The sequence below is a fragment of the Engystomops pustulosus genome, chromosome 7 (assembly GCF_040894005.1).
Source record: "Engystomops pustulosus chromosome 7, aEngPut4.maternal, whole genome shotgun sequence".
In the NCBI taxonomy this organism is placed as follows: domain Eukaryota; kingdom Metazoa; phylum Chordata; class Amphibia; order Anura; family Leptodactylidae; genus Engystomops; species Engystomops pustulosus.
The window spans coordinates 84,343,509-84,628,095 of NC_092417.1; the positions used below are offsets into that span (position 1 = coordinate 84,343,509).

A 284,587-nucleotide genomic window follows, 5' to 3' on the forward strand; every position below is an offset into this window, starting at 1 on the left:
TCTAGCCTCTCAGTCAAAACAGCAGGTAGTGGAGCAGAAATGGATGCTGTGGCTGGCTGCAGGCATGGAATACACACACAGAGACCACTGTGTGGCATCAGTTCAAAGGATAAGTTAAGACCGTACTCCCCCACCAACCGGACTACCCTGCAACAACAACCAAGGTGTTGTCCACTGAGTCCCATCCACCTTCGTCCATACTCATATTGACGCTGGTGGAGATATAGGTAGAACATGTCCAGCCTCTCAGTCAAAACAGCAGGTACTGCAGAAGAAATGGATGCTGCGGCCAGCTGCAAGCGTGGAATACATACAGAGACCACTGTGTGGGATCTGGCTTTAAATCTTCCGCCCTGTGACATCACCAGACATGTAGGACAGCTATATGAAGGATGGGGTTCTTGCGCACAGCCTTCCCCAGACCTCCTCCACCACTGCAAGCATCGCTAGTGCTGAGCGATGAACCTCACTGAGATTCTCCTGGGTAGGAAACCAGTCAAGGCGAAGGAGGGGCCGAGCCTTTTAAAGACCTGGGTTTCCTGTCCTCGGAGGGGGACCCTCTCTCAGGTTGAGTGCTGTTGTGGTAAGACGAAAATTAGCATAATTTATAATACATAATGCTAATACATAATTTATTAGCATTAATTCTAAGCTGTATGTGTGGAGAAAACCAGGCAGTGCTCATCACCCGCCAAATACAATCCCAACAGTGAAATATGGTGGTGGCAGCATCATACTATGTTTTTCAGCTGCAGGGGCAGAATGACTGGTTACAATTGAAGGATAGATGAATGCAGCCAAATAGAGAGAGATCCTGGATGAATACTACCAAAAAGTCGCCCGGCTTGCTAACTTCTACTTAACTTCTATTTAAGTATTCATTACAACCATTAACTGTGGAGTAAAGTCCACTCCATTTAAACAATACTGCATCATGCCTGCTAATGCGCAAGCGCCAACCAGCATCCCTCAATGTTGGATACCTGACACTTCTAATACTCAGGCGCAGATTTTCTTCCTTGCCGTGCGACAGATTCTATTGCACATGTGCTGAATCTCAGGCATTGCGGAGTGATGTGCGACGGGGTCATTTGACGTCTTTGACCGGCGCCACATCACAGGATGACAACATCCGGGGCCAGGTATGATACGGAGGGTCTTTCCGACCTATCTGCTGTAGTCTTATAAGCGCTATTTACTTTTTGATTTCAAAAACCGGACCCAATTGGTACCCGGTTTATCCACTCCTGATGCAGAATGATGATCATGGGCATGGTAAGTTATATAAGCTTCCAATAGCCATCAATCACGCCGCAGTCAGCCCTAAACCCCTGATGACACTAGTCAAGGCGAAACATGTCAGGTGGGCTTAGCTGATGTGTTGTTTGATTTTTAATGAGTACCAGTGTCCTGTACCTATTATTATCCCTAGGGATTAAGACTATAGGCTGTGCCATAGGATCTACTCTAGGGCCGATAGAACCTCATCCCCTTTGATCTATCTGGAAATTAGGGATAAATAGGGATAAGTCTATCTGCAACTTGAATGATACATAGGGGGAAGTGAATTCAACTTCCCTCAATCTAGATACATTGGGGCACATTTACTTACCCGGTCCAGTCGCGATCCAGCGGCGGGTTCTCCGTCGCTGATTCGGGTTCTGCCGGGATTCACTAAGGTCCGTGCGCCGATATTCACCAGGTGTCGCTGCTGCGCCGAGGTCCGCCGGAGTTCACCTGCTTTTTTCTGGTGTATGTGAGTGCTTGATCTTGCGACACAAATGGCTTTTTAAATTCCGCGATTTTTCCGAATCCTTCGGGTTGTCCGGTGGCCACGCCCCCCGATTTCTGTCGCGTGAAAATCGGCGCGATTGCGCCATAAATCGATCGCGTGCGCCACAATCCCGTGACATACAGCGCAAAGCAGAAATATTCGGGAAAAACCCGACGGATTCGCGGCTGAGGACCCTTAGTAAATGTGCCCCATTGTTGCTATAGGATAGTTCCCCTATATCCCATAATACTATGGGGCTGGGCACTGCTTGCTTGTAATTTTAATCTTCCTCACTGAATTGGTCTTAACAAATTATGGAATAAAAGTTACATTTTATCAATTCGCTTTAGCCCTAGTGGATAAAAAGAGTTTATTGGTCGCAAGCCTGGCGACTTTTTGGTAGTATTTATTGTTGGTGTTACCCTTATCCACTTAGTGCTTATGACCTTGTAGGGTCCAGTTGTTTTTCCTCCCCTCCCCCGGGGATTGGTTTATGTTTAGATCCTGGATGAAAACCTCTTCCAGAGTGCTGTGGTCCTCAGACTGGTCGAAGTTTCACCTTCCAGCAAGACTCTAAGTACACAGTTTAAATAACAAAGCAGTGGCTTCAGAACAACTCTGTGGCCATTCTTGATGGGCCCAGTCAGAACCTAGTCCAATTAAGCATTTCTGGAGAGACTTCAAAATGGCTTCCACCAACGTTCACCCTCCAACCTGAGGGAACTGGAGAGTATCTGCAAGGAAGAATGGCAGAGGATCCCCAAATGCGGTTGTTAAAAACTAGATCATTCTCAAGAAGACTTATGGCTGTACTAGCTCAAACGGTGCTTGTTCTCTGAGAAAAAGGTATGAATATTTATGACCATGTGATATTTTAGTTTTTCTCATTTAATAAATCTCCAAAAATCTCTGTTTCTGGGTTTTTTTTTTTCATTCAAGATGGGTTGCAGAGTGTACATCATTGAGCACAAAAAAACTTTCTTGATCTTACCAATTGGCCGCAATAAAACAAAGAGAGAATTGTACCTTCTGCTAAACCCTCATTATACCTGAGGATATCCTATCCAGTAGTGTATATGAAAAAATGCAGAATTCACTTCACTTGCCAGCAAGGGTTGGCGGTGAACCCAGAAAATAACCCTATGATCACCAGATATACTCCTTTTTCAATCAGTCTGTGACCAAGAATTCCAGGGCTGAGTAGTAAAAGAACCTGATAATGTTTGTGGCTATAACATTTAAAAATAAGAAAAACTTCTTGTATGAACAGGGGTGCACCAGCCTTGAGGTGAGTTGAGCCTTTTGCCTCAGGCGGCACCATCTTCAGCAAAATGGGGGGCACAAACAGGGGAGCAGTCACCAGCTACAAGGCAGAATTTGACACTTAAAAACTTCACACCAGATGTCAGCATGTATGGAGAACCCACATAGTTTTGCAACTAATTGTATAGTCCAGCAGGCAAGGAGGTCTTTTACCACAAAAAAAACATAACTTCCTTTATTCTTTGAAGGTCCTAGCTTTGCTGTAATATGAGATATGCAGGTTTGAAAAGAATATAGGCTGGGATGGAGGGAAGAAAACATCTAAAGGCAGAGAGCTATGCTGAAAGCAGGACACATACAGGAGGCTGTCTTAAAAGGACCTTATTGTGCACAAAAGTTTACATTTGTTTGATAAAGTATGTGTGTCTAGAGTACATACATGTGCAGTGTATACATTTTGTTTTTGCAAATGTATATAACTATATGGGTATACTGTATATGTGAAAGAAACAATATTTTGTACAATTTCTACTTCAATGGAAGCAGTGTCCAATAGAAGAACAGAACTGTAGCACTCCAAAATGGCAATCTGTCAATCTTCATCATGATGCACTTTTATGATAATTATGCTACTCACAAATTGAAATCACACAAATCATTTAATTAACCCCTTACCTACATGTGACATACTACTACAGCATATTGCTATTCTTTACAATTTGCGCTTTGTAATGAATGAGGAGGGAAATCCCAATATACTGCCATACTATAGTATGGTAGTATATGGTAGGATCAATCAGAGAAGTACCCTAGGGGAGGGGTCTGAAAAATAGAAAAAAATTAAATAAATAAGCTATAAAAACTTATTAAAAAAATATTGAAATCACCCCCCTTTATTTATAAAAATATTAATAAACAGTATCATAAACATGATAGGTTATCATCGCATCCAAAAATTTCCTATCAAAATATAATAACATTATTTTCACAGTGTTTAACCCCGTTCAACGGAAAATAGCACCCAGAGACTATTTTGTCATTCTGAAAATTTTCAAAAAATTCAATATAAAGTGATCAAAAGGCAGTACAGTCCTAAAAATGGTAGCATTGAAAACATCATCAAAAGTCGCAAAAAAATGACACCACCCATAGCACCGAAGTATGAAAAGGTAATTGGCGCCAGAAGATGGCAAAATGAAGAATTTTCTTTTGTACAGGAGGTTTTAATTTTTGTAACTGTATGAAAATATTATAAAACCTATACAAATTTGGTATAATTGTGGCGCACAGTGAAAGCCATAAAATCCAAGCCCACAAGAAAACGTTGCAAATGCATTTTTTCACCATTTTCACTGCATTTGGAAATTTTTTCCCGCTTCCCAGTACATGACATGGAATATTAAATACCATCACTATGAAGTGCAATTTATTATGCAGAAAACAGGCCATCACAGAGCTCTTTACATAAATACCTGATGTTTTGATGGTTCTGGCATTGTCTGCAAGTCCCGAGTTGATGAATATTGGGGGTCATTTATCTTTTGTTTATTACTTTTGTGGACGCAATGGCAGATTTGCTCTAAAAATGTAGTTTTTCCGTGATCTTTAGATTCGAGATGTTGTTTAAAAAAAGTCACACATTAGTGTAATGCGCTGGTCTCCTCCTTACATTTGTGTATTGCGCTGGTCTCCTCCTTACATGCATGTAATGCGCTGGTCTCCTCCGTATATGTGTGTAATGCGCTGGTCTCCTCCGTATATGTGTGTAATGCGCTGATCTCCTCCGTATATGTGTGTAATGCGCTGGTCTCCTCCTTACATTTGTGTAATGCGCTGGTCTCCTCCTTACATTTGTGTAATGCGCTGGTCTCCTCCTTACATTTGTGTAATGCGCTGGTCTCCTCCTTACATTTATGTAATGCGCTGGTCTCCTCATTATATTTGTGTAATGCGCTGGTCTTCTCCTTATATTTGTGTAATGCGCTGGTCTCCTCCTTACATTTATGTAATGCGCTGGTCTCCTCATTATATTTGTGTAATGCGCTGGTCTCCTCCTTATATGCATGTAATGCGCTGGTCTCCTCCTTACATTTGTGTAATGCGCTGGTCTCCTCCTTATATTTGTGTAATGCGCTGGTCTCCTCCTTACATGCGTGTAATGCGCTGGTCTCCTCCTTACATTTATGTAATGCGCTGGTCTCCTCATTATATTTGTGTAATGCGCTGGTCTCCTCCTTATATGTGTGTAATGCGCTGGTCTCCTCCTTATATTTGTGTAATGCGCTGGTCTCCTCCTTATATTTGTGTAATGCGCTGGTCTCCTCCTTACATTTGTGTAATGCGCTGGTCTCCACCTTACATTTGTGTAATGTGCTGGTCTCCTCCTTATATTTGTGTAATGTGCTGGTCTCCTCCTTATATTTGTGTAATGTGCTGGTCTCCTTATATTTGTGTAATGTGCTGGTCTCCTCCTTATATGTGTGTAATGTGCTGGTCTCCTTATATTTGTGTAATGTGCTGGTCTCCTCCTTATATGTGTGTAATGTGCTGGTCTCCTCCTTACATGCATGTAATGCGCTGGTCTCCTCCTTATATGTGTGTAATGCGCTGGTCTCCTCCTTACATTTGTGTAATGTGCTGGTCTCCTCATTATATTTGTGTAATGCGCTGGTCTCCTCCTTATATTTGTGTAATGCGCTGGTCTCCTCCTTATATTTGTGTAATGCGCTGGTCTCCTCCTTACATGCGTGTAATGCGCTGGTCTCCTCCTTACATTTGTGTAATGCGCTGGTCTCCTCCTTATATTTGTGTAATGTGCTGGTCTCCTCCTTATATTTGTGTAATGTGCTGGTCTCCTCCTTATATGTGTGTAATGTGCTGGTCTCCTCCTTACATGCATGTAATGCGCTGGTCTCCTCCTTACATGCATGTAATGCGCTGGTCTCCTCCTTATATGTGTGTAATGCGCTGGTCTCCTCCTTATATTTGTGTAATGCGCTGGTCTCCTCCTTATATTTGTGTAATGCGCTGGTCTCCTCCTTATATTTGTGTAATGCGCTGGTCTCCTCCTTACATGCGTGTAATGCGCTGGTCTCCTCCTTATATGTGTGTAATGCGCTGGTCTCCTCCTTATATTTGTGTAATGCGCTGGTCTCCTCCTTACATTTGTGTAATGCGCTGGTCTCCTCCTTATATTTGTGTAATGTGCTGGTCTCCTCCTTATATTTGTGTAATGTGCTGGTCTCCTCCTTATATGTGTGTAATGTGCTGGTCTCCTCCTTACATGCATGTAATGCGCTGGTCTCCTCCTTATATGTGTGTAATGCGCTGGTCTCCTCGTTATATTTGTGTAATGCGCTGGTCTCCTCGTTATATTTGTGTAATGCGCTGGTCTCCTCCTTATATTTGTGTAATGCGCTGGTCTCCTCCTTATATTTGTGTAATGCGCTGGTCTCCTCCTTATATTTGTGTAATGCGCTGGTCTCCTCCTTATATTTGTGTAATGCGCTGGTCTCCTCATTATATTTGTGTAATGCGCTGGTCTCCTCATTATATTTGTGTAATGCGCTGGTCTCCTCCTTATATTTGTGTAATGCGCTGGTCTCCTCCTTATATTTGTGTAATGCGCTGGTCTCCTCCTTATATTTGTGTAATGCGCTGGTCTCCTCATTATATTTGTGTAATGCGCTGGTCTCCTCCTTATACTTGTGTAATGTGCTGGTCCCTTTCTTATATACGTATGAGTAATTCGCTGGTCTCCTCCTTATATTTGTGCAATGCGCTAGTCTCCTCCTTATACTTGTGTATGTGTAATGTGCAGGTCTCCTCCTTATATTTGTGTAATGCGCTGGTCCCCTCCTTATATTAGTGTAATATACTGGTCACCTCCTTATATGCATGTAATGCGCTGGTCTCCTCCTTATATTTGTGTAATGTGCTGGTCTCCTCCTTATATTTGTGTAATGCGCTGGTCTCCTCCTTATATTTGTGTAATGCGCTGGTCTCCTCATTATATTTGTGTAATGCGCTGGTCTCCTCCTTATATTTGTGTAATGCGCTGGTCTCCTCCTTATATTTGTGTAATGCGCTGGTCTCCTCCTTATATTTGTGCAATGCGCTAGTCTCCTCCTTATACTTGTGTATGTGTAATGTGCAGGTCTCCTCCTTATATTTGTGTAATGCGCTGGTCCCCTCCTTATATTAGTGTAATATACTGGTCACCTCCTTATATGCATGTAATGCGCTGGTCTCCTCCTTATATTTGTGTAATGTGCTGGTCTCCTCCTTATATTTGTGTAATGCGCTGGTCCCCTCCTTATATTTGTGTAATATACTGGTCACCTCCTTATATGCATGTAATGCGCTGGTCTCCTCCTTATATTTGTGTAATGTGCTGGTCTCCTCCTTATATTTGTGTAATGCGCTGGTCTCCTCCTTATATGCATGTAATGCGCTGGTCTCCTCCTTATATGCATGTAATGCGCTGGTCTCCTCCTTATATGCATGTAATGCGCTGATCTCCTCCTTATATTTGTGTAATGCGCTGGTCTCCTCCTTATATTTGTGTAATGTGCTGGTCTCCTCCTTATATTTGTGTAATGCGCTGGTCCCCTCCTTATATTTGTGTAATATACTGGTCACCTCCTTATATGCATGTAATGCGCTGGTCTCCTCCTTATATTTGTGTAATGTGCTGGTCTCCTCCTTATATTTGTGTAATGCGCTGGTCTCCTCCTTATATGCATGTAATGCGCTGGTCTCCTCCTTATATGCATGTAATGCGCTGGTCTCCTCCTTATATGCATGTAATGCGCTGATCTCCTCCTTATATTTGTGTAATGCGCTGGTCTCCTCCTTATATTTGTGTAATGTGCAGGTCTCCTCCGTATATTTGTGTAGTGCGCTGGTCTCCTCCGTATATTTGTGTAATGCGCTGAACTGCGGCTTCGCGGACGAGTAGCTGCACACTGAAGATGTCTGAGCAGGAGGATCAAAGAAGCTACTGGGGTGTGGAGTAGCCATGCCATGTAGCATCAGCTCCGGCTAGTCCACGCCCCCGTAGCCTCTATGACAAATTAGCATATTATGACAATTAAAGATGACAAAAGATACAGGGGACGAAAGGATTAGCCCTAAGGGCCATCCTTAAATACATTAGATGCACCTACCACCTAATAGGTAGATCCGCGGTGGTAGGTTTACTTTATATTCTGTAATTTTATTTGTTCACTGTATACCGTAAGTAAGATGTTATCCCTATTCTATGGGCCAGTACTATTATGGCGATACCATATTTAGGTATTTTTTTGGTATATTTCACAAAAATTACAAAATAAAACCTGATGTGCGTAAAATAGAGGTGCAACACAATTATATTTTTGGCTACAGAGCTGGTTGAGGACTCGTTTTTGTGGGACAAAATAGGTAAAAATCTTTTTTTTGTTAAAACAAGGAAATAAGATGTTAAAAAAGAGCAGATCATGCCAGAATAGACACACACCTGTATGTACGTGTGCATAGTTAACGGCCCTTGATCCTGGTGGTAGATTTCCTCTAAGTTAATGTGCAGTAACTACTGCCATCTAGTGGTAACTTTGCAGAATGACAAATTGGTGCAGCATATTTGAGAATTAAAAGTGGTTTTCCCACCAAGGATAGGACATAACTTGCTGATAGGTGGAAATCTCAGTGATGAGACCCCCAGAGAACACGAAAACAACATTGTTGTGATCTGCGGGGGTGTCATCACTGAGTCCCCCAACGATCAGCAAGTTAATTTGCTTGTTGGGAAAACCCCTTTAAGTCAAGAAGGTAAAGTAATTGAGTGAAGTTTTATTAGATGTACCGTATATACTCGAGTATAAGCCGACCCGAGTATAAGCTGAGACCCCTAATTTTACCACCAAAAACTGGGAAAACCTATTGACTTGAGTATAAGCCGAGGGTGTAGTATACATGTAGTATACAGCCAGCCCCAAGTAGTATACAGCCAGCCAGCCCCAAGTAGTATACAGCCATCCCCCATACAGTATACAGCCGGGCCCCATACAGTATACAGCCAGCCCCCATATAGTATACAGCCAGCCCCCATATAGTATACAGCCAGCCCCCATGTAGTATACAGCCAGCCCCCATGTAGTATACAGCCAGCTCCCTGCCAAAAAAAAATTAAAAACTTAATACTCACCCTCTGGTGTCTGGATCGTTGGCGTGGGTTCCGATCTTCGGCACAGGTCCCAGCGGCTCCTCTTCTTTTTTCTTTCTTCTCTCGCCAGCAGAGTCGCGTCCATGCGACCTGCCGGCGGGCGCACACTATGATGCGGCGACACTGATCGCCGCTGATGAGAAGAGAGAAGAGGAGCCACTGGGACCCGCGACAAAGATCGGGAGCCTCACACTGAAGATCGGGACCCACGCCAGTGATCCGGACACCGGAGGGTGAGTATTATTTTATTTTTTACTTGACTCGTGTATAAGCCGAGGTGAGTTTTTTCAGCACATTTTTTGTGCTTAAAAACTTGGCTTATACACAAGTATATACGGTATTAACAGAGAAAGAAAGGCATCAAGCAAAAATGTAATGCTTCTTTTCTTCTACATAGTAAACTTCATAACTAGCATGACATGTAACATCAAAACATCAATAAGGATAAAGACATTGAAGGATATTTATCAGGACACTGATAAAAAATGAGAATGTATGACACCAGTAACAAATAAAAGAAGGGATAATGTATCCATCAAAATCAGATACAAGAAAAAAGTCCACACAGAATAACACATTAAAATTTTTTTAGTTTATCTTCACATGTGTAATCTATATATGAAAAGTCACTTCTTTAGAAAGGGCTGAACGTCTCCCCCTGCTACAGTTACTACTGATTTTGAACTTCTCATAGATCTGAATAGATTTATTAGAAAATTTACCTTAGAAAGATATTTTGCGTTCAAAGTGGATCAACCAAAGATGGTCAATATGTTCAGCTTCCAGCAACAACTATTTCATTAGAAGTGTGGCACAACTATGGGGACTCGATCCGCCCCTACCTATGCCAACTTGTTCATGGGTAGAAGATCTAAGATTGACTGATTCACTGAATCAAGGGGTAGATGAGAGACACAGGTTGCAAAGACTCAAGTGTTGTATTTGGACTTGGCTGAGATAGCTTAAAAATAGGGTGCTCACCTTTAATCTTGATTATATAGCCCGTAGTATGGTCTTTGAGAAGAGCTGCTTGTGGAGAGATGAGGCCACGAGGGATAAGCGTTCACTGGTTTTATCTCGTAGCTGAAGATATTCCGTATTTGCAAGAAGAAGTATTCCACGTCACTAGCGCATCCTCACATTCAATACTTCTTCTTGCAAATACCGAATAACTTGTTCACGGGGCAGTTTGCGGCCCTGTTCATTTACACAACGACATATTGGCCACAAATAAAACTGTTGTCACGTCCCTAACAACCCGTACAATAAAATACAATCATTACTGAAAGCCTTTAAAAACACAGCAAAAATTATGATAATACCAATAAAAACTACAACTCGCCCTACAAAAAATAAGTCCTAAAACAGCTCAATCAACAAAATAATAAAATGCAATGCAAAATCAAGGGATTTTTCTCACATAAAAAAGTCACATAAAAAAGTAACATGTTAGCTAGAGTAAAGTCAATTATAGAATGGAGATTTTTTTGCACACCCCTCCCCCCAAAAAATCTAATAAAGGTTAAACAACAAGGTATTGTGCCCCGAAAATATAGTTTTTAAAACAGGTGCACTCTTTGGAGGTTTTTACTGCCCTACTGTCAAGGAGATATTAATCGTGAATGTATAAGATTGGTTTAACTATAGGTTAATTATCATAGTATATATAATTACATACTTTGTTGAAATATATGGCATCTATTGAAGTGTGCAGGCAGCGTTTACAACATCCTGGAGATCCTTACAACCTGATAAACTCTGACCTGCAGAATGTTCTGTGGTGACCTCATAAGCCATTTGGTCACCTCTCCTCTGCACCTACCCCCATCCCTACATGTGGATTTAGAAACAAAGAACTGTTTAATATTCCTGGACTCTCCCCGCTCATTAAAACTTTGCCCAATCCTGAATGACCCTGTGGACTAATTAATGAATGGGAGGTTCTGAAACCTGAACTAAGCAGAGATCTTATAAAATAAAATGAAATACAGGAAATGGCGTTCACATTTTGGGGGCTGCTTGACAAGCTCAATGTGTTTATTTCTCCCACCTCCAGGGAATCAGGATTTACTATAAGTTGTAAGTTTCTGTTATTTTTCTCCCTTTTTATTTTATAACTGTTTTGCCGTGTTGTGTCCTTTCATTATGTAATTCTTTTGTTTTTAATATCTTTTTTATGCACTGAACAACTTTTTGTAATTAAAGTTTCACTTTAATTTTGGTCCCTGTATGCTCAGCAAACTCATAGCCTTGTGAAGTGTGGTTAGCTGTGTTACTGCTAAAGTGCTGAGTGTGCATGTCTAGTGGTGTAAAAAGGTGACTGCCTGAGAAGGAAGAGTTGGATACTTATTGGTCCCAGTACAATGCAATAAGTGGTGGCAGCAGGTCTGGTGCTGGAGCTGTATGAGGCGTGATTTATGTTCAATCTGTGTGAACCTGAGTGAAAGGTGAGCGCAAGTTTGAGTAGGCTAAATTAACCCGTACAGTTGCACCACACGTCACGTGACGAGGCAGCGGCGTCCTCGCCGTGACACCTACTATCTTAGGGGTTCAGCAATTGGGACAATTGCATCAGAAATCTGTTCTAGTAAAAATCCAACAATAGACATTCCTTCCCTTCCAAGCTACGTTATGCGCCTTTACAGCAATTTGTGATCATGTGTGGAATATTACTGCATTCTAGAGAAAATGCGTAACAAACTATGGGGTGCTTTTACTTTAAAATAAATACTTCTAAAAATAAAAATGTAGGGGCCAATGCAAGGTTTTCTTGGAAAAAGATTTTCACTTACACAAGCCAATGTAAATAGTTTCTATTAAACATCTGTGGTGGTAAAAAGCTTAACAAAATCCTTGCTAAATTCTCTGGGTGGTGTAGTTTCCAAAATAGGGTCATTTTTGGGAGGCAGAGGTCACTGTTCTTGTGGCTCAGGAACTTTTGAAATATGTAATGGCCCCTGAAAATTATTTCATCCAAATCTGCCCTCTATAAGCTCAATATCTGCTTCCGTTTTGCGCTCTTTAACCCCTTTAACCCAAAGCCACTATTCACCTTCCTGACACGGCCCATTTTTTTTTCAAATCTGCCCTGTGTCACTATAAGTGGTTATAACTTCGGAACAACTTAACATATCCAAGTGAATTTTAAATTGTTTTCTTGTGACACGTTGTACTTCATGTTAGTTGAAAAATTTGGTTGGTATGTTTTGCATTTATTTATGAGAAAATCAGATATTTGGTGAAAACTTTGAAAAATTCTCAATTTTCAAAATTAAAAATGTTCTACTTTTTCCACACATAGTCATAACAGCAAAAAAACTTAAAAACTAACAATCAACGAATGTCTAATTTATGTGGACATGGTTTTTTATGCATCCTCTCATTTTTGTAAGATGTTATGGGGCTTTGAACGTTAGGTGCGATTTTTCACATTTTCATAAAAAACGCAAAATCTTGCTATTGAGGGACCTGCTCAGGTTTCAAGTCACTTTGAGAGGCCTAAAAAAAAGTAAAACCCCATAAATTACCCCATTATAGAAACTACACCCCTCAACGTACATAAAACAACTTTTATGAAGTTTGTTAACCCTTTAATTTTTTTACAGGAGCTAAAACAAAAACGGAAGCAGTTTTGAAATTTTTTGGATAAAAATTTTTGGATAAAATAACAAAACGTTCCACAAAGTTTGATACCCAATCTCTCCCGCGTATAACAATACCCCATATGTGGTGGTAACCTGCTGTATGGGCACACGCCAGGGCATCGAAGGGAAGCTGCGCCATTCAGAGCAGATTATGCATTGTCACTTTTTATTGGCTATACAATCTTTATTTTTTTGGCAATTTGTACATATAGGGGCTTATTTTTTGCGACATGAGATGCACTTTACAAATACTTCATTTTAGTGGGTCATTAGCTTATTGATGAGATTTTATTAACTATTGAATGTATGGAGGAAAAGAAAATCGTCAAATTTGGTTTCCTTTCTTTTTGTATCTTTTGAGGGTCGTACACTAAAAATACTATATTATCTTTATTCTATAGATCACTACGATTACGGTGATACTGCATTTATATAGTTTTTTTTTATATATTTTTACACTTTTACTGGAAAAAAACCTAATATAAAGAAAATTTCTGTATTTTTGGGGGTTGTTTTTGTATTGCATTAGAGATGAGCGAGCACTAAAATGCTCGGGTACTCGTTATTCGAGATGAACTTTTCCCGATGCTCGAGTGCTCGTCTCGAATAACGAGCCCCATTGAAGTCAATGGGAGACTCGAGCATTTTTCAAGGGGACCAAGGATCTGCACAGGGAAGCTTGGCCAAGCACCTGGGAACCTCAGAAAAGGATGGAAACACCACGGAAATGGACAGGAAACAGCAGGGGCAGCATGCATGGATGCCTCTGAGGCTGCTTAATCGCACCATTATGCCAAAACTATGGGCAACAGCATGGCAATGACAGAGTGACCGAATGAGGCTAGATAGCATCTAAAACATCCAATAATTGACCCTGACACTATAGGGGACTATGCAGAGGCAGCGGCAGGCTAGAGAGTGCCTTGGCAACATACCCCAAATGGACTCAGGCTTAAAACCAATGGGTGGCAGAGAGGAACCAAAGGAGGTGAGCAAGAAGCGCTCAAATAATATCGGTAAAAGATAAAAGTTTGCCAGTATATTTTGTGGATTACACAGCAGGGTGGCGACAAAGTTAACAAGTTTGATGAGGAAGCCATGAAAACAACCCAAAATTCTGCCTGACACAGCTCGTTTGATAAGGGGACCATGTATGGAGGCAGTGAACTAGTAGTAGATTAAAGGTGCTGCAGTTAAAACTATGTTAGTTGGATCTTGGGATGGAGCTGGCGCTCCGCTTCCAGGCGAGCTTTCGCCAATCCAAGCCCCTGTCTCTAGGCTACTCCCCAAACAGCACTTCTAAGAACCTTTTGTATAAAACTGGCAAAGGCCTTGTAAAGCGTACCCCTGCCAGTGCTGGACAAGCTGCCTGGTCGCCTACTCTCCCTCGCTACTTGTCCCGCAGAAGTACGCCCTCTGCCGCTAGCGCTGTCAGAAGGGAAATACTGTTTCAGCTTGTGCACCAGGGCCTGCTGGTATTCATGCATTCCACACACTCCTTTCCTCTCCAGGGATGAGAGTGGAAAGATTTTGCTTGTACCGTGGGTCCAGGAGAGTGAATACCCAGTAATCGGTGCTGGAATAAATTCTTTGAATGCGAGGGTCACGGGATAGGCAGCTTAGCGTGAAATCTGCCATATGCGCCAGAGTCCCAACGCGCAAGAATTCACTCCCCTCACTGGCCTGACTGTCCATTTCCTCCTCCTCCAACTCCTCTTCTTCTGCCCATACACGCTGAACAGTGAAGGACTGAACAATGGTCCCCTCTTCTGTCTCGCCAACATTCTCCTCCTCTTCCTCCTCATCCTCCTCCACCTCCTCCGATATGCGCTGAGAAACAGACCTAAGGGTGCTTTGGCTATCAACAAGGGAATCTTCTTCCCCCGTCTCTTGTAACGAGCGCAAAGCTTCCGACTTCATGCTGACCAGAGAGTTTTTCAACAGGCCAAGCAGCGGGATGGTGAGGCTGATGATGGCGGCATCACCACTGACCATCTGTGTTGACTCCTCAAAGTTACTCAGCACCTGACAGATATCAGACATCCACGTCCACTCCTCATTGTAGACTTGAGGAAGCTGACTGACCTGACTACCAGTTCTGGTGGAAGTTGACATCTGGCAGTCTACAATCGCTCTGTTGAATTCCACCTCGTGGGCACGTCGCACAACAGTCGGTGAGCGGGCAGTTGGATGCGGCGCTGCGCTGCCCTGAGAGTGGCAGCATCTGTGCTGGACTTCCTGAAATGCGCACAGATGCGGCGCACCTTCGTGAGCAAATCAGACAGATTGGGGTATGTCTTGAGGAAACGCTGAACTATGAGATTTAACACATGGGCCAGGCATGGCACATGTGTCAGTCTGCCGAGTTGCAGAGCTGCCACCAGGTTACGGCCGTTGTCACACACAACCATGCCTGGCTTCAGGTTCAGCGGTGCCAGCCACAGATCAGTCTGCGCCGTGATGCCCTGTAATAACTCTTGGGCGGTGTGCCTTTTATCGCCTAGGCTCAGCAGTTTGAGCACCGCCTGCTGTCGCTTAGCGATGGCACTGCTGCTGTGCCTAGAGCTACCGACTGATGGCGCCATGCCCACGGATGGTAATTCAGAGGAGGAGGTGGAGGAGGGGTGGGAGGAGGAGGAGGCATAGTAGGCCTTTGAGACCTGGACCGAGGTAGGCCCCGCAATCCTCGGCGTCGGCAGTATATGACCAGCCCCAGGGTCAGACTCGGTCCCAGCCTCCACCAAGTTAACCCAATGTGCCGTCAGCGATATATAGTGGCCCTGCCCGGCAGCACTCGTCCACGTGTCCGTGGTCAGGTGGACCTTGTCAGAAACGGCGTTGGTCAGGGCACGGAGGATGTTCTCTGACACGTGCTTGTGCAGGGCTGGGACGGCACATCGGGAAAAGTAGTGGCGGCTGGGGACCGAATACCGAGGGGCGGCTGCCGCCATGAGGTTTCGAAAGGCCTCGGTCTCTACCAGCCTATAGGGCAGCATCTCCAGGCTAAGCAACTTGGAGATGTGGACGTTGAGGGCTTGGGCGTGTGGGTGGGTTGCGCTATACCTCCTTTTGCGCTTCAGCGTCTGGGGTATGGAGAGCTGAACGCTGGTGGATGCTGTGGAGGATCGTGGAGGCGAAGATGGGGTTTTCGCACGGGAGGTGTTTGGGCCGGGGTCCTGGGCAGGGGGCTGACTAGCAGATGACACAGGGGAAGGAGCAGTGGTGTGCCCGGCCGGAGGTGAACGGGCTTGGTGCCATTGAGTGGGGTGTTTAGCATTCAGATGCCTGCGCATACTGGTGGTAGTTAAGCTAGTAGTGGTGGAACCCCTGCTGATCCTGGTTTGGCAAAGGTTGCACACCACAGTCCGTCGGTCATCCGGTGTTTCTTTAAAGAAGCTCCAGACTTCTGAAAATCTAGCCCTCGCCACGGGAGCTTGACTACGGGCAACATTTGGCGCTGATGCACCAGCTCTGGCCCTGCCTCTCCGTCTGGCCCCACCACTGCCTCTTCCAACCTGTTCTGCTATAGGACTCGCCTCCGTCTCAGAAGCACTGTGTTCACCCGGCCTATCAACCCAGCTTGGGTCTGTCACCTCATCATCCTCCGATCCCTCAGTCTGCTCCCCCCTCGGACTTCCTGCCCTGACAACAACTTCACCACTGTCTGACAACTGTGTCTCCTCATCGTCCGACACCTCTTTACACACTTCTTCCACTACGTGAATAATGTCATCATCACCCACAGACTGCGACTGGTGGAAAACCTGGGCATCGGAAAATAGCTCAGTAGCAGGACAAGTGGTTTGTGACTGTGGGAAGGGTCCAGAAAACAGTTCCTCAGAGTATGCCGGTTCAAATGACAAATTTTGGTGGGAGGGGGCAGACTGGAGGGAAGGAGGCTGAGGTGGAGGAGCTGGAGGAGTGCCGATTTCGGTGACATGGGTGGACTGCGTGGAAGACTGACTGGTGGACAAATGGCTAGAAGCATTGTCCGCAATCCACGACATCACCTCTTCGCACTGTTCTGGCCACAACAGTGCTCTACCACGAGTCCCAGTAACTTGAGACATGATGAACCTAGGGAGTGTACCTCTGAGGCGTTCCCCTGCTCCCCCATCAGCAGGTGGTGTCTCACCCCGCCCAGGACCACGGCCTCTGACCCCTGCAGTAGTTGGACGCCCTCGTCCTCTACCCCTAGCCCTCGGGTTAAACATTTTCCAAATTAAAGTGTAAACTTGAAAAAAAAAAATTTTTGTGTTTATTTTTTTTTAGTTTTTTATTTTTTTTAACAAAACGATGCTATCCTATTGCTATGGCTAGTTTCTAACCTACACTGACAGCACACAACTGGATTTTGTGCTTTGCAAGATGAGTTTGAGCTATAAAATGAAATAAAGGTAAAAAAAAAAAAATCAGCAGACTCTGCCTAATTCTACTCAAACCCCTAATAAATTGTCCCACTTCGGTGTTTGAGGTGGATATGCGTGTCACTAAGAGCTAAACACAACGGTCGCAGGTCTCCCAGCAAATTCCTCACAGTATGGTACTAGCTGCACTACTAGTGCCAGCAAGCCCAGCCACAAGCAAACAAAGAAAAGGAAAATATAACGCTATTGTAGGCCTAAGTAAGCCGTTGGGGTTCTCCTATGGCTATTTTGTAGCCTACAATGAAAGCACACTGCTTTGCAAGATGAGTTTGAGTTTAAAATGAAATAAAGATTAAAAAAAAATATTAAATCAGCAGACTCTGCCTAATTCTAATCAAACCCCTAATAAATTGTCCCACTTCGGTGTTTGAGGTGGATATGCGTGTCACTAAGAGCTAAACACAACGGTCGCAGGTCTCCCAGCAAATTCCTCACAGTATGGTACTAGCTGCACTACTAGTGCCAGCAAGCCCAGCCACAAGCAAACAAAAAAAAGGAAAATATAACGCTATTGTAGGCCTAAGTAAACCGTTGGGGTTCTCCTATGGCTATTTTGTAGCCTACAATGAGAGCACACTGCTTTGCAAGATGAGTTTGAGCTATAAAATGAAATAAAGGTAAAAAATAAATAAATCAGCAGACTCTGCCTAATTCTAATCAAACCCCTAATAAATTGTCCCACTTTGGTGTTTGAGGTGGATATGTGTGTCACTAAGAGCTAAACACAACGGTAGCAAGTCCCCCTGCAAATTCCTCACAATATGGTACTAGCTGCACTACTAATGCCAGCAAGCCCAGCCACAAGCAAATAAAAAAAAAAAGTATAACGTTATTGTAGCCCTAAGAAGGGCTGTTGGGTTCTTGTAGAATCACTCCTGCCTAATACTATTCTAATAGAACACCCTAACGCTTTCCCTGACCAGAAGCAGCTCTCTCCCTAGCGGCATCCAGACACAGAATGATCCGAGCAGCGCGGGCAGCGGCTAGTCTATCCCAGGGTCACCTGATCTGGCCAGCCAACCACTGCTATCGACGTGTAAGGGTACCACGTCATGCTGGGTGGAGTGCAGAGTCTCCTGGCTTGTGATTGGCTCTGTTTCTGGCCGCCAAAAAGCAAAACGGCGGGAGATGCCATTTTCTCGAGCGGGCGAAGTATTCGTCCGAGCAACGAGCAGTTTCGAGTACGCTAATGCTCGAACGAGCATCAAGCTCGGACGAGTATGTTCGCTCATCTCTAATCGGCATCTTTTCGGAGATATAACTTTTGGTAGACAAGAGCTGGTTTAGGGCTTATTTTTTACGTGTTAAGTTGTCCTTTTCAGTGCTTCCATTTTGGCACACAACTTTTTGGAACATTTTTGTTAAGGGATTTATGAAAAATTTAAATTTTTGATGAGTTTTTCGGGTTTTGTTTTTACAGTGTTCCCCGAGCGGGTCCTATATTGTTAATTGCCCATCTCATAAGAAACTGCACAAAAAAATCTGAAATGTGTTTATCCTTGTACTTAGGGATTGCTAATATTCAACTACAGACATATAAAGCTTTATATACAGATTGTAAATATTGTGTCAATCTTTTTATACGGTGCCTTGTGTTACATTCATGACATGTGATCAGTGACATCATCACAGGTCCTTCAGACTTCTAAGAATAGCAAATTGTACACCATGTATGTGATTACATGAAATCACAGCAGCCTCCATGGAGGATGGAGAGGAGTAGAAGTCCATGGAGGCTGCTGTGACTTCATGTGGTCAGATACATGCATGGGGTACAGTTTGCTATTATTAAGAAGCTAAAGGACCTGAGATGATTTCACTATGGTTACATGACATGAACAGTGACCAGTAAGGAGGCATAAGGCATGGGGAGGGGCCGGCTGAGCAGGACACACCCCTCCTCTGGTGCCAGATAATATAAGATAAAAGGGGATTTCTGTGAATGTAAAAGAAACATTTTTTAGCTAGAGAAGGGGGTCAGTTAGTAAATAGGGCTCTATAGGAATCTGTCACTGGATGTATATGTGACAGGTTCCCTTTAAAATGTTAACAAGCTTACCAAAGGCTGTTTTGAATAGTTCGAGGGGCGCAGTTTTAAAAAGGGGGCAACTTGTGGGGAGTTTCTAATAAATAGAACTTTGAAAGCCCTTATGCGGATGAATCGTCCTATAAAATTAGAATCTGAAATTTACTTAAAAATTAGTGAAATCACTGTTCAAACTGTAAGCCTCCTAACATCCTAATAAAATAACAAAAAATGTAATTTAGCATAAAGCCAACATACGGTTAATGTTAGTTAGCAACCAATTTGGGTGGTTAGACTAACTGTATGATGAGCATAACATTTAGAAATTAGAAAATCAATATTTTTCAAAATTTTTATCAAATTTCCATTTTTTAAATAAATAAGTGCAGCTTTTTTTTAACTAAAATATAGCATTAATGTGAAATACAACATGTCATGAAAAAACAGTCTGAAAATAAACTCAGGAAGATAAAGCGTTCCAAAGTTATAACTTCATATCGTGACACAATGCTGACCACAGTGCTGCCATCTGAATAGTGCTCTGAATAGTGCTCTCTCCATACACAGCGGGTAATGGCTGTATAAAACAGCCAACACCCGCCTGTCACTGCCGCGGTCAGTGCTGGCATACAAATTATGAACATTTATGTACAGTATTAAGTGTCATATTGTTAGGTATTTTTAATTTTTTTTTTATATTATTATTTATTATTCTTTATTTAAATAAAACCATTATTCATGTTATCCTCACTTGTATGTTTATAAGAATATAGCAGCATTTAGATGTGCTAAATCTTGGTGCACTGGATACTTCATAATAAATTCAATGTTCAGTATATATAAGCGGATAATATCTGCTCATCATACCTGAGGGATGGCAGTAAGATTCACATACTTATAGATAACACACCTGAGGATAGAAAAGGCAGAGCTATTAGCAGTTCACAGGCAAGTGGATTATTACACTGGGGACAAAGTTACCCATGTCCACATCACACAGTGGCCACCGGCACCAGGAAGCACATGGAGGGGCCATTACACAATTATAGCTCACATCATTATACAGGGTGTCAGTCAAGCACTGGGGGTGTGGCTGTGCCTCCCACTCATGAATAAGCTGGACAGCTTGAATATAATAATGACCCATTGGACATTTCACAGGTCATTTGCATACAGCTTTAGGACCTCATTGCTTAGGTTTACAGGCATGTAGAGGGACAATGAAGGGATAGAGGCAATGCTTTCTAATGGCAGTTTATTTAAATATATTTAGTTTAGGGGGTTAATATGCCTGACGGGTTCTCTTTAATATTTATTTAATTTAATTATTCATTAAAGAGGTATGAATTAATAGCACTGTGTCTATTTTTGTAGATGACACCAAGCTGTGTAGTGTAATACAGTCTATGGAGGATGTTCATAGGCTGCAGGGTGACTTGGACATAAGGATGTCCTGGAGCTGGAAAGAGTACAATGAGAGTCACAAAAATGATACGAGATATGTGAAACATCCCCCACCAGGGCCTGACCTTTTTTCGTGGCTGGTAGAAGGGGATCTGAATACCTTCTGTTCCTTGGCTGGCTAGTGCGGCTTTGCACAGCAATAATCACTGCGCTTGGTATCAGGAGCAGAGGCCTTGTCCACAGCCTGGCAGGTCTCCAGCAGGTGGTGTGTGCAAGAAAATGGCTGAGTAGGTTTCTCCCTGGGGCAACACCAATGAGTAAATAGGGATCCCTGGGGATAAAGGATGGGGTGCCGTGATGGCGTACAGCCAGATCCATGGATCACTAAGAGGCACGTTGATGAAGAGTAACCTACAGTTTTTTATTAGGACAGGCAACAGCCTTAAAAGGGTTTTCCCACAAAGGCAAGTTAGGCCCTATCCACGGGATTGGCCTAACTTGCTGATCAGTGGGGATCTCAGTGCTGAGAGCCCTGAAGATCGCAAAAACGAGAGGTCCGACCGACCACTCACGGGTCCTCAGACTAATGGAGCAGCTGGCTGCGCATGACCATTCTGCTCCATTAATCTCTATGGAGCTGACGGAGATCGGTGAGTGCAGCGCCCAGTCCTTGTGGTGGAGCTCTGTTCTGGATCGGTCTAAGGGCAGCTTGCCTCACACACTGCTTCTTTCTGGACTGGCTTCTCTGTACTCCAAAAAACCTCTAAGATTGAGACCTTTCAGAAAAAACATGTGCTCTCACCCACAAGGGGTTTTATAACCTCCCCTTTGAGGTAGCAAGCACTTTGTCCAACCAGCTTACTCCCACCATCTCAGTAACATATGGGGTGCCATTTGTTCACAGTGCATTTTGGGACACAGAATCCATTTTGTAGGTAGGTAGAGCAGGTTTTGTAGACACAAAACTTGTGCTGTGACACAGATTTTTTATTTTGTGGCACAGAATAATTTTTTTTAACAAAAGGACTTTTGTATTAGAGTCTTTTCAAAATTAAATTTCTGTACTACAAATTGCCATTCTGTGAGACAAAACTCTTATTCTGTACAACAAAATCTATTTCTGTGAGACAAAATACCATTTTGTTTGTCAAAATGCCATTCTGTGTGATGGAATTCTACTTCTGTACTACAAAATACTATGCTGTGCGACAGAATTCTACTTCTGTACTTCAAAATACCATTCTGTGCGACAGAATTCTACTTCTGTACTACAAAATGCCATTCTGTGCGACAGAATTCTACTTCTGTACCACAAAATACTATTCTGTGCGACAGAATTCAACTTCTGTACTACAAAATGCCATTCGCTGCGACAGAATTCTACTTCTGTACTACAAAATACTATTCTGTGCGACAGAATTCTACTTCTGTACTACAAAATACTATTCTGTGTGATAGAATTCTTATTCTCTGAGAAATATCTGTGAGAAATAGGTGGGGAGTAGGGAGAGAAGGAGGTGGGGATCAGGAAGAGGAGGAGGTGGGTTGAAGGGAGAGGAGGAGGTGGGAGGCAGTTGAGCAGAAAGTGGGGAGCAGGGAGAGGAGGAGGTGGGGTGCAGGGAGAGGAGAAGGTGGGGAGCAAGGAGAGGAGGAGGTGGGGTGCAGGGAGAGGAGGAGGTGGGGTGCAGGGAGAGCAGAAGGTGGGGAGCAGGAAGAGGAGGAGGTGGGGCGCAGGGAGAGGAGGAGGTGGGAGGCAGGTAGAGCAGAAAGTGGGGAGCAGGGCGAGGAGGAGGTGGGGCGCAGGGAGAGGAGGAGGTGGGGAGCAGGGAGAGGAGAAGGTGGGGAGCAGGGAGAGGAGGAGGTGGGGTGCAGGGAGAGGAGGAGGTGGGGTGCAGGGAGAGGAGAAGATGGGAAGCAGGGAGAGGAGGAGCTGGGGAGCAGGGAGAAGAGAACGTGGGGAGCAGGGGGAGGAGGAGGTGGGGCGCAGGGAGAGGAGGAGGTGAGGGGCAGGGAGAGGAGGAGGTGAGGGGCAGGGAGAGCAGAAGGTGGTGAGCAGGGAGAGGAGGAGGTGGGGTGCAGGGAGAGGAGATGATGGGAAGCAAGGAGAGGAGGAGGTGGGGAGCAGGGGGAGGAGGAGGTGGGGTGCAGGGAGAGAAGGAGGTGAGGGGCAGGGAGAGGAGGAGGTGAGGGGCAGGGAGAGCAGAAGGTGGGGTGCAGGGACAGGAGGAGGTGAGGCACAGGGAGAGGAGGAGGTGAAGGGCAGGGAGTGCAGCAAGTGGGGAGCAGGGAGAGGAGGAGGTGGGGCACAGGGAGAGGAGGAGGTGGGGCGTAGGGAGAGGAGGAGGTGAGGAGCAGGGAGAGGAGGTGGAGGATGCAGGGAGAGGAGAAGGTGGAGAGCAGGGAGAGGAGGAGGTGGGGTGCAGGGAGAGGAGGAGGTGGGGTGTAGGGAGATGAGAATGTGGGGAGCAGGGAGAGGAGGAGGTGGGGTGCAGGGAGAGGAGGAGGTGGGGCACAGGGAGAGGAGGAGGTGGGGCGCAGGGAGATGAGGAGGTGGGGAGCAGGAAGAGAAGGTGGGGAGCAGGCAGAGGAGAAGGTGGGGAGCAGGGAGAGGAGGAGGTGGGGAGCAGGGAGAGGAGGAGATGGGGAGCAGGGAGAAGAGAATGTGGGGAGCAGGGAGAGGAGGAGGTGGGGAGCAGGGAGAGGAGGAGGTGGGGATCAGGGGGAGGAGGAGTTGGGGCGCAGGGAGAGGAGGAGGTGAGGGACAGGGAGAGCAGAAGGTGGGGAGCAGGGAGAGGAGGAGGTAAGGCACAGGGAGAGGAGGAGGTGAAGGGCAGGGAGAGCAGCAGGTGGGGAGCAGGGAGAGGAGGAGGTGGGGAGCAGGGAGAGGAGGAGGTGGGGCGCAGGGAGAGGAGGAGGTGGGGCGCAGGGAGAGCAGGAGGTGGGGCGCAGGGAGGGGAGGAAGGGGGGCACAGGGAGAGGAGGTGGGGCGCAGGGAGAGCAGGAGGTGGGGCACAGGGAGGGGAGGAGGTGGGGCACAGGGAGAGGAGGAGTTGGGGTGCAGGGAGAGGAGGAGGTGGGGTGCATGGAGAGGAGGAGTTGGGGTGCAGGGAGAGGAGGAGGTGGGGTGCAGAAAGAGGAGGAGGTGGGGAGCAGGGAGAGAAGGTGGGGAGCAGGGAGAGGAGGAGGTGGGGGGCAGGGAGAGGAGGAGGTGGGGAGCAGGGAGAGGAGAAGGTGAGGAGCTGTGAAAGGAGGAGGTGGATGCAGGGAGCGGAGGAGATGGGGTGCAGGGAGAGGAGGAGGAGGTGGGTGCAGGGAAAGGAGGAGGTGGGGAGCAGGGAGAGGAGAAGGTGGGGAGCAGGGAGAGGAGAAGGTGGGAGCAGGGAGAGGAGGAGGTGGGGAGCAGGGAGAGGAGGAGGTGGGGAGCAGGGACAGGAGGAGGTGGGGAGCAGGGAGAGGAGAAGGAGGGGAGCAGGGAGAGGAGGAGGTGGGGAGCAGGGATAGGAGGAGGTGGGGAGCAGGGAGAGGAGGAGGTGGGGTGCAGGGAGAGGAGGAGGAGGTGGGGTGCAGGGAGAAAAGGAGAAGGTGGGGTACAGAGAGAGGAGGAGGTGGGTGCAGGGAGAGCAGAAGGGGGGAGCAGCTTGATATGGATGTGATGTGGAGGTGCAGTGTGACATGGATGTAATGTGGGGGTGCAGGGTGACATGGATATAATGTGGGGGTGCAGGGTGACATGGATGTAATATGGGGATGAAGGGTGACATGGATGTAATGTGGGGGTAAAGGGTGACATGGATGTAATGTGGGGGTGAAGGGTGACATGGATGTAATGTGGGGGTGCAGGGTGACATGGATGTAATGTGGGGGTGAAGGGTGACATGGATGTAATGTGGGGTGCGGGTAGGTCCTGGTGGATAAAGCGACCCGCTCCTTTAGCCCATTAGGATTTAGCATCCTTTATATAAAGCAAACTAAATGCTAGATGGCAAAACCGCCAGATTTTGGGTTGTAAGAGATCTCCTTAAAGGGGTTTTTCCATGAAATAAAGTTCTCACATCACAATAAAGATAATTTTTAACCCCAAAGTTACAATTTTACTGTTACTGTTAGTGTTATTGGTATTTTAGTTCCTATCACTCATTGATGGTCGGTGTAAGATTTCAGAGTGTGAGCGGGGACTCTCTGAGCAGACACTTCATGATCCCTCTGAGCTGTGAGCCGGGACTCTCTGAACACAATGGGGCAGATTTACTTACCCGGTCCATTCGCGATCCAGCGGCGCGTTCTCTGCGGTGGATTCGGGTCCGGCCGCGATTCATTAAGGTAGTTCCTCCGCCGTCCACCAGGTGGCGCTGCTGCGCTGAAGAGCATCGGAACGCACTGGAGTACACCGAGCTGAGTGAAGATATGTGCAAGCTCCGCAACACTTTTTTTTTTAATGCAGCGTTTTTTTCAAATTCGTCGGGTTTTCGTTCAGGCACGCCCCCCCGATTTCCGTTGCATGCATGCCAGCGCCGATGCGCCACAATCCGATCGCGTGCGCCAAAATCCCGGGGCAATTCAGGGGAAATCGGCGCAAATCGGAAATATTCGAGTAACACGTCGGGAAAACGTGAATCGCGCCCTTAGTAAATGACCCCCAATGTGCTTAGATTATAAGGGTACAGGGTTTATCTACACTTCCATTTACCTTCTGAACATTCTACTAGTATCTGACACATAGGAAGAGAGATGAGACAGATTAGAGATGATGAGATCCATGAGATGCCTATTACACACAAGGGGCAGATTTATCAAGCTGTCTAAAAGTCAGAATATTCCTAGTTGCCTATGGAAACCAATTATAGCTCAGCTTTCATTTCACCAGGGCTCATGAATATTTTAAAGGAGAGCTGTGATTGGTTGCCATGGGCAACTAGGAATATTCTGACAGCTTGATACATCTTCCCCAATGACACTCTCAGCCCTGCAACATCTCACACACACAGTCAGCTCTGCTATATGCCTCCCCTCCCCTGGATAAAGATCTTACCTTTCCTTTAATGAATGTCAGCTAGAATACGGCCACCAGATACAGACACATGTATCACTGTACCATGCCCTCCCAGAAAAAAAGATAGAACGTGCTCCAGTAGAAACATAAACACCCCTCCCCCCAAAAAAAATAGGTCAAAATCCTGTATTTATATATTTAATACTTGGTATCACATTAGCAGATTACAAAGAACACAACCCAGACCAGTAATAATGAGATGATCCTGATACTATATACAGGTTACCCCACACATGACCGACTGTAGGTGGTGCCTCTCTCATCATGGTGACCTATCCCTCTCTCTCCATCATTGCTGTCCTCGAGTGACTTATCTCTAAATGGATCCTCTTACTCTTAGTTGTCAGTGTGGCTCCTCTCACTTCTAGTTGTCAGCGCGGATCCTCTCACTCCTAGTTGTCAGCGCAGATCCTCTGACTCCTAGTTGTCAGTGTGGATCCTCTCACTCCTAGTTGTCAGTGTGGATCCTCTCACTCCTAGTTGTCAGTGTGGATCCTCTTACTCCTAGTTGTCAGGTTGGATCCTCTCACTCCTAGTTGTTAGTGTGGCTCCTCTCACTCCTAGCTATCAGTGTGGATCCTCTCACTAATAGTTGTCAGTGTGGATCCTCTCTCTCATAGTTGTCAGTGTGGATCCTCTCACTCATAGTTGTCAGTGTGGATCCTCTCACTCCTAGTTGTCAGAGTGGATCCTCTCACTAGTAGTTGTCAGTGTGGCTCCTCTCACTCCTAGTTGTCAGTGTGGATCCTCTCACTCCTAGTTGTCAGTGTGGATCCTCTCACTCCTAGTTGTCCGTGTGGATCCTCTCACTCCTAGTTGTCAGTGTGGATCCTCTCACTCCTAGTTGTCAGTGTGGATCCTCTCACTCCTAGTTGTCAGTGTGGATCCTCTCACTCCTAGTTGTCAGTGTGGATCCTCTCACTCCTAGTTGTCAGCGTGGATCCTCTCACTCCTAGTTGTCAGCGTGGATCCTCTCACTCCTAGTTGTCAGTGTGGATCCTCTTCCTTCTAGTTGACCATTGGCAGTAAAAGGGTGAGGCTACATGGACACGATGCATGCTCGCTGTACCCTAGTACTGTAGTACGGCGGGCATACTTCGGCGCCGGGGAGAGGAGCAGGGGATGAGCGCTGCTCACCCCCGCCCCTCTCCATAGGAATACACAGCACACAGCACTATATTCCAGAGGAAGATAGGACCTGCCCTTTCTTTCTACGGACTATGGAACGGTACAGTGTCGCACATACTATTTCCGTACGGCGCCGTGAGGCGATTGAAATGCATGGGGGATGTATATATGTGCCGTATGTACGTCCTCCAGGGCCAGATCAAGGTTGGTGGGGGCCCCTGGGTGTAAAATATGGTGGGGGCCCCCATCGAATGCAGTCCATATAGGGAACTGCAATCACTACATCCCACTCCCCAGCAACCGCTATATACAGCTCCCCTAGCAATCACTATATACAGCTCCCCCAGAAACCACTGTATACAGCTCCCCCAGCAACCACTGTATACAGCTCCCCCAGCAACCACTGTTTACAGCTCCCCCAGCAATCACTGTATACAGCCCCCCAGCAATCACTGTAATCAGCCCCAAGTAATCACTGTATACAACTCCCCCAGCAACCACTGTTTACAGCTCCCCCAGCAATCACTATATACAGCTCCCCAAGCAATCACTGTATACAGCTCCCCCGGCAATCACTATATACAGCTCCCCCAGCAATCACTGTATACAGCTCCCCCAGCAATCACTGTATACAGCTCCCCAAGTAATCACTGTATACAACTCCCCCAGCAACCACTGTTTACAGCTCCCCCAGCAATCACTATATACAGCTCCCCAAGCAATCACTGTATACAGCTCCCCCGGCAATCACTATATACAGCTCCCCCAGCAATCACTGTATACAGCTCCCCCAGCAACCGTTGTATCCAGCTCCCCCAGCAATCACTATATACCGCTCCCCAGCAATCACTGTATACAGCTCCCCCAGTAATCACTATATACAGCTCCCCCAGCAATCACTATATACAGCTCCCCCAGCAATCACTGTATACAGCTCCCCCAGCAATCACTGTATACAGCTCCCCAAGCAAACGCTATATAGAGCTCCCCCAGCAACCACTGTATACAGCTCCCCCAGCAATCATTATATACAGCTCCCCCAGCAATCTCTGTATACAGCTCCCCCAGCAATCACTGTATACAGTTCCCCCCAGCAATCTCTGTATACAGCTCCCCCTATATACTGTCCCCCTATAACTATATACAGTCCCCGTATAATAATAACTATACACCCTTATAGCAAGAGGTGAAATAAACACCACTTTATTTCCACTAATTGGAGTGCTGCCGTTTTCTATATTTTGGATATCTCTGGACTCTGTATGGTGAGAGTGTAGGATAGCACCCATTACATTTTTTTCAAAGGGCTGTGCTGCTAATTTCTCTAATTTTATATACACCCCTATAACTATATACAGTCCCCCTATAATAACTATATACTGTCCCCCTATAACTATATACTGTCCCCCTATAACTATATACTGTCCCCCTATAACTATGTACTGTCCCCCTATAATAACTATAAACCCCTATAATAACTGTATACAGTCCTCCTATAATAACTATACACCCCCTTTAACTATATAGAGTCCCCTATAATAACTATATACACCCCCTATAACTAAAGACCCCCTATAACTAAATACAGACCCCCTATAATAACTAACTACATACAATTCCCCTATAACAACTATATACAACACCCTCCCCCCATAATAAATATATACAGAAAATCCCCCTATAATTAACTATATACAGTCATAGATAAAATAAAATAGTTCTCACCTTCCAGTGTTCCCCCGGTGCGCGCCCTGCTATAAGCGGCGCCGTCGTCGTCGCGGTGCTGTGACATCAGGGGGGCGCCATCTTTGTTTTTATGCGATCGTCTATGGTAGAGCAGGGAACTTATTGTTTCCTCGCTCTGCCATACACGAAAGTGAGGAACATCGGCCGGGGAGCCCGAAGCCAAGTACATTGTTGGCAATTCGGGCGGTCGCGCAACCGCCCGAATCGCCCACATTTGGTGGGGCCCCTTTAAGGGCTAAGTGGTGGGGCCACTGATCCGGCCCTGACGTCCTCCATACCTTCGAGTGAATGTAGCCTTTAACCATTACTAGAAAGGTTATAACAAGTGTGCATTTCCTTTCCCCCCCCTAGAGATTACATTGTTTATATTACAAGGATTGTGATTGGTCAGATGTGCTCTTAACCCCTTAGGGACGCAGCCTGTTTGTACTTAAGGCACAGTCCTTTTTTTAAAATGTGACCAGTGCCTCTTCCTGTGGTAATAACTTTTCAACACTTTAAGAAATCCCAGTGATTTTGAGAATGTTTTCTAGTGAGACATTGTAGTTAATGTTAGTAGTTTCATTTCGATGATTAGTTTCTTTTTGGGGGGTAAAAATTCAAAAATGTAGGAAAAATTGACAATTTTCAAAGTTTGAAACTTTTAGACAAAAAGTCAAACCACAATTTTTTTTTTAGAAACCTTTTCCCATTGGTCTTCTTTTTATTTCCATAATTTGTTTTATGTTTCCATTTTTTTACAGATGTGGAGGGTTTCAAGTTTTAGTACCACATTTTTGGTGACCAATTCAGTTTGGAAGTGCCCTATAAAGGATTATGTACTATACATCCCCACAAGTAATGAACCTAACATCTCAAACTATTCAAATCAGCATTTGAGAAGTCTGCCAACCCTTTAAATCTTTCTCTGGAAGCAAACAAAAATGGATTGGAAATTTTGAAATTAAAATTTTTGAATAAGATTATTGTCTAAAATGGACACATTCTGAAGGAATTTGAGGTAAATATACATCCCAAAATTTTTTCCCTGCTTCTTCCAAGTATGGCAATACCCGACATGTGGATGTCAACTGCTGTTTCGTCGCACAGCGATGTCCAGAACAGAGTTAGTGCTACTGGGTTTTTGGCAGCCAATTTGGCTGCAAATGTTTTTGTGGTGCCACAGTTTACTTGAAGAGCCCCTGAAGTAACAGTACAATAGAAAACCCCCAATGATGTCACCATTTAGGAAACTAGACCCCCACAAAGCATTTGACAGTTTGGGGAACTTCTCCTGGAAAGTGCTGCCCTGTTACAATGCGTGATGTGGAGTCGCTTCCAAAAGTGCTGGCCCTCCCCTCTTCCTGGTCTCCAAAAAGAAAGTACTTTATAGTCGCCTCTTGAAAATCCAGGATAGTGCCCGGCTCTCCTGTACAGAGTCGCTGCATAGTGCCTGGCTCTCCTGTACAGAGTGCCCTGCTATAGTGCCTTTTAAGTTTTTGCCCAAGCAGCGACTTAGGGAGACCTCTCGGAATTGAAATCTCCCTTTGAATTGTACCAGGGACTCATCTATGCTCACACCTTAAATAAACTATCATAACTGGAGTCATCTCTGGGTGGGCACTGTGTATTGTACTGTAGGTGTAGTGCAAAAACTTATGGATGGCTTCAAAGCGCTTCCTGCTCATTGCCGTGCGGGATATCAGGGAGTGGTACAGAATGTCTGTGCTCCAGTAGTCCCTGATTGCGGACTTCTTTACAATCCCCATAAGAACTATTATGCCCCAATACTTCTCCATCTCTGCTGCATTGACAGGGGTCCACCTGTAGGGTTGTGCATAAAATTAAGGGGGTTTGGGGCATATGCTGTGCAGCCTAGAGATTGGTCTGGACTACAATTAATTTCAACCGCTCCTCATAAAAAAAAAACTTTAAAAAGTCCACAGCTCTAAGCCCTGCCGTTTCAAATTTAATTCCAGGTTGGCCCAAAAAGTCCTGAGGGGTATAATTATCTGAGGTTACCAATGTGGGGCCAGTGGAAGCCCCAGACACCTCAATCGCAGAAGTCCCAGGCACATCAATCGCAGAAGTCCCAGGTACAGGAACCCTACGGCGCCTTCTCCGGGTCCTTCCAGGTCACTGGAAGATGAGCAGGAGGATGATAATCGGTAAAAGGGGACATCATCACTAGCTGACTCGGTGTCAGAGGCCGGCATGTTGTATGTCTCCAACATGGTGTACGTCTTCTGAGGCACTGCGCACAAATAAATGTGTGCACCAGAAAAAAAAAATAGAGAGCGTACACGGACAATCCGTACAGATGGCACACACAAAAAATAGATAAGTGCACCCAACTACGGGTACACCTACGGCGCTCTGGAAAAAAATAATACCAGGTACCAAAAAAAAAAACCTATGTGCACCGCGCAAAAAGGCGCTACACATTCACCTAGCTTGCCTTAAGACAACCTAACTACCGCTAAAGGTACTATGCAGCGCTATTCACACGGCTCACTGAAAAGTGCGTCCATTGCAGAAGAACGCTACCACAGCGCTCTGAAAAGTGCCTTTGGGTTCAGAAGGGACAGACAGGAGATGGGAAAAATGGAGGACAAGTGTGATCACGCATGGTGATCACACAGGGAACACACAGGACGCAGGAGGGAACAGATAGGTATCAATAGAGATAAGATAGGAAAAATGTGTTTTGGTGCACACGGTAACTAACGCTCTGCTCATCTCTCCAGCAGTACCAAACTAAAATGGTGCCGCTAGAGGAAGGAGCCCAAAACGCTCCAATCACAGCAATCAGCGGGTGGGACTGATCAGTTTGGTCGGTTGACGTCGGCAGGAGGTGGCACGGGATAGCCCTTGTGCACTTGCACCGTACTAGTACAGTGCAGAGCGCTAATCGCCGGGAGCCAGCACCGTATTAGCAAGGGGTTAATTACTTCATTTATTTGGTAATTTTGTATTTACTAACTTTTTTATGCAGCAAAAAATTTCACAGTGACAGAATGCATCTTGTGTGACAGAATCAATACTGTGTTACAGAATACATTTTGTGAATTTTGTATGACAATATGCATTTTGTGTGACACCATTAATTCTGTGTTACAGAATACATTTTGTGAATTTTATATGACAAGATGTATTTTGTGAGACAGAATAAATTCTGTGTGACTGCATTTTGTGAGACAAAATTAATTCTTTGTTACACAATACATTTTGTGAGACAGAATTAATTCTGTATGACAAAATAATATTTTGTGTGACACAAAATCATATTGGGGCACATTTACTTACCCGGTCCAGTCGCGATCCAGCGGCGGGTTCTCCGACGCTGATTCGGGTTCTGCCGGGATTCACTAAGGTCCGTGTGCCGATATTCACCAGGTGTCGCTGCTGCGCCGAGGTCCGCCGGAGTTCACCTCCTTTTTTCTGGTGTATGTGAGTGCTTGATCTTGCGACACAAATGGCTTTTTAAATTCTGCGGTTTTTCCGAATCCTTCGGGTTGGCCGATGACCACGCCCCCCGATTTCTGTCGCGTGAAAGTCGGCGCGATTGCGCCAAAAATCGATCGCGTGCGCCACAATCCAGTGAACTACAGCGCAAAGCAGAAATATTCGGGAAAAACCCGACGGATTCGCAGCTGCGGACCCTTAGTAAATGTGCCCCATAATGTACATACCAAAGCAATGTACAGTGACCTGGTGTATGTACACCGTGACTGCCCACTGTCAATCACTCAGTAGTGATATTATACCTCCCAAAAGAATCTCAGTCTGATCATTGCACAAGGATAAAGTGCCAGAAGTGCTATATGCATGAATAAGTAAGCAGTACTCTATAATGGTGCCAATACAATGGTAAGCGTAACAATGATTAAGGGGAAAAAAGGTAAAAGGATAAAGGCCTGCATGCAATAAAGGGAGGTAAATGAGGACAGAGGCAATGGGCTCCCCACGCGTTTCGTCGCCAGAAAGGGCAACTTCCTCAGGGGTATAGAGCCCTAAACGAGTGTCTCACCTTATATACAGTCCAAGTTGTGGATTGTAAATCCACAGGCGTCTTGTCCGGTCGACGGCACATGACCGGAAGTTGATCGGCGTAAACCGGAAGTGACTACAATAACTGGCGCATGCGCATCCCTGGCCGGGGTGTAGATGTTTTGAGTGTTGCCTAGGCAACAAACCAGTATTCCAATGAGAATATCAAGCGATACAAACCAGTACTCCAATGAGAATATCAAGCGATACATCATATGCGGCGCTGTACAAGAAGTCAGGTATAACAAGACACAGTGGATATAAGTCAAGTAGCGAATATCCAGGACTGCCAAAAAGGAAATTTTTTGACACTTATGGTTCTGAAGTATATATAAATAGTTACTGATATTTCTGTCGCGATTATAGTCTGACATAGAGCACTTGTCATGAAAATATATGAGTAATCCAAGTGCAAGATGCATCAAAGACAGTGCTTAATAGATACAGAATATGGTCAATTGTGGTATCAATCGTAAGTAGTAGAACCTATGAACCCAAAACTGAGAGTCACGATCTCTCTAGTAAAGTTGTTAAAGGTAAAATGTATAGGCTTAGACATTAACACAGGCTGAGAAGATGGGAAACAAAATTAACGAGGTCATAAAAAAAAATGACATTTCCTAGGCACTATGACACAGATGGACATCAGGGGTATATATATAGAAGGGTGATATTACTAGCAGGGTGCTATTGCTAGAAGGGCGATATTACTAGCAGGGTGCTATTACTAGCAGAGGACTATTACTAGCAGGGCACTATTACTAGCAGGGCACTATTACTAGCAGGGCAGTATAACTAGAAGGGCACTATTACTAGAAGGGCACTATTACTAAGAGGATACTATTACTAGCAGGGAACTACCAGTAGCAGGGCAATATTACTAGCAGGGCACTATTACTAGCAGGGCACTATTACTAGCAGGACACTATTACTAGCAGGGCGATATTACAAGCAGGGAGATATTACTAGCAGGAGGCTATTACTAGCAGGACGCTACTACTAGCAGGGCGATATTACTAGCAGGAGGCTATTACTAGCAGGAGGCTATTACTAGCAGGGCACCATTACTAGCAGGGAACTACTAGTAGCAGGGCACTACTAGTAGCAGGGCAGTATAACTAGAAGGGCACTATTACTAGAAGGGCACTATTACTAGAAGGGCACTACCAGTAGCAGGGCACTATTACTAGCAGAGGGCGCTATTACTAGCAGAGGACTATTACTAGCAGGGCACTATTACTAGCAGGGCACTATTACTAGAAGGACACTATTACTAAGAGGATACTATTACTAGCAGGCGCCATTACTAGCAGGGAACTACCAGTAGCAGGGCACTATTACTAGCAGGGCACTATTACTAGCAGGACACTATTACTAGCAGGGCGATATTACTAGCAGGAGGCTATTACTAGCAGGAGGCTATTACTAGCAGGGCACTACTAGTAGCAGGGCACTACTAGTAGCAGGGCACTATTACTAGCAGGACGCTATTACTAGCAGGGCGCTATAACTAGCAGGGCGCTATTACTAGCAGGGCACTACTACAAGCATCGCACTACTACTAGCAGGGCACTATTACTAGCAGGATACTATTACTAGCAGGATACTATTACTAGAAGAGCACTATTACTAGCAGGGCATTATTACTAACAGGGCACTATTACTAGCAGGGCACTATTACTAGCAGGGCACTATTACCAGCAGGGCGATATTACTAGCAGGGCACTATTACTAGCAGGGCACTATTACTAGAAGGACACTATTACTAAGAGGATACTATTACTAGCAGGCGCTATTACTAGCAGGGAACTACCAGTAGCAGGGCAATATTACTAGCAGGGAACTACCAGTAGCAGGGCGATATTACAAGCAGGGCGATATTACTAGCAGGAGGCTATTACTAGCAGGACGCTATTACTAGCAGGAGGCTATTACTAGCAGGAGGCTATTACTAGCAGGGCACTGCTAGTAGCAGGGCACTACTAGTAGCAGGGCACTACTAGTAGCAGGGCACTATTACTAGCAGGACGCTATTACTAGCAGGGCGCTATAACTAGCAGGGCGCTATTACTAGCAGGGCACTACTACAAGCATGGCACTACTACTAGCAGGGCACTATTACTAGCAGGGCAATATAACTAGAAGAGCACTATTACTAGCAGGGCATTATTACTAACAGGGCACTATTACTAGCAGGGCACTATTACTAGCAGGGCGCTATTACTAGCAGGGCACTATTACTAGCAGGGCACTATTACTAGAAGGACACTATTACTAAGAGGATACTATTACTAGCAGGTGCTATTACTAGCAGGGAACTACCAGTAGCAGGGCACTATTACTAGCAGGGAACTACCAGTAGCAGGGCACTATTACTAGCAGGGCACTATTACTAGCAGGACACTATTACTAGCAGGGCGATATTACAAGCAGGGCGATATTACTAGCAGGAGGCTATTATTAGCAGGACGCTATTACTAGCAGGACGCTATTACTAGCAGGACGCTATTACTAGCAGGGCACTACTAGTAGCAGGGCACTACTAGTAGCAGGGCACTACTAGTAGCAGGGCACTATTACTAGCAGGACGCTATTACTAGCAGGGCGCTATAACTAGCAGGGCGCTATTACTAGCAGGGCACTACTACAAGCATGGCACTACTACTAGCAGGGCACTATTACTAGCAGGGTGCTATTACTAGCAGGGCAATATAACTAGAAGAGCACTATTACTAGCAGGGCATTATTACTAACAGGGCACTATTACTAGCAGGGCACTATTACTAGCAGGGCATTATTACTAACAGGATACTATTACTAGCAGGGCACCATTACTAGCAGGGCACTATTACTAGCAGGGCACTATTACTAGCAGGGCGCTATTACTAGCAGGGCACTATTACTAGCAGGGCGCTATTACTAGCAGGGCGCTATTACTAGCAGGGCGCTATTACTAGCAGGGCGCTATTCCTAGCAGGGCACTATTCCTAGCAGGGCACTATTACTAGCAGGGCACCATTACTAGCAGGGCACCATTACTAGCAGGGCACCATTACTAGCAGGATGCTATTACTAGCCGGACGCTATTACTAGCCGGACGCTATTACTAGCAGGGCGATATTACTAGCAGGGCGATATTACTAGCAGGACACTTTTACTGTGGTGTCAGGGTGACTACCACATTACCCGGATGGAACTGCAAGTAGTGAAGTAGTCACAGGGAATTCTATAACAAATACTTACCCTTCCAGCAACCCTAAGGGGGTAGAGGTTGCAGTTTTGGGCCCTAGAGCTTGTACATATTCAGTTGTGTTACTCAAAGGCCATGTTATAGATATGACATGACCTTCAATGTAAACCTCAAGAAACTGCACAAACATTTTACGAGAGTTAGCTTTTGCTGTATAGGGACTACTTAGAGGGAACCTGTCAGCAGAAACTGATCTAAATAATACGCTACCTGTTTGACAACATACTGTATGCCAAATACTAGGTCAATTTCTGCTGACAGGTTACTTTAAAGGGGTTTGAAAAACATGGCAGCTTTGTTTCACAACCAGCTTCCCAATGGACCATGCATAATAGTTGCAACTAAGCTCCATTCATTTCTATGAAGCTGAGCTGCAATACTAGCACTGGCCATGCTCAGGTGTGGAGCTCTTTTTGGTAAAATAAGCCATGTTTTTCTAATCTGGACAACACCTTTAAAAGCCTGTTTCTGGGAAGCCATTGCATAGAAGATAGATTGTGTTCCTCTACCAAATATGACAGTGTAGAAACTGTTCTCAGTGCTAACCTGTACAGACACATGGAGGGTTTCCACCAAGACCTGTGAAGAAAAAGAGACATTTATGGGCTATACATGTATATTCTTACTTTGCTGTCACTCTTTAGGAAAGCTGGGAATTAACTATTAGCTGCTTAAAGGGGTTGTCCACTTTTATCAAATAATTGATGTAGTTTGTGTAATTAGTTCTAGAATTTTCCAATATTTTTTCAGTATCAATTCACGACTGTTTACAAAATCTCTGCTTGCTGTCATTCTATATGTGTTACATCCCCGATCATGTGATGTCACACAGGTGCCCGGCTTGTTATATCCCTGTTCATGTGATGTCACACAGGTGCATTGGTAGTTATGTCGCTGGTCATGTGCTGTCACACATGTGCACGGCTCGTCATATTCCCTGATCATGTGATGTCACTCAGGTCCACTGCTCGTCACTATGGGGCGCCGTTTGTTCACAGTGCATTTTGTGACACAGAATCCATGTTGCAAGCACAGAATAATTTTGTGTTCACAAAATATTCTGCTTTCAGACAAAATACATTACACTTGCACAAAACTACACATCTACTTTTAGTGAACACCAAATTTATTTTGTGCTTACATAATATATTAAAAAAAAGCAATTTTGTGTTTAAAGAATTATTTTTTGTGACAGAATTAAATTTTGTAGACACAGAACTTGTGGTGAGACACAGATTTTTTATTTTGTGGCACAGAATAATTTTTTTTAACAAAAGGACTTTTGTATTAGAGTCTTTTCAAAATTAAATTTCTGTACTACAAATTGCCATTCTGTGAGACAAAACTCTTATTCTGTACAACAAAATCTATTTCTGTGAGACAAAATACCATTATGTTTGACAAAATGCCATTCTGTGTGATGGAATTCGACTTCTGTACTACAAAATACTATTCTGTGCGATAGAATTCGACTTCTGTACTACAAAATGCCATTCTGTGCGACAGAATTCTACTTCTGTACTACAAAATGCCATTATTCCCAGGTCCTGGAGACAGCAGTGAAGCTCCAGCTCTGCTATCAGGCTGGAGGTTGTGAGGTCTCCCTGGTCTGCCCTGGTTGTGGTCCATAGATAGGAGGAGGAGGTGTGTAGCAGGAAGAGGTAGAGGTGGTGTGCCGGGAGAGGAGGAGGTGGGGTGCAATGAGAGGAGGAGGTGGGGAGCAGGGAGAGGAGGAGGTGGGGTGCAGGGAGAGGAGGATGTGGGGAGCAGGGAGAGGAGTAGGTAGGGTGCAGGGAGAGGAGGAGGTGGGGAGCAGGAGGTGGGGAGCAGGTAGAGGAGAAGGTGGGGAGCAGGGAGAGGAGGAGGTGGGGTGCAGGGAGAGGAGAAGGTGGGGAGCAGGGAGAGGAGGAGGTGGGGTGCAGGAGGAGGTGGGGCGCAGGAGGAGGAGGAGGTGGGGGGCAGGGAGAGCAGAAGGTAGGGAGTAGGGAGAGGAGGAGTGGGGGGCAGGGAGAGAAGAAGGTGGGGAGCTGGGAGAGGAGGAGGTGGGGAGCTGGGAGAGGAGGAGGTGGGGAGCTGGGAGAGGAGGAGGTGGGGTGCAGGGAAAGGAGAAGGTGGGGAGCAGGGAGAGGAGGAGGTGGGGAGCAGGGAGAGGAGGTGGGGCGCAGGGAGAGGAGGAGGTGGGGTGCAGGAGGAGGTGGGGGACAGGGGGAGGAGGAGGTGGGGGGCAGGGAGAGCAGAAGGTAGGGAGTAGGGAGAGGAGGAGGTGGGGGGCAGGGAGAGCAGAAAGTAGGGAGCAGGGAGAGGAGGAGGTGGGGCGCAGGGAGAGGAGGAGGTTTATGTTAGTAGTGTCATTTCACTGATCAGTTTCTTTTTGGGGGGAAAAATTTGAAAACAATTACAATTTTCAAAGTTTCAAATGCTCTACCTTTTGGACATTTTTTTTTGTAGAAACCTTTTGCCATTGGTCATCTTTTAATTTCCATAATTTGTTTTACGTTTCCATTTTTTGTTTCAAGAGATTTGAAAAATGCTAAATTTTTGGTGATCAATTCAGTTTGGAAGTGCCCTGTAAAGGCTTATGTACTATATACCCCCCAAGTAACACCATTTTATGAACCTAACATCTCAAACTATTCAAATCAGCATTTGAGAAGTCTGTTAACCCTTTACATCTTTCTCTGGAAGCAAACAAAAATGGATTGGAAATTTTAAAATTTAAATTTTTGATTATTCTCATTTAGTCCTAAAATGGACACATTCAGAAGGAATTTGAGGTAAATATACATCCCAAAATTTTTGCCCAACTTCTTCCGAGTATGGCAATACCCGACATGTGGATGTCAACTGCTGTTTCGTCGCACTGCGATGTCCAGAACAGAGTTAGTGCTATTGGGTTTTTGGCGACCAATTTGGCTGCAAATGTTTTGTGGTGCCACAGTGTATTTGAAGACCCCCTGAAGTAAAAGTACAATAGAAACCCCGAAAGATTTCACCATTTAGGAAACTAGACTCCGCAAAACATTTATATTCGGTTTCGGTGAGCATTTTAACCCCCAATATGCTGGCCAAAATCTAATTCAAAGTAAATGGTGCATTGTAAAAATTGCATTTTTACAGCAAAAATGTCATTTTAGTGCCTAATATATTATGCCAATTCATGGCACTTTAGACAAATACCCCAAAAATCATTCTGCGGGTTGCTCTGAGTACGGCAATACCTCACATGTGCCAATAATTGATAGGCTGGGCACACAGCAAGGCTGACAAGGGAAGGAGCAACATTTTGCTTTTAAAGCTCCGTTTTCACTAGACTGGTGTTGGGGTGCCCCTAAGGTACCAGTACAATAGATACCCCCAAGTAGTGACCACATTTTTGAAATGGCACCCCTCAAAGTATGTATGTAGGGTTGTAAAAAAAAAAAATCATTCTGTGGGTTACCCCGGTTAGGGACATACCCCATAGGTGGCAATAACCTGTAGGATGGAGACACGGCAGAGCTCAGAAGGAAAGGAGCAAAATTTAGGTTTTGGAGCTCCGTTTTCACTAGATTGGTGTTGGGGGAGCCCCAGAGGTACCAGAACAGTAGAAACCCCTAAGAATTGACCCTATTTTGGAAACTACACCCCTCCATGAATTAATCTAGGGTTATAGTTAGCATTTTAACCCCACAGTTGGACTCCCCAAAAATGCATAATGGATAGTGCATAGTAAAAAAATATCCATTATGTTATATTGTGCCCAGCTGCTGCCACGGGAGACAAACACCCCAAAAATCATGATGCGTGTTTTCCTGGGTACAGCAATACCCCATATGATGCAATAATCTACAGGTTGGGCACATGGCAGGGCTTAGAAAGGAAGGTGCGTCATGCGCCATGATGTATAAGCTAGGCATAGTACATCAGGGTAACAGTAGGGTAATCCAAAAATCCAGGGATGTGTGATAAATTTGGAAGCATCTTTCATACATAGTTCTGGTTTTTCTGGGTATGTCTCACAATGATAAATGGTGTCCTTCCCAATGCCTTTTTGGAGCACACCCTGCACCTCTTCTGTGTCCTTCCCTTCTTGACAGTTTGGGGAACTTCTCCTGGAAAGTTCTGCCCTGGTACAATGCTTGATGTGGCCTCGGTTCCAGAAGTGCCTTTTTGGGTTTTTGCCCAAGCAGCGACTTAGGGAGACCTCTCTGATTTCTGTGTACAGTGCCGCATGCTGCAGTATTACTGGAAGTGAGGCACTTGAACAGGGTAGTGCTGGTGTAGAAATTGTCCAGGTAGAGGTGGTAGCCCTGGTCCAGCAGTGGGTGCACCAAATCCCACACTATCTTCCCTGTAACACCCAGGAAGGGGGGGGGGCGGGGCGGCGCATTCTGGGGGCACTATAGTGGAGTCCTTCCCTTCATATACCCTGAACTTGTAGGTATACCCTGATGAACTTTCGCACAGCTAATACATCTTCACGCCATACCTTGACCTCTTATTGGGCAGGTACTGGTGAAATTGAAGTCTCCCTTTGAATTGTACCAGGGACTCGTCTATGCTCACATGTTTGGCGCGGGTATATGCCTGAGAAAACTTGGCACTAAAATGATCTAATATGGGCCTGACCTTAAATAAACAATCATAACTGGGGTCTTCGCTTGGTGGGCACTGTGTTTTGTCGTTGTAGTGCATAACCTTATGGATGGCTTCAAAGCGCTTCCTGCTCATTGCCATGCGGGATATCAGGGAGTGGTAAAGAATGTAGTCCCTGATTGCGGACTTCTTTATATGCCCCATAAGAAGTATTATGCCCCAATACTCCTCCATCTCTGCTGCAATGACAGGGGTCCACCTGTAGGGTTGTGCATAAAATGATGAGGGGTCTTGGGCAATGTATTGTGCAGCATAGAGATTGGTCTGGACTACAATTAAATTCAACCGCTCCTAATCAAAAAAAAAAAAGTCCACAGCTCTGAGCCCTGCCGTGTCAAATTTTATCTCAAGATGGCCCAAAAAGTCGAGGACCTAAGGGGTATAATTATCTGGGGCTACCCATGTGGGGTCAGTGGAAGCCCCAGACACCTAAATCACAGAAGTCCCAGGCACAGGAACCCTACGGCAAAAGGGGACATCATCCCCACTAGCTGACTCGTGTCAGAGGCCGGCATCTTGTATACCTCCAACACGGTGTACGTCTTCTGAGGCACTGCACACAAATAAATAAGAATGTGCACCAGAAAAAAACTAGAGAACGTACATGGACAATCCGTACAGATGGCAAACCAAAAAAATAGATAAGTACCCTACTATGGGTACACCTACGGCGCTCTGGAAAAAAATAATACCAGGTACCAAAAAAAAAAAAACCTATGTGCAATGCGCAAAAAGGCGCTACAGGTGCTGATGGAGGAAGAGGAAGGAGTAAAAACACGGTTTTTAGCCCAAAAACGCTGCAATTGGCCAGTCAGGATTGACTGAGCAATTGCAGCGATCGGCGGGCGGGACCGATCCGATTGGTTGGGTGACGTAGTGACACGGGATAGCTCTGGTGCGCTCGTGGAATACTAGTACGGTGCTGAGCGCTAATCATGGGAGCCAGCCCCATATTAGCAAGGGGTCAATTACTGCATTTATTTTGTAATTTTGTATATACTAACTTTTTTATGCAACAAAAAATTCAGTGACAGAATGCATTTTGTGAATTATATGAGGCAAAATTAATTCTGTGTGACACAAAGTATTCTGTGAATTTTGTGAGACAGAATGCATTTTGTGAGACAGAATTAACTCTGTTTGACATAATGCATTTTGTGAGACAAAATTAATTCTGTGTAACAGAATGCATTTTGTGAATTTTGTGTGACAGAATACATTTTGTGAGACAAAATTAATTCTGTTACAGAATGCATTTTGTGAGACAAAATTAATTCTGTGTGATACAAAGCATTTTGTAAATCTCATCTGACAAAATTAATTTTGCATGACAAAATAATATTGTATGTGACACAAAATCATATTTTTGTAGTCACATTTTGTAGTCAAATAATTATATTTTGTGACACAAAATACATTCTGTCCACACAAAATAAACTGCATCACAAAATTATTTTTGTGCATTCTTTGAAAGTCTAATTCATTTTGTGTACACAAAAAAGATTTTTGTAATGACAAAAGGCAACTTGGGTCAATAAATATTACCTTTGTAAGCAAAAAATAGATTTTGTGATGACAACATTGAATTCTGTGCCCATAGTATGAGTTCTGTGATCACTAAATTAATTTTGTGCCACTGAACACATTTTGTTACACAGAATAAATTGTGAACAAACGGCGCCCCATAGTAGCACAGAGCATACAATTGGACAATACAATTAACTCTTAGCCTCCCAGGCAGACTTATATCTGCATACTAGATTTCCTGTGCTGGGGATCCCCTAGTGAGGTGATCAGGCTGACAGAGAGGGAACAATTTTGCAACACCTATTAATCCTTTGCATTGGAAGGGGAGTTGCATATGAGTAAAGATTAAACAACTAGATTTATTTAGTCTGGAAAAGATATGACTAAGAGGGGACATGATTAATTTATATAAATATTTGACTGGTCCATGCAAAAAATATGGTGGTAAGTTGTTACAGGTTAAATCAAATCAAGAACATGGGTCTATAGAAAGACAGGTTTAATCACCAGAGGCGACAGGGCTTCTTTACTATGAGAACTGTAAATGCGTGGAATAGCCTGCCTCAGGCGCTGGTCACAGTGGAAACAGCAGAGAGCTTCAAGAAGAGTCCAGATGCCGTTTTAACTCCTTAGTGAAGCAGCCTGAAAAGGCTCTAGTGACCGGGCATTGTATTGTATTTTTAATGAATATTTATTAATATTTTGTGTGTGTTTTTACTTTATATTTCCCCCATGAGGTCATAAAAGACCCCTGGCGGACATCCCCCTCTGATCCCCCTCAGTGATTGGGGATTCTAATCAGAACTGTACTAGGTCTAATTAGACCCAGCAGCTCTGTTTAACCCCTTTAGACCCAGCAGTCACATGACCTGACGCGTCTATGTTGCTGGTAGCCGCGCCGATTCTGCTCCTCTCTGCATTGCGCCCCTTCAGCGCGATGCTGTGAGGAGCGGAAAAGGGAGAAGCAGTACTGAACCGCATCTCCCTAGGGCAGTGGTGGCGAATCTATGGCACGCGTGCCACAGAGAGCACGCAGAGCTCTCTCTGTCGGCACGCGCATCGGCCCGAGGCACAGGTTCAGTTCATAATCAGAGCTCCGGCCAGGCAGGAGATGCTACAGCACGGCCGAAGCTGCAGAGAATCCCCAGGACCTTCCTTCCCTGCTCAGCATGCCTGCCCATCAAAGCATTGCTACAAGGTGGCAGTGCTGCTCCTGTGACACTGACAGTGATTTCCTCCAGAAGCAGTGGGGTAAGTGCACGCTCTGCCTCAGTGCTGCGCCCTGCCCCCTCATCCTGCTAGCAGCAGCTTCCAGGGCTGGAGCTGTACATTATACTATATGTATAGTAGTCTTTATTATGAGTATTGTGGTATTTATATTGTTGTAATGGTGATGGTCATCATGTACAAGTATTATTTGGCCCTTGTATAGTGATATTGATGGCAATATTGGGCTAAATTCCCGTGTTGGCACTTTGTGATAGATGTTGACTTTGGTTTGCAATTTGGGCACTCAGTCTCTTAAAGGGGTTGTCCGAGTTTTGAAAAAAAAATATATGTGGCCGGGAGCGGGCTGCCTAAAACAATAAAGATGTACTTACCTTCCGGTGCCCTCCCGTATCCAGCGCTGCTCTCGCTCCGGGCGTCATGTAAACAAACATGGCCGCCGGAGCAGCGCTGCATTCAGCTTCCGGCCGGACCCGACAACCTTCCGGCCCCCATACACAATGCTGTGTATAGGGACGGATAGGCGTACCCGGCCACGGCCGGCCGGAAGCTGAATGCAGCGCTGCTCCGGCGGCCATGTTTGTTTACATGACGCCCGGAGCGAGAGCAGCGCTGGATACGGGAGGGCACCGGAAGGTAAGTACATCTTTATTGTTTTAGGCAGCCCGCTCCCGGCCACATATATTTTTTTTTCAAAACTCGGACAACCCCTTTAAAGGTTCGCCACCACTGCCCTAGGGTCTCCGGTGTCTCTGACACCCAGAGACCGGGTCCAGCTAGCGCATCTAAAGACGTTGCTGCAGACTTGGGATCTGCACCCACTGACTGCGGTCAGTCCCAGATGAGTTATATAACATTGATGGTTATGTTATATACAACTAAATCCCTTCCTCATGCAATCCCTTTTCTTCATTGGTTGAACTTATTGGACATTTTTTTAACAGTATAAACGATGTAACAATGCAAGTAGTCAGTTCCCCATACACTGCAATACTATAGTGTTGTGGGGCAGAGAACACTATACATGGGGGAATGTATAGATGGTGGGGTGGTGCAGGAAGAAATTACACGTCAAAAATGATACTTGTTTTATCAAAATGCCAGACAGATCCCCAATAACCCGGGATGCGGGAGATTCAGGGGAACACTATGCCCTAAACATACATGACGTGTGGAACACTGAATTACGTCATGGACGCCCTCTAGTCACCAGTATCACAAGCATCTCGTTCTCCGCCAGAATTTCTGCTGATTATCTCAGTAAATTACCTCAGTATTAATCACCTCGGCACCACCACCCGCCATTCCCGCCACCAATACCCGCTCCCATTACTTCCATGGCAACAGCATCAATAACCATAGGTCCCTATGGAGACCACCAATAGCTATGTTCTATGTTTTCCCCGCCCATATGCTCGTTCTGCTGCCTCCTATTGGACAGTCCCAGGTGCCTGTGTTGCCGGGTCTCCTGTCCCGCACTTTCCCGGAACCTTTCCCGCGGACCCTATTTGCCGCCGTTGCTAGGGGACTGTTGACGAGGCTGCACCCATGGGATGGCGGTGAAGAGGGTTCATCTGAGGGAGAGCTGGGTGTACGGGAGAACCGGCATTAGAGCGGGTGCAGCAGGTAATGGGCGTCCTATGCTGGTCACTTCAGTCACTCAGGCTCCTGCGATGCCTCGTGTAGTTATAAGACACAATTCACAGTGACTATTGGAGGAGGGGGTTGCCATTGGAAACCTATTGTACTCCTACATGTGTCTCTTACAATGGACAAACCTCCTGGTACAGGTGACAGATTCCCCATCACAGCAAAGCAGTTCTGTCCCATCCTGAATCTTGATTTATATGACAGCAAATAAAGATTTACAGACCTGTAAATTTCTAAGCTTTCGGATTTCATTTACCATTTCAAGATCTCTGCTTGTTGGTAGTGAATTCGAAAGATCATTCTTCCATCCAAAAATATGCCTGACTCTGCATTAAAACACTTTTTTTTTTTAAAAAAAACAACTAAATTCTAGCAAATTCTGTCCCTAGCTTGTCACAGCCCCCACATGATTGTGTTCCTAGCAAGTGATCCAAAAATACAGACAGCATGTGCTCGATACCTGTGTGTCATCCAAGTGGCTTCAGTCATTTTCATGTTCTTATAGATCAGTGCATGGGTCCATTGTCAGTGTGCGATCCGGATCAAAAAAACGGATAGGACAAAGACAAGGTTCAGGAGAATGAGGCCTAAAACATTGTAATATGGAAGCAGGATGGGAGAGACCTTTGTGCTGTTGTGTTCAGATCAAAGCGCATTGTCTAGATTGGATACAACTGTATCAGTCACTGAATATGTGATTACATGGATGATTATTGAGGGGTTTTCACATATAGCATGATCATGGTAAGGATCTGCCACTAAGGTACAAAATAAGCCTGTTTTCTTTCAATTCAGGGTTTTCTGCATGGTAATTTGATCACATGAACAATCTCTAAGCAGATATGTTTCCTGGTACCAATAGCTAGCAGACATGTTAAAAATAGGCATCAGAATAGAGGAGCAAAATAGCCATTATTGTTACCTGTATTGGATTCTTTATAAACTCACCAACCCAGTCTTGTTTACCTTATCTAGCGGTGGTCAATTATAAAGGATTCATATCCATTTATCAGATGGAACATTGTATCTTGCACTTATTATTAGAGCAAGTAATAACTCTGCCCCTTCTTTTTTCCCCTCTATAAAGATGCAGTAGAGTCCCTTAACCTCCAGGGGACATACAGAGAAAAAATCCTCACCTTGGGAGATGCATTTAAAAATTTTAAGAGTCTTCAATGCCTGGATCTGTCTAGAAATCTTATTGTCAGCTTAGAGGTAAGGGATGGTTTCTTTGCAAAAACACCAAAAAGACAAAACGTTTGGGTGGTTTCACATTTTGGCTAGACAACATAGATTTAACATCGTCTGATCCATTTTATTTCTTGAGATACGCAGCATCAGTGGTGACTGTTGCCTCTTATGAGATGTATGTGTATGGAGTATTTGGATTGATAGTTGTGACAAGTTTATTGAATTAAAGTACTGCTGAAGGAGTTGGATTGTACTCACTTTGACTTTCACAGGGCATTGAATACCTACATGCTCTCCGCTCTCTCAATTTATACTATAACGACATTGAATCCTTGGAAGAAATAAAACGGCTCAAAACATTGTCAAATCTCAAGACATTGGATCTTCGCCTCAACCCAATCACCAGACAAGACTCCGATTACCGCCTCGTTGTCATCCATACTTTAAGCAACATAGAGACACTAGGTGAGTGATAATCTATGCTGTACAGTTAGGTAAGGTTCGTCAATCTCATATAGGTTTGCGGCCTGTCAGTAAATGGAAACTATTTGTTTAGGGTAAAAAAAACCCCTTTTTCAATCAAATAATTCTCACAGCTGAGAGTTTGTTACAGTCGCATACAAACTTTGTAATAGTTTGTGAGCCTTTAGGCTCAGTTCATACCTGTTTCAGAGGGTTTAATTTTAGTAATCTCTGATTTTGGAGAGCATAATGTAAGCTGAAAACAGAAAATGAATGGAAAGTCTCCATTCACCTTCTGTTCCCCTTAGACTTCAATGTACAGAAGGTTGACTTATTTTTCACTTTCATTAATATTAATAGTGTGTGTGTGGGGGGGGGGGGGAAAGGTTGCTGCCCTAGTTTGCTATATGTGATGTAACAGTTTGAAGTGGGCCTCTGTAATCATGTCAGTACCCATGCTATCTGCATGGCAGTTGTGCAATTAGAATGTACATAGCCATATGAAATTCTAGGAGCTCCATTTATCACAGCTCGTACGCCTGGCACACAAGCCCTGATTTAGTCACAATTCCCGATTCTTTGCGCAATTCACCAATAAGGAGTGTGGGGGGGGGGGAGGTAACCGTGCCATGCAGTGAGCTTATTCAGGCACAGGCTATAATGCAATTCTATGCCAGGTCTCAGACCTGGCGTAGAAGAGCCCTGCTGAGCTGGCAGCCGCTGGGATTTATCAGGTGGCACAGGGTGAAGGGAGGATCCTTTGCTGGCATCTTATGATAAATGTGCCCCATGAAATGGTAAAGTCTGTACAGAGTACGGCTACATGCAGACATCCATAGCAGCTGATGTGTGGCAGGAGCCGCATGCTGGGAGGAGGAGCTGTGTGGCTTACAGCAGGAATAGGACCTGCTCTAAATTTTGTGGAGCGGCCGCCCAACTTGGACACAGTGCAGTGAGACGTAATGGGGCATATTTACATACCCAGTCACCGGATTTCAAAGAAAGTGCATTGTCCGACTGCACTGTTCGCTGATCAACTAAGATCGTGCGCCCGATATCATGAATGTGTCGCTTCCCCGCTCAGGTCCAACAGAGTTCACCATCTTTTTAGTGGTGCATCTTATGGCTAGGGTTTGCGGCACAATTTAAAAGTTAAATACCCAGTTGGACTGACGGCCCGCCCCCTAATTTGTGTTGCATGGATGCCAGTGAAGATGCGCCACAAAAAGGGTCGCATGCACCACCATCCCAGCGCGCACACACACTTCTTAAATACCTGTGCAAGCCGTTTTAGCCCCACAAAAGGTGAACAGTCCGACAAAAGTGCATGACCCTTCGTAATTGAGCTTCAATGTGCCAAGAACGGCTGTTTTGCATCTAGCTCATGGCTTCTTCTCACGAACATGTGAATTCATCCCAAAGGATTGTGTAAGAAATTGGGGGAAACTGAGCTAGGCAATAATAGTCTTGTCCTTCACCAGATATATTACTGTGATGATAAATTTTGTTGCAGCGTAAAACTCATTCTTACTAGGACCTAATTTTAGCAATGTTGCGCACCCCTTAAATTTTTGGTTGCACAGAATTCTTTCTGCCTGACCACACCGCCTTGGCTGGACTATTTAGAAAAGTGTAAGACAAAAAAATAATTTGTCTAAAAGCCTTGATAAATGTAGCACACAGAAAAGAGCATGTGTTTACATTTTCTTTTATTGAGGCATAAAAATAAGCAGCCAAAAGAAAGTTAATTTTATAGATTTAAACTCTACAAGTATTTATTGATTATTATTACATATAATTTTATGATATTTGAGAATTAACTACTCGCTACATGCTACTCTGCTTGCAGTTTCACAAATAAATCGTTATATGTAAAAGGACCCTCACAATGATTCACAATAATTGAATGTTTGCATTGCTAAATAAACTTACCTTGTGATGGTTTCAAAATGATAAGTTAATTGAATGAATTGACTGTTAAACTGTTGTAATGTTATAACCACAAAGTAGCAGGGCATTTAAGGGGTTAAATAAACAAATGGGTGGGAGGAAACTTCAAGCCATTCCCTGGCCAGGTTTGTGTTGTGTCCTGCACAAGGAGTTGCCATAGCTCCATCAGGAAGCTCTGCAAACCTAATCCAACTGTCAGCACCAGCTTCTAATATTTACATCTCCAGCTCACAACCTCAGGATCTCTAAAACCAAGAAGGGAGAAAAGTAGCATTATTGTGCAACCAAAAACTGCACCTAGTTATGTCCTTGTTTTCAGATGAACGTCCAGTGAGAGATAGCGAAAGGAAAAACGCAAAGTTCCATTTCCATTTGACGAACTATAACACAAAGGAGATTCCAGACTTGGAAACTGGGAGGTAAGTGAACACTTTAAAGGGAGTGATAATTTATGTTTTATATCTGGTATATATGTTCTATACTGAAATCCACCCCTTTTAAAATAGTTAAGACACGTATGATGCTTTTATTAATGGATATTGAGCCAGACATCACAAAAGTGAAAGCGATAATGACAGTATAATGCATTTTCTCACTTTTACAGATTAAACGGAAAATAATTGTAACAATTGTATATTATGTAGATTATCTACTGTGCAAATTTTTCTAGTGTACAAGATCATAAAGTATGTAAAATACAGAACAGCAACCTGTACAAAATGGGTCACCCAAGAAATATAGCAATAGTAAGCTTTGTCTTTTTTGTTTCTTTATCAAGCTTTATTCAGAACATATTATAGTCCATTAAAGTTGAAATCATCAACTTCATCTCTCTGGCTTGCATCACACTGTACACAGGACGAAAACCCAACATGTTTCAAACACTTTTCATGGCTAGTAATGTCATGTTTAACCAGAAACTATATAATCCCTTTCTGGTACATGATTGGCTACCAAAAATCTGGTTATCACCAAGTCATGGACCAGAGTATACTATATTCTATAAATATTAAAAATGATTCTTATAAAAACTTAATATAATATCACGTAGGATATCCGACAAGTGCTTGCCTCAAAAAGTATAATTGTGCATCCCAATGTGAACACAATTCTATATCAGAGATAAAATGAAGGTAGAACGGGAGCAAAACAGTACTCCAAGATCTTGTGGGTGCCCAGATATCTTGCATCTGCACGGCTACGAGGGAAGAACGTGTCAGCGAAACAAAAAAGCCAAAGCTTACTGGAGCTGGGTTTCTTGGGTGGAGTACCTCTTTCACTTTATGCACATAATGGTTGTAGAGATCAGTTTTGGTCATATTTATGAACCATAAATATGTTTTTTAATGCAAAAAAACCCAAAAACATTTAAAACAAAATGGCCGAAGACGAGAAAAGCTTGTTGCATAAGGAGAGGTACTTTGTTCTGTAGTCCAAATAATCATCACATTAGGTTGGAGGGTAAGCACCTTGACCACATATGCCTACATTTATCTTCCACTACCTCATACACAGGAAGAATATCATCATATTAATAATTTTTATCTATATTACGCCAACATATTCTGCACATGTACAGACAGAATCCCATGCTATAAAATAATAACTTGCCATGTAACAATAGGTGATTACATTATCACTATGTAATGGTGACTGCCCAGTGCTACTTGTACATGGAGCTCATTGTATAGATTATTCCGTATTACCGTACTTCATTTTATTATGGCTTATATAGAATGCTGGTTTGATATCATGTCTTGTAATTGTATATCTTGTCATTAATAAGATTAATTTGAAATTATTGGTGATTTTTCAGCACAGGAAAACGTAACAGTAACATCCAAAAGACCACAGCAAAAGCTTACCTGGATTTTAACATGAGCAACACAGGTAAAATGAAGAAAATGTTAAATAAAATTAAAATTTTTCCCACCCCATTATTATTCCCCACCACCGCAAGTGCATGAGGCTTTACATAGGCCTCACATCACTGAAATTAACACTTAAAAGATAAAACATAACTTTTATTGTTAAGTGTACAATTTGATAATCAGTGCTGCACGGTCTTAGGAACTTCTGTGTGTTGAGTCCTATGTTACAGGATTTTTTGTCAATAACAGACACTGTTTAAGTTTTCCCACTTCTTTTTTAACAAACGCACAGTAAAAGTTACGTTTTATATTTTATCTGTTATTTTAAGTGATATGTTGGTTTTTCATAACAAAGCAGAATATTGATTATGTCAGTGAATGGTTTACATAGGCCGCAGCCTGAGAATATAAGATGTAATTAATTATATTATTAGAAGTAAATGCATTATATTATTACATATATCCATACAAGAATAAATAAAATAATTGGTGTCACAAATATGGAAACCCCCTTTCAACCCCCAAAAGAATAAAACAATGCAATCAGTGGGTTGCTTTCACTCCATTTTCTTATTTATTTGAAGAGTAGAATTTCATAGTTTACACTGCAGGGGGCTTGTTTTTATAATATTCATTGCATTCCAGATTTCAACAAGATAAAGGAACGGGAATACAAACATACAGATTATATAAAGGGACTCTCTCCTTCTAAATACCAGGTGCAGTGTTTCATCACAAACAGACGTTGCATATCCTTGCGGTAACCTAAAATTTATAGTTGTTCTGTGGTTAATTTATAGTGGTTCATTAAAATGAACAGGCATATTTACATGTCCAATTTCCTGCAGAGCATTGATTTGGTCCAGTTTTTGCACTAGAAGTTTTTTTTGGACTTTCACTTGGAAATGTGTTATTTTTTTTACTAAAAAATAATTAGTTTGAAAGTAGATTATATGAAAAAATGAGGAGAGCTCCAAATGTCTGTGGTTGGAATATGAAACACAGGTTTCTTATTTCTCAGCCTAACAAATATGATGCTGAGAATTTATTCATGGCTTCCCTCCAATTCCTTGCATCATCTATGATAAATGACTGCACATGCATGGTATCCATGTTCGGACTACTTTTTACGCTGACTTACTGACTTAAAAGCTAAGCTAAGTCTAATGCAAGAATTGGAACCAAGTAGTGCATTCCGTGGACATGTTTAGGAGTGCATTCATCAAATCAATGTCTTAGTTTAGGCAGTTATACACTTGGACAACATACAGATAGGAATCGATGCAAGCTGAGTAAGCTATTAGGAGTCTTTAATTATTATTTAATTTTCCTTTACATTCTCTGCATTTCTATAGAGCAGACCGAGCCATTGTACGGCCCAAGGGCCATATCTGGTCCTCTAGCTCTCTCTGACCGGCCCACATGAGATTGTTGAAAAATTTGAGCTCCCCTTCATTAAGTAATGATGTACTTGGGTCCTCCATAGTTTCATTCAATGATTGTAATGTTTTATTTACAGTTTTTAAAATGTAGGGATAGGTTACATTCTGAATACAGTATATAGATATTGTGTAGAACAGTGATATTAGGCTGGCCCTCTAAACCATCCCAAAATTTCATATGACCCCATGGGAAAATTTATTACACACCCCTGCTCATAGATTTAATTTCCCATCCTGGTTTACTTATTTGCATATCCCTTACACAGAATTTGCAGCAGAGCTTGCAAAACTCCTTTTGCCCGTTAATGTAGCTGCTAGGGCGATCTTCATAGGGTGCTTAGTTTCTTGCCTGATACACTTTCTTGAATGGAATGGTGTTGGGACACACTGCCAGCTTTCCACTGATAATAGACAGTGTATTGTATTGCTTTCATTTAACTTTTTTTTTTTTTAATATTCACAGACTGTTGAGCGCCAGTCATACGTGCAGCAACAGAGCGACTTTGAAGATGGTATTGGTATAATTACAGCTTTACTATAATTGCTTGTGTTACTAACAACACTGCTGTCACTAGCTGTTTAGGCAGGTATAATCATTTCAGTTCAATGATCCTATCCCGTTGCAACAATCAGATTTCTCATTTAAAACTAAGAAGTCATCCTGCATAAGGAAGCACATAACCTTTTGTTGGTTCTAGATTGGCTGTTATGTACAACCCTGTTGTTTATGAACAAATAGTTAAAAAAAAAGGAACAATGCTGATTTGTCATTAAAACAAAAACATTAAAATCATGATAGAGATAACATATTATTACTGGCATATTGGCACATGTCAGTTCCCCTTTTTGTGGAGGTTCTGTGCTCAGGCAAGGACTTCATAGAATACAGAAAACATTGCTATTTGCTTTATGCGAGTTATTATAGTAATGTTGAACGTATTTCATGTCTTTTGTGTTCTTTATAGAATACCAATCTTTACCTTCACCCACACGTTCATCCTTGCGCTCTCCTGGTCCTTCCTCACGTGCCAAAGAAGGGCACCGTGTTACTTTTGCAGAGTCAAGCATTTCAGAGCTATTCCCAAAGAAAGAGGATTTGGTGAATCATTTAGAAGATGAAGATGATGTGATCTATGCAGGAAAACCCATATCAGAAAAACCATCAGCATTCAGCTTCAAAAATACCTATATCACATCCACCCCTGTAAGAAAGGATTCTGCAAGTAGTGAGCCCATTAGGATTGATGTCAATGATGACAGAGAACAAAGTACAGAATTGAGAGATCGTCTTAAACCTACGGAGGAGTCAAGCAGGGACAGACTTTTAAGACTTAGCTCAGGTAAATCATTCTGAATTATTTTGCCTACAAATGTCAGCAGACCGTACAGTTACATCTCATAAGCTGCAAACTGCTTTTATTATGTGGTAGAAGAATCTCTTTTTTGTAGTATTCTGTATCCAGTAGATGAACTAATGCCATAGAATTAGATTGCAGTTATACAGCACTGGTACTGCGACTGGATATGAGATCCTTAGAAACACAGCTGTAAATACTGTCTCCTTGTACATGTACAACGAGTTGCAAAAGTATTCATACCCCCTCGAACTTATACTCATTTTTAAATGTTACTGTCACAAACTTAAATCTATTATGTCCAATAACCTTGCTGGGTCCACACAAATAGACAAAAAAAATACAAATAGAAAATCAACACCTAGAACCAATTCACACTGTATACCCAAATCGATTTTTATACAAAATAAATTTATTTATTGAATCTAAAAAAACAAGGCATATAAGCGTCGGAATCACAAAGTATCGTACACCATTATTAGAGGGATCAAATAAACAATACATAAAGCTAATGTATACATAAAAAATACCATATATACTTGAGTATAAGCCTAGTTTTTCAGCTCAAATAATGTGCTGAAAACCCAAACTCTGCTTATACGCGAGTAAAAAAAAATATATATAGCAAAACTCACCTTTCCGGCTTCCCCGCTGCTGGCTATAAACTAGGGGATATGGGCTGGCAGACTATATACTGGGGGGCAGGTGCTGGCTATATACTATGGGGCAGGGTCCAGCTGGCTATATACAGGGGAGGCTGTGACCAATGCATTTCCCACCCTCGGCTTATAGTTGAGTCAATAGGTTTTCCCAGGTTTTTGTGGTAAAATTAGGGGCCTCTGCTTATACTTGGGTCGGCTTATACTGGAGTATATACGGGTACATAAAAAAAAATATAATGATGGTTTAAGGGTCACAGGCTGGGCAAAAAGAGAGGCAGAGTAACACTGAAGGGCCCAAGTGTACACCTCTATCATAAAAGTCTAACATAAAAAATCTTATAACCATTTTCCAAAAATAGTGTGTATGACACCTGTATGGATGATGGAGAGCTATTAGATTCTTTGTAGACAGAGTGGAGTTGTCATCAGAGTAAAAAGTATAATGATCTTGCACTCCTTGTCAAAGGGATCCAAATATTGGACAACGGCCTATTGTTTGACCGTAGATGTAACCTTATCAAAGGCCATGTGACTTGATGGAATGCCAATGATACTACAACATATATCCTTTTTTAGGATGTTTATTAAAGTTATCCCTAAAAAGGGATATATGTTGTAGTTTTGAGTTATAAGTATCTTACTCATGGCTTAGCGTGTAATGCTACTAGCTAGTATTAAAAAGATCAACCTCCTAGGTTGGGTGGGGAATCCACACAAAAAATGTCAACCCCTTTCTCGACCCAAACAGTAATTGTTATTCATATGTCTGTGTACACACGGGACAAAGGAACAACTTCACAAAAATAGTCTATTTCTATGTCATGATAATCAATATGTTTTCCTTTAATGTATCAGATGGCCAAATGTAAGAAAAGTAAAAGAAGCAACACTGTAGAATGTAGGGTGCAGTGTTTTTTATTTAGTCTGAAGGGAATACAGGTCTTCAATTTAAATATCCAAAAGGTTTCCCTATTGAGTAAATTTATTTTTGTGGTCAACACCACGTTTAGGTTTAAATACATTTTCTATTGCACAAAATTGTCATAGTACTGCAGTTATTTATATGTATGTCTGGGGGCTAGGTAGCTTGCTGGCTATACACTTTAGAGGCTGTGACCAATGCACTTCCCATCCTTGGCTTATTCTCGAGTCAGTAGTTTTTCACAGTTTTACTGTGGCAAAATTAGATGCCTCAGCTTATACTTGAGTATATATGGTATATGTTGTCTGATTCTGGTTTTTAAAGTATTTGTTGTACAACCAACATATTGAATTCTACAGCTGTTGCATGCAACCAGATATACTACGCAAGTAGAATTGCTGTTTAGAAACTGCTTTATTTTGAAATGTTCATCAGTGGTGAAATAGGTGAATGTTTTGCTAGGGAAAGCGTATCTGCAACATTTGCAGACTTCATGTCCACACCTGAAAAAACCATGAGTACTTAGCCACGTGTTCTTTTTTTCTTGTATTAGATTTAAAATGACTTGGAGATAATTTTGTATCCCACGTCAGAGCACGTTTAGCAACATATTAAATGCCATTATTTTTTATTTGTGTCCACAATGTATAAATATTGCGGACGGAAGGTGGTAGAGAGAACTATAGGAGAAGTTTTTGTCTTGGTTATGGGTAATCACACTGTGATTACCCATAACTAACAGTGAGATTCTCTCAACAAATGCCAGAGACTAATTCATCTGACCTATTGAGCATCCAATGGGGGTATTTTCTTTTTGTCAATTTATCAAAAAAATTCCTTTTCTCTTTAGAAAAATACCTCACGGTCAGTGCAATTCCTCTTATATCAAATGAGTTCCTCTGTGGGAATGTTTTCAGTCACGTTTGGGATGGCAAGAGTCTGCTCTAAGAATTGAACTCATGGCTGTAAGTTTAATGTAGGGTGAGATATGGACCTCCTTTCCACCAGTCACCTGTCATCAGGTCTCTGTCGCCACTACCTGTTGGAGCAGCTCAGAAGGATCCATCGCAGCCTTTAGCTAGTCAATTTATACATTAAGCATTAAAATTAAGATTATCATTATTATGTAAATGAGGCTGTGCACATAGAGAAAGTGATACAGCTAGCATTATTATACAGGGCCAGCATCATTATACAGGCTGTCAGTCAAGCACTGGGGGTGTGGCTGTGCCTCCCACTCATGAATAAGCTGGACAGCTGAATATGATAAAGATTCAGGTCATTTGCATTCAGCTTTAGTACCTGATTGCTTAAAGGGGTATTCCAGGAATCAGCATAATTCATATGCAAATGCATACTTAAAATATAAGCTAATGTGTAATTAGTTGTTATTTAAAATTTTGCTCCCCTTAGCAGAAAAATGCTGATGACATAGACTGTAATGGAGAATTAAAATGCTACTGGCCCTTTAATCAGTCCGTTGATTTCCTCCGCGCGGTCCGTCGCAGAACAGAAGATGGCCGCTGGTCACATGTCCACATCACATGTCCTGCATCTGCCTGGGCAGGTCATGTGATCACCACTATGTTTGGCTGTAGTCAGTTGGTTGCAGCGCATCCAGTATGGCCAGTGTTGTGGTGATGGCAGTTACACATCATTACTATGGTAACAGAGCAAGAAAACCTGTTACATCATCACTGGGAGCAGAGCCTGAGAGGTAGGAGGAGTTACTGAGAACTAAAGGATAATGGGACTAGTATTTTCCAGTGGCGGCCATCTTGGTGATAACTCCACCTACTTTAGAGAGGACATAAAATGTTGTGAATCATAAAATCAAATTATTTAAGCTCCGTTTTGTGATTAATGACATTGAGTATTGTTGTATTCATTATTTATATCATCATGGGTTTTTGTGTCAGACATTCATATTCCCGGAATACCCCTTTAAGTTTACAGACATGTAGAGGGACAGTGAATAGAAAGGAACAATGTTTTCTAATGGCAGTTTATGAATATATTAAGTTTTGGGGGTTAATTTGCCGGACAGGTTCTCTTTAAAGTGATGTCTAAATAATTGTGTTCTTTTGTATACATGTACAAGTAAATTTCAAATTCCGTCCATGTACAACTCAAAGTTCATTTTAGCACTGCATCTACTGTCACTTCACCAAAACCTCCCAAAAAAATTCTCAAAATTATTAATCAGTACTGTTCCAATTTTTCAAGGATATCAAGATGACAGACTCAAGATAACAAGCTGCTCTTACCTGGGCTATATTCTCTTATAAACACGACATGATCACCATGAAGTGTGGTGTTGTCAGCTTCATGCTGTGGGGATGCTTTGCTTCAGCATGGACTGGGAAGCTGCTCAGAGTTGATGGGATGATGGATGGAGCTAAATACAGGGCAGAGTGTTGTCACGCGGTGCGTTCTTGGCCCATTTTTGGTCTGTTTTTAAAAGGACTGAAAATGCATCCCTGTTTAAACACGTTTTTGTATGTTTACCATGCGTGTGGCAGCTTCCTACACTTCTAGAAATGAAGATAAAAAGGTTCAAACCAGCAAAACGCATGGTAAACATTCGAAAACGCATGCATTTTTAAACAGAATGACATTTTTTTTAGTCCGTTTGGGGTATAGGTTCAACTTCATACAGAACAACAACCCTAAACAAACAGCTAAATACAGTGGAATGGTTTACATCAAAGCGTATAAATGTGTTAAAGTTGATCAGTCGCAGACATGAATCTCATTGAGATTGGATTGGAAAATTGCTATTCACAAATGTTCTCCAACATATCTGACTATACTGCAAAGGGAATTCAGCAACAATTCAGCCTCTAAAATGTACAAAATTGTACAAAGAGATACCCCAACAGACTTGCAGCTAAAGATGGTCCAACAAAGTATTGTCTCAGGGGGTTAAATACATATACACACCAAACAGTTTTTAATTTTCAAATTCACTTATGATTTTCTTTACACTTCACAAATACTTGATAATTTATGTTAAAGAACAATACACAGTATCAATAAACATTAAAGTTTGTGGCTGTAACATGTAAAAAATGAGGAAAGGTTCAAGGGGTGTAAGTATTTTGCTATTAAACTGCAACTTTGCAGCTTGTGGAGTTTACATTGCATTTTGAAATACAATGCAAAAGGCTATTTTGAGAAGATTTCAAAGTGTTTCTATAAACATGCTGTGTTAACACTGCGCTAACATCATGCTTGCATTAATCCAATGTTAAAGCACAATGTTTATGTAAACACAATGTTAATGCAATTAGCCAGATCGCCTCAAAGCAGCATTGCATTGCAATTTAAAACGGTGTACACGCACAAAGTTTAGATCTAAAATATTATTTTTCATTTGTAGATCTTTATGTGAGCACACATCTGGCAGATCCCTCCACATCTTCAAATTCTTTATCCACCTTAAGAAAAGGTTTTACCGATGTCTGCAAGACATACACCCTACCATCTAAACCCACACTGGGAAATACTCACCTGTCCACAGGAAAAAGTTTAAACCACCATGAATACAACAGCATTTACAAGAACTCTTGGAGCCCAGATAAGAATCCCAGCATAAAGTTTGATAGTCTGTCAGTGCCACAAAATGGAATGAAAAGGGCCAGCAGTCTAAATTCACTACTATCTGCAAAAGTCAGCAACGTGAGTATACATCTACCCACTGCCCTCCACTTGTATGTAGACAAAGGAATATCTGGTACAGAAGAAATACTCGGCAATGAGCTTTTTATGGTTTAAGTGCTCTAATCGGCGAACACGTGTTTATAGTTCCAAGGGGGATCCAACAAAGCCTAGGGTGCTCCACCAAATTATACAGTCTACACAACCCACTGTAAACAATGCATCAGAAAAGCCCTGATTACTTGCCAAAATGTTCTAAGGTATTAAAATGTTCATTCTCTAGTTGACTAAATCGGGTGTATTCTAGCCATCCACTCATTGTACAAGTGTTCTGCCTCTATACAGCATGCAAACAAACATTTTGTCTCTCAGCCAAATTTGAAATAGACAAGGGCAGATTTATTAGAGCATGTACGCCAGTAATCTGGAATACAAGCCCTGAAATAGTTGCAATTCTGCAATTCCTGATGCACAGGAAAGAATTACGAAAATTATCCCCCCTTACACTACAAGGGTATTCCTGCCCCATTCCTGTGCGCTACCTATAGCTTTCTCCTAAAAGTGGAGCCAGCTGCTGTAGATCTATCCAATGGGGCTGGTTTAACAACATACACTGGCACATCATATATCATAAATCTCACCCGCTAAATAGTCGTACACCACCTTTTACATTGTCCTGTGGATATGGATTACACTCAAACGTGGTACAAACCCTTTAAGAATTACTATCCACACTCAATTATACTGAATAGTAACAGTGAACAAACCTGTATTGTTCATTTGGAACCTGCAACATGTAATTTATTTCTGCAAATTGTAAATTATGGCTTTATGTACATCAGATCTTTTCTAATATGCGTGGTACCTAAAATCTCAATTTTGGTATATGTTGTAGAGCGATGATCTACTGATTGGGAATGAGCAAAATAAGAGAGACACTTCCCGTAGTACTGAAGTATCTAGCATCAGTGATGTCCTGCACCAGCTAATGGACCTAGTAGACAGATACTGGAATGGTTCAGGCTCCCTTCTACAAAACCAGAGGTTCCTGGGTAAGTACAATTTAGTCAATTTTCATGTTTGGAACTCTAAGGGAAATACTAATAGTAATAATTTTTTATTATAAAATACAAATGTTTATTTCCTTCTTAAATTTTTTTTGAGTCATAGCCATAGCAACATACATAGATATATAAATGTTTATTTCCTAACAGTACCTGCTCGAGATCTGCTCTCACGTCTGATATCTGCAAAGCAGATGTCACCAATGGATTCTACTATCTGCCAGGGACAATATGAAGATAGCGAGACCACGGTAAGTTTGTGAAATAAGCCACTGTCTATCTTTTAACAGACATTCAGCAGACTTTTTTATATACACCTTAGGACTCTGTAAAACTAAAGTTGATAAAAGTTATGGAGGAAAATCACTTCCTACGGACCAAAGTGTATAAGCTGGAGAACCAGGCAGCCCGTAAGGAAGGTTCAGGAGGCTTGTCTATACCCTCAGGTACATTTCCTTAAGAATGTGATTGTGACTCTTTGGAAACCGTTCCAATATCTAAGGATAAAGGCGTTGACATAATTTGCATTAAACCAGTTTTCTTTGCAGATGATCTGCGGCAGAAGTACGAGCAGCTGAGTCTTCAGGTAGATTCACTACAGCAGCAGCTACAAAAGACAAATAAACTACAAGAGACTGTTAACCAATTACACAACAGCCAAAGGTACATATATACTAAATACTAAACTACTGTTCAGCTGCAGATCTATAATTATAGGACACCAAATATTTACTGTTATTTTGTAAATAGACATTTATTAGAACTTAAAATGATTATTATTGACAGGGCTGTGGAATCTTTCAATTCTCCTCAAAACTCCTCAATTTTCCAGAAATTTGACTCCAGCTCCACCAAAATGGTCACCGACCTCGTCTACACAGTCCTATTTTCCTGGTCACACTTACAGAGCTTGAGATAAATACGGGCATTCCTTTCCAGTGTCTTTTTCCTCTAATCTAAAGCAGAGGAGCTTCTTTCCTGAGCATGTACATAAAGTGCAGCCACATTTACCTCAACTAAAAAGGATCAGAGGTGCCCATGAGCACTTCCATAACTCATGTAACATAACTGATTGAAGCTTTCATTGGTGTAGGAGGCCGGGTACTGGTGAGTGCAGGTGAGAAATTCTTGGTGCTCCCGGGTCCTCTTCTGCTGCTCCATTCTATGTTCTGACACTGGTTGTAAACATCGAGGTCAGGACTCAGAGCAGAGAGTCTGCAGGAAAGGACCCAGACGGGGTAAGCACTTGTGAGCTATACTGTACTGCTCTCCTGTCCCTGCACACAACCAGTGTGGGACACAGAGCGGCACATGGGTGAGAGAAGAAGATGCAGTGTGGTGCAGGGAGGAGAATAAGAGCCATTTATGTATTGTTTTTGTCATCGCTTGGGGTCTCCAATATTATTCGTTTTTAACTCTAGGGGTATTCAGTATTATTGTCTGCAATATTTGTCTGTACTGGGGTTCTTCAGTATATGCAGTTGTCTGCTGTGTAGGTCTCTAGTATTATAGTAAGGGAAAAGAAATACAATCCAGCGCTTGTTCCAGAAGCCTTTAATCCATTTTATTTATTTTCTGCTTATTTTAGAGCACACACAAAAAAAATGCAAATATCGCCAGTATTTTTAGCCTGCTATGGGGTCTCCAGTATTATTATTCGCTCTGGGGATCTCTAGTACAATTATTATCTGCTCTGAATGCAGTATTTGGTTCCTGGAGTGGTATTTATTGCTGTACTGTGCATCTAAGGTACTTGTTACTGATGCAGCCCCTTAAAGTTGAGCAGTACAGGCAGTCCCTGGGTTACGTACAAGATAAGTACAAACCCAAGGAACCTAAGTTGAATTTGTATGTAAGTTGGAACTGTATACACTCCCCGGCCACTTTATTAGGTACACATGTCCAACTGCTCGTTAACACTTAATTTCTAATCAGCCAATCACATGGCGGCAACTCAGTGCATTTAGGCATGTAGACATGGTCAAGACAATCTCCTGCAGTTCAAACCGAGCATCAGTATGGGGAAGAAAGGTGATTTGAGTGCCTTTGAACGTGGCATGGTTGTTGGTGCCAGAAGGGCTGGTCTGAGTATTTCAGAAACTGCTCATCTACAGGGGTTTTCACGCACAACCATCTCTAGGGTTTACAGAGAATGGTCCGAAAAAGAAAAAACATCCAGTGAGCGGCAGTTCTGTGGGCGGAAATGCCTTGTTGATGCCAGAGGTCAGAGGAGAATGGGCAGACTGGTTCGAGCTGATAGAAAGGCAACAGTGACTCAAATCGCCACCCGTTACAACCAAGGTAGGCAGAAGAGCATCTCTGAACGCACAGTATGTAGAAATTTGAGGCAGATGGGCTACAGCAGCAGAAGACCACACCGGGTGCCACTCCTTTCAGCTAAGAACAGGAAACTGAGGCTACAATTTGCACAAGCTCATCGAAATTGGACAGTAGAAGATTGGAAAAACGTTGCCTGGTCTGATGAGTCTCGATTTCTGCTGCAACATTCGGATGGTAGGGTCAGAATTTGGCGTCAACAACATGAAAGCTTGGATCCATCCTGCCTTGTATCAACAGTTCAGGCTGGTGGTGGGGTTGTCATGGTGTGAGGAATATTTTCTAGGCACTCTTGGGGCCCCTTGGTACCAATTGAGCATCGTTGCAATGCCACAGCCTACCTGAGTATTGTTACTGACCATGTCCATCCCTTTATGAGCACAATGTACCCAACATCTGATGGCTACTTTCAGCAGGATAATGCGCCATGTCATAAAGCTGGAATCATCTCAGACTGGTTTCTTGAACATGACAATGAATTCACTGTACTCAAATGGCCTCCACAGTCACCAGATCTCAATCCAATAGAGCATCTTTGGGATGTGGTGGAACGGGAGATTTGCATCATGGATGTGCAGCCGACAAATCTGCAGCAACTGTGTGATGCCATCATGTCAATATGGACCAAAATCTCTGAGGAATGCTTCCAGCACCTTGTTGAATCTATGCCACAAAGAATTGAGGCAGTTCTGAAGGCAAAAGGGGGTCCAACCCGTTACTAGCATGGTGTACCTAATAAAGTGGCCGGTGAGTGTATTTTATAATTGTAGCTCCATTAAAAAAAAAAAAAAAAACATTTTTTATTGCAGGGGCAATTGGATTTTCACTTTTTTTTTTCTGTAATGGGAACAAGGATTATCACTAAAGCTTTATTACAGACACCATAGACCTGATCATTGCAGTCTGAGACTAAATTAAAACATCCAGAGAACTTAATTAGAGGTCACAGATGGCTGTCTGTAACAAGGGGTTCATCTGTAAGTAGGGGACCGCCTGTAATAACAGTATGGCCCTAGAATCAATGTTGCTTACTTCTGACCACAATCCTTAGATGAGGAATATAACACCCACTTTAAAAGAAATTTCACATTTTTTATAATTTATTATATGTTTGTGAAGTTGGTCCATTTTATTCTGACTCCACAGCCCTGGTTATCGATCAGAAACCCATTTAAGGGGCAAAGGAGAAAAAAAAATTGCTGAGCTCAGGTCAGCATTTCTACATTTGGAAAATACACTGGTAGCAAGTTTGTTGAATGACTTGCTTGTTTATAACTGGCAATAATCACCATGAATCCTCTGGTCTAAGACTGTACTTTCTTTTCTCAACAGGTCATTAGTCAGCACCAATGAATACCTCTTACAGCAACTGAGTAAAATCTCTCCAACTGCAGTCTCAAAACCTCCTCGAGAAACTTCCCCGGACAGAACCAGCATGGACCGATACCTTGTCTCTGAGCTGAATGAACCCAGGGCTCTGAAATCTCACAGCACAGGGCATTACAGAACACCTGAGAGGCTCAGTTTATGCCCATTATAACTTATAAAATCCTTAAAGGAATCACCTCTATTATAATGTAGGGTAATTTATTTCACAAATTCTTCAATAAGGCAACTACTTGCTATGCACCTTAACAGGGGTTTTCTGGAGACCAAAGTGGGAGGAAAAAACTTTGTATCTGCCAGTCCAGTTCCCAAATAACCCCAGTACTTCTGGTTTTAGAACCTGCATTTTACTTCACTTTCTAAGTTGCTCCCTGGTTTTAGGAGGCCGCTTATTGGGTGCTCCCTGGAACTTCCAATCAGATGCAGGCCAAAAACCAGAAGTACTAGAGTGACACTGGATCCAGAGTAGGTATGCTTTGTTTTTTTTTTTCCTCAGCCCACCCATTTCCATGGTCTTAGAAACACATCATGCCATTTTGTGCCAAAACATGAGTAAATAGAGAAATTGTCCAGCTTCAGAGCATTAGACATGAGGCTGCTTTCCTTATGTACTACATTTGGTGTCAGTGCCACAATACTCAGGAACATTGGTTAATTATTATCATGGCAAATTATGTAAATATTTGTAATAATTCAGGAAACCTTATTTACATTGTGTACTGTTTTTAACTACCAATATTTATATTTTTAGCTAATCATGTGACTGATTTGTTTTTTATATAAAAAGAAATGTAAATTTTTTTATGGATTTTGTGTTCAATGAAAGTTCACATAATTCTGTCTCATGCAAAATTGTCTCAACCACCCCACAAGCCAATGTGGATAACTACACACGCCTTGTTGTGCAGGGCCATACTTGTGTCATGGAGCAGTATCTAGCACTGCATGTCTGCATACTCCAGATGTCAATCAGTTACTGGTGCTGTTACTGTATGGGTTCACGCAGGATTTTCCATCTGACTAAATTTCTCTCCTATCAAAATGTCTTATTTCCAACTCCGCAAGTTACATCGCTTTTATTGGGAGAGGGATTTTGGTATGGTTATAGCCTACATTGTGGTTCTTATTAGTCTGATATTTAGTTTTAAGCATAATCAGCAATAATAACTTTTTGTAGCATTTGACAAAGTGCTCATTTACCCTGTATGGCAAGGGCTAATCTCTCCCACTACAGGGCAGATGTCTTCTGGATTAGGACTACACAGTGAAAGCCTGTAGGAATATACTGCACTTAATATTAGTGTCACTATGAAGTACTGAAGAAGACAAGCACTCATACAGTAAATGGAAAAAAAATTTTTTTTTTTAGAGATGTGGAATAAGTTTAAAATGAAAAACAAGATATTCTGCAACATAAAAATAGTTAATTTTATATATCCATTTTACATAGTCATAAACCTTTTAACAAGGTTAAATAGCAGAATTAAAAGTGGGGTAATAAGTCTCTTCAGAGAAAGGTGCCTCATTCTGCTTTAGTTTTTATCTTCCCGTGTAAGCCGAGCTGAATTTTAGTCTTGCTAGCAATACAGATGGAAGTAGATTACAAAAAAAACCCTTGAATAATAAGGGGAGTTAGTGGGGTGTTTGACCTACAGCATGACCCTGATGGATCAGGGAAAATTAAAATGCTTGCCGTAAAAGCGACATTCCTAGCACTTACCTATGGCATGGCATCTGACAATGTAATAATAATTATTTACATAGCGCAGTGGTGGCGAACCTATGGCAGGGGTGGCACTCTAAGCCCTTTCTGTGGGCACCCAGGACATCACTAGAGAGGACTCCAGGTATTTTCCTGCAGTCCCAGACAGCCCAGGACTTGCTGTGCATAGAGCTATTTTAAAGTGACAGCTCTACCTGGGACTACTGGAAGAGTGGGAAGGTGTGGACAGATCTGGATTATCATTGTAGCTCCTGCTCCAGCCCTGACATTTCTTCTTGCGATTATGAATGAAAGATGTGACAGAGCAGGGAGTATAAATCACAAATAAAATGTATGTGTTGGCACTTTGCGATAAATGAGTGGGTCTTGGTTGTAGTTTGGGCACTCAGTCTCTAAAAGGTTCGCCATCACTGATATAGCACCTACAGATTACACAGCACTGCAAAAAGCATACCAAATTGGTCCCTTTCCCAATGGGGCTCACAATCTAAATAACCTAACAGTATGTTTTAGAGTGCAGGAGGAAACCTGAGGACCCAGAGGAAAGCCACACAAACAAGGAGAGAACATAAAAACTCTTTGCAGATGATGACCTGGGTGGGACTTGATCTGAGAACCCCAACGCTGCAAGGCAGAAGTGCTACCCACTCAGCCACTGTGCAATGTAAGCATATACAATCCGAATGTGAAGACATTAACTCCCACTAGCTTCTCAATCTGCCATTAGATTTCCTTCTTGTTTTCATGTTGACGATGACAGGGAGAAATCACGAGCACACACATACTCCACTTTGCTAAGGCAGTTGTTTCTTTTGATAGCTAAGAGGTGTATAATGGCAAATTGGCTGTCTGTTTTCATTCCCATGTTGACAGAAGTGATTTTGCAAATGAGGAGCATGATTAGGCTGGATGAGCTACAAACAAACAATCTGGCACAAGACAAAGCAGACAAAAGGTTTCCTGCATAAGTTGAAGTCTTTCCTAAGGACACACATGGATAGTTCAGAGATAAGGGTCAGAAAATGGTGTAACCAATTTAGCACGATACTACTAATTTATGGGGCTCTTAATTTGTCTACACAACCCCCTCTCACATAGGTTTCTGTAATAATGAAAGTGTTGCTATAGAGACCTTTTACCTATTCTCAAGCCATCTACCTTCATACCAATCCATTTTTCTAAAGCCTCATGTGCACAACCTTATATTTTAGCCGTGAGCTGGGAAGGGTTATATTCTAGCCAACTCATAATCTCATTAGGTATGAGCAGTGCATGCATGGATGTTGTGACCAAGACAACTTCCCAATTTTCTATGGACATTGGTGGGTGAGCACTGCTCCCCCACATACGTCAGAGGGGCCACAGTGTGCGGGGAATCACCTGAAAGTGCCAGTATTGTAAAGCTGGAGTCCCCTTAACGCCAAGCACAAACTTGTTGAAGTTGAAAGGATATGCTCAGCTCACCAGCTTGGTGCAAGACAAGATTCCAGGTTCTTATGCACAATAAGCAACAGCCCAAATATTCTGAACCACAAATATGTAAAATAAATAAATAAATAGGACCTCATGGTCTGAAAAGCAGCAGACAAATGTGTAACCTTTTATGTGATTTTCACTGTGAATCTACTAACTACTGGGATAAGTAAGCAGAAGCCTCGTTTTTAACATATTTGAGGGTTCACTGTCTTTTCTATTGCAAAGCACAAGATCTCCTGTTCTTGTTTTTATGGTCATTGCAAAGTATATCATATTTTAGCAAATTTCATCCACACTATATAGAGGAAAAGAAAACCATATGCACTGATTGCAGGGCAATTAATAATGCACGGATTCAAGTCTGCAGTGTAATAATGGTTTATCCACCAAATCCATTCATACTGAAAAAGAGGGCAGGGGAGAGTTTTATACTAAATGACACATTACAAGGGAGATGCTGGTGAAAACAGTTTACAGGTTTATTAAACAGATGTAATGTTTCCAGGTCTAAATACCATAAAGAGCGATTTCAGCAAGTTTCGGTGAGTGATACATTCCGAGTTATTCAGTCCATCTTTAGCACCGCTGTGGCGTACTCCACCCTGGCTTCAGTCACCCTTGAATTATCAATGCACCTCAGGCCTCATTCATACAGAACAGCTGAATAGATCATATGTACAATGCATTGAAGATTTAACAACTAGATGCCTCTACTGAGCCAAACCAAACTCACCTTCAGAATACGGATTGTTGAGCATAGCACCAGTATGCTTGAATGACATTAATAGAGGGCATCCTGGATAACTGAAATTACAGTCTGGTTCATACCACTTAAAAAAAAAAAAACACACGCATTACATCGCCCCAACACCTACACACGATTTATGTTTGCAGTCCTAAATCAGATTTAACAGGACAAAGCTGAGAAAAGCCATTTAGTGCATAAAATTTATACCACATTTCTGGGAGTATGGATGGCATAATCCCCTTATCTGCATACCTGTATTAACAAATCAATTGTTGCCATGTTAAAACACCAAGGGAGCTTTCACCCATTCCAACATTATGCAAAATTAGAATTGGCCCAAGAAAAAGGAAAATTAAAATCCGTCCCATATATATACACTTGACAATGGTTTCATAGACCACATCAAAATGGAACATGCGAAGTATCCAAAATTAAATAAAAGCAACATTGGACATCTGCTGCTCTTAAAGCAGGTTATTGGGATAGAAAAAGGACCTGTGGAACATGGAGGTAAATATAATACAAGTGACTGAGGACTAGTGATTACGCCCCCTACAGGACACTTGTACATGTCTACAAGGCTTAACCAAAGTCATCTTTACATGGATATAATTGTGGACCATTCATGCAGCACATGCATTTAGTATCAGTGTTCTGTCTGTAAATGGACTTTCATTGGTATAACTGGTCCGCAAAATAGACCAAGTATCTTATTCCTGCAGACCAATGGTCTTATCAATAATTTTAAAAACAAAGGGCCAATATATATATATATATATATATATATATATATATATATATATATATACATACATACATATATATATACACACACACACACACAACACAGATGTACGAATAAGCCTGAAGGATGCACTAGCTCGCTATGACATGTCTTAGGACATGTCCTATCTTGCTACGGTGCAGTACCGCACCGTACCGCTCCCGTACGGTGCCACAAGCCCATAGAAGTGTATGGGGGGGGGGGACGTATATCGGCCGTATATACGTCCCGCATACATGTGTATGAATGTAGCCTAAAATTGTAAGGGGTTAAAAAAAGGGGTTTGCAGAATCCATCCGCCAGTCAAAGGAGGATGTTCACAGTAATATTCTGCTCATTTTTATATCAAGTAATGAAATTTGTGTTGAAAAAGTATAATAAGCCAGAAGATAAATCTAAAAAAGAAGGCTTAGAACTACCATTTTCTTGATCCACATTTGGACTTTTGTGCATGTTTTTACAATGCTTTTTACTTTGGGACACATGCAAAAACACCACAAATGTAAATGCTTGTGGAGTTTTTTTGTATGTTGTGTATGATATTTCACAAAAAAAAAAACACTATCAGTGTGTGTTTCACAATGTATGGCAAACTTTTTGTCAGGGCACAAAAGAGAGTCACCTCCTGATCTCACAAATCCACAGTCAATGCGAGAAATTAATACTACTGACTCAATACTTTACATTTTCTCTGCTATCTGCAGGTAAATACTTTCATTTTGTACAGAAAACTTTCCATAAAAAAATGTTTCATCATGCAATCAGCAAAACATCGCAAAAACTTTAGGGTACGGATCTTAGTCCACAAGTCCATTAGTGTTAGGCTGTTTCACCGAGGTCTCCACCTACTGCAGTGGTGGCAAACCTATGGCACGCGTGCCAGACAGGGCACGCAGAGCCCTCTCTGCTGGCACGCATACCATCATCCTCCACTGTGTGCAGCGGTCCACAGTTTAGAAGAACAGCATCTGCACCTTGCACTCAGATACAGAGCAGGCAGGTCACACTGCACGGGGTAGATGCAGTTCTTCTAAACGGATGACCTGCGGGCCCCTCAGATGCAGCCCACAGCCGGGTGCAGGATGTCTGTGTTCCTGTCAGAGGAGCGCTGCTCTATAAGAAGATCCCAGTGCAGCGCTGGGAGCAGGAAGCAGCATGGAGAGCTTGTACCTCCCCCTCCTACTAGGCGACCTGAAGTGGAGCCGGGACAGAGAGAGAGGGGGATGCTGTGACCCGGAACATCCAGAGGCTGCTGTGTGCCTTCCTCATAGATAACTGTAAGTTGTACAGTGTCTACAATTTGTTTATACACTTCACATACATATATACCTGTGCTATGCATATATGTGTGTGTATATGTCACATTTACACACATATGCATAACACAGATATATAATATGTCTGTGTTGTGCACACTGTGTGTGTATATATATATATATATATATATATATATATATATGTGTGTTGTGCGCACTGTATATATTTATATGTGTGTGCACTGTATATGTCTGTTGTGCACACTGTATATATTTATATGTGTGTGCACTGTATATGTCTGTTGTGCACACTGTATATATTTATATGTGTGTGCACTGTATATGTCTGTTGTGCACACTGTATATATTTATATGTGTGTGCACTGTATATGTCTGTTGTGCACACTGTATATATTTATATATGTGTGCGCACTGTATATGTCTGTTGTGCACACTGTATATATTTATATATGTGTGCGCACTGTATATGTCTGTTGTGCACACTGTATATATTTATATATGTGTGCGCAGGGCCGCCGATAGGGCAGTACAACTGGTACTGCCCTATGGGGCCCGGACTCTAAGACACTAGGGGGGGGGGGCCCGGGGGCCCGGCCGGTGGGCCGCAGACTGTGCGGTCTGTGCTGCACACAGGTGCGGCCGGTCGGTCCTGGGCCGGTCTGGGGCCGGGCCGGCGCTGATCCGGGCCGCCCGCACTCCCTCCTTACAATTTTTGATTTAATGTATAGTACCTGCATCGTACGATCGTTCGATGCAGGTACTATTAATCAGTACACAGACGCAGCGCAGCACCGCTGCTTCTGCGTCTGTGTATACAGGCAGCTACACAGGTTGCGCAATCGACGTCATTGCGCAACCTGTGTAGCGTGGAGGAGGCTGGCACTTACCATGTCAGCTCCGGCCCTCCCTGCAGCTCCGCGGCTTGGTGTGGAGGCGCGGGGCAGTGACGTCACTATCCTGAGCCTCTACACCAAGCCACAGAAGACCGAGGACAGGAAGAAACCTGCGCCAAAGGGGTGAGTATTATGTATTTTTTTTTTAATTATAGAAAGGGGACATTAATTTTATGTCTGGGGCAGGGGGGGGGGGGGGCATTATTCTGTATCTTGGGCCCGCAGGGGGCATTAATTATATGACGGGGGGTATTCTATATCTGGGGCTGGCAGGGGCATTATTTATGTGTCTGGGGCAGGGGGGGACACATTCTGTATCTGGGGCCCGCATGTGGCATTAATTATATGACGGGGGGCATTCTATATATGGGGCTTGCAGGGGGCATTATTTATATGTCAGGGGGGGGGGGCTTGCGGATATTATTCTGTATCTGGGGCCCGCAGGGGGCATTAATTATATGACGGGGGGCATTATTCTATATCTGGGGCTGGCAGGGGGCATTATTTATGTGTCTGGGACAGGGGGGGGCATTATTCTGTATCTGGGGCTGGCAGGGGGCATTCTATATCTGGGGCTGGCAGGGGGCATTATTTATATGGTGGGAGGCATTATTCTATATCTGGGGCTGGCAGGGGGCATTATTTATGTGTCTGGGGGGGCATTATTGTATATCTAGGGCTGGCAGTGGGCATTAATTCTATGTATCGGGCAGGGGGGCATTAATTATATGTCTGGGGCGGGCTGGGGCCATTACTTCTATGTCTGGGGTGGGCAGGGGCCATTCATTCTGTGTCTGGGGTAGGCTGGGGCCATTCATTCTGTGTCTGGGGTAGGCTGGGGCCATTCATTCTGTGTCTGGGGTAGGCTGGGGCCATTCATTCTATGTCTGGGGTAGGCAGGGGCATTTATTATATGTCTGGGGTAGGCAGGGGCCATTCATTCTATGTCTGGGGTAGGCAGGGGGCATTTATTATATGTCTGGGGTAGGCTGGGGCCATTCATTCTATGTCTGGGGTAGGCAGGGGGCATTTATTATATGTCTGGGGTAGGCAGGGGGCATTTATTATATGTCTGGGGTAGGCAGGGGCATTTATTATATGTCTGGGGTAGGCTGGGGCCATTCATTCTATGTCTGGGGTAGGAGAGAAAGAAGAAATAAATTACCCTTACCATTACAGTGTGTTACATTATGGGGCACTATTTGTGTGGTACTAATATTTCAGGGGGCTCTATTACAGTATTTGGGGCACAGTATTGGTGGTAGCAGAAGAAGGGACAATGGGAAAGTGCAGAACATAAGACGTCTGTGTGGTAAACTCTGCAGGAATTCTGTGTACGTGGAGGAAGAGACAAGGTGATGGTGGAACTAATGGAGAAGAGGAACGAGAACAATCCGAGGACACGTCACCTGATGTCACTGGATGCAATAGGTGAGGATCTCATGTGTTTTCTGTAGCTGTATATGATAAATACTGATTTTTTGCATGTTCACTTCTGTGTATATATGTAGTATTATAGTAGTTATATTCTTGTACATAGGAGGCAGTATTATAGTAGTTATATTCTTGTACATAGGAGGCAGTTTTATAGTAGTTATATTCTTGTACATAGGGGGCAGTATTGTAGTAGTTATATTCTTGTACATAGGGGGCAGTATTATAGTAGTTATATTCTTGTACATAGGAGGCAGTATTATAGTAGTTATATTCTTGTACATAGGGGGCAGTATTATAGTAGTTATATTCTTGTACATAGGAGGCAGTATTATAGTAGTTATATTCTTGTACATGGGGGGCAGTATTATAGTAGTTATATTCTTGTACATAGGGGGTAGTATTATAGTAGTTATATTCTTGTACATGGGGGGCAGTATTATAGTAGTTATATTCTTGTACATGGGGGGCAGTATTATAGTAGTTATATTCCTGTACATAGGGGCAGTATTATAGTAGTTATATTCTTGTACATAGGGGGCAGTATTATAGTAGTTATATTCCTGTACATAGGGGACAGTATTATAGTAGTTATATTCCTGTACATAGGGGGCAGTATTATAGTAGTTATATTCCTGTACATAGGGGGCAGTATTATAGTAGTTATATCCTTGTACATAGGGGTCAGTATTATAGTAGTTATATTCCTGTACATAGAGGGCAGTATTATAGTAGTTATATTCCTGTACATAGGGGTCAGTATTATAGTAGTTATATTCTTGTACATAAGGGGCAGTATTATAGTAGTTATATTCCTGTACATAGGGGTCAGTATTATAGTAGTTATATTCTTGTACATAAGGGGCAGTATTATAGTAGTTATATTCTTGTACATAAGGGGCAGTATTATAGTAGTTATATTCCTGTACATAGGGGGCAGTATTATAGTAGTTATATCCTTGTACATAGGGGTCAGTATTATAGTAGTTATATTCCTGTACATAGAGGGCAGTATTATAGTAGTTATATCCTTGTACATAGGGGGCAGTATTACAGTAGTTATATTCCTGTACATAGGGGGCAGTATTATAGTAGTTATATCCCTGTACATAGGGGTCAGTATTATAGTAGTTATATCCCTGTACATAGGGGTCAGTATTATAGTAGTTATATTCTTGTACATAGGGGTCAGTATTATAGTAGTTATATCCCTGTACATAGGGGTCAGTATTATAGTAGTTATATTCTTGTACATAGGGGTCAGTATTATAGTAGTTATATTCTTGTACATAGGGGGCAGTATTATAGTAGTTATATTCTTGTACATAGGGAGCAGTATTATAGTAGTTATATTCTTGTACATAGGGGGCAGTACTATGGTAGTTACATTCTTGTTTATCAGAGAAGGTATTGTAGTATGTTTTTAGTGTACATATATGGCAGTATTAAGTTGTGTGCTCTTAAAATAGAAGCATTATTCCTCTATAATAGAGGCAGTACGAGTTGCATTTACTTTATCCATTGAATGCTGATGCTTATTTATTGGCATTCTTGTGACTACACACTTATAGATGCATGCATCTAATAAAGTTATTTTTATAGTGTGGTACATGAGTATTTTGTCTTTATATATATCCCTTGTTTAAAGGGAATCAAGCACCAGGTGCACAGCATAGTACCTGAAGGTATCATGCTATGCACCTGATGACCCTGACTTCAGCACTGTAAGTTCCATCAAAATGGCCTCTATGGTTATCCTTTAATGCTTTTATAAAGAATTATGTTAATTACCAGCTTAGGAGCAGTGGGAGTGCTCCAGTGCACCTAAGGGCTCCTTATGTCACCCAGCGGCCAGTCCTGCGGTGATCCGAAATCCCGATACCTGTGCCTGCTCAGCAGCCTCTGTGAATCAGTGTGCAGGACTTTAGGTTTCCTTGGGGCATGCAATGAACGCTCCTTCTTTTCCTTCCCATTGGTTCTGAGGAAATATGAAGTCCTGACCCTTATGCAGTGATTCACAGAGGTTGCTGAGCAGGCACAGGTACCAGGACTTCAGATTACCTCAGGACTGGTGGCAGGGTGACGTAAAGAGCCCTTAGGTGCACTGGAGCACCCCCACTGGTAATTAACACAATTCTTTATTAAAACATTAAAAGATAGTGGCGGCCCTAGCAATTGCACTTTATAATGTTATATTTGTTATATGTTGTCTGTTAAACACTTTTATATGTTTACTGTTCACCATGCTTTAGTTTTTGATGCCATATTTGCACTATAATAAATATACTTGACCAAAAGTATGACTCCTATTGGCAATCTACCAGAAGAGTGTGCCTTGTCGTAGCAACAGGCCTCAAACCCTGTTTGTGAAAGGTCACTGCGGGGGGCAGGAGGCTTGTTCGGTTTTGGGGTGTGTTGGGGCCCAGACACTTTTGCTGTATGGGGCCCCGAATTTCCTGATGGCTGCCCTGTGTGTGCGCACTGTATATGTCTGTTGTGCACACTGTATATATTTATATATGTGTGCGCACTGTATATGTCTGTTGTGCACACTGTATATATTTATATATGTGTGCGCACTGTATATGTCTGTTGTGCACACTGTATATATTTATATATGTGTGCGCACTGTATATGTCTGTTGTGCACACTGTATATATTTATATATGTGTGCGCACTGTATATGTCTGTTGTGCACACTGTATATATTTATATATGTGTGCGCACTGTATATGTCTGTTGTGCACACTGTATATATTTATATATGTGTGCGCACTGTATATGTCTGTTGTGCACACTGTATATATTTATATATGTGTGCACACTGTATATGTCTGTTGTGCACACTGTATATATTTATATATGTGTGCACACTGTATATGTCTGTTGTGCACACTGTATATATTTATATATGTGTGCACACTGTATATGTCTGTTGTGCACACTGTATATATTTATATATGTGTGCACACTGTATATGTCTGTTATGCACACTGTATATATATGTGTGCACTATATATGTCTGTGTTATGCATACTGTATATATGTGTGCACTATATATGTCTGTGTTATGCATACTGTATATATGTGTGCGCTATATATGTCTGTGTTATGCATACTGTATATATGTGTGCGCTATATATGTCTGTTATGCATACTGTATATGTGTGCACTGTATATGTCTGTTATGCATACTGTATATATGTGTGCACTATATGTCTGTGTTATGCATACTGTATATATGTGTGCACTGTATATGTCTGTTGTGCACACTGTATATATTTATATATGTGTGCACTGTATATGTCTGTTATGCACACTGTATATATGTGTGTACTGTATATGTCTGTTATGCACACTGTATATATGTGTGCACTGTATATGTCTGTGTTGTGCACACTGTATATATATGTGTGCACTGTATATGTCTGTGTTGTGCACACTGTATATATATGTGTGCACTGTATATGTCTGTTATGCACACTGTATATATATATGTGTGCACTGTATATGTCTGTTATGCACACTGTATATATATGTGTGCACTGTATATGTCTGTTATGCACACTGTATATATATGTGTGCACTATACATGTCTGTGTTATGCATACTGTATATATGTGTGCACTATATATGTCTGTGTTATGCATACTGTATATATGTGTGCACTATATATGTCTGTGTTATGCATACTGTATATATGTGTGCACTGTATATGTCTGTTATGCATACTGTATATATGTGTGCACTGTATATGTCTGTGTTATGCATACTAATAGTGGTGGTAAACATGTGGCAGTATTATTTGGCCCTTACGTAGGTTATATTGCTCTAAATTACCATGTTGGCACTTTGTGGTAGATAAGTGGGTTTTGGCTTGCAGTTTGGGCACTCGATCGCTAAAAGGTTCGCCATCACTGACCTACTGTGTGACGTTTCGGAGGTCACACCTCCTTCCTCAGACATGCGTGATTGAAGCACAAGTGAGCTTATATTGAGAAATCTCATGACATCACATAACTTCCCTCTCTACATATACTTTCCTGAGCGCTTCTCTAACAATCAAATAACCCTATTACAGAAACGCATTAAAATTACATAATTCATTAAGCCTGTGCGGCTGTAATGCTTCAATTTTATCAATCCAGAATACATTGCATTGTAATAACTTCTGTTTAGGCATATTTTTTTTCTGTCCCCGACACCGGTTTTAGCCATCTCAGGACGTACACTCTGTGCCCCTTTTCCTTTAAGTTTTTAGCCACACCCGTTTCATGTCTCTCGTTTACCTTTCCCCTTTTTTCTAGGACCCTGTTCACAACTGTCTTTTGCTAGGAAGAATTGTTTAATAGTGGATTTGTGTTCATTCAATCGGATTTCATACTCCAAGAGGTTTGCCCAATATACACCATTCCACAGGGGCATTTCAACATATAAATGACATTTTGACCATTTATTGAAATCTCAGCCTTTTCTTGGGCATGATAGGCATAAATAATAATTAGCGATTATGAACAAGGAGGACTATTGCCATGATGCCCTATCCCAATTGAGTGATGGGACAGTATCAGGAACAGATTATCCTACTGCCACGTAATTAAAAAATTAATGCTATTAGGGAAGCATTATGCAATGACTCTGAACTTGGGAATAGATTCATACAATTCCTCATGACACTATTGGATATTATCCTTATTAAAAAAATAATTTTAGGTTTGGTGACAAATTCTTCTTGCAGCTAAAGAGATCCTCAATGGGGCCCCTGTAGCTCCAAATTACGCTAATATTTTTATGTTGTTTTTTGAGAATAAATTTATTGAGTCTAGCCATATGAAGAAACATAGCATTATATACCAGATATGTGGACAATGTGTGCTATTTTGTGCAATACCCGAATAGCTGCCATCCTCTTACCGAGTTTGTACTGGAAAAAGACCAAAATATGATACATTGGGGCAGATTTATCAATCAGTGTGAAAGTCAGAATATTTCCAGTTGCCCATGGCAACCAATCACAGCTCAGCTTTCAATTTACCAGTGCTCATGAATATTTTAAAGGGGAGCTGTGATTGGTTTCCATGGGCAACTAGAAATATTCCGACTTTCAGACTGCTTGATAAATCTGCCCCATTATCTCGATGTTGCGGTAAGAAAAGACAAACAAGATAGATTCTGCTATATACTGTTCCACATTTGACCATTAAAAAGATTGTATCTTAAAGAGTAAGGCCCCTTCCACACTTGCGTTGCAGATCACGTCAGAGTTTGATCAGGGTGCGATCAGTGTTTGGTCAGTTAAAAATGCACATTTTGCATCAGAGCTCAATCAGTTTTCAGTCAGAGTTTGTTCAGCGTCTCAGTTTTTCACGCGCGTTTTTGATGCAGTTTCAATGCGTTTTTCAGGCGCAGAAAATGCGTGTGAAAAGGACTCAGGACTGAGCTCTATCTTTTCTATGGCAATTGATCAGTGAAAAACGCATTGCACTTGCATGTGTCTCAGAGTGCGATGCGTTTTTGATGCATCTCCATAGACTTGTATGGTGCGTTTTACACGCGCGTGACTTGCAAAAGTAGAGCATGTCGAGATTTAAACGCGCATTAAAAAAAACGCGCGTGTGTGCGTGAAAAAAATGCAAGTCTGAAAAGACCCATTGGTTACAATGGGTCAGAGTGCAATGCAAGTTCTGTGCGTCAAAAGCACGCGCAGAAAACGCGTGTGAAAAACGCAAGTGTGAAAGGGGCCTTAGGGATTTTACAACATGATCCCAAATATGGCCATTTATTTAAGGAGATACCAATGTTTGTCTATAGGAAAGGGAAATCTATTGCCAATACTCTGATTAAATCTGACAAGTGTGAAAAAAAAAGAAAACAGTGCAACAAGTGTTAGGTACACAACAGAGGGGTATATATGGTTGCCCATCATGCCAACATTGCACGGGTATTATTAAAGGGCACCTACCACCACAAATCTACCTATAAAGGTAGATTGGGTGGTAGGTGCATCAATGGGACGCGAGGATAGCCCTTTTAAGGGCTAATCCTCACGTCCCCTCACTTTTTTGGTAACTTTTATTCCATATATATTTAAATTTACTTATGTGGCTACCGGGGCGTGGAGTAGCCGCATATGAGATTACATGAGGCGGCTACTCCACGCCCCGGTACCCACTTTACCCCTCCTACTCACCCATCTTCGGCGCGCAGCTCCGCGTAGCTGCGCGCCCTCGTCCGGCGACCCTGCCGTCTGCGCATGCGCAGAAGAGCAGGCCCGCGCCTGTTTCGGAGCAGTGACCGCGCAGGCGCGGGCCTGCTCTTCTGCGCATGCGCAGACGGCAGGGTCAACGGACGAGGGCGCGCAGCTACGCGGAGCTGCGCGCCGAAGATGGGTGAGTAGGAGGGGTAAAGTGGGTACCGGGGCGTGGAGTAGCCGCCTCATGTAATCTCATATGCGGCTACGCCACGCCCCGGTAGCCACATAAGTAAATTTAAATATATATGGAATAAAAGTTACCAAAAAAGTGAGGGGACGTGAGGATTAGCCCTTAAAAGGTCTATCCTCACGTCCCATTGATGCACCTACCACCCAATCTACCTTTATAGGTAGATTTGTGGTGGTAGGTTTCCTTTAAGGGGAGTGTTATAAATCACCCAAGAAAAGGCTAAGAGTTTTCAATAAATGGCTTTTTTTACTTGCTATAGTCACAATGTCATTTATATGTTGAAATGCCCCTCTGGAATGGTGTATATTGGGCAAACCTCGGAGTATAAAAATCCGATTGAATGAACACAAATCCACTATTAAACAATTCTTGCTAGCAAAACAGTTGTGAACAGGGTCCTAGAAAAGAGGAGAAAAGGTAAACGAGATAGACATGATACGGGTGAGGCTAAACACTTCAAGGAAAAGGGGCACATAATGTACGACCTCAGATGGTTCATTTTAGAACAAGTGTCAGGGACAGGTATTAATATGACTAAACAAAGGTTACAACAGCGTTTTAGTACGTTTCTGTAATAGGGTTATTTGATTTTTAGGGAAGCGCTAAGGAAAGTATATGTAGAGAGGGAAGTTATGTTTTTATAGAATTGTATTTTGGTAAAGGGATGTCATGAGATTTCTCTATATAAGCTCACTTGTGCTTCAATCACGCATGTCTGAGGAAGGAGGCGTGACCTCCGAAACGTCACACAGTAGGCGGAGCCCTCAGGAAAACAGCCTGCGATTGTGTCTTGTATGGCGCTTTAACACTAATGGACTACCCTAAAGTTTTTGCCATGTTTTGCTGATAGCATGGTGAAAATGTTTTATGGAAAGTTTTCTGTACAAAATTAAAATATTTACCTGCAGATAGCAGAGAAAATCTGAAGCATTGAGTCAGTGGTATTAATTGCTAATATTTTATCAAGACTTCACCAATGGCAGGATACCAATTTCTTTTCCATCAAATACAAGGTGTGTAAATCAAGCCTCAAGCATGTTTTTTATGCAACGGTATGGCATGATTGCACTTTCATTTATTATGAATCGATTTAGTTGCTAAAACACCATATCTGCAGAAATCAATAATTTAAAGGAAACTCATTGGAGTTTTTACCACAGTATCCCTTAACATTTCCTATTGTGCCCTTCAACAAGCTTTTTGTTTGTATAAATCCAAGTTACAAGCTATAAAGCTATAAAATGGCATATGCAGATTTTACTTACACTGGCCACAGGATGGGGAGAAGCTTCATGTAGCCATGCAGGAATTGGCTGGCAGTTAGGGTGTACCGGCTGACATCAGACAGTGCAGGTCATGTCAATTACACCTCACAGGGCCTGACTTTACATGATGACTAGATGAATCTACTCCCGGGCCCATCGCTAGCTTAGGTAAATTTGCATATGTTCATATAGAAGCTTATTATGAGACTTTACACAGACAGAAATCTTATGGGCACCAAATGAAGGGTCACAGGTGCCTATTAAACACATACTATACATTACCAGTTGCTTATAGTTTGGATTATTTTATCAATGAATATGGCGCTACAACTTTGTCATCAATTTAAAAAAAAAAAAAATGAATGATATACAAAATTGTACATTAACCTGTGTCACAAGCAAAACCCACATTAGTCTCTGTATCAAGCAGCAATGGCAACAAATGTATCCATTTATTGAATGAACATAGAACACAAACTAAACACATGTGATTAAAGGAAAACAAACCCCCAAGGAAAAAAAAAAAAAATAGTAATTACATTTCCCCATTTCTGCAGATTATTCTCACCAGGACTGATGTGTGCTTGTGTGACAACACTACGGGCACTGAGGAAGGCCAGTGCAGCAGCGTACCCCTTTACCATATTAAGCATACTTATAACAGATGCACTTTGAAATCAGCCATTTGTGGGAGGAGCCAGTATTCACCAAAATGCAACAAAATCATTTTCGCTGATCTGGCAACCCAAAACACAGAGGTGGTTCCACTTAAACATGTGCGACTTCAGGTAAACTGATGAAAGATGTTATTTCCCCCCCAAACTGCAAACCTCAATCCCCACTCCAAAACAAAACAAAAAAAAAGTGCAAGATGTGGAGTTATCAAACACCATATTTACAATTTTAATATTCTAACTGTATTTACACAAAATAAAGGCATTATTAAAATCATTATACTACAGACTTCAGTTAGGTGTTGTGTATATTTTATCACTCATAGTTAGAACCCCTTTTTAATCTTCCTAGTCCCATGTCCGATCCAGTAAGCCACCAATTCCCAATAAGTACATCCAATAAAGGGGTAAACATGTCGCTAATCGCCAAAAGCTCTGTAGAAAGAAGCCGAAGCGTGCATGCAATACCTAGGGAAGACCCCACATATGCAGACCCACCCTTCAGCAAATATTCAGCTTCTCCTACCACTCATGTCCAGGAGCATGTGATAAAAAAAAAAAAACTAAATTAAATGAAACACCAAGGTTCCAGATTAAGTTAAAATCCAAATCCATGTTGGAGATAAAATTGAAAGCCTGATCTTTATGGAGGAGAGAAGCGAGAATGACCTGTCCCCACCGTCTTCCATTCAGTCAATGCCATCATTAAGAATTTAAGTCCACTGTCGTCCCATTTCCACACATTAGGTCTGCAAAACATTCTCCTCTTTACTGAATGGCAGGACAGATCCGGGTTTCACCCAGGACAGACCAGTAGCATTGAGGCTTTTATTCTGCTCCTCAGATTTCCTCTAAGTAGAAAACAGAGAAATGCAGCTGAACAACCATTAACAGCAAAAAACAGATCATAGAGTTTATGTTCAGATGAAGTGGCTTCAATGCAAGAATTTGGTTTCCTTGTAAAAGTCTTATGAATAAAACTCCCCAAATATGAACAAATCTTCAGATTTCACGCATAAAAGCATATGGGCTTAGAATTATATTGCTACACTTTTCCCTTCCCCTTTGATCTAGAACTACCTCCACAACGACTGTGCAGAGCCAGGGGGCCACCCCTTTTCTCCCTCCCCTCCACCTCCTTGTTTGTGTTTTTTGATACGTACTGTTAAAAGGTACCTCGGACACTTACATTAGCAATATGTGCCTTTTTCTATTCCACATTCTGGGGCTGCGTCCCTAATACTTTGACCGCTCTGTAGGTCATGGTACTTGTATTACTGTTCCTACTGTTATTATTACTTTTACCACACTGTCATGCAGTTTTTCAATAAACTTTTATTGAACCATAGAATAATATTGGTTTCCCCATCAAAAACCTGTGGCAAAATCTGTCTCCTTCTATAATCAAAGGGAGGCTACCAGATACTTCACCTTTATTTTGAGTGGAATATTTTTAAGTAGCACTCAAAGTATAGGGTAGGCTATCCCAAATCTATAGCAGATTTTAACACAGATTTTTCCCTTGTCAAAACCTTGTCTGCTACCAAACTGTCCATATGGTCAAAGCTGCCGGTAGATACATTTTACATTTGTATCTAACTTTAAACTCCTTTAACTTTTAAGTCCCTACAGATTTTAGCACCATGTTCAAGGAGATGAGACAAATAAGCTGCTGGAAGAGCAGAACCTCAGTTTTGGAGCCTTTACAGAGTTGTAAAGCAGACAATGCTACAAGAGGATATAGATCTTCGGAGGTACATAGCCCTTAGGATGGTAGAGGGCAATACACTACACTTTAGAAAAAGGCATATCGGGTATCAATTGCTTCATTAATTAGTGTCAGGGTTACATGCTAACCAGCTATGGTATTTTTTACATATATCCCTGCAGTGTAAGGAGCATACAAAACACATCCCTTTAACAGATGCCACTGTATAGGCATCCAATGTATACCACAGCAAGGCTCTAAGAGTTAGGTCAACTGATGCACTATTCCATACAGCAGAAAAACATAGGTCATATGAATACTACATTTTGACCAAGCGCCTCCTGTATTTCAGGAGGGATTAAATCCAAGCTCTATAGTATCTACTAATCCAAATGAGGGGTACTGAAAAATTATGACTAGATACTGCCTGTATATGGTTATATTATAGTCATACTTTTTGTGCCAACATTTTTTCTCTGGCTTCATCGTGTAGTACAGGATTCCATGGAGAAAATCTGTAAGAGAACAACAAAAAAAATAAAAAAATAAAAAAACTTATGATTTATATCAAGTGCATCCTCATAATAACAATGGGCTGGATCCCATGTCAATAACCCCCTCCCCCATATGCTAAATCAGTGTAAACGCTGTCTCCCCTACATTGATCGCCAGAAACATAGAGTCATATACGAAACCTTGAGAGATAGATATCTCTCCGTATATACTCGAGTGTAAGCCGACCTGAGACCCCTAATTTTACCACAGAAAACTGGGAAAACCTATTGACTCAAGTATAAGCAGAGGGTGTAGTATACAGACAGCCTGCCCCCATGTAGCATACAGCCTGCCCCACTCCAGTGTCCCAGATGTTCGTTGTGGCTCCCGACGGCTTCTTCTCTCTCCTCTAGCCGGCAGAGTGGCATCCATGCGATCTGCCGGCTGTCGCAAACTACGATGCAGCGCTGTTGCCGCTGATGACGATGGCGACACCGCAGCATTATAGTGTGTGATGGCTAGAGGAGTGAGAGGTTAGAAGAGAGAAGAGGAGCCACGACGAACATCGGGGACACCGGAGGGTGAGTATTAAGTTTGTTTTTTTTAAAATTTACTCGTGTACAAGCCAAGGTGAGGTTTTTCAGCACATTTTTTGTGCTGAAAAGTCGGCTCATACACGAGTATATACGGTAGACATACACGTATATAAAAACATACACCTATATTAAAATATGATAAAAAGGCTGACAAATCATAATAATAAAACAAAATAACATTATTACACAGCTACATTGCGCACATCTCAAACATAGGTTAATAATAATTTCAAAAAGTAAACACAATAACTTATCCAAGATGAATAGTGTCTCTCGGTAAGGTTACTTTCAGGCTACGTCAAAATATCTATATATCAGCACAGCCTAAGGAAACAAACCAACTACTAAAGTTTACTTAATGGCAATCTACCATTTGATTTGATGGATTATGAAGCAAACATACCTTGAGATTGCTGTAGCTACACTGATGCAGGATCATATCTTGGTTTATCCCTGTGCTGAGTGGCTTTGCTGATAAAACAGATAGAACATTAGGATAATGAAGCTCTGTCGCTTCGATGGCTCCCTCAGCGCTTGTCCTAGCTTGTGAGTTATTCTCTGCAGGAGAGGATGATATAATCCCTGGGTTGTGCCGGAAGGAAGAATAATCAATTGCTGCACCATTCCCAGCTGCTGTGTACGAGTGATCCAGCTCAGGTTGATTATCCATGTCTTGACTAACCTCCATTTGTAATTACAAGCTCCCATGTCTAATGTGTTTATGTCAGCCAGCCTGACCCAGCTTTCCCAAGGTCCTGAATGTTATAATTGTCTTTTCAGCAAAACCACTCAGCTCAGGGATTAACCAAGCTATGATCCCGCATCAGTGTAGCTACAGCATTCTCAAGGTAGGTTTTCTTTATAATGCATCAAATGGTAGGTTTCCTTTAAAACTCCAGCTGGATTTATATAGTATCTGTCCCATATTTAAATAAGCACTTTAGGTGTCTTACGTCATCACACTAGCGCCCATGACTCTACCTATGGTCCTATTCCATCCACATTCTGCTCTCGCAACAATGCGGGAAGGAGGGGGGGGGGGGCCACACTGAAGCGATGCACCCAGTCTCTCAGAGTCACTGCAAAGGGCAGCACACCCTTCAGGAATATGTTGCCATGTCCAAAAGTTAGAAGAAACGTCCTGTGAGGAGATTTCCACATATCACCATTGATACAGGCACAGTGGGAATAGAGAAGAGAGGAAAGGGAAAAGTAGAAGCAACCAAGGGGAAGGGGAGAAGGAACACATATCAAAAATTAAGATAATTATTTAGAAACCCTTTCTATGCAAACAATATTGCATAACAATTCTAAAAATACATAATGTTCTAAATCTCTAATATTGAGATTTACCAGTTTATTACATACAATTGTTATGAGATATTGTTTGTATAGAAAGGGTTTGTAAATAGTTAACTATCTACATTTTTGCTATATGTTATTCCATTCTTTTGGTTGCTTTACTTTTCTATATTCCCATTGAGCCTTTATCAATAGGAATATTGTGATATTTCCAAAGAGGTTGTTCCTTGTGCATGGCAACATCTTCCTGAAGGGGGTGCTGTCCTTTGCAGTGACTTCTGGGAAGGGGTATCCACACGCTGGTGTGGATCCTCCTACGCGTGGGGACAAGAGCACTGCCCAGAGATGTGGCAGTCCCCACTTCCAGCATTGTTGCAAGAGCAGCATCTTTGTGGCAGCATGTGGACTGAATAGGACAGTGGTGGCGAACCTATGGCACGCGTGCCAGAGAGGGCACGCAGAGCCCTCTCTGCAGGCACGCGTACCATCTCCCCATTCTTATCAAAGTCGGAGCTCCGGCTGCCACTGCATCCTGAAGCTGATCGGCTCTGCTCTCACTAGTGATGCCTTAGTGAGACAGTAGCAGCCGATCAGTGCCCGCCCTTCCTCCTCTTCAGCCCGGGAAGACAAGTACAGCAGTAGGAGGAGTGAGAGTCCACAGAAGGAAGCCTGCAGCATCAGAAGATGATAAGAGGTCAGGAGCTGCTGGGGCTGCTGTGTGTGGTTTGCACATCAGCAGTTCAGTGTTAGAGCTGCAAACGCCTTCAGAGGTTCTGTCAGGTGGCTTTGGGACACTAAACCAACTATAGGTAACTGTGATTTAGTGTCCCAAATCCCCCTGTATGACAGCTGTCTGTTGCCACAAATATACTGGTCTGTGTCTGAAGCGCTCATCACTTGCATCAGGCGGGCAATGAAGCCAGCATAGCTCCACTGCTGGCAGCGCATGCACAATGTAGCCGGGTGCTATGCTGCATCACTGGCTGCACGGTGCATGTGATGAGGCAAGTCTGTATGTGGCCACAGACAGCTGTCATATGTGTGATCCCAAAACCACCTGTGCCCACACCTTTCACCACCTCCCTGCCAAACTGGATCAAAATGCCACTTTTTAGGCATTTTGCAGCATGTAATAAAAACTGATCAAAAGTCTGTACGGTCCTCAAAATGGTAGCATTAAAAACATCATTTCATCTCGGATATAATTACACTACACACAGCTCCGTACACTGAAGTATGAAAAAGTTAGCGCCGAAAATGGCAGAATAAATTATTTTTTTTTTGTGCAGGTGGTTTCATTTTTGTAAATGTATGAAAATATTATAAAACCTTTATAAATTTAGTATCCCCTTGATCGCACCCGCCTAAAGAATATATGAGACATTTCATTTGTGGTGAACAGTGAAAGCAGTAAAATCCAAGCCCACAAGAAAATGGCACAAAAAATGGCACCAATTTCACTGCATTATGCAGAATACAGACCCTCACAAAGCTCTTTACATGGAAAAATAAAGTTACATTTTTGAATGTGGGGAGTGAAAAATGAAAATGCAAAAACAAAAAAGGGTTTAAGATGGCAATATTTGGTCCATAAGCAGACTAACTTATAGTCCCCCAGTCCCTGCCTCTACTCAGGACTGCTGTCACTGTATGGGGGTAATGATAATCAGTATATGGCGGTAATATTCCACACTGATGGCAGTAATACAGTAATCATCACTATATCAGCTTCTAGTATAGTGTTATTATTGGTAATGTTGGCCTTTCTATAGTGCTCTTTATAACCAGAATTCTGCTATTTATGTGGTTGTAATGGTGGCGTCATGAAGTCAAAGTGTTATTTGTCTCTTGTATAGTGGTATTGTGGCGCTATTGGGCTAAATTGCTGTGTTGGCACCCTGCAATAGAAACGTCGCCTTTGGTTTGCAGTTTGGGCACTCGGTCTCTTAAAGGTTCGCCATCACTGGAATAGGACATTCACCACTTCCAACAACTTGGGCACTTGTGTGAAAAAAAAAAAAAAAAAAAAAAAAAGGAAAAGCAAGTTTGTTGAAAATTTTTTTTTTTTTACCATTAAAAGTAGTCTAGAAAGGTGATAGAGCCCTAATGGACCTTCCCTAGAAAAATATAATTGCTGATAAGTAGATTTCCAGTGACCATCAACTTATATTGTATAGTTTGTATAGGGCAACACATTTTTAGATGATACTCTAGAGGACCTTAAACAAAAAGTTACAGTTCCTATGATAAATTTGCCACATCTATGAGCCGTTTGTGTTTACATTGTATACATTTTGGAAAGTATTGTTCAATCTGCACCTTTGTATGCAAATTACAGACAGGTTCCGTAGGCATGTTAAGTTGAATTTTTATGTAAGCAAGTCGAAACTGTACATTTTATAGTTGTGGATCCAGATGAAAAAAAAATTTTTTTTTGCTGTAATGGGACCAAAGATTATCAATAAAAAGCTTAATTACAGACACCTTACAGCCGATTATTGCAGCCTGGGACTATAGTAAAGCATCCAGAGAGCATCACCGGAGGTCACAGTGGTCCACCTTTAACTAAGGGTCATCTGTAAGTCGGGTGTTCTTAAGTAAGGGACCACCTGTAAATGTCACAAGCTGCTTCAAGGCAACAAATTTCTCATTAAGGTTTATGGTGTAATCCATAATGTTTAGCATTTATGTTTATGGTATAGGACAAATGCATTAGGATTGGAAGACTTACGTTATTGCATATGGATCTTCTATTTTCGGCTGGTCAAATAGGTGGCTGTTGCATAGTTTAACACTGTCTACCACTTTGCTTTTAAACAGCTGAACATCTTTTTCATATCTAATAAAATTTAAAAAAAAAAAAATTATACCAATTTTTTGTTTTTAAAACATGCAGAACTAAATTAAAGACAACTGAAGGCCAGCTGCACATAATATATGCATGGTGAAACAGCTAAAGAATATCAAAATAGCAATAAAGTGTAAGTTCTTTGGAAAAAAAAAAAAAAAGGAAACTAAATTTTTTTCTGTGCCGTGAAGCATAAAATAAATCAGATCACTTTTCTCCTGCAGCATTGCATTATATGTGCGCACCAAATATCCATTACCCATGAAGCAGGATGAAAATCCCAACTAATACAGCAGATTGCGGAAGATGTCCCCTTTGTGGGGCAGCGAAAAAAAAAAAAGAAAATTCGATGCTCACCTCACTCACTATGCCGACAAAACCAGCACCTAATTACATCATGGTAGCATAGTGCACAACGACACCTGCACAGTAAGCCTCGCTACCCACACTTTCTCCAGCAGTACAGGCAAAGTCTCTGCACATAGTCGTAGGCAGCTCATAGAACATAGCATTGCAGAACTGTCCTACGGCTCTTCCTTAGGTTCCTTAGGCTAATCACTCCCAGCAGCCTGGTGACTTTTACTAGCTGAATTTCCTCATTCAAGGGTGGCAGAGGGTTCTTAATTACCACCCTAGCAAATAGCCACATGCCATCAACGTGAAGAGAATATGCCATCTTGTGGAGGGCCACAACCCAATCGGCTCCAGCTAGGGGGACTGAAGACCTCCATGAACAAGAAATAATTCTATGGGTAGCGTCAAAGAAGTGTATCAAGAGACCCCTCTTAATTTTAAGGGAGAGTCGAGAGCAGGGCCTGCTCTGGTGTAAAAGTTACGTTAGAGCGAGTCAAGGCGTTAATTCATATCCTGCCAAAGGGGGGAGATGAGGGGGCAGTCCCACCATATATGTGGCATTGAGCCTGTGTCCCCCTCAAATTGCCAGCATTGGTCAGAATATAGTTTTAAGTCCACTGTCTCCCTTGCCAAAATTATGCCATATAGTAAGGAAATGGTGTGGGTGGGTCTTTGGTGAGGCAGAGCTCCTCGAATGTAGTGAGCGTGGATGTGAGCGTTTGGAAATAGTGGAAATAAAATGTCGCAATTGGAAATATCCAGTGGGCCTCCCATACCTATATCTACCAAAGGCCGAATTCTGTTTTCATTGACCACATGGTAGACTTCCTTTAAACAAAATGTCAAATGATCTCCAGATCAACCCATAGACATCTTCATTCAGGTCCATCACACTATGGAGCCAATAACTGACTTCACATGCAAGCAGCGTTTTGCCCTATAGAAATGTCACACATTAAACTGTACAAAGTCGCACTTACAGCACCGCAGCTTCTGGGTTCAGAGGGCTTGTTGTATCTATCTTGTAGAAGATCCTTCTTGCATACATAAGCACCTGCCAAATGTGGTTGTGGTTTCTCCTAAAAACAAGAAAGTGAACTGTAAGAGCAGAAGAGGACAATGTCCTGAGGTTTTGCTATTGAATGAAAGCAGGTCATTGGCTGCAGCATATTTATTCGTTTTTAAGATGTTAGGATGTGCGTATGAATCACAATAAGGGAATCTATAAAACTCACCTCCACTTCGCAAATGCCCTTTTTACATCCAGTTCGCCAGAGATTGGGTCCACAAGAGGGTGGAAGACAGGGATGTCAAAAACAAGGCGCTAAGATACAGAACAGGGAGTCAGCCATCGTAGACCTTGTCACAAGACACAAACCCACTGACCTCTTTCTCTGCAGTTTTATTAACCACTCACCGGACATTCTCCGTCTGGATAATTGTCAGGGATGTACACAGTGAACTTGAATACACCATCCTGGTACAGGCCGTGTCTTATAAAGATCACTCCAAACCACACTGGAAATATAAGCACATGCATTGTGAGAGATCACAGCGGAATAGAACACCGGAGAAGTAAAACTATCATTAAGGAGAAAGGACACATCAAGAAGACTAGATATCATCAGATTACTGCCCGTGTGGAATTACCTGCGTCAAGGCAGGTAAATATCCACACAACCAGTTCATTTAATTGCATCTATTCTGCAACCAGTGAATGAAGAAAATCAAATAAAGTAAAAGGTTTACCAAGTCTATCAACTTTTTTTTTAAGGAATATACAATACAGTTGATATTGTCCAAAGAATATACAAATAGACCACTACCGAAGAGCAAGTTGGGGACTCAGTGATTAAGCCCCATTCTCGCGATCCATGGGCTTCCCATTGTACACCTGTTGTAGCCCAAGATGGAGAGCAGCCGATCCAGCATCCACTGGCTGCTCTTCATCTCTATGGTGCTGACAAAGATAGCGGAGTGCTGTACTCAACCGACTGTTCTGGTCATCCCTGGAGCAACAGGGTAACAAAAGGCCCTTGTTCTCGGGATCTGTGGGGGTCCTATCATAGACTCCCCACCAATCAGCTAGTTAAGGCCCCTCTAATGGTAATGTGGATAGTGTCCAAAATTAGTAAATGTGCACTAGGACAGGTATAGGATTGTACAAATCTTACTGAGAGCAGAGCGATATGATGGCTGCACATAGACACCAGGAAGTTTCTGCTTCACCACCAGAGTACTATGAAAATTGGGGAGAAAAAAAAAAAAAAAAAGTTGTATTACCAAGTAGAATGTTCAGATAATAAAATGCAACAGTAAAACAAATAAACAAGAATAGACAATATAGAAAATAAATAGGGCCACACATATTAGATCCAAGGCCCACTTCACACCTGCAATCAGACCCGACACAAAGTGTGAATTGGACCTAAAGCGTATGGGCTATCGAAACTTTCCACCAATGGTAGAAATGACTGTAATAAGGATCAGGCTGTTGGATTGACCCTTTTGTTCTCAGGGAGAACCTATTCAGAACATCCTACCCATTTGAGATTGAGTAAGGAGACCCCCAGATATGCAGGGAGCTGTTACAAATGAGACAGTCACCAACAGCCTCAGCCACATTCATGAATATTGGAATGTTATCCATACATAAACTACAAGTTGGTTTGCATAACATTTTTATGTCCAATTGCAACTGTGGTGCAATTTGTTTGGGTAGAATCCAAAGTCAACACACACATTATCTATCAAAAAGTGTGGATGGGATTACATAAAATTCATAACTTAACATGCACAGCAGTCCTCAAACAATGAAAAGGGATAAAACCAAAGCACTTGGGCCATACACTACAATGGGTGCAGTCTCATATTGGGAATGCCTGGTTTTAGTCACCGCACGAGAAAAAAAAAACATTGCTAGGTGTCTAGCACCAGCTTGTTCCCTTCTCTTCAATGAAATAGACAATAATAAGAATACTTTTCTTGGTGTAATTTACAGCACTACTCTGTTACCTACTACCTGCAGTGGACTTCATACATTATGGAAACAAAAGTTATCAAACACCAAAGATACATACAACTCTGCCAGGAGGGAATACTCAAGGTAGAAAGGGCCATAGGATGCATGGGTTCCATTTGTGGACTGTGTCGTGGGGGCAGGAGAGATGGGTTTGGTGATAGGGACTGCATTTTTCGGTATAGTAGGAAGCTGTTTCTTGTTGGAGGAGCGAGGGGGGCTGATTTTCTGGTCGCCTGATACAATCTTCTCCTCATTGTCTGGTTTCTGCAGATTTTAAGTGAAAGAATGGCAATATTTCATTAGATTATAGATTTATACACCGGATTTAGTTACACATCACACATGTATAGGGGAGGGGGAATTTATCACGGTGTATACAACCGGATACCAGCATACAATCCTTCACAAGCAACAATCCTCACCATGTCACAATTTTTGATTTTAGTCAAGTGAATATTCCTGCACATATTCAAAGACTGAAAATCATAATTTAACATCATGTTGACAAATTTACTTTCTGTTCCTTTAAACCTACCAGAAGGAGATGTACTGATCAGAAACCCCAGCTATGATATATGATTCCATAAGGTTACCCAGAATCACATGTAAATGCTACCCACTGTGGCCAAGAAATAGGAATAACAGAATACATTTCTTTCTATTCACTCTTACCTATTATGTTATTCTAAATAGAGGATAAGATTGGTTGGGGTCCAACTGCTGAGACCTACACAGATTGAATGGGACCCCTGTTCTCACACTTTCTTATGGGAGTGCTAGAAGTTGCCAAACACACCACTCAGCTATCTTTGACACTCTCAGACAGTGAATGGGAGTTCCAGAGATACCCCAACACTGTGCTCTGCAAATAAATTGTATGCTGGACCTGAAGCTTCATTAACTAGTGAGAACAGGTCCCAGACGATCAGATCCTCTATCCTGGGGGAGTGCAGAACCCTAGAAACTCACCTTTCGTACAGATGCCGATGACATGCTCCAGAATGGGTTCATCATCTCACCACTAGGCGAAGCACAGCTCTTTTCTGGCTGTAAAATAAAAGCAAAGAAATGTTAAACAGCAATAAAATTAAGCACGCACCATGCTGCTGGTCTGGAGTGATAACGAAAGTGATTTCATGGTGCTTTAGACCTTTGCTATTGCTGTTAATATATGCAATACAAATGATAGCTAGAACCGTAACTACATACTTCCAAATAAAAGGAGACATTTTTCCTGTAGTACAATGAAGGCAGTGCTGCAGTCACTGCACAAAGGCAGCATTATCCAGAATGCTACAGTGTCGCTCATTGCGTGCCAGGCCAAAAGGGGAAGGCTTCAGCATGAGCTGAACTATCCATAGTGACTGGATAGAGGGAATCACAGTAACATGAACATGCAGTCAAGGGGGACTCATGCTACACACACACAGAGGGGCTTCATGTTCTATGCCCATACGTGGTTCTCACAACGCATCTGCCACCCGCGTGATGCCAATACATGCATCTTGATATTGTACCATCTACAAATATAAAAATCTAAGGGGTCAAACATACAGTCAGCATAAACATCACCACTCATAGTATAGTATGAAGGGACAAGTAGATACAAAGCAAGTACAAGACCACAGTACCGTCAGAACACGCAAGGACTAGTAGATGAAAAGTCAGACACCTCATTGCACATCTAAGTTGTTTAACTTGTACACAATGTGGTAGAGCAGGAGTAAAGTCGGAAAAACAGGACAAAGGTTGAATTGTATTTCCTAAACATTAAAATAAAAAAATTAAATTAAACCCTCAAGTCATCTTTCAAAACTTGTCACAGACTAACTTATAAACCTTACGGCAAAGCTTCAAAATCCTGAGAATGGCCAGTCACTACTATTATTATATACATGTAGAATTTCATCCAGATTTCTTGTCACCCAGCTTTCCCAGACCCAAACGTTTATATAACAACATGACAGAATAGGATGATGCTATAACTTGTATTTACCAGGGAGTTTTTCTGTGGTCACTTATGCTACAACAGACAGTGCGGCCATGCCAGTGATCTATTTAGGGATCCCTGCAGTAGGTCAGGCATTAGACTAGGCCATGCTATAGTGATGCCTCATTGGGGTGTGTCAGCTGTGTGTCAGGAATGCAGCAACATCAGAATTCCCTCAGAAGACAGGAAATGTCTGCTGAACCAAGAATGATCAAATGCTGAAATATCCAGCCAAGCCCGATGAGTTACCCAGAGCAAAGTCTACAGAAGATCCTGTCCTCCCTTTCACAGGGAATACGCTAAACCTACTACTCCTGCATGTGTGATCACCCCAGCTGAGCATTCATGCTCGGCAAAACAATGACAGCGCCCCGTCCTGACAGATCAATTCCCCCCCCCCCCATTCTGGATGGCAGAGGGTTAACCACCAAAACCCCTTCACATACCTTCATAGAAGGACTGGCAGCTGAACTCACGCCTATCACATTACAGAACAGGTTGTGTCAGACACTGCAGTAAAGTGAAGTCACTTTGCAGCAGTAATTAATTCTCCAACTTCTCACACGCTGCTCCAGGCATTACACTGGGACTCTCAGTGACATCGGATCTCCAAGTCTCCAATACTGAGCACTGGGGTTGGTTTATATCAGATTACAGGAGCATGTGGTATCAGCTACAATAAACAAGCCCTTATCTTCTTCACGTATTAGCTTAGTGGTATTAGCTATGTTCACACAGGATGACAACTCACATAGTCCTGGTGAGTTTAGATGGAAAGACCACCACTACAGACTGCAAGAGTCTTGTGGTCAAAGGAAACAAAGCTTAAAGAGGAACTGTCACCCAGTAAGCAGCTCCTAGTGCTTGAACAAACATCCGGTAACACTATCAAACACTGCGGCGGGGTACAATGTAATCATCGGGCCGCTTGCAAAGCTGTCCGACGTATTCATGAGGGGGCGGTCCGAGGCGCTGCCTCTTCCCCGGACCGGCCCGCTCACTCCATAGGCCGGCAGTGACTGCAGCGCGCCAGGCAGCAGTGACAGCCCCAACCCCGCCCCTCATGAATACGCCAGACAGCTTTGCGAGCTGTCCGACAATTGCACTGTACCCCGCTGCAGTGTTAGATAGCGCTATCACTCTAACACTGCGGCTTTTGATCAGACACTAGGAGCTGCTTAGTTTAGTAAGCACCTCCTAGTGCCGAAAATTTGGGTGACAGGTCCTCTTTAAAGGGTATCTGTCAAAACTATTTGCCTACCGAAACAAACAGCTAGCCGTTATGTAGTAATGCCCCCATACCTTTGTTTTATTTTACAGCTGCTTCTTTTGTGCCAAAGCTGCACTTTAGCCTTATTTACCCATTTCTAAAGTGCTTTGGGGTGTTATCTGTGCGCTGTCTCCAAGGCAACAACACCACCCGCTGCTATACTGCCACCACCTTATATCTCCATCCCTTCTGGGTCCAGCGAGAAGTGGAGCCGGTGCCCTAGGTGTAAAAGCACTCCACCCCAATTTACATATAAAGTAGCTGGACAATAAAAACAAAGGTATGGGTAAAGTGTAGACATAGCCTCTAAGAAACAGTTAGTTTGGATAGGTAAATGCTGTTGTGATTCCCTAGTGAAACCTGGGGGACCCATTAAAAGACATGGCAAGCGTCAGGATCCATCCGAAAATCCGTCCACCTCTGGATGGTCCATGATCATGTATGTACTGAGATCAAAGTGTGAACTGTTTGAAGTAAGCATTTTCAGGTTAGCATTATTTTTGGAGCACCGACTTTATGCTCCTTTGGTTATACGAGTCGTAAAAGTGCGTGAAAACTGTCCCAAACAGAATATTATGCCAAGCAAACAAAGAATACAATGCAAGCACACTCTTTTACTTAGTTATACTGTGCCTCATACCTCAATGGTGTTCCTGGTAAAAACAATGAACAAAACTGTTGTCCCAGGTATGTGCCATCCTGCTTATCAGCAAAACTCCAAAGTCCAGCAAGGAGGTGCTAAAGGTGACAATGTATGCAGATTGTTCATAACAAAGCATGCTAGATGATATGCATGAATTGTGCCTTGCATAGCATATCCTCTGTCAAATAGGGGGCTGCATGTGGCTAGAGTTTTCTGGTTTTGGCTTTATGAAGTCTAATCCGTGTTTTGCTTAACATCTCTGCTTCATTTCAGTGAATGGAAACATCACTTAAAGAGATTTCCCTATGAGAAAGAAAGTTCTCAGTTTTTTTTCCCCTTTAACTTACTTTACAATTTTACACAGTTACACCACTCCTATAACTCAGTGGTGGTCATTGTAAATTTCCAGAGTGTGGACTGGGACTCACTAAGCAGACACTTCATGCTTCCTCTCTGCTATGAAAAAAACTGTAAGCTGACAATGTGGTTAGCTTACCAGGGTCCAGGGTTTATCTACACTTTTAATCAGCTTCTGAACATTTTACTAGTATCAGACACAGAAAAAGAGATCAGAGATTATGAGACCCATGAGATGGCTATAACAAACAATGACACTCAGCTCTGTCAACTCTGTCTGTAGTCTGTAAGTCTCTAATCTTCTATCCGGCAGGAAGTGCCTGTGTCTGAGCTGGTCTTGTAATGCAGGGGCAGAAGGCAGAGACCACTGCAGCCACGCAGACAAGAGAAGTTATTCAAGTGAGAAGATTGGTATAGTGGTATCCAGTGACAAAATTGTAAACACCAGGACTGATAGAGATAGGTTGGAGATCGATCTGTGAAATGCTGTATTGTTTTGTTAATTACAGTGAATTGTATACCCCTTTAAGGCTGCATTCACACACTGTGTATATTATATATACTATACAATCAGCTATTTACTTCTCCTATATGTACTTACAGACTACCCTTTGCCAAAATCCTGAGGTCCATTTTTAGCTATCTACTGTACTTAACCCCTAGGCTACAATAAGGGGATTAAGGGGAAAAATGGGACATGTCCCATCTTTCTCCCAGCTACGGAACGGTACAGGGGGACATAAATACGCCATATATACATCGGCCGTAGATACCTCCCACATACAGCAGTGTAAATGTAGCCTTACACACACACCAGCAGAGTGTACTCTGAATAGTATACAATAGACCAGTGATCGAGAACCTTTTGGAGACATTGTGCCCAAACTACAACTAATATCCATTTAAATGTCACAAAGTGCCAGCATGACGATGATGGAGAAATTTGGATTGTAGCTTCCCTCCAGGGTCCCCTGAAGAGAAAGAATCAGCGGAACCAGAGCAGAAGCTCCAATGATAACCCATATGTATCCACACCTTCTCACTCCTCCTGTAGTTGTGGCAGCCAAGGATATTGCTTTAAAATGCCGCTGAGCATGGCACACCCTGGGCTGTCTTGGACCACAGGAGGAAGCTTTGAGTCTTGTCTGGCACCCGTGCCATAGGTTCGCCACCACTGCAATAGACAGTCCATCATACACAAGCAGTATGTAATCTGAGTGTTATAGACTGTATATTATATACTATACAATAAGCTGTGTACTTCTACTATATGTACTCTATATACCGTAGTATATAATATTCACAGTCTATTACATATAATTAGTTGTGTGCTTCTCCTATATGTACTCTGTATAATATACAGTCCATCACACACCAGCAGCGTGTACTCTGCATAGTACACACTACACCGTCCATCACACACCAGCAGCGTGTATTCTGCATAGTGTACACTACATCGTCCACCACACACCAGCAGCATGCAGTCTGCATAGTATACACTAAACCGTCCGCCACACACCAGCAGCGGCGTGTACTATGCATAGTATACACTACACCGTCCACACACCAGCAGCGTGTATTCTGCATAGTATACACTACACCGTCCGCCACACACCAGCAGCGGCATGTACTATGCATAGCATACACTACACCATCCGCCACACACCAGCAGTGTGTATTCTGCATAGTATACACTACACCGTCCACCACACACCAGCAGCGGCGTGTACTCTGCATAGTATACACTACACCGTCCACACACCACCAGCGTGTACTCTGCATAGTATACACTACACCGTCCGCTACACCAGCAGCGTGTACTCTGCATAGTATATACTACACCGTCCGCCACACACCAGCAGCGGCGTGTACTATGCATAGTATACACTACACCGTCCGCCACACACCAGCAGTGTGTATTCTGCATAGTATACACTACACCGTCCGCCACACACCAGCAGCGGCGTGTACTATGCATAGTATACACTACACCGTCCACACACCAGCAGCGTGTATTCTGCATAGTATACACTACACCGTCCGCCACACACCAGCAGCGTGTACTCTGCATAGTATACACTACACCGTCCGCCACACACCAGCAGCGTGTACTCTGCATAGTATACACTACACTGTCCGCCACACACCAGCAGCGTGTACTCTGCATAGTATACACTACACCGTCCGCCACACACCAGCAGCGTGTACTCTGCATAGTATACACTACACTGTCCGCCACACACCAGCAGCGTGTATTCTGCATAGTATACACTACACCGTCCGCCACACACCAGCAGCGTGTACTCTGCATAGTATACACTACACCGTCCGCCACACACCAGCAGCGGCGTGTACTCTGCATAGTATACACTACACCGTCCACACAACAGCAGCGTGTACTCTGCATAGTATACACTACATCGTCCACCACACACCAGCAGCATGTACTCTGCATAGTATACACTACACCGTCCTCCACACACCAGCAGTGTGTATTCTGCATAGTATACACTACACCGTCCACCACACACCAGCAGCATGTACTCTGCATAGTATACACTACAGCGTCCGCCACACACCAGCAGCGTGTACTATGCATAGTATACACTACACCGTCCGCCACACACCAGCAGCGGTGTGTACTATGCATAGTATACACTACACAGTCCGCCACACACCAGCAGCGGCGTGTACTATGCATAGTATACACTACACCGTCCGCCACACACCAGCAGTGTGTATTCTGCATAGTATACACTACATCGTCCAACACACACCAGCAGCGGCGTGTACTATGCATAGTATACACTACACCGTCCTCCACACACCAGCAGTGTGTATTCTGCATAGTATACACTACACCGTCCACACACCAGCAGCAGCGTGTACTATGCATAGCATACACTACACCGTCCGCCACACACCAGCAGCATGTACTCTGCATAGTATACACTACAGCGTCCGCCACACACCAGCAGCGTGTACTATGCATAGTATACACTACACCGTCCGCCACACACCAGCAGCGGTGTGTACTATGCATAGTATACACTACACAGTCCGCCACACACCAGCAGCGGCGTGTACTATGCATAGTATACACTACACCGTCCGCCACACACCAGCAGTGTGTACTATGCATAGTATACACTACACCGTCCACACACCAGCAGCGTGTATTCTGCATAGTATACACTACACCGTCCGCCACACACCAGCAGCGTGTACTCTGCATAGTATACACTACACCGTCCGCCACACACCAGCAGCGTGTACTCTGCATAGTATACACTACACTGTCCGCCACACACCAGCAGCGTGTACTCTGCATAGTATACACTACACCGTCCGCCACACACCAGCAGCGTGTACTCTGCATAGTATACACTACACTGTCCGCCACACACCAGCAGCGTGTATTCTGCATAGTATACACTACACCGTCCGCCACACACCAGCAGCGTGTACTCTGCATAGTATACACTACACCGTCCGCCACACACCAGCAGCGGCGTGTACTCTGCATAGTATACACTACACCGTCCACACAACAGCAGCGTGTACTCTGCATAGTATACACTACATCGTCCACCACACACCAGCAGCATGTACTCTGCATAGTATACACTACACCGTCCTCCACACACCAGCAGTGTGTATTCTGCATAGTATACACTACACCGTCCACCACACACCAGCAGCATGTACTCTGCATAGTATACACTACAGCGTCCGCCACACACCAGCAGCGTGTACTATGCATAGTATACACTACACCGTCCGCCACACACCAGCAGCGGTGTGTACTATGCATAGTATACACTACACAGTCCGCCACACACCAGCAGCGGCGTGTACTATGCATAGTATACACTACACCGTCCGCCACACACCAGCAGTGTGTATTCTGCATAGTATACACTACATCGTCCAACACACACCAGCAGCGGCGTGTACTATGCATAGTATACACTACACCGTCCTCCACACACCAGCAGTGTGTATTCTGCATAGTATACACTACACCGTCCACACACCAGCAGCAGCGTGTACTATGCATAGCATACACTACACCGTCCGCCACACACCAGCAGCATGTACTCTGCATAGTATACACTGCATCGTCCACCACACACCAGCAGCATGTACTCTGCATAGTATACACTACATCGTCCACCACACACCAGCAGCATGTACTCTGCATAGTATACACTACATCGTCCACCACACACCAGCAGCATGTACTCTGCATAGTATACACTACATCGTCCACCACACACCAGCAGTGTGTATTCTGCATAGTATACACTACACCGTCCGCCATACACCAGCAGCGGCGTGTTCTATGCATAGTATACACTACACCGTCCGCCACACACCAGCAGTGTGTATTCTGCATAGTATACACTACACCGTCCGCCACACACCAGCAGCGGCGTGTACTATGCATAGTATACACTACACCGTCCACACACCAGCAGTGTGTATTCTGCATAGTATACACTACATCGTCCACCACACACCAGCAGCATGTACTCTGCATAGTATACACTACACCGTCCACACACCAGCAGTGTGTATTCTGCATAGTATACACTACACCGTCCGCCACACACCAGCAGCGGCGTGTACTATGCATAGTATACACTACACCGTCCACACACCAGCAGCGTGTATTCTGCATAGTATATACTTCACCACACACCAGCAAGTGTACTCTGCATAGTACACACTACACCGTCCATCACACACCAGCAGCGTGTACTCTGCACAGTATACACTACACCGTCCGCCACACACCAGCAGCGTGTATTCTGCATAGAATATACTTCACCATCCACCACACACCAGCAAGTGTACTCTGCATAGTACACACTACACCGTCCATCACACACCAGCAGCGTGTACTCTGCACAGTATACACTACACCGTCCACCACCAGCAGCTGTGACCATTACATAAGGCACAAGCGATCAACCTGCTGCATGGGATATTGAGGTTACTATTTGTCAGTCACATTCAGCGCCACCTGCGATTGGAGGCGGCGCACGGACAGGGGGCGGGACAAAGCCGCTGATTGGTAAGCAGATGACAGCCGTGCCAGATTGGGGAGCGGCACTAGGCTCGGTAGGACTGAGGCCTGTATACAAGGTCCCCGGTACACGAATACCAACCTCCGCTATCTCATGACAGGCCGTCACGGGGCTGTCTCCTTCACACGTCGGTCTTCAGCTCGGTTAACCGTTTTATCTCCACCCGCAGCGTCTCATCCCGCCACTGCGGTTTCTCTCTAGTATCAACACCGCCAGCCGCTTCCGACCCTAGCAACGGATATCCTCCCCGCCCACAACCATGGCGACCGCTGCGACCGCTTATTGGTCAACATAACTGACAGTCATCAGTTAGAGGCGGTGACTACCTTTCGGGGCGGAGTCATACGGTAGCATTACACAGCGGGGTAAGCTTTCTCCTTGGATCATTGCCTGCTCAATCAATAATAATAGGGCTAGATGTATATAGTGCACAGGACCAGAATGGGCAGGGCGTCGTTAGTAACACGCTGACGTCATGGGAGGAGCAGACACGTGAATGACAGGTTTAGGGTCGGCACATTTCATATAGGATTCGTACAGACACCAACCACCACAAGACGTGGTCTGTAATGTGTGGCTGGACCACCGCCCTGTATTTACCATCACACAGTGATACCAGCTGTTGTGTAGGGTCATGCTGGCGGGGGTGAACCAAGCCTGTCTGTTACCTGAGGAGAGCCATGTGTAATATATTGGGAAGTGTCAGGACCGGATCCATCAGATTGGTTTGGTGTGAAAATAAAGCAATGCAAAATGCATACAGCATACCTCCAAAGACTGCATTACACTAGCACAGTGCTATTAACCCTTTAACGACCAGTGATGTAATAGCAGGTCACGGGTCTGCTGCGGGTGCACGGGCTGAGCCCTCTCCAGTAAGTCTTTGCTGCATATTGCAGCAAAGGCTTACAGGTAACATCGGTGCTAGCCAAGGATCGTCGCTCCCCATGAGGTCATCAGGGAGCGGCGATCCATCGCACATTGTAATGAATGAGGAGTAAAATACCCATATACTGCCATACTGTAGAATGGCAGTATATGATAGGATCGATCAGACAACCTAGGGTTAAAGTACCCTAGTGTGTCTGGAAAATATAATTTAAAAAAACATAAAAATTCAAATCTTACCCCTTTGCCTATAACTGATATAAATAAACAGTAAAAATCATAAGCGCATTAGGTATCGCCACATCCGAAAATGCCTGATCTATCAAAATATAATAACGTTTTTTCACTGTCATTAACCCCGTAACGGAAAACAGTGCCCAAATTTGAAAATGGTGCTTTTTTGCCACTTTGAAAAATATAAAAAATTCTATAAAAAGTGATCACAAATGTATGAAAACATTATAAAACCTATATAAATTTGGTATCCCCGTGATTGCAGCGACCCAAAGAATAAAGTAGACATGTCATTTGTGGTGGACACTGAGAGCTATAAAATCCAAGCCCACAAGAAAACGTTGGAAATGCGTTTTTTTCACCAATTTCACTGCATTTGGAATTATTTCCTGCATCCCAGTGCACGGCGTGGAATATTTAATACCATCACTATGAAGTGCAATTTGTTAAGCAGAAAACAAGCCGTTACACAGCTCTGTACGTGTAAAAAAAAAAAAAAGTTATAGATTTTTAATTGTAGGAGTCAATAATAGAAATGAAAAAACAAAACAGGGCCAGGTGTTTGAAAGGTTAATTCCTACATCTATATCATTAATAAATAAATAAACAAAAATATTAAATAGTAGTGGGCCAAGCACCGAACCCTGGGGTACACCACTCATAACTGGTGACCATTCTGAGTAGGAATCATTGACAACAAATCTCTGGATACGATCCCTCAGACAGTTTTCAATACAATTGCAAAGTCAAATAATTTGCTGAGCAGGCTGCTGTGGAGCCACAGCAATGGTCACTGCAGCCTATGCATCCATGGCTGTCCCCTCATGTCTCTCTGCCTTCTCCAGGACATACTGGTACAATACTACAGGATGCCTTTCCTGTTTTGTTTCTGACAGCAGCAAACTCAATTTCGTCACTCCTTGCAGAACTTGAAATGCAGGGACTGGAAGGATCTGGCCCAAATAAGACAATTCCTCTTAGTTTAACTGCAGGTTTGTAGGTTTCTATTCTGATAGACCAATTTTTTTTGTTCTACTCTTCCAGCATCATCAAAAATTAAAAAGACACATATTAATAGTGTCAGGGTTTCCACACCACAAAAACCACTAGGTACTTGTAAGCGACTAAATGTGTTTCAATGGAAAAGCATATGCATTTTCTAAACGCCTCAGGGCGCGTTCACACGTTGCGCTTTCGTCGCGTTCATAACGCGACGCTAGCGCACAGGGGGCGGAGTTTGGGGCGATCGCATATGCGTTTCCAGAGAAACGCATGCGATCGGGTTATCAATCGCATGCGTTTCCCGGGAAACGCATATGCGATCGCCCCAAACTCCGCCCCCTGTGCGCTAGCGTCGCGTTATGAACGCGACGAAAGCGCAACGTGTGAACGCGCCCTTAGGGGACCGCACCCTATAATGGTTTGGGGTTATTTATAATACTTCCAAAGATCATTTAGATCTCCTATTTAGGTGATATCCCTTAAGACAGTGATGGCAAACCTTTTAGAGACCGAGTGCCCAAACTACAACCAAAACACACTTATTTAACCTGATGTTCCACATGCCATTTTAAGCAGTAACATTGCTACCTGTTCTTCCACTTCTTTAATTGTATCGGCAATCTGAGGCCACCAATACAGTTCAAAGAAGGAGGGCAAATTCAGACTATCATTGTAGCTTCTCTCCAGGGTCCAGCAGGAAGACCTCCAAAGAAAATGCACTTCTTTCAACACCTTCTCAAGCAGTTCCGAACAGTCAATGAAGTGTCGCTGTAAAATAGTGCTGAGAGCAGCATCTCATAAGTTGCCTAGGACTGCAGGAAGATTTCATGGATTTGGTCCTGTTTGGTGAACTCTGTCCTGGGCTGATGGCATCAGTGCCCATCAGGGCTCTGAGTGCCACCTCTGGCACCAGTGCCATAGGTTCGCCATCACTGCCTTAAGATATTTTGGATTTGTAGTCTTCAAATTTTGGTTCAAGCCCTGATCTAGGAGGTACCCCTTAGGTTCCAAGCTAATAGTGTACTCCGATCTTCCACACACAATGCAAGATACACAGGATATTTTGTATAAAAATATTTTTATTAAATTAAGAGATTATAGTAATTGTTGTAATATCACACAGAAATCATATATTGACATGCTTCTGTTTGTTAATACTGTCTGACATAGAATAACATCAAAAGGGAGCTTTATACTGTAGAGGTGTGCCTGCAGGCCTGTGCAACGGTCGATCCTCACATGAATGGGTTGAGGTGTCACCGTCAAGTGCCTGGTGTTATAAGTAATATTGATTTATGTATATGCAGACTTTGTAAAGGATAATTCATCTAGGAGGTAATCATAAAAAGTTAGCAATGGGGTAAAACCAAAAGGACAACAGGTGTATGTGGTCAATGGTGAAGTTTAAGGGTGATGGCACACGTGGCGTTTTTAACGCGCTTTTGGCCTGTTTTTAAGCAGTCCATCAACCAGTTTGAATTTAGATAATTGGTCAAACCTGTCAAAAACGCATGCGTTTTTCAAAAATGCATGCGGTTTTCGACGGACTGCTTAAGAACGGCCCAAAAACAAGTTCAAAACGCCACGTGTGCAATAACCCTGACAACTTTCCCGGATCTTTCCAGGAGGGTTTCGGAAGCCTAATCATCAATACTCATGTGGTGCGCAGTGGGCTTGTTAACCATATAGCCAGGATTCCAAATATTTTTTAAATTTGTGTGTGCTGTAGTGCCAGTATTTTCTCATACGTGCTGGTGGCATTAATAATGCTAGAGACCTCCGTAAATGATGGACAATGGGTGTCTTCCAGTGTCGAGTGATGGTCAATGTCAGGATCCAGGGGTAGTGGACCCACTGGACCGCCGCGGACGATGATGTAAGATAACACCTGGGACCGGAATCTAAGTGGTACCCAGTTTTCACCAGAGCCCGCTGCAAAGCAGGTTGATTTGCTGCAGCGTGGTACCACCAGGTCGTTCCACAGGTGCAACTTTGTCCGCGGTGGCAGCCATGGGGAAGTACAAGAACGTTGTGCAGAATCGTAGTCGGGGACAGGCAGGAGGTCAGGACGGGCTGTGCGGGATCAGAGTAGCAACAGGTTGAGGCAGGCAGGACAGGATCAAATTCAATAATGGAATCAGAGTCACAATGGTAATTCAGAATACTAGCACACGGCATAAGAAAAGCTTTCTCAAGGGCTATACGGTCCTTAAAACATGCGTGCCCTAGGAGACAGGGACGACCGCCGGACCGGAAAGAGGAGTGAGGACAGGTGAGTGATGTGGGCGCCACACTGGAGCATGGAGAGGGGCATGGGTGAGCCCGCGACTTGAGTCATGGGTCATGGGAGCACCCATGGCAATCAGGCATGCCAATCAGTTAACTCATCCATCTCTCCCATTTCTGATTCCCATTTGGTCATATGTGTTGTTTTAATGAGTTGGCTTTTTTTGGTTTGCTTTGTATACACTAGAGATGCATTTTTAACCATATCATTATCATTAAAAAACTGTAGTATCGTAGAAGGGATGGCAAGTTTTGTAGCAAGATCCTTATTTTTGATATTCTGATTTTATTATTTAATGTTGGTTGCTACAGGTTCTATTACTATGAGATATGTTGGTAAAGCAACAATGCAACATACACTCACCGGCCACTTTATTAGGTACACCATGCTAGTAACGGGTAGTAACAATTCTTCGTGGCATAGATTCAACAAGGTGCTGGAAGCATTCCTCAGAGATTTTGGTCCATATTGACATGATGGCATCACACAGTTGCCGCAGATTTGTCAGCTGCAAATCTCCCGTTCCACCACATCCCAAAGATGCTCTATTGGATTGAGATCTGGTGACTGTGGAGGCCATTTGAGTACAGTGAACTCATTGTCATGTTCAAGAAACCAGTCTGAGATGATTCCAGCTTTATGACATGGCGCATTATCCTGCTGAAAGTAGCCATCAGATGTTGGGTACATTGTGGTCATAAAGGGATGGACATGGTCAGCAACAATACTCAGGTAGGCTGTGGCGTTGCAACGATGCTCAATTGGTACCAAGGGGCCCAAAGAGTGCCAAGAAAATATTCCCCAAACCATGACACCACCACCACCAGCCTGAACCGTTGATACAAGGCAGGATGGATCCATGCTTTCATGTTGTTGACGCCAAATTCTGACCCTACCATCCGAATGTCGCAGCAGAAATAGAGACTCATCAGACCAGGCAACGTTTTTCCAATCTTCTACTGTCCACTTTCGATGAGCTTGTGCAAATTGTAACCTCAGTTTCCTGTTCTTAGCTGAAAGGAGTGGCACCCGGTGTGGTCTTCTGCTGCTGTAGCCCATCTGCCTCAAAGTTGGACATACTGTGCGTTCACAGATGCTCTTCTGCCTACCTTGGTTGTATCGGGTGGCGATTTGAGTCACTGTTGCCTTTCTCTCAGCTCGAACCAGTCTGCCCATTCTCCTCTGACCTCTGGCATCAACAAGGCATTTCCGCCCACAGAACTGCCGCTCACTGGATGTTTTTTCTTTTTCGGACCATTTTCTGTAAACCCTAGAGACGGTTGTGCGTGAAAATCCCAGTAGATCAGCAGTTTCTGAAATACTCAGACCAGCCCTTCTGGCACCAACAACCATGCAATGTTCAAAGGCACTCAAATCACCTTTCTTCCCCATACTGATGCTCAGTTTGAACTGCAGGAGATTGTCTTGACCATGTCTACATGCCTAAATGCACTGAGTTGCCGTCATGTGATTGGCTGATTAGAAATTAAGTGTTAACGAGCAGTTGGACAGGTGTACCTAATAAAGTGGCCGATGAGTGTATATACAAAAAGTTAGGCCAGTGGAAGGCAAAATCATGAATGTACAGTAATGTCCCATCAGCTGGGATGTCCTTAGTCATACAATCAGGTATGTTAGGATATACTGGGAGTTGCAGCTTCTCAACAGCCAGACAGCCGCTGTTTCACAAAGTTCCTACTTTGAAGTAATGATGTTGTCCTCTGCCTTTTATGGGCCTCTCCTCAGTCATAATTAAAATACCTCATTCACAGAAGAACAGGTTCCACCACTGGAAGTTCCAGAACTTGCAAGGTATGTAAGTGAACCTGGCTTTAGCATGTGAAGCATAAAGTAATTTCTGTGTAGCCATGATGTCCCTTAGAAACAAGATTACTTTCCTTGAAAACAACCACCCTATTGCAGCAGTGGTCTAGCATGCACTATTGAGGTGCCTGACCACCTGCATTCAGCATTCATTACCACAGGACGGGTGTGGGACATGCAGTAACTCCTGGACATTTTATGTACAAAAAAAATAAATATTTATGCAATCTCTACGGCAGCGGTGGTCGTATCCAAGGACGACTATCCTCCGTTTCTAAGTGACTATATGACTACATATATGGCAATTGTCACGGATGCCCCTGCGATCCATGTCTCGGATCACAGGCACATCCGTGTCCTCCAATGTGGCGCCATCCCCCCGAGCCCGTACTCACCTCTCTTTTCTCCGGATTCTGGCCGCGGTGCCACCAAGGCCGCCGGCCTGCTTCCTGGCTATTCCTCGCACTCCTGCTGGCTACTTCCAGGCTCCTATATAGCCCGGCAGCTCCCAGAACCCCCTGCCGAATCTTCAAGTCCTTCCACTGAAGTGAAAGCCTTCTGAGCGTTTCCAGATGACTCTGTGTTTCCTGTGCATTTCCAGATGCTTCCGTGTTTCCCCTGTTCCTGTGGTATTCCCGTGTTCCTGTGGTATTCCTGTGTTCCTCTGGTATTCCCGTGTCCCTCTGGTATTCCCGTGTTCCTGTGGCGGTCCTGTATCCCTGTGGCGGTCCTGTGTCCCTGTGGCGGTCCTGTGTCCCTGTGGCGGTCTGGTATCGCAGTGGTCTTCATGAGGTCCTGCCATCCAGACAAGGTCCAGCCATCCAGCCGAGGTCCTGCCTACCCGAGGTCCTGCCAACCTGCCGTGGCTCTGCCTTCCCGAGGTCCTGCCAACCTGCCGTGGCCCTGCCTTCCCGAGGTCCTGCCAACCTGCCGTGGTCCTGCCTTCCCGGTGTCCGTTCCTACTTCTCTACCTTGGTTGCCACCGCAGGCCTAGTCGCACCCATGGAATGACCTGGTGGCTCCCCGCCGCAGCAAGACCATTTTGCTTTACGGCGGGCTCTGGCGCAAACCAGGGTTCCACTTAGATTCCGGTCCCGGGTTGTGGCTAGTATTATCATCTCCCATGGTGGTCCAGGGAGTCCACAGACTCCAGCCCTAAGAGACTCTCCCACGCCCCTGTGTGTGACAGGAATTATCTTCACACAGGAACATTTTTTTTTAACATGCTATTGAAGAAATAAATATATATGACGGGTGAATGAAATAAAATGTGAATACCCGTTTGGTGCAGATCCTAGGGAAAATGGGGCGAGCACATGTCAGCACAGATGGTGGGTGTTACTGGCGAATGCAAGGTCTTCTCATCATGAGTGTAAATATAACAGTGAAAGGACAAAACATAACTGGTGTCAGGTTATTATCCTTTTATTAGTTATTAACAGGTGATGCTGTATTAGCCAAAAAGATAGCTGATTCCTCGAAACCCTGCTCTGAGATTTCTGAGCACTAGGCTCACATGTGTTGTTTCCCTTTCTCTGCAGTGAACCACATTGCACCTCAGCTATACCATTTGAACAGAGACTGAAGGTTTCTCTTAGCACTACCAGAAATAAGTCCCTAACCTGATTGATATCCTTACAAATACAACTACATTCTAGGCCTACTTGTATGTATTTCCCCAGCTTACATATTTGTTCATATGGGAGAAATTTTTGGCAGAGTGACAGGATATAAAGGTGGATGGCAATCACTAGCTTTGGTACACTTTTTTTCTTGGACATACAATCCCTCATTGTTTTAATCAAGAATAAACAAATTTTATGTTTTAGTTCTAGAACACAGGTGTCAAACACAAGGCCTGCGGTCTTATGTTATCTGGCCTGGCACTGTCTCTTTGCACCTATGCTGCGCTAGAAAAGATACTCACCTTTTCTTACCAAAGTAGCACCAGCAGTCTTTTTCGTTGCTCCCGTGTCCACCCGCTGTATGTGCCAGCTTTGAACCCGGCACATGTGATGTAATGACGTGTAATGTAAATGTCTGTTTTTTTTCTGCAGAGGGCTGCTGAGGGGGATCTGTGGCAGCTGGATGGTGAACCGTGGTTGCTGGGAAGGCACTGTGGCTGCTAGGGAGCACTGTGGCTGCTGGGAGGCACTGTGGGTGCGGGGGTAGGCTCCATGGCTGCTGGGGGAACTGTGGCTGCTAATGGAACTCTGGCTGCTAATGGAACTCTGTGGCTGCTGTAGTGTCATTGGGTCTTCTGTGGGGCAATTTTGGGGCTCTATGCCTGTTGGATTGGAACACTGTGGGGCCTCTGTGCCTGATGGGGAGGGCACTGCGAGGGCTCTTTGCCTGCTGGGGGGCACTGTGGAGGCTCTGTACCTGCTGGTGGAGCACTGCTGTGGGGGCTCTGTGCCTGCTGGGGGGCACTGTGGGGGCTCATTGGCTGCTGGGGGGCTCTGTGCCTTCCAAGTGTCATAACACTTTTACGTTTTTGGCTACGGAGCTGGTTGATGGCTTGTTTTTTTGCGGAACATGTTGTACTTTGCAACAGTATCATTCTGAAGTACATATATTTTTTTAATCACTTTTTATTGCATTTTTGTGGGATTAGATAGGTAAAAATCATAGTTTTTGCAGGTTTTAACAGGTTTTTATTTTGGCATTCATTGTGCCAATGAATTCTATGTGTTGTTGTTACGGATGCGGTGATACTATATGTGTGGGGTTTGTAACGATTTATAACGATTATATTTTTATATATTTTTATATTTATAAATCATAACGATTTAGACTTTTTTTGTGCATTATATGTCTCTTTATATGTTGTGGGGCTTATGGGCATTTTTATTACCGTATATACTCGCATATAAGCCGAGTTTTTCAGCACAAAAAAATTGCTGAAAAACCTCACCTCTGCTTATACACAAGTGAATAAAAAAAATAAACTTACATACTCACCTTCCGGTGCCCCAATGCCCGGGGCGGCTCCTCTTCTGTCTTCTTCGTGACGCGGCTCTTCTTCTGTCTGCTGTAAGAGCTGGCAGAGACACGGCCATGTGCTCTTCCGGCGCATACTATGACCTCATCATCAGCCGAATCATTGTGTGCGCCGGCCGGCAGAGCGCATGGCAGCAGCTCTGCCAGCTGTTTCAGCAGACAGAAGAGGAGCTGCGAGGACCGGAACATTGTGGAGAAGACAGAAGAGGAGCCGCGCCGAACATCGGGACCACCCAAAGGTGAGTATGTAAGTTTATTTTTTTCAAGTGCTGGGCAAACTGGGGGTTGGCTACTAAAGGGGGTTGGCTGGCTAATAAAGGGTGCTGACTGGCTGTATACTAAAGGGGGCTGGCTGGCTATATACTAAAGAGCTGGCTATATACTAAAGGGGGCTGGCTGTATACTACTGGGGGCTGGCTAGCTGTATACAACAGGGGGCTGGCTGTATACTACAGGGGGCTGGCTGTATACTAAAGGGGGCTGGCTGGCTGTATACTAAAGGGGGCTGGCTGGCTGTATGCTAAAGGGGGCTGGCTGGCTGTATACTAAAGGGGGCTGGCTGCCTGTATACTAAGTGGTGCTGGCTGGCTATATATTGAGAGGCTGTGAACAATGTATTTCCCACCTTTGGCTTATACTCGAGTCAATAGTTTTTCCCAGTTTTTGGAGGTAAAATTAGGGGCCTCGGCTTATACTCGGTCGGCTCATACTCGAGTATTTACGGTAATTTATTTTTTATTGAATAACATTTCTTTTTTTCCTTTTTTATTAGTTCCACCATGGAGCATGAAAAAGCAATTATCTGATTGCTTGTTCATGATAATACTCTGCTATTGCACTATACTATATTGTAGGGTATTAGCTGTGTCCACCTATGCACATGCATAGGCTGACACTGTGCCTTTAAGATGACGTCACAGACGCCATCTTACAGGCACTGTCTGCAGGCAGCCCTGGGGTCCTGTTCGGACCTCAGGGCTGCCATAGGAATGATCAGTGCCCCCCTAATACGGCATGGGGGGGAGGCATTCATGGGGTACAGAGCTCCAGAAGGCAGTTTAAGCCAATACATCGGACGCAGAGCGCTAAGAGGTTTTAAAAGAAGCAGGTGGACAACGTTTATTTCCAGTAAAAACACCAGTGAGCATAGCTAAGCAAAAAAAATCTGAGCTGGCCACAGCCCATCTATTTAGGATTGCCTACATAATAAGGGAACATTTTTCATAAGTCTGGAAACAATTGTCTAGCTTTTGGGATTTTTTGTAAGGTTCGGGGCTTGCCTTATTTATTTTATTGGTTGATAAATGAGGCATTTGAGTCTTTTTGAGATTTTTGTCTCAAGTCTCAAATGCTTAAAGGGGTTGTCCGAGTTTTTGAAAAAAAGATATAAGTGGCCGGGAAAGGGCTGCTTAAAAAAAATAAAGATGTACTTACCTCCCGGTGCCCTCCCGTATCCAGCGCTGCTGTCACTCCGGTCCGGGCGCCATGTAAACAAACATGGCCGCCGGAGCAGCGCTGGATTCAGCTTCTGGCCGGCCGTGGAATATCAAATAGAATATTGATTTTTCCGTATTTTCAGAATTGACTATTTTGGGGATAAATACTGTTTTGAATTAAATTTTAAATATTTAGCATTAAAACTACCCTTCATAATCAACCCATTTTCAGATCTGCACCCCTCAAACTATCAGAAACAGCTTTTAGGAAGATTGTTTACCCCTTGAGATCTTAATAGTAATTGAATCAAAATGGAGGTGAAATTTAGAATGGTCAAATTTTGTCAGCTATGCGTTAATTTAGCCCTAAAATTTACACATATCCAAAAGATAAAAAATTTTAGTACAGAGACCCCCCACATAGTTTCCTCATTGTCCCCTTTTGTAGACTATAACATTTTTGCTTTTTCGTTATTTTGAAAATTGGGGGGACACCATGCACCCATGCACCCATTTCTGGAAGACAAAATGGCAAAAAAGCGGGCCACGACGTTTTTTTCTCATTTCTGTCCAGAAAAAAAAAAGAGGCATGATTCTAACCCCCTCCCCCCCCATTATTGGGCAAAAAAATGGAGTGACGCAAAGAAAAAAAATACCACATTTTTACAAACAAATAGAATATTTTATTAAACAAAATGTGGACACACCCTCGTTGACCATTTTATTTGTTAATAAAGGTCATCAATGTAATCCTTCAAATCCGAAGTAGTCCTAGGCAGGCACAGTCCTGAAAGACAAAAAATACAAACACACACAAAAACATGGCTTGTTGCCTTAGGGGGTGGGGAACATGCTCATTGCCAAGGATGAGAGGGTTTGTTTTTTGTCTAGGGGAGGGGGACATGCACCTGAGTGAAGTTGGCCCCCCCACCTTGTTCAAATCAAACAAAATTGGCGTGAAACGTTTGTGCAGCAAAAATTTTTGTATGTGCCGCTTTTAAGATATTAATGAAAGTTTCCAGAGGTCATCAGAGGTCAACCAGCCCCCCCACATCACCAAACCGAACTGGTGCCGAACAATTCTGCTATGTTTGTGCTGCTCAAATTTTTGTTTGTGCTGCTTTTGTTTTGAATAAATGAACAAAAAATTAAAGGTCAAAAGTTCAAGCAGCCCCCCCACATTAACCGAATCAAACAAAACTGGTGTCAAACGTTAGTGCTACTTTTGTGAGATATATAAATGGTCAAATTATAGGAGATAGATAACTAGACTGTAATATATATATATATACACACAGGAGATAGATGATAAGCATCTTCACCCGGGAATTTAACCAAGGGATATTAACCCTTTCACTGCCAGGCATTTCTGGATATTTTGTTGCGTTATTGACGAGAGCAATTTTTACAATTTTGACGTTTAAAAATAAAATTGAAATTACAGCAAAAATAATTAAAGTAAACCCAACAAACCACATATTTTCTGAAAGCAGACACTTGCCCCATTTTCAAAATTGCATTGAAGAGTTTAGACTTAGGCGCCTTCATGCAATTTTGATTCAAACTGAAATATTTTATAAAAAATACTTAAAATTTGACTTTGATGGCAAAAAATGTCCTCCAAACAGAAAATATTTACCTTCACATCTCCTAAATGTAATAGATGGACATGTGTAGAGTTCACAAATGTCCCATGATATGTTCACATAAATAAATCCACATAATATCACTAAAACTGAAATAACTAAATATCTGCTTTTCAGCTAGAAATTTTAAGAGAGTCACAATCTGCAAAATATATCAATAAAACAATAAAAAGTAAAGGCGCCCATAAAACCTATATAATTTTGAAAGCAGACAACCAGGCGATGCATTTGGCAATTAACATTCAAAATTTCCTCTAAAATATGTATAAATCCAGATGCTTATATAAAGAAAATATACTTTCCTAAAACAGTAAGATGTGAGGAGATCATACAGACCCCACATGTGTATATTCACCAAAATATGCAGCAAAGGGAACGTTACATCCACAGGGGACACCAAACTATTTTTGCAGAAAATTGCACTGAGCTTCACACAGATCTATCATTGTATGTTCCTTACATAATGGTAACCCCAATAAATAACTTAAAGGACACCTGTCATCAGGTCTCTGTCACTATTTCTGTCACCTCTACCTGTTGGAGCAGCTCACAAGGATCCCATCCCAGCCTTTATCTAGTTATTTCATACATTAATGATTATAAAATCATCTTTCCTTTATTATGTAAATGAGGCTGGTCACATGGTCAGAGGCAGTGATGTCACCGCTGTTCCCCCTCCCCTCTCCTCCCCCTGCTCATGTCTGTGTGTAATGTATAGTAAAGCATAGCTAGTGTGTGTGCTGCATCTGCTGCATCCTCCTAATACACATGTGTGCTACAGACATCAGCTACACAAGTACCTGACATGTTCTGCTATAACATGGCTGCCTGGAGCGGTTGTATCTCTCCTATACACACACACAGGCTGCACCGGGAAGCACATGGAGGAGCCATTACACCATTATACCTCACATCATTATACAGGCTGTCAGTCAAGCACTGGGGGTGTGGCTGTGCCTCCCACTCATGAATAAGCCAGACAGCTGAATATGCTAATGACTCATTGGACATTTCACAGGTCATTTGCATACAGCTTTAGGACCTCATTGCTTAAGTTTACAGGCATGTAGAGGGACAATGAAGGGATAGAGGCAATGCTTTCTAATGGCAGTTTATAAAAATCTATTTAGATTAGGGGGTTATTTTGCATGACGGGTTCTCTTTAATATCTATAAAGCAAGCTAATCAGATAATAAAAGTCACATTTAGATGTGCACCATTGTTTTTGAAGTTACATATAACTTAATGGACATGTTCTGGGTCTTGGTATTATGTAGTGACATTAGGAGAAGAGGATCGAATGTTCATCGTATCAGTCAATTTCCCCCCCCAAAAAACTATCACGAAATAAAAGGCAATAAGAGAGAAAGTGTGTTCTTAGTTTGGGCTGCATAGAGAAGGGTTAAAAACATGAATATTAGTTGATATTTTTCCTTATCAGAATGTAGTAACATATGATTTAGTAACAAGTGATTTTTATATATAAGAATCGCACCTGATATTCTCACTTTAAACCTGAATATCTCTGGATCCATGGCACCTAGAAACAAAATTCAAAATTAATTTGAAAGAAGAGATTCCACTTTGCCTACCCATAGCGCCGACCCTGGGCGCCACTACACACATGTGGACTCGGAGATGAGTGGAGAGGGCAGGAAGAAGATTTCATGAAGGATGGGTGAGGGGATAGGAAGATTACACACAAGCTCTTCACCCCAACCTCCACCACAAGATGGACAACCAGCCGCCCAAAGATTCATGAAGAACGAGCACCAGAAATCCTGAATCTGGCGCCCCCTGCACACTACACAGGCAAACTGCACTGTTCTTAGTAAATTGTCCCAATGTGTGCACATCTCTCCTACTATGTGGTGTAGTTTTGCAATTAAATCTGCGTTCTTTTAAAATTTCTCATTTGGTATATCTGCTGTTGCACACCCAAGTAAGTTGATATATGCTGCAGCAGTGCATTTTTTCCATCATTGCGTGACTTTAGAGTTGCATTTTTTTCTTGCTAAAAGACCCTGCAAAAACAATGTCTGCTCAAAAAATTGAGGCAATTATACTCCAAGAAGCTGCATAGGACTATTGATAAATCTTCCCCATTGTGTGAACGCAGTCTTGTAAGAGAGGGCAGTAACGTATCTCCTTGAATGCTTATATGCAAAATTTGGACAGTTGCATCAATGTGGAAACACCCACAGTGTACGCTCACCAGAGGCCTGCGATTGATACTATACAGTGAAATCTGCCCTCATGGCCTTGTTTATGCTGAGTGCAAACTGCTTTTTCCAGCAGGATGCAAAGGCGCAGTCTGCTACTCTTTTTTTAAGCAATGTTTCCTGCTGGATGCAACCTGCACTGGGGAGACGGGGACAAAAAGGATGTCCCCACTTGCCAGTATAAGTCTGTGGACGCATTTAGTGCGCGACCCGGGAGCTTTTTTGGTGTATATGCTGAATATGTGCAAAAAAAAACATGAAGTGAATGTAGCCTCAAGGAAGTAATCCTATAGATCAGTGATGGCGAACCTTTTGGAGACCGAGTGCCCAAACTACAACCAAAATCCACTTATTTACCCTGAAGTGCCAAGTGGCATTTTAAGCAGTAACTTATTGCTACCTGCTTTTCCACATCTTTCAATCGTATCAGGCACCTGAGGCAACCAATACAATTGAAATAAGGAGGACAAATTCAGACTATCATTGTAGCTTCTCTCAAGGGTCTCTTTGTAGAGGAAGAATGTTGGGTCCTGAATGAGAACCTCTAAAGATATTGCAGTTCTGTCAACACCTTCTCACTTTTCCCGCAGTTCCAAACAGTCAATGAAGTGTCGCTTTAAAATAGCACTGAGAGCAGCATCTCTGAAGTTGCCTGGGACTGCAGGAAGATTTGGTGGATTTGGTCCTATTAGGTGAACTCTGTCCTGGGGTGATGGCCTGAGTGCCCACAGAAATGGCTCTGAGTGCCACCTCTGGCACCCGTGCCATAGGTTCGCCACCACTGCTATAGATAATAATATTGAAAGTATGTATTAAACAATAAAGACCTTGGTATATAGTAGTTAAATGTTTTCAGTAATTTCCCACATCGTCACTCATGGGATAGTATGTGATATATAGGTCATTGCTTAAGGTTATTATTTAGCTTTCTGGGTGAGGATGCATAGTGCTGGACTATGGGCTATATATGGGTTATAGGAAGGTGAGCTATAATTGCACAGGATTCGTGTATAAGCAGGAACTGATGTGATAGACTCAAATATGAAACCTGAGTTTAGACATAAATGCCTGCATTTAGTATCATATGTTTTGCTATTCAAAATGCATTCCAAGAGCAATGTGTGAACACAGGCTCAATTCTATGATATTTGGATTACCGTACATACTGTAGTATAAACCGACCCAAGAATAAGCCAAGGTACCTAATTTTAACACAAAAAACCTATTAACTTGAATATAAACCTAGGGTAAGAAATGCATTGGTCACAGCCTACACCCAGTCAATAGCCAGCAACCCCCCAAGTAAATATCCAGTCCCTGCTCCATAGTATATAGCCAGCAGCCCCCTTCCCCATAGTATCTAGCCAGTGCCTGCCCCATCAGTATAAAACCAGAAGCAACCTATTCCCAGCCCATTAAAAAAAAAAATAAAATAAAATTTTGCACTCACCTTTTCGACACCCCCCGCAGGTCCTCTTCTGAAGCTCCGAATGGTGGTGCACACACTATGATGTTGGCAAGCGGCCATGGGTCACATTTACTTACCTGGTCATGCGGAGTTAATGAAAGTGCATTGTTCGACGATAAAGCACTGTGCCGCAATTCGGAGGCTAGCAATTCTAACTGCATTTTGTTTTTGTTTGGATAGTGCTGTGTGTTTTGGGGGTTGTGTAGGACAAGTCTGGAGACCTGTGCACACATTGGGGCAGATTTATCAAGCAGTCTGAAAGTCAGAATATTTCCAATTGCCCATGGCAACCAATCACAGCTCCCCTTTAAAATATTCATGAGCACTGGTGAAATGAAAGCTGAGCTGTGATTGGTTGCCATGGGCAACTGGAAATATTCTGACTTTCAGACTGCTTGATAAATCTGCCCCACTGAGGCACATTTACCGAGGAGTTCACAGAAAGTGCATTGTCCGACGATAATGCACTGTGCCGCAATTCACAGGCTCCGATTGTGTGTCCGATATCCTGCTTGCGTCGCTTCCCCGCTCAGGTCCGACGGAGCTCACCTTCAACTTCCTGGTAAATCTAAGTGCATTGTCTTGCAACACAATTTTAAATTAAAATCCTGCGCTCAGTCCGAATCAATCAGATCCGCCCTCCGCCCCCCCCCTCCAATTTCTGTTGCATGAAAGCCAGTGTAGCTGCACCACAATCCGGTCATGTGTGACACAATCCCAGCGCAAATCCCTGTTAAATACCTGTCAAAGCTGCGCAAATACCCAAAAAAACGTGAACAGTCCTCCGAAAGTGCGATCCGCGACCCTTAGTAAATAAGCCCCAATGTGTCAGCTTAGAGGGTCTTCAGAAGACAACTTGCGGAGTGGCGTCGGAAAGGTGAGTACAGAGAGGGTTTTTTTTTCATAGACTCGAGTATAAGCAGAGTCAGGGTGTTTCAGTACATTTTTTGTACGGTACATGTATATACGGTACAATTTACAATAAAAATATATATTACCTGGACCCCAAAATTCAACATTAGAGCAAAAAGTGTGTACTAGTTAATGGAAGATTTTATCACTGTAGTTATGCTAGTTTTCTGACGTACAAATGTTTTACAATTTTGCAACATTTGTCTACCTACTCCACTTTTTACTTTAGCCTACTTATGCCAGATTTATCAAAAATGCATATCCATCATTACGACAGAAAAAGTATCAAAAAGAAAATGATCTAATAAATGCACCTCAAACGCCACATTTATCAAGCAGTCTATGCCACTATGATAAATTGCGTGTACAAAAAGCTCTTAACCCCTTAACGCTCTGCCCTGTAGCTCTACAGCGCAGAGGTATAGGGAATGTATGAAGAGGGCTCACGGGCTGAGTCCTCTTCTTACAGAGGTGGGGGTTGTTGCATATTGCAGCAAACCCCCACCGCTAATAACCGCGGTCGGTGCTTGCACCGATCGCGGCTATTAACCCTTTCATTGCCACCGGCAAAGTCGCCGGCAGCATTTAAAAGAGGGCGGCGTGCGGGCGCCGCCATCTTTATTCTGATCGCCGCGCCCCCGAACCTCATCGGGGGGTGGCGATCGGTTGCCATGGTAGCCTCGGGTCTTCGTTTGACCTGAGGCTATCTGGCATCTGCAGATTCGTTACAATGAGCCAGTGGCTCATTGTAATGAATGAGCTGCAAAAATGCCATATATTGCAATACAGAAGTATTGCAGTATATGGTAGGAGCGATCTGACCATCTAATGTCTAAGAAAAAGTGGAAAAAAAAGTCAATAAAATATTAAAAATTCAAATCACCCCCCTTTTGCTAGAACTGATATAAAACATAATAAACAGTAAAAATCACAGACAAATTAGGTATCGCCGAGTCCCAAAATGCCCGATCTATCAAAATATAAAAACGGTTTACGGCCGGCGGTGACCTCCGAGACGGGAAATGGCGCCCAAATGTCCAAAATGCAACTTTTACACCTTTTTACATCACATAAAAAATGAAATAAAAAATTATCAAAATGTCGAACAGACCTAAAAATGGTAGCAATGTAAAGGTAGGCTTATTTTGCAAAAAATTACACCTCACACAGCTCCGTGTGCCAAAGTATGAAAAAGTTATTAGCTTCAGAAGATGGCAAAAAATTATTTTTCTTTTTTGTACACATTCGTTTAATTTTTGAAAATGTATTAAAACACAATAAAACCTATATAAATTTGGTATCACCACGATCGCACCAAACCAAAGAATAAAGCTGAGGTGTTATTTTGAGTGCACAGTGAAAGTCATAAAAGCTGAGCCCACAAGAATGTGACGTACGTGGTTTTTTTTCAATTTTTCCACATTTGGAATTTTTTTTCAGCTTCGCAGTACATGGCATGTTAAAATAAATAACATTACGGGAAAGTTAAATTTGTTACACACAAAATAAGCCCTCACACAGGTCTGTACATGTAAAAATGAAAAAGTTATGGATTTTTGAAGGTGGAGAGCGAGAAATGAGCGAAAAAACCTGCATCCTTAAGGGGTTAAAGGGGTTTTCCCACAAAAGAAAAACAGTAGTTACTCACCGGTAATGATGTTTCCTCGAACCACGACGGCACCAACCAGAGAGAGGGATCCGCCCCCAGGGACAGGAAACCTGAGCATAAAAACATGCTCCTCCTATTCTGCCTCAGTGTTTACAGAGACTTGGAAGAGCCATATCATTAGTACATCAGAAACATATAAATCTATATATCGTTTTCCATGTATGCGTAATTTATATATATATATATATTTTTTTTTTTTTGCAACACCCGTGAATTATCCTATAGAAACATAGATTTTAGGAAAGAACACCCTGGGTGGGAATATACCAGGTGCCGTCGTGGTTCGAGGAAACATCATTACCGGTGAGTAACTACTGTTTTCCCCTTCACCACGACGGCACCAACCAGAGAGATTTTCAGAGAAAAGTATTAGGGAGGGATAACAGAGGAGAGAACCTTCCTCCCAAACGAAAGTTCAGATGACCCCGCCACATTCACCCGATAATGTTTGAAGAAGGTGTGAGGGGTAGTCCAACATGCAGCCTGACAAATTTGGTCTAAGGAGGCATGCCTGAATTCTGCCCAAGAGGTGGCTAGTGCCCGGACAGAATGGGCGTGAATATTCTCTGGGGCAGATTTCTCGGCCACTTCGTAAGCCAATTGTATAGTGACTCTAATCCATCTGGCGATGGTTGCAGAAGAAGCCTTGGAGCCTTTGTTTCTTCCTGAAAAGAGAACAAATAAACTATCTGATTTTCTCCAGGATTTTGAAACATCTAAGTATTGGAGAATACTACGTCTAACATCAAGGTTATGAAAAGATTTTTCACCCTCTGACCTAGGATTTGTGCAAAATGATGGAAGTATTACCTCTTGGGACCTATGAAAATTAGAGACCACTTTTGGAAGAAACTCAGGGTCGGGTCTTAGAATAATCCTATCATGTAGGACAGAAAAGTAGGGGGGTCTACATGACAATGCCGCTACCTCACCTACTCTCTTTGCCGAGGTGATGGCTGTTAAAAATACTGATTTTAATGTAAGAAGCTTAATTGGGATACTTTCTAAAGGCTCAAATGGAGGACCAGATAATGATTTCAGGACCAATGACAGGTCCCAAGGGGGGAGCCTAGATCTAATAGAAGGACGAAGTTTCACTGAGGCCCTAATAAATCTAGATATCCAGGGATGACTAGCTATATCCTGGTCATAAAGAGCTGCTAGGGCTGACACCTGAACCTTCAAAGTTGCTGGTTTTAACCCTTTCTCAAGCCCCAACTGTAAGAAGTCTAGAATAAGCTTAAAGTCTGGGTTATCTATGTGTATATCGTGATTTCCCACAAATGAAAAGAAAGCCTTCCATGTTCTAAAATAAATTTTGTAGGTGATAGGCTTCCTGCTATTCTGCAGAGTGGATATTACCCGAGAAGAAAGTCCCCTATTTTGTAGGATCAACCTTTCAAGAGCCATGCCGTTAAATGAAGCCCTTTCACTTGAGGATGACAGATAGGACCCTGGAATAACAAGTCTTTCCTGTCGGGCAGCATCCATGGGTCTGCGATTGACATATCCCTGAGACTTGAAAACCAAGCACGGCGTGGCCAAAATGGGGCAATGAGAATCACTCTTGCTTTGTCTCGCTTTATCTTCCCCACTGTTCTTGGTATTAACACCATGGGAGGGAAGGCATAGAGTAGATGGTAGTGTCCCCAATTCTGGGAGAATGCATCTATGGCCAGGGGATGGTCTCTGCGATTTAGGGAAAAAAAGTTTTTTACTTTCCGATTCCCTTTGTTGGCGAAGAGGTCCACTTCCGGATACCCCCACAATTTTGTTATCATGTGGAATATTTTTTCGTTCAGAGCCCAATCTCCTTGGGAGATAATATTTCGGCTCAGAAAGTCTGCCTGGACATTTTCTGTACCCCGTATATGTACTGCGTTTAGGGATTTGAAGTGAACTTCTGCCAACTGAAAGATCTGAGAAGTAATTTGCATTAGGTGTAACCCTCTTGTGCCTCCCTGTTTGTTTATGTAGGCTACAGTAGTGGTGTTGTCTGACCTTACTAACACCTTCTGTTCCCGCAAGAGTGGAAGTGCTACTTTTAGCCCTTTTAGTACTGCCAATAACTCTTTTGCATTGGAAGATAGGCCGTCTTCCTGAGGTTCCCAGCTGCCCTGAAAAGACTGATCTACTACTTGGGCCCCCCATCCCCAGGGGCTGGCATCTGTAGTAATTATTCTTTCCCAGTCTAACACCCATGGGAGACCTTGTGTTAAGTTTTGGGGGACTAACCACCAGTCTAGAGATTTTAGTACTGCGTCGGGAATTCTTATTTTCTTGTCTAGGGATGCTGGACGCTTGTCCCATGTTCTGAGGAGAAAATTTTGGAGTTCCCTTGTATGATACTGAGCCCAGGGGACCGCCTGAATGCTTGCTACTAGACAACCCAGAAGAGACATGGCCCCTCTGATGGAGATTTCGGGAGTGGAGATTAGGTCGGTTATTCCTTTTGTAATTTTCTTTTGTTTTTCTAGAGGAAGGAAAGATTTTTGACACTGGGAATCCAACAGTACGCCCAGGAAACTTTTTTGTGTTGACGGGGTTATATAAGATTTTTCTAGGTTTCTGATCCAACCTAAGAAATCTAGGATTCTGCATACCCTGTCTACCTGGTTCCTTACTGCCTGTTCTGAGGCACCAACTAGTAGGAAATCGTCTAAGTACGGGATGAACAGACCTAGCTCTTTTCTTATAAAGGTTGCCATTTCTGAAATGACCTTTGTAAAAACCCTTGGTGCGATGGCTATGCCAAAGGGAAGTGCTCTGAATTGGAAATGCAAGATCCTTTGATCTACTTGAACCGCAAGTCTTAGGTACTTCTGGTATTCCGGATGAATTGGAATATGGTAATAAGCGTCTGCCAGGTCTATAGACGCCATAAAACACCCTGGGAATAACAGATTTACCGTAGACTTTAAAGTTTCCATTTTGAAACTTGGGATCTGAAGATGTGAATTTAAACCCTTTAAGTTTATTATAGCTCTTAATGACCCGTTGGGTTTTTTCACCCAGAAAAGAGTTGAATAAAATCCTTGACCCTTTTCCCCCGACGGTACCTGACACAGTACCTTTTTGGAAAGAAGAGTAGCAATTTCTGACATCATTGCTAGTCCACCTTTTCCGGACGGGACTTTTGTAATTCTGAATCTCTGAGGAGGGAGAGTTGTAAAGTCCCAGGTTATCCCTTGTGAGATGGTACTTAGGATCCAGTTGCTGTCTGATATTGTTTTCCAGGCCGGGAGGAAAAGGGAGAGTCTTCCTCCTACCTGGGGCCTCATGTCATTGTGGATGGGAACGGGCCGGTTTGGACTGATTCCTAGACTGGTTAAATAAGAACCCTCTATTCCTCTGTGGTCTGGAGGAATTTGGTCTGGAGTCTTTCTCTCTCCTTTCAAACCTTGCCCTACGAAAGGACCGAAAGGATCTTGATTTATAGGGAACATAAGGGGAAGGGAATCCTTTCCTCTTATCCCCCGCTTTTTCTAGTAAATCATCCAGGACGGGACCGAATAAAAAATCTCCATTACAGGGTATATTACACAGTCTGCTCCTAGAGGCCAAATCACCCGACCAGTCTTTTAGCCAGAGGGCTCTTCTTGCAGAGTTTGATAGTGCCGCAGATCTTGCAGATAGTCTTAGACTATCAATCGAGGCGTCTGCTAAAAGAGCTGCTCCTTTCTGTATATTTGCAATAGAGGACTGCAGATTTTCTCTAGGGACTTTATTTTGTATATCATTCCCCAATTGGCCTAACCACATCAGTACTGCTCGGGCCGTGCAAGCGGCTGCCACAGCCGGTTTAAACGCATTTGTCGAAGATTCCCAAGTTTTTTTAAGGTATCCATCCGCTTTCCTATCTAGAGGATCCTTTAGGGAACTAATATCTTCAAAGGGTAGGAAAGCCCCACGGGCCATTTTTATGATTGAAGCATCCACTTTAGGTGGAGGGCCCCAGGATGAAGTATGATCCAAATCAAAAGGGTATTTCCTTTTAATCGCTCTGGAAATAAATGATTTCTTGTCAGGGTTTTCCCACTCCTTTGAAATTAATGTGGAAATAGTGTTGTGAATGGGAAAAGTGCGTTTTTTCTTTTCCGCTAAACTTTCAAACATAATGTCCTGGACTGATTTTGGCTCTCTCTTTTCCTCAATGTCCATAGTGGCTCTAATCATTTTTAACAACTGATCAGTGTCCTCCTTTAGGAATAAAGGACGCCCCGTCAATTCCTCCTCGGAGAGCGAAGAGGTTGTCTCATCCTGAATAATACCCTCTTCTTCAGAGTTTGAACGGTCTTCCAGAGCTGTTACAGTGGAAGGACCCGGAAGATTTTTATCCGGTAATATAGGTGCCGGATTAATCGTTTCTTTTACTGTCAATTGGACCTCTTCTCTAATTACTGAACGAAGGGTCTCCAGCCATGAGGAGGATTCCTCTGAGATAATTTTCCCAATACAGGAAGAACACGTATTTTTTTCGTAACCAGACGGCAACTTCCTACTGCACATCCTACATTCCCTGTGGTGTGTTTTCCTAGTGGCTTTCTTGGGAGTATCTTCTCCCTAAAACCGTTAAAAATCAGAACATTAGTGTGTGTAAGTAAAAATGCCCCATCGGGTAACTCACCACACCTTCATTACCGGAGTTGGGTTCTTCAGGGGTTCAGGGAGCTCACGCTTATCCGCCATTCTCCTGGCCTGAGCTGCAAAGCACCAAATGCTTACTGTTGCATGGCGCTTAAATGTGAAAAAAATCCAGCCAGGCCACGCCCCCTTCCGGTTCCTACTTTGTCGGCTCGATCTTATTGCATATACACATATGCACTGAACGAGCCCAGCCTGCTCAAAAATTACCCCGGTGGTTAACTCACCGGGGTTCTCTCCCCTGCCCTCACGTTGTCCACCTCCGTTCCGGCAGTACCGATGCGACCCGGAAGTGAAGAGTGACCACTTCCGGTCGCGTGCATCCGCACAACAGCGCATCCGGCGAGGCGCAGGACAGGAGGAGAGGTCCACGTGGAGCCGGCTTTCCCGCAGAGAGACGCGACGCGCCCCTCGGTAAGCAGAAACTGTGGGCACCCGACGGAACCAACCAGAGGTTCCTTCAGCCCACGCTCAGGTCCCTTCCAGGGACAGGAAACCACTGAGGCAGAATAGGAGGAGCATGTTTTTATGCTCAGGTTTCCTGTCCCTGGGGGCGGATCCCTCTCTCTGGTTGGTGCCGTCGTGGTGAAGGGGAAATTCTCATATTTCTACATCTAGTGATGTTAACACAAAGATCATAACCCTTTACTTTAAATATGTACTCAGTGTTATTACTGTTTTAGCTCCTATCTCTCCCTCGGCTGCTCTATGCAAAATCCCAGGGTGTGGGGGCGGAGCAGACAAATTATGACCCATCTAGTTTTGTGGGGTGACAATGTGGATACATTATCAGTGTACAAGGTGAATATGCACTTTCACCTGGCTTCTGACATTGTACTAACACACTGACACATAGAAAGAGAGATGAGACAGATTAGAGATGCATGAGATGATTACAAAGAGGCTGATAGAACATTGCACTGTTACACTGTGAGCTCTGCTACACCTCACAGCCATGTGCCTGCCTCCCCCTTCCTCCAGATCACTTATCTACTTGTAGCTTGTAGTTTGCAACCTGTCTCTCTGCTCAAGATGTCCTGGCAGGAAGTGATTAGTAAGTGTCTCTGAGCTCCATGCAGGGGGCGGGCTACAGCCACACAGCAGAGACAGACAGAAATCTGTCATCTAATCCAAGATGACACCCGACCCCAAGTCAGGAGTTACTGCGTCATGTCTAGGGGCAACTGAAATAGTGTACAGCAGGACTGATAGAGACAGGTTGGACTTATATCTGTGAAATGCTGCATTTTTGTTAATAACAGTGAATTAGAGAATGTGTTATTTTGTTATCCTGAGTAGATGTAACATACTTGTCTTCATGATAATACCCCTTTAAGGCTATATTCACACTGCCGTTGCCCGCCCGTACCGTACCGTAGCGGGCAACGGCAGTGTACGAGGAGAGGAGGAGGAGGAGGTGAGCGCAGCTCACCCCCGCCCCTCTCCATAGGAAGTAATGGCACACGGCGCCGTACTACGGAGAAAGATAGGACAGGTCCTATCTTTTTCCGGGTACGGAGCGGTACGGTGCTGCACGTGTGCGGCACCATACCGCTCCCGTAGGGCGCCGTGCGCCCATTGCCGTCTATGGAGGACGTATATCGGCCGTATTTACGTCCTCCATTTGTCAGTGTGAATGTAGCCTAAAACAGTTTAAAGAACTGACGCAAGAAGCCTGACTAATGATAAATCTCCCCCTGTGTCTATTGTGCATGAAAACAATCTAAATGTCATGTAGAAACCACATTTTCTTGTCCGCAGGAAGAATGAGTCACTGCTTAAAAATACCTTCATTCTGCAGGTGAGTCAAAATAAAGATAACATGGGTAATTCCCATTCAAAACTTGCTTTGCCTCTTACAGCAATGTGCAACTGCTGTAAACAGACAATGGGGAAATTCAGCGTGTCAGACCAGAATACTTGCATAAAAAGTCACAAAATAGTGCTGAATGATGTTTGGGCTTTTCTTTATAGTATTTTGACCATATCAATGAGACATTTACCTTCTTTTGGACACAGTCCCTAATATTTTTCCTCTTTTTAATATTTTTTTTACCTGGGAAATAGATTTGCATGTATAAAATTACTGTTGCTATAAAACAATCTTTCTGGCTCCTAACTATGCATTAGGCCACACACATGCCGTTTTTATGCATGCCTTTTTGGAAATGTTTGCTTGCTCGATGTGCTTTAATTGAATTGAATTGAAATCTGTGCTTCTTGGAATTTGGAATAAAAACGCAGTTATCTTGTTCTCCCTGCTGTTTGTTCACGTAATCACATGCGGTTTCAAAAATGCAACCACTTTGAAAACGCAATGAAAAAATACAAGAAAAAGCAAAGTTAAGACACTTTCTCCAAAAACACATTTAAAAAGCCAATATGCAAAACTGATGCATTTTACAAGGATGGAAAAACGCAATTTAACTGGCCTTAGGCTGGCGCCACACGTAGCGCTTTGTCTGCGCTTGCAAACGCAGACAAAGTCGCACCCACCGGGGCGGGCCTCGGCCCGATCGCATTGGCGTTTCTATGGAAACGCCTGCGATCGGGAACGAGCCGCCGGTGTTTCGCGTTAAATTAACGCAAAACACCGGCGGCTCGTTCCCGATCGCAGGCGTTTCCATAGAAACGCCGATGCTATCGGGCCGAGGCCCGCCCGGTGGGCGCGACTTTGTCTGCGTTTGCAAACGCAAAGCGCGTGGCGCCGGCCTTAAGCCGGTGACACTCATGGTATTTTTGAATGCATCGAACATTGTTCAAATGTTTGATCACATTTTTTAACGCAATGCTTGATGTGCGGTAATTGCTGTGTCTTTTGGAATTTGTAAAAACGCAGTGATCTTCTCCCTGCTGTTTGTGCATGTAATCACATGCATTTCAAAATGCAGACCACAAACAACTTAGTTTTTAAAAAATGCTATGAAAACGCACCTCATAAACGCAGAGGAGAAAACGCCAAGTTAAGACACTTTAAACCAAAACCCATTGAAAAAGCCAATATACAAATATGATGCGCTTTTTAAGGATGCAAAAATGAAAAAAAAAAAAACGCAGCAAAAACGCCACGTGTGTTACCAGCCTTATGGTACATTCACACAAACATGTGTCAGTGCGCTGGAGAAGAGGAGGGTTGCTGCCGGTGTACACTCCCCCCCCCCCCCATTACCAGGGGATGAGGGGACGTATCAGCAAACAGTGGTATACGTCTGTGCCATAGGTTGGAAGGATCAATGGAATCCCCCCGAAAATTCCTTACAATGTATGGCACAGTACAGAATGTGAACCTAGCCTTAAAGGGGTATTCCCATTTCAACATGTTATTGATATGTTTGAATAATGAAAAGTTATACAAATTTGCAATGTACTTTCTGCATTAATTCTTTATGGTTTTCTGCATTTTGTCAGGGCGTTTTCACACGATGCATTGTGTCGCGTTTTTTGACACATTCCAAAGCCTACAGCCTTGATCACATGCTGAGGTTACATTGCGTTTTAGGGAATGCAGTGGAAACGCAATGTAACCTAAGTATGTGATCAAGGCTGAAGCCTTTGGAATGCGTCAAAAACGCATCAAAAAACGTGACGCACCACATCGTGTGAAAGCGCCGCCAATATATATAGAAAGCTTCATTGTTTATTTGCAGTGGACAGAAATCTGACCATGATCACACAGCTCTGATTACTCTCTGTGATACTAACGAGCTGTGCACTTGACCATGGTCAGATTTCCGTCCACTGGAAGTAAACATAGAAGGAAAGCAAGCAGAGATGTAGAAAACTGTGAGGAATTGATACAGAAAGTATATTGGAAAATTGTATTATTTTTCATCATACAAACAATTATTTTTTTTTGTTGCGTTATTTACATTGTGTTTTTGCATCCTGGAAAAACGTATCAGGTTTGCGTATGGGCTTTTTCAAAGCGGTTGCGTTTTTGGAAAATGCATGCGTTTGTCGTCTGTGTTATGAAACGCATGCAATTACTTGCGCAAGCATCAGGGAGAACAAGATTACTGCGTTTTTACAAGAGACACAGCTGCATGCAATTACTGCACATCAAGCATTGCGTTTTTAAAAACGCGAACAAACATTTGAAAAATGCATGTGCAAAATCGTATCTGTTTGAAATTGCAACAGAAACACAACAAAAACGCCACGTGTGTCACCGGCCTTAAGGGCTCATTCACACAGGCAAATCTATGACAAAAAAAAGCAAACATTTCAGTTTTGTTTCAGCATTGTATTTGAATCCATTTTTCTTTCACACCTGTATCACATTCATTGATCAGTTTTTTTTCTTTTTTGGAGACGTGAAGAAAAACCTGACCATTGAATAAACACGAACATTACGAAGACAAACACGTGAACAAAATACGAACACAAAACAGATTGAAAACTGGTGCATACTTTTGTCACTATGTATCCTCAGCATAAAGACTATTGTGCAAGCAAATCCTGATCTTTCAGACAATGTGATGTTGTGGTAGTGCAGCAGCGGTGTAACAGGTGGAGCACGGTTGTATCAGAAGCTGATACATCTCTAAGCATAACAATCTCCTTTCTATATGTGCTGTCCTGAGCACATGGGAAGCCGTACACTACATTCATACATTTTGCCGACTGTCGCCATATTTCCGAAGATCATCAATAAGGAGTGTTGTGTATACTGTGTAAGAGCAGCCTCTAGTGTTGTGCGCGGCGACCCTAGAAACCCGGAAGTGTTTCTCGTTCAGACTGTTGGGCTGTGACACTTTCTGTTTGTAAAGCTGAGAGACACAGCGGAGTTAGGAGCTCAGACACATCCAGCACCTGCATGGCTTCGTGAGTATCCACAACTGCTGCTGCAGGCCGTGCTCCTATAGCGGCTCCTCCCATGTTATCACTCATATATACTGGAGAGTTTCCTCATAAAGTGCCCCCACTCACTGTCAGTATCATCCTATACTGCCCCCCCCCCCCACACACTGTCACTATCCTCCTATACTGCCCCCCCACACACTGTCACTATCCTCCTATACTGCCCCCTACACACTGTCACTATCCTCCTATACTGCCCCCCCACACACTGTCACTATCCTCCTATACTGCCCCCCCACACACTGTCACTATCCTCCTATACTGCCCCCCCACACACTGTCACTATCCTCCTATACTGCCCCCCCACACACTGTCACTATCCTCCTATACTGCCCCCCACACACTGTCACTATCCTCCTGTACTGCCCCCCCACACACTGTCACTATCCTCCTGTACTGCCCCCCCACACACTGTCACTATCCTCCTATACTGCCCCCCCCACACAGTCACTATCCTCCTATACTGCCCCCCCCACACACTGTCACTATCCTCCTATACTGCCCCCCACACACTGTCACTATCCTCCTATACTGCCCCCCCCCACACTGTCACTATCCTCCTATACTGCCCCCCCCCACACTGTCACTATCCTCCCATACTGTCCCCCCCGACACTGTCACTGTCCTCCCATACTGTCCCCCCCCGACACTGTCACTGTCCTCCCATACTGTCCCCCCCCCGACACTGTCACTGTCCTCCCATACTGCCCCCCCACACACTCACTATCCTTCTATACTGCCCCCCCACACTGTCACTATCCTCCCATACTGTCCCCCCCTACACTGTCACTATCCTCCTATACTGCCCCCCCACACACTGTCACTATCCTCCTATACTGCCCCCCCACACACTGTCACTATCCTCCTATACTGCCCCCCCACACACTGTCACTATCCTCCTATACTGCCCCCCCACACATTGTCACTATCCACCTATACTGCCCCCCCACACACTGTCACTATCCTCCTATTCTGCCCCCCCACACACTGTCACTATCCTCCTATACTGCCCCCCCACACACTGTCACTATCCTCCTATACTGCCCCCCCACACACTGTCACTATCCTCCTATACTGCCCCCCCACACACTGTCACTATCCTCCTATACTGCCCCCCCACACACTGTCACTATCCTATACTGCCCCCCTACACTGTCACTATCCTCCTATACTGCCCCCCTACACTGTCACTATCCTCCTATACTGCCCCCCTACACTGTCACTATCCTCCTATACTGCCCCCCTACACTGTCACTATCCTCCTATACTGCCCCCCTACACTGTCACTATCCTCCTATACTGCCCCCCTACACTGTCACTATCCTCCTATACTGCCCCCCTACACTGTCACTATCCTCCTATACTGCCCCCCCTACACTGTCACTATCCTCCTATACTGCCCCCCCTACACTGTCACTATCCTCCTATACTGCCCCCCCTACACTGTCACTATCCTCCTATACTGCCCCCCCTACACTGTCACTATCCTCCTATACTGCCCCCCTACACTGTCACTATCCTCCTATACTGCCCCCTACACACTGTCACTATCCTCCTATACTGCCCCCCTACACTGTCACTATCCTCCTATACTGCCCCCCCTACACTGTCACTATCCTCCTATACTGCCCCCCCCTACACTGTCACTATCCTCCTATACTGCCCCCCCTACACTGTCACTATCCTCCTATACTGCCCCCCCTACACTGTCAATATCCTCCTATACTGCCCCCTACACTGTCACTATCCTCCTATACTGTCCCCCCCTACACTGTCACTATCCTCCCATACTGCCCCCCACACACACTGTCACTATCCTCCTATACTGCCCTCCCCACACACTGTCACTATCCTCCTATACTGCCCCCCCACACACTGTCACTATCCTCCTATACTGCCCCCCCACACACTGTCACTATCCTCCTATACTGCCCCCCCACACACTGTCACTATCCTCCTATACTGCCCCCCCACACACTGTCACTATCCTCCTATACTGCCCCCCCCCACACTGTCACTATCCTCCTATACTGCCCCCCCTACACTGTCACTATCCTCCTATACTGCCCCCCTACACTGTCACTATCCTCCTATACTGCCCCCCCTACACTGTCACTATCCTCCTATACTACCCCCTACACTGTCACTATTCTCCTATACTGCCCCACACACTGTCACTATCCTCCTATACTGCCCCCCCACACACACTGTCACTATCCTCCTATACTGCCCCCCCCCACACACTGTCACTATCCTCCTATACTGCCCCCCCCACACACTGTCACTATCCTCCTATACTGCCCCCCCACACACTGTCACTATCCTCCTATACTGCCCCCCCACACACTGTCACTATCCTCCTATACTGCCCCCCCTACACTGTCACTATCCTCCTATACTGCCCCCCTACACTGTCACTATCCTCCTATACTGCCCCCCCTACACTGTCAATATCCTCCTATACTGCCCCCTACACTGTCACTATCCTCCTATACTGTCCCCCCCTACACTGTCACTATCCTCCCATACTGCCCCCCACACACACTGTCACTATCCTCCTATACTGCCCCCCCACACACTGTCACTATCCTCCTATACTGCCCCCCCCACACACTGTCACTATCCTCCTATACTGCCCCCCCACACACTGTCACTATCCTCCTATACTGCCCCCCCACACACTGTCACTATCCTCCTATACTGCCCCCCCCACACACTGTCACTATCCTCCTATACTGCCCCCCACACACTGTCACTATCCTCCTATACTGCCCCCTACACACTGTCACTATCCTCCTATACTGCCCCCTACACACTGTCACTATCCTCCTATACTGCCCCCTACATACTGTCACTATCCTCCTATACTGCCCCCTACACTGTCACTATCCTCCTATACTGCCCCCCACACTCACTATCCTCCTATACTGCCCCCCCACACACTCACTATCCTCCTATACTGCCCCCCCACACACTCACTATCCTCCTATACTGCCCCCCCACACACTCACTATCCTCCTATACTGCCCCCCCACACACTCACTATCCTCCTATACTGCCCCCACACACACTCACTATCCTCCTATACTGCCCCCCCACACACACTCACTATCCTCCTATACTGCCCCCCCACACACACTGTCACTATCCTCCTATACTGCCCCCCCACACACACTGTCACTATCCTCCTATACTGCCCCCCCACACACACTGTCACTATCCTCCTATACTGCCCCCCCACACACACTGTCACTATCCTCCTATACTGCCCCCCCCACACACTGTCACTATTCTCCTATACTGCCCCCCCACACACACTGTCACTATCCTCCTATACTGCCCCCCCACACACTGTCACTATCCTCCTATACTGCCCCCCCACACACTGTCACTATCCTCCTATACTGCCCCCCCACACACTGTCACTATCCTCCTATACTGCCCCCCCACACACTGTCACTATCCTCCTATACTGCCCCCCCACACACTGTCACTATCCTCCTATACTGCCCCCCCACACACTGTCACTATCCTCCTATACTGCCCCCTACACACTGTCACTATCCTCCTATACTGCCCCCTACACACTGTCACTATCCTCCTATACTGCCCCCTACACACTGTCACTATCCTCCTATACTGCCCCCTACATACTGTCACTATCCTCCTATACTGCCCCCTACACTGTCACTATCCTCCTATACTGCCCCCCACACTCACTATCCTCCTATACTGCCCCCCCACACACTCACTATCCTCCTATACTGCCCCCCCACACACTCACTATCCTCCTATACTGCCCCCCCACACACTCACTATCCTCCTATACTGCCCCCCCACACACTCACTATCCTCCTATACTGCCCCCACACACACTCACTATCCTCCTATACTGCCCCCACACACACTCACTATCCTCCTATACTGCCCCCACACACACTCACTATCCTCCTATACTGCCCCCCCACACACACTGTCACTATCCTCCTATACTGCCCCCCCACACACACTGTCACTATCCTCCTATACTGCCCCCCCACACACACTGTCACTATCCTCCTATACTGCCCCCCCACACACACTGTCACTATCCTCCTATACTGCCCCCCCACACACACTGTCACTATCCTCCTATACTGCCCCCCCACACACACTGTCACTATCCTCCTATACTGCCCCCCCACACACACTGTCACTATCCTCCTATACTGCCCCCCCACACACACTGTCACTATCCTCCTATACTGCCCCCCCACACACACTGTCACTATCCTCCTATACTGCCCCCCCACACACACTGTCACTATCCTCCTATACTGCCCCCCCACACACACTGTCACTATCCTCCTATACTGCCCCCCCCACACACTGTCACTATTCTCCTATACTGCCCCCCCACACACACTGTCACTATCCTCCTATACTGCCCCCCCACACACACTGTCACTATCCTCCTATACTGCCCCCCCCCACACACTGTCACTATCCTCCTATACTGCCCCCCCCCACACACTGTCACTATCCTCCTATACTGCCCCCCCACACACACTGTCACTATCCTCCTATACTGCCCCCCCACACACACTGTCACTATCCTCCTATACTGCCCCCCCACACACACTGTCACTATCCTCCTATACTGCCCCCCCACACACACTGTCACTATCCTCCTATACTGCCCCCCCCCCACACACTGTCACTATCCTCCTATACTGCCCCCCCACACACTGTCACTATCCTCCTATACTGCCCCCCCACACACTGTCACTATCCTCCTATACTGCCCCCCCACACACACTGTCACTATCCTCCTATACTGCCCCCCCACACACACTGTCACTATCCTCCTATACTGCCCCCCCACACACACTGTCACTATCCTCCTATACTGCCCCCCCACACACACTGTCACTATCCTCCTATACTGCCCCCCCCACACACTGTCACTATTCTCCTATACTGCCCCCCCACACACACTGTCACTATCCTCCTATACTGCCCCCCCACACACTGTCACTATCCTCCTATACTGCCCCCCCACACACTGTCACTATCCTCCTATACTGCCCCCCCACACACTGTCACTATCCTCCTATACTGCCCCCCCACACACTGTCACTATCCTCCTATACTGCCCCCCCACACACTGTCACTATCCTCCTATACTGCCCCCTACACACTGTCACTATCCTCCTATACTGCCCCCTACACACTGTCACTATCCTCCTATACTGCCCCCTACACACTGTCACTATCCTCCTATACTGCCCCCTACATACTGTCACTATCCTCCTATACTGCCCCCTACACTGTCACTATCCTCCTATACTGCCCCCCACACTCACTATCCTCCTATACTGCCCCCCCACACACTCACTATCCTCCTATACTGCCCCCCCACACACTCACTATCCTCCTATACTGCCCCCCCACACACTCACTATCCTCCTATACTGCCCCCCCACACACTCACTATCCTCCTATACTGCCCCCCACACACTCACTATCCTCCTATACTGCCCCCACACACACTGTCACTATCCTCCTATACTGCCCCCCCACACACACTGTCACTATCCTCCTATACTGCCCCCCCACACACACTGTCACTATCCTCCTATACTGCCCCCCCACACACACTGTCACTATCCTCCTATACTGCCCCCCCACACACACTGTCACTATCCTCCTATACTGCCCCCCCACACACACTGTCACTATCCTCCTATACTGCCCCCCCACACACACTGTCACTATCCTCCTATACTGCCCCCCCCACACACTGTCACTATTCTCCTATACTGCCCCCCCACACACACTGTCACTATCCTCCTATACTGCCCCCCCACACACACTGTCACTATCCTCCTATACTGCCCCCCCACACACACTGTCACTATCCTCCTATACTGCCCCCCCACACACACTGTCACTATCCTCCTATACTGCCCCCCCACACACACTGTCACTATCCTCCTATACTGCCCCCCCACACACACTGTCACTATCCTCCTATACTGCCCCCCCACACACACTGTCACTATCCTCCTATACTGCCCCCCCACACACACTGTCACTATCCTCCTATACTGCCCCCCCACACACACTGTCACTATCCTCCTATACTGCCCCCCCACACACACTGTCACTATCCTCCTATACTGCCCCCCCACACACACTGTCACTATCCTCCTATACTGCCCCCCCACACACACTGTCACTATCCTCCTATACTGCCCCCCCACACACACTGTCACTATCCTCCTATACTGCCCCCCCACACACACTGTCACTATCCTCCTATACTGCCCCCCCACACACACTGTCACTATCCTCCTATACTGCCCCCCCACACACACTGTCACTATCCTCCTATACTGCCCCCCCACACACACTGTCACTATCCTCCTATACTGCCCCCCCACACACACTGTCACTATCCTCCTATACTGCCCCCCCACACACACTGTCACTATCCTCCTATACTGCCCCCCACACACACTGTCACTATCCTCCTATACTGCCCCCCCACACACACTGTCACTATCCTCCTATACTGCCCCCCCACACACACTGTCACTATTCTCCTATACTGCCCCCCCACACACACTGTCACTATCCTCCTATACTGCCCCCCCACACACACTGTCACTATCCTCCTATACTGCCCCCCCACACACACTTTCACTATCCTCCTATACTGCCCCCCCACACACACTGTCACTATCCTCCTATACTGCCCCCCCACTCACTGTCACTATCCTCCCATACTGTCACTATCCTCCCATACTGTCCCCCCCGACACTGTCACTATCCTACTATACTGCCCCCCACTGTCACTATCCTCCTATACTGCCCCCTCTCGCTAGCCTCCTACCTGCACCGCCCCCCTCTCGCTAGCCTCCTACCTGCACCGCCCCCCTCTCGCTAGCCTCCTACCTGCACCGCCCCCCTCTCGCTAGCCTCCTACCTGCACCGCCCCCCTCTCGCTAGCCTCCTACCTGCACCGCCCCCCTCTCGCTAGCCTCCTACCTGCACCGCCCCCCTCTCGCTAGCCTCCTACCTGCACCGCCCCCCTCTCGCTAGCCTCCTACCTGCACCGCCCCCCTCTCGCTAGCCTCCTACCTGCACCGCCCCCCTCTCGCTAGCCTCCTACCTGCACCGCCCCCCTCTCGCTAGCCTCCTACCTGCACCGCCCCCTCTAAATGTCTTGTTCTCCCAACAGTATATGTTTTTGTCCACGGTTTTGCACCTAAAACAATTTTTATATATATTTTTTTTCCATGAAAGCAGGAACTTAATTATTTTAAGTGTATGTCTTGTGATTTTGGTTTGCAGTTCAATTGTAGTTTATGTGCGCATGTAGGGTGTTTATTCATTTCCTGTTATTGTAAACTGTATCACCAAACTATGAATTCACAGAAATGAGTGTTAGAAGATTAATACTTGGCATAGATATTTTCACTTCAGACTATTGCTGGCCATGAGGCTGCTGTAAAGAATATCACTAAATGTTACTAGTGCTTAGGCAAGATGGCAATCATGGACTGAAAGTAGAAGAAATAAAGTGTACAACCTAAAATTAGTGTCCCTGACTTTCAAAGCATATGGGAGCTTGTAGGCTGAAAATCTTCTTACTTCCAGCAGACGTCCAGAGCCACTTCTACGTGCGCTGCCTGTGAGCACACACTGAGGCAGCCAATTACGTCATATCATGTGCACATAGAAGTGCCTCTGGTCATCTGTCGGAGAAGCTGTGAAGCGAAGGAGAACCATGGAGTCGCAGGGAGATGAGTGGTGGTAAATATACATTTTTTAATTTTTAGGGGGGTTTGCAGTTGTCGCAGAGAAAGCCACAGATTGATTTCTTCTTGCATGGCGCAGAGAAGTTCCTCCCCTGTGTGGCTTCGTTCGCCCAGGTAAACCAGGTGTAGAACTGTGACACTTGTGTGCCCTGCACATGTGGTGACTGAGGAGGCGGACACTGGCGCAGGAGCAGCAGTTTGACAACATGGAGGAGAAAGCAGCGTCTCTTGTTCAAGTAGTTGGTGTGGCTGGGCGGGAAGCACATTCACCCAGTGGGCTGTAAAATGCATGTACTGGCCCTGACCTTAGTTATAGCTCCACACGTCCACGCTGCCATGCACCTTGGAAGACACCAATAAGCTCAAGGACAGGCACAAAGCAGTGGATGTCTGCACCACCTCTTCACGGCTTAGCAGCTGCTGACTGTCTTCAAATAATTCATCCTTGCTGTATAGTGGTGCTGAGCCCAGACCATCTAGTACAGTGGTGGCGAACCTATGGCACGGGTGCCAGAGGTGGCACTCTGAGCCATTTCTGTGGGCACTCAGACCATCACCCCAGGACAGAGTTCATCAAATAGGACCAAATCCACCAAGTCCCAGGCAGCTTAAGAGCTGCTGCTCTCTGCGCTATTTTAAAGCAAAATTTCATTGGCTGTTAGGAACTGCGGGGCTAGTAAGAAGGTGTTGACAGAACTGCAATATCTTTGGAAGCTCATCCTGCTGGACCAACCATTTTTCCTCTACAGAGAGACCATGATGAGAAGCTACAACGAGAGTCTGAATTTGCCCTCCTTCTTTCAACTGTATAGGTTGCCTAAGGGTGGGGCGATACAATTGAATGATGTGGAAGAACAGGTAGCAATAAGTTACTGCTTAAAATGCCTTGTTGGCACTTCAAGGTAAATAAGTGGATTTTGGTTGGCACTCTGTCTCCAAAAGGTTTGCCATCACTGACCTAGTAGATCTCTGGTTGAGGGAAATGAACAGGACAGAGGCTGGTTGAGTACAGGTGAGCGTCGCTGATCTGCTCCTGGGCCATGCCAACTTTCTATTTGGGGCATATTTTTTGCCAACAAAGTCAACTTTTATGTATTTTAAAAAATAACATTTTTCACTTTGAATTAAAATTTCATGAAGTTGCCTATGTCTATTAACTCTTCAGTGCAATTTTGAAAATGAGGCAAGTGTGTTCCTTCAGAAAATATATGGTTTGTTGGGGTTTGGTATAATTCTTTATGCTGTAATTTTGGTTTTATTTGTACACCTCAAAATTGTGTAAAATTGCTCTGGCCAATAACGCAACAAAATTTCCAGAAATATCTGGCAGGGAAAGAGTTAAAGGAAGTTTAATCCTGATTCACGTATCTGAGTTTTTGATATTCGTTCTCTTTTTCCAGATCCACAGTGTCCAGCATGACCACCATTCCTGACTCATCATAAATACGGGATGGCTAGCGTGGCTGGACAAAGCAGGGTAGAAGATGAGACCCTTGGTACAGATGTGGTGGATGAATTCACGGCCCCCGGAGAAAAAGGAACCTTATTGGAACAAAGCCGTGCCCGGGTGCAGGTGTTGTTCCCAGTCATGTTCACAGTTTTGGGCTGTTTGGAGACCTTAAGCTATGAGGATGGACAAAATGGAAAGAAACCAGAACGTATCTGGCTGCAACTTAAAGGCAAAAGATCATCTGTACTCAAAGCGAAGGTACAGTGCAGACAAACTAAAAGTGTATCTTTTGAAAGCACAGTGTTAGGGTTCATTCACTCGCGGTACGCCTGCCATGTGCTGGAGAGGAGGAGGTGACCTCTCCGTAGGAAACAGTGGGCACACGGCCACACACTGGGGGAAAAAATAGAGCATGCTCTATCTTTTCCCAGTGTACGACATGGAACAGTGTCACACATGTGTGGCACTGTACCACCGCCGGGCGGCCATTGCTGTCTTTGGGGATGTATATGCGGCTGCATATACGTTCCCCCAGACGGCTGTGTGAATGTACCCTTAAAAAACATTTACCATCAGATTGACTAATGGTAGACCAGTCCTATTAACATTCTTCTTAGTTTTTCTTTTAAGAACTTCTTTTATTATAATCCATTACTACATAATTTCAACGCTTTATGAGTTTTAAAAATTATTCAAGGTAATCCTCCGGGTTACGTCCTCAGAGCACCTCTGAACGCCTCAGTTTATAATTCACTCCCCCACACTGCTTCAGTCCTGTCTGGTCCAGCCATTTGAGATTGCAGAAAGCCGGTGACTTCATATATATATATGTATAGATATATGTTTTTTTTTGTTTTTTTTTTTTGGCAAAATTGCACATTTCAGGATATTAATCAAATAAGTTCATAGAAGAAGAAATCCTAAGGAGCATGTGAGTACAACTAGTATACCACCGTTCAATCTGATGGTCTATGTCTTTTAAAGTGAACCAAGACACACATTTTCACCTAATGACACGTTCCCATAGCCTTTTAATGCTAATTCCAAATAGTATGGATACATTCTTTATCATTATGTCCTCTTTCCTAGCTCTCTCCCTTCCTCCTCTTCTGCCCCCTACCCTCATGCAGCCATTGACCTAAGCAAATCTGCTAGCTCATGTCTGCAGGAGGAAGATCTAGCAGAGTGGAGATATTGATGAGGACTTTAAAAAAAAAAAAAAAAGATTATGTACAGTACTTGCCTCTCTCCCTGGTTCTGACGCCCATCGTCTACCTGCGCACTATTGCACTGAAACTCCTGCTGAACTCTATCCATGTATTTTCAAATGTCTTGGGGTTCTGCTTCTGCTCATAGCTCCGTGCCTGCTTCCAGAGTCCTCAGTCATGTCTGACAGAGCCTGACAGATTTGTTGCTAGCAATATACTGTGTTTATATTACACATATTTTAAGGAGTTTTTTTAGATTTTTTTTAAAAATTTTTTACATATCTGACTGCAAGATCAATTCCCCCATGATGATTTCATGTCCTGTTAGTGCCTGCACATTGTACAAGGAGGGTTATTTCTGCTGTTAGACTCTGGGAAAAGTTTGCAGAGTAATCATAATTTCAGAAATTTTTGATATTGTGTGAGTGGGAATAGTTTTGATCATTTTTCTAATAAACTTTATTTAGAAATTCTGCTAAGTGTATAAAGAAACGGGCTGCCAAGTTACAATGTTGCTATGTCTAATCTGTCTTCCAGACTGAAGACAGGTCTCTCTCTCCTCTTCTGTTTGTTACACAGCTATGAGTTTTTACCCTTTCTTTACTCTCCCCAGCTGTAGTATGCTATGAGAAATATTTTCAAAGTTCAAGCTGAAAGTGAAGTGTTTAATCCTTCCATCACAGAGCTGTTTAACCAATCACAGGAAGATTGTGTTAATGGAGGCCTAATGAGCTCACATCCACTGTACAGGCTGGTTTATTAATGAAGCATATTAGCCCCTTCACAACCAGACTCTTCCTTGTTTTTGCATTTTAATTTTTCTCTCCCCACCAAAAATCCATAACTTTTTAATTTTCTATATAAAGAGTAGGGTGAGGGCTTGTTTTCTGCGTAACAAATTACACTTCATAGTGGCTGTATTTAAAGGGGTATTCCAGGAATCAGCATAATTCATATACAAGTGGGCACTCAAAATATAAGCTAATGTGTAATTAGTTGTTATTTAAAATTTTGCTCCCCTTAGCAGAAAATGCTGATGACATAGACTGTAATGAAGAATTAAAATGCTACTGGCCCTTTAATCAGTCCGTTAATTTAATCCGCGCAGTCCGTTGCAGGAAGAAGATGGCTGCTGGTCACATGTCCACATCACATGTCATGTACCTGTCTTGGCAGGGTCATGTGATCACCACTACATTTGGCTGTAGTCGGTTGGTTGCAGTGCATCCAGTATGGCCAGTGGTGTGGTGATGGCAGTTACACATCATTACTATGGTAACAGAGCAAGAAAACCTGTTACATCATCACTGGGAGAAGAGCATAGGAGGGAGGAGGAGTTACTGAGAACTAAAGGATCATGGAACTTGTAGTTTCCAGTGGCGGCCATCTTAGTGATAACTCCACCTACTTTAGAGAGGCCATAAATTTAGTAAATCATAAAATCAAACTATTTAAGCTCAGTTTTGTGACTAATGACATTGAGTATTGTTGTATTCATTTATTTATATCATCATGGGATTTTGTGTCAGACGTTCATATTCCCGGAATGCCCCTTTTAAGATTGCATGCTGTGTTAGTGGGAAAAAAATTCCATATGCAGTGAAATTTGCGTAGTTTTCTTGGAGGCCTGGATTTTACGGCTTTCACTGTGCGCCCCAAATGACAGGTCTCCTTCTTTGACTTGGTATGATCACGGGGAAATTAGATTTATGTTCTAATGTTCTCATACGTTTAAAAAAAAATTAAAACCCCCTGTAAAAAAAAAAAAAAAAATGTAATTCTTCATTATGCCATCTTCTGGTGCTAATTACTTCTTCATGCTTCAGTGTACCGAGCTGTGTGATGACGTTTTCAATCCTACCATTTTGAGGACTGCCTTTTGATAACTTTTTTTTATTTTTTATGTTGTATGTAAATAACGGTTATTATATTTTGATTGGACATTTTGAGCCACATGGATACCTAACATATTTATGATGTTTACTGTTTATTTATATTTATATCCGGTCTAGGGCAAGGGGGGTGATTTGAATTTTTAGGTTTTTAAGACACCCCACTTCGGTGCTTTAACCCTAGGTTGTCTGATCCTACCATATACTGCACTGGCACATTGTAAGATATATGTCCAGAAATCATGCAGCCTCGGGTCTTAGATACACCGAGGCTCTCATGGAGACGGATCATTGCTTCCCGATGACATCGCGAGGAGCGACGATCAAAGCCAAGATGCCCAAGCTTTTTGCTGCTGGCGGCAATCACGGGTGTTTGCTGCAATATGCAACAAACACCTACCAGGTATGGAGAGGGCTCAGCCAATGGGAGCTTCAAAAACTGCATTCACTTTTTTCTGTAACTCCTAACCCAGTGGTCATATAAAATAGAAAAGCGTCAGATTCTGGCTTCTCAAAATAACCTCACTGACCAGACTCTGATTGTTTTGGGCAAACTTGGGCAACCCCTTTAAATCCCCACTTTTCATTTTTTTTTATTACAAAACTATAAGGTAGATGCTGATGATTCCTTATAAAGGTGAATAATCAGGGCAGAGCCACTGCTGACATGGAATTTTAGTGAAATTTCCCATTTTGTGTTTGCTGAACTTTTACAACCAGGTCAGTAGGCTTACATTCTTCTGGGACCTATATTCACTGGTTACAAACAAATTTGTCACCTCACTGTGATGTGCAGTTAAAATATTTAACGGAAACCTACCACTTCATTTGTGGTAGATTAACCATTAGCGCTGGGTAGATCCCAGCAGCATGATTAGGACTATGTATTAGATGTACACCTTTAGATTACTTAAAAAGCAAATGAATATTTATGTAAATGGAGAGCAAGTGTTATGGAGGGGGTGTCATCAGTGTCCTTTCAAGGGCTCTGACTATTACACAGTCCCTCCCTCTTTCAGAGCACTTCTTCACCACCTCCCTCTACCTGAAGTTTTTCAACAGATACTGTGAGGGGGATGTGAAGAAGTGCTTTGGGGGAGCACTTGCTCTTCCTTTACTTAAACACAAAGTTAGCCTAAGTAATCAAAAGCGGCAGTGTTTCTAATAAACATACAGGGCGTTCATCTGCATTGGTATGATATAAGCACTGCCCTTCCACCATGCTGGATACATCACAAAGTATCGACCTCCTGAAGCATCCAGCTGCATTGGTGTTAATGGGGTATTCCGGGAATATGAAAGTCTTACACAAAAACCCATGATGATATAAATAAATGAATACAACAATACTCAATGTCATTAGTCACAAAACGGAGCTTAAATAGTTTGATTTTATGATTTACTAAATTTATGGCCTCTCTAAAGTAGGTGGAGTTATCACTAAGATGGCCGCCACTGGAAACTACAAGTTCCATGATCCTTTAGTTCTCAGTAACTCCTCCTCCCTCCTATGCTCTTCTCCCAGTGATGATGTAACAGACTTTCTTGCTCTGTCACCATAGTAATGATGTGTAACTGCCATCACCAGAACACCGGCATACTAGATGCACTGCAACCAACCGACTACAGCCAAACAATGTGGTGATCACATGACCTGCCCAGGGAGGTGCACGACATGTGATGTGGACATGTGACCAGCGGCCATCTTCTGTCCTGTGTCTGCTCCACAACGAACCGCGCGTAGGAAATTAACGGACTGGTTAAAGGGCCAGTAGCATTTTAATTCTTCATTACAGTCTATGTCACCAGCATTTTCTGCAAACGGGAGCAAAATTTTAAATAACAACCAATTACATATTGGCTTATATTTTGAGTCTCCTTTTGTATATGAATTATGCTGATTCCTGGAATACCCCTTTAAATTCTACACTGTCAACCCACTCTGCTGCAGGCTGTGTCCCTGCATGCCCACTTGACAGGGAAGGGGTGCAAATGGAGAGATGATCACAATTTCTGGCGGTTTGCAAGGAATTGTGATTATTTCAGGGCTTGTATAAAACTGGCTTACAAGCCCTGATAAATGTCCCCTATAGTCCTAATCATGCTTTTAGGATCTACCCAGCGGTGTTAATGGCAAATCTGCCATCAGACAAAGTGGTAGATTTCCTTTGAGTTGAGAATCCTACTATAAAATGTCTGCTTCTCAAAGGGAGTCTGAGAGAAGTTCAGAATAGTTATACAACTGGAATGAGAGAAAACACTTTGACTCAAATATTCCATACCACTAAATATACAATATGGTATGCCTTTAACGGTATCTATTTTATTATTGACTCAACTTGAGGTCAGAATGAAGTCAGGTATGTTCAGATCTAGTACTTGTTGTTTAGTAGACCTTAAAGGAAACCTACCACTTGAAGTGGCAGGTTTCAGAAGAAAACACAGAGCACCAGCTCAGGCTGAGCTGGTGCCGGTGCTTATTTTTGTTAGTGTTTTAAACCGCGGTTTAAACTTTTTAAACTGTATCGCCGGCGCAGGGAGGTACGCGCTCGGCGCTTACCATGCGCGCGGCTCTCCTTCACTTCCTATGTAGCCGCGCGCATGGTAAGCGCGGAGCGCGTACCTCCCTGCGCCGGCTATACAGTTTAAAAAGTGTTTTAAACCGCGATACCGCGGTTTAAAACACTAACAAAAATAAGCACCGGCACCAGCTCAGCCTGAGCTGGTGCTCGTGTGTTTTCTTCTGAAACCTGCCGCTTCAAGTGATAGGTTTCCTTTAACAGATACCATTAAAATATAGACCTCCAAAAAATCATATGTACAGGCAGCCCTCTACTTAAGGGGGTATTCCCATTTCAGCAAAGAAATTATATCATTTGTATGATGAAAAGTTATGCAATTTTAAAATATAATTTCTGCATCAATTCCTCACAGTTTTCTATATTTCTGCTTGCTGCCCTTTTATAGATAGCAGCATTGTTTCCAGTGGACAGAAATCTGACCATGATCACACAGGTGCAGGGCTCCTTATATCACACAGCTCTGATTACTATCTGTGATGTAATGAGTTTATAATAAAACTGAATGGAACTAACAATGCTTAAAAGTATATAAAAGTATACCTGGCGCACTCCTACTATGGTTTGCGACTCTCTCTTAGGAGGTCCGCAGCGAGAATGGCCACAAGCTTCCCTCGCTATACACATTGTTATATCACTGTTTTTTTGTAAAAGTTGTATTATGGTTTATAGGTTTGTCCATGGATCTCTTAACTGGTTGATCTCCAATGCCACTAGGTATAGAGTGGAAACGGTGTTCGGCTTGGTTCCCCCGGGAGACCCTAAAGCCGAGTTTCCTTCTACTTTACATCTCATTTACATAGCTCAGAGGCCCCAACACATAGAGAATGGTTAAACTTTTTTCCCTAAATGTGAAGGGCCTTAACTCTGATGCTAAAAAACAACTGGCACTTAAAGAAATTCGTCAGGCTAAGGCAGATATAGTTTTTCTCCAGGAGACGCATTTAACAGCAACAGGTTCCCTTCAATTTGCTAAGCATCGGTTCCCAGTAGCTTATATGGCGCATGCTCCCACAAAGAAAAAAGCTGGGGTTGCTATATTGATTTCCAGTCACTGCCCCTTTCAAGTAATTGAGAGCGTAATCGACCCCCAGGGGCACTTCATTATATTGAGAGGTACCATTTATGATTTTAATGTCACCCTATGCAATATATATGCCCCTAATAACCGCCAAATTGCCTTTATTTCAAGAATTCTCTCTAAACTGCTGTCTACCCGCACTGAAGTGCTCTTGATAGGGGGCGACTTTAACACTATTTTTTGGACCGTATGACCCTCTCTGGGCGCCCACCACCACAAGGGGTGAAATCACTCGTGCTACGCTTTCGACAACTGATACGCAGGCACTCTCTGTAAGACTTGTGGCGAGTGAAGAACCCTGCGGCAAAAGAATTTTACTTTTTATTCACAACCCCACGAACGGTCCTGATTAACTACTTTAAAGAGAACACCCCAATGGCACCTTCAGTACCGATCCTGTGGGAGGCCCATAAGACAGTCTTTCGGGGGGGGGAAGCGGTTTCATTAGCTTCTAAATTAAAGAAGGACAGACTTCTCAATTATTTTAAATTTAAAAGGCAATTACCCCAGACAGAAAGGGACTATGCTTCCCAACCAACACACCCCCTACTCCGGAGAATCCTGGTACTCCGCTCTAGAATAAGAGAAATAGATTTACTGGACGTTGAACGCATGGTTAAATTTTCTAAACGCAGATTCTATGAATTTGGGAACAGGGCACACACCATGCTTGCAAATCAGCTGCGCAACAAAACAGCTAACCAAACACCATGTAATATTAAAGATAAAAATGGCACCCTACACCACCACCCAACCAAAATTGCCGAGCTCTTTCACTCTTACTACTCCACTCTCTATTCTTTGCCGTCAAAACTCCCTTCTACCCCCACGGAACGAGAGGCAAAACTAGATCAATATCTTTCTCAATGCTTCCTTCCCCAGACTATCCAAAGAAGCCCTGAGTCAGTTAAATAAGGAGATTACTCCGGAGGAGGTGAAAGAAGTCGTAAAGGATTTACCGGGAAACAAAGCCCCGGGCCCCGATGGTTTCTCATATCTCTATTACAAAACCTTCCTGCAACTTTTCCTGCCTCATTTGGTGGAGTTGTTTAACAAATTTCTTAAAGGGGAAGCGATCCCACACACGATGCTAACCTCCCACATAACGGTAATTCCTAAGCCAGGGAAGGACCCCTCAGAATGCACCAGCTAGAGGCCCATTAGCCTACTGAATGCAGATCTTAAGATTTTCACTAAACTTCTTGCCAATAGACTAAGTGACTGGCTCCCACAGCTGGTGCACAAGGACCAGGTCGGGTTTGTCCGATATAGACAGGCGGGAGATAATACTTGTCGTATCATTGATCTGATAGATCTGGTACAGAAAAGCAAATCAGGGGCCCTTTTATTAAGTCTGGATGCCGAAAAGACATTCGACCGTTTAAACTGGCACTACATGTTTAGGACATTAACCCATTTTGGATTCCGTGGACCATTTCTGAATGCCTTGACAAGTTTGTACTCCTCTCCCACAGCACAAATTCGGTTACCACATGCTCACTCGAAACCCCTGGTGATCAATAATGGAACCCGTAAGGGTTGCCCTCTGTCCCCCTTATTGTATGTTTTAAGTATAGAACCCTTAGCAATGCATATTCGTAACAATCCGGACATTAAGGGCATTAAAATAAGAGACAAACAATTTAAAATGGCTTTGTTCGCCGATGACGTCCTCCTTACACTCACCGACCCTCTCATATCATTGCCAAATTTACATGCCGCACTTGAGAAATATAGTGCAATTTCGGGATATAAAATTAATCAGACTAAATCTGAGGTGTTACCAATTAATTTACCCCCCAACTTGCAAAAGTCTCTAAAAGATAGTATTCGCTACAGCTGCCGATTGACCTCTTTAAAATATCCCTTTCCAATATATTCCAATTTCCCTTTCTTGATCCAGGACACGAGGAAACCGCTACACAGCTGGCGTTCATTGAATCTCTCTATGTTAGGGAAAGTAGCAGCTATAAAAATGACGGTTCTCTCTAAATTCCTATACCTGTTTGAGACGTTACCAGTGAGAGTCCCAATGCAAACCCTGAGACTCATCCAATCGATGTTCTTAGATTTTGTATGGAACTCCAAAAGACATAGAATTCCAAAGACAGTCTTGACGGCACCCAAAACAAAGTGGGGACTGGGACTACCTGACATCACAATGTACTACTATGCTGCACACTTGAGACATATGGTGTCTTGGACTTCCCTGGCAGCCTTCAATATATGGACGGAAATAGAGAAGCTGTGGCTGGCCCCCACTCACCCAGCTCCATTGATTTGGGAACCACCTGTTGAGATGCCTGCACGTGCTCTCCTCGGCCCCATGGCTTTTACTAGGGAGATATGACGAGAGTGCCGTATTCGGTACTCCCTGGCTACTCTACAGTCCCCTCTAACCCCATTTCTTTACACACCAGGTCCACCTAATAGTCTTAATTCTGAATTTGTAAGCTTCTGGAGGCCAATGCAAATCTTCCAAATTATGGATCTAGTAAACCCAACAACCAGAAATCCCCTGAAGCTATCAGACCTTAATAATGCGTCTGATCAGTTTGCCCCTGCGCCTAGTACATATCCACAGATCTATCAATATAGCTTGTCAGTTCTGAATTCCCCAGCAATACCGGACCTCACAGAGTTTGAGCGTCTATGCCTCAGAGGCTCTGCCTCCAAGGGACTTATTTCAGACTTGTATCATACCCAGACTCTTATACTCATAAATATACGACCAAGTGGGAGGACTGGCTGGGCAAGATGCTCACTTTATCGGATTGGAAGATGATATGGGACAGGGCTCCGAAAGGTTCCCTTTCCACTATGTATAAAGAGAACCAGTATAAAATTTTAATGCATTGGTACCATACCCCTGCGCTTCTGCATAATATGAACCCTGATATCCCAGATATCTGTTGGAGATGCGATGCACCAAGGCCCACTTTATACCATGTTTTTTGGGAATGTCCGAGGATACAACCTTTCTGGGCGATGGTCCGAGACGTAATAGAAGGAGTAATGGGGGTGAATCTGACAACTGACCCGACTACGTTTTTGCTGGGGCTCGCACCCCCTGACATGGGGAAATTACAAACAAAATTACTCCTTCATATTTTATGTGCTGCAAAGACCCTGATCTCCCTGAACTGGAGACAACCCACACCACCCTCTAGGTTAGATTTTTACTCTCGTATCAGACACATCCGCATGCTGGAACACATGACGGCGTCAATTCACGAAGAAGTAGAACAATTTCTTAGAATTTGGACCCCTTGGGATATGAACGGAGACAATTTGCCTACATCTTAAGTGTTAGATCTCTTATTGATTTATATCTGGGGCTCAAACCCCTAATCATTGTAAGGTGACTTTCAAATTAAATTAGTCTGTGTCCAGCGCTGGAATGTGACTAACTTGAATGAAAAGACAAGACCTGCCCTTGCAGGAAGTTAGCAACAAGACTGATAAGTTTATTGAGGGACGGACATTTATAGAAAACCATAAGGCACTTTACATAAGGCGTGTAATTAGAAAAGCGGCAACTATAATTGGGTGTTCTCACCCAGGAAATGTAACACTATTGGATGTAAGTACACAAAGGAGTCTAATACTATTGGCTACATGCAAATACTGAAACTTCCCAGGTGCTCGCCTGGATACCTTCCACTAGGTGCTGCTAGTGAGCACTAAGTCTTTGTGTTCTTAGGGAAACACCCAAACTTAGTTATCACTACACAAAGTTATATGAAATGGATACTAAATCTTTAAAATGTCCGACAATACGTAAGATGGCGTCTGAGTCCAGTGTAATATCTTTAACAGATCCTAACTCTTGGCATTACCCTTTTTTCTTTATATAAGAGATCCATGGTTATGTTTTGTTCTGTTTTTCTTTATCACTCTATTATGTTAACGTTTGGGCCCTATGTCCCTTAATCTTTTCAAATTAAGAACCGTATTACAGGAAGTATTACATCGGATGGAATCACAAATGTACTATGGACATTTCATGCGTTGGACCTTGTTCTTTATTGTCTCATCTGGAACGAAGTCATTTGCCTTATGTTTTATTCTCGGTACTAAGTTTTGAGGTCCTGCGTGATCTCTCCATCCTTGCTTTTATAGATTTATGGTATATGCTTATACCGCTTCTGTAATGCTGTAATAATTGATTTTGCTGGATCCATATAATCCTCTTTGTTTTTGAAGAAAAAAAAAAAAAAGTAAGTTGAAAAAAAAAAAGTATACCTGGCTCCCTGCCAGCAAAGATAATCAAGAGGGGGCATTTGTGCAAGGCTGCGAGTTCCTGCGTTATTACTGCTCTCTCCTCCCCTACCCTCATGCAGACGTTAGCTGACCCCCAATGTTGCATGGAATTCCCTGCCTGCTCTTGTCTGCGTGAGGGGAGGGGGAGAACTACGAGAGCAGTGATGATACCGGTTCTCCGCAGATTTGCATAAACACACCCATGACTCGATCCTCCTTGCTGGGGTGGAGATGATTATACTTTTATTTATTTTTTAAAACGGAATGGCACGAAGAATGTTTGTTTATTTTAATAGAAGATTGATAATTAGTATTACACAGCCTATGGGAAAATGTCATTAGATCAAAATGCAAAATCTTTAACACTGGTTTGCTTTAAGAAAAAGTTTAGAGCTTTTGTATAGTTGCTCACGTTAAGTGTTTATAAAAGTAAAAAATTGAAAACCTAATTGATCACAAAAGCAACTGGGTAAACATTGTATTGCCGTTCTGGGACATTTACGATGTAATTGTAAAAAAAAAATTGTAATGAATGACTTTACATTTATTTCAACGTAGTCTTTACTGAGGTACAATGTCTGGTGATGACTGGAAAGCCCTGGTGAGGAGATAAGAGGAAGTATTGTGGGGTCTCTGCCATACAGGAAGTTGTCATGTAGTTTTGTGGTTGGATAGAGAGAAGTTTGTGGAAACCAGTACGGCACAGGGAAAGTCCATGCATCCCGATTTTCTGAGAAATGACCTGATTGTAACTCTTTGTTCATTATTTTTCTTCTCAAGCTCCCAATTTACCGTATATACTCGTGTATAAGCTGTAATTGTCAAAACAAAAAAAGGTGCTGAGAAAACTCAACACGGCTTATCCATTACTGGTGCAAGGCTGCTGCATGGGGGGAGGGACTGCGCCACGGGGCATAACATGCCTGGGGGAGGGACTGCGCCACGGGGCATAACATGCCTGGGGGAGGGACTGCGCCACGGGGCATAACATGCCTGGGGGAGGGACTGCGCCACGGGGCATAACATGCCTGGGGGAGGGACTGCGCCACGGGGCATAACATGCCTGGGGGAGGGACTGCGCCACGGGGCATAACATGCCTGGGGGAGGGACTGCGCCACGGGGCATAACATGCCTGGGGGAGGGACTGCGCCACGGGGCATAACATGCCTGGGGGAGGGACTGCGCCACGGGGCATAACATGCCTGGGGGAGGGACTGCGCCACGGGGCATAACATGCCTGGGGGAGGGACTGCGCCACGGGGCATAACATGCCTGGGGGAGGGACTGCGCCACGGGGCATAACATGCCTGGGGGAGGGACTGCGCCACGGGGCATAACATGACTGGGGGAGGGACTGCGCCACGGGGCATAACATGACTGGGGGAGGGACTGCGCCACGGGGCATAACATGACTGGGGGAGGGACTGCGCCACGGGGCATAACATGACTGGGGGAGGGACTGCGCCACGGGGCATAACATGCCTGTAATACAGAACAAAATGCTAATGAGCGCTGGTGCCGCTTTGCTTGAGACACAGATGGCCTGGCGCTTCCTTGGTTTCTAACTATGCACGCCTACTGCATGCTACAATATCCACCTCTTTATTCACTCCTATGCCGGCCACGACTATGCCGGACGTGCACACCGCACGCTGTTCAATATTGTATACCCTAATTTAATATGCCAAACTTTGAGACCCCTGATGATAATGGCAAAAAGAAACGCGTCGGGTCCTAGGGTTATCTAGTAGTGAGGCAGTGTCTAGCTACTTCTAGCTGCAATGAGTCTAGGCAGAATATATACAGCTCAGTTAGCCTAGAAGCTGCAATACAAACTGAGAATTATCAGCCGGACAGATCAGAATTTTGGTCAATAAAATTGGTAGCTAGTAGTAAACCTGACAACTACTCCTTGGCAACAAAGAGATTGCTAATAGTAGTGATTGCACTGCCTCACTATAAATAACAGGGTTGTGAGCCAATCCATAATCACATCCCAGTTATCGGTTGTTACCTATCCCCTGCTGACCATTACTAATAAAGTGCAGTACATACACATATGCACGCACTTCAGCAGTGGAACAGAGAAACTAGTCAATGTGCACTCAGAGCTCTGTCTCATTATTTTTAATTTTTCTAAAAATAAAGGTTACGTTTTATTTTTTGACATTATACCTCCAATTACAGTGAATTCAAGTGAATCAAGGAGCTATTATTTTTCTACATCGCGAGTTTATTCAGTGAAATTTATTCACTCCTACCCTTCTGCGCGAGAAGTGGGTTAAATCACCGCCTGATGTGACTGCTTAACAGCTAAGAGGACCGTGTACGCAGGCAGAAGGGTAAGAGTGAATTAATGGGTGTATATAATAGAACGCAGTAGGAGTGCATAAGTAGAAACCAAAGAAGCGCCGTGCCATCTGTTTCTTAAACATATGAGCAACCGGCGCTCATTAGCATATTTTACAAAGTTCCGGATTAAAGAAAAAGGCCAACATTCAACATGTAAGTATATTTTGTTTAAATCCTGACTACCCAAGTGGTAGTTTTCCTCTAAAGCACAGTCTGAAATGAAACTGAATGCTTACATAAAGGGTGACCAAATGCTAGATAGATCCTAGTACTTGGACTCTGCTGAACACTGCAATTGGGGAATTAAACGTTGATTTTTATCATGTATATGCTAATAAAGAATATATATTCTATAAAGAACATTGGTATAATGTATATTCTAATAAAGCCTCATGTCCTATAAGTAACCTATGTCCTGCATTGTAGACAACTTAGATGTATACAGTACCCTGGACTGGTTTTTAACACCTCCATCTTCTTGTGCCACATTTTCTTTGTCTCAGGGTCTGACTTTTTTTTTTTTTTTTTTTCTCTTACAGGAGTTTATTAAAGGACTTTGTGAACCTGAGATGGAGATAAATGAAAGCTACCCCAAGGAGATGCACTGCATATTTGCTGGTGCTCAGAGCTTATTTCTTAACAATCTGATTATAGACACATGTGCTCAAGTTACCATGGTGGAAATCGGGGTACTTAATATTAAAGGGGGGACAGAACCTGTTGTCATGGCTCAGAGTCATATCCAGCAGTTTGTAAGACTTTTTAGAAATAATGAAAGCTCACCCCATGGCCGAGAACCAGAGGTAAAACGAAGATTTAAAGAATTTGTGGAAGCCAATGCTGATAAATATTCAATGGACTTATTCTTGTTGCCTAGTGCTTTAAAGGAGGAACTGCTAAATCTCATGGCAGATAACCAGTATTGTTCATCTCCTAATGATACAGATCTTGAGATTGCCTTAGTAAATACCAATGCTAAAGACAAGGCCCATAATGGTCCATGCACTGACCAGTTAAGAAGAAATACACGGACCCCTGTGACAGAGCTGACCAACCAGCTAGATACTGTGTTTTCTGGTGTTCCTGAAAATCAGCCAAACTCTACACTACTGCCACTTTCCCAACAGGATAGATCAACCACATCTGCTAAGAGACGAATCTCAGATAATGAAGAAAGATGCCTGAAGAAACCTTTCTCCTTGGAGTGCATCCAAGTAGATGGCCCGATCCCCAGAGCCGCAGGAACGCCCGATATTCCCATTATCGACTTGATATCTGACTCTGGTGAAGACTCGTTAATTATTGTAGAAGAAGATAACACTGTAAGCGCTGAGATGGAACACAAAATTCTTGTAAACTTTTTTCGGACTATGGGATATGCTAAGGAAGTTGTTGAAAAGGTTATCCGTGATTTGGGGCAATTTGAGGAACCCTTGAAACTCCTTGAAGAAATAGAAAAAGAGAGTAATAAGGATCTGAAAGGCCAGAGTCTGTCTGACAGTAACACCTGCAGTCAGCAAAATGTTAAGGATGTGAATGTTTTTAAAAAGGTGTGTCCATCACAGCAAGAGGAGAATGTAGATCCCCTAGAAAAGGAAAAGATGTTGCCAAAAGATTTTAGTTTTGTTGCAAGAGGTGCTTCTAGTCCTCCGAGGAATAAACAGATGGTCACCCTTGAAGGACCGGGACCTTCCAATTTGCATTCCACCAAGGTTATGAAGCAGATGCCTGTCAAAACCACCAATCCTACATGTACAACAAAATGTGTGCAAAATGAGGTCAAACCATCAGCTTTTGGGAAACTGGACATGCAAAAGCAGTCTGTAACTGGAGTTCATATCTTCCTGAATTCCATTAAAATCCCGTATAGACTAGAGTTAAAAAATGAGCCTGGAAGAGCTGATCTCAGACACATCATTATCGATGGAAGCAATGTCGCTATGAGGTCAGTACCTTGTATAACATTTTTGTTTCTTGCTGTTAGCTGTAGTAAAGTCATAAGACTGGATAAATTACGTTACTATCACTTTAGGACCTATCTAATGCACCATGGCCGAACAATCTTAGGATTCTTCTATCTATCAAGTCAGAGAGATGAGCGTTGTGTTATCTATTCTTAGAAATGATTAGAAAATAAGCACATGCACACACTCAAAACAGCTTTGCCCTGTATAGGCATAGACTCCACAAAACCTCCAATGGTATCCTGTGGTATCTGGTACCAAGAGGTTTGCAGTAGATCCTTTTTAAAACGTCACTAACTTTTCCACAAACTTTGCAAAAATCCATAGTACAAATGAGGTCAAGGAACATTGTAATATATTATCGGGGCATAGTTCTTTCTTCTCCAGTTACATTGGCTCTTATCATCCTCCCTCCTTGCTTCCTGATCTGCCTTTCACTCTGTAATCGCTGCTCATTCTGGCTTGCTATTCGGACTCGCTGATGTGCCAGATTATAAAAAAGCTTTATGGAGAAGGGACGGGAAGTAGTGATTTGGGCATATAAAAATATGTATATTTTTAAATACAGATGGAAATGAGACTTGGTCACCCATATTCTAGAAGGTTGTTCTTCTTTGGACCACTTTGGTGGGTTACTCTGCATACCAGAAATGCTCCACAAGACCTGGTGTTTTGGATATGCGCTCATAGTCTTCTTTCCATCACTTTTTGGCCCTTGTTCTAGTAGCACAGATCCTTTCATATTGTTTCTGCTTTCAACACATCAGCATCACAGACTAGCTCATCATTTGCTGTCTAATAGTTAATCCCAGGTATTGCTTTGATCAGGTTGTGTAGAGCTGTTTTATGTTGGATGTGGTAGTAGAAATACTGTACACCCTCTTAGTAAGGACTGTAATGTATAGCTCATATGGTCAGGTGATATGATTAAACCCCATGAGACACGTGGAAACCGGGTGCTGTGTCCATTCAGCCATGTAATGACTGAAGCCCCAGAGACAATACGCAATTACAAGTGGAAGATTTCATGTGTTCATGAGTGTACATCCTGTGCCATGTATGCTTTCCTTGAACAGCCGTTCGAGGGGGAATACTGCTGTGTGGGATGTGTGAAAATTGCTCATCTGGAAGCCCAGATTCTGGATCTAAGTGAGCAAGTTTCAAGGCTGCAGGCAATTGACAATATGGAGCGAAGTTTGCTGCTCCTGGAGCACAAACTCTCTGGGGAAGATGGGTGTGGGGAGGGAAGTATGGAGGTGCAGAGTGGGAGGGCAGCTAGTTGGGTAACATGTAGAAGGTGGGGTAGAGGGAAGAGTTGTAGGGAGTCTAGTCCTGATCTGGTGAACCCCAATAAGTTTGCCAGGCTGGTGGATGAGGGTATATCCGCTCTGGGGTAGCAATGCTGCAGCAAGACATGGCCTCTAGTAACCAGGGGACTGTCTGCTCCAGTAAGAAGGGTAATGGGAGCACAGACAAGATCAGACAGGTGCTGGTAGTGGGAGATTGAATTATTAGGGGAACACACAGGGCAATTTGTCACAAAGACCGTGCACACCGAACAGTGTGTTGTTTGCCGGGTGCTCGGGTTCAGCATGTTGCGGATCGGGTTGACAGATTACTGGGAGGGGCTGGTGAGGAACCAGCAGTCATGGTCCACATTGGCACTAATGACAAAGTAAGAGGTAGGTGGAAGTTCCTTAAAAAGGATTTCGGGGATTTAGGCCATAAGCTCAGGGCAAGGACCTCAAAGGTAGTTTTCTCTGAAATACTACCTGTACCACGTGCCACACCAGAAAGGCAGTGGGAGATCAAGAAGGTAAATAAGTGGCTCAAAAGTTGGTGTAGGAAGGAGGGTTTTGGGTTCATGGAGAACTGGGCCGACTTTTGTCGGCTACAGGCTCTACAGTAGGGATGGGCTGCACCTCAATGGGGAGGGTGCAGCTGTTTTGGGGGAAAAAATGGCTAGAAGGCTGGAGGAGTGTTTAAACTAGAGACCTGGGGGGAGGGCAACTACACTTGTGCAGGGCAAATACAGTGTAGATTGAGAGCTGGGAAGAGTCATAGTCCATGGGGGAGGAAGGGGGGCTGGAATGAGATTGGGGAATAAGAACAAAAGGAATACGGACAGGGAAAACCATATAAAGTGTACACTCACCGGCCACTTTATTAGGTACACCATGCTAGTAACGGGTTGGACCCCCTTTTGCCTTCAGAACTGCCTCAATTCTTTGTGGCATAGATTCAACAAGGTGCTGGAAGCATTCCTCAGAGATTTTGGTCCATATTGACATGATGGCATCACACAGTTGCTGCAGATTTGTCGGCTGCACATCCATGATGCGAATCTCCCGTTCCACCACATCCCAAAGATGCTCTATTGGATTGAGATCTGGTGACTGTGGAGGCCATTTGAGTACAGTGAACTCATTGTCATGTTCAAGAAACCAGTCTGAGATGATTCCAGCTTTATGACATGGCGCATTATCCTGCTAAAAGTAGCCATCAGATGTTGGGTACATTGTGGTCATAAAGGGATGGACATGGTCAGCAACAATACTCAGGTAGGTTGTGGCGTTGCAACGATGCTCAATTGGTACCAAGGGGCCCAAAGGGTGCCAAGAAAATATTCCCCACACCATGACACCACCACCAGCCTGAACCGTTGATACAAGGCAGGATGGATCCATGCTTCCATGTTGTTGACGCCAAATTCTGACCCTACCATCCGAATGTCGCAGCAGAAATCGAGACTCATCAGACCAGGCAACGTTTTTCCAATCTTCTACTGTCCAATTTCGATGAGCTTGTGCAAATTGTAGCCTCAGTTTCCTGTTCTTAGCTGAAAGGAGTGGCACCCGGTGTGGTCTTTTGCTGCTGTAGTCCATCTGCCTCAAAGTTCGACGTACTGTGCGTTCAGAGATGCTCTTCTGCCTACCTTGGTTGTAACGGGTGGTGATTTGAGTCACTGTTGCCTTTCTATCAGCTCGAACCAGTCTGCCCATTCTCCTCTGGCATCAACAAGGCATTTCCACCCACAGAACTGCCGCTCACTGGATGTTTTTTCTTTTTCGGACCATTCTCTGTAAACCCTAGAGATGGTTGTGCGTGAAAATCCCAGTAGATCAGCAGTTTCTGAAATACTCAGACCAGCCCTTCTGGCACCAACAATCATGCCACGTTCAAAGGCACTCAAATCACCTTTCTTCCCCATACTGATGCTCGGTTTGAACTGCAGGAGATTGTCTTGACCATGTCCACATGCCTAAATGCACTGAGTTGCCGCCATGTGATTGGCTGATTGGAAATTAAGTGTTAATGAGCAGTTGGACAGGTGTACTTAATAAAGTGGCCGGTGAGTGTATATGTCATGCACCTTAAAATGAATTGAATGGAACAATAAAGACAAAGCTAACCTTTTTTAGAAGTGCTAGATTCCGTTTGTGTTTTTTGGTAGCTTAACCCCTTAATGACCGCCCTATTGGGATTCTACGGCGGGCATTAAGGGTACTTCTTCTGACACAACGCCTTTCTACGGCGGGGCGTCAGAAAAAGATTTCGGGACACCGGGTCTCGCTGGTGGCAGTGCTGGGCTGTGATGTCACAGCCCAGACCCGACACTAACACCCGGGATCGGAAAAACTCTGCATGACTGCGGCATGTAAGTATTTCCCCCGTGGATAGGACCCCCCTCCCCAGGGTGAGCTTACCGGAGGATCCGATCCCTCCTGCTGCAGCCCCTGGGTCCGGCGAGTGCCCCGAGGCTTCCGGCTCCCCTTCTGCCAGGTTCCGCCTTCCTGACAGGACCCGGCTGTAAGTAACTGAGCATGCGCTGGTAGGTGGTGTTTGACAGTACACTTGCTGATCATATACAACAAACAGGATTATTAATACAACTCTGAAGTAAAATACAAAAACACCAGTGTAGCAGCAAATACCATCTGGAAGCATGTTTAATAAATCTCTCAGTCTGTGAAACACATTAGAAGAAAACCCTAACTTCAGAATTTAACTTCATCTGTATTGTATTTTTGGTACCATGGTTGGTACTGAAGATGACTACACTGGTTTCCCATCTTATGTGACATAAAGCAGTTCCCTTGTAGTGATGTCCTCCATTTTTGTTGTTGACTGTCTGGTTATGGGATTGTGGCAAGGATTCAGTGATGTATTGAATTTACTTTTTTTGCTCTTCAGGGGTTACATGAGGTTTAGTGGTCAATTATCTGTGTGTTTGTTGAAGGTATTTTATCCAATAAGAAGTAGAATACAAATATTTACAGAGGACCTCTCTCTTAAAAAAAAAAAAAAACGCACTAGGGGCTTCTCACTAATGAAAGCAGCTTGTAGCGCTACCCCATTTTTAGCAATGTTAAACTGCTAGCTTTATCGGAAACAAAAAAAATGAAAACTTGCTTATATTGGGAGCTATGGGGGACTTGTCACAGTGGGGCAATTGTGATCTAGGGGTTAAATCGCAGGTTTTCTCGTTGAGGGGACAGCAGAAGGACACAGGTTCTGTACTCGTCACTTTCACTATGCTGACTGAGGAATGCGGAGCTTGTAGCCCTTCTCTGCCCTCCTCTTGTCACATGATCAACATCTGATGTGCCAATCAGAACGGTCGCCGGCAAGGGACTGATATGTGTTGCCGGTTGCTAGGTTACTGGACGCCGCGGCCAGCACTGAGATTGCAACTATGTGTCCCTGTCATCTGTGACTGGCACCTCTGTTATGTCACATAACTATACATCAAAGTGCAGGAACTACCCCTGTCCTAGAACAGTTAAGCCATGGTGCGGGAAGGGGTTGATATGGTTTCCACAGTTTTATTGACATACACTTTCAATGTGCTCCTTTTAGTCACGGATTACAGAGGTTCTTTTCCTGTCGAGGAATTGCAATAGCAGTTGAATATTTCTGGAGAAAAGGACACCGGAAAATCACAGTGTTTGTTCCTCAATGGAGAACGAAGCGAGATCCTAACATTACAGGTAAGGAAGGGCCGTTCACATTTTGGTTTTTATTCAGCCATGTCTGTCATTAATTCTGTATGCAGTTACTTAAGGGAATTGTCTAGCCAGATTTATTTAAAACTGCTGAAAGGAAATCTAGCACTTTGTTTTTATGCATTATGAACCAAACATACCTTGATAATGCTGTAGCTACACTGATGCCGAAGCATATATTGTTTAGTCCCTGTACTGCGTGGTTTTGCTAAAAAAAAAAAAATCGTACAATTATGATAAGGAGGCTCTGTTACTCCTGCGGCTGCCCTGGCTCTGCACTGCTCCAGCCTTGACTCGCCAAACATAAGCCAAGTATATACACTCACCGGCCACTTTATTAGGTTTACCTTGCTAGTAACGGGTTGGACCACCTTTGGCCTTCAGAACTGCCTCAATTCTTCGTGGCATAGATTCAACAAGGTGCTGGAAGCATTCCTTAGAGATTTTGGTCCATATTGACATGATGGCATCACACAGTTGCCGCAGATTTGTCGGCTGCACATCCATGATGCGAATCTCCCGTTCCACCACATCCCAAAGATGCTCTATTGGATTGAGATCTGGTGACTGTGGAGGCCATTTGAGTACAGTGAACTCATTGTCATGTTCAAGAAACCAGTCTGAGATGATTCCAGCTTTATGACATGGCGCATTATCCTGCTGAAAGTAGCCATCAGATGTTGGGTACATTGTGGTCATAAAGGGATGGACATGGTCAGCAACAATACTCAGGTAGGTTGTGGCGTTGCAACGATGCTCAATTGGTACCAAGGGGCCCAAAGGGTGCCAAGAAAATATTCCCCACACCATGACACCACCACCACCAGCCTGAACCGTTGATACAAGGCAGGATGGATCCATGCCTTCATGTTGTTGACGCCAAATTCTGACCCTACCATCCGATTGTCGCAGCAGAAATCGAGACTCTTCAGACCAGGCAACGTTTTTTCAATCTTCTACTGTCCAATTTCGATGAGCTTGTGCAAATTGTAGCCTCGGTTTCCTGTTCTTAGCTGAAAGGAGTGGCACCCGGTGTGGTCTTCTGCTGCTGTAGCCCATCTGCCTCAAAGTTCAACGTACTGTGCGTTCAGAGATGCTCTTCTGCCTATCTTGGTTGTAACGGGTGGCGATTTGAGTCACTGTTGCCTTTCTATCAGCTCGAACCAGTCTGCCCATTCTCCTCTGACCTCTGGCATCAACAAGGCATTTCCACCCACAGAACTGCCGCTCACTGGATGTTTTTTCTTTTTCGGACCATTCTCTGTAAACCCTAGAGATGGTTGTGCGTGAAAATCCCAGTAGATCAGCAGTTTCTGAAATACTCAGACCAGCCCTTCTGGCACCAACAACCATGCCATGTTCAAAGGCACTCAAATCACCTTTCTTCCCCATACTGATGCTCGGTTTGAAGTGCAGGAGATTGTCTTGACCATGTCTACATGCCTAAATGCAAAAGTACGCTCTATCTTTTCCCCGTGTACAGCGCGGAACGGTGCCACACATGCGTGGCGCCGTACTGCCTCCGGGTCGCTTTTACCGTACATGTGGCCGCATATACACCCCCCCCCCCCCTAGATGGCCGTGTGAATGAGCCCTTACACATTTTTATAGACTGGCTCCCCCCCCCCCCCCCCCCCATTACTTCTTTTGCTTCAGAATGTGGTTTAATGGATGTCATACTGCAACTTTTACAATCAATAATATTTTCCTGGCTGAAACCCCTTAAAGGGCACCTACCACCCCGATTCTACCTATAAAGGTAGAAGGGGTGGTAGGTGGATGGATGGGACGTGAGGATAGCCCTTTTTTGGGCTAATCCTCACGTTCTGGGTGTCTTTTAGAAAACTTTATTACATGTATATGCTAATTTTTTTATGCGGCTACTGGGGCGTGGAGTAGCCGGACATGAGGCTACTAGTCGCGACTACTCCACGCCCCAGTAGCCGCGTTACTCCGCCTACCAGGTAAACTCCTGGTAGCTGCGTGCCCTCTTCCGGGTCCCCAGCCTTCGGCGCCGCGGCTCCGGGGCCGGAACTACTGCGCATGCGCAGTAGCCAGGGGACTCTGACGAGGGCGCACAGCTACCAGGAGCTGCGCGCCGAGGATTACCTGGTAGGCGGAGTAACGCGGCTACTCCACGCCCCAGTAGCCGTGTTACTCCACCTACCAGGTAATCCTCATGTCCAGCTACTCCACGCCCCAGTAGCCGGATAAAAAAATTAGCATATACATGCAATAAAGTTTTCTAAAAGACACCTGGGACGTGAGGATTAGCCCAAAAAAGGGCTATCCTCACGTCCCATCCATCCACCTACCACCCCTTCTACCTTTATAGGTAGAATCGGGGTGGTAGGTTCCCTTTAACGACTTTTTTTTAGTTTTTTCACTTCCATTTTTCACTCCCCACCTTCAAAAATCTATAACTTTTTTATTTTTCCACATAAAGAGCTCTGTTATGGCTTATTTTCTGCGTAACAAATTGCACATCGTAGTGACGGTATTTAATATTCCATGGCGCGTACTGGGAAGCAGGAAAAAAACACATTTGCGATGTTTTCTTGTGGGCTTGGATTTTACAGCTTTCACTGTGTGCCCCAAATGACAGGTCTACTTTATTCTTTGGGTTGCTACGATTACGTGGATACCAAATTTGTATAGGTTTTATAATGTTTTCATACATTTAAAAAAAATTAAAACCACCTGTACAAGAATTTGTACTTTTTCATACTTTGGTGTACGGAGCTGTGGGTGGTGTCATTTTTTGCGACTTTTGATTGCGTTTTCATTGCTATAATTTTTAGGACTGTGCGACCTTTTGATCACATTTTATTAATTTTTTTATATTTTCCAAAATGGCCAAAAAAAATGTCATTTTTGACTTTGGACGCTATTTTCCGTTAACGCAGTGAAAAACCGTTATTATATTTTGATAGATCGGACATTTTCGGATGCGGCGATACCTAATGTGTTTATGATTTTTACTGTTTATTAATATTAATATCAGTTCTAGGGAAAGGGGGGTGATTTGAATTTTTAGGGTTTTTTTTATTATAATTTTTTTTTTTTTTTTTACTTTTACTATTTTTCAGACTCCCTAGGGTACTTTAACCCTAGGTTGTCTGATCGATCCTACCATATACTGCCATACTGCAATATGGCAGTATATGGGGATTTTACTCCTCATTCATTACAATGTGCTGATAGCACATTGTAATGAATGGGTTAAAACGAGACAGCTTCGGGTCTCACGAAGGCCCGGAGCTGTCATGGCAACGGATCACCGCTCCCCGTGACGTCATCGGGGAGCGAAGATCCGCGGCAAGATGGCATCTTTTTGAAGCCTCCGGCGGCGATCGCCGTGAAAGCACCCGCGATCGGTGCTAGCACTGATTGCGGGTGTTACCGGTAAGCCTTTGCTGCAATATGCAGCAAAGACTTACCGGCTATGGAGAGGGCTTGGCCTGCGAGCCCTCTCCATGCACTAGTGTACTAGTACGGCGCGCCTCGGGAAGGGGTTAAGGCAGAATCTCCTGTTACACCGTATAAGGAAAAAAAGGATTTAAAAAAAAAAAATAGAATGAGCATTTTTATTTTTATTCCCGACCCTAATATACATATACTTTTTAAAAATATTCTGTGCTACAAATGCATGGGTGTAAGTGGTTTCACTTTTGTCTCTTCATTTCAGCCTTTTATAATGTGCAAAAACCTTTTTTAAGAGGACCTAAATTATATTGCTTATTGGGCTTTCCACTAATAACACTGATTTGGAAACAGTTGGGGGTATAGAGAAAATTCGGTCTACATCAAACAACTATTAAACGATTCAAAGAGTTGTAGTTGATGGAAGTGGTGAAAGATCCTCTTCTTTTTTTTTTTTCTTTAAATCTGATCATTTTTATTAGATTTTCAAATACATAAAAACAAGAAATCTCTGGCTGAAAAGAACTAAAAGATTGTAAAAAATGCCAAAAGATTAAAATGCTTGTATAGATATCGTATATACTCGAGTATAAGCCGAGGTACCTAATTTTAACACATAAAACTGGGAATACCTATTGACTGCGTATAAGCAGAGGGTGGGAAATGCATTGGTTGCAACCTCTAGCCAATATATAGCTACTCAGCCCACTGCCTCCCCCAGTATATAGCCTGCAGCCCCTGTTGGCCAGTATATAGCTTGCCAGCCCCTGCCCCCCAGTATATAGCCTGCCAGCCCCTGCGCCCCCCCCCCCCCAGTATATAGCCTGCAGCGGTAATAGTAAAAATTCAGCTCACCTTCCAGCCATGTGAATGTCCTGGTATGGAACGGATCGCCCCTCTGCTCGGGCCGCATACGCCAAGGAAACAATTCCGATATCCAGTCTTGTCAGGAATCACTTGTAATCTTTATTTAGGCAAATATTAAAATTCCACAGCAAGTAGTCTTGGCCAACGCGTTTCAAACGGACTGGCTGTTCTTAATCATGGCTAACATAGAAAGATTCTAACAAACTTTTATGCACGTGTAAAGATGAACACACCCCCACTTTGACGTAAGTGAAAGGGAAACTTCCGGGATTTCTCAAAGGAGGAGGGAGAGAAGAGGGAGACGGACATCTAAAAACCGTTCTACACATACAAATAAGGTAATATCTTACTAAACGCAGGGTGATGTTTGTATTACAGTAAGCCCACACGTTATATAAAATCATGATATACATCGGGGTACTGAATAAACATAACAATACAGTGCAACTTGTATATTGTTAGAGCAGATAATCCAGTATAAACGTACACAATACATTGACAAGTAGAACGGTTATAGTTTCTCTTGGGAGAAAGGGGAGACAACAAAACAATTAGAAATGAATAAATAGTTGTTACTTAATTATAATTATAAAGGCGAGTGTAGGGTCACGGAGTCTTCCCCTGGTCCCAAAAGAAACTTGCAGTGAGAGATTCTGTAAATACATGAAAAATACAAAATTTTAAGTTAAAATCAATAGTGAGGACTGAATGTAGGAGAGCACAGATGAAACTACATGGAAAAAATGTGTAGCATAAAAGACGCATTGCCCCACTGGCATATTGTTATTATGTATTCAAAGAAGCCCAAAGTATAAGGTGTAAGACAGATAATGGTTGTTTGTCAATTTATGATACATAATGGTACATAAGTTCTTTTTTAAGGTTTAGGCCATGGGGTTGGCGAGATTCCAAGTTAAAAATCCAATACGCCTCACGGTTTCACAATAAGGCACTAATGCTTCCACCCCGTAATGGCTTCTGAATTTTTTCAATGGCGAACAAACGCAGGTGATCGATTTGAGCATTATGTACATGTAAAAAATGTTTAGATGCACCTGATAAGTTACGGTTCTCAGGGTTCCTAATATCGTTAAGGCGCTCTAAAAAATCTGATTTTCAATTTGCGAGATGTTTGGCCAATATACATCAGATTACATTGGGTACAGTGTAAAACATAAATAACATTGTTTGAGTTACAATTACCGTATATACTCGGGTATAAGCCGACACCCCTAATTTTACCACCAAAAACTGGGAAAATATATTGACTCGAGTATAAGCCGAGGGTGGGAAATGCATTGGTCAAAGACCCCCCCCCCCCCCAGTATATAGCCAACCAGCCCCCTATAGTATACAGCCAGTCCAGCCTGCCCCCAGTGGCTTCTTCAGGCTTCCGTGCCCGTCTTCTTTCTTCTGCCGGGCGCTGCCATTGCGCTCTCTCTCGGCCGTGCCTAGTATGACGCCCCGCTGCTGACGTCATACTAGGCGCCGTCCGGGAGAAGAACAATGGCGGCGCCCTGCAGAAGAAAGAAGACAGGCGCGGAAGCCTGAAGACGAGCCGCGCGGACATCGGGGGAGCAGCGCTGCACATCGGTGCCACCGAATGGTGAGTATGTACGTTTATTATTTTTTAAGTATTTTTAACTTCCTATATGACTCGTGTATAAGCCGAGGAGACGTTTTTCAGCACATTTTTGGGTTCTTTCTCTTTTTGAGTCTAGTACAAACATTGTCTATTTCATTAGAATAGGCAATCTCACTACTACAATTCCGTTTAGCTCTAACCAGCTCACCTACAGGGATGCTCTTTATAGTATGTTGGGGGTGTTGGGACCTGGCATGCAGGATTGTGTTGCCCGAAGTGGGTTTACGGTGAGTGTGAGTATTAATAGCTTCCCCCGCTATACCAGTAGATTTTAAGTCCAAAAACACCACTTCTGAAGGATGTGAAAAATGAGTAAAATGTAAATTGCAGGAATTGGTATTGAGATAACTGACAAAGAGTGGTATGGCAGGCTTCGGTCCCTTCCATACAATGAGTATATCATCAATGAACCTGCCATACCACTCTATACTGTCCAAAAAAGGATTGGAGTCGGTATGGATGTACAACTCCTCCCAACAGGACATGGTTAAATTCGCTAGGGAGGGTGAGAATTTAGCACCCATACTGACTCCTTTGATCTGTAAGAAAAAACTATTTTCGTGCATAAAATAGTTATGTGTCATGAGAAAGTAACAAACCTCCACAAATATAGTAATTATTCATCTGAACTTAAAGAATATATTGTGGAGGTGAAACTCTAAAGCCGTAATGGCAATATGGTGGGGAATTGAAGTATAGAGTGATTAACATCACACGTAAGCCACTGATAGGTAGGTTTCCACAAAAAGTTAGACAGGGAATGTAAAACGTCTTTTGAATCTTGCAAAAAACCAGGGACTCTGCAAACTAGTGGTTGCAAAAGCGAGTCTAGCCAGCCACTGAGATTTTCTAACATTGAACCTATACCTGCGATTATTGGGCGCATAGGAGGGGGAATGCTCAAATCGATCACCTGCGTATGTTCGGCATTGAAAAAATTCAGAAGCCATTACGGGGTGGAAGCATTAGTGCCTTATTGTGAAACCGTGAGGCGTATTGGATTTTTAACTTGGAATCTCGCCAACCCCATGGCCTAAACCTTAAAAAAGAACTTATGTACCATTATGTATCATAAATTGACAAACAACTATTATCTGTCTTACACCTTATACTTTGGGCTTCTTTGAATACATAATAACAATATGCCAGTGGGGCAATGCGTCTTTTATGCTACACATTTTTTCCATGTAGTTTCATCTGTGCTCTCCTACATTCAGTCCTCACTATTGATTTTAACTTAAAATTTTGTATTTTTCATGTATTTACAGAATCTCTCACTGCAAGTTTCTTTTGGGACCAGGGGAAGGCTCCGTGACCCTACACTCGCCTTTATAATTATAATTAAGTAACAACTATTTATTCATTTCTAATTGTTTTGTTGTCTCCCCTTTCTCCCAAGAGAAACTATAACCGTTCTACTTGTCAATGTATTGTGTACGTTTATACTGGATTATCTGCTCTAACAATATACAAGTTGCACTGTATTGTTATGTTTATTCAGTACCCCGATGTATATCATGATTTTATATAACGTGTGGGCTTACTGTAATACAAACATCACCCTGCGTTTAGTAAGATATTACCTTATTTGTATGTGTAGAACGGTTTTTAGATGTCCGTCTCCCTCTTCTCTCCCTCCTCCTTTGAGAAATCCCGGAAGTTTCCCTTTCACTTACGTCAAAGTGGGGGTGTGTTCATCTTTACACGTGCATAAAAGTTTGTTAGAATCTTTCTATGTTAGCCATGATTAAGAACAGCCAGTCCGTTTGAAACGCGTTGGCCAAGACTACTTGCTGTGGAATTTTAATATTTGCCTAAATAAAGATTACAAGTGATTCCTGACAAGACTGGATATCGGAATTTTTTCATATAGCCTGCAGCCCCTGTTGGCCAGTATATAGCCTGCCCCCAGTATACAGCCTGCAAGCACCTGCCCCACCGAATGCAGCCTGCCAGCCCCCCCCCCCGCAGTATATAGCCTGCAGCCCCTGAACCCCCCCCCCCTGCAGTATATAGCCTGCCAGCCCATCCCTGTGTATGCCAAGACTTTAATTACAAAAGATAAACACTGTACTCACCTTTCCGATGGGCCCACAGGTCCTCTTCTTGTTTTGGATGCTCTGGTGCCTCTTCGGATCCTCTTTTGGTCCTTCGGGTTGTTCATCTCTCTTTGGGTCTTCACGCTCGGCCAGGAAAAGAATGACGTCAGCCGCTTGCAGACGTAATTGTTTGTGAGACGCCAGCATCGCAAGGACCAAAAGAGGCAGCGGAGCATCGAAAGCAAGAAGAGGACCTGAGGGGGTGTCAGAAACATGAGTACAGTGTTAATTACTTTTTATAGACTTGAGTATAAGCCGAGTTGGGTTTTTTCAGCATAATTTTTGTGCTGAAAACTCTGCTTATACTCGTGTATCTACGGTATGTCTATTTCTCTACCCTAACACATTATCAACTTGTTCTTTTTTTATTCAGAGCAACACTTCCTTCAGCAGCTGGAAGAACTGGGCATCTTATCTTTCACCCCCTCCAGGACAGTGTTGGGCTCTCGCATTGCAGCACACGATGACAGGTGTGTAGATACTGACAGCGCTGCAAGTCGCTTGTCTACCGGTTAATGCTGCCCTAGGTACTTCTAGTGATTACACCCCCTATTGGTATCGTCAAGCTAACATCTTTTATCATAACCACCAGCACGTTATAAGAAAAACTCAAAAACTGCTTCAGGCCACATTTTTTTGTGTTTGCATTGTGTTTTGAAATGCATTGAGCAAAATGCTTCATCACTTGTAAATGCATTTTCTTACTGCATACTGCAGCTTCTTCCAGTCAGAACTGGCTCTGAAAATTAAGCAACACTGAAAGTTAGATTCCTCATGTTATAATCCTCTCCTCCACCTTCTTATGACAATTTTAATAGTGTTGTTGTTTTCCCAGAGGTCAGTTACACCCCACAGCAGCCAACAGCCACAGGGCTGCCCTCAGTAGCCATTATTTACACTACTGTCCCCCATTAGCTACTGGTGTGTGGTTCAGGTGGGGATGGCTGCGCCCGGTGCCTACTCCATCAACATCATTGTCCGCTCTACCGACACAATTGCTTGCACATGTCCACGGTACCCTGGGATAAATACAGCCCTGTCCTTAGACACTACAGTTATACATGGACTGCTGTGTCTGGCTTCAGAGGAAAGGGAATCTCTCTGTTGGCATTGGCTGAGTATGGTAAATGGCTTCAATTAAACTTCTTTTTCTTTTCTACAGGTTCCTTTTGCATTTAGCAGAAAAGACTGGTGGAATCATAGTAACAAATGACAATCTGCGGGAGTTTGTTGTTGAATCTCCTGCATGGACCAAGATTATCAAAGAAAGGTCTGTGGTCATATTTGTTCCTCAGTAACCCCATAATTTTTTCCATGAGGATATTTAGGATCCTCCACCCTGGTGACTCAGTTTCTATATTTAATGGCGTAGATCTGGATAAAAAAAACCTTCTGCTACATGCTCCTTGTACCCCTCTTGTTTGTTGATAGCCTGCAGAGGGCACTTTGTACAAGACTATTTGCAGTACTGCTGCTCATTAGGAAGAATGTTTCACTTGGGTCTCATTCACACAATCGCACGGGTCCATAGCAACATTCGCCCCACGTATGTCTATTGGAAGAGTTTGGCATGGTCAGGTGAGGCACTGCACCATGTGCCCAATAGAAGGCTATGGGGCTGTGAGCTGGCTGATAAGACCCTCCAGGCGAATTGCATACTTTGGGTAACCCTATTAACTAAAGGTTTACAGCCGCTTTCATGAAAAAAATGGGATGAATTCTTTCATTTTGTAGTTTCATGTATCTTACTTTATTTTCAGATTATTACAATACACTTTTGCTGGTGATATCTTCATGATCCCAGATGATCCACTCGGCCGACATGGCCCAAAGCTAGATGTTTTTCTCAGCTCACAGCCTGATCACAGGTGAGGACGACTTTACCATTTTTCCTATCCATTTTATATATTAAAGGAATCGATCAAAATCCAACATGATTAAACCAGTGACACTCATAGATGCAGTCACCGTAACGTTGGTAATATTCTTACATTTGTTATGCATGGCCTCCTTCCTTTCTTCCAGGCTGTTACACTGTCTCACCCTCTCCTCTGTTCCTCTGGCACTCCCCCCTCCCTCTGCCTGCGATAATCTCACAGTGCTCATGCACATAGTTACAGCCTTTGAAGATGCAGCACTGAGGGGCTCAAGCCTTTCTGTCTCATAATTTTAAATGCTGATTTAAGTAGGAAGGAGGCCATGGATAACAAATATAAGAATATTGCCACAGTCACAGTGCCTTAGTCTATCATTAAGTGTTCCTGGTTTATCCATGCTTAATTTTGATGGTAGATTTCTTTTAAGCAAGCCTCAGGGGAAGGGGAAATTTGAGTCTCTCTCCATTTTCTGCTATAAGTCATACAGAGATCAATTTGATTTTCCAGAAGGATGTGGAAGCAGAAACGGTATAAGCTCTGATCTTCTGTACTGTTACAACTTGGACCAACAGACTGCCAGTCCTAACCAGCAGAACCCCCCTGTCTCTTCTATGTGTGTGTCTTATTTATGGAAATACAAATTAATAAAACTCAATTAAAATGGTTTCATGTTTTAAATTTTTTTCTATTTGCTGGTCAGCTCAGCTGGTTTTGCAGATCTGTCTGTCCACATTTTTGGAACCATGAATTGTACACAGGGTGAAACGCTAGTATATAGTGACTAAAATCCTTTAACAGTTAACACATAACAGCTTTGAACGGAAAATCAGTTCCATTCATTAGAATACATGTGCATGTAGTCCTGCATACCGATTAACATCAATTCTGCTGTGTGTAACATAACCTATTTCTATGCATAAGGGAATTATTAGATTAAGGGCAACTAAACCATGAAATGCAATTGGGCAGAAAACCGTTCATTTTGCTTGGGTGGTTGGGATTGACATTGTTGTATGATGAGTAAGAGCTGGTACAGCTACATAATGTAGTTTAAGGGAAAACTTTATGATCCCTTTTTTCTCTTTACAGTAAAACCTGGTCAGTAATTTATTTGCTTGTGTTCTATAGTACAATGAAATGGATCGGAACTGGGGTGTTTGTGAGAAAGTTGCACCATTTCCTTATATAAAAAGTTCTATTATAATATCTGCTTTATTGACACTACCTATTTGTTCTTGTTCCTTCTTCAGAAATTATCCTCTAACCCCTCGTCCATCAGACAGTGGAGTATTTTTCCCCAGCCATGACACGTCAATTTCCGGGGCATTCCCAATTGGCACTGGTCACTCGCATCCTAGAGCTTTTCTACCCATAGACCAAAAACCCACTTTAAATCCTGTCATCCAGAACTTGGTGCAGCCACAGGCTGCTGTGCCTCCGCAGAGGACTCACCATGAGACTTTATCACTAAAAGACGCCCTTTTAAAAATATTTCCGGAATCACAACAGAGGGAGAAAATCAACCAGGTCTTGTCTGCACATCCATACATGCGAGATCTCAATGCACTGTCAGCCATGATCCTTGACTAAACGCCTTGATGCCCTGTTCCAGTTTCTTTATTCTCTTCCATTTTTCCTTGCCGATTATACCCCTTGTCTTTTCACTGCCTGATATAGCAGTGGTGGATGCATTCTGCTTTCTGGACAGATATCAATTGTCTTCAGATAAAAATCTTCATGTTCATCTACCGTGCAATCTATAAATTCTGATCAGATTTATGGGAAAAAAAAATCCTGAACAATCTGAAACATAAATAAGTAATGTGTATGTGCGTCTTCAAAACTGCATCACAAAACCTGAACATGTAAACTCGGGCAACATGCTGGAAATCAACAAAATCTAGAAAGCATTAACATGTGGGGTTCACACATTATTATATTTTGCAGCTTTTTTTTCTCAAGCAAAAACACTGTTGAAACCAGTTAAGGCCAGGTTTTACAAATGAGATGCATACACAGCATGTTTTTTTAATTTTTTTTTTTTATTTGTTGCATTTTTTAATCTTTGGCGTTTTACTTGAATGTGCATTTAAGAAAAATGAAAAGCCCCTGAAAAATACTGTGTGCACAAAGAAAAGGAATTTGGGATACAAAAAAAGTCTTAAAATAAGTTAAACATTACTTCCATTTTTTATTTCATAATTTTTTTTTCAGCATATCAACACCAAATTTACTTGTGTTTTGTTGCAGGACTAAGCAGGCATTAAAGCCTATTGCCTATGAGCGAGTTTGATTAGGCAAAATGTACAGACCAGACAATCCATGAACCGAGCTCCGCATGTCCCTTTAGATGAGTGATTTTAGGTTTGATGCTATAATAACAAACTCTGAGCAAGTTTTTCGGACCAAGCATGCAGCACTTCAGGCACCTCAGACAGCCGTTTCTGTGAACATGGGGGGGGGGGACTGGTGTTCAGACCCCCAGCAATCAGACACCTTATTCCTTATCCTTTAGTCACAGAATGTGCAGTTTCATGGGACACAAGTAAGATTCCTTGGACTTTGTGTCATCTGCAGATGAGTGCTGCTGATGTCCGATGACGAATTAGAGGCTAATGGGAAGCAGAAATGGGCGTAAATAAAACCTGCTTTATCTTTTGTCTTTTTCTGCTCATGAGCAGGCTGTGGAAATTCATAGCCTTGTGCAGGAGATGGGGACATGTGCTAGGTGTTGAAACACAACCGCTAGATAACGCCACAAATTCCCGTTTGTCTGCATGATACCTTTCCGTTTTCTCAGTAGGGAAAAAAACGTCTGTAGAAAAAAAATTGTTTATCCCAAATGCATCATCTCTTAAAAACACCTCAGTCATAGAGGAGAGAATTATTTATTAGTTAGGTTTGACAATATGTTTGGTCAATATAAGCAAGATGAAACTTAGTTCCATTATTATTGTATCCCAAGGAAAATACAAAGTACAGTACTGAGAATAATTCCAGGAGAATGGCAAAGACTTGAGTTATATTTCCCTTTCTACCAACAGTAGCCACGCTATTTTTTTTTTTATCTTGACAAGTTACTCAAAGCTTGAGTGTATATAATAAGGCGATAACATACACTGTATTAATGAGGTGGTGTTACAGCCAGGAAAATATTTATTTTGGATAATAAACCTATGTTGTGTTTCATGTTTTTCTATCCTTTGTAAGGTGTATTTGCTGTTCTCTTTCTATGAGTATTTTGCATTGGCTCATGAAAACTCCTTTCACAGTCTAAGACAATACGATCCTTAAAGGGGGTTGTCAAAAAATAAACGATAACATTATGTAAAGCTGTATACAGAGTTTCAGGCTGTCGTAGGTGCATGTCTGTGGATGGGGTGGCACCACGGCCTCTGTATGCGAATAGTGACCGTGGACAGAAGTGTGGGAGGAGGTAAGTATCAGAGGTTTGTTGTTTCTACAGAACCCCCACCCCATCATGTGCCTGAATGCAGCCAGCAGTTTTGAGTGAAGGATGCCATGGCTACATCAATAGGCTTTATATATGTGTTATGTATATGATTGTCTTATTTAACAACCTCTACATTCTTGCAATACATCAAATGTACTTGTAATATATTAGTAAATGGAGCACAGACTAAAAGAGAAACTGTACCATCCTGTATACATGTTACCAACTGGAGAACAATTTGTGAGACAAGGTGGTCAAGGTTTTTTGGTGAGAGTTATTTCCTCTCAGTGGAAATGCCCTCCTAGACTTGTTGCAGAAATTTCAACAACTTAAAAAAAGGCATAGAACTCTATTCAGAATACAGGCAGAAAGACCTTTCTACAAAAAAATCTGAGTTAGAGTTCACTTATTCATGTGTCTGCCTAATTCCGACTAACATATACATGCTTGTGTGAACTTTACTTTCCATGTAAGTAACAAAAGTTCAATGGAGGTTCTCCAATTGTTTTGTTCAGTTTTTGTAAATTTTCTGGATGTTTTAAAATAAATGTTTATTTTCAATATTAGAGATATGTCCATTACATCTTTTCTTAAAATATAATAAAAACGTCTCCAAGGAAAGTTGCTGATAGAAACATAAGGTCTATTGCTTTAATGTGTGTCAGTATTAAATATGACTTTGGAGAACAAAAAACCCTCTACCCCTCTAGGAAAGAACATGTGATGATAAATGGAAAACACCCCAGGGACGTGTCATTACAAGCTTCCCCAAGCATCTTTTCATGGTGAATATACAAGATACTTCAGCCAAACCAGAAGGGTTAGCAGCCAGCATGACTCTGTGCCAATTCACATCCAGTTTGTATTTGTTACACTCTTCTGTTAAAAAAAAAAAAAAAAAAAAAGGGAAAGATCTGTTAGAATTTCTATTGCCTTACGTTGTCATCTGTTTGGCAGACTTCCATTCAGCTTCTATTACTTTGATGGAAGTAACACTCTGGATTGTTATTTTTACTAAGAAAAAAAAAGTGCACCGTGTATGGGGGCACTAACCAAATGTAGTGAAAATAAAGGAAATTACATATACCCAATCTCCCAAAAATGTATGCTTTATGTGACAAAAATCCACGGTGACTGACCACAAAATAGATGCTCACAGTGACATTACATTAAGAAATTTAAGCAAGTGCTGCTTGATACCCGCAATTAAATTAATAGTAATTAAGTCAAATAGCAGATGTTCTCTTAATCTTATGTGTCTCACACAATTCATGAATCAGACTAAAGTAAGCGCCCAAAAACTAACCGACCGGTCTTTAACCCCTTCCCGACATTTGACGTAACAGTACTGCTTCGCGGGAGGTTTGTTCCCGCAAAATGCAGTACTACACTCACCGGCCACTTTATTAGGTACACCTGTCCAACTGCTCGTTAACACTTAATTTCTAATCAGCCAATCATATGGCGGCAACTCAGTGCATTTAGGCATGTAGACATGGTCAAGACAATCTCCTGCAGTTCAAACCGAGCATCAGTATGGGGAAGAAAGGTGATTTGAGTGCCTTTGAACGTGGCATGGTTGTTGGTGCCAGAAGGGCTGGTCTGAGTATTTCAGAAACTACTGATCTACTGGGATTTTCACGCACAACCATCTCTAGGGTTTACAGAGAATGGTCCGAAAAAAGAAAAAACATCCAGTGAGCGGCAGTTCTGTGGGCGGAAATGCCTTGTTGATGCCAGAAGTCAGAGGAGAATGGGCAGACTGGTTCGAGCTGATAGAAAAGCAACAGTGACTCAAATCGCCACCCGTTATAACCAAGGTAGGCAGAAGAGCATCTCTGAACGCACAGTACGTTGAACTTTGAGGCAGATGGGCTACAGCAGCAGAAGACCACACCGGGTGCCACTCCTTTCAGCTAAGAACAGGAAACTGAGGCCACAATTTGCACAAGCTCATCGAAATTGGACAGTAGAAGGTTGGAAAAACGTTGCCTGGTCTGATGAGTCTCGATTTCTGCTGCAACATTCGGATGGTAGGGTCAGAATTTGGCGTCAACAACATGAAAGCATGGATCCATCCTGCCTTGTATCAACGGTTCAGGCTGGTGGTGGTGGTGTCATGGTGTGGGGAATATTTTCTTGGCACTCTTTGGGCCCCTTGGTACCAATTGAGCATCGTTGCAACGCCACAACCTACCTGAGTATTGTTGCTGACCATGACCACCCCTTTATGACCACAATGTACCCAACATCTGATGGCTACTTTCAGCAGGATAATGCGCCATGTCATAAAGCTGGAATCATCTCAGACTGGTTTCTTGAACATGACAATGAGTTCACTGTACTCAAATGGCCTCCACAGTCACCAGATCTCAATCCAATAGAGCATCTTTGGGATGTGGTGGAACGGGAGATTTGCATCATGGATGTACAGGCAACAAATCTGCGGCAACTGTGTGATGCCATCATGTCAATATGGACCAAATTGTCTGAGGAATGCTTCCAGCACCTTGTTGAATCTATGCCACGAAGAATTGAGGCAGTTCTGAAGGCAAAAGGGGGTCCAACCCGTTACTAGCATGGTGTACCTAATAAAGTGGCCGGTGAGTGTATTATGTCATGCTTCTGGTACCGGCTTCTGGCACCGGGTGTTATAGCCAACACCTGCCTCAAACACGCTGACCCCGGCCTGCAAGGGGCATTTGAGAAGAATCGCCTGCCCAACCCCCGCGGCGCTTACCGGGGGGGTCCGCTGCTCCGATCGCAGCCACGGGACTGCCAGTGCCCAGGGCTGCGTGATCCTCTTCTGTGTGCCGGGTTCCTGCCTTCTGGATCTGTATTACACTGTGTAATGTGAAGAAGAGCTTGAACAAGCGATCAGTGCATCGCTTGTTCAAGCTAACCTGTAAAAGTTAATTAAAAAATGTTAAAAACATTACATACAATCATTTTTTAATAAAATGAATTAATTAAATAAAGTTAAAGTCCCCTAAACACAAATATTCCCTATACACATGCAATAAAGTGAATAAAACACAAAATCGCCAAAAAACCTCACATATTTGGTATCTCTGCGTAACAATCCTAAATAATAAACTAGCTCTGTCAACCAAAAAAATATTAAAGTTACGTCTCCGAAAAGATGGCGATGCAAAAACAAATGAGATTTCCTCTATATTAGTTTTTATCCAGTAAAATTGTAAAAATAAATGAAAAACTATATAAATGAGGTATCGCCGTAATCGTAGTGACCTATAGAATAAAGATAATATAGTGTTTTTAGTGTACGGTGTACGACCCCCAAAAAATACTAAGAAAGGAAACCAAAATTGACAATAATGACCCACTAAAATGAAGTATTTGTACAGTGCATCTCATGTCGCAAAAAATAAGCCCTTATATGTCCAAATTGCCAAAAAAATAAAGATTATATAGCCAATAAAAAGTGACAATGCATAATCTGCTCTGAATGGCGCAGCTTCCCTTTGATGCCCTGGCGTGTGCCCATACAGCAGGTTACCACCACATATGGGGATTTGTTATACACGGGAGGGATTGGGTATCAAATTTTGTGGAGCGTTTTGGTATTTTATCCACTGAGAATTTGTACATTTTTTGAAAAACACATTCAATTAGCCAAAAAAAATTTTACTTTCAAAATTGAATCCGATTTTGTTTTAACCCCTGTAAAACAATTAAAGGGTTAACAAACTTCATAAAAGTTGTTTCACGTACGTTGAGGGGTGTAGTTTCTATAATGGGGTAATTTATGGGGTTATTTATGGGGTTTTACTTTTATTTAGGCCTCCTAAAGTGATTTGAAACCTGAGCAGGTCCCTCAATAGCAGGTTTTTGCGTTTTTTATGAAAATGTGAAAAATCGCACCTAACGTTCAAAGGCCCATAACATCCTACAAAAATAAGAGTATGCATAAAAAACCATGTCCACATAAAGTAGACATTTAGTGAATGTTAGTTTTTCACCAAATATCTGATTTTCTCATAAATGCAAAACATACCACCAAAATTTTTCAACTAACATGAAGTACAAAGTGTCACGAGAAAACAATTTTAAAATCGCTCGGATATGTTAAAGCGTTCCGAAGTTATAACCACTTATAGTGACACAGGGCAGATTTGAAAAAATGGGCCGTGTCAGGAAGGTGAAAAGTGGCTGCAGCGTTAAGGGGTTAATGCTGTCACATCTTCATAAACAAGCTAAATCAGTAGGGTCTGTATGAGTGAATACCCTTGTATCTATGAATAGGGCATTCTTATAATTGCTGAGATTGAGCAGTTATCAAGAGATTGAATGTTTGTTTACTGTTTTGGATTGTGTATGGGGGCAGATGTGGACCAGGGGATGAGTAGCTTGTTGCAGCCTAGCCGCGAATGTTGCGGTGGCACAGTCCTGGTTTTAAAAAAAAAAAAAAAAAAAAAAAAGACAGCAACCAATCTATTTAGCAAAAGCTGTTTGTTTGATGCACGCAGCCGAGGGTCCTAGTGTGCGGGATACATGGTCCAAGACAAAAAGGGGAGAGAAGGCCACAGCATCCAATATGATGAAAAAAGGTTAAACCTTTATTCACACAGGCATAGAAAAAAGTGCGACGTTTCGATTCACAATGAATCTTTGTCAAGCATACATATAGTGTGCACATGCACATATATACACCCATAACAGTGGTTATATGTAATAGTATCACTGTAGATATAAAGTATTACACACAATGTATTTGTTTCACTTTTGATACAATAGTAAATATATGAATTTGTGATAAAAAGAAAAAAGTTTGTATAACAGGAAATGATGTCACTAAGAAATGGGTGTATATATATGTGTATGTGCACACTCTATGTATGCTTGACAAAGATTCATTGTGAATCGAAATGTTGCACTTTTTCTATGCCTGTGTGAATAAAGGTTTAACCTTTTTTCATCATATTGGATGCTGTGGCCTTCTCTCCCCTTTTTACAGTCCTGGTTTAGGCCTCCTCCCCACCCATCATGGCCAGCAGGATAACAATGTTTCACCTAGGGCACTACCAGTGTATGTGGTGATTCCCGGCTGAAACGCTAAAGAATGGAGGATGTGCACCATTGTATACATACTATGCTGCACATTGTACAGCATAATGGCCCACAATTATTAACCCCTTAAGGAAGCAGCCATTCTGTAGCTTAAAGGGGTATTCTCACCTGGGCATTCACATTCAATTCCATTAATCTGCCAAATATATACATTTCTTCAATTAGATGTTGTTAAAATTTTTTTACCTGTGTGAAGATAATTTCTCATAAATGTAGTCATATGGTCCCTTAGAAACAAAACTGTGTCCTTGACTACGGCCACCTCTGCTGCATTCATTGTAGAAAGAAACAAAAAGTTTTTGTAAATGAAATGTCCTGGAGTTACTGCAGTTCTCATAGCCGTCCTGTGGTAATGAACGCTGAAGCCAGGAGGTCAGGCAGGACTCAATAGCGCATGTCTGGCCACCGCTGCCAAAATGTGAGGTGGTCGCATTCGAGGAAGCTATTTCGACACATGACTACATTTATGAGAAATTATCTTCACAGGGGAACATTTTTTTTAATAACATCCAATTGAAGAAATGTTTACATATGGCAAATTAATTAAATTAAATGTAAATGCCAAGATGGGAATATCCCTTTAAGGCTCATTTACAGTATTGTATTCGGATTTGCGTCGCTTTATATGGTTATAACTTTTGAACACTTTCTGAGTTATTGTATTTTTTTTTACAATTTTTTTAACAAACCGTCTATGACACAAAAGACCAAAGCAATGAAACATTAGAACATCCCAGTCCCCCCCCCCCTCCCTTTGGCCTACGGCAGACGGATTAAGGCTTAGTTTGTGTTCGTACCAAAGGACCGCTTATCTAGACCATATAGATCTTACTAGAGAGTGGTTAGCCTTATATCATTACAATTCAAGAGCATTCGGGAGACCCCACAATGAAAAGGCCCAAGCAGACAGCAGAGTATTGTTGTACTTCATTTTAGTGGTAAATGCGATTTTAGTGGTAATGTATTTTTTAAAAAATTTGCCATTTTCGAAATCATAGCGTTTTCAAGCAGATAGATTTACCACCTAAGTAAGTTGCTGAATAATATTTTCCATATGTCTACTTTACATTTTCAGAATTTTTGAAATGTCTGGATAATTTATTTTGATGTCACACGGCTTACAAATTGAATATCAATTTTTCTGTATTTTCAGAATTATTTTGGAGATAAATACTGTTTTGAATGAAATTTTACATATTCAACATCAAAACCCGTCTATGTAATCAACCCATATTCAAATCTGCACCCCTCAAACTATCAAACAGTTTTTAGGAAGATTGTTAACCCTTTGAGATGGTAATTAAATAAATATAGAGGGGAAACTCATCTTACAATTTGTTATGCAATTTCTCCCGAGTACAGAGACCCCCCACATGTGGCCGTTACTTGTTTAATGGGGGCACAGCAAGACGCAGAAGGGAAGGAGCGACCTGCAATTGCCAGGATTTTAGTTTACTTATTGGCTCCTTTTGTAGGATATAAAATTTTAGCTTTTTTTTTGTTATTGGGCCATGTGACGGCATTTATTTTGCGGGATGAGATGCTTTTTCCAGAGTTACCATTTTGAGGTTGCTATCCCCTATTGTTGAAAATTTAGGAACTTTTTTTTGAGGGCTGGAGCAGAAAACCATCAATTCTGCATTTTTTTTTTTTTGTGTTCACAGTATAGCCTAATAATCATGTTATCTTTATTCTATGGGTCAATATGATTACAGGGATACTATACTTGAAAGACCAGCAGAAGGCAGTTTGAATGCGACCGTCGTATTTAAGTGAATAAATGTATATATCAATTTAAATAAATGTGTGTATCAATGCTAGTATACAAATCTATATATATATATTTTACTAGGGTTAGGGGGTCTACTAAGGGGCTCAGTCTCTCCTACCCTGTTTCCCCGAAAATATGGCATATTAATTTTTGCTCCTAAAGAGGCACTAGGTCTTATTTTCTTATGTCTTATTTTCCATGAACAAGAATTTACATTTATCATTGAACAAAAAATCAACTTCTCTAACATTCTAAGTAATGAGAGTAGTGTATTTTCTACTCAGACCTAGGAAGATATCTAAAAATCACATAGGAAAGCTAAGATAAACTTCCCCGAGTTACTGCCAGTTTATCAGACCTGCAGTGTCTCCAGTGGAAATACCAGGCAATAAGCTAGTGATACCCCAAACTCTGGGTCATTCTAGATGCATGACTGGGATGCTTAAATGGCGTATTTATTTATAGACACAGGTTATGCTATACATATCTTTGCTGAGAACAACTCCTTTTGAGGTCATAGCTTAAAGTTTGTGGACCCAAATGAAAAATCGTGTCTAAAAGCAATTCTTTGCTTCTCTCTGCCATTGAAATCGCTGTGTAATGTTTCCTGCCTGGAATTCAGCCTAAAGCATCTTGTATGGCTGATACTCATCTAATTTATAGCCAACATCTCATTGTATCATGAAAGCTCTACAATCTGCAATCTCAGTTCTGCAAATACTCGTTTTGTCAGAATACTGCTTATGACTAATAAAGCTCCCAGACAGGATTCCCCCCCCTCCCCAAGATTACAAGATTGTTTATCACCACAGGCCTGACCTCCCTGTGACCGAAATATGTCTGAGGTTTTACAGAAAGTGAATAAAATTCCCCTGAAACGTCGGCTTATAATATACACGGATAATATTTATCATATTTTCAGAACCCACTACAACAAAATATATAATATTTGGCTCACTAGAGGTAAATATTAAAAATCTGAAGGTCTGCTTTTGCCAGTCTGTGGGGAATGATTCTTTTCAGCAAGTTCAGCTGGTAAAGTAGGGCCGACTCCTAAGGGTGGAGGTCTGCTTGGGCCTGGTGTTCTCTCACAAGCCCAATGTGTCGGGGAGGCATGCCAAAGACACCTGTGCTTCTCCGGGAACTCTCCTCTAGAAGACCTCTGCACTGCCCCGGAGCTTTACAGCCATAAGGGGTTTTATAAACTCCCCTTGTGAGGTGGCAAGGTTGTTATCCAACCAGCTTTCTCCTGGCGTTACAAATGTTACAACACATCCTATGAGTCAACATTATTAAAATTGCTCCTCACGCAGAGTATTATCAGTTGCATTACCATTACAGGCGGCCCACTACTTAAGAACACCTGACTTACAGACAACCCCTAGTTACAAACGGACCTCTGGATGTTGGTAATATACTGTACTTTAGCCCTAGGCTATAATAATCAGCTCTATAAGTCATACAAGGTGTCTGCAATTAAGCTTTATTGTTAATTCTGGCTCTTATGACAATCCAACATTTTTAAAATCCAACTGTCACAGAGACCAAAAAAAATTCTGGGTGGGGTTACAATTATAAATGAAACAGTTCCGACTTGCATACAAATTTAACTTAAGAACAAACCTTGAGACTTGCATTGTCCTGCCTCTATGTTCCCGATTGACAGATCTTACTGCTAAGATGCTGCTGCTGTGTGGAACATTGAGTGAGAGCTCAGTTACATCATTGGGCACTTCATATCATGTGACCAGTGTGATGTCATCTAAGGTCCTGTTATATTTGCAACATCTAACCCATGTATGTACCTGATCACATGAAATCACAGCAGCCTCCATGGCGGATGGAAAAGAGTAGAAGTCCATAGAGGCATGCTGTGATTTCATGTGATTAGATATATACATGGGTTAGACGTTGAAAATGTAACTGGGTAAAGAACCTTAGATGACATCATTTTAGTCACATGACATGCTAAAGAGAAGAAACATGGGGCATGGAAAAGAGTTGATGGGTGAGCAACACATGCCTCCTCTGATGCCAGGTAAGATAAAGTTGATTTATAGGTATGTAAGGGAAACTGTTTTTAGCCGAAAGAAGGGTGTCCTTTAGTTAATGGGGCTCTATGGGAATCTATCATTAGCTGTATTGGTGTGTAAAGTGTGGTGACAGGTTCCCTTTTAGGCTCAGCCCCATTTTTTTGTAATCTTACATGTGTTTCTTTATATAGTTCTAACTTTTGAACATCTTAACTTACCAAAGTGCTTTTGAGATGTACAGTCACATGTTGTACTTTTAAGTAAATTTTTGGGAAAATTTTGCCATGTTCAATATTTTAAATTATCTCTTCAGAAAAATAGTTTTACCACACAAATTGGTTCCTAACTAACATTACACATATGTCTGCTCTATGTATTAATAATTTTTAAAATGTCTTGATATTTTTGGATATTTTATTGTGTTGTCACGCGGCTTACAAATCGAATATCTGTTTTCAGTATTTTGAAGAAGAGAATGAGCTTTGAAACATCTAATATTAGAAACCACCTATATATCACTTCATTTTCAAATCCACACAGCATTTAGGAAGATTGTTAACCCTTTAAAATATTCATAGTATATTCATAGTAATTAAAACAAAATGGAGGTGAAATTTATAATGGTCTTATTTTGTTGGCAATGCGTTCATTTAGCCCTAAAATTTAAACATTTGTCATACAATTTCTCCCAATTACATACACATCCCCACATGGGGACATTACATGTATTGGTGCACAGGGAGGACTCTGTCCGACTTTCTCTGTCCGAGGAAGAGCCTGCTAGGTCTGGACCGAGCAGTCTGCATGTTGTCAGCCTATGCAAGTGTTTACGCTGATATTCCTAATGCACTGCAATATATGGTAATTGCAGTGCATTAGTATAAACTAGTGACCCCATGTTCGAAAGTTCATATTCTAGTATTGTATAAAATAAAAAAAAGTTAAAAACACAAAATAATATATAAAAATTTCAAATTTCATTAAAATGTCCCAAAACAACACATATAAAACAATAAATAATGTAAAAAAAAAAGTGGAGACAAAAAGGTAAAAATACACAGTAAGGCTACGTTCACACGAACGTATGTACATCGCAATGGCATCACGGGGCTGTACCACTCCGTACCCCGTAGAAAGATAGGACATGTCCTATCCTTCAACGGAATACGGCGCCGGGATCTATGTTAGGCTATGGAGGGTGGCGGGGGTGAGTAGCGCTCTCCCCTCTTCCTCTCCCCGGCACTGCCGTGTGTCCACCATGCTACAGTACAGTGGGTAATGGCAGTGTGAATGTAGCTTAAAAAAGATTTAAAAGTACCGTATATACGAGTATAAGCCGACCCGAATATAAGCCAAGGCCCCTAATTTTACCACCAAAAACTTGGAAAACCTATTGACTCGTATATAAGCCAGGGGTGGGAAATGCATTGGTCACAGCCCCCCCCCCCCCAGTACATAGCCAGCAATCCCCCAGTAGTATACAGCCAGCCTGCCCCCATGTAGTCTACAGCCTGCCTGCCCCCATGTAGTCTACAGCCTGCCTGCCCCCATGTAGTCTACAGCCTGCCTGCCCCCATGTAGTCTACAGCCTTCCTGCCCCCAAGCAGTCTACAGCCTGCCTGCCCCCAAGCAGTCTACAGCCTGCCTGCCGTCAAGTAGTCTACAGCCTGCCTGTAGTATACAGCCAGGTCCCTATAGTATACAGCCTGCCAGCCCCCAGTATTATACAGCCAGCACATAAAATAAATTTATTTACTCACCCTCCGGCGGCCACGTTGCCATCATGGCTCCTCTTCTTTCTTCGGTCTTCTGCTGCTGACGTCATAGTATGCGCCGGCCGGCAGATAACATGGCCGCGTACATGCCGGCTATTACAGAAGACCGAGGAAAGAAGTACAGCTCTGTACATGGAAAAATAAAAAAAGTTATACTCAGTCTGCTGTACATATGTTTCTCTTGTAGGTATTGTATTGTCTAGTGTGCCCTTAAAGCTTGTAAATATTTAAATTTCTCCTGGGTTGTACTTTTATCTTGATCCACTAATTCCCACGTCTCCATTATATACATACACTACCTTCAAAAATTGTTAAAAATTCTGCACTATTTCTACATCATATTAAAACATTACATAGTATATCTGTAGTCCGCAGCTACATATTTAAAGTTTTTCTACTCTTCATCATGGCTGCAGGATACTCCTTTTCTATTGTTCTTTGGATATACACTACCTTGGCTGGCTTATGTCTAACAAGAGGCTGGTGGCAGAACTACTAAGTTAATAGGGCTCTGTTTCACTAATGCGAGTGAAAAGGGACTATCTGCCTCCCAGGGTTGTGGGTGAGTGCGCCATACTGGAGGTTGTGTGGGCAACTGTATCCCACTTCCTGTGCCTCCTTGAACCTGTGTGTTCAGGGGGTGTCTGTGAAATCAGTAGTTAACTGACTTTGCACATTGTTATGGGGTATGTAACATCACAGAATTAGGAATGAGGGTGAGAACTTCAGGAGAGACTTAAAGGGAACCTGTGACTTGTCTGAGCTGCAGGCTGTCCTCCATGTTTGTGCTCCTGTCCCTCCCCCACTGATTTCAGGTTGACCAGGCTGTGACCTCTGAGAAGGAGCAGGAGGTGGAACTAGACATTAACACAAAGGTGGGGGCCAAGCTCTGAGGATTGGGTAAAAGTCACATGTTGTTTTTTGAAATGCATGCAAACCAAAGTCCAGCCCCTGTGACTACCCCAGGATTTTGTCAGGGAGCAAGGTAAGTTATAACACACAATTATATTGTAATGCAAATGCTTAGAAAAGGCAGAAAGGCAGATTTGCACTGCAGGAGTAATAAACTTCTGCAACCTGTCTTTAGTGAAAAATGAGGTCCCTGGTGACAGGTTCCCTTTAAGTTGAAAGCAGATCAATTTATTATAAATCACATTCTAAAAATGTAAAATGAATATATGTGTATGCAAATGCCAGAAGTGTAGCAGGCAAAAAGGAGGAGCTTAAAAGGTTTGGCCACTGTACCTCATGTTTTTTTTGTAATGTGTGTAAAAGGGTGGGGGGCATGATATAAGGTATTTACCAATATACATCAATTAAAATTTCTGTACCACTTTCTTGTTATGTCAGGGGCGTTGCTAGGGTCGTAAAAGATCTGGGGCATGGGCCCCAGTGTATATGTACCAATTTTTCATGCTTGTACCAAAAATTTACATATCAATTTCAGCTACAGAAAACAAAGACAAAATAATGAATGGCTGCACTGCAATCCAGGAGCAAATATGACCTGCTCTATATTTTGTGGTACAGTCATGGCACGCTGACACAGGTGCCTCACTACATTGTGACTGCACAATAGAAGTCTATGGGGGCCATGAGCTGTGCTCATAGCCAAAAATACAGTTGTGTACATCCATTATGCTGTGTATATAAATCACTGTTGGTTAGCCAAAAGTTCCCCTTGCCTTAGTGGTTCTTCTGTTGACTTTATTGGTAGAAAAAAAAGATACTTTCAAGTAAAGCATAACACTTTAAGTGGTCTCCAACTTTCTAGACATTACTACAATTCCTACCAGGTGTGAGAGACTACTGCCCTTGCTGCAAGGTTAAATTTAATGTCCTCTTTATGTTAATTTCGGGCCATCACATTAAATATGGTAAGTATAACTCATGTAGTACACTGTGATGACCACAATGTGGCGCTAAAACTCCATAGTGAAAACAGATTTTGTGCTTCATTTTTACCAAGAGCTAACATTTACTATTGGCCAGGTTAAATTGCATGATACCCATCAAATATTATCTATGACCCAGCTGAATTAGCAGCAAGCACTTATATTTCTAGCCCAGCTCTCCTTAGCATGCTCATATCATTACAATACGCATTGGGTGTTCTTCCCTGAGAATACACATATAATACTGAGGCGGCATCTACCATACAGCAAGGAGTTGTTTAATTCTGTATCATGTAGGTTATATATATGTAAAAATCTTGGATGTGATTATAAAATCTGATAATCCTGACATTGATGTCTGTTTTTGATGGACATTTCTAAAATTTCTTGCTCCAATACAGTTTGCATTTATTATCTGCAAAGAATTTTGTGTACATAGAGATGTACCGTAAACAGTTTTTTTAAATTAATGTTTTTATATGTTTTATACTTTGTAGCTAACCCCCTTTTTAGAGTCCAATGACTTGATGCAAGATAAAAGCTAAACCAGTATATTTATTCCATAGGGAACACATTCCCAGCTGTATACATAAATGTTTCAATTGGTTTGCATCTCTTCAGTACAGTGTAGGTGTTATAAATGTAGAGAAACCAGCGCTTCACGTCCCTTAGTAAATGTGCCCAAATGTGAGCATGATGTTTGCACATAAACAAAATTTGAACATATTGTTTATACCGTGTTTGTGTAAATGCAATGTGAGCAAGATGTTACATATGCAACATCCCCCAACCGGGCCTAGCTTTTTTGTGGCAGGAGAAAGCCGGGTCCCTGAATACCTGAGTGGCTGACTAGCGTGGCCTAGTGCTCATCGGTGGTCATAGTGCTTGGTATCAGGGAACCTGGCAGGTCTCCCGCTGATGGTATGTGCAGGAAAATAGAGGGAGTGGCTTAAAGTGTAGGTTTCTCCCTGGGGCAACCCTAGTGTGGCCACAACAGCAGCAAACTTCAGCTGAATAGATATGACTGGTTGGTTCCTCAGGCGCACTCTGGGCCTAGGTATCTTCAAGCTAGCGGAAATGGTTGGCTGTTTCAGCAGCAGGTAGGACAGATTCCAGATCGTGGAGGTCTGTCTGGGCCTGGTGTTCTCTTACAAGCTTGGTGTGTCAGGACAGCAGGCCACAGAGACTTCTGCTTCAGGAACTCTTCTGGACTGAACTCTGTAGCAAAAGAGCTCTCGACTGGACCTGAAACTTTCTAGCCACAAGGGGTTTTATAAACTCCCCTTGTGAGCTGGCAGCTCATTATCCAACCAGCTCTCTCCTTTATGTGGAAATGATATCTTGCCGTGTTATAAATATCTTAACCCCTTAAGGACGCAGCCATTTTGTAGCTTAAGGCTCAGCCCGATTTTTTGGATTCTGACTTGTGTCTCTTTATATGGTTATAACTTTTGAACACTGTTACTTATCAAAGCGATTCTGAGAATGTTTTTTCCCCACATGTTGTACTTCATTTTAGTGGTAAATTTTGGCTGATAAGTTTTGCGTTTATTTACAAAAAAAAAGAAAATATGATAAATTTTTTGAAAAATTTGCCATTTTCGAAATTCTAAATCATTGCGTTTTCAGGCAGATAGATTTACCACCTAAATAAGTTGCTGAATAACATTTCCCATTTGTCTACTTTACATTTTCATAATTTTTGAAATGTCTGGATAATTTATTTTGATGTCACGCGGCTTACAAATAGAATATCGCTTTTCCGGATTTTCAGAATTGACTATTTTGGGGATAAATACAGTTTTGAATGAAATTTTACATATTTAGCATCAAAACCCCCCATATAACCAACCCATTTTCAAATCTGCACCCCTCAAGCTATCAGAAACCGCTTTTACGAAGATTGTTAACCCCTTGAGATCTTCATAGTAATTGAATCAAAATGGAGGTGAAATTTAGAATGGTCATATTGTTCCCTTATACGTTCATTTAGCACTAAAATTTACACATTTCCAAAATATAAAAAGAGAAAACCCACCATACAATTTGTTCTGCAATTTCTCCTGAGTACAAAGACCCCCCACATGTGGCTGTGACTTGTGTTATGGGGGCACAGCGAGGTGCAGAAGGGAAGGAGGGCGCTGCAGCTGCCAGGATTTTAGTTTCCTCATTGGCCCCTTTTGAAGGCTATAACATTTTCGCTTTTTCGTTATTGGGGCCATGTGACGGCATTTTTTTTGCGGGACGAGATGCTTTTTCCATTGATACCATTTTGGGGTTGGTATCACCTATTGTTGAAAATTTAGGAACTTTTTTTGAGGGCAGGAGTAGAAAAGCATAAATTCTGTACTGGATTTTTTCCTTTTTTTTTTTTTGGTGTTCACCGTATAGACTAATAATCATGGTATCTTTATTCTATGGGTTGATACGATTACGGGGATACCAGACATGAATATATTTTCTTACGTTTTACTAAATTTGTCAAACAAAACCCTAATGTGGGGAAAAATCGATCATTTATGTATTGCCGTCTTCCAAGTGGCATAACATTGTTACATTTTTGGCTACGGAGCTGGTTGATGGCTTGTTTTTTGCGGGACATGTTGTACTTTGCACCAGTATCATGTCTGAGTACATATGGTTTTTTGAGCGCATTTTATAGCATTTTTTGTGGGATTGAAAAGGTAAAAATCATAATTTTTGGAAGGTTTATAGAAGTTTTTTTTTACGGCGTTTATCGTGGGGGTTCAATAATGATTTACTTTTATTCTACGGGTTGTTACGGACGCGGTGATACTATATATGTGGGGTTTGTGTTATGATTTAGACTTTTTTTTGAGTTATATGTCTCTTTATATGTTTTGGGGGTTTGGGGCATTTTTAGTGATTTATGACTTTATTTTTTTATTGAATAACTTTTTTTTTTTAACTTTTATACCATGGGACATGAAGAAGCAATCATCTGATTGCTTCTTCATGATAATATTCTGCAATACTCATGTATTGCAGAGTATTTTCAGTGTCAGCCTATACACTTGCATAGGCTGGCACTGTGCCAGTAAGATGACGTCACAGACGCCATCTTACTGGCAGTTCTTGCAGGTAACTCTGGGGTCCAGATCGGACCCCAGAGTTACTATAGCAACGATCGGCGCCCCCCGAAAACGGTTCGGGGGGGCCGATCGTGGGGGAAAGATCCCCCAGATGCATGTTATATGCCGCGGTCGCGCTGACCGCGGCATTTAACGGGTTAAGCACCCGCGATCGGAGACAATTCCGATCGCGGGTGTTACACTGGGGTGCCGGCTATTAGTTACAGCCGGCACCCCGTGTCTCCCGATGCCGGTTCGGCTCTGATCCAGAGCCGAGCCGGCATAAGCGCCGTGGCGGATATATCCGCCACTGAGCGCTAAGTCACTGCGCTCCGTGGCGGATATATCCACCACGGAGCGTGAAGGGGTTAAAGGTAGATTTTTTTTCATCTGTTCCTTTTAGAATGTGAGACTATGCTGCAGTACATTTGAGACAGTTTACAAAAGGGGCATGTATACTCTTCCGACTCTCCTATGGGGGCAGATTTATTTTTTGTTGGTAATGTTAGAGATTTGAATCTAGGGCTCCAATGACCCTTCACAGTTGTAAGGCGATTTCCAAATTAACTGCTGTAACCAAAATGGCTACCGGTATCGGAATGAGAGCAGAAACCAAGACACACATGCCAGTCTTTTTAGACAATGCAGACTTTGAACATGATCCTTGCTGAGAAGGGAGGAGTCTGCAAGATGGTGGAAGCGCCTTGTTACATCTACATCCTGGATGACACCATCCCCTATGGATCCATTACCCATGCCCTCGAAAAGATTGAAGGACTGTAACTCAAGGGACAGGGAACTCAAGAGAAACTGTAGAGTGGACACTTCACCCTTCACTTTGTGGTTGGAGAATTGGAAGGGTTTCTTGACTTAAGTGGGGGTGGTATTGGGGAGTGTGGATTTGCTCTTGTCCCTTATTGAGTATTGTGTGGTTGCCCTCATCAAGTAAGAAGTGCCTGGAGTGGAAGATATTGCCTTGTTGGAGAACCAGCCTGTTTACAAACCTGTGAACTATGGAAACTCAGTTATGTGATTTGAGTATGCAGACCTGTAACCCTTTAGTGACTGGCCTCTGTGGAATCTGGTGAAGCCTTAAAAATTCCAGCAGGGGAGGGTTTAGCCCACTTGAAGGTACCTGGAGTTTGAGGAGGTTGCTTGAGGAGGTTACAGGTTTGCAAGACTCAAAAGGGGGGAAATGTGAGAGATATCATATTTCTCTCCAGACGCCTTTTTCTCTTAGCCGAGGTCATGTTTTCCACTGTCCAGCCATGTCATGATTCAAACATCATTTTGTGTGAACTGTTTAGAGATTACTTTATCCTCGCTTTCTGTAAGCTTCTCGGCTTGAAGGCCATGTTGTGACTTATACAAAGCTAACACAAGGACAATTAACATGAACATTCTGATTCCCCCTAATCAAGTATTTTTCCAATAATGAAGTTTATTTGGGAAAATGTCTTAATGGGGAGGTTCTAGTATATTCAGCCAGTACAATCCAAGAACAGGACGGCACTTGCTTTTCACGATCCACAAATCTTTATCCAGCGTTCAGAAACATGTGAGGACGCTGAGGTCCGTCAGGTAACGGGCTGTTTCGCGCTCGTAGCGCTTTGTCAAACCTCCTCCTTGGATTGTACTGCAAGTACATCTTTATCTTTGAGACCTGAGCACCGCAGGAGACCCCGCTGCAGTGAGCAACTCTAGCAGGTACTGCACCATCATTTTCTTTAGGATCGAATTCGACTGATCTGAAGTCGTGACGGCAGTGCCTGTTCTTTCTATTTTCTTTATGCTGTCTAGTATATTCAGTTAGCCTATAGCATTGCAGTATTTTATCACCTTTTCACCCCTCCTATGCAGATTATTTTGCTGCGTTTTATATATGCGGTTGCGTGCTAATATGGATTGTTAGTCTGCATTTTCTAGCTCTTTTCTAGGCCTTGTTTTGACAATAATATTGGTGTAAAAAACTAATATCCTCTCCTTTTGATCTCCGACTTGTTAAATTAGCTAGTCGATAATCATTGGTTCTCCAAAATTGATCTTTGATGGACCTAGAATCTGATTCGGATCAGGGAAAGAGATAAATTGAAGACATTTTGAATATATTGTGATGCCTTTTGGCTTGTGAAATGCTCCTGCTGTCATCCAAACGTTTGTTAATGGTATCCGCCATTTTCTTTTGGGTCAGTATGTTGTTGTTTATTTGGATGATATCCTTATCTTTTGCCTGATTGGGCAACCCATATACAACATGTCAGAAACCTACTATCTAGGTTCTGTCTGAATCAATTATTTGCTAAACTTTCTAGATGTCCGTTTGGAGTTCAGAAAATATCTTTCCTAGATTGCATCATCACTCCTGAGTCTTTTTGTATGGATCCTATCAAAGTCACAGCCATTGATAATGCCCCACTATTCTGAAACCCTTACAATGATTTTGGGGGATTTTATTAAAAAATGTAATAATTTATTTTAAAAAATTCTCTACAAGCTAAGCCATTGACATATGCTAGTTAATGTTCTGATGTAACATATTGGTCTCCAGAGGCTGAGTCAGAGTTTGTACAGCTAAAGAACAGCTTTGTTAACGGTTTGGATGGGAGCTGTTTTGCCCAGGTTCCTGACTCCCTTACCAACCTACATCCTGTGATGTCCAAGGAATTATTTCCAAGGAACAATGGTACAACCCGAGGAGATGAAGGGCTTGAAGATCTTTGCCAGAGACCCATATATGCTCCTGAGGGCCATACCCCTTCCAAGTATGAACCCTGCAAGAATCAAGAATATTTTCAACTTCAAAATGTAATTTCCCCTGCATAACAGGACCTAGTGTTTTAGAGCTAGGCAAGATGGGGGGAAGAATTTATTTTTTCAACAGCGCATAGTGAACTATATTATGGATACAGAGACTACAGGACAAATTAAATCTAAAGGATTAATAATCAGGATTTATTAATCTCCCTTATCTTGTATGGACCCACATAGCATTTGGCAATTTTTTCAAACAGAACTTTAAGAAACAAGTTCTTCCACAATCCAGGACCCGGAGACCGCCTTTTATTGACTTGACATTGCTGTGTGTCTTGGGCTTTAGCCAGGTTCAAGGGAGCTTGTTCCTAGACTGAGCTTGGTCATTGAAATGTTGATTCGGTGGAAGGGTTAAGCAATGCAACGTTCCCACAAGATGAGTATTTGGGATTAAACCCATAATAACAAGATCTTAAAAATTGTTACAGAGTTAAATCTCTCTGTCTGTCCATTTGTCTCGGGATAAAAATCAGAGGATAAGGACATAGAGATGTCCAGGCAACCACAGAACTCCCTCCAGAACCTAGACACATATTGTACACCGCCGTCAGAAACAACATTTTATGGAATACCATGCAGACGTATAATGTGGTTAATAAACAAGGAGGCTAAAACCTTAGCACTGGGGAGTTTTTTCAGGGGTATCAAATAGCACATCTTGGGTCACATACCAACCAAATAACTGCTTCACCCTGGGACTCGGGTAAGAGCGTAATATAGTCCATGGAAATCTGGGTCCAAGGCTTATTTAGGATAGGAAGTGGGTGAAGGAGTCCCTCAGGTGAGTGTCAAGAAACCTTTGACCTAGCACACATTTCGCAAGCGGCTACAAAGCCTTGAACATCACGTGACAAGGATGGCCACCAGTAGGACCAGAACTTGGTTCCAGCCATACCTGAATGCCCTGCTAACACGGAGCAATGTATTTCTTCAAGTACATGAAGATGAAGATTGGTGAGGGCAAACAGCCACCCCTCGGGAACATTTTCAGGAGCTGAACCGTGAATGTTTGTGATGGACGTGGCCAAATCCTGATCAAGGACATCAATAACAACACTGAGGGACAGGATTTTTTTCTGAAGCAACCAAAATTTTAGGGCAAAGACTGTGGGGGTCATTTATTAAGGGCCCGATTCGCGTTTTCCCGACGTGTTACCCGAATATTTCCGATTTGCGCCGCTTGTACATGAATTGCCCCGGGTTTTTGGCGCACGCGATCGGATTGTGGCGCATCGGGGCCGGTATGCGCGCGACAGAAATCGGGGGGCGTGGCCGAACGAAAACCCGACGTATTCGGAAAAACCGCCGCATTTAAAAACCGAAATGTGTCGCATAAGGACCGCTTACCTTCACCTGGTCCAGCTCGGTGCATTCCGGCGCGATGAGTTTACTTTCAGCGCAGCAGCGCCACCTGGTGGACGGCGGAAGAACTACCTTATTAAATCCCGGCCGGACCCGAATCCAGAGCGGAGAAGCCGCCGCTGGAACGCGAATGGACCGGGTAAGTAAATTTGCCCCTGTATGTTACGACACATGTGGTTCATTGTCCTGTCTCTTATCCCTGTTGAGTCCAGTTTCCTCATTACAGTAGGGAACTGGTCTTGCTGAGTTAGACGCTTGTGACTAGGTTGGGGAATTAAGAGCTCTCCTAACAGTAACGTTGCCAATAAAGGCTGCCTTGTGGACCATTATTGACTTGCAGCCATTGGTGCTTCACTGGGGAATTAAGTTCTGTATACAGGGAATCTGTTCCTTATGGTTTTGTCTTTTTATCCTGCATAATGTCTTTATGTGCTTGATGTTAAAGGACATCTGTCACTAGTTTATCCCATCTTATTCTCAGCATACCACCTATTACCCCCTTCATCACCTTTCCAATTTGCTATTTGTTTTTTCATGTTGCCATCCCGTCACTTCATAAATCATTACTTTTGGCCCAAAAATCACATGCAAATTTGGTAGGTGATGAGGTGATGTCATCTATGGGTTTGATCCACACTATGCAGAGGAGAGTGTTCTGGTGTATTCATGAACCGGCAGTTTGGATCTCAAATTTCAAATCCAGTGCATGCACATTTGAAGACACTTGCACGGCATAGTGATGGAGTCTCCCTAATCCTCTGCGCATGTGTAGGATTTGACATGACTAGGTGTAGGATAGGAGGGTGTGGGTGCACCCAGAGTGCCTGGGGGATGAATTACAAGTAACCTCATGATGTACTCACCTACCGAATTTGAATCCTGGTGCGAAAATAACGATTTATGCAGTAACAGACAGTGAAAGGAGAAGACAAATAGCAGGTTGGCAAGGTGATGAAGGGGGTAACAGGTGGTGTGCTGAGAACTGGGTGGGATAACCTGGTGATGGGTGTCCTTTAAGGGGGCTTTCTTTATCCCATCCTTGAAAACATATTTGCACACTTCCCAGTATCCTCCACTGAAGCATTAACGGCGGTAAGTCTCCACACAACTACAAGGTGGCCTTTAATAGTCTACGTAAGAAGAGCTTTAACTTCCCTGTTCTTTTGTCATGTATTCCTAAGAAATCTTAAGCACTTGACCAAGAAATAAAGATTTATTTTTATAAATCATTCTGCAGTTGTCCTCCTTTATTTGTTTGCCCCGGTTTTAATAATGGAAGGAATTTTCCACTTGAATTGCATATATGTCTATGCCTGAGGGACATGTCCTGTGCTGATGCAGTTAGATGTTCTGACTAATCCCGGGCAGGGTCGGACTGGGGTGCCTGGGGCCCACCAGAAGAATTGATTTTGGGGGCCCACCATACCGCTACCTAGAAATATTCCCCATTTCACAGTTCACAGTGGCTGGATTGTGCTTAGCACTAACTTAACAATAAGAATAACTAACTATAACCCTTAACATCCTATTCTCTTCAGCACATAAGACTAGGCACTGACATTATAGAAATAGTCTAGATAGTCAGTAATTACAGTTATAAGACTCAGAAGTGGGATTCAGTACCTCACATGTCACACGTCTTCTCCTTTGGGTACTGAACTGCAGGACGACTTCTCCCTTTATTTTCTTATCACTGGAGAATTTTCCATCAGATATCTTCATCTCTGTGAGGCACATCTCCACACTGTGCAACTAAAAATATCACCGTCACTACAGCATAATTTCACCTGGATAACAATGCCCCACACTGTGCTAGTACTCCTCCTATCCTGTATATATGGGGACAGCACAGTACTACTATTCCTATCCCGTATATATAGACACAGCACAGTACTACTACTCCTATCCTGTATATATGGGCACAGCACAGTACTACTCCTCCTATCCTGTATATAGGGATATAGCACAGTACTACTACTCCTATCCTGTATATATAGACAAAGCACAGTACTACTACTCCTATCCTCTATATATGGGCATAGCTAAGTACCACTACTATCCTGTATATGTGGCAAAGCACAGTACTACTACTCCTACCCTGTATACATGGACACAGCACACTACTACTCCTATCCTGTGTATATGGGCAGAGCACAGTACTACTACTCCTATCCTGTATATACAGACATAGCACACTACTACTACTCCTACCCTGTATATATGGGCACAGCACAGTACTACTACTCCTTTCCAGTATTTATGGACACAGCACAGTACTACTACTCCTTTCCAGTATATATGAGCACAGCACAGTACTACTACTCCTATCCTGTATATATGGGCACAGTACAGTACTACTACTCCTATCCTGTATATATGGGCACAGTACAGTACTACTACTCCTATCCTGTATATATGGATACAGCACTACTACTCCTTTCCAGTATATATGAGCACAGCACAGTACTACTACTCCTATCCTGTATATATGGGAACAGTACAGTACTACTACTCCTATCCTGTATATATGGGCACAGTACAGTACTACTACTCCTATCCTGTATATATGGGGACAGCACAGTACTACTACTCCTATCATATATAGATATATATGAGCAGAACACAGTACTACTACCCCTATCCTGTATATATGGGCACAGCACAGTACTACTACTCCTATCATATATAGATATATATGAGCAGAACACAGTACTACTACCCCTATCCTGTATATATGGGAACAGCACAGTACTACTACTCCTTTCCAGTATTTATGGACACAGCACAGTACTACTACTCCTTTCCAGTATATATGAGCACAGCACAGTACTACTACTCCTATCCTGTATATATGGGCACAGTACAGTACTACTACTCCTATCCTGTATATATGGGCACAGTACAGTACTACTACTCCTATCCTGTATATATGGATACAGCACTACTACTCCTTTCCAGTATATATGAGCACAGCACAGTACTACTACTCCTATCCTGTATATATGGGAACAGTACAGTACTACTACTCCTATCCTGTATATATGGGCACAGTACAGTACTACTACTCCTATCCTGTATATATGGGGACAGCACAGTACTACTACTTCTATCATATATAGATATATATGAGCAGAACACAGTACTACTACCCCTATCCTGTATATATGGGCACAGCACACTGCTACTACTCCCACCTTGTATATATGGACACAGCACACTACTACTATTCCTATGATGTATATATAGGCACAGTACTACTACTCCTATCCTGTATATATAGGCACAGTACAGTACTACTACTCCTATCCTGTATATATGGGCACAGCACAGTACTACTACTCCTATCCTGTATATATGGCACAGCACAGTACTACTACTCCTATCCTGTATATATGGGCACAGTACTACTACTCCTACCCTGTATATATGGACACAGTACAGTACTACTACTCCTATCCTGTATATATAGGCACAGTACATTACTACTACTCCTATCCTGTATATATGGGCACAGCACAGTACTACTACTCCTATCCTGTATATATGGGCACAGCACAGTACTACTACTCCTATCCTGTATATATGGGCACAGCACAGTACTACTACTCCTATCCTGTATATAAGGCACAGCACAGTACTACTACTCCTATCCTGTATATAAGGACACCGTACTACTACTCCTATCCTGTATATATGAGCACAGCACAGTACTACTACTCCTATCCTGTATATATAGACACAGTACTACTACTCCTATCCTGTATATATAGACACAGTACTACTACTCCTATCCTGTATATATGGACACAGTACTACTACTCTTTCCCTGTATATATTGGCACAGCACAGCACTACTACTCCTACCCTGTATATATGGGCACAGCACTACTACTCCTACCCTGTATATATGGGCACAGCACTACTACTCCTACCCTGTATATATGGGCACAGCACTACTACTCGTACCCTGTATATATGGGCACAGCACTACTACTCCTATCCTGTATATATGGACACAGCACTACTACTCCTACCCTGTATATATGGACACAGCACTACTACTCCTACCCTGTATATATGGGCACAACACTACTACTCCTATCCTGTATATATGGACACAGCACTACTACTCCTACCCTGTATATATGGACACAGCACACTATTACTACACTTATTCTGTATGTCTGGGCACAGCACTACTACTCCTATCCTGCATACCCCCCACCCCCCTTATTACATATAGTCTTCTAGTGCCCATTAATTATATATATTCCTGCAACCACTCCCATTATCATATAATATGTATATATTCCTGCAATTAGTGAAAATAACAAAACTCACTTACCTTTAGCAGCGCTCCCGCATCCTCTTCTTCTCTTCTCCCCGCTACAGCGCGACCGACAGGAACAAGATGCGCGGCAGCGTGAGTATATCATGACGCTGCCGCGCATCAGGAGTCACAGTGCGGCGCGTGCCGGCAAAGAAAACCGGGCGCGTCGCACGCACAATGCGCGTCAAAGCGCCGCGCATTACATTAAAGACGGTACTCGAGTGGCCACTTACGGCCGCATCGAGTACCGGTACTGTCACTCACTGGCAGGGGCCTCAGGTGGGGATGGAGGCCCCTGCCGTAGCGGACGTACCGGGGGCCCACTATGAGCCAATCCGACGCAGCAGGCAGGTGCCTCGGATGGGTATGGGGGCCCCTGCCGTAGTGGCGGTAACGAGGGCCCACCGGAGGATCCACCGGCCCTCCGGTGGGCCAGTCCGACCCTGATCCCGGGGGTTAAATTGAGGTTATCTATCTATTACATCTTGTTTTCTTTTACTTCAGTCTTGCTAAGCTGGGTTTTTTTAAGGGTTTCCAAGCTCTGTCCATACTCTGCAACCCAATTCTGTTAAGAAATGGCCTGTAAGGGATGATGGATGGAGTAGCTGTACACCATGATGGGTAACTGCATGAAGATCCAGATTAAAAACCATTGGCTAGTTGGTAAAGATTTTGGGGCACATTTACTAAGGTCCTGGCAGATTTTTGGCATACTTTGCATATTCTTTTTATGTGCAAACTGCTTGCACATGTATTTAAGAAGTGCCTGTGCCACATAGGTGGCGTTACACTATTTTTCACACGGCACAAATTTCTTCACTGAAATGAACGTTTCGTTGCACAGTTAACACCTATGGAGCCTGGAGCCCATCAGGCTCATTTGCATACAGTATTTCATCTTGTTAGTAGATGCCCTTTAAAGGGGTATTCCCATCTGGGCATTTAATTTAATTCATTTGCTATATGTAAACATTTCTTCAATTGGATGTTATTAAAAAAATGTTCCTGAGTGAAGATCATTTCTCATAAATGTAGCCATGTTGTGCCTTAGAAACGAGATAGCTTCCTCGGATACGACCACCTCACATTTTGGCAGCGGTGGCCAGACATGCGCTATTGAGCTCTGCCCGACCGCCTGGCTTCAGTGTTCATTATCACAGGACGGTTGTGAGACATGCAGTATCTCCCGGACATTTCATATACAAACAACCTTTGTGTCTTTGTGCAATCCGTCCAGCAGAGGTGGTCATATCCAAGGACACAGTCTTGTTTCTAGGAGACCATATGACTACATTTATGAAAAATTATCTTCACACGGATAAATTATTTCCACACATCTAATTGAAGAAATGTTTATATATGGCAGATTAATGAAACAGAATGTGAATGCCCAGACGAGAATACCCCTTTAAAGAAATCCACACCACCTGTCAATTTCCTCGCAAAAAAAAATCTGGGTGTGTATGTGAAATTTGTTTTATTCAGTGACAACAAGCTAATACATGAAATGTGGCAATTTGAATCACATTTGTCAAGAACAGAATAGAAAATTAAAGCAATGTGGTACATAGCTTTCCGTTTTGATGGTTTCATTCATCTGCATAAGTTGTAGTTCTTTCCATTGTACAATTTTTTTTAAAGCTTAAGTCACGTTAGATTGGATCTTTTAACGTCATTATCTTTTGATGAATTTGTATTTTTTCAAAAAATGCCTGTACATTTTTGCCAAGAGACTTTGGATAGGCATTAAGTAAGTTTATTTCAGATGTCAGAATCCACAGAAAATTTGTGTAAGGAGATAAAATTACAAGGAAAGGCCTGACATTACTGATTTTTTTTTTGGTTATTTTATTATCCATGACATTTGCATAGGAGGAGCTGCTGTCATGTGAGAATCCGAAGGCCATTCTGGCCAATAGGTTTAATGCAGCCAAATATCTGGCTTTTCTTTTTACCATTTAAAAATGTGGGATTAAAGGCAAACATAGAATTAATAGGGCCCTATAGTAGGTCAGTCTTGGCCCCTCCTACTAGAAGATATATAAAAGACCGTCATAATAAATTTATAAACAGGGCCCCACTTGTGAATTTAGATGCCATGCTACCTCTGTCTTACAGAAACCAATAGTCCAGCACCAATTTTCAAGGACGGTTAAATTAATCTTTTATTGTATAATGCAAGGATAAAATAAACACGGTCACATCTCCAACAAACTGGCATATATCGACCTACGCGTTTCAGACTCTAACAAGGTCTGAAAAGCATAGGTTGATATTTGCCAGACCATGTGTATTTTAAATTTGTTTTATACACTCTGGCTTATCACCATCACGGCGTTATGGGTGGTCGCCGGTACCGATGCTTGCGCTGGGCCCATGGTCGCCTATAATGCTCATACACATGTATTCTGCCTGTCATCTTCCAGAAGCCAGTAGCTCCATCTGTAAACTTTGGAGGAGGGAGTGTGGGTTTACCACAGCTGTCTCTCTCCGTGCTGGGAAGGAAGCAGCCACAAACTGTTACACCCCCTCCCTCCACATTAGACATTGGACTGTTGGTTAAAGAGGAGGAGGAGGGGAGCTCAGAGCACACAGCAGATGACAAATTAGTGTGAATGTGTGTGTATATATCTATATGTGTGTGTATATGTATTGTGGGAGATTTGGCCCAGTAGAGTCCGTGGTAGCGGAGATTCATGATCCAGTTCAAGACAGTGACACCAAGATTCAGTCCAAAACAGGTCTCGCCTGCGTTTATTCCAGCAGCAAGAACAAAATAAAACAGCCTTCACATTCAGGCATCAAAATATAAACAAAATCCTACCCGTCTGAGTGCTAACTAAACAGAGTTCTCCTAACTCACCACTAACACAAAAGACGTCGCTGCTCCAGGCACAGAGGTCAGGGGTCAGAGGTCAGGGCTGTGTGCTCTCTAGCCTCCTTTCAGAGCCAACACTCTCAGCTCTGCTCAGCAGCTTTATGCTGAGGCTGCTCCCGCCACCTGTGTCAAACAACACACCTGGACACCTGGACAACACAACCTCAGCACTAAGGCCTTGCATAGTAGGAAAACCCAAGGGAAACATACCGCCCATCCACAGTTAACTCCTTCAGTATCTCACAGTATATAGTGAGTGTATGTGTTTTTTATGTGTGTAATGTATGTATTAGTATATGTCAGAGTACAGGTAGGTGTGTGTGTATACAGTGCCTTGCAAAAGTATTCGTCCCCCTTGAACTTTTCTACCTTTTGCCACATTTCAGGCTTCGAACATTAAGATATAAAATTGCTGCGATTACAGCTGCAAGTCACTTGGGATATGTCTCTCTGTTTTGCACATTGAGAGACTGAAATTCTTGCCCATTCTTCCTTGGAACACAGCTTGAGCTCAGTGAGGTTGGATGGAAAGCATTTGTGAACCACAGTTTTCAACTCTTTCCACAGATTCTCTATTGAATTCAGGTCTGGATTCTGAGTTGGCCATTTTAATGCCCATTTATTTGTGAGCCTTCCATTGTAGATTTAGCTTTATGTTTGGGATCGTTGTCTTGTTGGAAGATAAAGCTCCTTCCCAGGCTCAGGTATTTTGCATACTCCAACAGGATTTCTTTCCAAATAATCCTGTATTTGGCTCCAGCCTTCTTCCTATCAATTTTAACCATCTTCCCTGTTCCGCTAAAGAAAAGCCCAAACCATGATGCTGCCACCACCATGTGTGACGGTGGGGTTGGTGTGTTCAGGGTGATGAGCTGTGTTACTTTTACTCCAAACATATCGTTTGGCATTAAGACCAAAAGGTTCGATTTTGGCTTCATCTGACCAGACCACCTTCTTCCACATGTTTGGTGTCATCCAGGTGGCTTGTGGCAAACTTTAAACAAGACTTTTTATGGATATCTTTGAGAAATGTCTTTCTTCTTGCCGCTCTTCCATCATAAAAGGCAGATTTGTGCAGTGTACGACTGATTGTTGTCCTATGGACAGACTCTTCCACCTCAGCTGTAGATCTCCAGAGTGATCATGGGCCTCATGGCTGCATCTCTGCTCAGTCTTCTCCTTGTTTGGTAGATTTACAGTGGTCTGATACTCCTTCCATTTCCATATGATCGCTGACTAATCATTAATCACTTGGAAGCTGAGTTGTCCCTCAAAATGTGAGTTTTGGCGATTTTCCTGAAAATGTGAAAAATCGCACCCAAAGTTCTAATCCGTATAACCTAGAAAAAGGAGAGGATGGATAAAATATCATTATAACAGAAAGCAGGCATTCCATAAATGTTAGTTGTGTAGCTTTTGGGATAGTTTTACTTCCTGTCTGGAATGCAGAACATTTCAGACTCTGAAAATGAAGATTTTTTTCCCGAAATTTTGCCAAATTTTCATTTTTTTCCAAAATGAAACGCAAAATTTATCACTTAAATTTTACCATTTATCATGAAGTACAATGTGTTTCTAGAAAACAATCTCAAAATCACCTAGATATGTTAAAGCATTCCAAAGTTATAACCAATTATCGTGAGACATGTCAGATTCGAAAAATCAAGCCTGGTTATTGAACTGAAAACAAGCATCGGTGATAAGGGGTTAAACTTCTCCACATCAGTATTACGGACCTGCCTGGTGTGTTCCTTGGTCTTCATGATGCAGAACCCTGAGGGTGCGTTCACACGTTGCAGTTAAAACTGCATCACAATCAGCTTTGAGGAGGTTTCAGATGTAGTTTTGTCAATTGAACAGGTGAAAGACATGAAGTGAACGAGTGAATGACATTTGTAGAGCAGGTTTCCCCTTCAAAATCAAATTCACTCATTCAGTTCATGTCTTTCACCTGTTCAATTGACAAAACTGCAGCTAAAACCACCTCAAAGCTGATTGCGATGCAGTTTCAACTGCAACGTGTGAACGCACCCTGAGGGTGCGTTCACACGTTGCAGTTAAAACTGCATTGCAATTAGTTCTGAGGTGGTTTTAGGTGCAATTTTGTCAATTTCACAGGTGAAAGACATAAACTGATCGGGTGAATTTGATTTTGAAGGAGAAAGCAGTTCCACTAATGTCATTCACCTGTCGATTTGATGTCTTTCACTTGTTAAAATAAGTCATACCACCTAAAACCACCCCAAAACTATTAGCAATGCAGTTTTAACTGCAACGTGTGAATTCACCCTAAGACTATCACACAGCAGGTGTATTTATACGGAGACGTGATTACACACAGGTGGATTATATCTATCATCATCAGTCATTAAGGACAACATTGGATCATCCTCACTGAACTTCTGGAGGGAGTTTGCTGCACAGAAAGTAAAGGGGGCGAATAGTATTGCAATCCACACTTTTTTCAGTTTATTTTTTTAAAAAGTTTAAAATATCTATAAATTTTTGCTCCACTTCACAATTGTGTCCCACATGTTGTTGATTCTTTACCAAAAACATTACAATTTTATATTTCTATCTTTGAGTCTGAAATGGGGCAAAAGGTATAGTGGTGTGTGTGTATGTATATATATATATATATATATATATATATATATATATATACTCCCGGCCACTTTATTAGGTACACCATGCTAGTAACGGGTTGGACCCCCTTTTGCCTTCAGAACTGCCTCAATTCTTCGTGGCATAGATTCAACAAGGTGCTGGAAGCATTCCTCAGAGATTTTGGTCCATATTGACATGATGGCATCACACAGTTGCCGCAGATTTGTCGGCTTCACATCCATGATGCGAATCTCCCGTTCCACCACATCCCAAAGATGCTCTATTGGATTGAGATCTGGTGACTGTGGAGGCCATTTGAGTACAGTGAACTCATTGTCATGTTCAAGAAACCAGTCTGAGATGATTCCAGCTTTATGACATGGCGCATTATCCTGCTGAACGTAGCCATCAGATGTTGGGTACATTGTGGTCATAAAGGGATGGACATGGTCAGCAACAATACTCAGGTAGGCTGTGGCGTTGCAACGATGCTCAATTGGTACCAAGGGGCCCAAAGAGTGCCAAGAAAATATTCCCCACACCATGACACCACCACCACCAGCCTGAACCGTTGATACAAGGCAGGATGGATCCATGCTTTCATGTTGTTGACGCCAAATTCTGACCCTACCATCCGAATGTCGCAGCAGAAATCGAGACTCATCAGACCAGGCAACGTTTTTCCAATCTTCTACTGTCCAATTACGATGAGCTTGTGCAAATTGTAGCCTCAGTTTCCTGTTCTTAGCTGAAATGAGTGGCACCCGGTGTGGTCTTCTGCTGCTGTAGCCCATCTGCCTCAAAGTTCAACTTACTGTGCGTTCAGAGATGCTCTTCTGCCTACCTTGGTTGTAACGGGTGACCTCTGGCATCAACAAGGCATTTCCGCCCACAGAACTGCCGCTCACTGGATGTTTTTTCTTTTTCGGACCATTCTCTGTAAACCCTAGAGATGGTTGTGCGTGAAAATCCCAGTAGATCAGCAGTTTCTGAAATACCTTCTGGCACCAACAACCATGCCACGTTCAAAGGCACTCAAATCACCTTTCTTCCCCATACTGATGCTCGGTTTGAACTGCAGGAGATTGTCTTGACCATGTCTACATGCCTAAATGCACTGAGTTGCCGCCATGTGATTGGCTGATTAGAAATTAAGTGTTAACGAGCAGTTGGACAGGTGTACCTAATAAAGTGGCCGGTGAGTTTGTGTATGTATATATATATGTATATATATAGAAGTAAAATCCAAGTCAGCACAATCTTATGGACTCCTAATAAGGAGGGGTGCAGTGCCCCCAAAGGTTCTGGCTTGATCCTCTTGTAGATAAATAAAGTAAAAAGCGGGCAGCACTCCATGGTTCAAATTTCAAAATAAAAGGTGAACTTTATTGAACAAGTATATGTATATATATATATATGTGTGTGTGTGTGTGTGTATATATATATATATATATATATATATATATATATATATATATATTTACATAGTACAGTGTACACTATAGTGAGGTGTAATTATGTGTATATGGATGAGTGTATAGTGAGCGCTCACCTCTCCAGCTGAATATATATACCGATTCGTTAGAAAGAATAAGGCTTAGGGTGCGGTCACACGATGCATTTTTGGTCCGTTCTTGGCCTCTTTTTGGTTGGCTCTTAAGCGCCTGAAAACACATGCGTTTTTAAATAAATATTTATTTAATAAGCTTAAAATTTTCCATTCTCAACATCTGTAATGGAGCGTATATATGCACCTTTACAGTTGAGGTCATTGATATTTATTATTGAATAAAAAAACTTTATAAAAAATATTGCAGTTACCATTTATTTTTTCACCTCCAACCCCCTGTTACCTGCCAAGCCTCAAAAATCCAGGTGATTAGGGACTTCTGATCAACGTTCCCTGCATTAACTGTGAGAGTACATAACAGATGAAAAACACAGAGGGTCAGATTTACTTACCCGATCCATTCGCGATCCAGCGGCGCGTTCTCTGCCCTGGATTCGGGTCCGACCAGGTTTCATTAGGGTAGTTCCTCCGCCGTCCACCAGGTGGCGCTGCTGCGTTGAAAAGCATCGAAACGCATTGGAGTTCACCGAGCCGGGCTGAGTGAAGGTAAGTGCAAGCTCCGCAACAGATTATTATTTTTTTTAAATGCGGCGGTTTTTCCGAATCCGTCGGGTTTTCTTTCGGCCACGCCCCCCGATTTCCGTCGCGTGCATGCCAGCGCCGATGCGCCACAATCCGATCGTGTGCGCCAAAATCCCGGGGCAATTCAGGGGAAATCGGTGCAAATCGGAAATATTCGGGTAACACGTCGGGAAAACTCGAATCGGGCCCTTAGTAAATGACCCCCACTGTGACAAAACAACATAGAAGACAGAACAATGTCAGGCAAAACCAAGATGGTGGCTCAGCACAAAATAGAGATTAGTTGAGTGAACAAGCTGAGGCTGAATACACAGAAAAGCAAGGCAAGTTGTAGAAGCAAAGACATAAGTGTCAGAAGAGAATTAACCAACATCCTCTGATGGAACTGGGCAGAATATCAAGGGAGTAATAGACACCACCCTCAGTAGCTGACTGGTTCAGCTGTCCATCACTCATGCCACAGCTGCACAAAAAAACAAACTAAAACTCATAACCAGCTTTCCCCATAGAAGCTTTCCCCAATGAAAAGATCCTGAGAGGCAGCTGTCAAGCACAGAAGCCAGAAACTGTATTCAGTTCAGAGTACTGAAAAGCAATTTCAGACACTAGCCATTTGAATTGTGCTATGTGTAGAGTGATGCACCCTGCTCAGACAACTGCTGAACTGATGAGATACTTTCAGAAGGATAATGGATAAAACATATCTCAAAGGCAACCCATTAGCTTCTTAGTGTCATAGAGAGTAATCAGAGCTGTAGGTCATAACGAGCTGTGCACCTGTGTGACCATGGTCAGGTTTCTGTCCACTGGAGGCACACAATGAAACTTTCTATAGAATGGCAGCAAACCTAGAATCTAGAAAACTCAGGAATTGATACAGAAAGTATATTGGAAATGTGTATAACTTTGCATTATTCAAACAATATCAATTACTTGCTGAAATGGGAATACCCCTTTAAATCAAAACTGGAGTTGGAAAGATCTACAACAAGCAGATACTGAAGAGGTTGCAGGAAAGGCAAAGTACCTCAAGAAAGTACACTCAAGAATTGGTAATGTGCGGAGTGCGGGTATCATGAATTGTATTTTAACACTGACTGAAAAGTATTTGGATGCAAGTATCAAAAAAGAAACCTTCTATTTTTAATTCTGTTAATTAGGTAATTTGGATGGATTATATAAAAAGTCTATAATTTTTAGTCAGCTTATACAATGTTTTTACTTACAGTAAATCCTTCAAATTACATTTAAATGCCTGCATTTTAATTATTCACCACTTGGTGGCTTTGTTTTCAAACTATTGTACTGTTGTATTCAATAGGCTTAATAATAAAAACTGCATCAATACGGTACTGCTATGCTTAAAGGGGTTGTTGGGGTATGCAGTATTTAAAATTTTTATATAGGTCCCTATCACAATGGATTTAAAGATGGCAAAGAACCTGTACTTGCCTCTCACTGGTGCTGCAGTCCAGCATAGTGCTGTCTCTCACCGTGTTTGTATACAGAGTCTCAGTGGTGGCCTGTATTTGGCTGCAATGGGTGGTTCCTGTTGACGTGACATTACCACTGAGACTCTGTATAAAGACAAAGACTGGAGGTGACACAGGCGGTGTCTAGCTAGTTGGGAACATTACAGAGAAGTGAGTATAAGTTCTTTGATATATTTGGACCCCCCTGGGACTGATATAACAAAGCGGAAACACCGTTAAGGGAAATCTACCATCAAAATCAAGCAACAAAACCAGGGGCACTTACTGATAGATCCAGACACTGTGACAACCTAACTAATGTGGGCAAAAAGCATTCAGACAAGAATACAATATTGAAGTCACTGAACGATTTGCAGTAGCTACCTCTCTTTTATACATACCCAAGAAGATGCACTAGGGACGAGGCTAGAGAAGCAGAAGGCAATATCCAAATCAAGGTTCTTGCTTCAGGCAGCACCACTTCTAGGAAAAGGGGCTATATTTAAGGGCAACATATTTTGCAGGCTGGTTTGTTCTGCTATAATCCCAAAAGGCGATTAATCACATTGAGGAGGAATAGTATGGTGGGATTGCACCAAATAAATAAACTATGTTCCATTTGCTGCTGTTAACCAAATGCCACTATGTTTTGTGGGGACAAAAGTATAGTTCCCTGCACTGTGCTACCCTCATACATCTACCCAATCATGAATACACGGTTTACTGGTGAAGGATGGTAACTAGGTCTGATACAGTGTTATGGTTATTTGTCACTAAGAAATTATCATTTGTAATTATGGAGCACTGGATGCAGTAAGTGTTATTGCAATGAAGCTTCACTCTGTGCTAATTGGTTTGGAGGTAAAGCATCCCTCTCCTAGTTATCTAAGCTGAAGTCCACCAGCTGTAATAAACACTGACATATGGCCGGTTGTCCCCTTGGGGGCTGTTTAACTTAAGTGACATAGCTCTCTCCAGAGTGTATTTCACCACAGATGAAAGTAGATGGCTGGCTGTGAAGTGCCATGGTTTGACACTTGGCCTGTGATTTAGAACTGTGGCTATTATTTTAACTGCATCACTGACTACCTTTACAGATATCTATTGAAAATGGGCCAATGGGCCAAATGAAAAAGCTCAAAGGTCACAGAAGCGAGATGGAGTAATAACATTTAGGAGGCCATCAGTGAATTGCATTATCATTATCCCTCAAACAACGGAGCAGATCGAAGAACAGGGTATTAAAGAAATTTATTATCCAGTGTGAATTTTTTGTTTTTCTTTAATGACTAGAAATTTCGCAAAGCTCTAATAATTATGAGAACATAAATTATGTCAGATAATAAAGAGCTCAGTTAAATCTTTTTATTTATCTATCTATTTCCAGTGTCAGCATTGCATGGGGCTCCCATCTTCAAAAGGGCTGCCACTGCTACTTAACTCTTTCTGCCGCTCCACTTCAGCTGCTCAATCATAAAAGCAAATGAGTGATCTACATGAATTGCTCATACCCTAATATAAAACAACAACAATAATAATAATAATAATAAAAGATAACACCGCATAACCCCACTATAGCACTGCTGCTGTATTCAGAAGACAGATATAGATTACTGACACTCTGGAATACCAGATCAAACACAGGCAAACATAGGGGCTTCTTTACTAAGAAATTTCGTCAGACTTTACGCCGTTTTTATACTTCAGTATAAGCCGACTCAAATATAAGCCGAGGTACCTGATTTTATTACAAAAAACTTGGAAGTATATAGCCAACTCACCCACTGCCCCCAGTATACAGCCAGTCAGCAGTCTACCACCAGTATATATATATATTTTTTTTTAAATTAATATTTAATAAAAGTGAAGTATTAACTACACTCACACCTTCCCTTCTTTCCCTGCTTCCCCTTTAATTTCTACCCCCAGTATATAGCCAATCTATTTTCCAATATGTAGACTGCCAGCCCCCAGTATATAGCCAGCCGCCAGTATATAGCTTATCAGCCAGCCCGACCCCAGTATATAAAGAAGTAAACTCAATACACACCTTTCTGACAATCCCAAACCCACCCGCAGGTCCTGTTAGTGGACAACCCCTTTAACTTTATTTTGGAGTGTTGCTCATGTTTATATTTCTAAATCTATCCGCCGTCTATTTTATTTATTTATCCATCCTATATTGACTAATTTCTAGTTTTCACCTAGCTTTATTCATGCACAACATCGGTAACACCACCTTATTCCTCATATATCAAGGGTCCATGTCAAGGCACTACCATGCAAAGAAAAGATTAGATATGAGGTTTCTAATTTGGGATCTGTGCAGCCTGCATCAGGTTACAGACAAACACTGGCCTGGATCACTGTTATGGAAACACAGGGAATGGCATTGCATCATTATGTTGCTTTGCCAGTCATGACATTTAGTGATTACAGCTGAGCCTTCATTGGATTTATATATTTGTATAATGCTGTTCTCTGATACACTCGCCTGTTTTCCATATTGTGTGTGAGTGTTCAGAAAATGTCCATAGCTTTTTGGATAATAAACATAAGCCACTGCAAGGCACTCTTACCCTCTCCAATGGGTTCATGCATGCACTAGTATGATGTAGGTGTTCGTACATAGGCTCCCAAAATGATTAAATGGAGACTAAATATGCTCTAAAATGGCACAAATGTGTAGATTTGGGCTCCCCAAATGACGGATTACAGACTATGGCCTCAACAGTGCCGGATGTGTGTGTGTAGCAAGCTATAGCTGCAATGCCAATGCAATATCGGGCAGCTAGGGCAAACGCTAAATAAGTGTTGTAAGGTTAAGTATATCCTGGTATGCCTCTGATGATGCATCGATCGGTATGGTTGATGCAGGGACATAATTAAGACAGACCTACTATATACAAACACTGATAAAAGGTGTTACAGCAGGAAGCTACCCTGTGCTCCTGTGATTGCGCCTACTTGTTTCTTGGTGCATGTTATCGGACATGTGTTTGGATTGCCACCTGAAGGTGCACCTTGAAAAGCCTGAATGAATGCTTATGGCTATTTCTAGCAGACTTTTAATGATATTCTGAATAAAGATATTCAAGACTTTAAAATTTTCTAATCAGGCAGATAATCCTTTTTACATGATGACAGTTTTCAATAACCTCTGGCATGTTGATTTAAAAAATGCATCTGAATAATTTCACAGCTTTTTAATTGTTTCTTTTACCTGGCTCCCAGCAGAGGGTGGTGAGTCCTGTGGGCGGAGAAAGGGCACTTCAAACGAAAATTGGTTACGGCAGGGAGATGATGGAAGCGGGGGTAGGGAGCAGGGAGCAGACGACTTGTGCTGTTTGAATTCCACCTCTCCAGGGACTCACCACCCACTGCTGGCAGGGAGTCAGGTAATGTTAAAGAAACAATTAAAAAGCAGTGGAATTATTCAAATTTACAACAAAGGCATTTTTAAAATCAACATGCCAGAGGCTGTTGGAACCTGTCATGTAAAATTACTTTCTGATGACAGGTTCCCTTTAAGCAGGCATGATTTTAGCAATGTTTCTTCCCATTTCACTTTCACTAATCTATACCTTTCAATTAGGCTAGGTCAGGGTAGGTGTAATAAAAGAGTATAAAAAGTGAAAGCAAATAAAAGTGAAAATCTGTTTCCTAAAATGAAAATATTCTTTAGAGTACTAATCCACATGTACTAATCTATCCACTTCCCTGCAGTCAATAATATATTGTTAGGAGGTAATCTCTCCAAGAAGCATGGAAAGTTCTTATTAATAACCAAGTGAAGAATAAATGAGTACTGTGTATGGATGATGCAGTTGGTCTAAGAATAGCTGCTAACAGCATTGTGCACTCTTGGAGATAAGTGCTGTGAGACAGGATTTCATAAGTTACACGGGCTTTGCAGACAACAGGAATGACTATTCCCAATGTTGATGACAGAACAGTAAAAACTTTGTAGATAAAAGAGGCCCCTGGATGGTGTGTGTTTGTGCAGACTGTCACTAGTGACTGAAACAAAAATAGATTGTGTGAAAGTCACAAGCGGAGGCAGGAATAGTTTCAGAGCTCGGTTGCGCCACATGTCAGACTGGTCCCAGACAAAACAGTTGCCTGGGTTCATTTTCTGCAAGAATTTCAATTAAATAATTTTATAGCTGTGTTATATTATCTTCTCCAAGTAATAATATGTTTACATGTATTACTGTATCCTTATGAGGCAGGCTTTGGGCTCCAACACACTTGAGAGATCCAATCAATGTCATAAACAATCTAAGGCTGCATTCACACAAATGTGCGATTTCTCCAGTCATGTATTTCCGTGTTGTATGAATCCATATATACATGATGTTTCATCCTACGTCACCGTATCTGTATAAAATACAGCGAGTTGACAAATGATGTTACTAGCTTGCTCAATCCCATGGTCCCTGGATACTGCATGTCATATCGCATATACCATATATTTTATATGTTCCTATAGGCTTCTTTGGGGCATACGGAACGGAAATACAGGAGAAAATAGGACATGCTCAATATTTTTTTACGTAATAAAATTGGTATGGCTCATAATACGGCCATTAAAAAGGATGGTCGTATTGCACATTGAATTGAATGGGGACGTATGCTACACGTATATACACCTGTTTTCATACATTTCTGTGAATGCAGCCTTATGGATATGGGGATCAGACATGTAAAATTTAAATTCAGAACGACGACCAGTCTCATTCTCTCTAATTTGATAACATTTCATGCAACATGAAGCAACAAGTGATTTTATTTGAATGCCGGCTTAATAAAGGTGTTAAAAACATGGAATCAATCACTGGTGGACCTACTCTTGGCACTCCTACAGATCAAGGGCTACCCTGATCTGCTATTGTGACTAGTGTGTGTTTTCAGCCATTATACTGTAAGTTGCAGAAGGGTGGATATTCCAGCGCAGAGAAGCCAGACAATGGTTATCGCTACATAGGAGAGAAGCTGCACTCAGGGCAGTTTCTAGGTAATTTACTCTACAGGGCAAAACTCCAAAAATCCCCCCCCCCCCAATGTTATTAAAATATATAAAAGGCCCCCAAATTAATTATAGGAATTGTAGCAAATCTTTAGCCCAGTCTCTTTTGCTTGTTGCCAGTCCTTAGCAGTGGTTTCCTAGCAGCTATTGTACCGTGAAGGCTGCTGCACACAGTCTCCTCTTAGCAGTTGTTGTAGAGATGTGTCTGGTGTGTGGCATTGACCTGGTCTCTAATCTGAGCTGCTGTTAACCTGTGATTTCTGAGGCTGGTGACTCACAAATTTATCCTCTGCAGCAGAGGTGACTCTTGGTCTTCCTTTCCTGGTGTGGTCCTCACATGGGCCAGTTTCTTTGTTGCGCTTGACGGTTTTTGCAACTGCACTTGGGGACACTATCAAAGTTTTCCGATTGACTGACCTTCATGTAATAAAGTAGTGATGGCCACTCATTTTTCTTTACTTAGCACCTTTTTTCTAGCCAGTGTGACTGACCCGCTCATCATTTCTACTAACAGTTCCAAGCTCCTGAATCTCAAAGCCAGTGATATATACTGTGCTGCAATACAGGGTGTAACATAAAGGTAGGGACAGTGGAATATCTTGTGAAATACAGGATTGAAAACAATGGGGCAGATTTACTTACCCGGTCCTGTCGCATCCAGCAGTGCGTTCTCTGCCGACGATTCGGGTCTTCCGGCGATTCACTAAGGTAGTGCGCCCGATGTCCACCAGATGTCGCTGCTGCGCTGAAGTCCATCGAAGTTCGCTGGAGTTACCATCCGTTGCTGGGTGCAGGTAAGCGCGTGTCAAGCGACACTTTTTTTAAAAAAAAAAATTCAGTGTTTTTTCCGAATCCGTCTGTTTTCCGACGGCTACGTCCCCAATTTCCATTGCATGCATGCCGGCGCCGATGTGCCACAATCCGATCGCGTGCGGCAAAAACCTGGGGCAATTTGGTGCAAATCGGAAAAATTCGGGAAACCCGATGAAAAAAAGCGATTTGGGCCCTTAGTAAATGACCCCCTATATTTATATTGTCCTGGGTGTCGCTGCGATCCATGCCTTGGATCACAGACACACCCGTGCCCGTCTCTGTTGCGGCGCTGCCCTGTCCCCCGGCCCGCACTCACCTCTCCACACTCCTGCTCCCGTCTCGGCTAGGCCGCGCACGCGTCCCCGCTCCCTAGGCACTCCAAGATTTAAAGGGCCAGTGCACTGCTGATTGGCGCTGGTACTTCTGGATTTCCCATAAAGACCGACGGCTCCCTTCAGTCCCCGCTGAATCTTTGCGCTCATTGCCCATTGAGAAAGCTTCCCTGCGTTCTTAGCTGTTGTTCCTGTTTTCCCTTCGCCTGAATTTCTGTTTTGACCTCGGATCTGACCTGTGACATGGCATCCCTGCTGCCAGCCCTGACTATGTGCCTGCCTCTGACCTAGAGTCTGGATACGCATTCTCTACCTCGACCTTGGCTCCCACCGCGGGCTAGTTGCACCTGTGGAACGACCTGGTGGCAACCTGCCGCAGCAAGTCTATCCCTTGCAGCGGGCTCTGGTGAAGACCATGTGCCACTTAGTTTCCGGTCCCAGGTGTCAGCTAGTACCATCTCCCGCGGTGGTCCAGGGGGTTCACTGACCCTGAGCCCTGACATATATGTTTCAAAAAAGTTTGAAAAAAGATGCAGATGCTATTGATTTTTGTGCACTAAAAGAGATCTCATTAATATTTTCAATGTTATATCCTTGTAGCATAAAATTTAAAATACACATTAACTATGAACAAAACTGTTTTATACCTATCTCCACAGAATATTTAAAGGGAACCTGTCACCAGGAAAACCCTTTTTAGCAAGCCTCATGTCCCATAGAGCATTGCACATACACTGCTAAACATTTTTTCGTATAAAAAATCTACACAACAAAAAATAACTTATATCTTATAAATATATATTAGCTTTGAATGACATGTGCTGTGTGACTAGTCAAGTCGCCCTGGGCTGAAGTGGAGTAGTTTCCCCCCACCCTCAGGAAACTGCTCCTCCCGGTGTGATTTTCAAAAGAATACTCCTGCCCCTCACCCGCCCTCCTCCTTCATTCTTACGCCCCCTGGGTCACCCCCCCTGCACACGTCACCTACCCACATCCCACCCGCTGTCCTGAGTTCTTGATGACCGTGTCAGGTATTCTCGCGCCTGAGTGGTCAGCATGTCTCACACTGTGCGTACAGACAGTGCCGGCCACAAGGTCCCCAGATTCGTCTGTGCACTCCGCTGCAGACTCGAGTACGTTGTACTACGCTGTATTGAATATCCAGTCCCCACTAATTAATAAATATACAGCCCCCAAGAATTAATAAATGTGCAGCACCCTATAATTAATATACAGCCACCCAGCGACTAAAAAATATACAGCCCCCTTGAAATTAATAAATATACATCCCCAGTAACATGCAGCTCCCTGTAATTAATATCCCGTCTGCAGTGTGTAATATATTGGCCCCCAGTAAAATAATAAAACTGCCCCCGGTGTGCAGCGACCTCCTCCTATTCTTTCGGGACATAAGAGAACATATCGTTCCCTGCTCTGCCATGGCATAGACACAAGTCTACAGGCTAGAGAACCAGGATGGGAAGAAAAACCTGAACATATATTGGGCGGCCCCCCATAATATGGTCCTGGTTAATTTAATTACAAAAAGTCTCTGTGCAGCTAGCTGTCATAGGAGAAATAACACATAACAGCCCAGAGATGCTGCAGAATTGTGAACTCATGGGTAAAGCAAGCACTTACTGTAAACCTGATGTCACAAATTACATTTTTCATTCCCTTTTTAGGTAACCTATCAAAGAGCCTCCCTTTTAGCCACAAGTCGCATAGCCAATAATCACAGTGCCCCTTTAGCCAATAGTCATAGAACCCTCTATAAGACACCAGTCACAGAGCCTTCCAGTTAACCATCCTTCACAAAGCCCCCCCACCCAGTTAGGCACCCTTCACAAAGCACCCCTATTAGCCATCAGTCATAGGGCTTCCTAGGACATAACACTTCAACTGCTTAGAGTGCATCTACCACCAAGATGAAGGTAGATGGGTATTAATGGAGCCTGGAGCCCCTCAGGCTTATTTGCATACACTCTTTCATCCTGGTGGTAGATTTTGCCATTTTTAAAATTTGAAATTATCTCATTTTTAGGCAGATAGTTTTACCACCAATTAGTTGCTGAATCACATTTCCCATACGTTTGCTTAACATTTTCATAATTTTTGAAATGTCTGGATAATTTATTTTGATGTCATGCAGCTTCCTAATCAAACATTGTTTTTCTTTATTTTCAAGGAGATTTCAGAATTGACTTTTTGGGGGGATCATTGTTGTTTTTAATGAAATTTGAAATATATAATAATATAATCAACCAATTTTAAAACTTGCAACGTTACTTGTTGTAGGGGCGCACAGCAAAGCACCGAATGGAGTTTTGCCTTTTAGAATGTAGTGTTTTTTAGTTGGCACACTTTTTTGAGCTAGAAAATATTAGCTTTTTTTGTTAATATTGCCATACAAGAACTTATTATTATTTGCGGGATGGGATGCTTTTTTCAGTAGTACTATTTTGGGCTGGCTATGCCCTATTGCTGAAAATGTATTAACTTTTTTGTGAGGAGGGGGGTTGCACAAAAAAACATCAATTCAGTAATTGATTTTTAACTGTTTTTTAATGGTCACCGTATACCTTAAGTAATATGTTACGTGTATTCAAAGGGCCAGTAAGATTACCCCAATACCAAATTTCTATATTTTTGCTTATGTTTTACTAATTTTGTACAGTAAAATTTCATGCTGGGAAAAATTTATAATTTTTGCATCAACATTTTCCAAGCAGCATAACTCTTTTAACTTTTGGTCTATATAGCTGTATGAGAACTTGGTTTTTGCGGGACATGTTGTGTTTTACAACAGTACCATTTGCATTGATACAGTGTTTTGATCACTTCTTTTTGCATTTTATGTGGAACAACATAGCTAAAATTCATAATTTTTTTTTTACAGCCTGGGGTCTTGGCTCAGACCTTGGGGTTGCCAAAGCAATGCTCGACACCCCCGAAAACTCAGCAGGGGTCGTCAATTGAGCAGGGAATCTCCCTGCAGCCATTTAAATGCTGGGGTCATGCTGCCCATGGCATTTAAAGGGTTAAAACTAGTGATCAGAGCTCACTCTGACTGTGGGTGTTACTTGGGAATGTGTTTATGGGTACTTTCATAGGCAACATCAGATAAAAGAGTCCTCAGTGGTTGATAACTTTTATTGGCTAACTAAAAAGTTTATGACAATTGCAAGCATTCAAGACTACTTAAGTCTCTTCATCGGTTGATCAGTATATGCTCCTATTCATTTTCTGTTATTCAGCTATATCTAATTTTTAAAAATACAAAACATTGGTAAATATTATCCACATAATAAGGATTATAGTAAATTAAGTAATCCAAATAAAAAATAAATGTAGTGTTTCCCCACAAAGAGATGTAGAGCTCTGTATCGATGTGAAGGTACCGTGACATTATTCTGCTGAAGAAACTTTATTTTCATTTACTTTATAAGTGATCTTAGCTTTGTTTTTATTGTATTGTATAGAACTGTAGCTGGTCGGCTTGTAAGCGACATGCTCTAGAGTTCCACAGCTCGCATATTTTGAAAATGGACTTGGAAAGCAGCCTGCTGTCCTCAAATATGTTGCAAACAGATCAAACCCAGATGTTAACATAGAATAAAATATTAACAAATGGTCCCTAAGAGCCAAGAGGAAAAGAAATCTGTAAGTGGAAAGAATTCATAAAACTGAAGACATAAAACTGGATACAATAGAAGATACTTAATAATGTTTATTATTTATAGAAGCTGAATAAAACCTAATTGTAGTGGGTTTCAGATGTGCAGCGGTCTAGACAGACAAAGAAGGATGTATCATCGGTTTGACATGTTTGACATTTCCATTTCCCTCAGAATAGCTCTTACAATCCAACACATTATTATTCCCTTTCTACATTACAGATCTTAATAAGAATCTGTAGCAAGAATGAATCTGTGATCTTAAAAAAGTAAAAGTAACTCATAGAGAGCTTGGGAAATGTTCATAGGCCTACCTCAATGGAATCTTCCTTGAAAAAGAAATGTCCTGTTTAAAAGGGTTCGCCACTCTTTTACATAAGTTGCCCTTGCGTTTTTGCTGCCTTAACTCCGTCCCGCCGACACCCTTTTTTTTGTTTCTATTTTTTGTTCCCCTTCTTTAACCCTTAAAGATCAAAGAGAACCAAAGAGAACAGGCAAATTAACCCCCAAACTAAATATCTTTTCATAAACTGTCATTAGAAAGCAATGCCCCTCTACATGTCTGTAAACTTAATCAGGTACTAAAGCTGAATGCAAATGACCTGAGAGGTGTCCAATGAATCATTATCATATTCAGCTGTCCAGCTTATTCTTAAGCCGGTGGCACCCGCCAGTGCTTGACTGACAACCTATATAATGATACTGGTGCTGCCTCTCTATACTTGCTGGTGGGCACTTCCCCTGCAGCCTGTGTGTATGAGATATGACTGCTCCAGGAAGCAGCCATGTGTATAGCAGAACATGTCAGGTACTTGTGTAGCTGATGTCTGTGTCTCTCACATGTGTATAGCAGAACATGTTAGGTACTTGTGTAGCTGATGTGTGTGTCTCTCACATGTGTATAGCAGAACATGTCAGGTACTTGTGTAGCTGATGTCTGTGACTCTCACATGTGTATAGCAGAACATGTCAGGTACTTGTGTAGCTGATGTCTGTGTCTCTCACATGTGTATAGCAGAACATGTCAGGTACTTGTGTAGCTGATGTCTGTGTCTCATACATGTGTATAGCAGAAGACGTCAGGTACTTGTGTAGCTGATGTCTGTGTCTCATACATGTGTATAACAGAACATGTCAGATACTTGTGTAGCTGATGTCTGTGTCTCACACAGGGCCGATTCTAGGGTTTTTGCTGCCTGAGGCGAAAATTAAAATGCTGCCCCAGCCCAACACCAGACCTCCCCTGCTTCCAGTATATGTTCGGCCTACTGAATTTCCACATTTAAAAAAAAAAAAAAAAAATGCTGACAACATTACTTAAAATTAGTAACTGGGCCTCTGAGACACCACACGTGGTACCACTTGCCAGTCAGTGACACAGACAATAGTGGCATCTAGTACCTCACAGGCGACGATCTGCTCACTCAGGAAGACGGCATCATTGCATCTTCTCCCACCCAGGACTGTTGAATTTGCTGGCAGATGTCTTCAGCTCGTGGCACCACATCTCTGCACTGCACCGATAATATACCACAGTCACTTACAGTATATATTCACCGAAATAACAGCGCTCCTAAATCATATACTGTACACCTCTCATGACAACCGACCACTCTACCCCCCCAACACCACACACAGAATGGATATAGAATCCCTTCTTCAAAATTTATTATAAAAGCTCCTGTCCCCTAATTAAATTATATACAGCTCCTATAGTTTAATTAAAATATGACCCCTATATCCAGATTCTCCCACGTTTAACTATATACAGATTTACCGCCCCAAAATTTTATACAGTACCCCATATTAACCACCCTCCCTTTTAAATACAGCCCCCTCCCATATAATGCTTTACCCACAAGTTATATTATATACAGCCCACCTTGATTATATAATGTGTAGTTAAATTATGGTTAAAAGCCACCCCCAGGTTACATAATGTCCAGCTCACCTCCCATATTAAATAATATACAGCCCCCTTATTATTAAATAAGCAGCTCCTGTATTCTGATATACTGCCCCCTTTTCATAGATATACTGCCCCCGTTTTATTAAATATACTGCCCCCGTTTTCTTAGTCATACAGCCCCCTGTTTTCTTAGTCATACAGCCCCCCGTTTTCTTAGTCACACAGCCCCCCGTTTTCTTAGTCATGCAGCCCCCCCGTTTTCTTAGTCATACAGCCCCCCCGTTTTCTTAGTCATACAGCCCCCCCCGTTTTCTTAGATATACTGCCCCCCCCCGTTTTCTTTGTCATATTTTCTTTATCATACACCCCCCGTTTTCTTTATCATACAGCCCATGTATTCTTTGTCATACAGCCCCCCAACTCCCGTTTTCTTAGATATACTGCCCGCCTTTTATAAAAATAATAAAGAAATCAACTCACCTCGACTCCTGTCATGCTCCCCCGCCGGCGTTCGCGTCTTCTTCCCGGGTCTTCGCCTACCTTGTACTCTGTAAAGGGACGCAGGCAGCGTGACGTCATCGCACGCTGCCTGAGTCCTCCAGAGCAACAGAGCGGCACGGACAGAAGGATCTGTGCCGGCCGCTCTGTACATCACTCGCGTCTGTCTCTTAAAGAGACAGACGCAATTGATTTTTCATGTAGGCGATTCGGGCGGCAATCGCCACCCGAATCGCCCACATTATGGCCCCAAATTTCGCTGCCTCAATTAGGCCTCAGGCATCCGCCGCTTGAGGCGAGATTTTCATCTCGCCTCATGGCAGATGCGGCCCTGGTCTCACACATGTGTATAACAGAACATGTCGGGTACTTATGTAGCTGTTGTCTGTGTCTCATACATGTGTATAACAGAACATGTCGGGTACTTGTGTAGCTGATGTCTATGTCTCTCACATGTGTATAGTAGAGCATGTCAGGTACTTGTGTAGCTGATGTCTGTGTCTCTTACATGTGTATAGGAGAACATGGCAGGTACTTGTGTAGCTGATGTCTGTGTCTCTCGAATGTGTATAGCAGATGATGTCAGGTACTTGTGTAGCTGATGTCTGTGTCTCATACATGTGTATAACAGAACATGTCAGATACTTGTGTAGCTGATGTCTGTGTCTCACACATGTGTATAGAAGAACATGTTAGGTACTTATGTAGCTGATGTCTGTGTCTCTCACATGTGTATAGCAGAACATGTCAGGCACTTGTGTAGCTGATGTCTGTGTCTCATACATGTGTATAGCAGAACATGTCAGGTACTTGTGTAGCTGATGTCTGTGTCTCATACATGTGTATAGCAGAACATGTCAGTCACTTGAGTAGCTATTGTCTGTGTCTCATACATGTGTATAACAGAACATGTTGGGTACTTGTGTAGCTGATGTCTGTGTCTCTCACATGTGTATAGTAGAGCATGTCAGGTACTTGTGTAGCTGATGTCTGTGTCTCATACATGTGTATAGGAGAACATGTCAGGTACTTGTGTAGCTGATGTCTGTGTCTCTCACATGTGTATAGCAGAACATGTCAGGTACTTGTGTAGCTATTGTCTGTGTCTCATACATTTGTATAGCAGAACATGTCAGGTACTTGTGTAGCTGATGTCTGTGTCTCATACATGTGTATAGCAGAACACATCAGATACTTATGTAGCTGATGTCTATGGGGCAAATTTACTTACCCGGTCCATTCGCGTTCCAGCGGCGGCTTCTCCGCTCTGGATTCGGGTCCGGCCGGGATTTAATAAGGTAGTTCTTCCGCCGTCCACCAGGTGGCGCTGCTGCGCTGAAAGTAAACTCATCGCGCCGGAATGCACCGAGCTGGACCAGGTGAAGGTAAGCGGTCCTTATGCGACACATTTCGGTTTTTAAATGCGGCGGTTCTTCCGAATACGTCGGGTTTTCGTTCGGCCACGCCCCCCGATTTCTGTCGCGCGCAAATCGGCCCCGATGCGCCACAATCCGATCGCGTGCGCCAAAAACCCGGGGCAATTCATGTACAAGCGGCGCAAATCGGAAATATTCGGGTAACACGTCGGGAAAACGCGAATCGGGCCCTTAATAAATGACCCCCTATGTCTCTCACATGTGTTTAGCAGAACATGTTAGGTACTTGTGTAGCTGATGTCTGTGTCTCATACATGTGTATAGCAGAACATGTCAGTCACTTGTGTAGCTATTGTCTGTGTCTCATACATGTGTATAACAGAACATGTCGGGTACTTGTGTAGCTGATGTCTGTGTCTCTCACATGTGTATAGTAGAGCATGTCAGGTACTTGTGTAGCTGATGTCTGTGTCTCTTACATGTGTATAGGAGAACATGTCAGGTACTTGTATAGCTGATGTCTGTGTCTCATACATGTGTATAGCAGAAGACGTCAGGTACTTATGTAGCTGATGTCCGTGTCTCTCCCATGTGTATAGCAGAACATGTCAGGTACTTGTGTAGCTGATGTCTGTGTCTCTCACATGTGTTTAGCAGAACATGTCAGGTACTTGTGTAGCTGATGTCTGTGTCTCATACATGAGTATAGCAGAAGACGTCAGGTACTTGTGTAGCTGATGTCTGTGTCTCATACATGTGTATAGCAGAAGACGTCAGGTACTTGTGTAGCTGATGTCTGTGTCTTATACATGTGTATAACAGAACATGTCAGATACTTGCGTAGCTGATGTCTGTGTCTCACACATGTGTATAACAGAACAAGTCGGGTACTTGTATAGCTGATGTCTGTGTCTCATACATGTGTATAGCAGAAGACGTCAGGTACTTATGTAGCTGATGTCCGTGTCTCTCCCATGTGTATAGCAGAACATGTCAGGTACTTGTGTAGCTGATGTCTGTGTCTCTCACATGTGTTTAGCAGAACATGTCAGGTACTTGTGTAGCTGATGTCTGTGTCTCATACATGAGTATAGCAGAAGACGTCAGGTACTTGTGTAGCTGATGTCTGTGTCTCATACATGTGTATAGCAGAAGACGTCAGGTATTTGTGTAGCTGATGTCTGTGTCTTATACATGTGTATAACAGAACATGTCAGATACTTGCGTAGCTGATGTCTGTGTCTCACACATGTGTATAACAGAACAAGTCGGGTACTTGTGTAGCTGATGTCTGTGTCTCATACATGTGTATAGCAGAAGACGTCAGGTACTTGTGTAGCTGATGTCTGTGTCTCATACATGTGTATAACAGAACATGTTAGATACCTGTGTAGCTGATGTCTGTGTCTCTAACATGTGTATAACAGAAGATGTCAGGTACTTGTGTAGCTGATGTCTGTGTCTCATACATGTGTATAGCAGAAGATGTCAGGTACTTGTGTAGCTATTGTCTGTGTCTCATACATGTGTATAACAGAACATGTCGGGTACTTGTGTAGCTGATGTCTGTGTCTCTCACATGTGTATAGTAGAGCATGTCAGGTACTTGTGTAGCTGATGTCTGTGTCTCTTACATGTGTATAGGAGAACATGTCAGGTACTTGTGTAGCTGATGTCTGTGTCTCTCACATGTGTATAGCAGAAAATGTCAGGTACTTGTGTAGCTGATGTCTGTGTCTCATACATGTGTATAACAGAACATGTCAGATACTTGTGTAGCTGATGTCTGTGTCTCACACATGTGTATAGAAGAACATGTTAGGTACTTATGTAGCTGATGTCTGTGTCTCATACATGTGAATAGGAGAACATGTCAGGCACTTGTGTAGCTGATGTCTGTGTCTCATACATGTGTATAACAGAACATGTCAGGTACTTGTGTAGCTGATGTCTGTGTCTCTCACATGTGTATAGTAGAGCATGTCAGGTACTTGTGTAGCTGATGTCTGTGTCTCATACATGTGTATAGGAGAACATGTCAGGTACTTGTGTAGCTGATGTCTGTGTCTCTCACATGTGTATAGCAGAACATGTCAGGTACTTGTGTAGCTGATGTCTGTGTCTCATACATGAGTATAGAAGAAGACGTCAGGTACTTGTGTAGCTGATGTCTGTGTCTCATACATGTGTATAGCAGAAGACGTCAGGTACTTGTGTAGCTGATGTCTGTGTCTCATACATGTGTATAACAGAACATGTCAGGTACTTGTGTAGCTGATGTCTATGTCTCTCACATGTGCATAGTAGAGCATGTCAGGTACTTGTGTAGCTGATGTCTGTGTCTCTTACATGTGTATAGGAGAACATGGCAGGTACTTGTGTAGCTGATGTCTGTGTCTCTCGAATGTGTATAGCAGATGATGTCAGGTACTTGTGTAGCTGATGTCTGTGTCTCATACATGTGTATAACAGAACATGTCAGATACTTGTGTAGCTGATGTCTGTGTCTCACACATGTGTATAGAAGAACATGTTAGGTACTTATGTAGCTGATGTCTGTGTCTCTCAAATGTGTATAGCAGAACATGTCAGGCACTTGTGTAGCTGATGTCTGTGTCTCATACATGTGTATAGCAGAACATGTCAGGTACTTGTGTAGCTGATGTCTGTGTCTCATACATGTGTATAGCAGAACATGTCAGTCACTTGAGTAGCTATTTTCTGTGTCTCATACATGTGTATAACAGAACATGTCGGGTACTTGTGTAGCTGATGTCTGTGTCTCTCACATGTGTATAGTAGAGCATGTCATGTACTTGTGTAGCTGATGTCTGTGTCTCATACATGTGTATAGGAGAACATGTCAGGTACTTGTGTAGCTATTGTCTGTGTCTCTCACATGTGTATAGCAGAACATGTCAGGTACTTGTGTAGCTATTGTCTGTGTCTCATACATTTGTATAGCAGAACATGTCAGGTACTTGTGTAGCTGATGTCTGTGTCTCATACATGTGTATAGCAGAACACATCAGATACTTATGTAGCTGATGTCTATGTCTCTCACATGTGTTTAGCAGAGCATGTTAGGTACTTGTGTAGCTGATGTCTGTGTCTCTCACATGTGTATAGCAGAGCATGTCAGGTACTTGTGTAGCTAATGTCTGTGTCTCTTACATGTGTAAAAGAGAACATATCAGGTACTTGTATAGCTGATGTCTGTGTCTCATACAGGTGTATAGCAGAAGACGTCAGGTACTTATGTAGCTGATGTCCGTGTCTCTCCCATGTGTATAGCAGAACATGTCAGGTACTTGTGTAGCTGATGTCTGTGTCTCTCACATGTGTTTAGCAGAACATGTCAGGTACTTGTGTAGCTGATGTCTGTGTCTCATACATGAGTATAGCAGAAGACGTCAGGTACTTGTGTAGCTGATGTCTGTGTCTCATACATGTGTATAGCAGAAGACGTCAGGTACTTGTGTAGCTGATGTCTGTGTCTTATACATGTGTATAACAGAACATGTCAGATACTTGCGTAGCTGATGTCTGTGTCTCACACATGTGTATAACAGAACAAGTCGGGTACTTGTGTAGCTGATGTCTGTGTCTCATACATGTGTATAGCAGAAGACGTCAGGTACTTGTGTAGCTGATGTCTGTGTCTCATACATGTGTATAGGAGAACATGGCAGGTACTTGTGTAGCTGATGTCTGTGTCTCTCGAATGTGTATAGCAGATGATGTCAGGTACTTGTGTAGCTGATGTCTGTGTCTCATACATGTGTATAACAGAACATGTCAGATACTTGTGTAGCTGATGTCTGTGTCTCACACATGTGTATAGAAGAACATGTTAGGTACTTATGTAGCTGATGTCTGTGTCTCTCAAATGTGTATAGCAGAACATGTCAGGCACTTGTGTAGCTGATGTCTGTGTCTCATACATGTGTATAGCAGAACATGTCAGGTACTTGTGTAGCTGATGTCTGTGTCTCATACATGTGTATAGCAGAACATGTCAGTCACTTGAGTAGCTATTTTCTGTGTCTCATACATGTGTATAACAGAACATGTCGGGTACTTGTGTAGCTGATGTCTGTGTCTCTCACATGTGTATAGTAGAGCATGTCATGTACTTGTGTAGCTGATGTCTGTGTCTCATACATGTGTATAGGAGAACATGTCAGGTACTTGTGTAGCTATTGTCTGTGTCTCTCACATGTGTATAGCAGAACATGTCAGGTACTTGTGTAGCTATTGTCTGTGTCTCATACATTTGTATAGCAGAACATGTCAGGTACTTGTGTAGCTGATGTCTGTGTCTCATACATGTGTATAGCAGAACACATCAGATACTTATGTAGCTGATGTCTATGTCTCTCACATGTGTTTAGCAGAGCATGTTAGGTACTTGTGTAGCTGATGTCTGTGTCTCTCACATGTGTATAGCAGAGCATGTCAGGTACTTGTGTAGCTAATGTCTGTGTCTCTTACATGTGTAAAGGAGAACATGTCAGGTACTTGTATAGCTGATGTCTGTGTCTCATACAGGTGTATAGCAGAAGACGTCAGGTACTTATGTAGCTGATGTCCGTGTCTCTCCCATGTGTATAGCAGAACATGTCAGGTACTTGTGTAGCTGATGTCTGTGTCTCTCACATGTGTTTAGCAGAACATGTCAGGTACTTGTGTAGCTGATGTCTGTGTCTCATACATGAGTATAGCAGAAGACGTCAGGTACTTGTGTAGCTGATGTCTGTGTCTCATACATGTGTATAGCAGAAGACGTCAGGTACTTGTGTAGCTGATGTCTGTGTCTTATACATGTGTATAACAGAACATGTCAGATACTTGCGTAGCTGATGTCTGTGTCTCACACATGTGTATAACAGAACAAGTCGGGTACTTGTGTAGCTGATGTCTGTGTCTCATACATGTGTATAGCAGAAGACGTCAGGTACTTGTGTAGCTGATGTCTGTGTCTCATACATGTGTATAACAGAACATGTCAGATACCTGTGTAGCTGATGTCGGTGTCTCTAACATGTGTATAACAGAAGATGTCAGGTACTTGTGTAGCTGATGTCTGTGTCTCATACATGTGTATAGCAGAACATGTCAGTCACTTGTGTAGCTATTGTCTGTGTCTCATACATGTGTATAACAGAACATGTCGGGTACTTGTGTAGCTGATGTCTGTGTCTCTCACATGTGTATAGTAGAGCATGTCAGGTACTTGTGTAGCTGATGTCTGTGTCTCTTACATGTGTATAGGAGAACATGTCAGGTACTTGTGTAGCTGATGTCTGTGTCTCACACATGTGTATAGCAGAAGATGTCAGGTACTTGTGTAGCTGATGTCTGTGTCTCATACATGTGTATAACAGAACATGTCAGATACTTGTGTAGCTGATGTCTGTGTCTCACACATGTGTATAGAAGAACATGTTAGGTACTTATGTAGCTGATGTCTGTGTCTCATACATGTGTATAGGAGAACATGTCAGGCACTTGTGTAGCTGATGTCTGTGTCTCATACATGTGTATAGCAGAAGATGTCAGGTACTTGTGTAGCTGATGTCTGTGTCTCATACATGTGTATAGCAGAACATGTCAGTCACTTGTGTAGCTATTGTCTGTGTCTCATACATGTGTATAACAGAACATGTCGGGTACTTGTGTAGCTGATGTCTGTGTCTCTCACATGTGTATAGTAGAGCATGTCAGGTACTTGTGTAGCTGATGTCTGTGTCTCTTACATGTGTATAGGAGAACATGTCAGGTACTTGTGTAGCTGATGTCTGTGTCTCTCACATGTGTATAGCAGAAAATGTCAGGTACTTGTGTAGCTGATGTCTGTGTCTCATACATGTGTATAACAGAACATGTCAGATACTTGTGTAGCTGATGTCTGTGTCTCACACATGTGTATAGAAGAACATGTTAGGTACTTATGTAGCTGATGTCTGTGTCTCATACATGTGTATAGGAGAACATGTCAGGCACTTGTGTAGCTGATGTCTGTGTCTCATACATGTGTATAGCAGTACATGACAGTTACTTGTGTAGCTATTGTCTGTGTTTCATACATGTGTATAACAGAACATGTCAGGTACTTGTGTAGCTGATGTCTGTGTCTCTCACATGTGTAGAGCAGAACATGTCAGGTACTTGTGTAGCTGATGTCTGTGTCTCATACATGTGTATAGCAGAAGACGTCAGGTACTTATGTAGCTGATGTCCGTGTCTCTCCTATGTGTATAGCAGAACATGTCAGGTACTTGTGTAGCTATTGTCTGTGTCTCATACATTTGTATAGCAGAACATGTCAGGTACTTGTGTAGCTGATGTCTGTGTCTCATACATGTGTATAGCAGAACACATCAGGTACTTATGTAGCTGATGTCTATGTCTCTCACATGTGTATAGCAGAGCATGTCAGGTACTTGTGTAGCTGATGTCTGTGTCTCTCACATGTGTATAGCAGAGCATGTCAGGTACTTGTGTAGCTGATGTCTGTGTCTCTTACATGTGTATAGGAGAACATGTCAGGTACTTGTGTAGCTGATGTCTGTGTCTCTCACATGTGTATAGCAGAACATGTCAGGTACTTGTGTAGCTGATGTCTGTGTCTCATACATGTGTATAACAGAACATGTCAGATACTTGTGTAGCTGATGTCTGTGTCTCACACATGTTTATAGCAGAACATAACAGGTACTTATGTAGCTAATGTCCGTGTCTCTCCCATGTGTATAGCAGAACATGTCAGGCACTTGTTTAGCTGATGTCTGTGTCTCATACATGTGCATAGCAGAGCATGTCAGTAACTTATGTAGCTGATGTCTGTGTCTCACACATGTGTATAGCAGAACATGTCAGGTACTTGTGTAGCTGATGTCTGTGTCTCTCACGTGCATAGCAGAGCATGTCAGTTACTTATGTAGCTGATGTCTATGTCTCTCACATGTGTTTAGCAGAGCATGTTAGGTACTTGTGTAGCTGATGTCTGTGTCTCTCACATGTGTATAGCAGAGCATGTCAGGTACTTGTGTAGCTGATGTCTGTGTCTCTTACATGTGTAAAGGAGAACATGTCAGGTACTTGTGTAGCTGATGTCTGTGTCTCATACATGTGTATAGCAGAAGACGTCAGGTACTTATGTAGCTGATGTCCGTGTCTCTCCCATGTGTATAGCAGAACATGGCAGGTACTTGTGTAGCTGATGTCTGTGTCTCTCACGTGCATAGCAGAGCATGTCAGTTACTTATGTAGCTGATGTCTATGTCTCTCACATGTGTTTAGCAGAGCATGTTAGGTACTTGTGTAGCTGATGTCTGTGTCTCTCACATGTGTATAGCAGAGCATGTCAGGTACTTGTGTAGCTGATGTCTGTGTCTCTTACATGTGTAAAGGAGAACATGTCAGGTACTTGTATAGCTGATGTCTGTGTCTCATACATGTGTATAGCAGAAGACGTCAGGTACTTATGTAGCTGATGTCCGTGTCTCTCCCATGTGTATAGCAGAACATGTCAGGTACTTGTGTAGCTGATGTCTGTGTCTCTCACATGTGTTTAGCAGAACATGTCAGGTACTTGTGTAGCTGATGTCTGTGTCTCATACATGAGTATAGCAGAAGACGTCAGGTACTTGTGTAGCTGATGTCTGTGTCTCATACATGTGTATAGCAGAAGACGTCAGGTACTTGTGTAGCTGATGTCTGTGTCTTATACATGTGTATAACAGAACATGTCAGATACTTGCGTAGCTGATGTCTGTGTCTCACACATGTGTATAACAGAACAAGTCGGGTACTTGTGTAGCTGATGTCTGTGTCTCATACATGTGTATAGCAGAAGACGTCAGGTACTTGTGTAGCTGATGTCTGTGTCTCATACATGTGTATAACAGAACATGTCAGATACCTGTGTAGCTGATGTCTGTGTCTCTAACATGTGTATAACAGAAGATGTCAGGTACTTGTGTAGCTGATGTCTGTGTCTCATACATGTGTATAACAGAAGATGTCAGGTACTTGTGTAGCTGATGTCTGTGTCTCATACATGTGTATAGCAGAACATGTCAGTCACTTGTGTAGCTATTGTCTGTGTCTCATACATGTGTATAACAGAACATGTCGGGTACTTGTGTAGCTGATGTCTGTGTCTCTCACATGTGTATATTAGAGAATGTCAGGTACTTGTGTAGCTGATGTCTGTGTCTCTTACATCTGTATAGGAGAACATGTCAGGTACTTGTGTAGCTGATGTCTGTGTCTCTCACATGTGTATAGCAGAAGATGTCAGGTACTTGTGTAGCTGATGTCTGTGTCTCATACATGTGTATAGCAGAAGATGTCAGGTACTTGTGTAGCTGATGTCTGTGTCTCACACATGTGTATAGAAGAACATGTTAGGTACTTATGTAGCTGATGTCTGTGTCTCATACATGTGTATAGGAGAACATGTCAGGCACTTGTGTAGCTGATGTCTGTGTCTCATACATGTGTATAGCAGTACATGACAGTTACTTGTGTAGCTATTGTCTGTGTTTCATACATGTGTATAACAGAACATGTCAGGTACTTGTGTAGCTGATGTCTGTGTCTCATACATGTGTATAGCAGAACATGTCAGTCACTTGTGTAGCTATTGTCTGTGTCTCATACATGTGTATAACAGAACATGTCGGGTACTTGTGTAGCTGATGTCTGTGTCTCTCACATGTGTATAGTAGAGCATGTCAGGTACTTGTGTAGCTGATGTCTGTGTCTCATACAAGTGTATAGGAGAACATGTCAGGTACTTGTGTAGCTGATGTCTGTGTCTCTCACATGTGTATAGCAGAACATGTCAGGTACTTGTGTAGCTATTGTCTGTGTCTCATACATTTGTATAGCAGAACATGTCAGGTACTTGTGTAGCTGATGTCTGTGTCTTATACATGTGTATAGCAGAACACATCAGGTACTTATGTAGCTGATGTCTATGTCTCTCACATGTGTTTAGCAGAGCATGTTAGGTACTTGTGTAGCTGATGTCTGTGTCTCTCACATGTGTATAGCAGAGCATGTCAGGTACTTGTGTAGCTGATGTCTGTGTCTCTCACATGTGTTTAGCAGAACATGTCAGGTACTTGTGTAGCTGATGTCTGTGTCTCTCACATGTGTTTAGCAGAACATGTCAGGTATTTGTGTAGCTGATGTCTGTGTCTCATACATGAGTATAGCAGAAGACGTCAGGTACTTGTGTAGCTGATGTCTGTGTCTCATACATGTGTATAGCAGAAGACGTCAGGTACTTGTGTAGCCGATGTCTGTGTCTTATACATGTGTATAACAGAACATGTCAGATACTTGTGTAGCTGATGTCTGTGTCTCACACATGTGTATAACAGAACAAGTCGGGTACTTGTGTAGCTGATGTCTGTGTCTCATACATGTGTATAGCAGAAGACGTCAGGTACTTGTGTAGCTGATGTCTGTGTCTCATACATGTGTATAACAGAACATGTCAGATACCTGTGTAGCTGATGTCTGTGTCTCTCACATGTGTATAACAGAAGATGTCAGGTACTTGTGTAGCTGATGTCTGTGTCTCATACATGTGTATAGCAGAAGATGTCAGGTACTTGTGTAGCTGATGTCTGTGTCTCATACATGTGTATAGCAGAAGATGTCAGGTACTTGTGTAGCTATTGTCTGTGTCTCATACATGTGTATAACAGAACATGTCGGGTACTTGTGTAGCTGATGTCTGTGTCTCTCACATGTGTATAGTAGAGCATGTCAGGTACTTGTGTAGCTGATGTCTGTGTCTCTTACATGTGTATAGGAGAACATGTCAGGTACTTGTGTAGCTGATGTCTGTGTCTCTCACATGTGTATAGCAGAAAATGTCAGGTACTTATGTAGCTGATGTCTGTGTCTCATACATGTGTATAACAGAACATGTCAGATACTTGTGTAGCTGATGTCTGTGTCTCACACATGTGTATAGAAGAACATGTTAGGTACTTATGTAGCTGATGTCTGTGTCTCATTCATGTGTATAGGAGAACATGTCAGGCACTTGTGTAGCTGATGTCTGTGTCTCATACATGTGTATAGCAGTACATGACAGTTACTTGTGTAGCTATTGTCTGTGTTTCATACATGTGTATAACAGAACATGTCAGGTACTTGTGTAGCTGATGTCTGTGTCTCTCACATGTGTAGAGCAGAACATGTCAGGTACTTGTGTAGCTGATGTCTGTGTCTCATACATGTGTATAGCAGAAGACGTCAGGTACTTATGTAGCTGATGTCCGTGTCTCTCCCATGTGTATAGCAGAACATGTCAGGTACTTGTGTAGCTATTGTCTGTGTCTCATACATTTGTATAGCAGAACATGTCAGGTACTTGTGTAGCTGATGTCTGTGTCTCATACATGTGTATAGCAGAACACATCAGGTACTTATGTAGCTGATGTCTATGTCTCTCACATGTGTATAGCAGAGCATGTCAGGTACTTGTGTAGCTGATGTCTGTGTCTCTCACATGTGTATAGCAGAGCATGTCAGGTACTTGTGTAGCTGATGTCTGTGTCTCTTACATGTGTATAGGAGAACATGTCAGGTACTTGTGTAGCTGATGTCTGTGTCTCTCACATGTGTATAGCAGAACATGTCAGCTACTTGTGTAGCTGATGTCTGTGTCTCATACATGTGTATAACAGAACATGTCAGATACTTGTGTAGCTGATGTCTGTGTCTCACACATGTTTATAGCAGAACATAACAGGTACTTATGTAGCTAATGTCCGTGTCTCTCCCATGTGTATAGCAGAACATGTCAGGCACTTGTTTAGCTGATGTCTGTGTCTCATACATGTGCATAGCATAGCATGTCAGTTACTTATGTAGCTGATGTCTGTGTCTCACACATGTGTATAGCAGAACATGTCAGGTACTTGTGTAGCTGATGTCTGTGTCTCTCACGTGCATACCAGAGCATGTCAGTTACTTATGTAGCTGATGTCTGTGTCTCACACATGTGTATAGCAGAACATGTCAGGTACTTGTGTAGCTGATGTCTGTGTCTCTCACGTGTATAGCAGAGCATGTCAGGTACTTGTGTAGCTGATGTCTGTGTCTCTCACATGTGTATAGCAGAGCATGTCAGGTACTTGTGTAGCTGATGTCTCTGTCTCTCCCATGTGTATAGCAGAACATGTCAGGTACTTGTGTAGCTGATGTCCGTGTCTCTCCCATGTGTATAGCAGAACATGTCAGGTACTTGTGTAGCTGATGTCTGTGTCTCATACATGTGTGTAACAGAACATGTCGGGTACTTGTGTAGCTGATGTCCGTGTCTCTCCCATGTGTATAGCAGAACATGTCAGGTACTTGTGTAGCTGATGTCTGTGTCTCTCACATGTGTATAGCAGAACATGTCAGGTACTTGTGTAGCTGATGTCTGTATCTCTCACATGTGTATAGCAGAACATGTCAGGTACTGTGTATAGCAGAACTAGTAGCAAACGATGAAGCAGCACTCCAAGATAAAGAAAACAGGTTTTATTCCACCATCAAATAGCAACGTTTCACCTTTTCCATAAAGGCATTGCTTGATAATGCCTTTATGGAAAAGGTGAAACGTTGCTATTTGATGATGGAATAAAATTCGTTTTCTTTATTTTGTAGTGCTGCGTCATTGTTTGCTACAAGTCGAGCGAGATTTATGTCAGAACCCCCACGAAGACCTGCACCCACCACACGTTTATTCACGGTGCTGTTCTACACTGCTTTGTTAATAATTGTGTATAGCAGAACATGTCAGGTACTTGTGTAGCTGATGTCTGTGTCACTCCCATGTGTATAGGAGAACATGTCAGATACTTGTGTAGCTGATGTCTGTGTCTCTCAAATGTGTATAGCAGAACATGTCATGTACTTGTGTAGCTGATGTTTGTGTCTCTCCCATGTGTATAGCAGAACATGTAAGGTACTTGTGTAGCTGATGTCTGGGTCTCATACATGTGTATAGCAGAACATGTCAGGTACTTGTGTAGCTGATGTCTGTGTCTCATACATGTGTATAGCAGAACATGTCAGGTACTTGTGTAGCTGATGTCTGTGTCTGTCACATGTGTATAGCAGAACATGTCAGGTACTTGTGTACAGAGCTGTGTGAGGGCTTATTTTCTGTGTAACAATTTTTACTTCTCAGTGACATTACTAATCATATTATGCCGTGTACTGGGAAACTGGAAAAAAATTCCAAATGTGGTGTGTCACGGGTGCTCCCGCGATCCCTGTCTCAGATCGCGGGCCCATCCATGTGCCCCCGCTGCTGCCCGGTCTCACTTACGTCTCCCGGCTCCTGCGCCACCCCGGACTGCCGTGCACGCGCATCCCCGCCTCCTAGGGCGCGCACGCGGCTCCTGACGAAAATTTAAAGGGCCAGTGCACCGCTAATTGGTGCACTGGCTGAACACCTCACCTTTAAGAATCCTGCCTCTTCCTGTGTTCCTTGCCGGATCTTTGTGCCTCATAGCCTTAGAGAAAGCTTCCAAGCGAGTATTCCTGCGTTCCTGTGTATTCCTGCGTATTCCTGCGTTCTTGTGTATTCCTGTGTGTTCCCGCTCCTGAGTCCTGTGTTGCCGTGTTACCTGAGTTCCTCCGTGTTGCTGTGTGCCTGTGTTCCCGTTCCCACCTGCCTGGACCTCCTGTTGCTGACCCCGGACTTGGACCTGATGTTGCATCTCTGCCGCCTGCCCTGACCCTGTGCCTGGACCTGTCTACGAGATTGTCATCCGCTAAGGTACCTCGACCTCGGCTGCCACCGTGGGCTAGTCACACCTAGGTACGACCTAGTGGTATCCTGCCGCAGCAAGTCCAACCCGCTTTGCGGCGGGCTCTGGTGAATACCAGGTGCCGCTAGGCTCTGGGTGTTGGCTAGTTCCATCTCCCGCGGTGGTCCAGAGGATCCACTGATCCTAACATGGTGAAATTAGCAAAAAAAACGCATTTGCATTCTTGTGGGTTCAGTTTTGATGACCTTCACTGTGCACTCCAAATAACACCTCTGCTTTATTCTTTGGTTCGATACAGTCGTGGTGATACCAAATTTATATAGGTTTTATTGCGTTTTAATACATTTTCAAAGATTAAATGAATCCGTATGGAAATAACTTTCATACATAGGAGTACGGAGCTGTGTGAGGTGTCATTTTTTGTAAAATGAGCAGACGTTTTCATTGCTACCACTGTGAGGACTGTATGTCCTTTTGATCTTTTTAGAAAATGTTTTATTTAATGTATTTAAAGTTGAGTTTTGGACATTTGGGCGCTATTTTCCTATTTCTTAGACCCTCTAGGGTACTTTAACCCTAGATGATCTGATCGTTCCTACCATACACTGCAATACTACTTTATGGTATTTTTGCACAGCATTCATTACAATGACCCACTGGCTTATTGTAACGAAACTGCAGAAACCGACCAATCGCCAACCCCCAATAATGTTTGGGGGAGCAAGAATCGTGACAAAGATGGTGGCACCTACATGCCACCGTCTCTTAACCCTCCCCCCCCCCCTTCCCCCGGGACTAACCACACACTGCTGGCAGCATGTAAAATAAACTATTATAAAGTACTGAAATGATTTAAAATGCTGACAAGGGCATTTTTAAAAATCAGCGTAGCATAGGTTATTGGAACCTGTCACCAGGAAATTCCTGGTGACAGGTTCGCTTTAACTGGCCATTGACAGAAATACCCTGGATCTAGAGAGATCACTACAAGTTTTATTTTCTTATATTACAAGCCATAATCATTTTGGAGAGCCGCACAAGAGCAGAGGTCAGTGTAAAACATAAACAGTCTGAAACCAAAAACACGCACTGAGAATAAACATGATGCCTCAAACTGCACTACCACCCCTAATTAAAACACATAGCAGCCAAAACGGAGAACTCCATCCCAGGCAACAAGATTCTGGATCGGCTTCTTTCCATCATTTTATGGACCTCATTCAGTCCTGGACTTCTGTGAACCTTTGCCTGTGCATTCACTTCCACAAACAATCTGCCTCTGTTTTGGATACTAGAAAACTGTTTATTCTATGTCCCCTAGCAATTTTTAGACTGTGTCGATAAAAGCAAATCAACAAATGGAGAAGTTGATTTTGGAGTCTGGCCTGCCATGTAGTGGGCATGTTTCCATAAAACACTGGTATTTAAACCCCAGTGGGCTGTATGACTGGATATGTGAAAGGTCTTCAAAGCAGTATAAATAAATGAAACTGGCTCTAGTATTGTTGAGATGTTCTTGGCTTCACTGCTTGGTTCTCAGCCACCATAATGATTTGCTGGACACAACAATTAAAAGATCTTATGTATGTTGCAGGCAGATGTAAAATAAAGCAGAACTTTGGTTTAAATTTAGCTATGCTGTTCATCTCATTGTCATCATCTTTAAATGTAACTATGTGCATGATAATATAGGTGTACTAATTAATTAGCATTTTGTTTATAGAAGTGCCAGAAGTGTCATTATTGTCGATTTCATACATGAAAAGTATATGAATGGAGGTTGTATGAATATCTTAAGACATCCTGTAGCAACATAATACCCCTGTATGTGGCAAGATGGAGAGGTCAATTGGAGTTAAATATTTTTGAAATATAACATCCAAAGGTATACAGCCAGCCCCATGTAGTATACAGCCAGCCCCAATTAGTTTACAACCAGCCTAACTAGTATACAGCCAGCCCCCATGTAGTATACAGCCAACTTCCATGTAGTATACAGCCAGCCCCCATGTAGTATACAGACAGTCCCCATGTAGTATACAGCGAGCCTCCATGTAGTATACAGCCAGTCCCCATTTATTGTACAGCCAGTCCCCATGTAGTATACAGCCAGCCTCCATGTAGTATACAGCCAGCCTCCATGTAGTATACAGTCAGTCCCCATGTAGTATACAGCCAGCCTCCATGTAGTATACAGCCAGCCTCCATGTAGTATACAGCCAGTCCCCAGCCAAACGCATAAAAACAATAAACTTAATACTCACCCCAGACGCTCGGCTCCCGATCCTCGGTGTGGTCCCGCCACATCATAGTGTGCGCATGGACGCAACTCTGCCGGCTAGAGAAGAAAGAAGAGGAGCCGCTGGGACCCGCGCGAAGGATCGGGATCCACACCAAGGATCCGGGCACCAGAGGGTGTGTATTAAGTTTTTTTTATTTTTTAATTGACTTGTGTATAAGCCGAGGTGAGGTTTTTCACATTGTTTGTGCTGAAAAACTCGGCTTATACGCAAGTAGATACGGTAATAATCTTTTATTTCAAAATCCCATTTTATTATCATTATTCTTTCTGCACATTGTGATGTTACTGCACAAACTGCTGAGGATGAAACTATTACTTTCTACCTTCTGCTTTTACTTTTGGACTTTAAACAAATGGCTCAGGCCAGATGTTCCTGATGGGATCAGCTTACATTGCTGTTGCTAAGTGTGGTTCAGGGTAAAAAAGAAAAAAGCAAAAATAAATATTATTGTGAATCGGCTAAGATGAGACTTCTGGGAATACTTTCTGCTCAATTGGAGATTTCCAACATTTTTACATAATAGCAGCTGCAGTGGATTTCACATTCTTTAAATGTTTTTTTTATTTTTTTCCAGGGACTTTCTGATGCTTAAAACATATAGGCTGTGCCATATAAAATGCATATTACAGAGTTCACTAAACAGAATAAAAACAAATCCTTCTATGACAAATTAAAGTAAGCATAAAGGTGAGAAAATCGCCCAGACAACTCTGCACCACAATTAATGGCTTCCTGCTTTCTAATTAGAACATTTTTTTGCAAGTTTAAAAGTACATAAACTGGACATTCCATTGTCAAATACAGTACTGTACAAAGCACAGTACAGTATTTAAAGGCAACCGATATCTTGATGGCTCCTACACAGATTAGTTATTTTGGACTGGAATAATAATGTGCATGGAACTGGAAGCAAATCTCGTTATACACTGTGGAGTGGCCATGGCCTATCTTTAAAGGAAATCTGCCATGAAAAATCAAGCATGATAAACTGGGGACACTTATTTATGGGTCCAGCACCTTGACGGTGGTAATCTTCTTATATTTGTTTCCATTGTCTCTTCCTCCTAAAATAAGCTGAGCGAGAAGAGTTACCCGCAGAGCAGTGGGCAGATGTCCTGGCCCCTTTCCTGAGAGGCGAATCGCAGAAGGCCTACTGCGACTTGAGTGGAATAGAGGCCCGTGAGTACCCCCAGCTAAAGACGGAGATTCTGGCTCCTCTTGGGGTCACCATACAAGTTCCTTCCAGCCGGGTCCACCAGTGGGCATACTCAGAAAAACTACCCCTGCGCTCCCAAATGCATGACCTGATCCATCTTGTCCGGAAGTGGTTACAACCAAAGGACTGCACTCCAGCACAGATGGTCGAGAGAGTTGTTCTTGACAAGTTCACCCGTTCTCTGCCTCCTCGGCTCCAGCGATGGGTTAGATAGGCCGGTCCCACCAATCCTGAGGAACTCGTGTCCCTAGTAGAGAGATATTGGGCTACGGAGGATCTTCTACTTACCTCTCCCGCACGAAGCAGTACCAGTGACAAGGTCACCAAACCATCTGGTAAGACTGCTACTGCAGAAAAGGGGAGACAGGTCAGGTTGTGAGGGGGCTCATAGGGGAGCTCGGATATACAGACGCCCAACGAGGCTCGTGACAGAGGTCCCAGCCGTATCCAGTGCTGGCGATGTCAACTGTCTCCTGTCAGTGGAGCCAATGGACTGCAACCAGACCCGGTGATTGTCACTGTTTTCCCGTCCGGTTCTGGCAGCCGAGTCGGATGCAGAACCCCAAGCGTGTATGGTCACAATCGGTGGTCACACGGTGGAAGCCTTGCTAGACTCAGGGAGTCTGGTCACCCTGGTGCGGGGAACGTTTGTTGATCCTGGACTATACAGTGGGCGTAAAGTGGGAGTGTTATGTATACATGGGGACACTCGCGAATATCCCACTGCCGTCATTAACCTACATACACCTTGTGGTACTATCACCCATGAAGTGGGGGTGGTGAGGACCCTGTTTCATGAGGCTATTATCGGCAGAGACTTTCCGGTGTTCTGGGACCTATGGAGACGAAGACCCACCTCAGGTGCTAGGACAGATAATGGACATGGTGTAAGTCCGGCCTTAGCCCCCGAACCCTTTGAGGCCAAAGTACCCACACCAGCAGTAGGGGTGACCCCAGGTGAAGAATTCTCTCCCCTAGAGGTCCTAGCTGGTGAGGTCGAGGGTCAAGAGGAGGTGGCCGACATGCCGGACTTTGAGATTTTCCGAGAAAATTTTGGGGCTGCACAGCTCCAGGACCCTACCTTGGTTAAAGCACGGGAGAATGTTAAAGTCATATATGATGTGCTCCAAATACCAGAAGCTGACAAAATGTACCCCCGAATGGTGATTGTTGGGGACCTGTTGTACAGTGTTGACCAGATACGGGGTGAGGAGATTGAGCAACTTGTAGTACCCCAATCTCATCGTAGGCTGGTGTTAGATTTGGCACATAAACATGTGCTAGGAGGTCACTTAGGTGCTGAGAAGACCCGAGAGAGGGTCCTGCAGAGGTTTTACTGGCCTGCATGTGGGAGGAGGTAAACCGGTATGGTAGCTCCTGCCCCGAATGTCAACTAACTGCCCCGGTGTCCCACTTCAGGAGTCCTCTGGTCCTGTTACCAATCATAGAGGTGCCGTTTGAACGGATTGCAATGGATTTGGTTGGCCCCATAGTAAAATCCACAAGGGGGCACCAGTACATCCTGGTTATCCTGGACTACGCGACACGGTATCCAGAGGCGATTCCGTTAAGAAACACCTCCTCCAAAAACATTGCTAGGGAGCTGTTCCAGGTATTCTCCCTCACAGGCCTCCCCAAGGAAATCTTGACTGACCAGGGGACCCCACTCATGTCTAGAGTAATGAAGGAGATGTGTAAATTACTGCAGGTTAAACAGCTCTGCACCTCTGTATATCATCCTCAGACAGACGGCCTGGTCAAGAGGTTCAACAAGACCTTGAAGGGGATGCTAAAGAGGGTGGTCCGCAAAGATGGGAAGGACTGGGACTGTTTGTTGCCCTATCTGATGTTTGCCATACATGAGGTACCCCAGTCTTCCATAGGATTCTCACCCTTTGAGCTATTATATGGCCGTTCCCCACGTGGGCTCCTGGACATAGCTAAGGAGACCTGGAAACAGGAAAGGACACCCCACCGTAGTGTGATCGAACACGTCTCCCTTATGCAGGACCGCATAGCGGCGGTGATGCCCCTTGTAAAGGAGCACATGACAAGGGCGCAAGAGGCCCAGTGTAGGGTCTACAATAGAACAGCCAGACTCAGGACCTTTAACCCAGGCGACAGAGTGTTAGTTCTTGTGCCCACCGTTGAGAGCAAGTTCTTGGCAAAATGGCAAGGTCCATATGACGTCATGGAGAAAGTGGGGGAGGTTAACTACAAGGTATATCAGCCGGGGAGGAGGAAACCCGAACAGATCTACCACGTGAACCTCCTAAAGCCATGGAGGGAAAGAGAGTCCCTGATAGCTGTGGGAGTAGAAAAAGTGTCTGTCCCCAAGAATGTAGCTCAGGAGGTAGGTGTACCCGATGCCAAGGTGCCTGAAGTACAGATCTTGGAGCAACAATAGCGGCACCCCTGACTGATCTGACCAAGGGTAACGGGTCTGTGATGGTAAAATGGAGTGAAGAAGCTGAGGGGGCGTTTCAGCGACTTAAAACGGTTTTGTGCGAGGGTCCGGTACTGATAACCCCTAACTTCACCAAGACCTTTATTGTGCAGACTGACGCTTCTGACGTGGGCTTAGGGGCTGTCCTGTCCCAAGTAGTGGAGGGTGAGGAACATCCGGTGACATTCCTGAGCCGCAAGCTCACACCCCCTGAGAAGAACTATAGTATAGTTGAGAGGGAGTGCTTGGGGATCAAATGGGCCCTGGAATCCCTGAGATATTACTTGAAAGGGCGACAGTTTACGCTGGTAACTGATCACTCTCCCCTCACCTGGATGAGTCAGGCTAAAGAGAGGGTCACAAGGTGGTTCCTAATGTTACAAAATTTCAAGTTGGTAGAACATCGAGCAGGAAAGCTGCATGGGAATACTGATGCCTTGTCTTGTACCCACTGTCTGATGGCCAAAGGTGTTCGCCCTCACAGGGTCAAACAGAGGGGGAGGGTATGTGAGACACTGAAGGGGTTAAATGTGGATGGGCGGTATGTTTCCCCTGTGTTTTTCTACTATGCAAGGCCTTAGTGCTGAGGTTGTGTTGTCCAGCAGCTTGGACACAGGTGGTGGGAGCAGCCTAATCAGGCTGCATAAAGCTGCTGAACAGAGCTGAGAGCGTGGTTTCTAAAAGGAGGCTGGAGAGCACACAACCCTGACTGTGCTGAGAGAAGCGACATCTTTTATGTTCTAGTGGTGAGTTAGAATAACTCTGTTTAGTTAGCACCCAGACGGCTAGGATTTTATTCATGTTTTATGCCTGTAGGTGAAGGCTGTTTTATTTTGTACCTGCTCCTGGAATAAACGCAGGCGAGGCCTGTTTTGATTTAAACTTTGGTGTCACTTTCTTGGACTGCATCACGTATCACCGCTACCACAGTTTCTACTGGGCCAAATCTCCCACAACTTGTATAGTGCGTTTTTCACGCGTGTGACTTACAAAAGTAGAGCATGCTGAGATTTAAATGCGCGTAAAAAAACGTGTGTGTGTGAAAAAAATGCAAGTCTGAAAAAGCCCATTGATTACAATGGCCGAGAGTGCAATGAAAGTTCTGCACGTCAAAAGCAAGCGCAGAGCACGCACTTGAAATACGCAAGTGTAGAAGGGGCCTAAGTGTCTCATGTTCCACCGGCTGTTTACACCAGCCCCCCACCAGCATCCAAACCAACATGTGTCCGGATGTTAGGACTTAAAGGGTTAAAGGGCATTTCCCATATGTTAACATTTCTTTAATTGGATGTTATTTAAAAAAATGTTCCTGTGTGAAGGTACTTTGATACGACCACCTGACATTTTTGCAGCAATGGCCAGACTTGCGCTATTGAGCCTTGCTTGACCTCCTGGATTCAGCAATCATAACCACAGGACAGCTGTAGGATATGCAGTAACTCACGGACATTTCATATAAAAAACCTTTTGTTTCTTTGTGCAATCCCTCCAGCAGTCTTGTTTCTAAGGGACCATATGACTTCATTTATGACAAATTATCTTCACACAGGTAAAAAAATTTTAACATCTAATTGAAGAAATGTTTATATATGGCAGACTAATGTTAATGCCCTTTAAGTACTTCTCTATATCCTTAATCTTGTACTGTTTATGAAAGTAATTTAATTGAACTTCAATCGTGCTCTTATAACCCATCTATTTAGAAAAGCCAAACATTCACAAACAGCATGAAACCCTTCACCCTGACTACCGTCCAGACCAGATCTTCCAGATATTGTCGGAGATGTGGATGCAACCCCTAGCTGCCTGGCCTCTGTGCATCATGCAGCTGAACTCCCCCTCATACTCTAAATACTCATATAGAACCCAAGACTCCTAAATTGAATCCCCCCCCCCAAAAAAAAAATAAAACAGTTATTGACTGGAAGACAACCCCTAGGATAGGAAATGCAGTCCCTACTCATTAATGAAATGTCCTTCAGCAGAGCCCCCTTTACTGAAATGTCCACAGCAGAGCCTGTCTTTACTAAAATGTCCACCGGCAGGGTCCCCCTTTAATGAAATGTCCACTCCAGATTCCCCCATTATTGAAATGTCAACTCCAGATGCCCCCTTTGATGAAATGTCCACCCCAGATGTCCCCTATTAATTAAATGTCTGCTACAAATGCTCCCTCTATCATTATTGTTATATCCACAGCCGAGCTCTCTTAAAAAAAAAAAGCTATACTCACCTTTCAGCCTATTCACCCCGTCCCCATGGCTCAGTCTTCTCTTCAGGCCCGGTGCATCACTATAACGCGCCGGTGTCGCAGCCCCCATGACGTCATAGTGTAAGGGCCGTGCATTTCATGAACTATGACGTCACGTGGCCGCAACACCGCCACGTCATAGTTATGCACCCGGGCCGGAAGAGCAGAAGTCGGAAGGTGAGCATAATTTTTTTTTAAAAGACTGATGGTTGATCTTCATATAGGGCCCAGGTATAGGCGGGCATGGGCCTCCCCAAGCCAAAGGTCCCAGGCGCCTGCCCATACAAAGATCTGCCATTGATGTGATCCCTTGTACAGGTAAAACATCAATGTTTGCTTTTGTAGGACATACCTTGGTCTTCTTAATAGTTGGGGACACTGGGGGACTTCAGTGGCTAGTTTGAGGTTAAATAAATGATTCAAAATCTCCTCATTGGGAGTTTCCTCCTGAAGACTCTAAGAAAGGTGAGACAGCCACATCTAGCTACCAGTGCTACTGATGCTGAAGGCTCACATGTAGCAGCAGCTAAATAAACTTGCTTGAGAAGTGTTTTCTCATCTGTCTTTAAGAGGGAAACATAAAGTGAACTTTAGGCACCCATTTCCATTCTTACAAAAATGTAGTATGATTTCTTCTGCCACAATTTCTGTTTTTAATTTAATTTATTCTCCACATAGAAGGTGGATAGGTCCATGCATTGGTTAAAAACTGCTAAATGGGCCTTTGCCCTATCAGTCTTCAGGCTTAGTCTTATTTATCATAAATGGATTCTTCTTGTGTTAAATGTCACCTGTGCCTGATAGTCTAACATTGCTCCCTGCTGTGGTGGATGCGAATTTCTTTTTTTTTAAAAAGTCGCACATTTTTAATGCATAAAAGTCTCACAGACGGCTGTCCGATAAATCTTCCACTTTTTTATAGAATGCTTTAAGTTATATTGGGGCTCATTTACTAAGAACAGTAGTCTGTACTATGTGCAGTTTGACTGTTTATAGTGCAGAGGGTGTAAGATTCAGGATTTCTGGTGCCTGTTCTTCATGAATCAGCTACAATAGAGTGCACCCCTTTTTTGGTGCACCTTTAACATGGGCCTTGCCACACACTTCTGTTGGACTTGCTAAATCTGGCGCAAGAAAATGCAAGAAAACGGCGCATATCCCTTAGTAAATGTGCCCATTGTCTTTATATTGCAGCCGAAGACAGTTGACCGGCCTTTTTTTTTTAAAATAAAAATGTCTATCCAAAAAAAAATGAATTGCAATTTAGATGTTTCTAAATAAAGCAATTTATGTTTTTTGTAATGCATTTTTACATTGTCTAAAATGAACATTTTACGTTTTTTTAAAACTGAAATTTTTGACTTTTTTGCAACCTTTTAAAAAAGTTTGTTGTGTGGTCCATTCCCTTGCAGTATGCTTCCGGTTCCGTAAATGGAGAAAGTACAAAATTGGTCCAATTAATGTACCAAGTGAAACTTTTCCTTTTCTTGAAGTGTTTCCAGTTTTCTGCACAATGATTCACTTTGCTGATGCTTTTAACTAATTGCTTGTCCCTTTATTCCTAAAAGATGCAATTAATCAGGTAGTTTGGTAGTTTGTTCACATAGCAGCTAATTTGTTGCTCTGTGAGTGCATGGAGACCAAGATAATGCTACTCTTAAGGCCCCTTCTACACTTGCGTTTTTCACGCACGTGTTCTGTGCATGCTTTTGACGTGCAGAACTTGCATTGCACTCTGACCCATTGTAATCAATGGACTTTTTCTGACTTTTTTTTCACGCAGACAGGTTTTTTCTTTACGCGCGTTTTAATCTCAGCATGCTCTACTTTTGCAAGTCACGCGCGTGAAAAACGCACCATACAAGTCTATAGAGACGCATCAAAAACTCATGCGTGAAAAACGCATTGCACTTGCATGTGTTTCAGAGTGCAATGCGTTTTTCACGCATCAATTGCCATAGAAAAGATAGTCCTTTTCTCATGAAAAACTGAGACACTGAACAAACTCTGACAGAAAACTGATTGAACTCTGATGCAAAATGTCAATTTTTCACTGACCAAACCCTGATCGCACTCTGATCAGACTCTGACATGATCTGCAACACATGTGTAGAAGGGGCCTTATTTTTGCAATTGTACAGCCTGAAACTTCTTCCCTTCTCCACATAAATACAGTAGCCTACTAGTATGCAACTAGAGAGGTTGCTGGGCACTATCCAGTTCTTATAGAATACCGGTAGTAATCTGCCTTCCAATGGTACGTCCTGATATGGAGAGTCCCAGTAAACGGACAAAATAGGCAAAATAGTCCATAAAAGCTAAGTAAAGAGGGAAGAAGCGGCACTCACCATAACGTGCAAAAAGTCCTTTATTGTAGGTGCAAGGTACAGGGCCCGCTACTTCCCTGTACAGTAGCCTACTAGTCAAATACAGTTAGAAAAACATTATTATTATTATTTTTTTTAAATAAGCCCAATGTGAAGCCCAGTACATTATAAAATACATAGAGATTATCAGCTTGTTGAATAATGTGATTACTGGGCTTGTTATTCTAGATCCTGGAACAGAGAAGAAACATATTCGTTATTCTAGTTTTAAAAACATCCCATTTTATAGTCCTAGAATGGTAACTGAATAAGGAACAGTATTCTGTTGAAGTGCAGAAATATTAAAAGCATAAGTTAAAATTGTTACTTTTATTATAGTAAAAATAATGATAACATGATTCAACCTGATCAAGATCAAGAATAATGCACAATGCTCACATTTTTTTTAATGAATGTGTAAGATGTTCTACTTTTGTGATATCCCGAATGAAAAAATGCCCAGTTTAATATCATAAATGAAAACTGTGAGATATCACTAGACCAGGGGTGGGCAATTGATTTTCCCATGGGGTCACATGAGGAATTGGATTGGTTTTAGAGGACCGGACTAATATACTTATCTCGGTTCAACCCAATTTTATTTATATATCGTATTTATATATTTATTATAGCCGCCTAATTGGAAATAGTTGTAGCTTAACTCCTTAACGGCCAGGCCATGTTGCACCTTTCTTACACGGCCCATTTTTTCAAATCTGACATGTGTTACTATAAGGCCCCATGAACACTACGGTATGGGAGACGTATGTACAGCCACAAGCTTGTGGCCATACATATGTCCCCTATATTCGGAAATGGCCGCATGGAGTGATGCGTACACTGGAAAAAGATAGGACATGTCCTATCTTTCCCTGTGTTACGGCCCGTATGCCATTCGTTGCTATGTAGAGGGGAGGGGTCAGCGGGCATACGTTCATGAACATGCAGCCTGAGTGGTTAAAACTTTGGAAAGCTTTCACATATCCAGGAGATTTTGGGTTTGTTTTTTCCTGACATTTTGCACTTAATGTTAGTTCAAAAATTATGAAAAAAATCATACATTTGGCGAAAATTCAAAAAGAAATTACAAAATTTTTTACTCTTCGGAGACATAGTCATAACACCAAAGTAACTTGATAACTTACATTTACTGAATGTTAGCCTAATGTTGACATGGTATTTTATTCATCCGCTCATTTTTGTAGAATGTTATGAGGCTTTGATATTTAGGTGTGATTTTTCACACTTTGTGCTAAAGCGTACTTTTGAGGGACCTGCTCAGCTTTCAAGTCACTTTGAGTGACCTAAATAATAGTAAAACCCCATAAATTAGCTCATTTTAGAAACTACTCCCCTCAACATATGTTAATAAAATATTATGAAGTTTGTTAACCCTTTAATTGTTTCAAAGGGGTTAAAACGAAATGAAAATCATGTTCAATTTTTAAATTTAAAAATAAATGTATTTTTCAAAACATTTACACATTATTAGTGTATAAAATACCAAAACGCTCCACAAAGATTGATACCCAATTTCTCCCAAGTATAACAATACCGAATATGTGGTGGTAACCAGCGGTATGGGCACATGGCATTGAAGGGAGCACCATTCAGAGCAGTTTTGCTTTGTCACTTTTTATCCCCTTACAGACATGTGACATCTGTACATCACACATCAGCTGTGGGTGTATGGAGAGGGCTCACGGGCTGGGTGTTTGCTGCATATTGCCATGTAAGGGTAGAATCTCTGATTACGGGTATTACAGTCGACACCCGCAGCTTCTGGCACCTGCTCCGTCTGGGACTGGGAAGAATCAGTAATGTTAGCAGTGATTATGAAAGGCCTTGCCCCCAAATTTCTAAAGCAACTCCCTCCTGAGCAGTCCAAATCTAAGTAGAGCCTTTGTGTGGACACCCCATTCTGTTTTCTTTTGTTGCTCTTCTGAGACTCAGTTATTTTGCAAGTTTATTTTTTTGATTGCTTCTATACTACCTGTGAGGCATCAAGAGAGAATCACATGATTAGCTACAGAGTGTTCCATGTTTGCTTGCTGGAGCCCCTCCATCTGTATCTCCCCAGCAGGTGAGCCTGCGCAACTCGCCACAGGGAGAATGCAATCAGTGTTAGGCCTCAGTAGTGTTAGACTCTGCCTGTATAGCCAGGGTTAAGGTATGTGATGATTCTTATACAATAATATTCTTCCATGTGAACTGGAGTGTGATTGGAGAGTGAGCCACCACCTGACCAGGGAATGACAAAACCCCTGGACAGGAAGGGTCAAGTCCTCTTAGGCACAGGCTCTCACCACACGAGCAGCTCTTAGGCCCTGGCACCTGACACAGGAGCAGCTCTCTTGGCAGCCATCTCTCTTACAAGAGAGGTCAGTTCTTTTACCACTAGCTCCTGACACAGGAGCAGCTCTTGGAATCCAGCTTTCCTAGAGAGCAAATCATCCATCCTAGCATACAGAGAGGCAGTGTGATGCACACATTCAGAACTACACACAGAACACCCGGGACAAAGCCGCAGCTTACATATCTGGACACAGCTACATCTCAGCCTGCACCTACTACCAGGCTGGTGAATATTCTCCTGAGGATCACTATCCATGACCACTCCAGTAATCCGGACTCTCCTTTAATCCGGCATCTGTACAAGATGGTTTGGCCCGTTGCCTGCAGTTGTTCTAATAAGGAACTGTGAGTTATTTTGCACAACATTGCCTCTGTCTGTTCCTTGGATATGTCTGTAACACCAAGGGCGCCCCATCTATTACTCAGAGACTATACTACAGACACCAAAGGGGTTGCTCCAGGGAGATTCAGCCTCTCCCTCGATTTCTTGCATACACCACCTACTGGAGACCTGCCAAGCTGTAAGACAGCCCTCAGGTCCCCATACCATGCACCGTGACATCAGCGTGCCTAGGCCGCAACCGTCGGCCACTCCGGTATTCTGGGCCCCGGCTGCCTCCAGGCCCAAAGAAACGGCTAGGCCCCGGGGGGGGGGGGGGGGGGGGGGGGGGCGGGGGGCGGGGGGTGTGAATGAGCCCTGAGTGACAAGGAATTTTCAATAACTATATAAGGTAAATACTGATTTGTACATATTTGGGTCTAGGGATATAGTGAAAGGGAAAATAGTGTATCTTTAAGTAAATTCTTTATTATGTAACCTGGTGATTTCTTCTAATGCTTAGCAACAATTGTGTAAATGGCATAGTTGTACAGATTATAATTGCCCTTGCTCAAAGAACAAGTGCTCTATTTTAAAAGGCTTGGCTAAGAACATTCAAGTAACCAAACACCTCTGAACAGCACTTGTCTACTATGACTCTTAGTGTCTTGGTGATAGAAACCTCTCTCAATTATTCATGGTCCATTTGGCTGAAATGTCCTGCAAAAAGACAGCCAATGTGAGACATTAGATGTGTGGTCATATGCATGTAAAACATATCCAGTATGTGTTTATATAACTATAATCTCTAAGTAGAGAATGACAGCTCTGTAATATTTATGTAGCCTTATGCTTATAGGGCAGAAAAGTTATAAGTTTTGCAATGACTCTTCCCCCCGAGAAAAACTATTTAAAGCTTTGCACCATGCATATTTTACATGGAATTAAATGAGCTAAACTGAAATGCGCAGTGTCCAGTTATACAACATTAAGGCCTCTTTCACACTTGCGTTGCAGATCACTTCAGAGTCTGATCAGAGTGCGATCAGGGTTGGTCACTGAAAAACTCTCTACAGTGTACATGCGGCTTTACAGTGAACTTAAAAAGTAGTTCCTGAATGGCGAGATAACTCAATGCAAAGTAAAAGACAGCCATTATTCTCACTTTTTACATAGTTTAGGTTTGTTATCTATCTTTGTTTAGGGCATAAAAACATTCTCAAAACTCTCTATAACCACTTTAGAGTAGAAATAGTGTCCTCCGTTGTAAATGAAGGGTTGACAGAAGGATGACATGTAATATGAGAATGGTAAGTGTTTGGGCTGTACATTGTGAGTTGTATTTGCTGACGTTGTCATACCGATACATTACAGACGTGGCGCTCAACAGTGCAGTCATCAGGTGACTCTGAGTCATGAATCTTGTTGAAGGAATCCCAAGGTAAAAGCTGATGTAATCTTACTACAGCTCACATGAATCAGATGACTTCTCAAGTGTTCTTTTCCTAGGGTTTTCTTATATTTTTTTCAGGAAGCGCTTTATCTTTTCTGTAAAGATAAAATTCTGAACTAGAATTTAAACTGTATGTAAATGGAGGATAATCATCTACTTTTACATAAAATCCTAATAACCTAATAGTAATAAGAGAATAAGTCTTACTTATACACAATTTAAAAGAAAAATAAATGTAGATGCGCACCTCTGATCATGTCTTATGAGGCAAGTTTTCTCTGTCTCTTATTGATGATCCAGATCCTTTTTATGTCTGGTTGTACAGCTAAACATTTATAACATGTCCTAATAAAGCCTAGCTTTTATATTTTTTCAACATTTGAGGTGCTGGAGATCTCAGATGTTTGAATTGAAGTGGTGCATGTTAGAATTGACATAAGGATTAGGTTGTTACAAAAAGAAGTGTATTGGATTTATACACTAGATACAATGGGGGAATTCCTCATTACAATGGGGCATATTTATCAGGACCTCTGCGCACCGCCAGTGGCGCAGAGGCCCTGAAATAATCGCAAATGCTAGCTTATTGCTAGCTTTTGCGATTATTTTCCCCAATCTGCCACCTTCACGACAGGGGGGCGTGAAGGGGCATGAAGAGGGGGGCGCGGCCTGCCAAGCAGGGGGCGCGGCCGGATGGGAGTGGGCCGGCGCGGGGCGTTACTGTCCCCGTGCCTGCGCACTTGCTGCTGCTGGCGACTTTTCATACGTGAAAAGTCGCCGGCTGCGTTTTTTTCTACGCCAGGTCCTGCCTGGTGTAGGTTAAACGCTGCGCTGCTGGCAGCCCGATACATCAAGAGGCAGAAGCCTCTTGATGTATCGGGCTGCGAATTTGCAGTGGCGGGGCGATCATACGCTGGCGCACGAGCGCCAGCGTATGATAAATGTCCCCCAATTTGTCTTTGTTGTCTATGTTCAATTCCATTTTTGTTTTATCTGAATTCATCAAGTGAGTCTATGTATGTTGTTGTATTTGGTTCTTTTTGTTTGTTTTTGGTTTGCCTCATAAAAGTTTTTTTTTATTTTGCGCACATGTCCCTTGATGTCTTGATGAATTTGGTAGTGTTTTTTCTTCTATTTCTATGCCAGGGGGTGATTGGAGTCATTTTGCACCAAAAACAAAAATTTGTGCCAAATCACAGATCATTAATTCATTTCAGTTTTGTGAAAACTTGTCTATCCAAATAATGAATTTGGCGGATTTTAAATGTTTTATGTTCATTTGGTGCAATGGAAAGTTGCAAAACAGCATTTGTACCACAACTACGCCAAAACAACGCCAAACGTAGACAAAAAAGGACAATGATAAATCCCCCCAATTAATCCAAATTACTTGAATGAGAACTGCACATTTTCTGTGTTTTCATAAATATTTCTTATTAGTCGTTAAGTAATGTAAGGATATTCCAGGAACATTGGTGCTACCTAACTGTTAAAACTGTCACATCAGAAGATAGGATATAATTACTTCTGCTTGAATGGATGAATGTATGATGCAAATGGTAGCGATGTATAGCAGTGCACATGCTTGAGAAAGGGGTGGAGCCCCAAAATGTAGCTGCCACAAGCGCTTCCCATGCCTAATATAAATAGTGATGATCCTTTGGTGGATATACTTGTATTGGACTCTTAGTAAATCATTGGACTATTTTATGGACTTTTTTGATAATGTGAAATGGCTGTGTTATAAATGAATAAGCTGTATCGCAATAACATTGAATATAGATGAAAGCATATTATATTTACATCTTAATGCAGAATTCATCAGTCTGTTATCATCTGTGCCGTTTAAGGGAACTTCCCATATGTACAAGTCAAAGCCTGTTTCAGGACCTGCCAGGTTTCGCTTGAGAACTGACAGTTTGGTAAGCAGGACATGTGGAAACTTTTGCTGAGATGAATTATAATCATTATGGAGGAAATTTCTGTTTTACATCAGAGGGCTTGTATTCACTGCTTGTTGGTGTCTTATATAAAAGAAAAACAGATTTTGTTCCAATTTAATGCTTTTAAGACATGAAATTATTGAATTGCTGTACAAGTCATGAGCTGAGAATAACTACATGTCATTATCCCATGTGCTTAATCTCTTTCGGTTTGGCATTTAAAGTTTTCTGTGTTATGCTCCCAGATTTCTGGATTATTAAATAAATATTAAAGTTTTAAAAAACTATGCTAAAATAGCAATATATATTAAGATGCAATAGAGATTGTGAACTTTCATAGGGATGATTCTCTTTCAGTCGTTCTACTTCAATATAGTTTTATTTCTTTTGCACTTCCATTTGTCTTGCTGAACCATAGTATGCCAGGATTGAACCCTCACTGATCATACCGGGGTGCTAAATTACATAATTAATACTGTATCATAAATATTCGTTCTGGAAAAACATTATTTAGGTAAAAGATTACAACAGATGTTGAAGAGGTTTGTTTTGTCTGGTGTGTCTGGCTGTACACACTCACACTAGTAAAGTGATATGGATAACCCTAACAGAGCAATGAGTCATGAAAATTTCACTCATTAAGATTTATGTGAACAGCCAGCTAAACACCCTGGAACAAATATGTATATATATATCAGATCTACACTGTATGGTGTCAGTCAATTGTGAAACCATTCCCAAATTCATAATGCTTCCCTTAGCAAATAGATTTAATTTACAAATATACAACTTGTGACAGGGTTGCCAAATTCCTAGAGTCAATATACAGGCAGGTTAAATACAAGATAGGTTCCATAGGTAATAGCCATGGCGGAGCACTGCTGGAGGCATTTCTTTGGTGGGAAGCACTGCTGGGGGCATTTCATTAGTGGGGGGCACTGCTTTGGGCATTTTTATTAATGGGGGAGCACTGTTGGGGACATTGCGTTAAGGGGGCTTAGCTTGAAACATTTAATTGGGTGGGGGTCTCTGCTGGGGGCTTTTCATTGGGGGGAGCACTATGTTGGACACTTCAGTGAAAAGCCCAAAAGACAAGGGGACATTATAGGTGTGTGTGGGTTGCTATAGAAAAAGGGGTTTTATAAGGTACGCTTTTCTGTAGTCAGCATTTTATCAAACCATTAAAAGAGGGCTACAGAAAAAGGGGCACTATAGGGGGGAGGGGGCTGCAGGAAATGGGGCATTATATGGGTTGGGGGTTAGATATGGATATGTTTTCGTGAGGCACACCATTTTTTTCCAATGACCATGTTCAGAGGGTTACCCAGCCCCGGTCACTGGAAAAAATTTTTAGTTGCAGCCGGTCCCTAGATACAAAAAGGTTGGGGAACAGTGCTCTAAGGTACTTTAACCCTGCAGGGTCTGATTACTAATACTATATACTGCAATACCGCATTGGGATGGTAAGTTAGGTGCCGTGGTAGGGTTCAACCCCAAGAAACAGGTTAACTGCTGCTATTGTTACCAGCACAAACCACGGCAGTAACAGGGTGTTAGCTATATTATACAGCTGACACCTGCTGTGTATGGAGCAGGTGTTGCCTAGGGCACAATGTGGGCTATTCGGGCGACCATTAGACCGCCAGAATCGGGCCCACTTGGTGGGGGCCTCCTTAAGGGCAAAGTGGTGGGGTGCATGCCCAGCCTTTAATCCGGCCCATATTTGGCTCCTTTAATGGCGGCATTTGGCTCACAGACAAATCTTTAATAAATAGCAATTGGTGCCGTGTGCTTCTTATCAGTGGATAAGCGCAAATCACTGGATACAGGCAGCAATGTTACCGCTGTCTGCATACTTTCTGTAACCCAGGTGCCGCCGCCATTGTTGCTTAGGTGATGGCATATGACGTCCACTCCTCTCTATGAACCAGGCACCGTTGCCTAACCAACCATGGCTGTGCCTAGGTCATAGAGAAGAGCGCAGGAGCCAGCTGCAGATTTATGAAGTTTTTTTTTTTTTTTTTGCTGTGGCTACCTATCTGCTCGGGGGCATATGCTGTGGCTACCTATCTACTGGGGGGCATGTGCTGGCGCTACCTATCTACTGGGGGACATGGACATGTGCTGGGGCTACCTATCAACTGGAGGGCATGTGCTGGGGCTACCTATCAACTGGGGAGCATGTGCATATTGTGTGGCTCTCACAGATGTAAAGGTTCCTGACCCCTGGGTGAGTAGTATACAAGTCAGGACATCTGCCTAGACCAGTGGTGGCAAACCTATGGCACAGGTGCCAGAGGTGGCACTCAGAGCCCTTTCTGTGGGCACTCAGGCCATCACTGCAGGACAGAGTTCACCCAACAGGACCAAATCCACCAAATCTTTCTGCAGTTGCAGGCAACTTCATCAGGCACATCATTCTTCCTGTATAGAGAGACCCTGGAGAGAAGCTATTTGCCCTCTTTCTTTCAACTGTATTAGTGGCATTAGGCGGCCGATACAATTGAAAGATGCGGAAGAACACATAACAGTAAGTTAATGCTTAAAATACCACGTTGGAACTTCACGGTAAATAAGTGGATTTTGGTTGTAGTTTGGGCACTCTGTCTCTGAAAGGATCGCCATCACTGGCCTAGACCTTCATTACATTTGTTTTGTGACTGCATCTGCCACTTGTACGCACCAATTTATTCCCATGCCTTTTGGTATTGCTTATGAATATTAGGGCAGTCTAGGTCTCGTAGGATTTTGGCAATCTTCACCTTACTTTTGTTGTCAAAGGTGGTATGCAGTGTCCAGTGCCCATCACCAGGTTTTATTCCATTAAACTACTATTCCCTCAGGTAGGGCTTGAAATGTACTTTCTAGAATACAGTCTTTTATGTGAAACCTAACCTATTTTTCTATTGAAAGAAAAAAATCTCCCCAAAAGTCAGGCAAAAATGACTCTTCTAACCTCATTTCCACATGAGATGGGTCAAGTTTAGAAGCTGCAGTGGAAGTGTCAGTACAGAAGTCCATATCTTCTGTTCTAGAATACCTAGAAATATGCTACTGGTGTCATATTAAAGATAAGGATGTCTTTCAGATCATGCCAAACTTACATAACTACAGAACCAGACGTGCAGACAAAGACATGACTGAAAATGCAAGCTGCCGATAAAGCCAGTTCCCGCCAATGGGTTAGGTTTCACAGAAAAGAAGGAATACTAGAAAGGACACTTCATAGACTACCTGTAATTTAGTGATAAAACCTTTAAGTTAATATTTTAGCTCGTCTAAGGGTGGAAACACGGATCTCTGAGAGTAACATCAGTAATTTAAATGGCTTTTCTTTTCGGTACATTACAGAGTGGTCAGCTCTGTAATGTAAAGAAGTAAAATAACTCTTTCCAAGCGTCCTGGGAACTGCGCTCGTTTCTGACAACGACCTTTACGAAAAACGCGGGAGACACAGCGCGCACTTTCGTCATCTACTCGGTGGGCGGGCCTACACTGGCAGGAGGAATGGTCTATGCCAGGCCAGTGAAAGCTATTTACGTGCGCGTCCTCGCTGAGTCACAATAGTGACGTAGCCGCCGTGGCCGCGCCCGCTCCCCTCCGCAGTGTCTTTCTCTGAGGGCGGAGGCGCGCTTTGGGTACGGTAACGGCAGCTCGACGGAGATATATTACCGGGGGAGGAGGAGGAGAGACCGGACGTTCACCTCACAGCAGCACGGCTGGGGCAGAGGTGAGTGTCTGTCTGTCAGAGAAGTGTCGCCGCTACACAGGATATAAATCCTGGGAGACGGCGTTCAGGTTTCACAGTGATAACAGAGTGCCCCCCCCCTTCTCTGGACACCCCTCCCCCTGGCTCACCCCTCCTCCTGCCCCGGTGTACCGACAGTCGCATTGTCTTCCTGCTGCGGCCTAATCCGCCCTTGCTCGCCTCACCGGCCCCAGGCTGTAATCCCTGAGCCCCGGCCTGCACCATGACCAGGAGCTGATGGCTGCTGTCTCTCTCCTGGCGCCCGCTCCCTGTGTGCAGGGTATGATGTGTTTTCATGGATGGAAGCCACAGCTTATTGTATCGTTCCCATTCAGTACATTGCTGCTGCTTCTACTTGTTACCATAGCAATGCTGATTAACAAGTCACATAATATCCATTGATAAAATTATATTGCAGTTATTTTATCAATGGATGATATATCCCTTTCTGTTGTAACAAGCACATAAATTGCTTACCTGGTATTGGACCATTTCACCTTCTGATTTCACATGGGTGAATCTTTGTTACTATATGTATACATATGTGTACTACATATGTATCTATATGTAGATATAGCGCACACCTACTTTAAAAACATGGAAATTCAATGTGATAACCTCTCATTATCCATCCTGTGCAATAGAATATACTCAATGGGTACAGTAGGTGATGTGGAAGGAAACTGGCCATGTATTTGTGGTCCTTTCTACATTATTCACTTATTGGAGACCGTTCACATTAAGAGGGGATATACAATGGTCCTTTGGTATGAATCCTCTGAGTACATTCCAGGATCGTCTCCACTTAAGGATAAATGTCACATATATGGAAGGTCTCGATTATTTGGGAATATGTGTTCATTGTAGATGCATGGGCGTTAAGGCAGACAGGCTGTATTTAGTTTTGTGAATGCATTTTCAGTGTCTACTTTGACCTTCATGTATAGTTTGTCCTAAGGTTTCTGTATGATCCTGTGCTGTAGGTTGACTCATTTTAATTTGCATTAATAATATTGATTTGCATAAACATATTTACCAGCTAATCCAAATCCACATGATTTGCATAGACCGTGAGGATCCTTGTTTGATCTTTTCTCTTTGGGATGTGCTGTATGTGAAAGTGGCTGGCTGTTAGGCTCTACTGATGCTCTCCGAGCTTTGTTGTGCTGAATTTTATAAAGTAATGGTTGCTCTCCTGATAGCGGCATGACAAGGCCTAGCTTTAGTCTTGCATAGGTCTTGTGGGGGCGGGGGTTTCTCCATGACATATCTATTGTTCCTAGCATGCGGCTTCTCGGTATAACCTTTACATGAGAAGGACAGCCTGCTCATTGGATCATGCGTGGCAGTTCATACGTTTTCCTTGAATGGTTTTCTAAATTACTCCGGTCACTGAGAAGTGATATCCAATTTCTTCTTTCTGCTCCTTATTGTTAATGATGATGGCTCAGTTATGGTGAGACAAAGTATTGAATCATTAATTCTTGAGGCAATGGTACTAAAGCTAAGAGTTGAGGAACTACTGGCAGGGGTCTCAAGCATGTCTTGGAGATTGTTCTAGGTATCTGTGTGCTAATATATAGAGTAATAGATCCGTATGTATAAATTTATAAAGCAGAATGAAATGAGGATTTTGTTTTTTAACAGTGTTGGTCCTGTACACCTGTGGTAGGAGTAAAACTGGTACTGAGCATTGTTCCTTTACAGAGGCAAGAAGTGGGGAAATACTATAAAGAATGAACATTAAAACCAATATATGTACAGTAGAAAGGTATAAGTTTCCCATGATTAGTACATGGGGAATAGACAGTTTTTTTAAAATATAGTTTATACTGTAATGGACCTATATTACACCTATTCTATTGCATATAGAATTACCTGGGCATCCCAGATGTGGAATGAACAGATTACATGTGTAGATACTGTAACAGACATATATTATCCTTTGTAAAGAATTCCTTCAGGTCCAAGGTGGGGAAACCATAGATTGTATATTAGGATTGTAGTGTAATGAACATATATAAAATACAAATATTTAATGTATACAGAATTTCCTGAACATCCTAGATGTGGAATGAACAAATTGTATATGTGGATTATAATGGAATGAACATATAACACCTACATTTGTGTTCAGAATTCCATGAGCATCCTGGATGGGGAATGATTGATTTGTATGTGCCAATTATAGTGGAATAAACACTTGTTCTTGGAAACAGTCTCGCAGCCATCAGATCCCTCCTTCATAGATGACGTCAAGTGTAGCATTGTAATTTAGAGGCTAGAGAACAGCCTCTGAGCACTGACTTTGGTTGGATGGCATTGAAGTAACCGCGTGGGCAACATCTCTAACAATTTCCGGTTATAGAGGAATTGCCTAATAAACAGTTGGTTTTGAGGACAGTGGAACTGGATCAGACGTTTCATATCATAATCCTACACAGTCTAGAAGTGCGAGATCACATGAAGGCTTGGCTACTATACCTATAGTTTCTGCTTTTCTGAATTTGAGATGTTTGATAATGTTAGATTTACCACTCACATTCTACTGTGTTTATGGTGTGTAACCTCTACAAACATTGAACTCAGAGGAAAAGCAAAGTAAAATATAAAGATATACACAGGGGACATACACTAGAACAGTGATGGCGAACCTTTTAGAGGCCGAGTGCCCAAACTGCAACCCAAAACCCTGCTTATTTATCGCGAGGTGCCAACCAAAAATTAAAGCAGTAACTTATTGCTCCCTGTTCAAAGTAAAACATCTGGAGAACTGTACCACAGGTCACAGTGGTCAGAGAGTTTCGTCTAAGCTGGGTGTCCTTACGTCAGGGACCGCCTGTATATGTGTATATTCATTCCACTATAATCTGAAAATACATTGTGTTTATTCACCTTCTAGAACGCTTAGGGATTTCTGTACACAACTGATTACATGTTATATATGTTCATTCCACTATAATCTTTACAAACAGCATTCCCCATCTAGGAAGCTTAGAAAGATGTGTAACACATGTTCATTGCATTATAATATACATATTTCAAACGTTTCCCATCTTGGATGCTCAGAGAATTCCTTATTCAACTGAATATTTGTCCATTTGACTATTATCCTATTATATATCCTATATCCTTACCTGTTCTTTTCCCTTATAAGAATTTTGTGTAGATTATAGTGTGATGTACATATATTACACGTTCACGGCTATGCAAAAATCCCATGAGTGAAATGAACAGGTTGTATGTCTGAATGATAGTAGAATGAACATATTACAAATATTCAGTTGCATACAGAATTCCCCCAGTATCCTAGATAGGGAATGAAATGGTTGAATGTGTAAATTACAGTGGAATGAGTACATATTACACATGTACAGAATTTCCTGAGCATTCTAGAGTGGGAATGAACAGTTTATATGTGTAGATCATAGTGTAACAAACATAAATTACACGTCTACAGTTGTGAACAGGATTCCATGTGCTTCTTAGATGTGGAATGAACTGGTTATTTGGATAGATTAGATTGAAATGAATATATATTGCACAGATGTGTATAGAATTCCGTGAGCATTCTATATGAGGAAATAACAATTTGTAGATTATAGTGGAATGTACATATTACACACGTACCGTATATTCCGGCGTATAAGACGACCTGGTGTATAAGACGACCCCCCTACTTTCCTGTTTAAAATATAGAGTTTAAGATATATTCGCCGTATAAGACTACCCCTTTTCCAACGCATACAAAACACCGGTAAAAATTTAAAAAAAAACTGATTTGAATTTAACATGGTCCTTTTTTTAATTTAAATTCTTATGACATGCAGGTATATAGCAGGAAAACTGTCGCTCATAAACCTAAGGCATACAACCACATTACCATTACAGCACAGCCCCCAGTAGTATACAGCACTGCCCAGCCCAGCATTAAATAAAAAAAATAAACTTATATACTCACCCTCCGGTGGCCCCGATATGCTGCGCTGCTCCCCCGATGTCCGCGCGGCTCATCTTCAGTGTTCCGCGCCGTCTTCTGCTGGGCGCCGCCATGTTTTCCCGGCAGGCGCCTAGTATGACGCGCCGCTGCTGGGAAAAACATGGCGGCGCCCAGCAGAAGAAAGAAGACGGCGCGGAACACTGAATACGAGCCACGCGGACATCGGGGCCAACGGAGGGTGAGTATGCGCCCCGATGTCTTTTTGAGGCTGCCGGCAGCTTTTTGAGGCTGCCGGCAGCCATCGCTGTGAAAACACCCGCGATCTTTGCTGCAATATGCAGCAAAGACTTACCGGCTATGGAGAGGGCTCAGCCCGTGAGCCCTCTCCATGCACCGGGACCCGACCGCCGCCGTGAATACACGGTGGGCGGTCGGGATTACCGGCGTATAAGACGACCCCAGAGAAGACAGAAGATTTTTCTGTCTTCAAAAGTCGTCTTATATGCCGGAATATACGGTACAACAAATTCTTTCCCCATCTAGAATGCTCAGGGAATTCTTTATACAACTGTAAATATCTCTATAATGAATATTCATTACAATTTAATCTATACAGGCAGTCCCCAGGTTACATACAAGATAGGGACTGTAGGTTTGTTCTTAAGTTGAATTTGTATGTAACTGTATATTTTATCATTGTAATCCCAGCCAGAACTTTTTTGGTCTCTGTGACAATTGTATTTTAAAAATGTTGGGTTGTCATAAGAACCAGGATTAACAATAAAGCTTCATTACAGAGACCTTTGATAACTGTTTCAGCTGTTTATTGTAGCCTAGGACTAAAGTACAATAAATTACCAATATCCGTTTGTAACTATGGGTCGTATGTAAGTCGAGTGTTCTTAAGTAGGGGACCGCCTGTACATATAATCTGTTCATTCTCTAAGAAGCACAGAGTATTCTGTACACTACTGTATATGTAATATATGTTTGTCCCTCTATAATCAACACATACCAACTGTTCATTCCCTATCTAGGATGCTCAGGGAATTCCATACACACTTATATGTGTAATAATTGTTCATACCACTGTTATCCAGACATACAACCTGTCTCGTTTCCCATCTAGGATGCTCATGGAATTCTGTACGTAGCTGAACGTGTAATATGTGTTAAAATATTATCTACATATAAAATCTGATCATTCCCTATCTAGGAAACATGAGGGGCTTATTATACTTTTATCTTTATTCATTAGTTGTAATTTTTTTTCTTTTTCTCTATTCCTTTTTTTTCATGCTATTAAGTTTGTCCAGAAGAAGTGAGCTGACCTTGGTGGCGCGATATACATTGTCTACCATATAAAATGGTAATTTGGTCTTAGAATATGCATCATGGGGATGATGGCGGTAGACAAATGAGTTACTTGCTGAATTCTGCTCGTCTATGTAGACGAGCAAATGGAGGCAACACATGAGTAAATACCAGCAGAGAAAGTCTTTGACATAATGAGAATATGGTTTTCATCTTTCTAGCCCATAATGTGTGATTTTATCTGAAAATTCTATGTAATTGCTCTTCTCTATTTTGCATACCTTGTTTTCTTACCCAAATTAAGAGCACTGGCAGGGTGCATTAGACCACACAATACTGCAGCTAGCTTTCATTCCCAAGAAAGAAAGAAGCATCCACTTTATGCAAGTGGCCAGTGACAATGCATTTTCCTCTGTTATGTTGGTTCTTGACATGATGCAGCTTTCTATTTCCACGAGCAAAGCTATTGTCTCTAATGTTCTTCAAAACATAAATAGCAGTTGCCACCAAACTGCAGCTCACCAGATCTTGCATTATACTACAACTCTCATCATGTGCTGATAATCTTCATCCATCAGTATATGTAGGAAGGTATTATTTTGCAGCTGTTTGATGGGTTTTAGACCTGTGGAATATATTGTAGGTTGTTTGTTTGTTTGTTTTTTTTTTTTGTTTTTTTACCATGTGTTTAGAGGTTTGAATATACAGGCATTTCCCGTGTTACATACAAGATAGGGTCTGTAGGTTTGTTCTTAAGTTGAATTTGTATGTAAGTTGGAACTGTATATTTTATCATTGTAATCCCAGCCAGAACTTTTTTGGTCTCTGTGACAATTGGATTTTAAAAATGTTGGGTTGTCATTAGAATCAGGATTAACACTAAAGCTTCATTACAGACACCTCTGATAACTGTTACAGCTGTTTATTGTAGCCTAGGACTAAAGTACAGTAAATTACCAAAATCCAGTGGTCCGTTTGTAACTAGGGGTCGTATGTAAGTCGAGTGTTCTTAAGTAGGGGACCGCCTGTAGTCGGTCACAATGGCATGGAAATTACCCAACACTAGCTGCATTTTGATGAAGAAAATCTTTAGTCACTAAATAAGTGAATGATCTTGCAGTGTCACCGCATGTATCTTGTCAGAATGTTGTTTTTCAGTCATGACGGTAACTAAATTCAGATAATAAACATCATCGTTACTAAAATATAACCCATATAACACAAGATGTTGGAACTGTAGGATGAGAACCTCTGAACAATTCCTTCTTTTGGCTAGCTGAAACAATCATAACACTGTGTTCTCCATAGGTTTTATGTGTGTTGCATCATGAGTTCCCTGGGAGTTACTTGATTATAGTGTATGTGCAAGGAAAATATTAATGCATACTCTACTTTGCTGTCTAGTTATTGGACGGTCTCTTCTTTTCCCTTAAATGTTTGTTTCTAGTCCATAGCTATTTGTATATAGTTTTATGGCGAAAAGCATGACTTGGACCATGTGCATGGTGCTGTGATACGCAAAAAACACGGGCTTACCATCTGAAGAAACGATTGTGTTCATGGGGGCTTCAATAGTATTTTAACTTGGAGCCTTAGGTAAGCAACCTAGTGGAGTGAGCGACAAGCTCACCTGTTTTTAGAATTGGGTACCCTGCCCGATAATGATATGTGTAAATATATCTACATACATCTGTCATGTAATGGTATTTCATACATCTAAAGAGGAACATTGCGTTTTAAGCTAAGAAAGCTTTTTTTTTTTTTCCCCTCAAACATCATGTTTAAAAGACATCTACCATAGGAATACCTGATGGTATATGCTTATACTCTCCTCCCCATGCTGTGCTAATGTGCAGTAAGCTTCTTTTTGGTATGTCTTTGTCAGACCCAAGGCTTCATGGCATCTGCAGTTTTGTTACAAATGAGCCAGTGGCCCCCACACATCTCTGTACACGGAAAAATGAAAAAGGTATGGATCTTTGAAGGTGGGGAGCAAAAAATGAGCAAACCCTGCGTCTGTAAAGGGTTAATGGCTGCTTGATAATGGTATTCTGCTCACTCAACAGAAAATAACCCTAATAGGTGCCAGCCCTTTTTATTTTTGTGTACCTTGTATGCAGCTACCCATGCATGGGTCTAAATCTAAGATGGTTGTTGTGCAAATTTACAGAGAATGTACCTTAACCCCTACATGCACCAGGATATAATACAACCCTGCGGGTAGATACTTCCCCCACCGGGATGTTCTATAACCCCTTTACATGCTTAATCATGGCTTAGAAGGGTCTTTCCCCTATGGATTGGATCCACCGTGCCGCTTACCGGGGGATCCTCTTCTGGGCAGCCCCGGGGTTCTGCTGAGTGCCCTGGGGCTGCCCAATGTCCTGAGCAGTCAGACCCCTTCCGGGTATGACTGTAAACTGTCTGCGCATGTGTATGCATGCTCAGACAGCACTGGTCCACAATGAATACTTATTGTAGAGCATTGTACAGTGTATAGTGATCAGAGCATCGCTGGTTCAAGTTTTTAGAAGTAATAAAAGTTAAACATTAAAGTTTAAACATAAGAATAAATAAATGCATAAAAAGATAAGCCCCTAAAATGTCGCTTTCCCATAAAAACACTTAATAAAGTATAAAAAGCACAAATACACAAAGCCCCCACTGCGTATTGCTACGTCCGTAAAATCTATAAAACAGAATCGTTACTGGACCAGCACTGTAAACGGCAAAAAATGTTCTGAAAATTTTTTTAATACTTTTTTTAAAAAATGCTGTAAACAGGGATTTAAAAATGTTACACACTCTAAAATAAGCCCGCTAATAAGAACAACTCTTCTTGCAAAAAATAAGCCCTTAACCAGATTAGTCAGCCAAAAAATAAAAAAGTTTTGCATATGAAAAGATGGTGATGTTTTCATTCAGTAAAATTGAATAAAATACACAAAACCCCCACATATATTGCTATGTCTGCATGATAAAACAGAATTGTTATTGGACCCGCTAACTGAACCCCGTAAAAAAAAAAAAAACCTAAAAAACCCTCCAAAAAAGGATAATTTTTATTTAATACACTTTAATAAATGCTCTAAAGTGATAAAACAAAATGTTATGCAATCAAAAATAAGAACAATAAAAGGAACGCTTCTTGCAAAAAATAAGCCCTAACCAGATTTGTCAGCTGAAAAATAAAAAAGTTGTGCATATGAAAAGACGGTGATGCTAAAATTAACATATTTGGCAAATTACATTTTCAGTAAAATTTGTAAAAAAAAAAAAAAATATATATCTATATAAATGAGGTATTTCCTCATCATGGCGACCCAGAGAATACAAATAATATACTATTTTTATGGTATGATAAATGGCCAATCAACCCCCCCCCCCCCCACACACACACACAAAAAAAAAATCTTCCTAAAATTTGATTTTCATTTCCTCCACCAACAAAGGGTTAATAAAATCTCACCAGTTGGCTACAGATGCCCCAAAATTAACAGAAAAGTTCATCTCCTGTGGCCCCTGTAGGTCCACATTAAAAAAAGAAAAAAAATTATAACCTGTAAAATGCAGTATATAGCCTGTGACCATGCAAATCTGCTCTGGATGGCGCCTCCTTCCCTTCTATGCCCGTCCGTGCTCCCATACAGCAGGGGACCACCACATATGGGGTATCAAACTTTGTGGAGCCTTTTTTCATTTGATCCATTACAAATGTTTAATTTTCTATCCAAAATGAGTGTATTGTCAAAAAATATTACAATTTGTAGTTTCTATAATGGGGTAATTTAAGAGTCTAGCTATTATGTAGGCCTCTCACAGTCAATTAGAAGTTGAGCAGGTCCAACTAAATACGTGTTTTGCTGATTTTCCAAAAAATGTAAGAAAAAGGCACCCAAATTCTGAGCCTTATAACATTCTAGTAAAATATGTGGAATCTTAAAAAAACCATGCCAACATAAAGTAGACATTTGGAAAATGTAAGTTATGAATTTATTTGGGAGATATGACTATCTGCATCAAAAGTAGAGAATTTTGAAAATAAAGAATTTTTCAAAATTTTTGCCACATTTAGTGTTTTTTCATAACTAAACACAAAATATTGAAACTAATTTGAAGTACAATGTTTTCTCGTGACACAATCTCAAAATCCACTGGATATCTTATAGCGCTCCAAAGCTATAAGCTCTTATAGTGACACAGGGCAGATTTGAAAAATGGGACCACGTCCTAAAGGCCAAAATAGGCTGAGCCACGTAGAGGTTAAAGTGGTTTTCCCACAAAGAAAATTCTCACATCTCAATCGCTTAGTGATGTTTACACATCCCCTTTAACCCCTTGCTTTACAGTTTTACTCCGTTTTATTGCTGTTTTAGCTCCTATCATTCCCTCAGCAGTCACATTATGATTCGTCTAGATCTGTGGGGTGACCATGTGGTTAGATTATCAGGGTACAGGTTTATATACACTTTTATCTGGCTTTCTGACATTGTATTGACACATAAAAAAAGAGATAACGATCAGAGGTGCATGATATTTCAGAGACTGACTGACTTTTTGTGTACTACCCCCACCATGTCCCAGAAGTGGGGATGAGTGTGGGGACGTTTGTTTGTGCACCTCTAGGCTGAAGTGCCTAGGTACAAGGACAAGAGAGAGGTTGCATCATGATTCTTGGGGTGTATGTCTCCCGTGGCAGGAGCTGGGCACAAGATGGCATAATAGATATTTTGTACTATCCATTATGCATCATCCTTGGGGTCCACCTGTGGGGTTAAAATGCTCACTACACCACTAGATTAATTCATGGAGGGATGTCGTTTTCAAATAGGGTCAGTTCTCAGGGGTTTCTACTGTACTGATCCCTGAGGGCATCTACAAATGTTTTATGGTGCAAAAAAAATGTAAATGTTGGTACTCCAAATGCAATTCTCTTCCGAGCCCTGCCGTGTCGTGTAGATTATTGGTATGTACCCGGGAGAACCTGCATGATGATTTTTGGGGTGTTTGCCTCCAGTTGCATGAATTGGATAAAATACTTTTGACACTACAATTACAAATTTAGGGAAATTGCAAAGCAAATTTTACTCAACACCAATTTGTGTTACATTTGAGCCAGGATCTTATGGGTTAAAATGCTCATACAACCCTAAATAAATTCTTAGAGGGTTGCTCTTTCCTAAAATGGGGTCACTGCACAGGGGTTTCTATTGTACTGGTACCTCAGGACCACCCCAACACCAGTCTAGTGAAACGGGTGCTCCAAAAGCTAGATTTTGCTTGTCCCTTCTCCGGCCTGCTGTGTCCCCAGCCTGTAGACTGCTACACATGGGGCATTGCCATACCCGAAGTAACCCACTGAATGATTTTTGGGGTGTTTATCCACAGTGGGATGAGTTGGGCTGAATACATTTCTTCCTACTTTGGCACATTTGAGAAAACAATGCAATTTTTACACTGCCCCCATCATTTTGTATTACATTTGACCCAGCATCTCAGGGGTTGAAATGTTCATACAACCCTAGATAAATTCTTCGAAGGGTGCCCTTTCCTAAAATGGGGCCACTACTTGGGGGGTTTCTATTGTACTGGTACTGGTGCACCCCAACACCAGTATAGTGACAAGGGTGCTCCAAAAGCAAAATTTCGCTCCTTCCCTTCTCAGCCCTGCCGTGTGCCCAGCCTGTCAATTTTTGGCACATGTGTGGTATTGCAATTATTTTTGTGGTGTTTGTCTGAAGTGACATTAGTTGGACACAGTATATTGGGTGCTAAAATGACATTTTTGAGATAAAAACTAAATTTTTAATATGCACCATTTACTTTGCATTACATTTTGACCATCATTTTGGGGGTTAAAAAGCTCACCACACCCCAAGATAAATTCTTTGAGGGGTCTAGTTTCCAAAATGGTATAATTTCTCGGGGGTTTCTATTGCACTGGTACCTCACGGGCCCTGCGAACATGACATGGCACTCCAAATCCAGACAGGTGAAAATGGAGCTTCAAAAGCAAAATTTTGTTCCTTCCCTTCTCATCCCTGCTGTGTACCCAGCCTGTCAATTTTTAGCACATGTGTGGTATTGCCTTACTCGGGACAACGTGCAGAATGATTTTTGGGGTGTTTGTCTAAAGTGGCATGGGTGGGATACAAAATTTTAGGCAGTAAAATTAATTTTTTGAGATAAAAATGCATCTTTTACTCTGCACCATTTACTTTGCATTAGAATTTGGCCAGCATGTTGGGGGTTAAAATGCTCACCCCTCAACCCCAGATAAATTCTTTGAGGGGTCTAGTTTCCTAAATGGTGACATCTTTGGGAGTTTTCTATTATACTGTTACTTCAGGGGCTCTCCATTTAAACTGTGGCACCACAAAACATTTGCAGTCAAATTGACCTTCCAAAAACCCAATTGTACAAACACTGTTCTGGACATCGCTGTACGACTAAAGAGCAGTTGACATCCACATGTCTGGTATTACCGTACTCAGAAAAAGCAGGGCAAAAATTTTGGGATGTATATTTACCTCAAATTCCTTCAGAAAGTGTCCATTTTGGGCTAAATGAAAATAATCTTATTCAAAAATTGAAATTTCAAAATTTCCAATCCATTTTTGTTTGCTTCCAGAGAAAGATGTAAAGGGTTAACAGACTTTTCAAATGCTGATTTGAATAGTTTGAGATGTTGGGTTCATACTTGTGGGGGTATATAGTACATAAGCCTTTATAGGGCACTTCCAAACTGAATTGGTCACTGAAAACTTAGCATTTTTCAAATCTCTTGAAAATCTGAAAACTTGAAACCTTCTCAGATCTGTAAAAAAAAAAAAAAAAAAAAAAATGTAAAACAAATTATGGAAATAAAAATGGCAAAAGGTTTCTAAAAAGTGGTATGACTTTGTCTAAAAAGTCTAACATTTGAAATTTGGATATTGTCATTTTTTTTTCAAATTTTTCCTAAATTATTGAATCACCGAAATGACACTACTAACATAAACTACAATGTCTCACGAGAAAACAATCTCAAAATCACAAGGATATCTTAAAGTGTTGAAAAGTTACTACCACAGGAAGAGAAACTGGTCAAATTTTAAGAAAAAGGTCTGAGCATTAACTTAAAAACAGGCTGCGTCATTAAGGAGTTAAATCCTTAGACCTCTGTGTTTATTCACATCACACACAGTCATTTTCCTCAAAGATCTGTGTATCTAAAGAATATAGATGATGGCAGACGTGGTGTTTTGAACGTGTTTTTGGCCCGTTTTTAAGCAGTCTGTCAAAAACAGCATGCGTTAAAAAACGCATGCGTTTTTGAAAAATACATGCGTTTTTTTTAAACCGCATGCATTTTTGACCAGTTTCAATTATGATAATTGGTCAAACCTGTCAAACAGATACGTTTTCAATAAATGCATGCGTTTTTAACTGACTGCTTAAAAATGGGCCAAAAACGCATTCAAAACGCCGGTGTGCCATCACCCTATGTTGTGGTTATTTGCAAACCTTTTGGATTTCACAACTCATCTCTTTGGATGTGACCAGAGGTTGCACTGCAGTTTTTTGAAATGGTAAAGAATCTACTCTTCTAGTTTCTGAGGAGTATTTTTAGCCAAGGAGGAATTTGAAATTTACATCCTTGCATATATATGATTTAGGCATCATGCACACCGGTTGTTTGCAACTTATAGGACATCGGCGTTTAATAGAAGTCCATTAAAAGTGCCTTGCATATTTCATATTGTTTCGGCTCATTATTACGGTTCATAACTCTGTTATATCTTGATGCTGTTATGCTCAAATGTTGCAGTCCTGCAAGACCACCCCTCATAATTTGGAATCTATTTTATTCTTGTATATGTTGTTTCTTTCAATAAATGAGGATTTAACATAAAGTGCCTTGCATATTTACGCTGTGTTCATGTGTGGTGTTGACATAGCTTTTTGAAATGCAATAAAACAGCTGTGGGGATATTAACCCCTAAGTGACCAACAGAGAAATCCATATTAGGCGGTCACTAAGGGGCCTTAGGCTAGGCCAACTGGTTTCTCGGCCAGCCCAACTTAAGGTCTTCATGGGCCCCCTGTGCAGTTAAATAGCAGTGCCCCAGCAGTTTTATGATCCTGCTCTAACAGTCCGTACCCGAAGGAGTTCTGATCCGGCCTGTTTAACCCACTAGATCCTGCTAGGGCTTCAAGTTGGATCTGAGGTATGAAGTTAATAGAACAGAGTGATATGTGGGGGGTTTCTATTAACAGAACTTCCAAAACCCCTATAGAAATTAAATGGTCCTTAAAGTTATTGATTTTGTCATCTTTCTAGTGTCATACTTAAACAAAAGGACACTTGTAAAATGAAACCCGCACAAAGCTGAGATATGGTAAATGTTCAATTTTTCAAAATGCTTACCAATTAATATATCAACCAAAATTTCCCATTAACTTGAAGTACAAAATGTCACGGAAAAACAAACTCTGAAAGACTTGGGTAAGTTAAAGCCTTCTAAAGTTCTAACCGGATAAAGTGACACATGCTGATTTTGAAAAATAGGCCTTGATCATCAAGGCGCAAACGAGTTTAGTTACTAAGGGGTTAACATTGTGTTTTGTAAATGCAAATGTTCACAGCAATGTATTTAGGCAAATCTCCTCTCCTCAGCTGTTATAGTGTTTCAAAACACCATGTGTACTCCATAGAGTAGCATAGAGATGTGGCGAAACAAGGTGCATACATTGTGTGCAATGGACTAGCTGCAATTTGAGCTATTGAGGTTGTTTAACCTGCATACTAATATTTTCTACAGATAACACTGCAATAAAGCTAGAAACTCCCAACTGTGTGCACTGATTCCTGGACCGACTACATTTATACGTTTGTAGCCTAAATCAAAAATATCGCAGTGTTTTTTGTTCAAACATAACCTCCAATGTAGATATGGAGTCTTTGGTGCAAATGTACATATATTTGTGGTTGATATGAAGTGTATACGCACAAAATGACAGTGGACATATACTCACCGGCCACTTTATTAGGTACACCATGCTAGTAACTGGTTGGACCCCCTTTTGCCTTCAGAACTGCCTCAATTCTTCTTGGCATAGATTCAACAAGGTGCTGGAAGAGATTTTGGTCCATATTGACATGATGGCATCACACAGTTGCCGCAGATTTGTCGGCTGCACATCCATGATGCGAATCTCCCGTTCCACCACATCCCAAAGATGCTCTATTGGATTAAGATCTGGTGACTGTGGAGGCCATTTGAGTACAGTGAACTCATTGTCATGTTCAAGAAACCAGTCTGAGATGATTCCAGCTTTATGACATGGCGCATTATCCTGCTGAAAGTAGCCATCAGATGTTGGATACATTGTGGTCATAAAGGGATGGACATGGTCAGCAACAATACTCAGGGAGGCTGTGGCGTTGCAACGATGCTCAATTGGTACCAAGGGGCCCAAAGAGTGCCAAGAAAATATTCCCCACACCATGACACCACCACCACCAGCCTGAACCGTTGATACAAGGCAGGATGGATCCATGCTTTCATGTTGTTGACGCCAAATTCTGACCCTACCATCCGAATGTCGCAGCAGAAATCGAGACTCATCAGACCAGGCAACGTTTTTCCAATCTTCTACTGTCCAATTTCGATGAGCTTGTGCAAATTGTAGCCTCAGTTTCCTGTTCTTAGCTGAAAGGAGTGGCACCCGGTGTGGTCTTCTGCTGCTGTAGCCCATCTGCCTCAAAGTTCGACGTACTGTGGGTTCAGAGATGCTCTTCTGCCTACCTTGGTTGTAACGGGTGGCGATCTGAGTCACTGTTGCCTTTCTATCAGCTCGAACCAGTCTGCCCATTCTCCTCTGGCATCAACAAGGCATTTCCGCCCACAGAACTGCCGCTCACTGGATGTTTTTTCTTTTTCGGACCATTCTCTGTAAACCCTAGAGATGGTTGTGTGTGAAAATCCCAGTAGATCAGCAGTTTCTTAAATACTCAGACCAGCCCTTCTGGCACAAACAACCATGCCATGTTCAAAGGCACTCAAATCACCTTTCTTCCCCATACTGATGCTCGGTTTGAACTGCAGGAGATTGTCTTGACCATATCTACATGCCTAAATGCACTGAGTTGCCGCCATGTGATTGGCTGATTAGAAATTAAGTGTTAACGAGCAGTTGGACAGGTGTACCTAAAAGTGGCCGGTGAGTGTATATAATATTTACACATACTGTAATAACTCGAGTATAAGCAGAGTTTTTCAACATAAAAAAAAAGTGTACTCTCCTTCCGAAACCCCTTCGGCAGGTTCTATTCTCTTACAGGCTTTTTATGTTGGGGGCAGTGGATGCAGGCTGTATACTGGGGGGTGGGGGCCTATGACAAATGCATTTCCCATCCTCGGCTTCTACTCGAGTCAATAGGTTTTCCAAGTGTTTTTTTTTTTTTTTTTTTTAAAAGTAAATTAGGGGTCTATATGGTTTATAGGGGGTGAAGTATTTGGTAACTACAGTATATCTTGGGTGTCACAATTCTCTGCTTCTCAATTTCGCCACTGGAAAGTCTCTTGTATGGTCTTGTGCTCAGGTTCTCGAAATCTACCACCTCCCTCCAACCTGTTGCCAGATTTCAAGCCAAACTAATGGTCCCTTCAGGTAGGATATGAGATGTCCATTCTAGAAAATGTGAAAAATTCTCTTTCAAAGTTAGAAGTTGCAGGGAGAGTGTCACTTCAGATGCCCTTTAGGTCTATAGCACCTAGAAACATGCTGTCATATTTAAGATTAGAATCTCGTCTTTTTGACAACATTTTGTGGTACTGAATGGATATAAAACTAGTTTTAAAAAACTCAGGAATGTGTTTAACTTCCTGCATCTCCAATTCTGTAGATCACAGTACCACAAGTCTAAAAGATGAGGTTCTTAACTTAAAATGACATCTGCCATCAATTTTACTGATGGTAAACTAGTGTTGCTAACCAGTTCCTGAGGAACTGTTCCTCTACAATTACAGCAAACACTTACCAGCAACACCGTCTGCGGCATTAACCCCTTAACACTAAAGCCACTTTTCACCTTCCTGACAAGGCCCATTTTTTTTTTTTAAATCTGACGTGTCTATTTAAGTGGTTATAACTTTGGAACACTTTAACATATCCAGTTGATTTTGAGATTGTTTTTTTTCCTGACACATTGTACTTCATGTTGGTCGAGAAATTTAATCAATATGTTTAGTATTTATTTATGAAATAAATGGAAATTCTGCAAAAATTTTGAAAAAACAATGTTTTCCAAATTTTCTACTTTTTGGAAAGTTGGTCATATCACTAAAATAACTTGATAACTAACATTTTCCATATGTCTGCTTTAACTTGGCATCATTTTTCAAACATCTTTTCCTTTTTTAGGATGTTAGGAGGCTTATAAGTTTAGGTGCAATTTTTCAGATTTTCACGAAAATCATCAAAACCTACTTTTGGAGGGGCAATTTAGTTAAAGTGACTTTATAAGGCCCACATGACAGAAACCCCCCCACAAATGATACCATTTTAGAAACTACACCCCTTAAAATATGACAGAAATGTTTGACATGGATTTGGAGAACCCTAGTGGTATAAAACAGATAAGAATCCGAAAAGTGACCCTAATTTTTGAACACACACCACTTAGAGAATTTTGCAATGTGTAATATATGTATTTGCCCCTACAGGTAAATGATCCAATTTGGCCCTAAACATTAAAAAGATGAAAATTTTCCTATAAATGTCACTTTACCCCTAATTTATGTAAGCCACAAGGGGTAATATATTAAATAACCCCAAAAAAGGTGTAAAACTATTTTTCCCGAGTGTAGAAGTCCTCCACATGTGCATATAAAATGCTTTATGGGCGCACAGTAGAGGAAAAGAGGGATGTTTGTCTTTTAGAGGCCAAATTTGACAGAAATCCTTCATGTGTCAGAATACATTTGGAGAGCCGTAAGGGTACCAAAACAGGAAAACCCGAAAAGTGACCCTAACTGTTGAATGTACAGTGGTGTAGTGTAATACAGGTGGTGAAATGAGCATTTTGAACATATAGGTGGTTTCCAAATATGATATGCAATGGAGTCCAAGATGGAAATTGCAATTATTTCTGGAAAGTTCAGTGCCCGTTATGTGGCGCCCCTTATGAAATAATCGAAGGGTATAGGGAGCAACGTGACCTAAACAGTTGTTACAATTTTTCATTGTACCGAAATGAATTCACAACAGGTTGGGCGTGAATTGTGAATGTCTAGTGTATAAGGAGGTAGAATATATCTAGGGACCAACTAAACTTTTGGCACTCTGGAGTTGTCGCAGGTCTTTTAGTAGTATGTAGTGTCCTTCCTAACTCCTCTGTTGGAACAGACTCTTTATTGAGTCCTACCTTTAGAAGCAGCAGAATTCACCGGGAAAATGCTGTCCTGGCAAAACACAGTAACATCTAAACCAGAGGTACTGGGGCCCCGTCCTTCTTATCCCAATATTGGTTTCCTAATATCTTCCTCTTGAAAATGGAGAAATAATACGGCAGGACCTGCACATTGGAACAGCTCGTAAGAGTTGTACAGCATCATCTGTACAATGTGCACGGCCATCGCTTTTGTACCATGTCTTCGTTTTTCGGAGGGAAATTATCGCCAAGTGTTGCTCTTATTCACCCTAGCGATGCCCATTGTTACGAATATTGCTGCTTTTGGTAGGACCAAATCGACCAGCCAATAGCCGCAAACATGGACCGAGGGGGGCAACAAAACCCCTCTGGACCGCAAGGCAAAATTGGTGGCTGTCAGGAACAGCTGCCACCCTGCCCCGATCACCGTGTTTACAGACATGGTGATCGGTATTACTGATGTCATAAGTAAATTAGCTGCTATTGGCTGGTCTGCATTGATGAGCCAATAGCGGTGATCATGAACTGGGGGGGGGGGGGGGGCGTAACCCTTCTGTTCCATGGAGCAGGATGGATGGCCGTCAGGAACAGCCGCCATCTAGCCCCAATCACTATGTCTGAACCGTGTTGGCAAGTCACTACCCGCTGCACCGTTCTATAACAACGCGCGTTAGGAATGATATGCACTGTAAAATCTTTATTTTAGTGGGTTTTTAGCTTATTGAAGCAATTTTATTAACTTTTTAAGTGTGGAGGAAAATAAAATCATGAATTCTTGTTTTGGATTTTTCGCTTTTTTGTTGGGGGGGGGGGGAGTGTTCACTGTATCATAACAATAATATATTAGCTTTATTCTACGGATCACTACGATTACGGAGATACCTCATTTATATAGTTTTTGTTTATTTGTCCAATTTTATTGAAGGAAAACTAGAAAAGAAAAATTGCATTTGTTTTAGTATTGCCATATTTATAGCGGCATAACTATAGTATTTTTTTGGTTGACGGAGCTGGTTGTGAGCTTATTTTTTATGTGACAAGTTGTTCTTTTCAGTGGTATCATTTTGGTGCTTGTAACTTTTTCGGATCACTTTTTAGAACATTTTTTTTTGTAAAGCAATTTGATAAAAAAAAATGTAAATTTTTGGCAATTTTTTTTTTTTTTTACCACGTTCACCGAGCGGGTCCAATTATGATTAGGATTTATTGTACAGATTGTTACGGACGTGGTGATACCAAATAAGTGTTTTTTTTTTTTTTTGTGATTTACTTGTGTACAGGGAAAAGTGGTCTTTCACTTTCTTTTATTATTTATTTTATTCTTTTAAAAAACCTTTTATTAACTTTTTTTTTTTACAGTTAATGACATCTTAGCTTGAACAAGTGATCTTCTGATCGCTTGTTCAAGCTCTTTTATAGGTTACACAGTGCAATACAGATGTATTACACTGTGTAATGTGTACTGTGTACTGCGCATGCCCAGTGTCTTACAGCCGGGTCCTGCCAGAAGGCAGGGACCCAGCTTCAGGATGAAGATCTGCGGGCACTGGCAGTCCCGGGGCTGCGATCGGAGCAGCGGACCCCCCGGTAGGCGTCCCGGGGGGTCCGATTCCTTTTAATTGAAGTTTAAATGCCTCTAACACACCGCGGTCAGTGTGACCGCGGCGTATTAGGGGTTAACCCCCGCAATAAGAGAAATATCCGATCGCAGGTGTTAGAGGCGGGTGTCGGCTATAATATATAGCCGACACCCGCAGCTTCTGCCCAGGCTCCGTTCAGGAGCCGGCGCCAGAAGCTTGATGTAGTACTGTATTTTGCGGGAACGCACCTCCCGCCATGCAGTACTATTACGTCAAATGTCGAGAAGGGATTAAAGAGCCATCCTAGCTTGGATCATCACTCCCCATGTCATCACACAAAGATCTGAGGCTGTCTTGCACCATTTCTTACAATGTGTGATTTGTACATTATTATAGATGTGAAAAATCCCCATATACTGCCATACTGTAGTATGACATTATAAGGTAGGATCAGTCAGACAACGTAGGGAGAAAGTACTCTAGGCGTTCTGAAAAAATGGTAACATAAAAGTAAAAAAAAAAAAAACCCCTAATAATTCAAATTGCCCCCCCCCCCCCCCCTTCCCTAGAATTGATATAAATATAGAGTAAAAATCATAAAAATGTTGGGTATTGCAGCGTCCCAAAATGTCAGATCTATCAAATTATAATAATTGTTATTCCCGGCATTTACCCCCATAACAGAAAATGGCGCTCACAGTCAAAACTGCCATTTTGAAAAATATAAAAAGTTATCAAAAGGCCCTACAGTCCTAAAAATGGTAGCATTGAAAACCTCATCTAAAGTCACAAAAAAAAATACACCACAACCAGCTCCCTACACCAAAGTATGATAAAGTTATTATTAGTTATTATATGTATGGAATCATGAAAAAACCTAGATTAATTTGGTATCCCCGTGACCGTACCGACCCAATGAACAAAGTAAACGTTATTTTGGGTGCTCTGTGAAATCCAAACCCTTAAGAAAACATTTCAAATGCATTTTTTTTTTCACCAATTTCGCTACATTTTGGGGAAAAAAAAAATTTCCCGCTTCCCAGTACACAGCATGGAAAATTAAATGCTGTCATTATGATGTGCAATTTGTTACACAGAAAACAAGCCCACATACAGCTCTTTACATGGAAATTATTTCAAGTAATGTTACTTGAAAATGGCTACATTGAGATAGCTGAAACGTTGTAATCCCCACTGGTGAAATAAACACCCATTTGTCACGGAGTGCTGCTTTTCCATTTTTTGTCTACTGGATTTTTGGGATCCCCGAGTCGGACCTCCACAAGCCTGCACCCTACCCTTGGATTTAATCCGAATTCACAGTGCCGCTTCATCTCTCTACTCTCTACATAATTAATTTGTATGGTATAAATATCTTCCTGAAAAGTAGAGAATTTAAAACTTTGAAAATGGAGAATAATTCTAACTTTTTGCTAAATTTTTAATTTTTATTTATTTATTTTTTTTCCATAACTAAACACATAATGAACATAAATATCCAAATTTTTACACTAATTTGAGGATGTTTTCCCATGATACAATCTAAAAATTCCTGGATATGTTTAAGTATGCCAAAGTTATAATCCTAAAGGGGTTAAAGTAGAAAGTAATGGTGGTGCTATACAAATTGAAACATGCATAGGGATATTGGAATGAATATTGTTATGGTATAATCATACATTTCTCTTTTTGCTAAAAGGTATGTGAATTACAACAGGGAGGAGCTTGTTTCAATCGCATATGGTGTGTGTGTGTGTGTGTGGGGGGGGGGGTTGCTAGGGCGGTGCCTGGCCAATATCATTCGCTGGTGTATTATAAATCTCCCCCAGTGTGTGAACATTAACACGGTGAAGAACATATGGGCTCTTTTCCTAACCCTACAGACATCTGTGCATAGCTTGTGGTCCCATTTGGTTGGACAATAAAGTTACTAAAGTCTAGATGAGGTGTCCTATAGGTAAACAGTTTTTCTTGGAGAGGTGAAATGTAGATTTCTTTTAGAAATGAACATGTATGTAATGTCTAAGGGAGTTGTACTTGTGACAGGTGTATAAGCCTTATAAGAAGAGTTTTGTTAAACTGCGGATAACACATAGTCAAAAGGAGTGTCTTGATTTTTGCAGATGAGGCAGCCTTAAGAAGGTATTCACTGACCACAACATTGGCTACAAAGGAACTGAAGACAAGTGAGTTTTTGGTGAGTAGGCGAATGATCTTGTGCATTTGTAGTGGGGGAGGAGGGAATTTTTATTCTTAAATTTCCTGCTACTTAAGGCTGGGTCATTTCCAAATGTATCATTTATGCACTCACAGACCAATAAAAGGCATCCAGATAGAAACGGGAAATATGGGAGGAGGACCAAAAATGGGTTTTGCCACAAGAGGGTGTAAATTTTTATTTATTTTTTGTTCCCCTCGCTGTCCTATAAAAAGGCTTGGTAGTGTATGGGTGCATTCACATATGGCGTTTTAACGCATGCGGTTCAATACTCACTGGGCGACTAAAGAGAGAATTGCCTAATTAAATTGATAACTTTTGCATTAACATCCGTTAATGCAGTGTTGACGCATGTGTTAATGGTTGCCTTTTTTAAACACAAATGTTAACATTAAAGGGGTAATTCAGGAATCAACATGGCTTATATTTTAAGACCAAATTTGTATATGAATTAATGTATAATTAGATGTTGTTTAAAATGTTGCTCTCCTTAGCAGAAAAAATGCTAGTGACCTACTCTAATAAAGACTTAAAATGTTACTGGCCCTTTAATTAGTCCATCGAACTTCTCAGCTCAGAGCAGACACGGGCCAGTCGATTGGTTGCATCGTATCTAGTATGGCCAGTGTTGTGGTGAGATGTCATCTCAGTGAGGTAATGTGCAGCGATGGCAGTTACACATCATTACTATGGTAACAGAGCAAAAAAGTCTGCTCCCATTGATGATGTAAGAGGGAGGAGGAGTTACTGAAAACTAAAGGATCATGGGACTTGTAGTTTCCAGTGGTGGCCATCTTAGTGATAACTCCCCCTACTTTAGAAAGCCCATAACATTTTGCGAATTACAAAATCAAACTCCTTAAGCTCCATTTTGTGACTAATGACATTGAGTTTTGTTATATTCATTTGGCGTGTGTTGTAGCAAGTGAAGCTGGGCATAGTTCACCCTGGTCTCACTATCCAAGCCCCACAAGTATGATGCTTTCACAATGAAGCCGGGGTATTATCTTGGCTTCACTGAATCTTTTCGTGAAAAGTGTTTCCTCATCGTACTCTATACAAATGTATATAAATGTTTAAATTAAGCCCAGGGAACATTCTCATACCAGTTGATTTGGGACCCTAAACCAGGGGTCCATATTGATCTATAGTTGGTTAAACAACATCTACCACCACGATGAAAGATTGTATGTAAATAACCAGGCTCATTTGCATAGTCCTTAATCCTGGTGGTACATGCCCTTACCGACATGTGAGGTAGTATTACGGCACATGCCAGCTGTGGGTGTATGGAGACTCTTATGGGCTGAGACCTCTCCATAAAAGGGGGCATTTGCTGCATTATGTAATGAATGAGGAGGAAATTCCCCATATACTGCCATACTGTAGTATGGCAGTTTATGGTAGGATCTATCAGACAACCTAGGGTTAAAGTAGGGCGGCACGGTGGCTGAGTGAGTAGCGCTTCTGCCTTGCAGCACTGGGGTCCTGGGTTCGAATCCCACCCAGGTCAACATCTGCAAAGAGTTTGTATGTTCTCTCCGTGTTTGCGTGGGTTTCCTCCGGGTACTCCGGTTTCCTCCCACACTTCAAAAAACATACTGTTAGGTTGTTTAGATTGTGAGCCCCATGGGGACAGGGACCAATTTGATATGCTTGTGCAGCGCTGCGTAATCTGTGTGCGCTATATAAATAAAGAATTATTATTATTATTATTATTATAAAGTACCCTAGGGGGTCTGAAAAATTTCCCTAGAAAAGTAAACAAACAGTAAAAATCATAAACCTGTTAGGTCTTGCCGCATCCAAAAAATGTCTGATCTATCCAAATATAATAACGGTTATTCTCGACGGCGAATCCCGTAATGGAAAATAGCGCCCAAAGTTGAAAACTTTTTGCCGCTTTGAAGAATATAAAAAAAAATCAACAAAATGTGATCAAAAGGCCGTACAGTCCTAAAAATGGTAGCATTGAAAACGTCATCAACAGTTGCAAAAATAATTACTCCGCACACCGAAGTATGGAAAAAGTTATTAGTGCCAGAAGATGGCAGAAGGAAGAAATTTTATTTATTTATTTTTTACAGGAGTTTTAATTTTTGTAAATGTATGAATGCAATATAAATCCTTTTTGAAACGTTAGACATGTTATTTGGGACATACAGTGAAAGCCGTAAAATCCAAGCCCACAAGAATACAGCTCAAATGTCTTTTTTTTCACCAATTTCACTGTATTAGAAATGTTTTTTTTTCTGCTTCCCAGTACATGGCATAGAATATTAAATACTATAACGCAGAAAACAAGACCCCACACAGCGCTCTACGTAGAAAATAAAAAGTTATAGATTTTTTTTAGGTGGGGAGTAAAAAAATGGAAACTCAAATGAAAAAGGATGGAAGGGGTTAAGTCCCAAATTGACTTGACATGTTCTCTTTAAGCTAATTGTGCTCAAGTGTGTTTGGTCCTGTAAACTTGCTTGCAGTTTAGTTTCTTGGAGCTTGTGTGCAACGGACTTACTGATATTGTGACTGATGGGGTACATTACATCAGTTTACACCAATGGCCAATACTGTTCCCTTCACGTTAACCTATTTCAGTTGAGTATATTTTTTCACATTGTGTTTGATCTCAATTCCCTCATAACCACCCAAAGCCCCTCCTAAAGATACTAGCTGCAATCACTTGGGAACCATGCTCAAGATGTAAAATTGTACATTTTTTAATTCATACCAAAGGAGATGTGATCAATAGGTCTTACCTCTGACACTATCATCTGTATGATGTGCACCCCGTTTCCTATTGTAAGTACTGTACAATGGAATAAAATGTTAGTCTAATTACAATCAAGTGTCTAGAACTATAGAAACCTCAAACAGGCAATTGACTAAAGTGGGCAATCAGTGGGATGCTTACAATATACATCCTCAAAACTATAGCAATAGTGAATAAGGGTAGTCAGCAGTGTGTGAACCAGAGCTTGGTGTCTTCATAAAGGCTTTACAATTTATGGCTCAAGTACAGCCTCTAAGGCAGTGATGGCGAACCTTTAAGAGACCAAGTGCCCAAACTGCAACCCAGACCCACTTTATTGCAAAGTGCCAACACAGCAATTCAGGCATTAACTTATTAAAATCTTCTTGCTCTGTGCTATACCACAGCTTTCAACAGTCCTGAGGACACCAATATCGTTGACAGGAGGGAAAATTCGGATTGCCATTGGAGCTTCCCTTGACAACCCACTGAACAGGAAGAATTGTGGGGCCAAGAGCAGGAGCCTGAGTGCCCACTGATGGGGCTCAGAGTGCCACTGGTTTGCCACCACTGCTCTAAGGCCTCTTTCACACTTGCGTTGCAGATCACGTCAGAGTCTGTTGAAAAATGTCGGTTTTTCACTGCCCGAACCCTGATCTCACCCTGAGTTCAATCAGTTTTCTGTCAGTTTGTTCATTGCCTCAGTTTTTCAATGCGTCTTCACTGCATTTTCAATGTTTTTCCTGTGCAGGTAATGCGCGTGAAAGGACTCAGGACTGAGCTCTATATTTTCTACGGCAATTGATTAGTGAAAAACTGATTGCACTTGCATGTGTCTCAAAGTGCAATGCTTTTTTGATGCATCTCCATAGACTTGTATCGTGGGTTTTTCACGCATGTGACTTGCAAAAGTAAAAAACGTTTGTGTGTGTGAAAAGAATGCAAGTCTGAAAAAACACATTTTTTACAATGGGTCAGAGTCCAATGCAAGTTCTGTACATCAAAAGCACGCGTGTGGAAAGTGCCTAATTCAGACCTGTGCATTGTACAGCCGGCAGGCCACATTCGGCCCAGTGTGTTCTCATTCACAAATTTGAGCTTCCCATGATTAAATAATAATGCAATTGAGTTCTCCATACTGTCATTGAATTGTTGTAATCTTCTATTTACTGTTTTGTTTTTTTGAGTTATCTTGAATCAGAAACCTGGATTGATAAATAGAACTATAATCTTTAGCAATGAATCCACAAAATTAGCTTGTTGGTTGCCAAAACTAATGGTACTGAATAGGACCTACTCTATTGTTACCTCAGTCACTGTGCAGTGAAATAGTGGGCTCACCAGTCCATGACCTGGTGTAATAGACCTTTATGGGGGATCCCAGCACAGTAATCTAAATGGGGCTGAAGGTTCCCGGTAGTGAAAGGTTCTTTTTCTGAATCATTTCTCTGTATAGGGTGGAAAAACCTGCCTTCTGTAGGTGTGTGAAGAAAAAAGGTCTATTAATTTGGGGATTTTTGGTCTTCTTTTTTTTATTCTTTTGGGAAATAATAAATAATATATATAAATATTTAATTTATATTTATTAATTTAAAAAAATGGTTGGCTTCTGTAACTACTCCAATATCGGTTTATTAAAGGGTACCAGTCACCAGGAATTAAAATTTTTAGCTTTGTCTGCATTCTGAATAATTTCAGTACATGTGAAAGTTTAAAGGGAACCTACCACCACATATCTACCAAGAAAGGTAGATCGGGTGGTAGGTGCATGTATTGGACGTGAGGATAGCCATTTTTTAGAGCTAATCCTCATGTCCCTGCTATCTTTTTTTTAATCTTTATTGCCCTAATATGTAAATTTTCTAAAGAGGCTACTCCACGCTCCAGTAGCCTCCTTGTTCCTCCTGCCCTGACATCTTTGGCGCGCAGCTCCTTGTAGCTGTGCACCCTCGCGTCTGAGAAGCCGGTGTTCTGCGCAGGCCCGCGGCTGCACGGCCACTGCTCCGAAGCCGGAGCGACTGCACAGAACTCTGCCTTTTCGGACGAGGGTGCGCAGGTACGAAGAGCTGCGGGCCGTAGATTTCAGGGCAGGAGGAACAAAGAGGCTACTGGGGCGTGGAGTGTCGTGACGTGTAGCCTCATGTCCTACTACTCCATGCCCCAGTAGCCTCTTTAGAAAATTTACATATTAGGGCAATAAAGATTTAAAAAAGATAGCGGGGACGTGACGATTAGCTCTATAAAGGGCTATCCTCACGTCCAATACATGCACCTACCCCCCGATCTACCTTTCTTGGTAGATTCGTGGTGGTAGGTTCACTTTAAACTTTCCAAGTATTGCTCACCTTGGGTACCCTGCTCACCTTAGGGAGCAACAAGGGTTACGATTGGGGTACTTCTGACCCCCCCCCCCCCCCCAGTTCTTGTTATGTGAGGTTCTCAACTCTGAGACCCCCACGAATGGGCCTAACATGTTTCATGGGAAAGCCTCTTTAAGTCTCTTGACCAGAATGAGAATTGCAGGATATGATTTAAAAATTTTGACATGAAAATTTAATTTCAATACATTAGGGGTGGCTGGGCAGGCGCAGGGAGGTATGCAAACTCTGTAGCGAGTTACGCACCAGCGTAGTGCGGTGCATGTGCAGGTCAAAATGGTGAGGTGGCGGCCTGCTCTGCTTAATCTGCACATATCTGCGAGAATTGCCTACTGCGGCTGGTGAGAAGTGGGGTGAAGGGGTGGCCTGGTTACTATGATGTAGTGAGGACAGAATCAACGAGGGAGATGGGAAGGTTTTTCTTCTTCTTCAAACTGGCTGATGACTGAGCGATTTCCTGCAAGGGGAGATGATGGAAGTGTTGGGACACTTACTAACAGAGGGGGTAATCTGTGATATAGGTTTTCTTTACAACTAAAAAGGCAGAGTAATTCTGTTTAGGAATGTGATAACCATTGACTATGGGGACATGGAGAAGAAAAAGAAAGGGTCCATGTGACAGGTTCCCTTTTAAGAGCTGATGCTGAAATCTTAATGCACCATGGATGTGTATGTAGAGCTGTGCGGACCCATAGCACTGCACATATATCTCCCCGTCACTGTGACCATTGCCCTGTGATAAGCTGAACAGAGATGGAATATCCCTTTAAATGTCCCCACCAGCCTGTGCCGGAGCGATATGAGGTCACTGCTCTTTAGGAGGTGGCAACTTCCGTGCTCTCACATTACAACCAGCAGCCGGGGAGGGACTAGGTGGAGCAGGCAGGATACGACGCATGCGCCCCGGGTTTCCTGCGGGTGTGGTCGCTGCTAGGAGCCGAGCTGCAGTCAGGGTCCTGGGGAGGCACCTTGGAAGGAGGAGGCTCTGCGCTGCGGGGACACAGGAGCCGGGAGCCGCCGCGTTGGGCTGTACATGTCGTGCTGTGCCGCCTGGGATGTGGCGGAGGACGGGGCTGGCATGGGCAGCAGCTGCGCTATTTCTGATCCCTTACCTCACCTCCTCCCGTGCTCTGACAACTGCTGAGGCTTCACCAGGGGAGGGGGCTCCGCTATGAACTGTCCAACCCATGACTGGCAAAGCGACCCACAGCGTGCTCTACTCGTGGAAAGGGGTGCTCTTCACATGCCTGTCCGGGAGTGACCCGAAAAAGCGCAAAGGTATGAGGCTGCGGGGGGCACAATGTCTATTCTGATATAGAGGGCGGATTAATGTACGGCCATAGAAGCTTCTCACCTGTCACTATATAGCGAGCATGGAGTAGTGTCACCATACACTGGTCATCCACTGATGGCTACTAGCAGACTGTGCCAAATGTGCCTGCACAGCCTTCTAGCTGAGAAAGGTGCAAACATGTTTACTAGCAGCGCAGCTGTCAGGTGTACAGGAGAATGTCAGCTCTTGCCTGGACTCGAGCCATGTTCAGTCACACTACCAGGACTTCCTAGGGCTATTTTTGGAAGCCTCACAACAGATAATCTAACGCTGTGTTAATTGTACCATGATCTGTTTGTAGAAGAAAAATAGCTTTGTAATGAAGATTACAGTAGAGCTCCATGCAAGGTGGAGTTTTGTACTGATCCTGGACAAGTATAGGAAATGACTATGCTCCAGTCTGACAAGTCTCCTTGTGAAGCTGTGGTGCTTGTTTTGTGCATTTGCCCTGGTTATACTAATTCCAATAGATTGCACCCTATAGTAATACTGGCTGCTCTTGATGTTGCTTACTGGCCAGAAAGACAAGTGATTGGCATGTGTTGTGCCTATCAACACTCTGAATATTTTTGGGAGCATTGAACAATGGGCAATTGATACATGTTGTGTAAAAACAAAAGTAACTTATAAAACAACCTTTAACACAGTATTTTATGCAAGACTTCACGAAGTGATGTAATATGCTGTAATAAGTCCTCCCCTGAGAGCACGACAAGTGGACATATGAAGGTGTCATAGACGAGGTAAATGTTCTCTAGGAAAGGCTGCATATGTTGCTGGACCCTTATCTTTTCGTTGTTGGTTATAGCTTTATATCATTGTGAAGAACTGGAAGAATATTCTCTATATATATCTGCAGCCCTTTGGTGTGGTGGTGTATAAGTCCAGTGTGTCATAATACTTGTGTATTTTCAGATCTGAAAGTCAACTTTGCCTGGTTTAAGGCAATCACCATACAGTTCAGTTGTTTAGTCAATTCATCCAGTTGTATAGTCAATTCATCTAGCTGTACTAAGTCATGAGAAATGCCTGTGCAGAGCGTAGGTTCATGTGACAGTAGTCACATGTCTGCCTGTGCTCTACATCCAAAGCATTGAAGCCTTCATGGGGGCTGTGAAATTATGAAGAAGGCAAAGCGTATTCCATATAATATGGGTTGGTGGGATGCAAGAAGAAACTGCAGGTGGATTGATGCATGTAGGATTTGGTAGCAGGTTTATCAGAAACTTTGCTTCCTTTACTTTAGTCAGACAGCAGAGGTAAATACTAGTCAGAGGCCACTGATTATTTATTCTTAGAATGAGGAAGCACTTTCTTACACCATGCAGATTTGCTGCAAAGCAATTTTGTTAGTGGGGGAAAACACCTGAAGCTTAATCCAGGCGTACTGCAGACTGTACATATACTTAAACAGAGCATGCTGATATCTGCATTTGCTATCCCATCCCATTCTAATGCGTAGTTGGAACCTTATATCAGTCGGGAAACATGGGCCGTACATACCCCCCATGCGGTTGTTTGCATGCAGCCTTGTTGTACTTTTGATTTCTTTGTGCTTACCTTGTTTTAATTAGTAGCTTCTCATTTTACCTTCCAGAAATGAGCCGGCAGACTGCTGCAGCCATCCCAACTGGTACATCTAAGTGTCCACCTTCCCAACGGGTGCCAGCTTTGACCGGAACAACGGCTTCAAACAATGACTTGGCGAGCCTCTTCGAATGCCCCGTATGCTTTGACTATGTTTTGCCACCTATTCTTCAATGTCAGAGTGGACATCTTGTATGCAGCAACTGTCGCCCCAAACTCACATGTTGCCCAACCTGCAGAGGGCCCTTGGGATCCATCCGCAACCTGGCAATGGAAAAAGTTGCCAACTCTGTCCTATTTCCCTGCAAATATGCCTCTTCAGGTTGCGAGGTAACTTTGCCACACACGGAGAAAACTGACCATGAAGAGCTGTGTGAATTTCGACCTTACTCGTGTCCCTGCCCTGGAGCTTCCTGTAAATGGCAAGGGTCTTTGGATGCAGTGATGCCACACCTTATGCATCAACACAAATCCATAACAACATTGCAAGGAGAGGATATTGTGTTCCTTGCCACAGACATTAACCTTCCTGGGGCTGTGGACTGGGTTATGATGCAGTCCTGTTTTGGTTTTCACTTTATGTTGGTATTGGAAAAACAAGAAAAATATGATGGTCATCAACAATTCTTTGCTATTGTACAGCTAATAGGCACACGGAAGCAAGCTGAGAACTTTGCTTACCGCCTGGAGCTAAATGGTCACCGCCGACGATTGACTTGGGAAGCTACTCCACGCTCTATTCATGAGGGTATTGCTACTGCCATCATGAACAGCGACTGCCTAGTGTTTGATACAAGCATTGCACAACTCTTTGCAGAAAATGGCAATTTAGGAATAAATGTAACAATCTCCATGTGTTAAAATGGCATTTACAAAGTTCCAGGGCCAGTGTTTGTCATCGCTTTATATTTCACTTTCTACTATTGCAATTGACTTTCACTGCCGGCCACAGACTGCAAAAAATAATTATAAAAATGGTAAAAAATAAAAAAGCGAAAAAATAGAGAAATGTGGGCATGGTCAGTGAACTACACAAACAGGAAGCAGATGCATGTAAAAAGAAAAACACTAATATTTAAAACCAACCACTGAAAGAAACCCTATACCCTGTACTTGGGCATCTTGTTTTTGTTTTTAATTTTTTTATTTAAAAAAACACAAAACTAAAAAAAAAAAAATGACTTAAAATAACCCCAAATTAATTTGTGTTTGTAGTTTGTACAGTAAAAATACTGTCTGTGTTTTTTTTTTTTTTCCCTTTATGACGGACAAGCCATTCTGCACGGCCGCCTCTCCGGGTCGCTGTGTTCCTCATTTGTAAGTCACTATATAGAATTGCTGCTGTTTGTGTATATTTTCTGTGTATTGCTAATTTTTATTAACTCCTAGTTTTTCATTCAATAAATTTGACTTTTTCTTTTCTGTAATTAAGTATATAAATATATATTATATTTTTTTTGTACACTTAAGTTTGCTATGCATAATTTCTTGGTTTACCCCCCACTTTCCCATATTTTATTTTTGCTCCCAATTCTGGAATGAGGAATGTTAATATTTTTCAGTGATGTTTGACTTAACAAGATTGTTTTGGCTGTTGTCTTGCATACAAGGGTTGGACCAGTCAGACCTTCAAAAAATAAAAACCCTACAACTAGAGCTTTATATAAAGTCTGAATACTGGTTGCATGTAATAGCATCTACACATGGGTCAGCCGTCATTTTATGAACTGGGAAAAATAGTTTGTAAACGGTGAAGGGATTCCATGAGGATCCATAGTCTACATCATTGAAAGTTTTGGATCATAAAATGGTGGCATCTGTTGTGTAGGTGGCAGATATTGAAAAGAGGCATTTTTAAAAAAGGAAAAAAATTAGCAGCTGATGTATCTGTTACAGCTGGTTGACCTTGTGAGATTTCGATCCGGTAGAAGAAAGTTTGGAGAGTTTACAGTGCAGGAGGCTGTTTGTTTTTGTAGTGCAAAACCCAGTTGTCTTTTGGAATTCTAATTGAAAGCAGATATTGTTTAATGAGTAGTCTCAAAATGAGATGTTCTCCATCTTTTTATAATTGTCATTAAAAATAATACTTGGCAAACTTCACTCTCAGCTGTAATTTGTCTGCAGAAATGGGATGAGGCTTTTGTTAATGAATGGAGGAGTAAACTTGGCTTATCTACAATATAGATACAAGCTCTGTTGTAGGCCAAGCAAAACTGACAGATTCCCAATTTGCCTGCCTGTACTGCTATGCAGGGCTTTCTATGCCCACTCATGTCGCCCATACCTTTTTTTTTTTCCCTTTATACTCTACAGGATCTTTGGCATAGCCCTCCATTTTCATAGCAGTTGGGGTATGTAAATGTGGTGTGAATTTTCTATTTATAGTAGCACTGGGCAGTAAAGTAGCCCCCATCCAGGTTTATAATGTCTGTGCAGGTCACACTTGTGTTTTTAATTTTGCATTGTTGGTGTCTTCCACCATCTGAGGCTAATGCTGTATCATGTTGCCTGCATTGTAAACATCTGGATCACTCAGTGTCAACTTGAAGTCGCTTTCTTTAGAGAGGTTTTCATGGAATTCTGTAGAAACCCACTGAGGAAACCAAACAAAAAATTACTTCTCAGGTTCCAGTATTGCGGCACTTATATATTCAGGACTCCATACTTGATGGCTTTAAAGAAAGTGAGTTCCAGTCCCTTTGGGATGGTGATCCAGACAGTTACGGTGTGGTTCACATGCTATAACCTAATTTTAGTTTTTCTGTTTCCACAGTACACAGGAAGGACATATAATGGTAAGAGATTTTCAGAAATTACACCATCCTCTCATGTACCAAGTATGCTGTTGCCGTATCAGTCTACTGTTAGACAAGCCACTTTTATCATAAATGTTGTGCAGGAGCCTTACCACTTGTCCCCACATCCCGCCACAAGAGAGGAAGTTTCCTGTAGGGTATTGAGTATTAACTTTGCATTTACGTAGTCTGAAACTCAGCTCTGCTAACTCTCCTATAAAACAGTCAGCTCTGCTACATGCCTCCCTCCTGAGTAAAGACCTTAAAGGGGTATTCCAGGAATCAGCATAATTCATATACAAGTGGGCACTCAAAATATAAGCTAATGTGTAATTAGTTGTTATTTAAAATTTTGCTTCCATAAGCAGAAAAATGCTGATGACATAGACTGTAATGAAGAATTAAAATGCTACTGGCCCTTTAATCAGTCCGTTAATTTCCTCCACGCGGTCCGTTGCAGGACAGAAGATGGCCGCTGGTCACATGTCCACATCACATGTCCTGCACCTGCCTGGGCAGGTCATGTGATCACCACTATGTTTGGCTGTTGTCGGTTGGTTGCAGTGCATCCAGTATGGCCGGTCTTGTGGTGATGACAGTTACACATCATTACTATGGTAATGGAGCAAGAAAAAAGTCTGTTGTATCATCACTGGGAGCATAGCATAAGTGGTAGGAGGAGTTATTGAGAACTAAAGGATCATGGAACTTGTAGTTTCCAGTGGCGGCCATCTAAGTGATAACTCTACCCACTTTAGAGAGGCCATAAATTTTGTAAATCATAAAATCAAATTATTTAAGCTCAGTTTTGTGCCTAATGACATTGAGTATTGTTGTATTCATTTATTTATATCATCATGGGTTTTTATGTCAGACGTTCATATTCCCGGAATACCCCTTTAACTGGCTGTAGCTTGTATGGTATGCCTCTCTACAATGCTGCCTGCTGGCAGGAAGTGACTAAGAGCGTTCAACTTGCTTGAAATGCGTAGGCCAGAAACCGAAGTTCACATTATGGACACAGCATTGTGGTGAATGTAACACTGTACTATGTTATGTCGGAGACACTAAAATAAATTGGAAGAAAGACTTATCAATCGCTGGATCATTGGTTTCCTTTAGAGTTTGCTATGCTGGCAGGAAATGCCTGTATCTGAGCTGGTCTTGTCTGCACGGCTGCAGTGCTCAGTCTCCTGTCCCCCTCCCCCCCTGCATTACAAGCGAAGCTATTAATGAGAAGAATCTGACCATAGTCAGAAGATTCATGGTTGGATCAGGGCAACAAAAATTGTATACACCAGGACGGATAGACAGGTTGGACTGTGAAATGCTATAGTTTTGTTAATAACGGTGAGTTAGTGTTATTTTGTTATCCTAAGTATATTTAAGAAGCTTGTCATCTTGAGAATACGCCAAAAGGGACTCCTGGCAC

At 42.7% G+C, this 284,587-nt stretch overlaps 4 protein-coding genes and 1 long non-coding RNA gene across 15 annotated transcripts; 3 read left to right on the forward strand and 2 right to left on the reverse strand.

The window, feature by feature from the left end:
* Positions 1-44,759: 44,759 nt before the first annotated feature.
* On the forward strand, positions 44,760-64,087 carry LOC140070529 (leucine-rich repeat-containing protein 36-like). 2 transcript variants are annotated; one of them, XM_072117151.1, is made up of 14 exons: positions 44,760-44,961; positions 46,073-46,200; positions 46,449-46,641; positions 48,908-49,007; positions 50,405-50,478; positions 51,105-51,178; positions 52,365-52,419; positions 52,867-53,241; positions 58,223-58,521; positions 59,396-59,552; positions 59,715-59,815; positions 59,887-60,010; positions 60,113-60,227; positions 63,234-64,087. In XM_072117151.1, exons 1-14 carry the CDS (start codon positions 44,889-44,891, stop codon positions 63,439-63,441), a joined length of 2,076 nt encoding a protein of 691 aa, XP_071973252.1. In that variant the 5' UTR covers positions 44,760-44,888; the 3' UTR covers positions 63,442-64,087. The 2 variants fall into 2 exon arrangements, with proteins under 2 accessions (XP_071973252.1, XP_071973253.1); XM_072117152.1 differs by having other exon boundaries at positions 52,365-52,413.
* Positions 64,088-79,007: 14,920 nt separating this feature from the next.
* On the reverse strand, positions 79,008-99,950 carry AKTIP (AKT interacting protein). 2 transcript variants are annotated; one of them, XM_072117160.1, is made up of 10 exons: positions 99,764-99,950; positions 91,299-91,376; positions 90,388-90,593; positions 89,482-89,546; positions 88,725-88,825; positions 88,543-88,631; positions 88,288-88,386; positions 86,837-86,944; positions 82,167-82,227; positions 79,008-80,855 (listed from the first exon to the last, which is right to left on the reverse strand). In XM_072117160.1, exons 2-10 carry the CDS (start codon positions 91,341-91,343, stop codon positions 80,748-80,750), a joined length of 882 nt encoding a protein of 293 aa, XP_071973261.1. In that variant the 5' UTR covers positions 91,344-91,376; positions 99,764-99,950; the 3' UTR covers positions 79,008-80,747. The 2 variants fall into 2 exon arrangements, with proteins under 2 accessions (XP_071973261.1, XP_071973260.1); XM_072117159.1 differs by lacking the exon at positions 99,764-99,950 and adding an exon at positions 92,766-92,844.
* Positions 99,902-169,144, forward strand: N4BP1 (NEDD4 binding protein 1). Of its 6 annotated transcripts, none has more exons than XM_072117155.1 (9): positions 99,902-100,047; positions 124,676-124,715; positions 136,980-137,287; positions 150,945-152,350; positions 157,230-157,360; positions 165,783-165,879; positions 166,572-166,679; positions 167,170-167,277; positions 168,537-169,144. In XM_072117155.1, exons 3-9 carry the CDS (start codon positions 137,030-137,032, stop codon positions 168,874-168,876), a joined length of 2,448 nt encoding a protein of 815 aa, XP_071973256.1. In that variant the 5' UTR covers positions 99,902-100,047; positions 124,676-124,715; positions 136,980-137,029; the 3' UTR covers positions 168,877-169,144. The 6 variants fall into 6 exon arrangements, with proteins under 6 accessions (XP_071973256.1, XP_071973255.1, XP_071973254.1 ...); XM_072117156.1 differs by lacking the exons at positions 99,902-100,047; positions 124,676-124,715 and adding exons at positions 127,619-127,738; positions 135,601-135,693; XM_072117154.1 differs by lacking the exon at positions 124,676-124,715.
* A 75,076-nt stretch (positions 169,145-244,220) lies between these two features.
* Positions 244,221-250,700, reverse strand: LOC140070535 (uncharacterized). The gene is made up of 3 exons (XR_011848935.1): positions 250,524-250,700; positions 245,058-245,244; positions 244,221-244,416 (listed from the first exon to the last, which is right to left on the reverse strand). It is a non-coding gene; the product is annotated as an uncharacterized lncRNA (long non-coding RNA).
* SIAH1 (siah E3 ubiquitin protein ligase 1) lies at positions 250,606-282,460 on the forward strand. 4 transcript variants are annotated; one of them, XM_072117164.1, is made up of 3 exons: positions 250,611-250,822; positions 272,216-272,289; positions 280,371-282,460. In XM_072117164.1, the coding sequence occupies exon 3, from the start codon at positions 280,373-280,375 to the stop codon at positions 281,219-281,221; it is 849 nt and encodes a 282-aa protein (XP_071973265.1). In that variant the 5' UTR covers positions 250,611-250,822; positions 272,216-272,289; positions 280,371-280,372; the 3' UTR covers positions 281,222-282,460. The 4 variants fall into 4 exon arrangements, with proteins under 4 accessions (XP_071973267.1, XP_071973265.1, XP_071973266.1 ...); XM_072117165.1 differs by lacking the exon at positions 250,611-250,822 and adding an exon at positions 250,983-251,120; XM_072117166.1 differs by lacking the exon at positions 272,216-272,289 and having other exon boundaries at positions 250,606-250,822.
* Positions 282,461-284,587: the final 2,127 nt, after the last annotated feature.

Bases quoted from the DNA above. Each gene is read 5' to 3' on its own strand.
- LOC140070529 (XM_072117151.1), top strand. From the start codon at position 44,889: ATGGCGGTGAAGAGGGTTCATCTGAGGGAGAGCTGGGTGTACGGGAGA. The intron at 46,201-46,448 runs GTAAGGGATGGT...TGACTTTCACAG, and splicing joins ATCTTATTGTCAGCTTAGAG to GGCATTGAATACCTACATGC. The intron at 60,011-60,112 runs GTACATTTCCTT...TTTTCTTTGCAG, and splicing joins AGGCTTGTCTATACCCTCAG to ATGATCTGCGGCAGAAGTAC.
- AKTIP (XM_072117159.1), bottom strand. The intron at 90,594-91,298 runs GTGAGTTTCTAG...TAAAATCTGCAG, and splicing joins CATCGGCATCTGTACGAAAG to AAACCAGACAATGAGGAGAA. The intron at 88,826-89,481 runs GTAAGATTTGTA...TTATATTTCCAG, and splicing joins ATCATATCGCTCTGCTCTCA to TGTGGTTTGGAGTGATCTTT.
- N4BP1 (XM_072117155.1), top strand. From the start codon at position 137,030: ATGGCTAGCGTGGCTGGACAAAGCAGGGTAGAAGATGAGACCCTTGGT. The intron at 152,351-157,229 runs GTCAGTACCTTG...TGCTCCTTTTAG, and splicing joins GGAAGCAATGTCGCTATGAG to TCACGGATTACAGAGGTTCT. The intron at 165,880-166,571 runs GTGTGTAGATAC...TCTTTTCTACAG, and splicing joins ATTGCAGCACACGATGACAG to GTTCCTTTTGCATTTAGCAG.
- SIAH1 (XM_072117162.1), top strand. From the start codon at position 278,628: ATGACTGGCAAAGCGACCCACAGCGTGCTCTACTCGTGGAAAGGGGTG. The intron at 278,719-280,370 runs GTATGAGGCTGC...TTTACCTTCCAG, and splicing joins TGACCCGAAAAAGCGCAAAG to AAATGAGCCGGCAGACTGCT.